Source organism: Mustela putorius, unplaced genomic scaffold (genome assembly GCF_011764305.1).
Source record: "Mustela putorius furo isolate JIRA1106 unplaced genomic scaffold, ASM1176430v1.1 tig00000910_pilon_pilon_pilon, whole genome shotgun sequence".
Classification (NCBI taxonomy): Eukaryota; Metazoa; Chordata; class Mammalia; order Carnivora; family Mustelidae; genus Mustela; species Mustela putorius.
This window is the reverse complement of record NW_025421513.1, coordinates 148,496-397,488: the sequence shown is the minus strand read 5'-3', so window position 1 is coordinate 397,488 and position 248,993 is coordinate 148,496. Positions and strand designations below refer to the sequence as shown.

At 37.9% G+C, this 248,993-nt stretch overlaps 1 protein-coding gene across 10 annotated transcripts; it reads left to right on the top strand.

The window, feature by feature from the left end:
* Positions 1 to 13,146: 13,146 nt before the first annotated feature.
* Positions 13,147 to 203,250, top strand: LOC123393631 (lysine-specific demethylase 6A-like). 10 transcript variants are annotated; one of them, XM_045086224.1, is made up of 30 exons: positions 13,147 to 13,638; positions 13,847 to 13,910; positions 22,256 to 22,364; positions 62,978 to 63,027; positions 94,672 to 94,730; positions 97,798 to 97,918; positions 118,528 to 118,582; positions 121,328 to 121,362; positions 129,012 to 129,105; positions 130,683 to 130,809; positions 136,571 to 136,669; positions 136,795 to 137,014; positions 137,533 to 137,667; positions 138,236 to 138,391; positions 138,905 to 138,994; positions 141,899 to 141,991; positions 142,979 to 143,359; positions 151,099 to 151,877; positions 157,822 to 157,951; positions 159,658 to 159,763; positions 160,252 to 160,457; positions 172,123 to 172,187; positions 172,271 to 172,345; positions 173,208 to 173,356; positions 178,722 to 178,836; positions 181,607 to 181,794; positions 182,756 to 182,897; positions 198,138 to 198,264; positions 201,062 to 201,232; positions 202,294 to 203,249. In XM_045086224.1, the coding sequence occupies exons 1-30, from the start codon at positions 13,487 to 13,489 to the stop codon at positions 202,318 to 202,320; spliced, it is 4,320 nt and encodes a 1,439-aa protein (XP_044942159.1). In that variant the 5' UTR covers positions 13,147 to 13,486; the 3' UTR covers positions 202,321 to 203,249. The 10 variants fall into 10 exon arrangements, 9 of the variants coding, with proteins under 9 accessions (XP_044942159.1, XP_044942161.1, XP_044942158.1 ...); XM_045086226.1 differs by having other exon boundaries at positions 141,896 to 141,991; positions 143,270 to 143,359; XM_045086223.1 differs by having other exon boundaries at positions 141,896 to 141,991.
* The last annotated feature ends 45,743 nt before the right edge of the window (positions 203,251 to 248,993 follow it).

The window sequence follows — 248,993 nt, the reverse complement described above, 5'->3', positions numbered from 1 at the left end:
ACCTGGGTGGCTTGGTCCTTAAGCATCTGCCTTGAGCTCAGGTCATGATCCCAGGGTCCTGTTGATCAGTCCCACATTGGGCTTCCTGCTCAGAGGAGAGCTGCTTCTCCCTTTGCCTACTAATACCCCTACTCATGTTCTCCTTCTCACTGTGTCTCTATCAAAAAAAGAAAAAATCATTTTTTAAAGTTTTTATTTATTTATTTGTCAGAGAGAGAGAGAGACAGAGAGAAAGCACAAGCAGAGGAAGTGTCAGACATGGGTAGAAGCAGTCTCCCTGCTGAGCAGGGGCGTCCCATACAGGACTTGATCTCAGAACCGTGGGATCATGACCTGAACTAAAGGCAGACACTTAACTGACTGAACTATCCAGGTGCCCCAGGAATGGACTTTTTATTTAAAAAGACCCATCTTGGGATGCCTGGGTGGCTCAGTGGGTTAAAGCATCTGCCTTCGGCTCAGATCATGATCCCAGTGTCCCGGGATCGAGCCTAGCATCCAGCTCTCTGCTCAGCAGGGAGCCTGCTTCCTCTTCTCTCTACCTTCTTGTGATCTCTGTCTGTCAAATAAACAAAATCTTTTAAAAAAATGTGTTTGCTATTAATCTCTAGAAACATTTTAAAGTAAAAAATTATCTGGGGGCGCCTGGGTAGCTCAGTGGGTTAAAGCCTCTGCCTTCGGCTCAGGTCATGATGGGATCGAGCCCCACATCGGGCTCTCTGCTCTGTGGAGAGCCTGCTTCCTCCTCTCTCTGCCTGCCTCCCTGCCTACTTATGGTCTCTCTCTCTCAAATAAAATAAAATAAAATCTTTATTTTAAAAAATTATCTGATATTCGTGATTATGAGTCTCATAAGCCATAGCCAAGAGATTGATGTGGACATAATATTTGATCTTCAGTTTTAGAGGGAAAAAAACATGGCATAGGAGAGAATTGCTATGAGACAAAAAACAAGCAACTTTCTGGTGAGGCTTATTTCTTAGAATGATTCATCAATGGACTATTTCTGTGCCTCAAAATATAGTACTGTCTGGTCCCATAGCAGATGGTAGTCAAGAAGTTGACTCCTAAGGTTATGATTAGAAAAAAGTTTGGAGTGGCCCATCTGGGGGGACTCGGTCAGTTAACTATCTGCCTTCAGCTCAGGTCATGGTCTCAGTGGGCTGACATTCAACCCTTCATTGGGCTTCCTGCTCAATGCGTAGTCTGCTTCTCCCTCTCTCTCTGATGCTCCTGCTCATGCTTTCTCTCTCTCTCACTCACTCACTTTCTCAGATAAGAAAAATCTTTTATAAAAAGGAAGAAAGTTTGGAGGGTAGTCAGAGGCTGGTAGAGGGACATCTATATATCTGTTCCATCCAAACACTGCTGAAACAAGAGGCAGATCCAGAGGACTGTTTGGCACCTTAGGCACCTTTACTGACCCTACCCAAATTCTCCTATCCTGCCATCCCCCACCAAGGGATTCATTTCTATTTGCAAAAATATAGGTAAGGAAGAAAACTATCTGAGTTTGCTAAGTTTGTGCCATTCTGCCTAAACTCGTTAATTAATGTTTTAAGGAAAATTTTGAGAATATGAATGAATATGGGGCCCCTGGGTGGTACAGTTGGTTCAGCATTTGCCTTAGGCTCAGGTTATGATCTCTGGGTCTCAGGATCAAGCCCCAAATCAGGCTTCCTGTTCAGTAGGGAGTCTGCTTCTCCCTGTCTGCCTCTCTTTCCCCCTCCCCCTGCTCATGATTCCTCTTTCTCTCTGAAATAGATAAATAAAATTTTAAGAATATATGAATGAATGTTTTAAGAACAATTAAGCTAGGCTGAATGAAAGTGCTATCGTGAGGGCACGTGCTGACTTATTCTGAGGAACATGTGATTCTTGACCTGGGTCGTGGGTTTGAGCCCAAGAGTGCCAGTAGAGATAATTTAAAAAATAAAATCTTGGAAAATGTGAATTTTTTTTTTAAGATTTTATTTATTTATTTATTTGACATAGAGAGAGATCACAAGCAGGCAGAGAGGGAGGAGGAAGCAGGCTCCCTGCTAAGCAGAGAGCCCGATGTGGGGCTCAATCCCAGGACCCTGAGATCATGACCCGAGCCGAAGGCAGAGGCTTTAACCCACTGAGCCACCCAGGTGCCCCAAAAATGTGGATTGTTAAAATAAAAATTTAGAGTAACCTGGCTAGCTCAACTTATAGGGCATATAACTCTTGATCTCAGGGTTATGAGTTCAATCCCATCTTAGGCATAGTGATTACTTTTAAAATATTGGTTAAAAATAAGAGTTTTTAACAAAAATGTGCTGTTTTGTCCAATTGGGCAGGGGCCCCCAAAAGTTGGGTGGAAGTCAGCAGCAAGGGAAGTGAAAGCATTCACCTGAGGGAGAAAAAAGAAGATAGAAATTTACTGAATATAGCTTAAGGAAGCAGCAGGCAGGACAAGGGGGAGACTATCTACCGCAAAGCAGTGGTGAGGGAACAGTTATTGCTGGGTCCATGGTCAAAGGAGCGAGAATGAGACAAAGCAAAGGTCAGGCAAAGCTTTTTTTCGCGCCAAACATCAAGAATCAAACTGACCAGACAGGGACGTCTCTTGCAAAGAGGCAATGACCCTCTGCCTTACAGACTAGCTTTTAAGGGCAAAGGCCATGTGACTGGGCCTGGCCACGCACAGGCCAAAGAGACTGTAACACAGAGAAAGCTGCACGGTCCTGCTAGGTCACACATAAGTGACCAATTGAATTACAATTTACCCTACAGTAGATATTTGAACCAACCTATCACCTTGATCAGAATAGGCACCCAAAAGGCACCCAAAGGGCTGGGCCCATACTCCTTGGTAGCTTAGGGAGACAGTATGTGCCCCCACTGATTAAATACCTCCACCTGGCCTGACCCACCCTTGTATTTGGGCTTTGTTACCTGGGACTGGTTTCCCGGACTTGTGTTTTTTTTTGTTTTTTTTTTTTAAGATTTTATTTATTTATTTGACAGATAGAGACCAGAAGTGGGCAGAGAGGCAGGCGGGGGGGGGGGGGGGGGGGGGGGGGGGTGGGGAGGGAAAGAGAAAGCTCGCTCTCCTGTGAGCAGAGAGCCTGATGTAGGGCTTGATCCCAGTACCCTGAGATCATGACCTGAGCTGAAGGCAGCCGCCTAACCTACTGAGCCACCCAGGCGCCCCCTGGGACTTGTTTTGAGGTAAGTTCCCTGAAGGGGGAGGGGCAGGGCCAGGATGGAGCTGCTCTGGCTAAATAGGCCCTTACAGTATAGGGCAGAGTGAGGATATATGGAAAGATGTGGAATTTTTCCTTTTTTTATAATTGTGCCTGGTTGTAAGTAGTAGCTCATTTATTAGTTAGGCCTTATGGCTATTCTGAGGTGGGTTCCTTAATGAGCCTGTCTGTATTGTCTGGTCTGTCCTCATTCAGTTCTGTGTGGGCGTGGGCCCTCTTACCTCAATCAAGTTTCATTGCTCCAGCCTGTTGGCTAAAAGTGCCCTCTACCAAAAAAAAGAAAGAAAGAAAAGAAAAGTGTCCTCAACATTCCTCCCCGACAGGCCAAGAATGGCAATTCTTTCACATTTGGGCGGAGATGTCATTTTCAGTATTTTATTTCTGCTGAATGAGAAGCAGAGATAGATGTTTCTACCGATGTATCAACATTGGTCAGTTGGGAAATTATTTACTTATTTATTTAATATTTTATTTATTTATTTGAGAGAGAGAGAGACAGGTTTAGTGGAGGAAGAGCAGAGGCAGAGGGACATGCAGTCTCCCCGCTGAGCAGGCAGCCCAACATGGGGCTCAATCCCAGGACCCAGGCCCGGATCATGATCTGAGTCCAAGTCAGACTTGATCAAGCCACCCAGGCACTCCAGTAAGGAATTTATTATGTAGAATTATGATTGACAGGGGCAGTCCAATCCAGGGTAGACAACATGTATTAATTTCTCTAAGTAAAAAGGATCATTACTCAGATTCATAGGAATTTGTTTTTCCTGAAGATCAAGATGGCACATGGATCCACAGGAACAAAGAAGCAGGGCAGATGGAGCGCCTGGGTGGCTCAGTGGTTTGGGCTGCTGTCTTCGGCTCGGGTCATGATCTCAGGGTCCTGGGATCGAGCCCCGCATCAGGCTCCCTGCTCTGCAGGAAGCCTGCTTCCCTCTCTCTCTCTCTCTCTCTCTCTCTGCCTGCCTCTCTGCCTACTTGTGATCTCTGTCTGTCAAATAAATAAATAAAATCTTTAAAAAAAAAAAAAAAGAAGCAGGGCAGGGTGAGAAAAAAAAAGATAGCTAAGAGTCAACCAGCATAAGGAGAGGGCCCCAACTCAGTGTGTAACAGGTGCATATTTGCCCTGGATAAGCTGTAGATGGGAGGGGGAGATTAGAGCACAAGTATTCCCGGCCTCCTCCACAGGCAAGGGCAACATGACACACTAATTCTCTGACCTACAGACTACACCAGGGAGTTGCTCTGGCCAGAGAACTTCCATTGTCTGAGGAAGAACTAGATTAGATCACTGAAGGGCTGAAAAGAGAAAGGAGATGCACGGAGGGGTCTTTCCAAATAGCAAGAGGGGAGGAATGCTTGGGCTTAATCAAGCGTCTGAGTTCAGCTCAGGTCATGATCTCAGGGTCCTAGAATACAGTTGTCCCTTGCTCAGGAGGGAGTCTATTTCTCCCTCTGCCTCTGCCTCTGCCTCTCCCCCTGCTGTGTTCCCTTTCCTTGATGTCTCTCTCTTTCAAATAAATAAGTAAAATCTTTTAAAAAGCGGGGGTGGGTGGACTAAAGGAAAAATCCCTTACCCTTTTCTGACAAGGGCAGGTTAGCAGGTTCTTCCTGGGGCTTTGGATCTTCAGCAAAGAGTGACCTTGGCCTGAGATTGTCAGTTCTGTGGGAGAAAAGTTATTGAAAGAATCTGGGGAGAATCCTGGGTCAGCTGAGGGTCTGGTCCCCATATGGGTTACAGTGTGGGAGTGACACATTAGGTAGAGCCAGGATTAATGTTCACTGAATCTCTGATTCAGATTTTTTAATATTATACAGAAGAATAAATTGTACATCCAAAAATGGTAATGACAAACATAAGTGAAAATGTATAATGGGAAACAAACAAACCTATTATGGAATAGTCACTTTTGACCTAAAAGTATTGCCATGATAAATATCCTTATGATCTTCCTATCTCTTGTCTCTACTTTTTTGTCATTTTTTTCTTTTTTAAAAAATAGTTTATTTGGGGTGCCTGGGTGGCTCAGTGGGTTAAAGCCTCTGCCTTTGGTTCAGGTCATGATCCCAGGGTCCGCAGGGAGCCTGCTTCCCTCCCTCTGCCTGCCTCTCTGCCTACTTGTGATCTGTCTGTCAAATAAATAAATAAAATCTAAAAAAAAAAAAGTGTATTTATTTGACAGAGAGAGACACAGTGAGAGAGGAGGCACAAGCAGGAGGAGTGGGAAAGGAAGTAGACTCCCCACTGAACAGGGATCCCAACATGGGGAAGGATCTGAGGACACTGGGACCTGATCTGAGCTGAAGGCAGACACTAAGCATTGAGCCACCCAGGCACCCCCTTCTTCTTTTTTCATACTAAAACTATGTGCTAAAGATACAAGACTTTTAAGAGTCCTTATATATACAGGGGTATTTGTTAAAACTGCTCACCTTTTCTAGGATCTTGCCTTGTCATTAAAATAAAGCTCCTCAATTTTTTTTTAAAGATTTTATTTATTTATTCGACAGAGAGAGAGATAGAGATCACAAGTGGGCAGAGAGAGAGGAGATATGGGCCTGGATCCCAGGACCCTGAGGTCATGACCTGAGCCGAAGCCACCCAGATGCCCAAGCTTCTCAATTTTGAGCCTCTACTCTCCCATATTCTGTGTTTCAGAGTCTGTGAGTCCAAATAAGATGTTCAAGATCTTCTTTCATTACTACAGCTGCCTATCTATATATTAAGATTTTATTTATTTATTTGACAGAGATCGCGAGTAGGCAGAGCAGCAGGCAGAGAGAGAGGAGGAAGCAGGCTCCCCACTGAGCAGAGAGCACGATGCAGGCCTCAATCCCAGGATTCTGAGATCATAACCTGAGCCAAAGGCAGATGCTTAACTGACTGAGCCACAGAGGCAATCCAAATATATATATAATTTGTATGTGTATGCATACACACACATATAAATAATATCTAATATTTAATATTTGTATATAATATAGCATATATTTACTAATAATGTGTTTTATGTATAAATAAATATGAAATACATGATATTATATAAAATAATTTTTTTAAAAGATTTTATTTATTTATTTGACAGAGAGAGATCACAGTACACAGAGAGGCAGGCAGAGAGAGAGAGAGAGAGAGAGGGAAGCAGGCTCCCCGCTGAGCAGAGAGCCCAATGTGGGATTCGATCCCAGGATCCTGAGATCATGACCCGAGCCAAAGGCAGCGGCTTAACCCACTGAGCCACCCAGGCACCCCTATATAAAATAATTTAATGTTTACTTATTAAATAATTGTCAAATACTAATATATTAATAAATAATATGTATGGTATTTAATATTCAAATAAATATATATTTAAATATTTTATTTATTTGCCAGAGAGACAAACAGAGCACAAGCAGGGGGAGCAGCAACCAGAGGGAGAAGCATGCTTCCTGTGGAACAGTGAGGTCAACATAGGACTTGGTACCAGAACCCTGAGATCATGACCCAAGTCTAAGGCAGACACTCAAGCAACTGAGCCACACAGACGCCCCCCCCATATTCAAATTATTGAGTAAATTCTTGAGTTTATCACACTCTTATGTTCTCTGACTTCTGTATTTTTACAGGTATATAATTTCTGCCTTGACCATATTTTTGTGTATAGCTCTTGCCAATCGATCCTTAGTTATGCAAGAGCTTTCTCTGATTTTCCCTCCTCTGGTCTCTTCAGACTGAAGCACATGTCTCTAAGTTCTATAGAAGTTTGGATAAATCTCATGGCAATCATTATACTGTATTACACAATTTACTTATACAGCTGCCCAAGTAAGGGTCACTTTGTAGCAGGGTGGACTGTCCAATGTCCTTTGATTTTTCATAAGTAGGCTTCAGCTTTGGGTCCTAAGTCACAAACCTGAGATCAAGAGTTGCAAGCTCTACTAACTGAGCCAGCCAGGTATTCCTACACAAGGTCTTTAATAAATATTTGTTAAATTATGGAATGAAACATAAATATTTGGAAAATTTTTAAATTATTACATCTTTATCATTGATACCCTTTCTGTTTTTTACTGGTAACGTAATTCCATGTTTCTGTCTTCAATGAAATGATGGCTGCATTTGCAAGTGATTTTCTTTTCTTTTTTTTTTTTTTTAAAGATTTTATTTATTTATTTGACAGAGAGAAATCACAAGTAGACAGAGAGGCAGGCAGAGAGAGAGAGAGGGAAGCAGGCTCCCTGCTGAGCAGAGAGCCCGATGTGGGACTCGATCCCAGGACCCTGAGATCACGACCTGAGCCGAAGGCAGCGGCTTAACCCACTGAGCCACCCAGGCGCCCTGCAAGTGATTTTCTACCTGTTATTTTTCTACCCTTGCTTTTGTAATTCTGTAAGGCCTAGCATAGCCTCACTCTTACGGCCTGATTTATTTATTTATTTATTTATTTATTTATTTATTTTTGAAGATTTTATTTATCCACTTGACAGAGATTACAAGTAGGCAGAGAGGCGGGGGCAAGGGGGGAGCAGGCTCCCTGCTGAGCACAGAGCCAGACTTGGGGCTTTATCCCAGGACCCTGAGATCATGACCTGAACCGAATGCAGAGGCTTAACCCACTGAGCCACCCAGGCGCCCCTGGCCTGATTTATTTAGTTAAGATATGAAATGCAGGGGCGCCTGGGTGGCTCAGTGGGTTGGGCCTCTGCCTTCGGCTCGGATCATGATCCCAGGGGCCTGGAATCAAGTCCCGCGTGGGGCTCTCTGCTCAGTGGAGAGTCTGCTTCTCCTCATCTCTCTCTCTCTGTCTGTCTCTCTGCCTATTTGTGATCTCTCTCTCTGTTAAATAAATAAATAAAATCTTAAAAAAAAAAAAGATATGAAATGCAGCTCCTCACAGGGTGGAAACACAAGTCTGTCAGCAAATAGTAAAAGATGCCTTTGTATATAAGTTGCTACAAAATGTCATTTCAGTTCCTTAAAGCTGGGAAAAGGAGCCATTTTCTGGATGGTCAGAAATGTTGCATTTTTGGAGATCAGATTGTCAGCATCAGAATTTTGTCAATCAGTTTGTGTAAGAGTTTTTCAAGAGCTGGGATCACAAAAATGTCTCTTTCCAACAAACAAAGTAGCTAGATAAACATTAACAACAGTGAAAAGCCTGTAGAAGAGAAGGCTAGAAGACATAACCATAGGAAATGTGCTTGTCAGAAAAGAAAAAGAAAAACCTGAGAAAAAGTTATTTAGTATTATTTATAGAACTACATTTTATATTGAAGGCTTTTGCTTCCATTCCTTTTTACTTATTTATTTCTTTGAGACAGAGAGGTATCATAATAGGAAAGTTGGCTAATATTTCAAGGTATTAAAATAAATGTGGAAAGAGATGGGTCAGTGCTATAACCCTAATCAACACGTAACAACCTGTAGTGATGACTACATGATGAAGAAAATTATTATCCATACGCCCATACCTCAAAAGAATCTAGACTAGGGAAAAAAAAGCTAATTGTTTATAAAGTGAAAATTTCTTTTTAAAAATAATTTATTTACAGGGCACCTGGGTGGCTCAGTGGGTTAAGCCTCTGCCTTCGGCTCAGGTCATGGTCCCAGGGTCCTGGGATCCAGCCCCGCATCAGGCTCTCTGCTCAGCGGGGAGCCTGCTTCCCTTCCTCTATCTCTGCCTGCCTCTCTGCCTACTTGTGATTTCTGTCAAATAAATAAATAAAATCTTTTAAAAAAATTATTTACTTATTTGGCAGACAGACAGAGAGAAAGAATGAAAGCTCATAGCAGGGGGATTGGAAGACAGAGAAGCAATCTCCCCTCTAAGCAGGGAGCATGATGTGGGGTTGATCCCAGGACTCTGGAATCATGACCTGAGTTGAAGGCAGGCACTTAATCAACTGTGCCACCCAGGTGCCCTTTTTAAAAAAGATTTTATTAATTTATTTGAGAGAAGAAAGCAAAGTTGAAGGTCAGAGGGAGAAGGAGAAGCAAACTACCCTCTGAGCAGGGTCTGGATGCAGGACTCAATCTCAGGACTCTGAGATCATGACTTGAGCCAAAGGTAGCTGTTTAACCAGCTGAGCCACCCAGGGGTCCCCAAAACTGAAAAATTTTATTTTATTTATTTATTTATTTATTTAAATTTTCTTTTTAAAGATTTTATTTATTCATTTGAAAGGCAGAGAGTACAAGTAGGCAGACAGGCAGGCAGAGAGAGAGGCGGAAGCAGGGCTCCCTGCTGAGCACGCGTGCTGTCGCGTGCGCTCTCTCTCTTAAATAAATAAATAAATAAATAAATAAATCTTTAAAAAAAACAACAAACCTTAGCTGGAGTGCCTGGGTAGCTCAGTGGGTTAAGCCTCTGCCTTTGGCTTGGGTCATGGTCTCAGGATCCTAGGATGGAGCCCAGCATCAGGCTGTCTGCTCAGCAGGGAGCTCTGCCCGCACACCCCCACCCTGTCTGCCTCTCTGCCTACCTGTGATCGCTCTGTCAAATAAATAAATAAAATCTTTTTTTTTTTAAGATTTTATTTATTTATTTGACAGACAGAGATCACAGGTAGGCAGAGAGGCAAGGAGAGAAAGAGGAAGAAACAGGCTCCCTGCTGAGCAGACAGACATGGGGCTCGAGCCACCCAGGCACCCCAAATAAATAAAATCTTTAAAAATAAAAAAGAAAAACCAGGGACGCCTTGCTCGGCGGGGAGCCAGCTTCTCTCTCTGCCTAGGCCTGCCATTCTGTCTGCCTGTGCTCGCTTTCTCTCTCTCTCTGACAAATAAATAAATAAAATCTTAAAAAAAAAAAAAAAAACCTTAGCATTTTTACTGATAAGAACTGGAGATTATATCATGTAAATATGTTACAGGAAATTTATTTTTTAATTGTTTTTAAAGATTTTATTTATTTATTTGACAGGGAGAGAGCAAGATCACTAGTAGGCAGAGAGGCAGGGAGAAGGGTGGAGGAAAGTAGGCTCCCCGCTAAGCAGAGAGCCTGATTCGGGGCTCAATCCGATCCCAAGACCCTGAGATCATAACCTGAGCTGAAGGCAGAGGCTTAAACCTACTGAGTCACCCAGGCGTCCCATGTTACAGGAAATTTATTAAGAAATTTCCCTTTTACGTATCATATTTCTGCCTCTCCTACCCTTTTCCATGTGGTGTCCTGTCTGCAGTCAATGTTGAAAAGTCTGGTTCTGCCAGTTTCCAAGCTGTCTTCAGAATGATTTGCATAGATACAGCTGTTACGTGTCCATGGGATGAAGTTAGCCCTGAATCCTACTCCACCATCTTCCCAGAAGTCCTAAATTTGCCTTTTGAAAAGACTGTACAGAGGCCTATTTCTCTCTTGATTATAGGATTCATTAATTTACAATATGGAGGTCAGAAATAGAAAATGGTTTTTTATTTTCTAAGCTTACTGCATTGTTCTAACTGTCTTTTTTTTTTAATTTTTTTTTTAAGATTTTATTTATTTATTTATTTGATAGAGAGAGAGAGAGATCACAAGTAGGCAAGAGGCAGACAGAGAGAGAGGAAGGGAAGCAGGCTCCCTGTTGAGCAGAGAGCCCGATGCGGGATTTGATCCCAGGACCCTGAGATCATGACCTGAGCCGAAGGCAGTGGCTTAACTCACTGCGCCACCCAGGCGCCCTGTTCTAACTGTCTTGCTCTTAATTATTTCCCTTACAGTTCTTTACAAGTGGCTCCCATTAATATTCCTTATGAGATCAGGACAGCAAATACTGAAAGGTGGTAATAGGAAACTGCACTAATACAGTCTGGGGATTAGAAGGGAGAGCCTTACTACTCAACTTCAATTAGAGGCATACTTTTAATTAAGACCCCAACAGTAGAATCGTAGTTAGAATGATCAATTACAAGCCCCAAGAGGAAAAGGTATACATGCATTAAATCTTGTAGAAGAAGCTGATTATCCCTATAGTGTAGCGTTGCAGGGGTCTTGCCTCTGAGTCAAAGAATGAATCTAACAAAAAAACTGTAAAGTGAAAGTTTATTAAGTGAAGGTGAGAACAGAAAGGAAAGAAAAGGATCATTCTAGAGTCCTCAATGGGTCGCTGGAGGCCTTTTATGGTTGATCTTTTATAGAAAACTGACCAGAGAACTTGGGTAAATGTTCTAAAACATGTAAGACAAATATTGTGGGTTTGTAAGTATCATGAGACTATCCTGTCTATTTAGAACAAACAGTGTCCTTGGGACTCTTGAGTGGTTCATTCAGTTAAGCATCTGTCTTTGGATCAGGTCATGATGCCAGGTCTTGGGATCCACTGTTCTTTGGGCTCCCTGCTCAGTGGGGAGACTGCCTCCCTCTCTCCCTCTGCCTGCTGCTCCCCTGCTTGTGTGCTCTGACAAACTAAAAAAAATTTTTTTAAGATTTTTTGTTTGTTTATTTATTTGACAGATCACAAGCAGGCAGAGGCAGGCAGAGAGAGAGGAGGAAGCAGGCTCCCTGCTGAGCAGAGAGCCCAATGTGGGGCTTGATTCCAGGACCCTGAGATCACGACCTGAGCAGAAAGCAGAGGTTTAACACACTGAGCCACCCAGGCGCCCCCTAAAATGTTTTTAAAAAGAAAGGAAGAACAAGCAAGGTGGATTCGGTTTCTTCCTTTCACTCTGGTACATACCTCACTGATAACATTTCTCCACATCTGGTATTTCTCTGTGCCTGTTAAGGAGCCCCCCTGGTGAGCCTAGTATATAGTTTTCTACATCTCTCCCTCCATAGACTCGCCTACCCCTTACTCAAGTAATGAAAAACTGTCGTCTCCCAGCATTCTCTTTTTTCTTTTTTTTAAGATTTTATTTATTTATTCGACAGAGAGAGATCACAGATAGGTAGAGAGGCTGGCAGAGAGAGAGAGAGAGAGAGAGAGAGAGAAAGCAGGCTTCCTGCTGAGCAGAGAGCCCGATGCGGGACTCGATCCCAGGACCTTGAGATCATAACCTGAGCCAAAGGCAGCGGCTTAACCCACTGAGCCACCCAGGAGCCCCTGCAGTCTCTTTTTTCTAATGGACTTTCACTAAAAATAATTTTTCTGATTTTTCTTTTTATTATAAAATAATGTCTTCCCCTCTTATTTGTTGTACTTGGCTCTAGTTTTGCCCTAAACTGCATGTTCTGAATTGCAATGTTCTGCTACTGACTTTCACTTTTACGGTTAACACACCCACATCTGGCAGTTTAGCTTAATTTGGTATTTTCCTTGGATACATGAATTGATAAACAAAAGGTATGCAAAATCGTCATCAAGAGAACATTTGGAGAATTCAGGAAAGAAAACCCGTGAAATGATTCTTTTATTTAAGGCCTCCTGGTCTTTACCTCTTCTCTTTCCAGGTGGTTGAGAAGAAAGGGTAGAGAGACAGGGAGTCGTGCGTCGTTATTTCCAGAAGGGCCAACAGTGCTTGACTCTTCTGCAGTTAGAGGTTCAGTGCCATGCGCTACTACGAATAACGCAGGTCTTACCAGACCCTGGAAGAGCCAACAACCACACAGGTCCTGAATTGCAAAGCACATAAAAGATATCCAGGTATCTTTCGCGAGCATTTGCATTCGTAGAACATCTCAGCGATTTCATCGTCCCCATCGCTTTCCTAATTTAGCCATCTTTATTCCAGACAAAAAGAAAGACCCTCCGAGTACCCCCTCCCGCTATCAGAGTTTACTTAACTAGCACTATCCAAGAGTTCTCTGCGTCTTGTGATTACGCTTTCCCTGACAGACGTGTCTATCAACCAATGACTTGTTCGAATTGACAGCCGTCCCGACTAGAGGATCGCCATGTGGGCGGGGCGGAGGCAGCTAGCAAGTTCAGTGGAACCTAAACTGACGTGCGTCAACAAAGATCATGTGATACGAACCGGCACGTCAATTGGCCGTGCCTTCTTTGGGGCGGGAAAAAAGGGCGTCACGGAGATTTGGGGTTCGCACTGTGACACAATTACAACTTTGTGCTGGTGCTGGCGAAGTTGGAGATTCCAGGAAATATTCCCTTTACTGCGAGCTTCCGCCTCTCCTGTTGTCTCCGCCTATTTCGCGATGTGAATCCGTAGCCGAGCCCCGCAAACCTGGCATCCGTTGCTCTTGCCATCATCTTGGGATTTTTCGTCGCCGTCACCCTAGGTGGAGGAGGCAGCGGCGATAAAGTTGTTGTGCCAGTTTTACGCGACGAGGGCATCCTTTTGAGCTCTTCATTGGGTGGTGGTGGGTTTCGGCATTGGATTTTATATTTGTTGTGTACTCATGAAATCCTGCGAAATATCTCTCACTACCGCCGCCGCTGCTTTCGGCGATGAGGGAAAGAAAATGGCGGCGGGAAAACAGAGCGGCGAGAGCAAGGAGGGGTCCTCTAGCTTGACAGCAGAAGAGAGGGAGGCGCTCGACGGATTGGACAGGTACGTCTGCCGTCATTCTCCCAGCTGATATCGCACCGGCTAGCGCGGGTCTCCTGGGAGGCCCAAGTACAGCTTGCTTAATGGTATCATTGGGGGCTTATCTCCGCGCTGTGCAGGCGGCCTCCGGTACTGAGGCCTTGGGTTCGGGAGGAAGCCAGGCAGTGGCTTTCCTGGAGTGTTAACGAGCTGCCTGTATTTCTTTCTACAGCCGTCTTTTCGGGTTCGTGAGACTTCATGAAGATGGTGCCAGGACGAAGACCCTTTTGAGCAAGGTAGGCAATAGCAGGCCCAGACTTTCATTCCCAACCTTGCAGGCTTCCTGCATCCATTGCCTCCGAGATCAATCAGCGCCCCTTTGGATGCGAACTAAAAGCATCTTTTTGCTTTTCTCTCATTCATGATATCTTCCTTTCGGCCTTATGAAATGTTATTTTGTAGTTTGAGTGGCCGAGACGGCAGCGCTCTGGTGCTCCGCTCAACAGTTACTTCACAACGTTTTAGTTAGGAGATTTCTGAATCCTAGCATCACGTTATACTGAATATAAGCACTTCTAAAAATTTCCTACTTACATATTACTTTTCTCCTGGTGGTTGGCTTGTGATGTAATTTTTACTGAACGTTTAGAAACGCTTCTTATATCCGTACTTTCAGGAGGAGTAAATGAAAGTTACTTTACAGCCGTGTAGAGTTTGTATTTCGAATTTAACCTGTAAATACTGATTTGCATGTGACCTTAAGTTGTTTACTTGTTTGAAAGCTACGGAAACACTGCTGTGAATGCGATTGTAGGAATCTGGAATTTTTTTAAACCCCTTTTTCCTGTGTCTGATAGAGACCACGGAGGATTCCCTCTTTATTTGTGTGAAAACTTGTTGGCACTGCCCTTTAGTTAATGGCTGCTCCTGTCGACCAAGATGGCGGGAAATAGAGGGAGGAGAAAGGAAGGGGAGGGGAGCTTTCAGAAACGGAAGAAATATAAACGGAAATAAAATCAGTAAATAGGCCTCGCCATCAGCTGTTGTAGTTTGATGGTGCTTAGTAAAAGCCACTATTACTTAAAAGTACAATTATTATAGTTCTCAAGTTTCAGATTATATTTGTAAATCTAGATAATGTACCGACCTGTAGCACATGTTGTTACTCTTATATAAGCTGCTTCACAAAAGCCATGTAGTTTCCTTTTCTGTCATTTTTCATCTCCTGAGCAAAATCTGTCTAATATGTCGGCTGTCACCTGGCACCATGAAACTTGGTCTGTGTGCAAGAAATACCTTCCATTACGTATTTTATTTTCTACATAAAGCAAGTTAACTATGAATTTGATTAGTTGATGCTGCAATTGTGAAGGAAGTATTAAATACTTTTTTTCTTAATTTTCTTTTTTTTTTTTTAAGATTTTATTTATTTACCCGACAGACAGAGATCACAAATAGGCAGAGAGGCAGGCAAAGAGAGAGGAGGAAGCAGACTCCCTGCCTAACAGAGAGCTGCATGTGGTGCTCCATCCCAGGACCCTGAGATCATGACCCGAGCTAAAGGCAGAGGCTTTAACCCACTGAGCCACCCAGGCACCCCTATTAAATACTTTTTAAGATATTTTTCTTCCATACGGTTTTGTTTGTAGTTTGGATTCCCATAATCATGATCCTACAACCCACAATCTCATTTTTGCATTCAATAGTTTTCATGGTAACTAATAACCAGAAACTGAAATGTAATAATTTTCAGTAATTTCACTACATTCATTGGGTATATAATTATTTCTTTAAAAATATCACTCCCAATGTGGAACTCAGTATGATAGAATGGAAGCAGTACTGTTACAATTTAAATTTTAAATGTACATTTATATTTAATGGTTTTATTTATTTATTTATTTTTTAAAAGATTTTATTTATTTAACAGACAGAGATCACAAGTAGGCAGAGAAACAGGCAGAAAGAGGAGGAAGCAGGCTCCCTGCTGAGCAAAGAGCCAGATTCGGGGCTCGATCCCAGGACCCTGGGATCATGACCTGAGCTGAAGGCAGAGGCTTTAACCCACTGAGCCACCCAGGTGCCCCTATTTAATGGTTTTGAATTTTAAATGTTACATTTAAATTTTTTTTTCATTAACATATAACATATTACTGGTTTCAGAGGTAGAGGTCAGCATTCATCAGTCTTTCTTTTCTTTTTTAAGATTTTATTTATCTGACAGAGAGAGATCACAAGTAGGCAGAGAAGCAGGCAGAGAGATGGGGGTGGAAGCAGGCTCCCCGCTGAGCAGACAGCCTATGCAGGGCTCAATCCCATCGATCCCCACACCCTGAGATCACGACCTGAGCCGAAGGCAGAGGCTTAACCGACTTGAGCCACCCAGGTGCCCCAGCACTCGTCAGTCTTCATGTAACACCCATAATGTGCCCTCCTTAATGTCCATCACCCAGTTATTGTTATTGGCCTTATTTATGACTGAGAGTGAAATACAGCATCTTAAAATAGGACTCTTGGGCATAGTGATTCTGTCACTATTTCTAGAAAGAGTTAATACAAAAAGAAGCTACAAAAACATACTGGAAGTTACCTTTTTGTAAGGAAAATCTACACTTAAATCTCCTTTTGTGTCAACCTCTAGATACAAGAAGAGGAATCATAAGAAATTCTTCTCAAGGTGGAAGGAACAAACAAGTTGGAAGGAACAAAAACATAACAGAACTTTCTCTTGTTTAAAGTGCTTTTCCTGGTCAACTTCCATAACTGGCCTTTTTCTTACCCATTATTTTATTTTTGCCTTTTGCTGAGCTTAAGTTGGTGGCTTAGGGCTTTTCAAATAGTAACTTGCAGTTTTCCTGGGTGTTTCCCCTACATATACTTAACATACACATACTAATAAACTAGTTTGTTTTTTTCTTTTTAAATCTTTTGCTATGGGAGGAAAGGATGTCATCTCAGTTATGAAATCAGGAGAGAAGGAAAACTATTTTTCCTTCCTTACACTTAATAAAAACGTATGACACACAATAAATTCTGTTGCCAGAGCACCAAAGTAACATACCACCAACTCTTTAGTCTTTTTTTAATTTTTTATTATTTTTTAATTTATTATTATTATTTTTTAAAGATTTTATTTATTTATTTGACAGACAGAGATCACAAGCAGGCAGAGAGAGAGAGAGAGAGGTGGAAGCAGGCTCCCTGCTGAGCAGAGAGCCCGATGCGGGACTCGATCCTAGGACCCTGAGATCATGACCTGAGCCGAAGGCAGCGGCTTAACCCACTGAGCCACCCAGGCGCCCCAACTCTTTAGTCTTAAAACAATTATCCAACTGCTTCTGAACACGTTTGCTGAAAATCTTTTTTTTTTTTTTTTTTTTAAGATTTTATTTGACAGAGAGAGATCACAATTAGGCATAGAGGCAGGCAGAGCGAGAGAGAGGAGGAAGCAGGCTCCCTCTCCCTGCTGAGCAGAGAGCCCGATGTGGGACTCCATCCCACGATCCTGAGATCATGACCTGAGCCAAAGGCAGCGGCTTAACCCACTGAGCCACCCAGGCACCCCAGGTTTGCTGAAAATCTTAACATATCCATTAAATTCAACCAAGATATTTACTACCAAAAATTTAACAGACTCTTACTTATAGGATGGTTTTTTTTGGTGTAGGGATTATTTGGATAAAGAGGAAAAAGCATTTTCAAAGCAATTTCAAGTGAATAATGATCTTTGGCCAGTAGTGTAGAACTAGGAAAAGCACATATCTTAAAAGGTTACCTTGTTATTTACCTCCACTTCTTTCTTTTTTTTTTTTCTAAAGATTTTATTTATTTGACATAGAGAGATAGAGAGAGGGAACACAAGCACAGAGACCTGGAGAGGAAGATCCAGGCTACTCACTGAGCATGGCCCTGGGATTGAGTACCACATGGGGTTCCCTTCTCAGCAGGAAGTCTGCCCCTTTCTTCCTCCCCCAGCTTGTGCTTGCTCTCTCAAATAAACAATACCTTTAATAAATTAGGGATTTATTTAAAATGCTATGTTAGGGGCACCTGGGTGGCTCAGTGGATCTGCCTTCTGCTGGGGTCATGATCTTAGGGACCTGGGATCGAGCCCCACATTGGGCTCTCTGCTCAGCAGGGAGCATGCTTCGTCTCTCTTTCCTCCCTCTCTGCCTACTTGTGATCTCTCTGTCTGTCAAGTAAATAAAATCTTTAAAAAAAATGCTGTTGCCTTTAAAATGTGAAGCTATTGTTTTATTAATGTAAAGTTTGAAATTATTTTACTGTAGTCATAAAAGCATTTTCTTCAACTGTAACTTTCTTACTTCTCATATTATTTCCCTGTCTTTGATTGCAGCAGAAGGACCATCTCTGTCGACTAAAATTTGAGTAATTCCATATTATCAGGTTTTTTTTTTTTTATTTTATTTATTTATTTGACAGAAATCACAAGTAGATGGAGAGGCAGGCAGAGAGAGAGAGGGAAGCAGACTCTCTGCTGAGCAGAGAGCCCGATGCGGGACTCGATCCCAGGACTCTGAGATCATGACCTGAGCTGAAGGCAGCGGCTTAACCCACTGAGCCACCCAGGCGCCCCATCAGTTTTTACATTTCATTTTGTTTACATTTTTATTTTGGTATGTACTAGTGTCATTTCATCTATTCCAGAGTTCCCAGTGGATGCCTGAAACCACAGATGGTACCATACTCTATTATTACCATATCATATACTTAAGAGATTTTAAGGTCTAGGTCAGGAACACTAAGAGATTAATAGCAATAACTAATAGTAAAAGAAAATACTTTATAGGTATACTCAAAAATTATTTGAATGTGGTCTTTCAAAGTATGTTCTACTGGACTTACCATTCTTGTGATGATGATATGTGCTATGTGATAAGAAGCAGGAAGTTGAATGATACAGACTACTCTTGATCTTCCGAGGTACAGAATGCAGTTGACCATAGATAATAGAAGTTGAGATTAGTGTAACTTCAAACATGCAGAAAACCTGTAAGGCTAGTGTAACTTCAAACATGCAGAAAACGTGTAAGAATAGAACAGTTAAAGAACCAACATTTAGCCTTTACCCTGGATCTCCTTTAAAGAAAGGAAAAAAAATATATATATATAGTCCTCTACAACACTATTATACTACCATTCATTATATTCTCACTGCTGTTACTTTCATTCCTGTTACTTATTCTGTAACTGGAAACCTGTACATCCCATTCCTTTATCCATTTTCTCCATTCTGGCAACGTAAGTTTATTCTCTAATATGAGTCTGTGTTGGTAGCCTGTAGTTTTCAGGTATTATAAAGCAATAAGTTTTGTATCTTGTATTCTTTTTTTTTTTAAGATTTATTTTTTTTATTTGAGAGAGAGCACGCAGGAGCAGGGTGAAGAGCAGAGGGAGAAGCAGACTCCCCACTGAGTGGGGAGGCCAATGTGGAAATGGATCCTGGAACTGTAGGATCATGACCTAGCCGAAGGCAGATGCTTAACTGACTGAACCACCCAGGTGCTCTTGTATTTTTTATTTTAATCATCTGCCAGATAAAACTATAGGTACTTGGATAAGAAAGGATCTTGAAATTTTATCTCCAAATGATAGTAATTTCTGGGATCTAAGTATATATTCAGATTTTCATGGTTATAATTTGGTGTTTATGCATATGTAGGTAGCTAACAGAATGATAACTGAAAGTAGTTCTCTTTTAAATCTTTTTTTTTTTTTTTTTAAAGATCTTATTTATTTTAAGAAAGAGCACAGGACAGCTGGGGGAGAGGGATAGGGAGAGAAAATCCTGAGCAGACTCCCCACAGAGCTTGAAGCTTCCTCCAAACTTGACCCTGAGATCATGACCTGAGCTGAAACCCAAGAGTTGGATCCTCCATGGACTAAGCCACATGTGCCCCTTCTTTTAAATTTAACTGTAGGGATAACTGAGTCACCTCAGAAGAGCTTTATTAATGAGGTATCTTTAAACTTTTAGAAATATTTATGCTGTGTGTGAAATACATGTATTTTTCCCTCTAGTTTTGCAATGTGTTTTTTTTTTTTTAAAGATTTAATTTATTTATTTGACAGAGATCACAAGTAGGCAGAGAGGGGGGGGAAGCAGGCTCCCTGCCGAGCAGAAAGCCTGATACAGGGCTGATCCCAGGATTCTGGGATCATGACAGCCTGAGCCGAAGGCAGAGCTTTATTTAACCCACTGAGCCACCCAGGCGCTCCTTGGAAAGTGTTTTAATCAAAGAAGATTATTTTATAGGAGAAGGCAAAAAAAATTAAGGTACTTTATATGGGGGCTCTCCCAGCACATTTTCTCATCCTAGTAGAATTGCTGAGGAGGTTTTTTATTTTACTGAGAAGTTAATCCGCCTTTTTTTGGGGGGTGGGGTGTGGTCGGGGAGAGAGATTTGACCTTAGTTGCTTTTTCAGAGCACCATACCCGGGAGTATTCCTGGGAGTAGACCCAGAGTATACATCTAATTGTATGTATTTCTTTTGTTGTGGTTACTCTTGATGTATCATATATTATAAGGGACCTCATTAGGATATTTTTTATTGGGAAGATTGAAACATTTTGAAGGAGAGCTTGTTATTTTTGAAGTGCAAAGTATAGAAATACTAAGTCCCTGTTGTGTGCTAAGCAAACAATAGTTATCTTAAGATTAGAATTTTTATATCAGGTTTTTGATTGTTAAGCTTCTGAGATCACCTGTGGTTACTGATAACTCTAGAAAGTTGTTCTTTGAGATGTTTTAGTGCAAAATCTTCATTTCTTCCTCCTGCAAACTTATGAAGTTCAAAAAGATTGAATTCTTTATTATTTTTCTCTATAAGAGGGTATGTGTATGTATATGTTGGGCTGAGATAATGTTAATAGTATGTTTGAAATATGAAGATTAGAAAACAGTTGAAACATAGTGTATATATATAGTACATATTCTATATATATTTTAGTCTAAAAGTTACTGTAGTTTCTTTGCAAAAAGTGATTGATTATTACAAACGATAGCTATCCTATCCAGTAGAAGTTTATTGTGATGCATGAATTTTTCATTGTATGTAATTTTAAATTGCAAAATAGAAAAAGTTACTAAGGGATGCCTAGGTGGTTCAGATGGTTAAGCGTCTGCCTTTAGCTCTGGTCATCATCCCAGGGGCTGGGATTGCCCTGACATTAGGTTTCCTATGCAGTGGAGAGGCCTGCTTCTCCCTCTCCCTCTGCCATTGCCTTGCTTGTTTTTTTTTTTTTTTTTTAAAGATTTATTTATTTATTTATTTGACAGAGAGAAATCACAAGTAGACAGAGAGGCAGACAGAGAGAGAGAGAGAGGGAAGCAGGCTCCCTGCTGAGCAGAGAGCCCGATGCGGGACTCGATCCCAGGACCCTGAGATCATGATCTGAGCCGTAGGCAGCGGCTTAATCCACTGAGCCACCCAGGCGCCCCCCTTGCTTGGTTTTTTATCTCTCTGGCTCTCTGGCTTTTTATCTCTCCGTTAAATAAATTAAGTAAATAAAATCTTAAAGGAAAAAAAAAGAAAAAGTAAAAATAAAAAGAAATGGATGAAGTTAATGTTAATAATATATTAAATCAAATTTTCCAAAGTTACTTTACTTAATTATTTTGATTTTTTTTTTTTAAAGATTTTATTTATTTGCCAGACAGAGATCACAAGTAGGCAGCAGGGGGCGGTGGGGCAGGCTTCCCGCTGGCAGAGAGCCCAATGTGGGGCTTGATCCCAGGACCTTGGGATCTGGACCAGAGCTGAAGGCAGAGGCTTTAACAAACTGCTGAGCCACCTGGGTGCCCTATTAGTGAATTTTTTAAAAAGATCGTATTTATTTATTAGAGAGATGGGAATGAGAGCCCACACAAGGTGGGGAAAGGGAGAGGGGAAGGATAAGCAGGTTCCTTACCAAGCCAGGAGGCCAATGTGGGGCCAGATCCCAGGACCCTGGGATCATGACCTGAACTGAAGGCAGATGCTTAACGAACTGAGCCACCCAGGCTCCCCTTATGAGTGAATATTTTATACCTTTTTTATACACACAGTCTTTCTGACACCTGTTTTCAAATTACAGTACATCTCAATTTGAACTTGCCACATTCCAAAATTTGAAAATCACAGGTTGTTACTGGTTACTGAAATGCAATAGTCATTTTCCCCCATGCCTATTTGAAAGTAGTGTTTTTTATGAAAAAAGTCCAAAGTAATTATTCAGATCTCCAACTCATAAAAAGTCATTAAGGAGCTCCTTAATGGCAAGTTTGGCAAGTCTTTCCCCTCATTTTTGTAAGGGACATATTGATTCTTTTCATTTCTAGAGCAATTTCTTTTCTTTAAAAATTTTATTTATTTATTTGATAGCGCAAGTAGGCAGAAAGGCAGGCAGGGAGAGAGAGGAGGAAGCAGGCTCCCTGCTGAGCAGAGAGCCTGATGCGATTCAGGGTTTGATCAGGGCCTGATCCCAGGACCCTGGGATCATGGCCTGAGCCGAAGATAGAGGCTTTAAACCACTGAGCCACTCAGGCGCCACTAGAGCAATTTCTTATAAATACACATTATCTCAAGAAGGATGCAGTTATATTTCTTTTCTCTTAATGCTTATATTTTTCATTTCTAGGCTGTTCGCTGCTATGAATCTTTAATCTTAAAAGCTGAAGGAAAAGTGGAATCTGATTTCTTTTGTCAATTAGGTCACTTCAACCTTTTATTGGAAGATTATCCAAAAGGTAATGTTTTTCTTTCTTAAAAGTTTGGCTTGATTTATGTATGCAGATTGTTTTTTATTTTTTGTCTTGGGTAAATTGTTTTTATTTTTTGTCACAGACAGCTATTGTTTTTTAATCTCTCCTAAATACATTAGATAATGAGAAAGAAAGTAGAGTAGGTAGAAATGTGAAATTTTATGTAATTTCATGTAAATAGTAAAATGATCATTCCATAAAACTCTTTTTTTTAAAGATTTTATTCATTTGTCAGAGAGAGAGCGTGTGTCTTAGAGAGCAGGCCTACACAGAATGGAGAACAGCAGGCAGAGGGAGAAGCAAGCAGACTCCCCACTGAGCAGGGAACCTGATGTGGGACTCCATCCCATGACCCTAAGATACAACCTGAGCCAAAGGCAGATAATTAACTCACTGAGCCACCCAGGTGCCCCCATTCCATAAAACTCTTAACACCTTACAGTGTAGATGGGTATTTTGCTTGTTGTTGTGAAAATCTGTGTTAAGACCTTTTTATTTTTATTTTATTTTATTTTATTTAAATATTTTATTTATTTATCTGACAGATCACAAGTAGGCAGAGAGAGGGAGAGAGAGAGGAGGAAGCAGGCTCCTCGCCGAGCAGAGAGCACCATGTGGGGCTTGATCCCAGGACGCTGGGATCATGACCCGAGCCAAAGGCAGAGGCTTAACCCACTGAGCCCCCCAGGCACCCCTAAGATCTCTTTTAAAAAGATTTTATTTATTTATTTATTTGTCACAGAGACAGCACACAGGCAGAGTGGCAGGCAGAGGTAGAGACAGAAGTTGGCTCCCTGCCAAGCAAGGAGCCGATGTGGGGGACTTGATCCCAGTACCCTGGGATCATGACCTGAGCAAGCCAAAGGCAGCAGCTTAATCAACTGAGCCACCCAGGCGTTCCATATATTTTTAAACATCTTAATTGGTAACCTAATATCTTGTTTGATAACTTTGCTATAAGTACAAATGTGGACATACTAGAAAGAGTAAGATTGGACAGTTTCCCAGCATCACCAAAGCAGTTATTAATTTTCAGAAGTGTTTTACAAATTTAACTCAGTTCTGACATTTTATACCTGGAGATGTTACAATTCCATGGGTAAAACGGAGTTCCTTGTATCTGATAGCTCCATTTCAGATCCAGTTGCGAGTCAGGGTTGTTACCTGTGCTGCTTATCAACCCGCTATATAAATCACAGGTTTCACAATCCTCTCCTTGGGTTTGATATTCTATTAGAATGATTCACAAATGTCAGGGCAACATTTGTTAATTTATTATAAAAGATGTTAATAAAGGATACAAATGAAGAGGAATATAGGGCAAGGAATGGAAGTATCCTGAGCTCAGGAACTTCTCTCTCTTTGAGAAACCAGGGGTGTATTTACCAAATCAGAATCTCATAAACTCCTCTAATTCCAATGTTCAACAGTTTATTGTAGAACTTAATTTGCATTATTTTCCCCATCATCCCAGCTTCATTTTGAAACTATTCATAAGTTGTCTCTAATGAAAAACAGGGGTGCCTGGGTCGCTCAGTGGTTAAGCCGCTGCCTTCGGCTCGGGTCATGGTTTCGGGGTCCCGGGATTGAGTCCCAAATCGGGCTCTCTGCTCGGTGGGGAGCCTGCTTCCTCCTCTCTCTCTCTCTGCCTCTCTGCCTACTTGTGATCTCTCTCTGTCAAATAAATAAATAAAATCTTTTAAAAAAAAAAAAAAGTAAAACAAAAACCACTCCTACCTAGACTCAGAATGTTTTAGGAGCTCTCTGCCAAGAACAGGGACAGAGATGCTCTTACATATTTTTTATTCTGCAAACAAAAATGGTATTTCTTCTTCTTTTTTTTTTTTTAAGATTTTATTTATTTATTTGACAGAGAGCGATCACAAGTAGGCAGAGAGGCAGGCAGAGAGAGGGGGAGAAGCAGGCTCCCTGCTGAGCAGAGAGCCTAATTCGGGGGCTCATCCCAGGATCCTGAGATCATGACCTGAACTAAAGGCAGAGGCTTAACCCTCTGAGCCACCCAGGTGCCCCACAAATGGTATTTCTTTTTTTTTTTTTTTAAAGATTTTATTTATTTATTTGACAGAGAGAAATCACAAGTAGATGGAGAGGCAGGCAGAGAGAGAGAGAGAAGCAGGCTCCCTGCTGAGCAGAGAGCCCGATGCGGGACTCGATCCCAGGACCCTGAGATCATGACCTGAGCCGAAGGCTGCGGCTTAACCCACTGAGCCACCCAGGCGCCCTGGTATTTCTTTTTTGTTCTTGATTTTGTTTTCCATTTTAGTTTGAAATATTTAAAAATCCACCTTCATCATGTTATATGTAGTACTCAGATAATCAAATATAAGTTTGAACTTTGAAGAACATTTCCCATTCCTTTAGAGTATTTTTTTCTCAGAAATAATGGGGCTAGCGGCGCCTGGCTGGTTCAGTCATTAAGCATCGGCCTTTGGCTCAGGTCATGATCCCATGGTCCTGCTCAGTGAGTAGCCTGGTTCTTCCTCTCCAGGTCTCTGTGCTTGTGTTCCCTCTCTCTATCTCTCTATGTCAAATAAATAAAATCTTTAGGAAAAAAAAAAAAGAAAGAAGAGGTAAATAACAAGGTAACCTTCTAAGATAAGTGCTTTTCCTAGTTCTTCTATATATACTACTGGCCAAAGGTCATTATTCATTTAGTTAAAAATTACCTTGAAAATGCTTTTTCCTCTTTACCAGATAATCCCTACACCAAAGAAAAACCATCCTATAAGTAAGAGTCTGTTAAATTTTTGGTAGTAAATATCTTAGTTGAATTGGATGGATATGTTAAGATTTTCAGCAAACGTGTTCAGAAGCAGTTGGATAATTGTTTTAAGACTAAAGAGTTGGGGGACGCCTGGGTGGCTCAGTTGGTTAAGCAGCTGCCTTCGGCTCAGGTCATGATCCCAGCGTCCTGGGATCGAGTCCCACATCGGGCTCCTTGCTCCACAGGGAGCCTGCTTCTCCCTCTGACTCTGCCTTCCACTCTGTCTGCCTGTGCTCGCTCTCACTCTCTCTCTCTTACAAATAAATAAATAAAATCTTTAAAAAAAAAAAAAAAAAAAAAAAAAAAAAAAAAAAAAAAGACTAAAGAGTTGGTGGTATGTTACTTTGGTGCTCTGGCAACAGAGTTTATTGTGTGCCATATGTTTTTATTAAGTATAAGGGAGGAAAAATAGTTTTCCTTCTATCCTGATTTCATGACTGAGATGACATCCATTCCTCCCATAGCAATAGATTTAAAAAGAGAAAAACAAAGTTTATTAGTATGTGTATGTTAAGTATATGTAGGGGAAACACCCAGGAAAACTGCAAGTCACTATTTGAAAAGCCCTAAGCCACCAACTTAAGCTCAGCAAAAGGCAAAAATAAAATAATGGGTAAGAAAAAGGCCAGTTAAGGGCGCCTGGGTGGCTCAGTGGGTTAAGCCGCTGCCTTCGGCTCGGGTCATGATCTCGGGGTCCTGGGATCGAGTCCCGCATCGGGCTCTCTGCTCAGCAGGGAGCCTGCTTCCTCCTCTCTCTCTGCCTGCCTCTCTGCCTACTTGTGATCTCTCTCTGTCAAATAAATAAAATCTTAAAAAAAAAAAAAAAGAAAAAAGCCAGTTATGGAAGTTGGCCAGGAAAAGCACTTTATTTTTATTTATTTACTTTTCTAAGATTTTAATTTATTTATTTGACAGAGAGAGATCACAAGTAGGCAGAGAGGCAGGCAGAGAGAGAGAGAGAAGCATGCTTCCTGCGGGGCAGAGAGCCCGATGCGGGGCTTGATCCCAGGACCCTGAGATCATGACCTGAGCCGAAGGCAGCAGCCCAAACCACTGAGCCACCCAGGCGCCCCGGAAAAGCACTTTAAACAAGAGAAAGTTCTGTTATGTTTTTGTTCCTTCCACCTTGTTTGTTCCTTCTACCTTGAGAAGAATTTATGATTCCTCTTCCTTGTATCGAGAGGTTGACACAAATGGAGATTTAAGTGTAGATTTTCCTTACAAAAAGGTAACTTCCAGTATGTTTTTGCAGCTTTTTTTTTTCTTTTTTAAAGATTTTATTTACTTATTTGACAGACAGATCACAAGTAGCAGAGAGGCAAGCAGAGAGAGAGGAGGAAGCAGTCTCCCTCCTGAGCAGAGAGCCTGATGTGGGGCTTGATCCCAGGACCCTGGGATCATGGCCTGAGCCGAAGGCAGAGGCTTTAACCCACTGAGCCACACAGGCGCTCTGCAGCTTTTTTTTTTTTTGTATTAACTCTTTCTAGAAATAGTGAACAGAATCACTATGCCCAAGAGTCCTATTTTAAGATGCTGTATTTTACTCTCAGTCATAAATAAGGCCAATAACAGTAGCTGGGTGATGGACATTAAGGAGGGCACATTATGGGTGTTACATGAAGACTGACGAGTGCTGGGGCACCTGGGTGGCTCAAGTCGGTTAAGCCTCTGCCTTCGGCTCAGGTCGTGATCTCAGGGTGTGGGGATCGATGGGATTGAGCCCTGCATAGGCTGTCTGCTCAGCGGGGAGCCTGCTTCCACCCCCATCTCTGCCTGCTTCTCTGCCTACTTGTGATCTCTCTCTGTCAGATAAATAAATAAAATCTTAAAAAAGAAAAGAAAGACTGATGAATGCTGACCTCTACCTCTGAAACCGGAGCCTGGGGCTCTTGCACCCTTGTGGCCCAGTTACCTTACATTATATGTTAATGAGAAAAAAAAATTTTTTTTTAAAGATTTTTTAATTTATTTATTTGACAGAGAGAGATCACAAGTAGGCAGAGAGGCAGGCAGAGAGAGAGGAGGAAGTAGGCTCCCTGGGGAGCAGAGAGCCCGATGCAGGGCTCTATCCCAGGACCCTGAGACCATGACCTGAGCCGAAGGCAGTGGCTTAACCCACTGAGCCACCCAGGCACCCCAATGAGAAAAAAATTTTTTTAAAATTTTAAGCCAGTAGCTTACCAATGAAATGCTATTTTTATTTTGGTTTGAGACAGTATAGCATGCTATATGAGACACATAATATGTATTCATAATCCACACACAACTTCATTATTTAGAAATGTTTTAAATTAATGGATTTATGTGTTTCCCTGAACTTTGCCTATTCTGTAAATTGGGTAGTAGTAATACAGCTTTATGAATGCTAGACAAAAATTTGACTGGTAGAAAGGAGCTTCACTCCAGTACATAGTTCTTACTAACAATAACACGTTTTTTAAATAATTTTTTTTTTAAAGATATTATTTATTTGTTTGAGAGAGAGCCAGTATGAGCAGGAGATGAAGGGGGAGAAAGAAAGGGAGAAGCAAACTCTGCTGAGCAGGAAGCCCAATGTGGGGCTCGATCCCAGGTGGTTGGGAATCATGACTCAACCTAAATACAAACACTTAAGTGATGAGTCACCCAAGCACCCCTGTCCATAATTTTAATCATAAGGTAACTGGGCCACAAGGGTGCAAGAGCCCCTGCTCTGGGGGTCCCAGACCTAACTCTACTGATCATCACTGACAGAATCGAAAGGCAGACACCAGTAATGAAACAAAAGAATTTACTTGTGAGGCTAATGCCACAAGGCTGGGTCCCGGGACCCATAGGATCTTGGAGGACTACCCAAGAGGGCCACTTTCACAAAAAATGGAAATCAGGCATAAGTTAGCATGATTTACTGCATATGTATATGTAGAGAGAGAGATTGAGAGATAAACATGGAACATCTTGGAGACTGAGAAAGGGAAAGAGCGTAAGTCTCATCTTTACTTGGGGCCTGGGGATTTTTTTGGCAGTTGTAGATTAGTGCATGTGTCTTCTTAGGCATCCAGGAGCCGGTCAGAACAAGGATAGGGTTCAGGTGTCCCTCATAAATCATTCATTCCCTGAAGTCAGGGGTCTTGGCAGTCAGTATTTGTTGTCCCTGGTCTTGGAGAAGATTTATGACAACTCTTCCTCGTATTTCCTTAGATGTTATCTATAGTGCTGGAAGGCTCATTATCTCGTACCATACAAGGAGAATGTATGCTATTTTCATATGCATGGGTAGACTGGGATTGGGAATTCAGGTCTGAGCTAGAACAGTATCCAGGGAAGAATGGAGTTCCTTCAGTTTCCTTCTCTAAAGGTCGACATTGGGAAGGCTGCAGACAAAGATTGTTTCCAAAGTGCTGAAAATGCTTCCAGGTTTATAGGAGGAAAATGTTGGTACATGCAGGTGGGCAGGAAGGGTCATGTCCGTCATTATCTTGGGGTCACTCATGGGGTTTTTGCTGACTCAAAGCAGTCCTTGTTGCTTGAGGGGGTAATTTCGGTTCCCATCATAGGATGCTTTGCCTGCAGTTTGCCCGTGTGAAGAGGTGATCTGAAAAAAACTTATCAGTTAGAAAGTACAGACTTAGGTCAAAATGGAGGTAGTTGATGTCCTGTTTCATTAATTTCCTTAATTTTGAGAGCAAATAACAAAAATCCCTTAATTGAAATTGCATAAGAAATTGCCTTTGTGGGCGCCTTGGGTGGCTCAGTGGATTAATCTGCTGCCTTCGGCTCAGGTCATGATCTCAGGGTCCTGGGATCGAGTCCCGCATCAGGCTCTCTGCTCAGCAGGGAGCCTGCTTCCCTCTCTCTCTCTGCCTGCCTCTCTGTATACTGTGATATCTCTCTGTCAAATGAATAAATAAAATCTTTAAAAAAAAAAAAAAAGAAATTGCCTTTGTTACCTGTATTTAATTATTTAGTGTTTTTAATTTCTTTAAGTTTTATGGCTGATAATTTTTTATTTAAATGAGGATGAAATTTTGTGTTGATGATAGTATTTGGCTGGGATGTGAGTAAATATTCCAGGACAATTTGTTTTTTTTTTTTTTAATATTTTTATTTATTTATGTATTTGACAGACAGATCACAAGTAGGCAGAGAGGCAGACAGAGAGAGAGAGGAGGAAGCAGGCTCCTAGAGAGAGCCCGATGTGGGACTCGATCCCAGGACCCCGAGATCATGACCTGAGCTGAATGAAGGCAGAGGCTTTAACCTGCTGAGCCACCCAGGCGCCCCTCCAGGACAATTTGTATTGGAGTTTTATTTTCTCCTTGGTGAGGATAGGTTTGAGCATGTGGTAAATTAGCTATTAGGTAATACTGGTTTCAGTGCTTTGATTCCTGTATATTCACTGATGGGGAGACTAAGTTCTATGCCAGAAATGACTGTGTATGTTAAAATGATGCTGGCAGACAAGGTCTAAGGGTCCCAGAGGGGGTCCCTCCCAGACCCTGCCAAGAGGGTCCCTAGCCCACGCACAAGATGAAAGTCAAACTTAAGATAGTAGGAGGTGAAAGCAAAATTTATTGAAGATACAGAGACTGTGTTTGGGAGACTCAGCATAGGGAAGGATCTTGGTTTGGGATCCCAGGACATACACTGTTAGCATCTGAGGGGTAGGTAAAGTGGGGGTGCAAACCCTAGCAAGAAAGGAGGAGGAAAATAAAAAGATTTTTATGAAGTCCTTCAGTTTCCCTCATCTCAAAAAGCTTGATGAGCATTTCCTTTCCCTCTTCCTTTTTGTGTATCTTGAGTAAAATACTACTCTGTCCTGGGATATATAGCACAAAAACATAAACATAAAATGAGGGGAGCCTGGATGGCTCAGTCATTGGGCATCTGCCTTTGACTCAGGTCATGATCGCAGGTTTCTGGAATGAACCTCATATAGGGCTCCCTGCTCACTGGGAGGCTCCCTTCTCCCTCTCTCACTCCCCCTGCTTGTGTTCCCTCTATTGCTATCTGCCTCTCTATCCAAAAAAGAACAAACCAAAACAAACAAACAAACAAAAAACTTGAATAAACAAACTTAAAATGAATGCATTCCAGTGATTGGTCTTTGGGTTTGTTTTTTTCCAAAACTAAGCAGGTGGTTTTTCACCTATATGTTATATGTTAATTCTTGTTGCATATATACATAAATATGTTTTACATTTGTGTATATATGTATACACATGTATGTATACACCTATAATGTTTGTATGTGTCATGTGACAAGTTTATGCATATATTATACATACATATTATAAAGTTACATTATGTATATAAAGCCATATATGTAATTTTTAAAGTATTTTATTTATTTGAGGGGCTTGTGGATGTCTCACTCTATTAAGCGTTACCTATTTCTTATGTAGATCGAACCCAACATCAGGCTCCCTACTTGGCTTCACCCTTTCCCTGTGCCTGCCATTTTGCCTACTTGTGCTCTCTCTCTCTCTGTTAAATAAAGGAATAAAATCTTTAAAAATATATATTTTAGGGGCGCCTGGGTGGCTCAGTGGGTTAAGCCGCTGCCTTCGGCTCAGGTCATGATCTCAAGGTCCTGGGATCGAGTCCCGCATCGGGCTCTCTGCTCAGCAGGGAGCCTGCTTCCTCCTCTCTCTCTCTGCCTGCCTCTCTGCCTACTTGTGATCTCTGTCTGTCAAATAAATAAATAAAATCTTTAAAAAAAAAAAAAAAAAAGAAAAAAAAATATATATTTTATTAGGGAGAGAGAGCACAGAAGCCAAGGGTAGAGGCAGACTCCCCAGTGAGCAGGGAGCTTTGAGTGGGGCTTGTTGGATCCCAGGCCTCTGGGATTACAAACTGAGGCAAAGGCAGGCATTCAACTGACTGAGCCATCCAGTTACCCCAAAAAGATTTTATTTTTACCTAGTGTAGGGCTTAAACTCACAATCGGAAGATCAGGAGTCTTACGATCTCCCAACTAAGCCCTCTGGTGCCCCAGTTGGCTTTATTAAACTATAAACAGTTCATTAGGAGCACCTGGGTGGGTTAAGCTTCTGTCTTCAGCTCAGGTCATGATCTCAGGGATAGAGCCTCTCCACTCAGCTGGAAGCCTGCTTCCCTCTCTCTCTGCCTGCCTCTCTGCCTACTTGTGATCTCTCTCTCTGTCAAATAAATAAAAATGAAAATCTTAAAAAAAAATTAAGAACAGGGTGCCTGGGTGGCTCAGTGGGTTAAGCCGCTGCCTTCCGCTCAGGTCATGATCTCAGGGTCCTGGGATCGAGTCCCACATCGGGTTCTTTGCTCAGCAGGGAGCCTGCTTCCCTCTCTCTCTCTCTCTCTCTGCCTGCCTCTCTGCCTGTCTACTTGTGATCTCTCTCTGTGAAATAAATAAATAAAATAAATAAATTTAAAAAAATTAAGAACAAACAAAACCTATGCTCTCTGAAAGGCTCATAGTATCTGTACACCTTGGAGCACTAGACAGCCCTTACTATGCTTGAGGGGCATGCTTTTTATTTTATTTTATTTTTAATTGTGATTTATTTTTAATTATTTTTATTTCTCTGTTTAAGCAAGAGACAGTCAGAGGTGGAACCCAAACAGGGTGAGTGGGAGAGAGAGAAGCCAGACTTCCCTTGGAGCAGGGAGCCTGAGCCCCTGACCCCTGGGACATGATATGGGCAGATGCTTAATGACTGAACCACTCAGGTTGCCCCTTGAAGGACATTTATTTTTTATTTTTTATTTTTTTATTTTTATTATTTTTTTTTAAAGATTTTATTTATTTATTTGACAGAGAGAGATCACAAGTAGGCAGAGAGGCAGGCAGAGAGAGAGGAAGGGAAGCAGGCTCCCTGCTGAGCAGAGAGCCCGATGTGGGACTCGATCCCAGGACCCTGAGATCATGACCTGAGCCGAAGGCATCAGCTTAACCCACTGAGCCACCCAGGGGCCCTGAAGGACATTTTTAAATTTTTTTTTTTAATTAAAAAAAATTTTTTTAAAGATTTTATTTATTTGACAGACAGATCACAAGTAGGCAGAGAGGCAGGCAGAGAAAGTGGGGGAAGCAGGCTCCCTGCTAAACAGAGCCCGATGCAAGGCTCAATACCAGGACCCCGGGATCATGACCCACAGAGCCACCCAGGAACCCCTAATTGTTTTTCTTTTTCTTTTTTTTTTTTAAGATTTTATTTATTTAATTGACAGACAGAGATCACAAGTGGGAAGAGAGGCAGGCAGAGAGAGAGGAGGGGAAGCAGGTTCCCCAATGAGCAGAGAGCCTGATGCAGGGCTGGATCCCAGGAATCTGGGATCATGATCTTAGCTGAAGGCAGAGGCTTTAACCCTCTGAGCTACCCAGGCACCCCTTGTTTTTCTTTTTAAAGATTTTATTTATTTATTTGACAGAAGAAGAGAGAAATCACAAGTAGGCAAAGGGGCAGGCAGAGCGAGGGGGAATCAGGTTCCCTGCAGAGCAGAGAGCGTAATGCAGGGCTCCATCCCAGGATCCTGAGATCATGACCTGAGCAGAAGGCAGAGGCTTAACCCATTGAGCCACTCAGGCACCCTTTGAAGGGTATTTTAAACAAAAGATTCATTAACAAAAACCACAAAAAATTAAAAAAAAAGAAAAAAGAAAAGAAACTATAATACTGAGAAAAAGGACACTTACTTACAGTCTGGGAATCAAGAGAAGATATTGTTACCTGTTTAGCCTAGCAATGATAGGTGTCAGGCATTCAAATTTTGCTAATTCTATATAGGTCCTAGGTCAATGAAAGAATATGCAAGTGTCATAGGTATTATTTACGAGGTTACAAATAAATTATAGTGAACAGGTGAATTTTCTAAATACAGAATTAGCTATGTATTTCTGAGGTGATATGTTTATGCATTTGTATTAGGTGATCTATTCTTCCAGGTAGAGATTAATGGAAAATTTATAAAATATACATAGATTTTATTATGATGTGTATTTACCTAAAAGTTATTTATTTATTTTTAAAGAGAGTATATTTATTTATTTGGCAGGGAGAGCAGCAGGTGGAGAGAGAGGGGGAGGCAGGCTCCTTGCTGAGTAGAGAGCCTGATGTGGGGCTGGATCCTTGAGATCAGAGGCTTAACCCACTGGGCTACCCAGTTGCCCCTAAATTAAAAAAAAATTAAAAAAAAATATGTTATTTATTTATTTGACAGACAGAGATCACAGGTAAGCAGACAGGCAGGCAGAGAGAGAGAGAGAGGAGGGAAGCAGGCTCCCACCGAGCAGAAAGCCCAATGTGGGACTCAATTCCAGGACCCTGGGACCATGACCTGAGCAGAAGGCCAAGGTTTTAACCCACTGAGCCACCAAGGTGGGTGGCTAAAAATTTTTTAATTTTTTAATTTTCTGTCTACTTTTTTTTTTTTAAGATTATTTATTTATTTATTTGACAGAGATCACAAGTAGATAGAAAGGCAGGCAGAGAGAGAAAGGAAGCAGGCTCTGTGCCGCGCAGAGAGCCGGATGCGGGGCTCGATCCCAGGATCCTGGTATCATGACCTGAGCTAAGGGCAGAGGCCTTAACCCACTGAGCCACCCAGGTGCCCCCCTAAAAATTTTTCAATTAAAAAATTAATTTTTAATTTTTAAATTTCTGCCTACTTGTGATCTGTGTTCAATAGGTAAATAAAATCTGAAAAAAAAGTTTTTATTTTTTATTTTATTTTATTTTTTTAAAATATTTTATTATTTGACAGAGATCATAAGTAGGCAGAGAGGCAGGTAGAGGGAGGGGGCGGAAGCAGTCTTCCCACTGAGCAGAGAGCCAGACATGGGGTTCCATCCCACGAACCTCGGATCATGACCTGAGCCGAAGGCAGAGGCTTTAACCCACTGAGCCACCCAGGCACCCAGGTCCCCCCCTTCTTTTTTTAAGATTTTATTTATTTATTTGACAGGCAGAGAGGCAGGCAGAGAGAGAGAGAGAGAGGAGGAAAAAAATAAGTTTTTAAAATAGGCTCCATACTCCTTGTGAAGCCCAGTGGAGGGGAGGGGTTCCAGTCTTTCTTAGCCTCCCAGAAACTCGGTCTCTCCCTGTACTCTATATCTTTAATAAATTCTGCTTTCATTTCTGGCTATCCTGAGTTGATTTCCATCTTGTGTGTGGGCTAGGGACCCTCTTGGCAGGGTCTGGGGGACCAACTCTGGGTCTTTGGACCTGGTCTGCCAGCTTCATTTTAACATAGTCACCCACTTTTGGTACAGGACTTAGTCTCCCTATTAGTAAATGTATGGGAATCAAAGCATTAAAGCCAATATTACCCAACAGCTAATTTACCACATTCTCAGACCTATCCTTAGCAAGAAAAGTAGCAAGAGAGATTGGTATTTTAAGTCTCGGAAAAGGAAGAGAGTTTGTTTAGCCACTCTGTTGTTTTCAGGGCTCTCCATGAATTGTTTTTGCCAGTGGTGACAGGCTCACTTGCTTTGTCTGAAGCACACATTGGATCTAATGGGGCAGAGTCTGCTTGGCGGTCTTATGCATTTAGGTTGGGGGATATGAAACATTGTACTTTGCAGACTGTATGGTGGGGCCTAGTCAGATTTTCTGAAGCCTGTTTTTCTTTCAGACCTGGAATCCCAGAATACTTTGCATCTGTCTTTTACACTTAATTTTCAGTTGATTGCCCCCCCCCCCCCTTTTCTCAGTGGGTTGAGCCGCTGCCTTCAGCTCGGGTCATGATCTCAGGGTCCTGGGATCGAGTCCCAGATCGAGTCCTGGATCGAGTCCCGCATCGGGGTCTCTGCTCAGCAGGGAGCCTGCTTCCCTTCCTCTCTCTCTGCCTGCCTCTCTGCCTACTTGTGATCTCTCTCTGTCAAATAAATAAATAAAATCTTAAAAAAAAAAAAAGATTTATAGTTTATTTTTTAGGGAGGAACAAGGAAAAATAGAATCTCTGGCATCTTACCCAGACATTGTCTTGAGGCATTTACTTCTGTGGTTCTGAACTAGGGTTTTGGGTGTTTGGTTTTTTGTTGTTGTTGTTTTTACTTATTTGACAGAGGGAGAGTGTGAGGGAGAAGCAGACTCCTCACTGATCAGGGAGCCTGACATGGGGCCCTGTTCCAGAACCCCGAGACAATGATTCATATGAAAGCAGACGCATAACTGACTGAGCTACCCAGACACCCCATGAATTTAGGGTTTGAGAATACTTTGATTCTCAGCTTATCATATAATCATATGCCATGTTTCTCCTAATTGCTAATCATATAGTATTTTTATTCCAAAGAGAATTTTCATGAAATGAAATGATAGATTATTGAAAAAATGACCTCTAAATTTGCTAAAATTTAACTCACCTGTATTTGAATAAAATGGTAATACAGGAAATTATGTAAATAGATAACTTACATTTTTTAATTTTATGTAATTAATTAATTAATCTTTAAAATATTTTATTTACTTATTTATTTGACAGGCAGAGATTACAAGGAGTCAGGCAGGCAGAGAGAGAGAGGGAAGCAGGCTCCCCTCTGAGCAGAGAACCCAGTGCAGGACTCGATCCCAGGACCCCGAGATCATGACCTGAGCTGAAGGCAGTGGCTTAACCCAGTGAGCTACCCAAGCGCCTGATTTTTTTTTTTTTTTTTTTTTTAAAGAGAGAGGAGGAAGCAGGCTCCCTGCTGAGCAGGAGCCCAATGCGGGGCTCAATCCCAGGACGTTGAGATCATGACCTGAGTTGGAGGCAGCGGCTTAACCCACTGAGCCACCCAGGCGCCCCCCAAGCGCCTGATTTTATGTAATTTATTTTTAAAGATTTTATTTATTTATTTGACAGAGATCACAATTAGGCAGAGAGACAGGCAGGGATGGGGTGGGGCAGAGAGTAGGCTCCCTGCTGAGTGTAGAGGTGGGGCTCGATCCTAGGGCCCTGAGCAGAAGGCAGAGGCTTTAACCCACTGAGCCACCCAGGTGCCCGTATTTAATTTATTTTTAAAACTTTATTTTTTAAAGATTTTATTATTTATTTATCAGAGAGAAAGAGAGCACATAACTCGAGGGGAGCACCAGGCAGAGGGAGAAGCAAGCTACTCCGTGGGGAGTCTCCTCCAGTAGCCTTCCACTGTGCTGGTGATATGTCTCTTACTTTCTTGCTCTTCCAAACAAAGAAAATAAAAGCTTAAAAAAAATTACTGTTGTAAAAATCCCTTTCACACAGTTTCTGTGAATGTAATATCTCTTGCTAAAAAAAGATTTCCATTGTGAATTATGGTTGGAATTATGTACTCTTAAATTACTGTTTATACCTACTATTCTCCTCAAATGGAATGAACTTGAAAGAAATATAGTACATCTTAGTTTATTAAATGTACTGATGAAAATAATGCGGGTTAAGCCAGTGGCCATTAAATATAATTGCATGGCTCCATGAAACCTCTTTTTAGGATAAATCTTCCTAGAATTGTAGTTTTCTTAATAGTTCCCAGTGGAAAATTCAATCTAAGGCCATGAAACCATGATTCTCTAATTTCAGAGTGTACAAGAAACCTAAGGTTGTGTTAAATAATCAATAAGACCCATATACAGGTTTTTGGACTCAATTAGTGATAAAGACTGAGGATTTGCATTTCCAAATGGAATAGGTAACTGATGCCTCTTTTTTTTTTTTCTTTAAGATTTTATTTATTTATTTGACAGACAGAGATCACAAGTAGGCAGAGAGGCAGGCAGAGAGAGAGGAAGGGAAGCAGGCTCCCTGCTGAGCAGAGAGCCTGATGTGGCTCCATCCCAGGACCCCGAGATCGTGACCTGAGCTGAAAGCAGAGGCTTTAACCCTCTGAGCCACCCAGGCATCTAACTGATTCCTCTTAGTATGGAATTATACTTTGAGAAATGTTGACCTAGAAATTGTTTTTATTTTTTCTTAGCTCAATATTTACATCATTTGACTATTAATTTATTAGCATGTATTTTTTTCCTTTTAAGACCTTAAACATTCTCGGGACGCCTGGGTGGCTCAGTTGGTTAAGCAGCTGCCTTCCGGCTCAGGTCATGATCCCAGCGTCCTGGGATCGAGTCCCACATCGGGCTCCTTGCTCAGCAGGGAGCCTGCTTCTCCCTCTACCTCTGCCTGCCATTCTGTCTGCCTGTGCTCGCTCTCTCCCCCTCTCTCTCTGATAAATAAATAAAATCTTTAAAAAAAAAAAAAAGACCTTAAACATTCTCTTAAATTTGAACTTAAAAAAATGGATGACTTCAATTTAGATTACTTTCAGGTTCATTTTCAGGTTATGAACAAAAATTAAAAAAATTAAAATTAAAAATTAAAGCCTTGCTTTAATAATACCATACTAAAGTAGTATTTCCATTTTCTTTCTTTTTTTTTTTTTAAGATTTTATTTATTTATTTGACAGAGAGAGATCACAAGCAGGCAGAGAGGCAGGCAGAGAGAGAGGAGGAAGCAGGCTCCCTGCTGAGCAGAGCCTGATGTGGGACTCGATCCCAGGACCCTGAGATCATGACCTGAGCCGAAGGCAGCGGCTTAACCCACTGAGCCACCCAGGTGCCCCAGCCCCAGTATTTACATTTTCTGAGACATTTAAGTCTGTACTTTTTTTTTTTTTAAGATATTATTTATTTATTTGAAAGAGAGAGAGATCACAAGTAGGCAGAGAGGCAGCCAGGGAGAGAGAGGGAAGCAGGCTTCCAGCTGAGCAGACAGCTTGTTGTGGGGCTTGATCCTAGGACCCTGAGATCATGACCCACGATGCACTTTAACCAACTGAGCCACTCAGGCACCCCTAAGTCTGTATATTTTTAAAAAATTTTATTTTATTTATTTATTTGAGAGAGAATGAGAGCGAGAGAGTATGAGTTGGGAGGGTCAAAGGGAGAAGCAGACCAGACTCTGCCGAGGAAGGAGCAGGATATGGGCCTTGATCCCAGGACTCCAGGATTGTGATCGGAGCTGAAGGCAGTTGCTTAACCAACGGAGCCACCCAGGTGCCCCTGTACTGAGTACATTTTATGGTCACCTGGTATTAATAGGTAATTCTAATGAAAACATCACTGTAAAATGAAAAACTTAATTCAGTCATATATAAGGGAAGTTCATTATGACTTTAACCCAACTAAAACGTTTCTGTTGAAATGATGTTTGAGTTAACCAGTTGTAGAGTGTGAAGGGAAATGCAGAAACTTTACAAGAAGGGTCTAAACACACACAGACACACTCACTCACACAGATACAATACTGAGCATAGATCAAAATCAAAAGCAGGGGGCGCCTGGGTGGCTCAGTGGGTTAAGCCGCTGCCTTCAACTCAGGTCATGATCTCAGGGTCCTGGGATCGAGTCCAGCATCGGGCTCTCTGCTCAGCAGGGAGCCCGCTTCCTTCTTTCTCTCTCTGCCTGCCTCTCAGTGTACTTGTAATTTCTCTCTGTCAAATAAATAAAATCTTTAAAAAAAAAAATCAAAAGCAGGCTGAAAGGGATATTTTGTTTCTGATTAAAAAGAAGTCAAGGGAGGGGCACCTGGGTGGGTCAGTTGATAGAGTGCAACTCCTGATCTCTGTGGAGTTATCAGAAATTATGTAAAAATAAAATCTTAAAACAAAATTTAGAAAAAGTAGTACAAGGAAAAGAGATGATGATAGATCTCAATATGCCAATATCATCAAGTCACAGTTAATAGACTAAGGTTCTTGGGTTCTCCAGGCAGTAGAAATAGCTAGAATATCAGGCAGACTTTTATTGGGGCTTATTCTTAAGCACAAAGGGAGACAGTACAAAGGATTGATTGATTCCCTGAACCAAAGACCAGGGGAAGCTTTTAAAGAAACTAAGGTAGGAAAGGTGTAATCTCTACATGAATAGGCAGGGAGAGATAGAAAGTTGGATGTACAGTTGCAGTGGACAGAACATGCTTTGATATGTATTATATGATTCAGGAGCATGTTAAATCTCTGTCTTAGGGTGTGATTTTTAATATCTTGAGGGTAAATGTCAGTGATAGGTCAGTGCTTAGAGTCCGCCTTGGTGCAGACTGCTTTGGTTGGGTCTTTGTCAGGCTTTCTAGTCAGATGCTTCTGCATTCCTGTAGGATATGCTGCTCAGCGGTCATCAAGTTTTAGCTGTAAGGAATTGGGTTTTGTGTTCAGGATTGAAGGGACTGAGTCCAGAGCCTTCTCTGTTGCTGGTATTTCTAGTTGTGTGTCTAGCATACACTGGCATCTTAGAGCCTCCTTTGTGTTGCTGCTTTCTGTATTTTGTATTTTCTTTGCATGAATACATTTTTGTTAGCATCTTAAAGATATGTGAGATATAAAAGTCACTTTGAGTGAAGAGGTTTTTTTTCTTTTCAAATTGATGGGTAGTATTCAGATTTTACTCCCTGATAACATTTATTTTTCTTTTTTCTTTCTTTTTTTCAATTTTTAAATATTTTATTTATTTATTTGACAGAGATCACAAGTAGGCAGAGAGGCAGGCAAAGAGAGAGAGGGGGAAGCAGGCTCCCCGCTGAGCAGAGAGCCCGATGCGGGCCTCGATCCCAGGACACTGAGATCATGACCCAAGCCAAAGGCAGCGGCTTAACCCACTGAGCCACCCAGGCGCCCCAACATTTATTTTTCATGTCAAGTGTTACTGCTTCAGAATTCATGTTTCTTTTAGAGTAGATCTGTTTTGATCAAATACATGTCTTTACCAACATTTTATATCTTTCCTCTTGGAAATGTTTCCTTCATAATTTAGAAGTATCATAATTCTTTTCTGTTAATCCTGTCACTTTGAAATTCCATTATGTATATGCCATACCACTTGCTCAGATTTTATAATTTTCTTAAAGTTTCTATTTTTATTTTTTATTCAATTTTCTTGTTTCAGATAAATTTTTAAAAATTCATATTTTAATAGTACTACTGAATTATTCATTTCTTCAGTTATAGTTCTCTGAATTTCCCTTCTCTGCCTTGGGAAACCTCTCTTAGTGTAGAAGAATTTTTGTCATTATTTATCTTTTTATGAGATATTGCTGTGCCAGAGTACATAATATATGAAAATACCTATTTTAAAACCCTTTTAGGTATATAAGGTGAAACTTTAAATACAATCATGACTGTTTCCACTCTACTTCCTATTTTATCATCCTAAAGAAAAGGTCAATAAATGTTAAGCTGTAACTCTGCATTCACCACACTACTCAGTCTTTAGTAACCTTTAATTTAGATCATTTGTATAAGTTTACCTATTCTACGTATCTCATATAAGTGGAATCAGACAGTATCGTTCTTTTGTGTCTGTTTTTTTCTTCAATATTTCCTGTTTAATGTATTGAAGATTCATTGATATTTTAGCAAATTTCAAAAAAAAATTTTTTTAAGATTTTTATTTGTTTGACGGGCAGAGATCACAAGTAGGCAGAGAGAGAGGAAGGGAAGCAGGCTCCTTGCTGAGCAGAGAGCCTGACGCCGGGCTGGATTCCAGGTCCCTGAGATCATGACCAGAGTGGAAGGCAGAGGCTTCACCCTCTGAGCCACCCAGGCGCCCCTTAAAATTTCTTTTTAAGGCGTACTATTCTGTTGTGATAAATATATATAGCACATTTTATTTATCTGTTTCTGCTTATAAACACAGGCTTGTTTCACCTTTTGCCTGTCATGACTAATGAGGGTATTGTAAACATTGGTCTACACCCTGTAACTTAAAAAAAAAAAAAAAAATCTAGTCTGATCAGTCTTGGTTTGATTGCAGTGTTACCCATTAGTAGTCACTCTCTGTTCTCCTCTTACATTCTGGGAACCACTGATTGAGTTTCTCTATAGTTTTGGCTATTCTACATACTTCATATAAATGGAATTAATAAATGATTTGTGCGGGGCTTTTTTCCTTAGACATGTTTTATAGGGATCATCCATATAGCACTTTATATCAATATTTCTTTTCATTTTATGACTGAATAATATTCCACTCTATGTGTGTATACATATTATTCTATTTAACCATTCGTATGTAGGTGGGTACTTTATCTCCACATCTTGACTCAGTTGTACTGTGAACTTTGGTGTACAATATCTTTTTGGAGTAACTGTTTTCAGTTATTTTGTATGTCTATGTAAGAGTAGAGTTGCTGTGTCATTCATACAATAATTATGGTTTTAGTGTTTTGAGAGACCATCAAAATGTTTCCCACAGCACCTGCACCATTTTACTCTTCCTTATTTTTTCTTTTTAAAGATTTTATTTATTTATTTGATAGACAGAGATTACAAGTAGGCAGAAAGGCAGGCAGAGAGAGGGGGAAGCAGGCTCCCTGTTGAGCAGAGAGCCCGATGCAGGGCTCCATTCCAGGACCCTGAGATCACGACCTGAGTCGAAGGCAGAGGCTTTAACTCACTTAGCCATTCAGGTACCCCTCATTTTACTCTTCCAATAGCAGTATCTGAAGGTTCCAGTTACTTTAAAAAAAATATTTATTTATTCATGAGAGACAGAGAGAGAGGCAGAGGGAGATGCATGCTGCCCGACAAGCAGGGAGCCTGATGTGGGACCAGATCCCAGGACCCCGGGACCATGACCCACGATGAAGGCAGATGCCCAACTACCTGAGCCAGCCAGGCACCCTCCAGTTTTTTATATGTCCATGCCAACACTTGTTTTTCCCCTTTTTCTTCTTTGTAACGATCATAATACAGTTGACCCTCCACAGTTTGGAGAATCTGCATATAACTTTTGACTCCTCCAGAACTTTTTTTTGTTTAAAGATTTTACTTGTTTATTTGAAAAAGAGAGAGTGAGAGAAAGAATGCATGCGTGTGCCCACACAAGGCAGAGAACAAGCCAGCTCCCTGCTGGTTCTATTCCATCTGGAATTGTGGTTTTAATTTTTAACATTTTTGTGGTTTTTGCAGGTATATATAAACAACTGATTTTGTGTTGATAATGTAACCTACATCTCTGTATATTTTTTTAGCTTTAGCACCTATTATATATTTTAAGATCTTTATGTATAGGTTCCTGTGAATAGAAAGTTTTACTTTATTACCAGCTTGGATTCCTTCATTTTCTTGTCTTTTTGCCCTGGCTAGAATTTATAGTGATGCTAAATAGTAGTGGGGAAAGAACCTTTCCTTTTTTTTCCTTTCCTCTCCTTTTTTTTTTTTTTTTTTAAGATTTACTTATTTTAGAGAGAGTGCACTATTGCGCTTGCAGGCAAGGAGTGGGAGGGGTAAGGTAAAGGGAGAGAGAATCCCAAGCAGAGACTCCATGCTCATCTGAAGCCTGATTCAGGATTCCATCTCACCACCCTGAGATCATGACCTGAGCCACAATCAAAGGAGAGCTACTTAATGGACTGACACCCAGGGTCTGCCCTTCTTTGACCACTTGTCTGTTTTTAAAGATTTATTTATTTGACAGAGGGTGGGAGGCACAAGCAGATGGAGTTACAGAAGGAGAGAAGCAGGCTCCTGCTGAGCAGGGAATCCAGTATGGGGCCCCAATAGATATCAGGAGCCTGGGATTAGTAGGAAGCCCAGGGCAGACAGTCAACAGAACCACCCAAGCTGCCCTCTTTTTTTTTTTTTTTTTTTAAATAACATAAAGATTTTATTTATTTATTTGACAGATCACAAGTAAGCAAAGAGGCAGGCAGAGAGAGGGGGTGAAACAGACTCCCTCCTCAGCAGAGAACCTGATGTGGGGCTCAATCGCAGGACCCTGAGACCATGACCTGAGCTGAAGGCAGAGGCTTAACCCACTGAGCCCCCCGGGTGCTCCCCAGGTGGCCTTCTTTGGCCCATTTTTTGGTTGTTTTCTTCTAGTTAAGAGCTCTTTGTACAGTTTTGAAAATAATCGTTTATTACAGGTGTCTCGCAAATACTTTTTTCCATCCTGTGGGAGTTTTGTACCTGCAGTCTTCTAATTTTTTAGTTTGAGGAGGTTTTTAAAAAATCAGTTCTTTCTGATTTTCTATGTAAATATGTTGTCTGAACAGATAATTTTATTTCTTCCTTTCAATCTGAATATCTTTCATTTTTCTTCCATACTGCATTGGAGGACTTCATTACAGTGTTAAAAAATAGTGGTAAGATGAGACTTCCTTTTTTTGTTCCTTATCTTGTGGGAAAAATTTGAGTCTCTCATCATTAAGTACCATGTTAATTGCAGTTTCTTACAGATATTCTCTACCCATTTGAGGAAGTGTTCTCTATTTCCATTTTACTCTGTATGTTTAATCATGCATTGGTGTTTGATTTTATTAGATACTTTTCCTTTAACCCACTGAGCCACCCAGGCGCCCCAAAATTACTGTATTTGATTTGTCAGAATTCTGTGGAAGATTACTGAATGTATGTTCTTTAGAGATACTGACCTGGAGTTTATCTTTGATTTTTGGGAAATCTGGCCTCATGGAATGAGTTAAGAAGTATGCCCACTTGCATGTTCTGTAACAGATTATAAAGAATTGGTATAATTTCTTCCTCAAATGTTTGATAAAATTCGTCATTGAATCCATCTGGGTCTGTTGCTTCTTGTTTGAAATGTTATTAATTATTGAACTAATTTCTTTCAATCAATATATGCTTGTGTTTGCTTTTTCCAGAGAAAATTAGTTGTTTATATACATATATATTGATTTGTAATGTGATGTTGGGGTCTGGGTACGAATTGTCACTGAAGAATCCTTGAGATGTCTTAAAAAGATTGTTCTATTAAATAACGCACAGGTACAGGACACATGGGCGCAAAGACCCTGGGATTGTGGCAGGTGACTGATTATATACTTGTAACTTGAGAGGAGTTTAGGGATAGCACAATCTCTAAGGAATTTGGAAGCCAGTCTTCCAAGACTTTGAGGAGCTGACTGCTGTTAAGATAAAGTTATTTACTATCTTAAATATATGTATATAAACAACTAATTTTCTCTGTCTAGTAAAATGTTAGTCATGGGACCCTTCACGTATATGTCAGTGGGCCATAATGTTTGGAAGATGATTGCTAATACATCACAGGTAGGGTAGAGATGAAGGAAGTTTCCAGAAGGATTTTTATATGTTAAAGAACACTTGACAGGATATAGGAGGTCAGGCTAATACAAAGCTAGGGTTGCCTTTTACGTCTAAGCAGAGTATTATCATTAAGGCAGTTGTGTGTTCCTAGAGGAAGGTACTCTGCTTATGTCAAGCTGCAAGTTGTAAGGAAATTTAGTTTTTTTCTGTACTTGTTTTGCATTTGTTCCCTGTATCATATAGGAGAAGATTTATTATAAGAATTGGCTCCGGCGGTTATGAAGGCCCACCAAATGCCATCTGTGAGCTGGAAAGACACTAAAGGCTTTATGGAGTGTGTTGTGTGTTTGGAGTGGGTTTTGCAGCCTGTACCCAGGAAAGAATTCTTGAGACTCAGAGCGTGGGGATGGGTTGGGGAGGGTGGGTGTTGGCGGCAGAAAGTGCTGCATTGAGGTCATGAGGAGTGACTGATTATAAACTTGGGAGTTGGGGGACATAAGGAAAAATGGAGGTTTTCAGAGGACTTTTCTTATATTAGAGAAGACTCAAGACTTTTTTATGTTAGAGACGACTCAGGGTCTACTGGAGACCTTACGATTAGCACGCTAAGGTGGCTTTTCCTCTCTAGCAAGGCATTAACTTTAAGAGTTGGGAGTTTTGGGGCATCTGGGTGGCTCAGTGGGTTAAAGCCTCTGCCTTCGGCTCAGGTCATGATCTCAGGGTCCTGGGATCGAGCCCCACATCAGGCTCTCTGCTCGGCGGGGAGCCTACTTTCTCCTCTCTCTCTACCTGCCTCTCTGCCTCCTTGTGATCTCTGTCTGTCAAATAAATAAATAAATAAAATCTTTAAAGAAACCTTTTTTTTTTTTTTTTTTTGATGTAGTTGGTTCTTGGGTTTTGACCTAATTTTAAAATCTGTCTTGATATAGGAAAGATGTTAGGGTTTGGCATTGACAGCAAGAAAGAATTCTTGAGACCAAGGTGGTTTTATTAAAGCATAGGGACAGGACCTAGGGACAAAGAGCTACACTGGGGTCATGAGGAGTGGTGCATCCCTGCACATTGTATGCTTTCAAGTTGGGAGGGTTTAGGGACCAAACTTCCAAAGTTTTTTGGAAATAAGGGTTTCTTTTTTTTTTAAGATTTTATTTGTTTATTTGACAGAGATCTCTGTAGGCAGAGAGACAGGCAGAGAGAGGGGGAAGCAGGCTCCCCACTGAGCAGAGAGCCTGATGCGGGGCTCGATCCCAGGACCCTGGAATCATGACCTGAGCCGAAGGCAGAGGCTTTAACCTACTGAACCACCCAGGCGCCCCAGAAATAAGGTTTTCAAGACTGTGAAGGGGCTAGCTCTTGTTAGGAAATGGTCCTTTATTACTGTTTGGTAAGCATTCAGTTATGAGACCCTTCTGATGAGTATCAGTGGGTCATATCCTTGGGGAATGATTGCCAACATGTGGCTTAGAGGGTAGGGATAAAAGAAGTTTCCAAAGGATTTTTTTTTTTTTTTAAGATTTTACTTGAGAGAGAGGAGAGTGAGTAAGCATGAGTGGGGTGAGGAGCAGAAGGAGAAACAGACTTCCTGCCGAGCAGGGAGCTCATCCAGGGGCTTGAGTCCCTCTGGGATCATGACCTGAGCTGAAGAAAGCCACTTAACTGACTGAGCTACCCAGATGCCCTTCCAAAGGATTTTTGTGTGTGGAGGTAGATTTACAGGATCCTGGGGATTAGGATAATGTTAAGCTAAGACTGCCTTTGACTTTAACAGTGTATTAACTAAGATCAGAGATAACTGAACTCCCACAGGAATGTTCCTCTGACTGTTTCAAGGACTTGTCAGTGGGCTTTGGCAGGAATTTAATTTTTTTTCTTTCGCCTCTGTTTCCCATATCATTAATTTGAGCCTTTTTTTTTTTTAATTTTTTAAAGATTTTATTTGTTTACTTGACAGGCAGAGAGGCAGGCAGAGAGAGAGGGAGAAGCAGGCTCCCTGCTGAGCAGAGAGCCCGATGTGGGGCTCGATCCCAGGACCCTGAGATCATGACCTGAGCCGAAGGCAGAGGCTTTAGCCCACTGAGCCACCCAGGCGCCCCTAATTTGAGCGTTTAGACTAGTAATGTTCATAATAGTTATTTTTAAACATTAACATAAAATGTATTATTTGTACATAATAATTTGTACATAATACCTGTACATTGTACAGGTCTGTGAATCATCAGTCTTTTTTTTTTTTTTTTTTAAGATTTTTTTTTTTTTTTTTTTTATTTACTTGAGAGAGAGACAGTGAGAGAGAACATGAACGAGGCGAAGGTCAGAGAGAGAAGCAGACTCCCCATGGAGCTGGGAGTCCGATGCGGGACTCGATCCTGGGACTCCAGGATCATGACCTGAGCTGAAGGCAGTCGTCCAACCAACTGAGCCACCCAGGCGTCCCTGTGAATCATCAGTCTTATATAATTCATAGCACTCACCATAGCAAATACCCTCCCCAATGCCCATCACCCCGCCTCCACATCACCCCACCTCCTCATCACGGCCCGCCCCCCATACCCCCACAGTAGTCCTCAGTTTGTTTCCTGAGATTGAGTCTTTTATGGTTTGACTCCTTTTCTGGTTTGTATTGTTTGTTTTTTTGTCTCTTCTCCTATGATCCTCCACCTTCTTTCTCAAATTCACAAATCTGTGAGATCCACTGATAATTGTCATTCTCTGATTGACTTATCTCGCTTAGCATAATACCCTCTAGTTTAAACTGTGTGCCTTGCAAATGGTACCTGGGTATATTGTATTCCATTGATCTATGTGTCTTGTTTTTCTGCCAGTATCATACTGTTTTGATGGTGAAAGTTTTGTAATAGAACTTGAAGTCTGGAATTGTGATGCCATCAGATTTGGTTTTCATTTTCAGCATTTCTCAGGTTATTTGGAGTCTTTTCTGTTTCCATATAAATTTTAGAATTATTTGTTCCATTTCTGTGAAAGAAGTAGTGTTTAGATGCTCTAGGTACTATAGACATTTTCACAATATTTGTTCTTCCAGGGCATCTGGGTGGCTTAGTCAGTAGGCGTCTGTTTTTGGCTCAGGTCATGATCCCAGGATTCTGGGATCAAGTCCTGTATCTGGCTCCCTGCTCAGTGGAAGCCTTCTTCTCTCTGCCCCTCCCCCTGCTTTTGTGCTGTGTCTTGCTGTCTTTTCTCTGTCAAATAGATAAAATAAGTGTTCTGTAGTTTCCTGAGTACAGATCCTTTGCCTCTTTGGTTAGGTTTATTCCTAGGTATTTACAGTTTTGGGTGTAGTTATAAATGGGATAGACTCCTTAATTTCTTTCTTCTGTCTTTGTGGTGGTGTATAGAAATGGAACTGATTGCTGTGCATTCTTATATCCTGCCACTTTGTTGAATTCCTATATGAGTTCTGGCAGTTCTGGAGTAGAGTTTTCTGGGTTTTCCATAGGAAGTTTCTTATCATCTGCGAAGAGTGAGAGTTTGCCTTCTTTGCTGATTGGGATTCCTTTAATTTCTTTTTGTTGTCTGATTGCTGAGGCTAGGAGTTTGCGTACTATGTAGAATACCTGTGGTGATAGTGGACATGCCTGCCCTGTTCCTGACCTGAGGGGAAAAGTTTTCAGTTTTTCTCCACTGAGAATGGTATTCCCATGATTTCATAGATGGCTTTGTTGATACTGACATATGTACCCTCTGTCCCTACACTTTGAAGAGTTTTAATTAAAGGATGCTGTACTTTGTCAGAGCTTTTTGTGTCTACTGAGAGGATCATATGGCTCTTGTCCTTCCCTTTATTAATGTGTTGTATCACATTGGTTGATTTGCTGATGTTGAACCAACCTTGCACCCCTGGAATAAATCGCACTTGGTTGTGGTAAATAATACTGATATAAGTTTTTAAAAAAATTTTATTTATTTATTTGACAGAGATCGTAAGTAGGCAGAGAGAGAGGGGGAGGCAGGCTTCCTGCTGAGCAGAGAGGCTGATTCGGGGCTCAATCCCAGGACCCTGGGATCATGATATGAGTCTAAGGCAAAGGCTTTAACCCGCTGAGCCACCCAGGTGCCCTGAATAATCCTTTTAATGTACTGTTGAATCCTGTTGTCTGGTATTTTGGTTAGAATTTTTGTATCCATGTTCATCAAGAATATTGGTCTATAATTCTCCTTTTTGATGGCGTCCTTATCTGGTTTTGGGATCAAGGTTATGTTGGCCTCATAAAATGAGTTTGGAATTTTTCCTTCCATTTCTATTTTTTGGAACAGATTCAAAAGAATAGGTATTTTTCTTTATTGTTTTATTTTTTAATTTTATTTATTTATTTTTAAAGATTTTATTCTTGTGAGAAAGAGAACGTGAGTGAGCATGAGCAGGGGGAAGGATGGAGGGAGAAGGAGACTTCCCTGCTGAGCAGAGAGCCCAATGCAGGACTCAGTCCCAGGACTCTGAGATCATGACCTGTGCTGAAGGCAGGCACTTAAACAACTGAGCCACCCAAGTGCCCAATTCTTTTTTAAATGTTTGGTAAAATTTGGTTGGTAAGCCATCTGGCCCTGCCTGGGCTCTTACTGGTTGGGAGATTTTTGATTACTGCTTCAAGTTCCTTGCTGGAACTTTTCTGTTTCTTACTAGTTAAGTTTCAGTAGTTTATGTGACTCTAGGAATACATCCTTTTCTTCCAGATTGTCTAATTTGTTGGCATATAGGTGCTCAGAATATGTTCTTATACTTGTACTTCTTAGGTATTGGTTGTGATCTCTCTTCTTTCATTCATGATTTTATTTATTTGAATCCTTTCTCTTTTATATTGGGTAAGTCTGGCCAGTCGTTTATCAGTCTTATTCTTTCAAAGAACAACTCCTAGTTTCATTGGTCAGTTGTATTCATCTTTGGTTTCTATTTTATTGATTCCTGCTCAGATCTTTACCTTTCCTTCTCTTGCATGGTTTAGGCTTTATTTATTCTTTCTTTAGCTCTTTTCGTATAGGGTTAGATGGTATATTTGAGACCTTTCTTATTTCTTGAGAAAGGCTTGTATTGCTATGTCCTTCTCTCAGCCTTTCCTTTATCCCAAAGATTTTGAACAGTTGTGTTTTCATTTTCATTTTTCCATGAATTTTTAAAATTGTTCTTTAACTTCTGGTTGACCTTTTCATTCTTTTTTTTTTTTTAAGATTTCATTTATGTATTTAACCCTCTGAGCCACGCAGGCGCCCCTTCTCATTCTTTAGTAGGATGCTCTTTAGCCTCCATGTATTTGAGTTCTTTCCAACTTTCCTCTTGTGATTGAGTTTGAGTTCCAAAGCATTGTGGTCTGAAAATATGCCGGGAATGATTCCAGTTTTTTGGGACCAGTTGAGACTGGATTTGTGACCCAGGATGTGATCTATTCTGGAGAATGTTCCATGTGTAGAATGTGTAATCTGTTGCTTTGGGATGGAATGTTCTGAATATATCTGTGATGTCCATCTGGTCCAGTGTGTCATTTAAGGCCTTTATTTCCTTGTTGATTTATTGCAGTGGGAGGGAGGTATTAAAGTCCCCTACTATTATTGTATTATTGTTGATGATGTTTCTATGATTTTGTTATTAATCGGCTTATGTAATTGGCTACTCTCATGTTAGGGGCATATGTGTTTACAGTTGTTAGATCTTCTTCTTGGCTAGACCCTGTAAGTATGATACAGGGCCCTTCCTCATCTGTTATTATAGTCGTCTTATAGTCTTCTTTATAGTCTTTTAAAATCTAATTTGTCTGATAGCAGGATTGCCACCCCATCTTTCTTTTGAAGTCTGTTAGCATGGTAAATGGTTTTCTACCCCTCACTTTAATTATGGAGGTGTCTCTGGATCTAAAACGAGTCTTGCAGATTGTGTATCAGTGGGTTTTGCTTTTTTATCCAATCTGATACCCTGTGTCTTTTGATTGGAGTCTTTAGTCCATTTACATTAAGGGTAACTATTGAGAGATACTAATTTAGTGCCATTGTATTTCCTGTAAGGTGACTGTTACGGTAGATTGTCTCTGTTCCTTTCTGGTCTATGTTACTTTTGGCCTCTCTCTTTCTTTAGAGGACCCCATCCAATAAATTTTGTAGAGCTGGTTTGGAGTTTGCAAATTCTTTTAGTTTCTGTTTGCCTTGGAAGCTCTTTATCATTCCTTCTATTTGCATTGACAGCCTAGCTGGATAAAGTATTCTTGGCTACATAGTTTTCTCATTTAGCACCCGAATATATCATGCCAGTCCTTTCTGGCCTGCCAGGTCTGTGTGGATAGGTCCACTGCCAGTCTAATGTTTCTGTCCTTGTAAGTGACAAGCCTCTTGTCCCTAGCTGCTTTCAGAATATTCTTTGTGTCTCTGAGAATTATAAGCTTCATTATTATATGTCAGGGTGTTGGATCTTTTTTATTGATTTTAAGGGTGCTTTTCTGTATCCTTGGACTTTGATGCCTGTTTCCTTCCCCATGTTAGGGAAGTTCTCTACTATAATTCACTCCAGTATACCTTCTACTCCTCTCTCTCTCTCTTTTCTGTGATCCCAGTTATTCTAACACTGTTTGGCTTTATGGTATAACTTTTTTTTTTTTTTAAAGATTTCATTTATTTATTTGACAAGATCACAAGCAGGCAGAGAGGCTTTTTAAATATTTCATTTATTTATTTGACAGAGATCACAAGCAGGCAGAGAGGCAGGCAGAGAGAGAGAAGCAGGCTCCTGCTGAGCGAAGAGCCCTACATGGGGCTCAATCCCAGGACCCTGAGATCACCACCCAAGCCAAAGGCAGTGGCCCAACCCACTGAGTCACCCAGGCGCCCTGCTTTATGGTATAACTTATCTTTGATTCTTCCCTCGTGATCCAGTAGTTGTTTATCTTTTTCTCAGCTCTTTATTCTTCATCTTCTGTATTTGGTCTTCTGTATCACTGATTCTCTCTTCTGCCTGATTTATCCTAGCAATTAGAGCCTCCATTTTTTTTTTTTTTTAAGAGCCTCCGTTTTTATTGGACCTCATTAATAGCCTGTTTGATTTGGACTTGGTTGATTTTTTTTTTCTCCTGAAAGTGATTCTCTAGTGTCCTCTTTGCTTTTTTAAAACCCAGCTTGTATCTTTATAATTATTCTGAACGCAAGTTCCAACATCTTACAAAGATCTGTATTGATTAGGTTCCTGGCAGGTGCCTCTTGTTCTAACTTTTGAGGTGGATTTTTCTGTTTGTCATTTTGTTGAGAGAAGAACAGATGAACAAAGAGAATAAAATGCTGAAAGGGTAACAGTGACCTCAGAGAAGAAGACCTGAAACTGGAGGGGAGGGAGGGGAGAAAAGGAATATGATCAGATTGGTAAACAGAACAGAGCCACCATACTCTAGATTCGGGTGTATTTTGGTGTGTTGGGAGATACTTTATCCAAAATTTTAAAGGAAGAAAAACATGTATATATACACAAAAATAAGGTTAAATACAATGAAGGGATGGAATATAACTGTAAAAATGAAAATTAAAAATTTAAAAAAGGAATTGATAAGTTGGTTGGAAAAGGAAAGAAGAGAGAGAATGTGATCAGGTAAATAGAACAAAGCCATACTCTAAATTTTGATTATATTTTGATCTGTTAGAAGAAACTACATCCCAAAGTGTGAAAGAAAGAAAAACAATATATATATATACACACACACACATATATCTGTATATATGTGTATATAGATACACAAAAATAAGGTTGAATACAATGAAGGGATAGAATAGGACTGTACAGAATGAAAGCTAAAGGTTTTTATTTTTTATTATTATTATTTTTAAAGATTTTTATTTATTTATTTGACAGACAGAGATCATAAGTAGGCAGAGAGACAGGCAGAGAGAGAGGAGGAAGCAGGCTCCCCGCTCAGCAGAGAGCCCGATGCGGGGCTCTATCCCAGGACCCTGGGATCATGACCTGAGCTGAAGGCAGAGGCCTTAACCCACTGAGCCACCCAGGTGCTCCAAAAGCTAAAGGTTTTTAAAAAGCAATTGATAAGTTGGTTGAAAAAGAATAATTTTTTAAAAATTAAAAAAAAAAAAAAAGAAAATTTTAAAAATTAAAGTTGAATCATGGGGAAAAGGCCATGAATTCTGTGTGCTGTATTGCCCTAGCCCTGGAGTTTTGCAGTTCTCATTTCATCAGTAACATGATCTTGGCAAGATGTTCTTGCTGATCTGGGGGAGGGACCCTTTGCTTTGATTCTCAAACATCTTTGCCCCAGGCAGCATGGCTGTGCCCTTGCCAGGCTAAGTAATCTGCTAGGATTTGCTCTCTGTAGCTTTCCTTCCCTGAAGGCTTTTCCACACAGCTTTTAGGATGAGAATGAAAATGGCGGCCTCCTAGTCTCTCACCTCAGAGGAGCCCAGAGCTTGGGGTCCTACTTCTCAGTGAACCCTGAAAGAAAAGCAGTTAGTTATGATCACTTTTCTGTCTCTGGTCTCATCTGCACTCTGTATTCCCCTGGTCTGTAAGTGAGCGTTTCTGTCTCAGGCACACAGCCCTGTTTGAAGTCTCCAAACCCAAGAGGCTCCTGCAGCACTCTCCCCGCCACTCCTTCTGTGGGAGGAAAGAGGGGTTCTCCCCTGTCCTGCCATTTGTTTGACCCCTACTTAAACAGCAGTGGCCCGCTGTGCTAGAAAACATGGTTTATGGCAACTGTGAGCTGAGAGCCCATTCGTCAGCTCACTCTTTTCACTCGGCTTCCCTGCTCCAATATGTGGGTGCTGTGCTACAGTGAGGCACCTCACCGTCTTCCTGTGACCCTGATGATCCTGAGACCTCACTGTCCCAGCAATGGTTCCATCTCCCACTTAGTCAGCTGAGCAATATTCCTCACCAGAGCAGACTCATAAAAGTTGCAGTTTTGTGCTTTGCTGCTCTGTCACTTGGCTGACGGGGGCTCCTTCCCTCTGCCCCGTGGTCTCTCTTCCTATGTGTCATCTAAGATTCACTCCTCCACACCTCCTACCCTGCAGAAAATGATCGCTTTTCTGTTCATAGAGTTGCTGGTATTTTTTTCTTTGTTCTCCAGCTGAGTTTGTAGGTTTTCAGAATGGTTTCATAGCTATCTAGCTGAATTCCTGGGACCAGACGAGATTTAGGTCTGCTACTCCTCTGCCATCGTGGATTCTTGGGGGTGTAATTGTTATTGATACAGTCAGATTAATAGCTGCCATAATTGATATTTGTCTTTTTTTAAAAAATTTGTTTATTTACTTGTCACAAAGAGATCACAAGTAGGCAGAGAGGCAGGCAGAGAGAGGGGGAAGCAGGCTTCCTGCTGAGCAGAGAGCCCAGTGAGGGGCTCAATCCCAGGACCCCGAGATCATGACTTGAGCTGAAGGCAGAGGCTTAACCTGCTGAGCCATCCAGGCACCATGTTTTTTTGTCTTTATTGCCTTTATTCTTTGTTCTTATTTTTGTTTTCCATTCTTTTTCCTTTTCTGATTATAAATGATTGCATGTTTTCTGCTTTCTTACCAGTATTTTTTTTTTTTTTTTTTTTTGACAGACAGAGATCACAAGTAGGCAGAGAGGCAGGCAGAGAGAGAGGGGAAAGCAGGCTCCCTGCTGAGCAGAGAACCCAATGCGGGGCTCGATCCCAGGACCCTGGGATCATGACCTGAGCTGAAGGCAGAGGCTTAACCCACTGAGCCACCCAGGCGCCCCATCTTACCAGTATTTTTTAAAACAGATTTTATTCATTTGATAGAGACAGTGAGAGAGGGAATACTAGCAGGGGGAGTGGAAGAGGGAGAATCAAGCTGAACAGGGAGCTTGATGTGGGTCTTGAAACCAAGTCCCTGGGATCATGACCTTGCCGAAGGCAGACATTCAACAACTGAGCCACCCAGGCATCCCTCTTTCTTTAATTTTTAATTTTTTATTAACATAAAATGTATTATTAACCCCAGGGGAACAGGTCTGTGAATCATCAAGCTTACACACTGCACAGCACTCACCATAGCACATACCATGCCCAGTGTCCAACCACTCTCCCCCTACTCCCCTCCACCCGGCAACGCTCAGTTTGTTTTGTGAGATTGAGAGTCTGTTACGGTTTGTCTCCCTATTCATCCCATCTTGTTTCGTTTTTTTCCCTTCCCTACCCCTCAAACCCCCCACGTTGCCTCTCCAATTCCTCATATCAGGGAGATCATATGATAATTCTCTTTCTCTGAATGACTGATTTTGCTCAGCATAGTACTCTCTAGTTCATCCACATCGTGGCAAATGGCAAGATTTCATTTTTGATGGCTGCATAATATTTCATTGTCTATATACACCACATCTTCTTTATCCATCCATCTGCTGATGGACATCTAGGTTCTTTCCATAGTTTGGCTATTGTGGACATGCTGCTATAAATATTGGGGTGCACGTGCCCCTTCGGATCACTACATTTGTATCTTTAGGCTAAACACCCAGTAGTGTAATTGCTGGGTCATATTGTAGCTCTAGTTTCAACTTCTTGAGGAACCTCCATGCTGCTTACCAGAGTGGTTGCACCAGCTTGCATTTCCACCAATAGTGTAGGAGGGTTCCCCTTTCTCCATATCCTTGCCAGCATCTGTGGTTTTCTGACTGGTTAATTTTAGCCATTCTGACTGGTGTGAAGTGGTATCTCATTATGGTTCTGATATGTATTTCCCTGATGGTGAGTGATGTGCAGCACTTTTTGATGTGTCTGTTGGCCATCTGGATGTCTTCTTTGCTTGTTTAAAATCCTCTGCCATTTCTTTTTCTTTTTTGAAGATTTTATTTATTTATTTGACAGAGAGAGATCACAAGTAGACAGAGAGGCAGGCGGGGGTGGGGGTGGGGGTGGGAAGCAGGCTCCCTGCTGAGCAGAGAGCCTGATGTGGGACTTTATCCCAGGACCCTGAGATCATGACCTGAGCCTAAGGCAGTGGCTTAACCCACTGAGCTACCCAGGCACCAACCTCTGCCATTTCTTTTTCTTTTTTTTTTTTTTTTAAGATTGTATTTATTTATTTATTTGACAGAGAGAAATCACAAGTAGATGGACAGGCAGGCAGAGAGAGAGAGAGGGAAGCAGGTTCCCCGCTAAGCAGAGAGCCCGATGGGGGACTTGATCCCAGGACCCCGAGACCATGACCTGAGCCAAAGGCAGCGCGGCCTAACCCACTGAGCCACCCAGGCGCCCCCCTCTGCCATTTCGTAATTCGATTATTTGTTCTTTGGATGTTGAGTTTGATAAGTTTTTTATAGATTTTGGATACTAGCCAGGTGCCCCTCTTAACTACTTCTTAAAAATATGTTTTGAAATGTTTACCCTAGAGTAATCAATATAAGTTTAGAAGTAATTTCCATGTCAACTTTCAAATAATGCTTCATTGGACTGTGAGGCATGTTCTGGTAAAGTAATCTCAGTTCTTTTTCCTGTCCTGTGTGTCATGGATGACATTTCGTGTTATATATAGGTAGTCTCCAATTTACCCTGATTTTAGATTTTTTGTCTTTGTAATGGTACGAAAAATAATAAGCATTCAAATAGAAAGTGTATTTGAATTTTGAACTTGGATCTTTTCCCAGGCTAATGGTATATGGAAATGATGTGTTGTGTGTCTCTGAGCCAGTGGTCAGAGATTTTTGAGATTTTTTTTGGTTCAAAAAGGTGTTTTTATACAAGAATGGGGACAGGATCGGAGGGCAGAAAGAGCTGCACTGGGATTGTAAGTGACTGCTTATATACTCTCTAAATTGGGAGGGGGTAGAGATAAAGGGAGTTTCTAAAAGGATTGTCATATGTTAAAGAAGACTTAACAAGATCCTGGAGGTCTGGCTATTATCAAGCAAATGTTACTTTCTGCTTCTAGCAAAGCATTAATTTTAAGATAGTTGCTGGAGCTTCATGAGGAGGAGCTCTCTTTCTTAGGTGTTTGTTGGTGGGATGTAAGTTGTAAGGAAATATAATTTTATCTACGTCTCTTTTGCCTTTGTTCTTATCTTCAGTAAGATCCTTTCATGTGCCTCTGTGCCACAGCAGTTCTTACAAAATGATAACTTCTTTCTCTACTCAGTACCATTTACCAAATACAACACACAGCATTTGATGATGAGCAGATAATTTATTCAGTGGCCAGAGAATGGGAGAAGAGGAACTCATGTTGTAAATGGACCTCCTTTTTATTTTTAAATTTTATATATTTATTTGACAGAAAGAGCCACCGCGAGAGAGGGAACACAAGCAGGAGGAGTGGGAAAGGAGAAGCTGACTCCCTGCTGAGCAGGGGGCCTGAAGTGGGACTCCATCCTAGGACTCTGAGATCATGACCTGAGCTGAAAGCAGATGGTTAATGACTGAGCCACCCAGGCACCTTTTTGAATAGGTCTCATGGTTGAGGTTTGGGGTTAGCGTGACTTAGGGACTGGTATGGAAGCTGACCTAAGGTCATTACGGAGAGAAACAATTTGGGATTAGAATCAAAAGTGTGACCTCTTCTTCCCTTAAGTGGATACAATTTGGTTCTGTTATGTTAATGGTACTGTTATGTTACTGGTACATTTTTTTTTTTTTAAGATTTTATTTATTTATTTATTTGACAGAAATCACAAGTAGATGGAGAGGCAGGCAGAGAGAGACAGAGGGAAGCAGGCTCCCCGCTGAGCAGAGAGCCCGATGCGGGACTCGATCCTAGCACCCCGAGATCATGACCCGAGCTGAAGGCAGCGGCCCAATCCACTGAACCACCCAGGCGCCCCTGTTACTGGTACATTTTTATTACTACAGTTAGATGGTAATAATCTGGAGGAAGGTCAGCAGGCATATGAATAGGATGAAACTGAAAAGTGGATAAACAAGTTTTTTTTTAAGTGTTTGGAGCTTGTCATTTCTGGCACCTGTTTCTGCTAAGTATCATATGTAGCAAGGATGGAAAACTTGGATTATTGTGGCTTGTTTAGAGCTTTTTTAAAAATTAAAAGTGAGTCTCTGGGGATACCTGGGTGTAAAAGACTTTAATTTCGGCTCAGGTCATGATCCTGGAGTCCAAGGCTCGAGTCTGCATCAGGTTCCCTCCTCAGTGGTGAGTCTGCTTTTCCCTCAGACCCTCCTGCCTCATGCTCTCATTCCTGTCTCTCAAATACACCTTCTTTTTTAAAAAAAAAAAAAAAAAAGTGAGTCTTATTCTAATAAGTCATGAGATCATGAGGGTAAACGTCCAGTATACCAACAACCTTTCTATACCCATGTAACGATTGCAATCATCTGTCTTTTCATTATGATGTTCAATAAATTATTTGAAGTATTCAGCACTTTGTTATAGATCCCATTTTTTTTTAAAGCGGCTCATGTCCCTGATATCATCAAGACCTGAGCTGAGATATAGATTGAAGACTTTATTAACTGAGCCACCAGGCACCCCTCACCTTTTTATTATAAAATAGGCATTTTGCCAGATTTTGTCCAACTTCATAAAAGCTATTGTGAGTGTTCTGAGCTCATGTAAGGTAGGCTTGGCTACGCTATTATGTATGGCAGTTGGTTATATTAAATGGGTTTTCCATTTATAATAGTTTTCAACTTACAGTGGGATTACTGAACATAACTCTAAGTTGAAAAAGATCTATTTTATGTATGTGTATATAGACATAAAAAACGTAATAAGAAACACAGGTTGATATTTTGAATGGTTAACTTTTACATCAGCTATTAAGAAAAATAGGTTTTAATTTTACATTTACTTATTTTCCTTTGTGATTTCTTCATGTAGTTTGGTGTTTTGGACTTGTATTTTCTTCTTTGTAAGAACTTCTTTAAAAAACATATACGTGTGTGTGTGTGTGTGTGTATGTGTGTGTATTTGGCAAGGCAGCTCTCTGTCAGCAGTTTCCCTCATGTTTGCTTCTTTGACAAGGTATTTCCTCACTTTTTTTTTTTTTTAAAGAGAGAGTGCACAAACATGCAAGCAAGGGGAAGTTTAGAGAAGGATATGGAAAAAGAATCCTAAGCAGGCCCCATGCGCACCTGGATCAACCCTGTAACCCTGAGATCTTGAGCCATCCATGTGTCCCTCCTTCACTTTTTTTAAGTGATAATTTTGCTTTAGGTTTGCTTTCCTCCCCACTCTCCCAGAATTTAAGTATTCTACTCCCATCTTCTTTTTTTTTTTTTTTTTTAAAGATTTTATTTATTTATTTGACAGAGAGAAATCACAAGTAGTCGGAGAGGCAGGCAGAGAGAGAGAGAGGGAAGCAGGCTCTCTGCTGAGCAGAGAGCCCGATGCGGGACTCGATCCCAGGACCCTGAGATCATGACCTGAGCCGAAGGCAGCGGCTTAACCCACTGAGCCACCCAGGCGCCCCTCTACTCCCATCTTCTGAGAGTTTGAATAATTTTTACCATTGCTTTTCTGTAGGAAAGGTGTTTTTACTCCCTCTAGTTTCTGAATTATTTTTAAAAAATCTTTTCAGGATGCCTTGGTGGCTCAGATGGTTAAGCATTTGCCTTTGGCTCAGGTCAAGATCCCAGGGTCCTGCTTGGATCAAATCCTGCATCAGGCTCCCTGCTCAGCAGAGAGTCTGCTTCTCCCTCTGCCTCTGCCTCTTCCCTTACATGTGCTCTCTCTCAAATGAATAAAGTCTTAAAAAAAATTATAATCTTTTAGTTTCTCTTGCTTAAAAATGATATTCCATCGGACATCTGGGTGGCTCAGTTGGATATCTACCTTCGGATCAGGTGCCATGGGATACTTCGGTGGTTCAGTTGGTTGGGCATCTGTGTTCGGGTCAGGTCGTGATCCCAGTGTCCTGGGATTGAGTCCCACATTGGGCTCTTGCTCAGCAGGGAGTTTGCTTGTCCCTTTCCCTCTGCCTCTACCCTCTGCTTGTGCTCTCTTGCTCTCTCTCTCCCTCTGTATATCTCAAAAAAATAAATAAAATCTTTAAAAAAATAAAAGTAATATGCCTAAATTACTTTTACCTTTGGACATTTTTCCTCCTTGGTGTTCTCTTGAGCTTCCTGGATCTGGGATTTATTTGTCTGGCATTAATTTTGGGAGAAATTCTTTGTCTTTATTATTTGCAATAATTTCTTTTTTCTCACTGTTTTACCTTCTAGTAGGCTCGTTACACATTGTTCAATTTTTTTTTGGAGCCCCACAGTCCTCTTATCTCCCTCTCCCTGCAGCAGTTATTCCCCAGTTTTTGGTTTTTGAGGATTCTTTTGATAAATTCTTTATCTCCTGTATTCTTTCCCCACCTGTGTCCAGTCTACTAATAATCCCATTACAGGCATTTTATATTATTGTTACAGTGTTTTTGAAGTTTGGCATTTCTTCTTGATTGTTACCATTTCTGTCTTCTCTGGTTCCATTGCCCTTCTGTTCTTGCATACTCTTCTGTTTATGTACTAGTTATTTTTAGCATATTGTATTATTGAATTCCCAGTTTGATAAATCCCATATACTTTCCATTTTCCTTCTGATGCTTGTTTTTTTCAAATTGTGTTTTTGCCCTTAGTATGTCTTGTAAATTTTTTCTAAAATTTGGATTAGTATATTAATTAAAAAGAACTGCTATAAACAGTAATGTGGTAAATAGGGGGGCGGTGAGGGGATGTGTCTTATCAAGACAATGATTAGGTTTCACTCTTTAGTGAGCCTTTACTTTGTGAACTGAATTGAATTTTTCTGTTTCCCCACTTAGAATAAGAGGACTGGAGTGGGCTGGAGTTGGGTGTTTCTCTTAAAGTTTTGCTACTGTGACCTTTCCTACTAGAGCTGTTTGCTCTGGGCAGTGTATATATGCAATACAATATGACTCACTGTATTATGAATTTGGTTGTTTAGAGTTGTTTTAAAAATAGATCCTTTGGGGCGCCTGGGTGGCTCAGTGGGTTAAGCCGCTGCCTTCGGCTCAGGTCATGATCTCAGGGTCCTGGGATCGAGTCCCACATCGGGCTCTCTGCTCAGCGGGGAGCCTGCTTCCTCCTCTCTCTGTCTCTGCCTGCCTCTCTGCCTACTTGTGATCTCTCTCTGTCAAGTAAATAAATAAAATCTTAAAAAAAGAAAAAAATTAGATCCTTAAAAAAAAACAAACCCTTAATCATTTAGTCATTTCTTAGACATGAAATGTAGTGTATTAATAAGGATTCTTATATATACTCATTATTTCCAGAGCATTAAGTTTGCATACTTAAAAATTCTGATTTTTAAAATTTTATGGAAATATTTGAAAAAAGCAAGTTTAGGGTATGTGGTTGGGTTCGTCAGCTAAGTGTCTGCCTTTGGCTCATGTCATGACCCCAGGGTCCTGGAATTGAGTACCTCCTGGGGCTCTCTGCTCAGCTAGGAATCTGCTTCTTCTTGGTGCCTGACCCTGTCCATTGCTTCTTCTCTCTCTCAGCTATCTCAAATAATAGTAAAAAACGAAGGAAGTAAGGAGCATGGAGCGGGGCGGGCGGGGCAAGTTTCCCTTTAGTTTTTTCTAAAACTAGAGCTTGAGCACACTTGTGCTTAATAGACCTTCACGGGTGTGTGAGGGTGGTGGAGAACCCGAAGCAAGCTCTACCCTGGGCTCCATCTCACGACCCTCAGACCGTGGGCCTGAGCTGAAATCATGAGCCAAAATCAAGCGTCTGTTGCCCAGTTGTTGAGCCACCTAGGCCCTCCCATGGAAGGAATTTAGATAATATTTATAGTTCTATTGTGAAAAATGTCTAAAATCATAAAAATGATTGTTTGAGATATGAAAATCATCAGCATATTACACTATGTACTAGCTCTTCTTCTGGTATACTACTGATAGGTCACTCTACTTGCACTTAGAGGGCAAGTAAAATGAGCTCATTCCTAACTGTTTTACTGTAAATGTTCCCCTTGAAGTAATTTAAGAATAAATTTAGGGGGCGCCTGGGTGGCTCAGTGAGTTAATAAACCTCTCCCTTCGGCTCAGGTCATGATCTCAGGGTTCTGGGATCGAGCTCCACGTCAAGCTTTCTGCTCAGTGGGGAGCCTGCTTCCTCCTCTCTCTGCCTGCCTTTCTGCCTACTTGTGAACTCTCTTTCCATCAAATAAATAAATAAAATGTTTTTAAAAAATTTAAAGACTTTCAGGTACTACTGAAAATGTCAGAATTTCCTGTGTTCTTTATATTTAAAATTTTTATTTTTTTTCAAGATTCATTTATTTGACAGTATAATAAGCTGAGGAGAAAGGCAGGAGGGAAAACTCCCCACTGAGCAGAGAGCTGGAGGTAGGCCTCTATTTCAAGACCCTGGGATGAGCAGATGGCAGTTGCTTAACCCACTGTGTTGCCTAGGTGCCCCTTTTTAATTTACTTTTTAAATTACTTTAGTGTTGCCATAAATTCTAACAAGTTTATGTCACATCTCTTTTACCTTTTTACCTTCTGTGCCCTTTTTTTTAGGGTTGGCAGGGAACAGCTTCAAGTGATCCCAAATCTTTTATAACTTCGGATGGTTTAGGGAGCACAGGAATAACCATTTTGAAATTAAATTGAAACTAGTGGTAGCCCAAGGTAATGTTGATTGTATTGATAAGGGAAACAAAAGTAATAGGCATAAAGCTTAAAGCTTAAATTAAATCTCCTTATGGCTTGCAGCCCTCTGATACCTGAAACTGCAAAGTGTGACCTTCCTCAAGGAACTTGGGGCTGCTTTGGTACCTTCATGGTTATGGTTTTTTATTTTTCTTTCCATTTTTCATTTTTATTTTTTAAAGATTTTATTTATTTATTTGACAGAGAGACACAGTGAGAAAGCTAACACAAGCAGGGGGAGTGAGAGAGGGAGAAGCAGGCTTCCCGCCAAACAGGGAGTCGGATATAGGGCTTGATTACATGACTCTAGGATCATGACCTGAGCTGACGGCAGATGTTTAATAAGAGCCACCCAGATGCCCCAGTGTTTATGTTTTATTAAAGAAAAAAGTCCCCTTATCTTCATAGCAGCTGACAGTCCCTCAAGGTCCTGAAAGTCTTCCTTCCATATTCCTTCTAGACTTATGCTATCTCTGATCCCCAGTAATTAAAAAGTATATAATCAGTCTCTCCTCACAATCCCACTGCAGCTCTTTGTGCCCATGGATCCTGTTCCCATGGTCATTTTTTTGGACCAAAAATATCTCAAGAATTCTTACCCATTTGCTCATAAACTCCAAACTGCCAAATTTCATCTGTTTCAATAGAAGCATGTGTGTATGTGCTTTTTATTTTCTTGGGAAGTGAATTGCATTTTTGAGGAAAAATTAGAAGATTTATTATAGTATATAATAGGCTTAGGAAATTACCATGAGATTTGTTCCATGAGGGAAACCAAAGTGACTGAAGTAATTGTCAAGACTGGACATCTATTTAAGCAAGGATAAAATCTGATAATGATTTTATATTATAATGATAATGATTGCCAGTAGATTGTTTATTTCTATTGTGTTCATAGATAATTTTATTGGTAGCCCATAAATAGTAAATTGTTTGCTATTTATATCATAGTGTGCTGAGATGTAGGCTAGAGGGGCAGCTTATTAAATTTTTAAAAAAATCTTTGGGGCACATGGGTGGCTCAGGGTTAAGCCTCTGCCTTTCTGCTCAGGTCATGATCCCCCAGGGTCCTGGGATTGAGCCCTGAATCAGGCTCCTTGCTCAGCAGGGAGCCTGCTTCCCTTCCTCCCTCTCTGCCTGCTGCTCTGCCTACTTGTGATCTCTCTACCTCTGTCAAGTGAATAAATAAGATCTTTATTAAAAAATTTTTAAATCTTTGTTGTGTGGATTTTCAAATGAGACATAAAAAATTCACTAATAATTACTTTTCTTTTTTCAGCATTATCTGCATATCAGAGATACTACAGTTTACAGACTGATTACTGGAAGGTTAGTACACATTTCAGTGCCAGATGTTTTCTTATTTTGGGACAGATTATACAACATTGTAATTGCTAAGTAATTGGAAAGAAAAGATTATTTTATGTAGCTGTTTTGTGTTGAAGTATCTTGTTCCTCACTGGTATTTTTGTAACATATTCTTAGTAAAAGATACTAAGTGTGGTATTTTAATAACAAAGCAAAAGCAGGGAAACAAAATTACTAATCTTTTTTAAGTCCAGAGCTGGGAATAAATGAAGGATGGAGGATAGTTTTGAGGTTTTTTTTCCCAAGGTGGGTGAACCAGGCTGCCTGCTAAGGAAAAGGTCCCTTATTTTTATATTTTCTTTGTGATGGGAACTCTGCAGAGAACTAAAATTATTTTAGAAGGTCTATTTATTTCTTTTAAAATTTTTTTAATTTTTAAAAAATATTTATTTATTTGACAGAGAGAGAGATCACAAGTAGGCAGAGAGGCAGGCAGGCAGAGAGAGGGGGAAGCAGGCTCCCTGCTGAGCAGAAAGCCCCATGTGGGGCTTGATCCCAGGACCCTGAGAACATGACCGGAGCGGAAGGCAGAGGCTTAACCCACTGAGCCACCCAGGTTCCCCTAGAAGGTCTATTTAAATGAAGAATTAGGTGTAAAGATAAATTATCCATTGTATCATATCAATTTAACCATATAAACCAGTAGGTTAATCATTCACAGCATATGTACTTCCTAGTATGGTATAGGAAGCTAAATAGATTGCTTTTCAACAATAGTCACCATAAAGGAGGCTGGGTGGCTCAGTCCAGTTGTTAAGTGGCTACCTTCTGCTTAGGTCACAATCCCAGAGTTCTGGGACTGAGCCTCAAATCTGGCTCTGCTTGGTGGAAGGTCTGCTTCTCCCTCTTCTGTTCCCACTGCTTGTGTTCCTCTCTTCTCTGTAAAATAAATAAAATCTTAAAAATAAAACAAAATACTAGCTGTCTTTATTTTATGCCATAATATAGATGTATTTTATAATACGTTATAAGCCATAATCTGTTTTAGGTATAACTGCCATGAGGGTTAGTTATAGGTAATGTGTGCATGAATGGGAAATTTTAGGGTATGCAAAATCAGTGTGTTGTTCTGTAATTTAAATAAAAATGGAATGGAAGGAAACAAAACTGAAGTCTACTTGAGCCATAAATATTCTAAGAAAAAAATTTTTTTTAAGATTCTATTTATTTATTTGACAGACAGAGAACATAAGTAGAGTAGGCAGAGAGGCAGGCAGAGAGAGAGGAGGAAGCCGGGTCCCCATGGAGCAGAGAGTCTGATGCGGGGCTCGATTCCAGGACCCTGGGATCATGACCTGAGCTGAAGTCAGAGGCTTTTAACCCTCTGAGCCACCCAGGTGCCCCTATTCTAAGAAATTTCATTTAAATTTGTTGACTAATTTTTCTTTTGGATGCGTATTGCAAAACTACAATTCAGTCGACTATATCCTTTTGAAGGTTAAAATTCAGTGTTTTGTTTTTCCTTAAAAAGATTTGTTAAGTAATTTCTTCACCCATTGTGGGACTTGAATATACAACTTGCAAATCAGGAGTTGTGTGTTCTGCTGATTGAGCCAGTGAGGTGTCTCATGTTTTTTAATTAATAAAGTTGTATAACCATCACCATTGTCAATTTTAGAATATGTTCATCATATGAAAACAAAATCCTGTATTCTCTTCCCTAATCCCTTCATAACCCTTTCTCTAAGGAAACAATTAATTTGTTGTTACGTATTTGCCTAGTTTGAACTGGTCTTTTCACTTAACATGTTTTCGAAGTTCACCCCTACTGTAGCTTGTATAGCCAGTCCTTAATTTTATTTTTTTTAAGATTTTACTCACTTTAGAGATCAAGTGAGCGAGATGGGGGAGGGGCAAGTGGATTGGGGGAGAGAGAGAATCTCAAGCAGACTCTGTGCCCTGAGTGGAGTTGGGTTCGGGTCTTCATCTCAGGATTCTGAGATCATAACTTCACCTGAAATCAGGAGTTGGACTTAACTGACTAAGCCATCCAGATGTCCCCCAGTACTTAATCTTTTTAAAATTTTATTTATTTCTTTATTTTTAAAAATTTATTTATTTGACAGAGATCACAAATATGCAGAGAGGCAGGCAGAGAGAGAAGGGGGAAGCAGGCTTCCTTCTGAGCAGAGAGCCCGATGAGGGGCTCGATCCCTGAATCCTGGGATCATGACCTGAGCCAAAGGCAGAGGCTTTAACCCACTGAGCCAACCAGGTGCCCCAATTTTTTTTAAAGAATTTTAATTGCAGTAGTTAACTGCAATTAACAGTATTAATGTTAATTTCAGAGGCATAGTATTGTGATTCACAATTTATGTTAGTGCTAATCAAAATAAGTATACTCCTAATTCCCATCACCTGTTTCACCCATCCCCACTGACCCATTGCCTTCTGGCAACCATTAGTTTGTTCTTTAAAATTAAAAGTCTCTTTTTATGTTTGTCCCTTTTTTCCCCATTTTTCATGTTTTGTTTCTTAAATTTTATGTATGAGTGAAACAGTACAGTATTTGTCTTCCTCTGGCTGACATATTGCTTAACATTATAACCTCTAGATCCATCCATGTTGTTTCAAATGACAAGATTTTTTTTTCTTTTTAATGATTGAATAAAAGATTCTGTCTTATCCTTTCATTCAGCGACAAATGGGCTGCTTCCATAATTCGACCATTGTAAATAACCCTGCAGTAAACATAGGGAGTGCATGTATCCTTTTGAATTTGTGTTTTTGTATTTTTTAGTGAATACTCATTACTGAAAATACTGGATCGTAGAGTAGTTCTGTTTTTCACTTTTTGAGGAACTTCATAATGTTTTCCAGAATGGCTGTACTAGTTTGCATTCCCACCAGTAGTGAAGGAGTGTTCCTTTTTTATCCACATTTTTACCATATCTTGTTCTCTTCTGGATTTTTGATTTTAGCCATTCTAAAGGGGTGTGGTGATAATCTCCTTGTGGTTTTTGTTTTTTTTTTAAGAATTTTTAAAAAGTTATCTCTATGGTCCATGTGGGGCTGGAGCTCACAATCCCGAGTTCAAGAATCACATGCTACACTGACACCTAACCACGTGCCCCAGTATGCCATTGTGGCTTTGATTTACATTTCCCTCATGTTGAGTAATCTTGAGCATCTTTTCATAGGTCTGTTGGCCATCAGTCTTTGGAGAAATGTGTGTTTATGTCCTCTGTCCATTTTTAAAATTGGATTATTTGGGATTTTTGTTTTTGTTTTTTGGTGTTGAGCTGTATGGTATTTACATATTTTGGGTACTAACCTTTATCAGAGATAGCTTTAGCAAGTTATCTCCTCCCATTCAGTACTTTCCCTTTTAGTTTTCTTGTTTGTTTCCTTTGTTTTGCAGAAGTGTTTTTTTTTTTTCTTTTAAAGATTTTATTTATTTATGTGACAGACAGAGATCACAAGTAGGCAGAGAGGCAGGCAAAGAGAGAGGGGGGAAGCAGGCTCCTTGCTGAGCAGGGATGCTGGGCTTGATCCCAGGACCTGAGCTGAACTCAGTGGCTTTAACCCACTGAGCCACCCAGGCGCCCCTTGCAGAAGATTTTTATTTTGAAGTAGTCCAGTAGTTCATTTTCACTTTTATTTCCATTACTTTAGGAGGTACTTTAGAAAAAAAATACAACATTGTTATTAGCACCAGTGTCAGAGAAAGTCCTGCCTGTGCTCCCTACCATGATTTTTATGTTTTCAGATCTAACATTTAGGTCTTATTCCATTTAGAGTTTCTTCTTGTGTATGGCTTAAAAAAGTAATCCAGTTTTACTACTTTGCATGTAGTTTTCCCCACACCATTTGTTGAACAGATTGCCTTTTTTCCCATTTGGAATTCTTGCCTCCTTTTTGAAGATTAATTCACGGTGTAATCATAGATTTGTTTCTGGGCTCTCTATTTGGTTCCATTTTTCTGGTGTGTATATTTGTGCAATACTGTTTTGGTAATACAGCTTTGTGTGTAGTATAACTTGAAATCTGGAATTGTAAGACCTCAGATTGCTTTGTCTATTCAGGAGTCTTCTGGGATTCCATAAATATTTTAGGATTGCTTTTTCTAGTTCTGAGGAAAATGGTGTCGGTATTTTCATAAGGATTGCATTAAATCTGTAGATTGCTTTGGTAGTGTGGACACTACCCAGGCACCCCAAGAACTACAATTTTCATGTGGGGTTTTCATATGTGACCTTTATTATGTTGAGGTATGTTCCCTTTAAACATAGTTTGGGGGCGCCTGGGTGCCTCTCTGCCTACTTGTGATCTCTATCAAATAAGCAAATAAAATCTTTGAAAAAAAAAATACTTTGTTGTGTTTTTGTCATGAACGGTTGTTTTACTTTGTCATATGTTTTTCCTGCCCTTAATTGAAATGATCATACAGTTTTTATCCTTCTTCATGGATGTGATGATTTATTATACTGATGCGACTTCTAAATATTGAACCACTTTGGATCCTAAGACTAAATCCCACCTGATTGTGGTGGATAATTTTTAAAAATGTATTGATGTATTCTATTTTGCTGATACTTTACTGAGGGTTTTTGCATCTATATTCATCAAAGGTATTGGCCTATTTCTTTTTATTTTTTTGTAGTTTTATGTTTTTGGTATTAGGATAATTCTAGCCTCATAGAATGAATTTGGGTTTTCCTTCCTCTTCTATTTCTTGGAATACTTTGAGAAGAATATATATTAATGGGGTGCCTGGGTGGCTCAGTCATTAAGCTTCTACCTTGGGCTCAGGTCATGATCCCAACGTTCTGAGATCGACCCCAGATGGGGCTCCCTGCTGGATTGGAAGGTTGCTTCTCCCTCTCCCACTCCCCATGCTTATATTTCCTCTCACACTGTCTTGCTCTCTCTCTGTCAAATAAATAAAATCTTGGGGTGCCTGCATGGCTTCATGGGTTAAGCCTCTGCCTTTGGCTCAAGTTATGATCTCAGGATCCTGGGATTGAGTCCCACATTGGGCTCTCTGCTCAGCGGGGATCCTGCTTCCTTCCTCTCTATCTGCCTACTTGTAATCTCTGTCAAATAAATAAAGTCTTAAAAAAAAAAGAATATATGTTAACTCTTCTTTAAATGTTCGGTAGAATTCACAGATGATCTCTGGTCCTGGAATTTTTTTTCTTTTTGGAGTGTTTTCTTTCTTTCTTTTTTTTTTTTTTTTAATTTTTAATTTTTTATTTATTTATTTTATTTTTTATTTTATTATTTTTTTAAAGATTTCATTTATCTATTTGACAGACAGAGTTCACAAGTAGGCAGAGAGGCAGGCAGAGAGAGAGGAGGAAGCAGGCTCCCCGCCGAGCAGAGAGCCCGATGTGGGACTCGATCCCAGGACCGAGATCTTGACCTAAGCCGAAGGCAGCGGCCCAACCCACTGAGCCACCCAGGCGCCCCTAATTTTTTTATTTTTTATGAACATATTTTTATCCCCAGGGGTACAGGTCTGTGAATCACCAGGTTTACACACTTCACAGCACTCACCAAAGCACATACCCTCCCCAATGTCCATAATCCCACCCCCTTCTCCCAAACCCCCTTCCCTCCAGCAACCCTCAGTTTGTTTTGTGAGATTAAGAGTCACTTCTGGTTTGTCTCCCTCCCAATTGCATCTTGTTTCATTGATTCTTCTTCTACCCACTTAAGCCCCCATGTTGCATCACCACTTCCTCATATTAGGGAGATCATATGATAGTTGTCTTTCTCCGCTTGACTTATTTCACTAAGCATGATACGCTCTAGTTCCATCCATGTTGTCGCAAATGGTAAGATGTCATTTCTTTTGATGGCTGCATAGTATTCCATTAGGATATTGGTATATGTGGTATATATACCACATCTTCTTGATCCATTCATCTGTTGATGGACATCTAGGTTCTTTCCATAGTTTGGCTATTGTGGACATTGCTGCTATAAACATTCGGGTGCACGTGCCCCTTTGGATCACTATGTTTGTATCTTTAGGGTAAATACCCAGTAGTGCTATTGCTGGGTCATAGGGCAGTTCTATTTTCAACATTTTGAGGAACCTCCATGCTGTTTTCCAGAGTGGCTGCACCAGCTTGCATTCCCACCAACAGTGTAGGAGGGTTCCCCTTTCTCCGCATCCTCGCCAGCATCTGTCATTTCCTGACTGGTTAATTTTAGCCATTCTGACTGGTGTGAGGTGATATCGCATTGTGGTTTTGATTTGTATTTCCCTGATGCCCAGTGATATGGAACACTTTTTCATGTGTCTGTTGGTCATCTGGATGTCTTCTTTGCAGAAATGTCTGTTCATGTCCTCTGCCCATTTCTTGATTGGATTATTTGTTCTTTGGGTGTTGAGTTTGCTATGTTCTTTATATATTTTGGACACTAGTCCTTTATCTGATAGGTCGTTTGCAAATATCTTCTCCCATTCTGTCATTTGTCTTTTGATTTTATTAACTGTTTCCTTTGCTGTGCAAAAGCTTTTGATCTTGATGAAATCCCAATAGTTCACTTTTGCCCTTGCTTCCCTTGCCTTTGGCGAGTTGGTTAAGTAAGCAGCTGCCTTCAGCTCGGGTCATGATCCCAGCATCCTGGGATCAAGTCCCACATTGGGCTCCTTGCTCGGCAGGGAGCCTGCTTCTCCCTCTGCCTCTGCCTGCCATTCTGTCTGCTTGTGCTTGCTCTCTTCCCCTCTGTCTCTCTGATAAATAAATAAAATATTTGAAAAAAAAAATTAAAAAGCCAGTGTGCATACTATATGCACCATGTTACGTTCTCACATTCTGTATTGAAGATCCCAGTTATTCCCTTATTTTGTGACACTTGATTCTTTCTTGAAATTTTTGTTTTTTAATTTGAAGACCTTTTTATTTGTTTTAGAGAGAGAGCCCTTAGAAGTAGGTAGAGGGGCAGGACGATAAGGAGCTAATCTCAAGCAGATGCGCTGCTGAATACAGGCATCTAACACAGAGCTCATCATCACCTGAGCTGTAATCACAAGCAGAGTCATTAACGGGACCGAGACATGCAGGTACTCCTGTCTTTTTAAAATTCTTAATGAGTATGAACTAGTTTTCCATTGAAGTTTTCTTTTTAAAATTTTATGTTTTTATTGGAGGGAGAGAGAGTAAGAGCACAAGCAGGGGAGGGAGTGGGATAAGCAGACTTCTCTCTGAGCACAGAGCCAGACATGGCAGAAACTGAGTTTGACGTTCAGCAGAGTTATCCAGGCTCCTTTTATTTTCATTGCCCTCAAGACTAATGATGTTCGAACATGTTTTCTGTTAATTGGCCATTTATTTGTTTGTTTGTTTTTGAGAAATGTGTATTAGATTCTTTGTCCAATTGTAATTACTTATATTTAATATTAATTTGCTAGAATTATTTATCTCGTATATTTATAGAGGTTTTCTCGTTTTGTAGGTTGTCTTGTCATGTGTGTGATAGAACACTTAAAGGCACAAAACTTTGCTTAACCTATATTTATTTTTTTTCTTTTGTTGCTTCATGCTTTTTGGTTCCTTTATACCCATTAACAATATGTAGCCATAAAAATTCATTCTTGGGCGCCTGGGTGGCTCAGTGGGTTAAGCCACTGCCTTCGGCTCAGGTCATGATCTCAGGGTCCTGGGATCGAGGCCCACATCGGGCTCTCTGCTCAGCAGGGAGCCTGCTTCCCTCTCTCTCTCTGCCTGCCTCTCCATCTACTTGTGATTTCTCTCTGTCAAATAAATAAATAAAATCTTAAAAAAAAAACATTCATTCTTGTTTATTTCTTTTAAGAGTTTTAAAGTTGTTACTTTTACTTCTACACTTCTACATCCTTCATCATTTTGAGATAATTTTTGTATGTGGTATGAGATTAAATTCAAACTTTATTCTTTTGCAATTGGGTATCTGTTTCTCCCAGTACTCATCGTGCAGAAGGTAATTTTTCCCTGTTTTGACTCTGTTAATAGTTTCTTGACCTTATATGTGTGGGTTTACTCCTAGAGTCTCAGTTTTATTTCATTGATATATTCTACCTTTAGTGCCACATTGTGCATTTTATTTTTAAAATCTACTTATATTGGGCGCCTGGGTGGCACAGTGGGTTAAGCCACTGCCTTCAGCTTAAGTCATGATGTCAGGGTCCTGGGATCTAGTCCCGCATCAGGCTCTCTGCTCAGCAGGGAGCCTGCTTCCTGCTCTCTCTGTCTGTCTGGCTCTCTGCCTACTTGTTATTTCTCTCTGTGAAATAAATAAAATCTTAAAAAAAAATCTACTTATATTGTTGAATATAAATTTTGTCTCATAGGCAGCAGATGGACGTTTTTTATAAATGGAATTGTTTTTGTAGTTTTACTTTATTTTTCAGACATTTGTTTTAAGTGTGAGAATTGTATATAGATTTTATATTTTCACCTTTGCTGAACTTGTTTATCAGTAGATACTTTAAGTTATTTTGGATTTCCTATGTGTCAGATTGTGTCATCTGCAAATGTAGATGATTTTACTACTACTCCTCCAGTTTGGATGCCTTTTGCTTATTTTCTTTTTTCTTCCCTCCACTCCTTTCCTCCCTACCATAATTGGCTCAATTACAGTCTCTAATAAAATGTTAAGTATAGCTGCTGAGAGAAGGCATTTTTGTTTTGCTTCTGTTTTGAAGAGGAAAACATGTCATTTTTCATCTAGTATGAAGTTAAGTGCGGAAGTTATTTATAGTTATCTTTTATTAAGGTAGGAAGATCTCTTAATTGTGTTTTTACGTCATGGAAAGGTGTTGAATTTGGTTGGATTTCTTTGTGTCTGTTTATTTATTTATTTTTTTAAAGATTTTATTTATTTATTTGACAGAGAGAGATCACAAGTAGGCAGAGAGAGAGAGAGGAGGAAGCAGGCTCCCTGCTGAGCAGAGAGCCCGATGCGGGACTCGATCCCAGGACCCTGAGATCATGACCTGAGCTGAAGACAGTGGCTTAACCACTGAGCCACCCAGGCGCCCCTCTTTGTGTCTGTTTAGATTATGACTCCTTGTTTGATTCACTGATTATTTAAAAAATACAGTCAATTTCAACCTTGGTAAGATTACTTTAAAATTTTTCAATTTTATGGAGATACAAGTGACAAAACTGTGTTAAAGAATACATACAACGTGTGTTTAAGGTATATAATGTGTGGATCTGATACATTTATGTTGCAAAATGTTTGACATGCTTGCATTAGCGGTTACATTTATCATGTCCTAAAAATGCCATTTTTTGGGGTGCCTGGGAGGCTCAGTGGGTTAAGCCACTGCCTTCGGCTCAGGTCATGATCTCAGAGTCCTGGGATCGAGTCCCGCATCAGGTTCTCTGCTCAGCAGGGAGCCTGCTTCCCTCTCTCTCTCTCTGCCTGCTTCTCTGTCTACTTGTGATCTCTCTCTGTCAAATAAATAAAATCTTAAAAAAAAAAAAAAAACATTTTTTGGTGTTGGAAATTTAAAAATTTTGCCCTTACCCTTCAAATACATGATAGATTGGTATCTTCACTGTCCTGATTAATTTCCAGCAACTTAGTTTTGTTTTGAAGTAAAGTTTCATATTAGTACAGATAATCAGAATTTTTATAATTGTTTTTGTGATATATTGCTCTCCATTTTATTTATAATCTGTGCCTTTGAATGTAAAGAATTTCTTCTGAAGGTAGTATGTAGTTATATCTTCAGTTTCACCCAGTGTGATAATTTGCACATTCTCATCGTTTAATTCCATGTGTTTTTTAATCATTCATTTAATGGCTATCCATTTGTCTTTACTTTTATATGTCTCTCTCTTTTTAAAGATTTTATTTATTTGACAGAGAGGCAGCGAGAGAGGGACCAGAAGTAGGGGGAGTGGGATAGGGAGAAGCAGACTTCTGCTGGGTAGGGAGCAAGATGGAGGGCTTGATTCCAGGACTCTAGGATCATGACCTGAGCTGAAGGCAGAGACTTAACAACTGAGCTACCGGGAGCCCCTGTATGTCTGGTTTTTGGGTTTTTTTTGTTTGTTTTTCTTTTTCTTTTTTTGCCTCAATTCTTACATTACTGCTTTCTTTGGCAGAAAGCAAATTTTTAAATATAATTTAATTTTTCAGACTTTTCTCATTTTATCTTTTTTGAATTATTTCATTAGGGTTTGCTTTAGGGCTTACCCATGTACATACTAATTTATGAATTTACTTAATTGAAATAATTTACTCCTTGAAATTTAGAAACAAAAATTATTCTTATATACCCCTACATATGTGTGTCCTTTTTTATTCTTACAGACTTTATGCCAGTAAGTGTTGCAGTTCCAGCATTTACATTGTTGTAAGGTACACATTGTATAATAGTGTAATTTTAGAAGATTAGTTTATATAATTTGTCAAGCTTATTGTTTATTTATTTATTTAATTTTAAAGATTGTTTGTTTGTTTGTTTATTTATTTATTTATTTATTTAGCAGAGAGAAATTACAAGTTCACTTGTAATTTGAGGCAGGCAGAGAGAGAGAGAGAGAGAGAAGGAAGCAGGCTCCCTGCTGAGCAGGGAGCCCAATGTGGGACTCGATCCCAGGACCCTGAGATCATGACCCGAGCCAAAGGCAGCGGCTTAACCCACTGCGCCACCCAGGCACCTCTGTCAAGTTTATTTTGTATAAAGATTGTATTTATTTATTTATTTGACACACAGAGAGAAAGAGACAGCAAGAGAGGGAACATAAGCAGGAGGAGTAGAAGAGGGAGAAGCAGTCTTCCTGGTGGCTCAATCCCAGGACTCTGGGATCCTGACTTGAGCTGAATGCAGATTGTAAACAAATGACCCATCCAAGCGCCCCAATTTATCAACTTTTAAAAAAAAGAAAGATTGGGGCGCCTGGGTGGCTCAGTGGGTTAAGCCTCTGCCTTCGGCTCAGGTCATGATCTCAGGGTCCTGGGATCGAGTCCCGCATCAGGCTCTCTGCTTGGCAGGGAGCCTGCTTCCCTCTCTCTCTCTGTCTGCCTGCCTCTCCATCTACTTGTGATTTCTCTCTGTCAAAATAAATAAATAAAATCTTTAAAAAAAAAAAAAAAAAGAAAGATTATATAGTTTTGTTAGCTTTTTAAATTATTATTTCTGATTCTTGTAATTTTTTTTATGTTTGATTTACTTGTATCCCTCTGTGCCTTTTAACATTTATTTGGGAGGGAAATTTGCTTAATACAGTGTAGGAATTCTGGGTATAATGATTGCACTTTTTCCACAGGCCTTGTATTTTTTTCTCCCTTATTTGATTAATGAACAGGTGGATTAGTTTTGTAAAGTATATTTCCTTCCTGCAGTGTGAAACCTCTAACGATCCTGTTTGGAGGATGCAGCTTTGGAGTATGCATGCAGTATGTTTTGGAATGGCATTGGTTTTTTTTTTTTTTTTTTTTTTTTTTTGGCATTGGTTTTTAATGTGGCCATCTTTTTCCCCTCACAACTATCTCCAGTAGTGAAGTTCTACTAGTTGCTTCTATGATGTTTAGTTTTCTTTAAAGATTATTTATTTATTTGTCAGAGAGAGCGAGAGAGTGTGCAAGCACAGCACAACCAAGAGGAGCGGTAGACTGGTAGAGAGAAGCAGACTTCTGTCGAGCAGAGAGCCTGATGCAGGACTCAATCCCAGGATCCTGAGATCGTGACCTCAGATGAAGGCAGACAGTTAACTGACTGAGCTACTAAGGCGTCCTGATGTGTAATTTCCTGCAGTACTTCAGGATATAAATTGTTCTACAGATACTGTAATTAAAGTTTGGCTCTTTTGCAATAATAGTTCTATGTTTTTGTTTTTTTTTTAAAGATTTTATTTATTTGTTTGACACCGAGCACAAGCAGGGGGAGCAGCAGGCAGAGAGAGAGGGAAAAGCAGGTTTCCCACTGAGCCAGGAACCTGATGCAGGACTTGATCCCAGGACCCCGGAATTATGATCTGAGGTGAGGGCAGATGCTTAACAGACTGAGTCACCCAGGTGCCGCAGGCATAATGAAGTGGTGGTTTGGGATTTGCCCTGATTTCAGGACAGCTTTTGCTGGTTGGCTCTTTCTGTAGGTCCATATGGTAAGCTGTCTCTGACCTGTGGGCTCCTAATTTGCTCCTAGTTAGAATGTGTGTGTTCTCTCCCCAGCACAACCAGATAATTTTCAGATACCAGCAGGGTATTCTACAAGTCAACTAAAATATAGTGTCAGGCTCAGTCTCATGGAGGCATCCTCACTCTGCCACCTTCAGATGCCAAATGAAAGTCCAGGTTGACATTTGTGACAGACCATAGATTGGAGGTTCCTACCATTGTTACCTGAAACTGGGTTCACCTTTTGTTGGGCATTGACCCAAAGACTCAATGAAGCCAAAAGATTGAACCAAGCCAAACAATTTGAAAAGGAAGGTCTTACTTGGATCAAGTAAAGGAGGGCACTGGGGATTTTTTCAAAGCTGTATGTTCCCCAAAAAGAATAGGGGGTAGTTTTAAGGTAAGGGTGTGTACATATTTATGAAGTGGCTTTCACTTGGGGAATACATCGTGGAGCAGAAGTCATCTTAAGTGACCAGTTCCAGGTCTAAGTCATAAGGTCTGGCCAGGGTCTGCATTGCCAGTTCTCTGACTCTAGTTTGAGTGTGGTATTTGAGTGCTCAAATGTGTCTAAATCCTGCAGAGATAACTCTAGTATCTGTATCAGGTCAGTCTTCATTTTTGAATTAGTACTGATTTATTGTCCATGATATATGTAGACTGCCTCCTGATTTGGCAGTGTTTGTCTGTTCATTCATAGTATGTTTGGAGACCTTAAAGAACTTTGTCAGGAAGCCATGTGTGTTTGTATTTTTCTGGGGACCAGTATCTCCTTGTGCTTATATTTATATGTAAGGTTGGAAGAAGCAGGCATTTGAAGAGATGCATTAAGCAAAATGTGGAGAATATGTGTGGGGCCTCCGTTTTCTCTGAATGTAGCACTCTGAGCTTTTCCACGTATTCATCAATAGGAAGCTCTCTCAGCCCCACCTAATCTACGCTTTATTACATAGATACGATTGACTAAATCATTAATCATTGAAGACTGAACTCAGTCTCTAGTCCCTCTTTCCTCTCTGGAAGTTGGAAGTATGGAGCTGAAAGTTTCAACTCTGCTATCACATGGTTGGTTCCTTCGATGACCAGCCCTATTCTTAGGTAACCTAGGGGGCACCAAATATATAGTTCTTATTATAAAACTATATCACAAGGTTTACCTTAAATATCTAAGTCTTTTGTTTTACCACAGTGTTGACTCATTCTGAGAGTCATCTTATTCTTGAATTCCTCCATTATTCATTGGTAAGTGAAGTCAGTAGTTTTGGTAAAGCCTTGTAGCTTAGTGAAGCTCTCTTTTCTGCCAAGATCTCTGAACTACAGTTTTTTATTTGGGTCTTGGGACAATGGTAAGTAAGGTTTTCATGAACACTCTTGTTTCACGGAGTTAAAATGCTAAATGGGATGTTTGGCAGTAGCCTCAGATTTTCTCAAACATGCCTCTTCTGGTGTGGCCACCATCTTACCAACCCACCTGGTATGTAAAAAGATGGTGGGGCTCCACTCTTCTAAGTGCCCTCTTTCCAACATAAGTCTTTGCCCCATGAATGGTGATTTCGTATGCATGAGAGTGTTAGCCATCCGTTCTCCTAATCCTGTTCCCACCTTCTGTCAGATGGAGTTTAGTTCTGCAACATATAGCTAGCTATTACTCCTTTCTGGAAGATACAAGATCCCTTTACTTGGGAGCCGGGGCAGAAGAAATCTGTATTCTAGACTGCACCCTTCTGAGATGATGTTTCTGTCACAGTAATGTAAGAGAGTAGATGGAAGGTTTCATGGTTCAAAGTCCAAAGAAGAACCTTTTTTGTAGATTAATAGTTTTTCTTCCACTAATGGTTTTGCATTTGTTATACAGTGTTAAGACATTTGCAGATATTTTAAGTGGTTATACTTTTTAAAAAATACTCTATTTATTTGACAGAGTATTAGGGGGAGCAGCAGAAGGAGAGGGAGAAGCAGTCTCCCCACTGTACAGGAAGCCTGATGTGGGGCTCAGTTCCAAACCCTGGGATCATGACCTGAGCTAAAGCCAAACACTTGACCAACTGAGCCACCCAGTAGGCCTGATTGTACTCACCATTTTTTCTGGAAGTGAGTCCACCTTACATTATCATGTAGAACATTGAATTACCACTTACAGTTTTATATTTATTTGTGTAGTTTGATTTAACCATAATGCCTCTTTTGGGGAATGTTCAGTAGTGCTCTTGAAAAGAACTTACTGTAATGTTTACATAATGTAGTCTTTTCTACCCTTTAATCTTTTTTTTTTTTTTAAGATTTTATTTATTTATTTGACAGACAGAGATCACAAGTAGGCAGAGAGGCAGGCAGAGAGAAAGAGGAGAAAGCAGGCTCCCTGCGGAGCAGAGAGCCTGATGTGGGGCTCCATCCCACAACCCTGGGATCATGACCTGAGCTGAAGGCAGAGGCTTTAACCCACTGAGCCACCCACGTGCCCTACCCTTTAATCTTAATGTGTTTTTATATTTGAGATATGTTTCTTTTTGTCAGCATATAAACGGTATCTCCTTGTTGTGTGTGTATGTTTTATCTGTTCTTAAGATCTCGTTTTTTTTTTTTAACTGATAGTGCTTTTTTCTTTCTTTCTTTTTTTTTTTTAAAGATTTTATTTGTTTTAGAGAGGACATAAAGGGAGAGGGGTAGTGAGAAGCCGACTCCTCACTGAGCGCAGAACCCCATGTGGAACTCAATCCCAAGACTCTGAGATCATGACCTGAGGTGAAGGCAGATGCTTAACAGACTGAGCCACCAGGTCCCCTGATCTTACAGTTTTAACTGTGCAGCTAGGACAGAGAGGCCATGCCTCTAGGAGTCCCAGACAGCCAGTACAGTTTTAGCCACTTGCCACTGACAAAATCTAGTGGTAGATGGTGAAATAAGGAGTTGATTTCACTGAGGCTGACATCAGGAAGACAGTGGACTGAGGACTCAAAAAACTACCTCCAAAATACTGAAAAGAGTTCTAAGTTTATTTAAGAAGATTGTGGGATAAAAGTGGGTAGGTATATGCATGTGGGCAGTAAAGGTTGGGTCCATCCATCATTGTCTTGAGGTAGTCCCAGGGTTCTTGCTAGTTAGGTTAGTCCTTATGGCTTGAGGGGTAGTTTTGTTGCCCATCAGAAAATGTTTTGTCCTCCGCTTCTTTTGCTTCAGTTGAGAGATAAGCTGGAAAAGAAGAACTTAATCATTTAGTACACACAGAGGTCAGAATGGAAGTAGTGGAAGTTCTATTTTGATAGGAATTTTTAATCCATTTTTATTTATTTATTTATTTTAAAGATTTTATTTATTTATTTGACAGAGAGAGATACAGGGAGAGCAGAAACACAAGCAGGGGGAGTGGGAGAGGGAGAAGCCGGTTTCCTGCCCCGCAGAGAGCCTGATGTGGGTCTTGATCCCAAGACCCCGGGATCACTACCTGAGCTGAAGGCAGACCCTTAACGACTGAGCCACCCAGGCGCCCATCCATTTTTATTTAATATAAATTACTATTTTTTCATACTTGGTCTATTATTATTATTACTGTTTTTTTATAAACATATAATATATTTTATCCCCAGGGGTACAGGTCTGTGAATCGCCAGGTTTACACACTTCATAGGACTCACCATAGCACATACCCTCCCCAATGTCCATAACCCCAACCCCTGTCTCCCCAGCAACCCTCAGTTTGTTTTGTGAGATTAAGAGTCACTTATGGTTTGTCTCCCTCCCAGTCTCATCTTGTTTCATTAATTCTTCTACCCCTTTATCCCCCCATGTTGCATCTCCACTTCCACATATCAGGGAGATCATATGATAGTTGTCTTTCTCCGATGGACTTATTTCGCTAAGCATTATACCCTCTGGTTCCATCCATGTTGTCGCAAGTGGCAAGATTTCATTTCTTTTGATGGCTGCATAGTATTCCATTGTGTATATATATACCACATCTTCTTTATCTATTCATCTGTTGATGGACATCTAGGTTCTTTACATAGTTTGGCTGTTGTAGACATCGCTGCTAATAAACATTCAGGTGCACGTGCCCCTTCGGATCACTACGTTTGTATCTTTAGGGTAAATACCCAGTAGTGCAATTGCTGGGTCGTAGGGTAGTTCTATTTTCAACATTTTGAGGAACCTCCATGCTGTTTTCCAGAGTGGTTGCACCAGCTTGCATTCCCACCAATAGTGTAGGAGGGTTCCCCTTTCTCCGCATCCTCGCCAGCATCTGTCATTTCCTGACTTGTTGATTTTAGCCATTCTGACTGGTGTGAGGTGATACCTCATTGTGGTTTTGATTTGTATTTCCCTGATGCCGAATGATATGGAGCACATGGAATTCACTGATCATACTATGTTCCATGCTGTTGGAAGCACCAGATTTGATAGGATGGGAGAAATGATGCCATCTATGTGGTGGAGTATTGCAGAGCTATAGGAAAGTTCTGTAGTAGGCCGTATATCTTTTGAATCATCATCCACATTTTTTCTCTGTTTTTTCTTTTTTCATCCAGTGGATCATATATATCTGGTACTCATGGGTCCAGGAATTAAGGGGTAGAAATAGGAGTGCCACAGTTTTTCTTTTTGGGTTCTTTGACTTTAAATTCTGCTGACAGAGGTTTTAGTTCCAGAAAAGGTTTATCTCCAGCAGCAGGAAATGCTGTGATTCCCCTGAATGGGAATTAAGAATGCCACTTCATATACCAGGCTCTTCATGCCTGTGGGATAAGGGATTTTTTTTTTTTTAATTTGACAGAGATCACAAGTAGGCAGAGAGGCGGAGGGGGAAGGGGGAGGAGGAAGCAGGCTCCTTGCTGAGCACGGAACCCCATGTGGGGCTAGATCCCAGGGTCCTGGGATTGTGACCTGAGCCGAAGGCAGAGGTTTTAACCCACTGAGCCACCCAGGTGACCCGGGTTAAAGGGATTATTAATTGCTGTGTTGACTTAGCATCATTCTTGCTAAGGATTTTATTTTATTTTATTTTTTTAAAGATTTATTTATTTATTTGACAGGCAGAGATCACAAGGAGACAGAGAGGCAGGCAGAGAGAGAGAGAGGGAAGCAGGCTCTCCGCTCAGCAGAGAGCCTGATGCGGACCTGGATCCCAGGACCCTGAGATGATGAGCTGAGCCAAATGCAGCTGCTTAACCCACTGAGCCATGCAGGCGCCCTTGCTAAGGATTTTAAAAGGAAATACACAAGTGGGCCTAGGAGAAAGCTCAGGAATCTGAATAAATTTTGGTCGAACATGGAATTTTGTCAGTTCACCCTGTTACTTGAAGGAATAAAAAATTCTGGGGAGCCTGGATGGTCCAGTTGCTTGAGCATCTGGCTTTTGGATTCCGCTCAGGTTGTGATCTAAGTAGGGGTGGTAAGATTGAGCCACATGTTGGGCACTGAGTTGATTGGGTTTCTCACTCCCTCTGTTCCTCCCCACCATGCTTTCTTGCTCTCTCTTTTAAACAAAATCTTCATTTATTTTTCTTAAAAGATTTTATTAATTTATTTGACAGTGGGAAAGAGATCATAACTTAGGTAGAGCAGCAGGCAGAGAGAGGAGGGGAAGCAGGCTCCCCACTGAGCAGAGAGCCAGGTGTGGGGCTTGATCCCAGCACCCTGAGATCATGACCCGGGCTGAAGGCAGAGGCTTAACCCACAGAGCCAACCATGTGCCCCTTAAACGAAATCTTTAAAAAATATATATTTCTTTTCTTAGAACAACAAAAGCCCATTTATTGTTCAGTATCCTTTCATTCATTAAGGAACTGCTGAATTCTAAGTACCCCCAGTACCAGGGGGTATGCTTTATGGTGCTAGCCATCAGGCATTTAAGAGAAGTTGCTATGAAAATAAGAAAAGATCAATGATTAATGTTAAAAATCAGTTTCTGATTTCAGAGAGTATCCAGTTAGGATTTTGTGATGTTGGGTTGAAAGCTCTTTAGACGGAAGGGTAAGGACAGCAGTGGCAATGTAATGGATTGCTGGTTTGCAGTTCGGGTGTCTGTGGTGGTGGTATTTGCTTTCCTGTTGAACTGAGTACCCCACATAAGCACCAGGCAGAAAGGTTGTGTATTCATGATCTCTTGCAGTGATTTCCTTGAGGCTTGTATCAAGTATTCAATTTTAACTTGGAGGGCTTCAGGGAAAGGCCATTAGCTCCGAATTATTCCAAATAGAATGGAGAAAATAAAAAAGTTCAGTTGGGGGAGTTGTAGCCAGATATTGGGGGAAAGTGGAAGGATTTGGGGTTTGAAATGGATTGACAAGGGCCAATTTGGTTGGCTCATTTGGTTAAGCATTTGCTTGGTGATTTTAGCTCAGATCATGATGTCATGAATTTCAAGTTGGCTTGAGATTCTCTTCCTCTCTTTTTCTCTCTGCCCCTCCCCCCATACTTAGGTGTTCTCTCTGTATCTAAAATGGATTAAAAAAATTTTATTTATTTTTTTTTTTAAAGAAAGAATGGCGGGGCATCTGGGTGTTTTAGTAGCTCAGGGCCTCTGCCTTCAGCTGGAGTCATGATCTCAGGGTTTTGGGATCAAGCCCACATGGGGCTCTCTGCTCGGCAAGGAGCCTGCTTCTCCCCTCCTCCCACCTGCCTCTGCCTACTTGTGATCTCTGCCTATCAAATAAACAAATAAAATCTTAAGAAAAAAAAGGAAACTAAGAGGGGCACCTGTGTGGCTCAGACATAAAGCATCTGCTTTTGATCCCAGGATCGTGGATTGAGCCTGGAATCTGGCTCCCTGCTCAGCCGGGGATCCTGCTTCTCCTTGTCCCACTCCCTCTGCTTGTGTTCCCTCTCTAGCTTTCTCTCTCTGCTTCCTTGCCTCTCTCTCGAATAAATAAATAAATAAAATATTTAAAAGAAGAGTAAATAAATGAAAATAAAGAAAGAGATAGACTGGCAAAATGTGCAAGATGGGACCCCAAAAAAAGATAGTTTGCACTGAAACATAATTTTTCTCCATTCAGTTAGGGTATTTGGAGTAATACTAATTTGTTTATACAGTAAATCTTGTGTCATTAAACTTGGTCCTGATTTTTTTAAGATTTTATTTATTTATTTGAGATAGAGAGCAAGCAGGAGAGCAGGAGCAAGGGAGCAGAGGGAGGGGGAGAAACAGACTTCTAATGAGCAGAGAGCCTGACTTGGGGCTCCATCCCAGCACTCCAGTGACTCGGGGCTCCATCCCAGCACTCCAGGACCATGATCTGAGTTGAAGGCAGACGCTTCACCAGCTGACCCACATAAGTACCCCTTGGTATTTTTTATTTCTGAAAAATTTTATCTATCTTTATAAAAAATTCCATAACCCCCAAACTTGGTGTGAATATGTATATAAATGTAGCAAGAATATTGATTGGCCACATAGGTACTTGAGTTGACTTGGGACTTTTCGTAAGAAATCTCGGATTGTGGGATGCTTGGGTCGCTCAGATGGTTAAGCGTCTGCCTTAGCTTGGGTCATGATCTAGGTTGTGGGATCGAGACTCACATAGGGTTCCTGGCTCAGCAGTAGGGACTCATGCTTTCTGTCTGTGTCTTTCTGTCTCAAATGAGTAAATAAAATCTTTTTTTTTTTTTTAAGAAATCTCTGCTTATACTTTTCTAAGTCTCTTGAACATAGGAACACCTTGCCTCTAGATTTTTCCTGTAGTACAAGTAGATTTGCATGAATTACTTTGTTCTTGGGATCCCAAAAGTATACTGAGATTCCTGGGTCAGCCTGGATATAACCTTCTTTTTGAAATGTAAGGTGGAAAACCCTGTACAACAGGTGCAGTTACTTTCTCAAACAAGTAATCTGTCAGTACCAAAGAGAAATTGGTCAACTACTGGGGAAATGGAGGAAAGGAAAATGATGTCTAGAAGACAGGACATTCCTTAGGATGTCTCGTAATATTGCAGTTCCCTGGGATTAATGTCAGTAGAAAACTATAAAAACGGAATCCAGCGCTCCTAATGGTCAGTTTTAGAATACATAATTGGAATAGAGCCACTTAGCAGCAGAGAATCTGGAAGGTTCTTATTTGTCCCTTGAAATATGAAGTAAGGACTCTTGGGTTGGGAAGGGCCATATGGGAACCGTTAAAACTGCCTCTGCTAAGGAAAATAGTAATTCAGAAATCCATATTCACATCTTTTATCTGGTCTGTGCAGAACACAGGTAGACCTTAAAGACTAACAGTGGATGTGGATTATTTTAAGCTTAACCTAGTGGTAACTGTAACTTCATAATGTAGTTTCATTAATTGAGGGAGAAATTTATTTATTCCAGAGAGAGAGCAAGCAGGGGTGGGGTTAGGGGCAGAGGGAGGGAGAAAATCCAGCAGACTCCCCACTGAGAGCTGAACCTGGCATGGGGCTTGCTCTCACCACCCTGAGTCTGTAAAACCAGAGACAAGAGCTGGACACTCAAAACAATTGCACAACCCAGGCACTCCACTCATATCCCTTTTGAATTAGTATTTTTGTATTCTTTGGGTAAATACCTAGTAGTAGTAATTGTAGTACTAGTGTTAATAAGTTGTAGTACTAGTAGTAGTAAATACCTAGTAATTGTTGGATTGTAGGGTAGGTCTTTTTTTTAACTTTTGAGGAACCTCCATACTATGTCCCAGAGTGGCTGCACCAGTTTCCATTCCCAGCAATAGTGTTAAGAAATTCCCCTTTCTCTTCATCCTGGACAACACTTGGCAGTCTCTTATGTTGTTGATTTTAACCATTCTGATAGGTATTGGGTGATATCTTATTGTGATTTTGATTTATAGTTCCCTGATGATGAATGATGTTGAACATCTTTGTATCTGTTGTTGGCTAAGTAAGAAACAAAACAAATAAGCAAGGTGGAGGGGGTGGGTGGGGAACAAAGTGCCAAGCAAGAAACAGATTCTTGACTTTACAGAGAACACATTCATGATTACCAGAGGGGAGCTGGATGAGGGGCTGGGTGAGGGGCTGGGTGAATTGGTGATGGGGATTAAGGAGTGCAGCCATTGTGATGAGCATTGGGTGATGATTGGAATTATTGAATCACTGTATCATACACCTAAAACTAATTTGGTATGTTAATACTGGAATTTGAATGAAAATTTGAAAAAAATTCCACATACAAGTAAGTTCATGCAGTATACATCTTGTGTGATTTATTTCATTTAGTGTAATAATCCTCAAAGTCTTTCCATGTTTTAACAGATGTACAAAATTTCTTTCCTTCTTCCCTCCCTTCCTTAATTTTCCATTGTGTGTGTATCTGTCTCTCATATTCTCTTTATTTGCTTATCCATGCATGGACTTAGGTTGTTTTCCATGTATTGGCTAATACAAATAATGCTATAGTAAAAATCCAGATGGCGGATATCTCCTGAGTTAGTAATTTTGTTTTCTTTGGGTATATGCTTAGAGGTCAAATTGCTATATCAGGTATAGTTGTAGTGCCCCCCCCTTTTTTTGAGAGAATCCTTCGCTCTATCAAATTTCAGTCCCTCCAACAGTGTGCCAAGCTCCCTTTTGCCTACATTCTCAGCAGGGCTTATCTCTTGTCTTTTTTTTGTAGTAACAAGTGTACAGTGTTTTCTCATAGTTTTGACTTACTGATGATTAGTATTAACAGCTTTTCATGTAGCAGTTGGCCGTTGTCTTCTTTGGAAATAGTATCTATTCTGATCTTTTGTCTAAGTAGGCAAATGTGCCTATTTGCCTTTTTTTTTTTTTTTTTTTAAGATTCTGGTTTTTCGTTTTAGTTTTGAGAGAGAGCACAAATGAAGAGAGGGGTCAGAGACAGAGGGAGGACAAGTCGACTCCCTGCTAAGCAGGGAGCCTGGTGTGGGACTCTATCCCAGGACCCCAGTATCATGATTTGAATGGAAGACAGATGCTTTATCAACTTAGCCACTTTGGCTTTGTCTCTTTAAAGGAAAAGTGATTCTCGTAGGTAGCATATCATTGGACCTTGTTTTTTTGTTTTTTTTTGTGTGTGTGTGTTTTTTTTAAATCCATTCAGGCATTCTTTGTCTTTTCAGTTGAAGAATTTAATCCATTTCTGTTTAAAATAATAATTGATAACAAGGATTTGTAAAATATCATTTTAATATTCTCTGATATATTATAGATACTTTGTTCTTTTTTCCTTTTCTTGGTGTTCTCTTTTGTGATTTGATGCCTTTTAGTGGTGTGTGATGACTTACTTTTTATAGTAATTCTTTACATAACTGCGAATATTTCGTTTGTATTTACCATGAAGCTTACAAAAAATATCTTTTAAGTAACTTTCTGCTTTAACTTTATACATATACAACTTACATGTACATACATACAAGTTTATATATATAAAAAAGTTTTTCCATTAACATTTTGATGTTCTAATTAATGTATATTTTACATAATTTATCCAATAATAAATTGTTACATTTAAAGTTATTTTTAATACTTATATTTTTAAACCTTTAAATTAGGTTTGTAAATAAATTATATACTACTGTCAGTATATTAAGATAATCTGAATTTGACTGTGTATTTACCTTTACCAGTGAGTTTTACACAGACATTCATGTTTTTACAGTGTTAATTAACATCTTTTTATTTTTCCTGAAAACTCACCTTGGAATTTCTTTTATAGGTATAGTGATGATGAAGTTTCTCAGTTTTTGTTTGTTCAGGAAACAAACAAAAAGGTGTCCTTCTGAAGGACACCTTTCAGAGTTGAGAGTTTTTCTTCCAGTATTTCCATTATTTCAATTCTGCCTTGCAGAATATCTGGTGAGACATCTGCTTATGGTCTTGGTGTTATATTCAAAATTTGGGTAGGTCAAGAAATTTGCTTCCCTTTCTGGGCAGAGTCGTGGAATGATTTTCTTGGCTGTTAAGGGCTGGATGTTTGAGCACACTAATGAGATGGGGTGGCTCACCAAGCCCTCTTGGGCAGGTAGGACCATTGTGTCAGTTATCCGGATAGGCAGAGCTGCTGGTAAGTTCTCCGGTAAAGTGCTGCGCTAAGGGGAGCTGTCAGTTGGGTAATGCATCTTCCTAAATGTGTTCTAGTTAGGCTTCCTGATAGAGTGGGTAGAGCCAAGGAATGGCTTTTCGGCTCTGTAGAGTCGTAGTATAGGCTCAAAGGCTGGCATGCCTTGCTGGCTGGGGACTTGAATCTGAGAGAATTGCAAACTGAGTTCCTTGACCAGCTGGACTTTCCAGTCATGGCCTCTCTGCTCAAATGCTGATTTTTTTTTTTATTTTTTTAAGATTTTATTTATTCATTTGACAGAGATCACAAGCAGGCAGAGAGGCAGGCAGAGAGAGAGGAGGAAGCAGGTTCCCAGCAAAGCAGAGAGCCGGGTGCAGGGCTCGATCCCAGGACCCTGAGATCATGACCTGAGCCGAAGGCAGAGGCTTTAACCCACTGAGCCACACAGGTGACCCTCAAATGCTGATTTAAGTGGTGTTACAAGGTGGAGTATGCATCTTTGCCTGATTTAATGGCGTGGAGGATGCACTTTGCCAGGTAGACCTGTAAATTAATTTTCCTGACTTAGTAGGGTAGTAAAATAGATTTCAGCACTGGAAAGGCTAATTGTTCGGTGTACTGCATCAGGCAGAACTTTGTACTGAATTCACTCTTCTGACAGGGCTGGTGGCTTGGATCTGCAGGTAGTCAGAGTTGTTGGCTAGCATCACTACTTTGGTGCCACTGCAAAGAGGACTTTGTTTAATAAGATCTATGTGCTGGTTACTATAAGTCCCTCTCCTCTCCTGCCTTCCTCAATCACATTTTGGTTCTAAGCAGAAAGTCTCACATGTTCTCTCCAACATCTCTCTGAGATGAGCCTGTAGTGTAGTGGGCAGCTCTGAAATGAATCCATAATGGAAGGGGAGCTAGATGTCCATGTTGGACTCTACAAACTTTAGGCCTGGGGGTGCCCTCTTGATATGTTCCTAGCTTGGAGGTGGGTCAGTGCAGTAAGTATTTAGCTATTTGTCTACGATTCTAATGTGTGCTTCTCAGTCTCTCTGGTTCAGGGATGTGCTTTAGTCTCTACTCTTGTGTTCTGCAATTTTCATAGTATTCTCCTTTCTGTTGCTACTTGTAAATTGGTCTTTTAGTGAGGGGGAAGTCTGGAATGACTTGTGTTGTATCCTGATAATATTATCTTGGCACCAAATAACTATTGCCCATATACATTTTTAAATTTTTATTTATTTATTTTTTTGACTGGGGACCATGGGGTCCAGAGTTGGAGAGAGAGAGCACACAGCAGGGAGAGCAGCAGAGGAACAGGGAGAAGCATGCTCTCTCCTGAGCATGGACCCCAGTGTGAAGCTCCATCCAAGGACTGAGCTGAATGAAGGCAGATGCTTAACTGACTGAGCCACTCAAGCACCCCTACACTCTTACCGACTTAACAGCAAAATTTTTCCTTCCTTTCCCATGACTCTCTGCTCCGGTGGCAAAGAGGTGTTCATTCCAAAGAGAGGAATTTTTCCACCAGGAGATATAAAAATGATTCTATCATACTGAAAGTTGAGATTGCTCCTTGGCCATTTGGACTCATTTGTTGATTTGAATTAACAACAGGCAAGGCAGATAGTTCCTTTTTCTGGCCATGCTGATTCATCTTGATATGCAGGGCGAAATTGGATTCTTGTTGCACAGTGGATGTAAGGAAGATTATATATTTAATATTGTAGATCCCTTAGTGCATCTCTTAACACGACCATGCCTTTTGATTTAAGGTCATAGGAAAACAACAAAAACTCATCACAGGGTGGAATAGTAATGGCCCAGACCTTTTAGGAATGGTTGGTATAATCCTAGCAGGTAAAGAAGTGGTTGAAGTGATTTACTGATAGCAAAGGGAATAGAGAATGATTAATAAAAGAAAATAGTTATAAATACCAGATATGATCCTGTGACTATAGCACCAAACACTTTAAATTGTCAAGTGTGCATAAAGTATTATTTTCTTCCTCTCTTACTTTACTCTCTGATTATGTAATGTAATATATATCAGTTTTATATCATAGTATTTAAGAATTTATTTATAGAATTTTAGGGAGAAGTGGTACTGTGACTGAAGGTCTTTATCTCCTCTTCTGTAGAGGTAGTTACCCTGTTCTGGTGGTGTCTGTGCTCACCACTATACCAACAACACCCTATTCTGGGTTGTATAGATGATAGTTGTACCAAGTTCAGAGTTACATTTGTATAATCTTTTCTTTTTTTTTTTTTTGCCACGGTGTGAAGGGAGTGGACTTTTTTTCTTTCTTACAGTTAATTTTATATGAGAGCCCAGTTAGACTGTGCCTAAATGTCTGTTTAACATTATTTGGATATGGCTTTAAGGTTTCTTGATGAGATTAACGTATCTGTAGCCGAGCTAAAGCTGATTTTTCCTTCTCAATGTTTGAGACCTAATTAGTAACGAAAGGGTGACCATCCTGTTAATAGGTCTTTGAACTATGATTCTGTAGTTTCCGGCCCTTGTACTGGAATTAAAACATTTATTTTTCTGTTTCTGACTTGATTATTCAGATCACTGTATTTGTCAGCCTGCATAATCTGAAGTCAGTTAGTTCCCTCTAATAAACAACAGACACACAGATGTACATACACACCCTCTCTCCTTCCTTGTTGGTTCTCGTTTCCTGGAGATGCGTTATATAACATTAAAACCTTTTAAATGCAATGTTACAGGGTGCCTGGGTGGCTCAGTGGGTTAAGCCGCTGCCTTCAGCTCAGGTCATGATCTCGGGGTCCTGGGATCCAGTCCCGCATCGTGCTCTCTGCTCAGCAGGGAGCCTGCTTCTTCCTCTTTCTCTCTCTGCCTGCCTCTCTGCCTACTTGTGATCTCTCTCTGTCAAATAAATAAATAAAATATTTTTTTTTTTAAAGATTTTATTTATTTACTTGAGAGAGAGACAGTGAGAGAGAGCATGAGCGAGGAGAAGGTCAGAGAGAGAAGCAGACTCCCCATGGAGCTGGGGTCCGATGCGGGACTCGATCCCGGGACTCCAGGATCATGACCTGTGCCGAAGGCAGTCGTCCAACCAACTGAGCCACCCAGGCGTCCCATAAATAAATAAAATCTTAAAAAAAAAATAAATGCTATGTTACAAACCTTATTCCAAGATAAATCAAATTCTTTTTAAAAATGCTTTTGTTTCATGTGTATTGCAGTTACGTTTTAGTTAATTTCTCATCATTGTATGTAATTTAAAGAACTTAAGTTCAAAATTGTTAATTTTGGAGTTTGGCAAACTTTTTAATAGATTTGACTATAAATTTTATTTATTTTTAAAAATTCTTTTTAAAGATTTTATTTATTTGGCAGAGAGATCACAAGGAGGCAGGGGCAGGCAGAGAGAGGAGGGGGGAAACAGACTTCCTGCTGAGCAGAGAGACCAATGCAGCGCTTCATCCTAGGACCCTGGGATCATGACCTGAGCTGAAGGTAGAGGCTTAACCCTCTGAGCCACCCAGGCACCCCTTGACTAAGTTTTATTGGCTACATTAAGTTTCTGTCATTTAGTCTTCTTCTTTTTTTTTTAAGGTGAACTTGTAAACATGTAAAACCTATTTGCATAGAAAAATTGTGAGCCCAAATTGAATACTGAGCCATTCCTTCCTGATGTGTGCTCTAGTGTATCTACTGGATACACGATTGTAGTGTACCTACAATTAACACTATAATTTAATCTACAATTAAATTGTAGTGTATCTATAATTAACAGTATTTCTATTCATTTCCTTTTTTTTTTTTTAAAGATTTTATTTATTTATTTGACAGAGAGAGAAATCACAAGTAGGTGGAGAGTCAGGCAGAGAGAGAGAGAGAAGCAGGCTCCCGCTGAGCAAAGAGCCCGATGCGGGGCTCGATCCCAGGACACTGAGATCATGACCTGAGCCGAAGGCAACGGCTTAATCCACTGAGCCACCCAGGCACCCCTCCTTTTTTTTTTTAATTTAAGATTTTATTTATTCATTTGACAGAGGTCTCACAAGTAGGTAGAGAGGCAGCCAGAGAGAGAGGGGGGAAGCATGCTCCCTGCTGAGCAGAGAGCCTGATGTGGGGATGTGGGGTTCAATCCCAGGACTCCAGGATCATGACCTAAGCCGAAGGCAAGAGGCACTGAGCCACCCGGATGTCCCTCTATTCATTTTCTTTGAGAAGTTACACATTTTTTATTATTGTCTTTGTCCCAAAGAAATTTATCATTTTAAGGGGAGGTCTGTGTGTTCATAGCCTGCTTAACAACTATGTTTTTCTCAGTCGTCCCAGGGGACTCATAAATATCAGACTCAAGAGCTAGGTGATTGGGTGACAATCATCGGAATGCCAGTCTTAAAAGTTGGGCACCTAAATGTATGGTCCAGACACATTGCTCCTTAAGGTGAAGACTGGAGTTTACATCATGATTTTTTTTTTTTAAGTATTTTATTTATTTATTTGACAGACAGAGATCACAAGTAGGCAGAGAGGCAGGCAGAGTGAGAGGGAGGAAGCAGGCTCCCCGCGGAGCAAAGAGCCTGTTGTGGGGCTCGATCCCAGGACCCTGAGACCATGACCCGAGCTGAAGGCAGAGGCCTAACCCACTGAGCCACCCAGGTGCCCCTACATCATGATTTTGAGAGGAAAGTGTGGTGGGAGTGTTTTGGTCTTTTCTGCCTGATCCGGGTATTTTCTTAGTTCCTTAGTTCCTATGTAGAAGTCAGCTAGTTTCTGGTATATTTGACGCAACCCTGGAGAGAGGGGAAGGTAGAAGCCTCCCATATATCTCATCATCTTTGTAAAATTCAGCAAAATTAACATTTTTTTAAACATAGACACTTCAAACAGGGTTATTAAAATGATAATCATATGAAACTATAATTATTTAACTGGAGTTTGTGATGGACACTTTGACAAATTATAAATCCTCTAAAACTCACTTGATTTCTGATTGATACAATGCAAGGATTTAATAAATTATGTATTTTATAGAAAATTATTCCTTTTTTTTTTTAAGATTTTATTTATTTATTTGACAGAGAGAGATCACAAGTAGGCAGAGAAGCAGGCAGAGAGAGAGAGGAGGAAGCAGGCTTCCTGCTGAGCAGAGAGCCCGATGTGGGACTTGATTCCAGGACTCTGAGATCATGACCTGAGCTGAAGACAGAGGATTAACCCACTGAGCCACCCAGGCGCCCTAGAAAATTATTCTTAATCTTCAAAGTAGGAGGGCGCCTGGGTGGCTCAGTAGGTTAAGCCTCTACCTTTGGCTTAATCTTCAAAGTAGGTATAAAAATAACAAAAAAGATTTTAGGATCATTTCAGTGTAATGTTTTTTGGTGTCCTTTTGCATAGATCACCATGATTGTCTCTGAGAATACCCTTGAGATTTTCCTTTGATTAGGGTACACTGATATTATTTGGATGTGTTGCTCTTCTTTTTCTCCAAAACCTTGTCTTTTTTAGTCTTCCCATCTTAGTAGCTAGGAAGAGATAACCTCTTATTTTAAGGAAGAATTTCTTATTAAGATTTTGGTTTTTATTGCTGTGAAAGGTAATGATAAGCATTTCTCCATACATTTACTAACTGTTGTAAGCTTTATTTTTTAATTGAAATATATTTGATATATAATATTAAAAATTAAGATGTATATATGCTAGTTATATATATATGCATATATATAGTAATATGATTGTCACTGTAGCAATAATTAGCATCTCACATTGTATAATTATTTTTTTCTTGGTGGTTGGAATAGGAACTTTTTGGTTTTTTTGTTGTTGGGCAGCAAAGCAGGGTTTATTGAGTGATAGTAAAGTGATGGTACAGAGCTCCCGAAGAGGGTTGTCCAAATTTTTGTTGATAATACAGTATGGTTTTCTGTGATCACTGTACTGTGCACTAGATCTGGAGGGGTTATTTTGCTATTCACTGCTAGTTTGAAACAAAACCTGTCTTATCTGTTCATTTCTCTTACCCTGATAACCACCACTTACTCTGTTTTAACAGGTTTGGCATTTTTAAATGCCACAGGTGATTGATACCCTACAGTACTTGTTTTTCCCAGACATATCTTATTTAATCATCATTGCTCAGGGTCTACCCATATTGTCACAAGTGGGAGGATATATTTTCTTATGGCTGCATAATACCCCAATGGGTTTATGCACTATATCTTCTTTATCCACTCATCTGTTGATGGTATGTTAGGTAGTTTCCATGTCTTGGCCAGTGTGAATAGTGTTGCAGTAAACATGGGGGTGCATATATCCTTTCAGTACCTTGTTTTCATTTTGTTTGGATAAATGCCCAAAAGTGGAATCACTCTGTTATATGGTAGATCTAATTTTTTAAAGAACTTGCAAATTATTTTCCATAATGGCTCAACCAATTTATATTTCAGCAGTGTACAAGTTTCCCTTTTTTTCCATATCCTTGCATATACCTGTTACCTCTTCACATTCTCATTAGGAGAAGTAAAAGGTAGTATTTCATTATGCTGTTGAATTTTATGTCCCTGGTGGTAAGATGTTGAGCATCTGTGTTTTTTTTTTAAATTTTGTTATTGTCATTTTTCATTTTTTTGTTTGCTTGCTTGCTTCCTTGTTTTACCTATTGGTAATCTGAATGTCTTCTTTGGAACAGGTCCTCTGGTTATTTTACTTTATTTTACTTGTTAAAAAGATTTTATTTATTTATTTGGCAGAGAGAGAAATCACAGGTAGGCAAAGAGGCAGACAGAGAGAGAGGTGGGGGGGAAGCAGGCTCCGTATTGAGCAGAGAGCCCCATGCAGAGCTTGGTCCCAGGACCCTGAGACCATGACCTGAGCCAAAGGCAGAGGCTTAAGCTACTGAGCCACCCATGCTCCTCCCTCTGGTCATTTTAAAGTAGACTTTTTATTACTAAGTTCATGTGAGTTCTTTATATATTATTATGGATATTAACCCTTTATCTAATACATGGTTTACAGAAATTTTCTTTTGTAGATTACCTTTTCATGTTTTTATTGTCATTGTTGTTGTGCAGAAACTTTTACACTTGATGTAGTCCTACTTGATGATTTTTCCTTTTGTTTCTTGTCATACTTAAGAAATCCTTACCAAGGGCACCTGGGTGGCTCAGTGGGTTAAGCTGCTGCCTTCAGCTTAGGTCATGATCTCAGGGTCCTGGGATCGAGTCCCGCATCGGGCTCTCTGCTCAGCAGGGAGCCTGCTTCCTCCTCTCTCTCTCTGCCTGCCTCTATGCCTACTTGTGATCTCTCTCTGTCAAATAAATAAAATCTTTAAAAAAAAAAAGAAATCCTTACCAAAACCACTGACAGGGAGCTGCTTTTCTACATTTTATTATAGGAGTTTTATGGCATTATGGTATTTATGGTATTGGATTAAGTCTTAGATCTTAATCTTCAAATTAATTTTTAACCAATTAAAATCACTTAATCATTTACTTACTTACTTAAATTAATTAATTAAAATTAATTTAACCTCAAATTAATTTTTGAATTAGTATAAGAAAGGGGTCCGGTTTCATTGTTTCATTGTTCTGCCTGTATTTATCCATTTAAAAAATCCTATTTGAAGACAGTCCTTTTGCCAGCAGATATTCTTGACTCCCCGGTTGAGTAGTAATAGTAGACTGTATGTAATTGTGGGGGTTTAATTCTGGGCTCTCTATTCTTTGCTCTTAGTCTGTAGGTCCATTTTTATGCCAGTACTGTAGTACTTTCACTAAAATAGGTTTGTAATATAGTTTGAAAGCAGGAAGTATTATACCTTCTGCTTTATTCTTTCTTTGGATTACTTTGGTTGTTTGGGGTCGTTTCTGGTTTCACAGAAATTTTAAGATTGTAATTTTGATTGTTTTCACTGTGGACTTCATAAAAAAGAAACTGAAAATATTAATTCAGGTAGTTTCGCTTCTGTATTACATGTTACCTTATGACTTCATTGTTTCTTTTCTCTTTTTTAAGATTTCATCTATTTATTTATTTATTTATTTATTTGAATTTTTTTTTTTTTTAAGATTTTATTTATGTATTTGACAGAGAGAGATCACAAGTAGGCAGAGAGGCAGGCAGAGAGAGAGGAAGGGAAGCAGGCTCACTGCTGAGCAGAGAGCCCGATGTGGGACTCGATCCCAGGACCCTGAGATCATGACCTGAGCTGAAGGCAGTGCTTAATCCACTGCCCCAAGATTTCAGTTTTTATTTGAGAGAGAGAATGAGAGAGGGAGAGAGAGCATGAGAGGGGAGGGGTCAGAGGGAGAGGCAGACTTCCAGCTGAGCTAGGAGCCTGATGGGGTACTCCAGGATCATGACCTGAGCCAAATGAAGGTAGTCGCTTAACTAACTGAGCTACGCAGGTGCACTTTCATTGTTTCTTTTAAGTGTATTACAATATGTGGTAGAATTTTGAGAACATAAAAAGCATGTCGTATGTACTAGATTTCTAAATAATCTAAGAGATAGATGTAAAAATTTTTACTGTGGAATTTCTTTTCTTTTCTTCTTTTTTTTTTTTTTTTAACAGAATGCTGCCTTTTTGTATGGCCTTGGTTTGGTTTACTTCTACTATAATGCATTTCACTGGTAAGTTGAATTTAAACTTTGTGTTTCAACTTAGTGTGTATGTGTATGTGTTAAACACAGTATTTTACAGCTTGGCTTACCCTCATTGCCTTCATTCAGGAAATCTGCTAACACCTTGTGATCACCAAAAATTCGTAACTTGATTATAAACTCTCAATACCTACAGTTAGGAATAGTGAAACCATTCCTCCATTGTTGAGTAACTGATAGTCGTATGTAAGATCTTGTAAAGTACAGGAAATTCTTTGGGTCTTGTCCTTGTTTGTTTTCATTTAAGCTATATGAGAATCTGAGAGTAAATTGCCAGTGTTTTATAATCACATTGGATGGATCCTTTGAATATTTTTTTACAGAAATCGTATACATTCATTGATCAGTTTTTGTTATGGTTTCCTAAAGTTGGAGATTTTGCTTTTAGTTCGATGACTTTCCCTGCTGTTACTATTCTTGATCTTTGGCTTTTGGGCTATTTAAAAGGGCTGCTTTGTTTGTTAAGTAAACTTACAAATTAGAGATGCTATAAGTTTTTTTCTACTAAATTACATATTGCTTTGAGTATTCTTAAACTTAAGCTAAGTACTTTCCTTTAGATGAATAAACTTTCATCCTTTAGATGAAAAACCTATACTGAGTAGATTAGGATGATTTTATTTAAATTCTCTATAAATTTCTTACAGATCCTAGTCATAGAAATTTTTTTTTCAAGATTCTATTTATTTGACAGAAAAAGATCACAGGTAGGCAGAGAGGCAGGCAGAGAGAGAGAGAAAAGCAGGATCCTTGCTGAGCAAAGAGCCCAAGAGAGAGAGAGAAAAGCAGGATCCTTGCTGAGCAAAGAGCCCAATGTGGGACTCGATCACAGGACCCCAAGATCATGACCTGAGCCGAAGGCAGCGGCTTAGCGCACTGAGCCAGCCACCCAGGTGCCCCTAGTCACAGAATTTTTAATTCTAAACTTTAGAACTAGTTATGTCCTTTAAAGATCGCTTGATTTTAAAACTCTTATTGTTGATAACGGTAAGTAAGATGTGTATATTTTTATTTCTTCTTACATAATCATATTTAGTGGTAAAAACCAGCCTTATGTTGAGGACCCTAATCTTAATACGTATTCTACTAAAAGAAAAAAAGTGGCATCATTTGTACACAATGACATTAGGTTCATAGCCTTCTGATCACTTAAAAATGGGAAGACAGGGGCGCCTGGGTGGCTCAGTGGGTTAAAGCCTTTGCCTTCCGCTAAGTTCATGATCCCAGAGTCCTGGGATCGAGCCCGGCATTGGGCTCTCTGCTTGGCAGGGAGCTTGCTTCCTCCTCTCTCTCTCTGCCTGCCTCTCTGCCTACTTGTGATGTCTGTCTGTCAAATAAATAAAAAATAATTTTTTTTTTTTTTTTAAATGGGAAGACATTCGAAGGTTATAGAAGTGAGAGGTGGGACTTAGAAAATTTTGGAAGAGATCTATTTAGAAATAAGACTATAAGTCACACTAAAGGAATAATTTGTACTTTGATGTTTCTTAAGATGACTATTTAAATCATTACTTACAGTTCTTTGTGCTAGTAAATACAGTCATTTTGGCCAGCCACAAGAGATTTAGAGGAAATCCAAGGTAAGTCTGAAAACAAAGAACTGTAATGTTTAGTAGTAGCGAGGTTTCTATATACCTTATGTTGCATAATTTTCACATAGCTATGATAACTCATAAGCCTTAAAATGAATATAAGAACATAAAGTTAGAAGGGATATAAATGAGTGTAGGTTGAAAATACTGCTTTTAATATTGTGTATGACAATGTTGGTTGTGAATGATGAATGTAAATTTTGATAATTTATTTTTAAGTGATGTTTATATGTTTTTTCCTACCTTTTAAAATGCTTAATTTTGTAATAAGTGTATGCAGAAACACACTACTTTAAAAGTAGGAACCTGACCCAAAAGGATTTACTAAAGACATGTTTTCTGTAGCTTACTTTATTATGAGTTTGTTTTATAATACATATTGTAAAATGTGTGTTAATTGAATTATGTTATCGATAAAGATTCCAATCAACAATAGGCTATTAATAATTAGGTTTTGGGTAGTAAAAAGTGGTAAGTGGATTTTCTTGTTCTGATGGGAGTTGGTGCCCCTCATCCCTGCATTTTTTAAGGGTTAGTTGTAATTGAGATTCAAAAATCTTTAAAGCTTGTATCATACTCTGTTTTTTCTTTTTTGAGGAGATAATAATTCACATAGATGAAATGCTAAAAAATATTCAAAATACATCTGGCCTATATTTTTCTCTACTCATAATCAAAACATTAAAAAAACAATAATTAAGGTGGTACAGAATTCAACAAAGATAGATAGACAAATGAACATTGACATAGATGAGGAAAGAAGCAGTCCCACAAATACAGGTTCTTGATTAATGACAAAAGTGTACTCCATTGCTATTGGGATAATAAAATTTATGGAAAAGACTGTATTGTAGGAATTCCATATGGAAGTAGTAAATACTAACTCCTATATGTAACACATTATACCAGTGATAGTTTCCAAGGGGAATGTATAAAAAAATGTGGTGGGGAAAAAGGGAAGTTTCTAAAAGTAGATTTATATGGAGCTGTAAAGAATGAAGATTAACATTCTTATCCTGTTGCTGTTTTAAAAATGTTCCTACCATTTGCTGTCTGACATGCTTCGCAAACATTTAAATTAGTATTTTCATTGAAAATGTTATGAACCCTTTAAAAATTGTTGAATGATTTGTAAATTTTGAGAAAAAAAATAGACTAAGATTCCATAACTTTAAAATGGCCGTTAGTGATGTTTTTATAAAGTTGTAATTTCTGTTAAAATTGTGTAACCAGAATGTTCCTGGACTGCCAGGAAAAGTACATGTAAATATTAGAACCTTAGATTCTTTTCTTTTTTTTAAGATTTTATTTATTTATTTGACAGAGATCACAAGTAGGCAGAGAGGCAGGCAGAGAGGAAGGAAAGGAAAGCAGGCAGCGGCTTAACCCACTGAGCCACCCAGGCTCCCCAGAACCTTAGATTCTTTTTTGTCTTTGTTTTTTAGGGCAATTAAAGCATTTCAGGAGGTGCTTTATGTTGATCCCAGTTTTTGTCGAGCCAAGGAAATTCATTTACGACTTGGGCTTATGTTCAAAGTAAACACAGACTATGAATCTAGTTTAAAGGTAGGTGTCTTGGGTTTTTTTGGGATACTCACTATTGTGTGTGTGTGTTTGTGTGTGTATGTGTTAAATGTTAACAGTATTGAAAAATGTTGGTATTTATACTACCACTAAAAAATTGAATGCATTTAGGATAGAAACCTAAAGGGTTAAAAAGTGTTGAATTTCAGGGTATTTGAATGGTAAGATTTGCAAAATAAGTTTTTAGTGTTTTAGATTTTGTTTACTTGGTTTGTTTTTATTTTATCTTTAAAAATGTTTAATCCTAAGCTTTGTTATTATGGAACAGGGTTTTTATTCATTTGCGTGTGTAAAATGCTAGCCATCATAAAGACAAAGAGAAGTTGGTTATTGATGCTGTGCCAGTAATCTTTCTGTTAGCCTTCATTTGAGATTGATTAGAAACGTCTCCACTTCTTGCTAGTAGCAAAACTCCTGTCAGAGCAGAATTCAGTAAGAGATTCTTATCTGTTAAGACTGCTAGTTTTTGAGTTAAAATATCCCTGCAAAAAATATATATATAGGGACGCCTGGGTGGCTCAGTTGGTTAAGCAGCTGCCTACGGCTCAGGTCATGATCCCAGCGTCCTGGGATCGAGTCCCACATCGGGCTCCTTGCTCTGCAGGGAGCCTGCTTCTCCGTCTGACTCTGCCTTCCACTCTGTCTGCCTGTGCTCGCTCTCGCTCGCTCTCTCTGACAAATAAATAAAATCTTTAAAAAAAAAAAAAATATATATATATATATATATATATATATATTATTGTTAAACACCTTAATTCTAAAGTAAATACAATTTGTCAAAACTTATGATTTTCCAGTTTCAGGGTTTATGCTACTATTTTATGTTTTCTGAGGTTATTAACGGGATTAGAGTTACTTTGCATAACAAAAGCATTGCTCTTTGAAAGAATTTTAGGTTTCTGGGGAAAAACAACAGATTTTGTGAATGTGACCATTTTGAATGTTTGTTCTTTTCCTGATATAATTCTGTTACAGAATATCTTGGTTGCAAAGGTGGGGTGTGTGTGTGTGTGTGTGTGTTGCATATGGCAGGACTTACTCTGAGCTCACTAACATGCAGATGCTAAATAGACATTATTTCAAAATTGTATGTGGGGGGCATCTGGGTGGCTTAATTGTTAGGTGGAGGTCTTTAGCTCAAGTCATGGTCCCTAGGCATGGAATCCTGCTTCTCCTCCTTTCCATCCGCTGCTTGTGTTCTCTGTCTTGCTGTGTCTCTCTGTCAAATAAATAAAATCTTCAAAAAAATTTAAAATTTTAAGAAGAATTTTAAAAGAATAAAAATTAAAAAAATAAAAATATATGTGATTAGGAATCCTGTAAACCACCATTAATGTTATGGACTCAGAAAACAGTTGTATTTATGGCTGGTTTATTTTATTTTATTTTATTTTATTTTTTAAGATTTTATTTATTTATTTGTCAGAGCGAGAGCGAGCATAGGCAGACAGAGTGGAAGGCAGAGTCAGAGGGAGAAGCAGGCTCCCTGCAGAGCAAGGAGCCCGATGTGGGACTCGATCCCAGGACGCTGGGATCATGACCTGAGCCGTAGGCAGCTGCTTAACCAACTGAGCCACCCAGGCGTCCCTTATGGCTGGTTTTTTTACAGTGAAAGAATACAGGTTAAAATTGTCAAAGAAGAAAGCACAAAAAGATGGAGTCCAGGAGAGTAAGAGTCCTATTTATCGTGTCCCATTGCAGAATCATATGAATAATACTCAATTTTCCCTGTGTGATAACATAACAACCAGGGTCGTTTTATCCAAGCCTTTCCGAGTTTTTTTTCTTTTCCATTGTATGTGTGACGAAGTTTTAGAATATAATTGAGTGGAGTGGAGTCTGGAGCCGACAATCAAGAAAGGATTCTTGAGACCTCTTTGGTTCAAAATGGTGGTTTATTAAACATTGGGACAGGACCCGTGGGCAGAAAGAGCTGCTCTGGAGTTTTGAGAAGTGGCCTGTTATATACTTGCAAGTTGGGAGAGGGTTAGGGATAGCATAAATCTCTGAGGAATTTTGGAAGCAAAGTTACCTAATAAAACCTTAGTCATGAGACCCTTCAGATGTATATCGGTGGGCTCTATGCTTCCGGATGATTGCAGCACACATCTTGGAGGGTTTAGAGATAAAGGAAGTTTCCAAAGGAATTTTTATATGTTAAAGTAGACTTACAGGGGGTCAACCTGTCTAGGACTGCCTTTGGCCCTTAGCAAAGTATTAAGGTGAAGGCAGTAGAGTCACTAGAGGAAGGTCACTCTCCGTGTTTCAAGGACTTGTCAGGCAGCACCAGTTAGTAAGGAAATTTAGTAACTTTTCTTCTGCCTTTGTTTCCCACATTATGTGTATAATCTTGGGCATTGATAATGCAGATACGGAGAGCATACCTGGCTGACCTTACTTAATCAGTCAACAGCAGCTCCTTCTAAGGTCAGACTGATAGCATGTGGCCTCAGGCCCTCAGCAAAAGTAATGGTCTCATAAAATCATATGGATGACTCAAGGCTCTGGGTATAGAAGGGCACACTTGTAAGGTAGGATATTCCAAGGATTTATTTTCTTTTTCTTTTTTATTTATTTTCATGTTTTTCAGAATATTTTATTTATTTGAGAGAGAGACCACGAGCAGGGAAAGGGCAGAGGCAGAGGAACAAGCCTATTTCCCTCTGAGCGGGGAGCCCAACATAGGGCTCTACCCAAAAACCCTGGGATCAGGGCCCCACCCCGTGGCCCCTCTTCAAGAATTTAGAGATTATCTCTCAGGATTTGATCAAGGGTCAGACATTTCTCTGAAAGTACAGTGGTCGCACAGTGGACATCTGAATTAGTCCCTTATTATACTCTGTATTCATTCACTGCCTTGATTCTTCACATGTTTAAAGTAATGAATTTAGTTATCTCTGCATTTCAGGAACTTAAAAAAGAATGGTCCTTAGAGCATAAATATTCAGTCAAGAACATACGAGCCATTGCTGGTAAAGGAAAGAATTTAAATTACATAGTAGCTAGAAAGAAGTATTGCTAAGGAAGAAGTTCAAGGTTAAAATGCAGCAGTGGAATCACATATATCACTTTCATGTTTAGAGGGGCATTTATCAGACTGTATATTATGGGAATTTAGTGGAATTAAAATATAAGTATGGCTGTGACAATTTAAAGATTTTAACCCCTTCTTGACATTCACAGTGTGTATATTAATATATCAAAGATGCAAATATGTCTTATAGTACAAAATTAATTACATTGTTGTTTTTTGGCAACATGTTATTCTATCACAGGTGGAGGTGTTTTTGTTTGTTTTTTGGAGAGTTATTTCAGAGGTGTTCTAGAAAAAACATTGGAAGACCAGAAGAGAACCCAGAAAAGCACTTTTTCTTTTAAATATGGAATGTGTATATAACGTTAGTGAAGAGAAAATAAACTGAATAATAATAATACAGTAGTTAGTACTACTAAGATCATTTTTAAAATTAAAGCTGAGCCATGATTTAATGATTTGGCAATACTTAAAATATCCCTTATTTACACAGAGCATTATTAGATAATGTTCACTAGCTGGTGAAAGCAGTTTTATTTAACTGATGCATAAGGAAAAATGTCCTGTATATGAATTTCCTTAGCCTTAGGTAGGGAGTTCCAAAGCTTCACATGATGTTGATTTTAATAAAAATGTCTTAGATACATGCAACTTTTTCTGTATACTTCTTTCCTTTGTTCAAACTTCTGACAGCTTTCTTTTTCTTTTTTTTTTTTTTTTTAAAGATTTTTTTCTTTATTTATCTGACAGAGATCACAAGTAGGCAGAGAGAGAGGAGGAAGCAGGCTCCCCGCAGAGCAGAGAGCCCGATGTGGGGCTCGATCCCAGGACCCTGGGATCATGACCCGAGCCAAAGGCAGAGGCTTAACCCACTGAGCCACCCAGGTGCCCCTCTGACAGCTTTCTGATGCTAAGCTCATCTTTGTGAAAAATAGAATATTGGGATGTGTTTGACCATTAGTCCTTATATGTTATTTCATTTTTATTTCATCCTAGCATTTGCTTTTTAACTTTTTTTTTTGCTTTTTAACTTTTTTAATAGAAATACAGCTTATCTGTTGTGGGACCATTTTAACCACCAGTAAGTTGAATTCAGGAAGAGAAATTTATGTATATTATGATATAATTACTTAGCATTTTTAAATGAATGATGATACGAATCAGAATGAAAATCTCCCTTTAGGAGGTCGTTAATTTTCCTATGTTGGGCTGTAGTAATTTAACCCAGTCTAGCCAGGTGTTTCGTGGTGTAATATATTAGTGTAGAAACTTAAGTCCCAGTTCCACTTTGTTGCAATAATGTCAGTTTATGTCATAATGGTAAACACTAGTTCATGTCTAGACTTAAGCATTAATGGATTCAGTTGTTCAGATATGAAATAAAGGATCCATCTTTTCTTTCTGTTTCTTCTTTGGGCTTTTCCATCTTTGATGTAGGATATTTACCAGGCATGAAAGAAGTGTATTCTTTCTCATATGTTCGTATGTATGGAAGGAGAAAACTAGTGTAACGATGGTGGAATAGAAGTTGAGATATTTATTTATTTATTTATTTATTAAAGATTTTATTTATATGTTTGAGAGAGGGAGGGAGGATGAGAGTGGGGAGGGGCAGAGGGAGAAGCAGATTCCCCACTGAACAGGGAGCCCCATGTGAAATTCGATGCCCAGACTCCAACATCATGACCTGAGCCAAAGGCATTTGCTTAACCAACGGAACCAACCAGGTGTCCCAGTAATGGAGATATTTATAGCATTCATCTTCCTGAATTGAAAAAAATTCAGTTTTGTTCAGATGCCATTTTAGTAGCATTTTGCAACAGCTTATCCTAAGAAGCTGTAGTTCAGTTACCTTTCAGTGAAGAAATGAATTCATGGGCTCTAAATTTCCTATGCATGAGTATTTTTTAATGGAAATATAATTTAAGTTAATGAATTTCTTTTAAAGGTTTTATTTATTTGAGAGAGAAATAGAGTGAGAAGAGCCTAAGCAGAGGGAGTGGCAGAGGGTAGAACCGACGCCCCACTGAGTAGACAACCTGATGTGAGGCTCAACCCCCAGGATTCCAGGATCATGACCTGACCTGAAGGCAAAGGCTTAACCAATTGAGACACTGAGGCGCCCCTGAAGATTTTTTTTTAAAAATATTTTATTTATTTGAGAGAGAGGGAGACAGACAGAAATAGGAACACAGCTAGAGAGCATAAACGTGGAACAGAGGGAAAAGCAGGCTCTCCACAAAATTGATGATTTGTTGAGGGTGTTTTACAGATGTGAAATACTTTCATCCTCTATTTCATGGTTGTTAAATTTTCGAAGATGTATATAACAGGAATAGAAGCTGTTTTTGTTGGGGTCTATTATCAAATGAAGGAGACTGAAACAAAGTGAAAGTTACTCAAAGCTTTATTCTGTGCCAAGCATTAGAAGTCAGACTGACCTGCCAGGGCCGCCTTCGAAGACCCCATCCCGATCTCACAGGCTGGTTTTATAGGGCATAACCACAGACCTCCAGGTCCATGGCTTCTGTTGTTAAGGTGTTTACTCCCGGAATCGATACCCGAACTGACACCAAGAACTGCTGGGCATTTATTCCCAGAATGAAGTCCGTGGTTGTAAACAACAGTATGGCTACCTAGGCAGTATGGAGTTGATCTGCCTAAGCAGGCCCCAATAATTAAACAGGTTTTAACATTAAATCGGCCCTAGCAGTTTCATGAACTTCTGAATTAGACTGCACTGTGCTGTATTGCCTCTTTGCAAGAAGGGAAAAGAACATTAAAAAATTCTTCTTTTTTAAAAGATTTTATTTATTTGTCAGAGAGAGAGAAGCAGGCTCAAGGAGCCCAGAGTGAGACTTGATCCTAGGATGCTGGGATCATGACCTGAGCCGAAGGCGGGTGCTTAACCAACTGAGCCACCCAGGCATCCCTAAAAAATTCTTCTTAAACCAGAATTTCGGATCTGCTTTACAGTTGAAATTGTTTAAATTGCAGTTAACACAGATGATTTTATAGGTAAAATATTGTCATCATATTTCTCATACATATTGATGTGATTATATTTCATAATCTCATTTGTATTTTTTTTTAAGATTTTATTTATTTATTTGACAGAGAGAAATCACAAGTAGGCGGAGAGGCAGGCAGAGAGAGAGGGAAGCAGGCTCCCTGCTGAGCAGAGAGTCAGATGCGGGACTCGATCCCAGGACCCTGAGATCATGACCTGAGCCGAAGGCAGCGGCTTAACCCACTGAGCCACCCAGGCGCCCCTCATTTGTAGTGTTTTATATTAAATCATAATGTGGAATTTAATCCATTAGTATTTATGTAGTTCACAATTTCGACTGCATCAGTAGCCAGATTGTTTATTTAGCAGTTCGTTGTTGATGTTATTACTAAATTATTATTTTGGGGGGCTACGTGTGTTAAGCCTCTGCCTTTGGTTCGGGTCATGATCTCAGGATCCTGAGGTCCAGCCCCGCATCTGCCTTTCTGTTCAGCAGGGAGCCTGCTTCCCCTCCCACTCTCTCTGCCTGCCTTTCTGCCTCCTTGTGATCTCTCTCTCTGTCAAATAAATAAAATCTTTAAAAAAACCTATTTTTGTAGTAAGGCTTTCTTGATGAAGAAGGTAGTTATGGGGTTTATAGTGTGAATAAACTCCTTAATTTTGGTAGGTATTCCAGATTACTTTATCTTAGCTACTGTATTTTCAGAGCATACACAAGAGTTTTATACAGAATTCAAATTATTAGCATATTGCAATCTCTAATTCATTATAGATTCATATAATTTAGAAGTATTTCTGTTTGTCAAAAGACAAAATAATTTCATTGTAAATTTCACATGTATTAAAAATGGTGACATTTAAGCAATATATGTATTCATCAGATTGCAATGAAAAATAAAGCACTGCTAGCATTATTTGCTTTTCTATTAGTTATTTCCTGTATACTTGTGTGAGAGGAAGGTATATGCAGAATTATTTTCAAAGGCCAAAGACCTAAGAAAAACCCCAGCAAGGTCTAGCTTGATGAGAAATGGTTTATTAAGGGGACTTAGGGACAGAAGTTTATCTTGGGCAGTCTCAAGGTCAGTAGAGCTCTGCCTACATCACTGCTAACCCCATGTGCTTGTTTCACTGTGCTTTGGTCACCGTGTGGCGCCACAAGCCCCCCCTGGCCGCTGCTGGGCCCATTTCCACGGGGGAGCACTGCGACCAGCTCCGGGATTGCTGGGAAGGCCGATGGGGAAGGTGGCTTGGGGGTCCAGCTGTTTTCGGGAGGCGATCCCACCCCCCGAGTGTTACAGCACCGCCCCCACACCCCCAGCAGCAGGGCTCGCTGAATCCTGGGCCGCGGGAGCAGACAGTCGCCTCGCTCTCCCACCTCCTGGCGCCCACCCCCGCAGGAGCTCACCCGTGTCCACCCCGTGTGGGCACGCTGGTGTCAGGGGTGGGGCCGCCCCTCCCACAGCGCGACCCCTCCCCCACCCCGGGAGACGGGGGCAAGGTAGGGTGCAGGGCAGACTGTCCCTAGTGTGCCTTGGGTAGGTCGTGCCGTTGGCAGCGGTGAGGGGTTGCGGGGAGTGGGGGTTCCAGGCCCGACCAAAGCACAGCCAAGCCAGCCTACGGGGTCTGCAGGGATGTCGGCCACCCACCATAGCGTCTTGAAACACGGACCAAGGATCTCCCATGAAAGCCGCCAGGGCGCAATGAAGGTGAAGGCCGGCGCTGCTCCCCTTGGGAGGCGTGATCTCAAGTCCTGTCCAGGCTGCCTAGGGCACACCACCGGCCTGTCTCGCTGGCAGCAGGGGAGGTGGAGCATGAGCACTTCTGTTAGGACCCAAAAGATGGTGAACTATGCTTGGGCAGGGCGAAGCCAGAGGTAACTCTGGTGGAGGTCCATAGCGGTGGAGGTAACTCTGGTGGAGTCCTGACCTGCAAATGGGTCATCCAGCCTAGGTATAGGGGTGAAAGACTAATCGAACCATCTAGTAGCTGGTTTCCTCCAAAGTTTCCCTCAGGATAGTTGGCTCTTTTGCACACGAACCTACACAATTTTATCCGGTAAAGCGAATGATTAGAGGTCTTAGGGCTGGAAGGATCTCAGCCTATTCTCAAACCTTAAATGGGTAAGAAGCCTGGCTTGCTGGTGTGGAGCCGGGCGTGGAATGCGAGAGGTCCTGGGTTCAAATCCCGGAGGGGCCCCCAGTGTTAGGGTCCGTGATCAAAGGAACGAGACTGATACAAAGAGAAAGTCAAGCAAAGCTTTATTTCGCGCCAAGCATCAAGAATCAAACTAACCGGTCAGGGCTGTCTCTTACGAAAAGGCGACAACGATGATTCCGACAAGGTCACTCCCAAGCCTTTGGAGGAGGCTGCTCTGCAGATGAGGCTGCTCCCCGGCCAGAGCTGCTCCCAAGATGAGGCCACTCTGGACGAGGCCACTGCTGATGACGACGACAGCGTCGATGACCAGGGGGACAACTCTGCTTTCAAAGACTCCGCTCCCCATGACATCACTCTGACAAGGGTGCTCCCCAGAGGAAGCTACTGCTCCGGAGGAGGCTGCTGGTTGAGGAGGCCGCACACCAGAGTAGGCCACCCTGGACATGGCTGCTCCGGACAAGGCTGCTTGCGGACAAGGCCACTCCCTGGAATGACGACACTCCCTGGAATGACAACGCTTGGCGAGGCCCCTCACAGTGGGGCCACGAATCCGGGTCGTGAGGCCGCTCAGGGAGGGGCCGAGACTCAGGGCAGCGAGCCTGTTCACAGCTCCAGCGGCAAGGCCGCTGGGGGCTGCAAGGCGGGTCGCGGCTCAGGGCCGCTTCTTGTGGTGGTGAGGCTGTGGGGGGGCTAGGCCGTTCCCCGCGGTGCGGCTGCGGAGGGTCGTGGTTCCAGGTGGCAGGTCCGCTGGCTTCAGGCCTGTTGGCGTTGAGACCGCTGGCTCAGGGGCTGCTGATGGTTCGGGGCTGTAGGTCGCTTTCACAGCTCTAACAACAGCTGTTAAAGCTCTCCTTTTGCTCCCACCCACTCTGCTTCTTCTGTTCCCCCCAACTCTTATGCTCCTGCCAACTCTTCTGCTCCCAAGGAAGAATTGGAGTTCCTTCCTCCTTCCTTCTTCTTCCTCCGACAGCTCTCTTTCTCCTTCTTCCTCCCTCTTCCTGGGACAGCCTGCAGACCAACCTTTATGGGGGGTGGTCAAGCCCCGCCCACACACAGGTGACCAATTGAATTTCAATTCTCCCTAGTCGATATATGCGGGCCCCAATGATTGGATGTCTTCATCCGGGCTGCCCCGACCCTACATCCGGGGTTTACAAGTAAGTTTCTTTGGGAGGGGCAGGTCCTTATATTTGGCTCCCTGTGGGGGGAATCCAACCCCGGGTGTCCTGCGTGACAGGCTGACCACTGACCTGCTTTTAAAGTCTTAGAAGTTAGGAAAAGTGCTTAAGGAACAATATCGTGTGATAGAATAATTTTCAGGATAAATGTGTGTCACAGTCCTATAATTATGGCAGATCAAGAACATTATGACAGAAAGTATACCTAAGGGTGGGGTTAAACAAAGGAAAGAATGTGGTTTGGTGTCTGTTATAGTCAAGAAGGCTTTACATCACAGAGTGCTCATCATAGCAGATTTGTTCAAGATGGCATTAGTTGGGTTCACACCATACCACGAGTTACGGTATAATTAGAGTGTGGTACTTCAAACAACATATTTTGCATTTTGAAATAACTTTAATACAGACTTTTAATTATGTTTTGGCAGTGTTTGGTTTTCTAGGCTTAATAATATAAAGTGCTATTTTAGTAGAAGCCTCCATGAACATTATTAATGAAATAGTATCTATTAGCTTACTCAATATTTTTCCCCAAAATAATTGTTTAATTTTTAACTTATAAAAAATTTACTAACTTATGTTTGATAGCCAGACAAGAAGGGAATGAGGAAGTAGAGAAAAACATGTACTGTTCAGAGTACCTTCAGTAGAGGAAAATCAGAAACTTGCCACAGCACCCTGCTGTCAACAGCAGTAGACAGCGGGCGGCGGGGGGGCGGGGGGGGGGGAGAATATTCAAGCTGGAACAGCACTCTTAACATCGGAGCCCCATGTGGGACTTCTGAGATCGTGACCTGAGCCAAAAACCAAGAGTTGGACACTTAACCAACTGAGCTACCTGGTATGCCAGGAACTTTGAACTGTTAAGGGCAGATATACAGCCCAATGATTGAGGTTTACTTTATGGCTAGAAAATACGGCTAAGACTTCAGTGTGAACATTTTCATAAAGATAATTCATTTTTAACAAGATGGTGACAAACCATAACAGACTCTTTTCTCAGGAAACAAACTGAGTGTTCCCGGTGTTGGGGGGATAGGAATAAGGTGGTTGGGTTATAGACATTGGGGAGGGTTTGTGCTGTGGTGAGTGCTGTGAAATGCGTCAGACTAATGATTCACAGACCTGTACCGTTGGGGCAAATGATACAGTCCTATGTTAATAAAAATAATTTTGAAAAGATAACTCATTTTTATTTAGGAGTAATACATTAGTCATATAAAAATGTCAAGCTTGAGAAAAATGTGACTAGATATTTTGTTTCAGAAAGATCACTCTTCGGAGGTGTAGTGAATTCATTTGAGGATTGGCATGGAACTACATTGAGAATTAGATACTGGAAAAGAAGGCAGAATGTGTGTAGTTTCTGTCACATTCCCTTTAGTGGCTTAGTGTTGACCTTTTTTGTTGGTGGTATTTAACTTTGCTTTTTTTTTTAAGTTTTTTTTTTTTTTTTTTTTTTTTGACAGAGAGAGATCACAAGTAGGCAGAGAGGCAGGCAGAGAGAGAGGAGGAAGCAGGCTCCTGGCTGAGCAGAGAGCCCGATGTGGGACTCGATCCCAGGACCCTGAGATCATGACCTGAGCCGAAGGCAGTGGCTTAACCCACTGAGCCACCCAGGCGCCCTAACTTTGCTTTTTTATGTGAGAGTTTTTATATGACTTTAACGTCTTCCACAAGTATTTGGTTACCTGTGGAGTCTTTTATTCTCATGTGCATCTTTTTAAAGGGTGTAATTTCAGGACTTTTGTTTGCTTTCCAAACCAGGAAAACCAATATAACATATTCAAAACATATAACAGATTAAAGAAAAAACAAATAAATCTTACGTATTAGTGAATTTAGCAAGCAGATGGCAGTGTTAGAATCAGAATTATGGCAGGCATGACAAATAGATGTACTGTTACTGTATGTATTTTAGAAGTTAGACTTATAATATATTTAGTCACTTTTTTTTTTTTAAGATTTATTTATTTGACAGAGAGAGATCACAAGTAGGCAGAGAGGCAGGCAGAGAGAGAGGAGGAAGCAGGCTCCCCGCCGAGCAGAGAGCCTGATGTGGGACTCGATCCCAGGACCCTGAGATCATGACCCGAGCTGAAGGCAGCGGCTCAACCCACTGAGCCACCCAGGCGCCCTATTTAGTCACTTTTTGAAGTTTATGATTCAGAGGATTTAATTGTACCAGGTTTTTTTTTTTTTCCTAAGATACTATTTTTATTTGAGTGGAAGAGAGAAGGAGAGCACAAGCAAGGAGAGAGGTTGAGAGAGAGGGAGAAGCAGACACCCTGCTGAGCAGGGAGCCCAATGCAGAACTGAATCCCAGGACCTAAGATTATGACCTGAGCTGAAAGCATATGCTCAGTTGACGGAGTCTCCAGTTGCCCCATTTATACCAGATTTTAATGAAGGAGAAACAAGTTCCATGGTTCTTTGCTGTCATTCTTAGATTAGCTGGTAGGATATTGAAATTTACTACTTTGGTTAATGAATGGGAAGGCTGTGTGTGTTTTAAACCAGAAGTTCAGTCTTTCCTGGGTAGGAAACAAAACAGAATGGATGATAGGCCATGTGTCCTTCTGGTGATGGAGCAAATCTAAGGCTTTCTCACCAACTCAAGTTTGGGTCATGTGTTGTGCATCGAGATTGCTGTTAAAGGAATATACACTGTGTACAATGGAAATAGGTGGGCTTGTTTTTTGAAGTTTCTTTTTCTACATTTTAATTAAACTATGCCCTCGGGCTCAAATGCTAGACCCTAAGATCTGGACCCATGTGTTCTACTGAGTGAGTCAGCCAGCCAGGCATTGCTTTCATATATTTTCAGTGACTAGTTATTATGTAAAAGAGTCTCAAAAAACCAACCAGTTTTCCACGATTTCCTCACTTCAACACTAGTTATTAGTTCAAAAACTTGGGACATGATATATAGTATTATATGTATAGTATATATACACAATTCAGATGTACAATGTGATTTGATATTTGTATATATTGCTAAATGATCACAAGAGTAAGTTTAGTTAACAAATATCATCATACATAGGAAAAACAATATTTTTCTTGTAAGTTATTTTTTAAAAGATTTTATTTATTTATTTGACAGAGACAAAATGAGAGAGGGAATAGAAATGGGGAGTGGGAGAGGGAGAAGCAGGCTTCCTGCTAAGCAGGGAGTCTGATGTGGGACTAGATCTGAAAACCCTGGGATCATGACCTGAGCTGAAGGCAGCTGCTTAATGACTGAGCCACCCAGGTGCCCCTAAGTTCTATTTTTTTTTCTTAAACAACAACCTTTAGATATACAGTACAAAATTTTTCTCTACAGTGCTATGTTGTATGTTACCTCTCAAGACTGACTTATTTACTTAAGACTTCACAGACTGGGGGCGCCTGGGTGGCTCAGTGGTTTAAGCCGCTGCCTTCGGATTGGGTCATGATCTCAGAGTCCTGGGATCGAGTCCCGCATCGGGCTCTCTGCTCAGCAGGGAGCCTGCTTCCTCCTCTCTCTCTCTGCCTACTTGTGATCTCTCTGTCAAATAAATAAAATCTTTAAAAAAAAAAAAAAAGACTTCACAGACTGGCAGTTGTATATTTTGGCCACCAGTGCTCATTTTGCTCATCCCCTACCCTTTGCCACTGGCAGTCACCAATTTGTTTTCTGTATCTTTGAGCTTTTTGAAAAATTACTTATTTTTATTAAATTTTACAAATTGTTTAATTTCAATATAGTTAATATACAGAGTTATCTATTGGTTTCAGTTGTATGGTGATTCAGCACTTCCATACAACACCTGATGTCCATCACAGCTGCACTCATTAATCCATATGACTTGTTTCAACCATCCAGCACCCACTCTCACACAGCGGGGGGCTGAGAGGGCCGCCCTAGTTAAACATCACTTGGTTTTCTAGAGTTAAAAGTGTTTCTCAGTTTGGTCTCTCTTCCTTTCTCCTTTGATTGTTTCTCAAATTCTACATATGAGTGAGATCATACGGTATTTGTCTCTCTCTGACGTTCTTCACTTAGCATTATATTCTTAGGATCAATCCATGTCATTGAAAATGGCAAGGTTCCATTCTTTTTAATAGCTTGTATCGTATACTACATCTTCATTTTCCATTTGTCTCTCAGTGGATACTTGGGCTGTTTTTTTGTTTGTTTTTGCTTTTTTAACTTAGCTGTTCTTTAAAAAAAAAAAAGGGTACAACAAAAATAGAGGTGCATGTATCAGTTAATGTTTTTTGTATTCTAACCCAGTAGTCTGATTACTGGGTCATAGGATGAGCTCTGTTTTTAACTATTTGAGGAAACTTTGTACTATTTTCGAGTGGCTGCAGCATTCCTACCAGTAGTGCAAGAGGGTTCCTTTTTGTCCATATCCTCTCCAACACCTGTAGTATATTGTGTTGCTTTTTAGTTTTCTTTCCTGTTCAGAAAGTTTTTTTTTTTTTTTTTGTTTTTTTTGTTTTTTTTGGAGAGAGAGAGATACAGACAGACTGGGAGAGGGGCAAATGGAGAGGGAGACAGAACATCTTAAGCAGGCTCTATGCCCAGCTCAGCCCAGGACCCATGCATGGCTCTGGATCATGACCCTGAGATCATGACTAGAGCCAAATCAAGAGTCAGACACTTAATGGATGGACCCAGGTGCCGCCAGAAGGTTTTGATTTTGATGAAGACCCAGTTATTTTGCTTTTATTTTCCTTCCCTCAGGAAACATCTAGAAAAATGTTGCTATGGCCAGTAGTCTAGGAGGTTACTGCCTGTACTATCTTCTTGGGTTTTTATGGTTTCATATCTCACATTTAGAATTTAATCCATTTCAAACATGTTTTTGTGTATTCTCTAAGAAACTTGTCTAGTTTCATTCTTTCCCATGTTACTGTCCAGTTTTCTCAACATCATTTATTGAGAAAAAAGAAAAGATTTTTTTTTTTGATTGCTCTATTTGTTTTTAAAGTTATATTTATTTATTTGAGAGAGAGAGAGAGAGAGAACAAGCCTCAGCAGCAGGGAGAGGAAGAGGGAGAAATAGGCTCTCCACAAAGCAGGGAGCCAGATGTGGGGCTCAGTCCCAGGATCAGGGTCCCAGGATCATGACCTGAGCGGAAAGCAGACGCTTAACCATCTAACCCACCCAGGCGCCCTGCTTTTTGTTTTTTAAATTCAGGTTTTTTTGAAATTTTTGTTTTCTCCATATACATGATAAAATAGGATTTTTGTCTTACTTCACAAAACATAATACCCTCCAGGTCCATCCATGTTGTTAAATGGCAGGATTTCATTTTTAATGATGGATTAATGTTCCATTGTATATATGTATATGCTGATAAATACAGTATTTTATTTTTTTTTTAAAGATTTTATTTATTTATTTGTCAGAGAGAAAGCGAGCGAGATCGAGCACAGGCAGACAGAGTGGAAGGCAGAGTCAGAGGGAGAAGCAGGCTCCCTGCGGAGCAAGGAGCCCGATGTGGGACTCGATCCCAGGACGCTGGGATCATGACCTGAGCCGAAGGCAGCTGCTTAACCAACTGAGCCACCCAGGCGTCCCGATAAATACAGTATTTTAAAAAAATAAAGTATTTTCCTTATTCATTCATCTATCCTGATAGACACTTAAGGTGTTTCCCTCTCTTGGCTGTATATAATGCTGCTAAGACAATGGAGGTGCATATATCTTTTTGAGTTAGTGTTTTAGTTTTCTTTTGGCGGGGACAGGGAGGGAGGACCCAGAGTAGGATTGCTGAATTGTATTGTAGTTGAATTTTCAATTTTTGAGGAATTTCCATACTGTTTTCCACAAAGGCTGAACCAGTTTAAAATACCACCAGCGGTGCATTTTCTCCACATCTGTGCCAACACTTGTTATTTGTTTTCTTGATTCTACCATTCTGACAGGTGTGAGGTAATATCTCATTATAGTTTGGATTTGGATTTCCTTGATGATGAGTAATATTGAGAATATTGAGTATTTTTTTAATCACTGGTAGGCCTGTTTAGTCTTTCTTGGAAAGTTGTCATTGCAGATACTCTGCCTATTTTTAATCAGATTGTTTTCTTTTCTTTTTTGCAATTCTGTTTAATGAGTTCTTTATATATTCTGGTGGTTAACCTATCTGCTAAGTGATTTGTACATTTTTTTTTCTCACTTGGCACATTGCCTTTTAATTTTGCTGGTTTCCTGTGCTGTGTTGATACCAGCACAAACTTGTTGTTGCTTTTTGTCTCTGTTGCTTTTGTTTTTTGTGTAAAGGTTTTCAAGGTTCTCAGTGTTTGCAAATGTTTAATATTTTATGTTGTCTTTGGTTTGGATTTATGCTTCTGCAGGACAGGTTTCATTGTTAAGATCTAGAATACTCAGATTAAATGCAGGGTGATTTAAATTATATACAACTCTTTGGTTTGGAGGATTTTACTGTAATAATAGTACTGAACTACTAATATATTAAATTCTTTCAGGGTCAGTTTGTTGGGGTGGCTCAGTGGGTTAAAGCCTCTGCCTTTGACTCAGGTCATGATCCTGGGGTCCTGGAATTGAGTCCCATGTCGGGCTCTCTGCTTGGTAGAGAGCCTACTTTCCTTCCTCTCTCTCTGCCTGCTTGTGATCTGTCTGTCAAATAAATAAATAAAAATCTTAAAAAAAAAAAAGTTTCGTCTTGCTGTGTTACCACATTAAGGAGACATATTAGGCTTGCAGAATGAGGAAATAAAAACACTATTATTCTAAGTATTCAAATGTTGGAAAAAAATTTTTTTTAAGATTTTATTTATTCATTTGACAGAGATCACAGTAGGCAGGGTGGGGGTGGGAAGTAGGCCCCTACTGAGCCGAGAACCCGATGGGGACTCGATCCCAGGACCCTGGGATCATAACCCAAGCTGACTGAGCCACCCAGGCACCACAAATGTTGGAAGTTTCTTTAGCAAATTCACGTACCAGTTTTGGTTTATTTTTAACCTTATATTTTCAGGTTATAGTAAATATACATGTAAGAAGTAATATCTCATCAAAGTTTCATCCAGTGTTTATATATTGCATGTCTGCAGTGTGCAATATATTGTGATCAGAACTGAATATTGCTAAAAATGGTGGGGGGGGCGTTGGGAACTTCATACCCTCTGTGTCTCCATGGTTCTGTGCATTATTTGTTCTTAATAATCCTTAATATTGGTATATTAATGACTAAAGTATTTACTGTTTAAAGGCCATATTCATGTTAATAATTTGTCTCATTTCAGGAAATAATAGGTATAATTCTTTTAAAGATTTACTAGTTTTGGAGAGAGAGAGCACAGACTGGGACATGCAGAGAAAGAGAGAGAAAGAAACTTCAGCAGGATCTTTGCTGAGCTTGCAGCTTGACATGGAGCTTTATCCCAGAACCCTGAGTTCATAACCTGAACTGATACCAAGAGTCTGATGTTTAATCAACTGTATCACCCAGGGGCCCGCAGAATACATTTTAAAGCTTTAAAACGTATGAAATGTATTATATATGGGTTAGCCTAATTTTTTTCGGGTATTATCTTGAATTATTAAAGTATTATTATTTATATTATACTGTGTCATACATAATTTTTTAAAGAGTGCCTGGGTGGCTTACTTATTTAAGTGTCTGCCTTTGGTTCGGGTGATAATCCCAGGGTCTTGGAGTGAGTACTTCATTGAATTCCTTCCTTCACAGGGAGTCTGCTTCTCCCTCTGCTCTGCCTCCCACCTGTTTTCTCAATCTCTCTCTCTCAGTTAAATACAAATATTTATTTATTTATTTATTTATTATTATTTTTAAAGATTTTATTTATTTATTTGACAGACAGAGATCACAAGCAGGCAGAGAGAGAGGAGGAAGCGGGCTCCCTGCTGAGCAGAGAGCCCGATGCGGGACTCTATCCCAGGACTCTGAGATCATGACCCAATCCGAAGGTAGAGGCTTAACCAACTGAGCCACCCAGGCGCCCCCTTAAATAAAAATATTAAAGGAAAAAAATGAGGATTTTTACAGTGCCTGTACAATGTACATTCACAGCATCATTACAAAGGTTTCAGAATCTTCACATCATTGCCAGTACTTCCTTTTCTTTCCTTTTATTTAAAAAAAAAAATTATCAATCTTCCTTTTTTTAAAATGAATTGATAATACATTGGAATTTTATTTTGCATTTCTGTAATGACTAATTTTAAGTGCCTTCTAATGCATATTGACCATTTGCTTTGTCTTTGGAGAAGTATTTATTCAAATCGTTTCCTCATTTTTAAATTGGGTTCTTTGTTCTCCTGTTGAATTATAGGAGGTTTTGTTTTGTTTTTTTAAAGATCTTATTTATTTATATGACAGACAGAGATCACAAGTAGGCAGAGAGGCAGACAGAGAGCCCAGTGCGGGGCTTGATTCCAGGACATTGGGATCGTGACCTGGACTGAAGGCAGAGGCTTTAACCTTCACTGAGTCACCCAGGTGCCCATTTTATTAGGAGTTTTTAAATATAATCTGGATATTAATGTCTTATCAGGTCTGTGATTTGCAAATAGATTCTCTCAGTTTATGGGTTTTCTTCTCATTCTATTGGTAATCTTTTTTTAATCTGCAAAAATATTTTAATTTTTTTTGTTGTTGTGTATGCTTTTAGTGTCATACCTGAGAAGTTACTGCTTGAATTAGAGTTTGTAAAGATTTTCCTTCATATCTTCTAGCAGTTTTATAGTTTGTTATATTAACATATCTAATCCATTCTGTGTTAATTTTTGTGTATGGTGTAAGATAGGGTTCAGCTTAATTCTTTTCCATGTAGATGAGCAGTTTTCCAATACTGTTTGTTAGAAAGGTTGGCCTGCATATCTTGCATAAGCCTAACAAGCTTGTGTTGCCACTCTTAAGTGTTTCTGCCTTGGATGCTATTTGCAACTATTTTTTTATTACAGTATCAGAAACCTCTTTTTTTGGTCATTATCTGAGGCTGAAGAAGCATAGTTACGTATTCCAGTGAATTCCACATTAATTCTTCACGTAAGAGTAGTTTTTAAAACTTGGAGAAGATAGTGTTTGAACTACTTGTACATCTTGGTGTTTTAGACTTGAAATAACCAGTATGTCTCAAAATTTTTTTAATATCCGCATCGTAGGTATGGATAGTATTTTTGTAGTTGATATTTGAATAATTTGTCCTTTGGTTACTTAATGATATTATAATTCATTATTTTAGCATTAAAAAATAAATGGGAACTTTAAAATGTAATGTACTTTGTGGGAATACTTTCTAGAATGATCAACAGGCCTTATTTTTCATTTAGCTTTAAAAATTCAAGTGCTTGGGGCAACTGGGTGTCTTAGTCATTGAGTTTTGTCTTTTGCTCAGGTCATGATCCCAGGTTCCTGGGATTGAGCCCAACCTCTCCCTCACTTGCTCAGCAGGAAGCCTGTTTCTCCCTCTCCTACTCTCCCTGCTTGTGTTCCCTCTCTTGCTGTCTCGCAGTCTCTGTCAAATAAATAAACAAGATCTTTAAAAAAAAAATCAAGTGCTTACTGTCTTCTGTTGAGCAGTTTATGTTAGTGATGTTTATGGTGGCAAGTAATAGATATTAGAACTTAGTGTTTTTAGTAACGTTTAGTTTTTTCATGTATTAACGTTATTTGTGTTTTTAATATATACAAATAGATAAATGAATGACTTGTATATAATTAGTATATTATGTATTATTATATATATATTTTTAAAAGATTTTATTTATTTATTTGACAGAGAACACAAGTAGGCAGAGAGGCAGGCAGAGAGAGAGGAGGAAGCAGGCTCCCTGCTGAGCAGAGAGCCCGATGCGGGACTGGATCCCAGGACCCTGAGATCATGACCTGAGCCGAAGGCAGCGGCTTAACCCACTGAGCCACCCAGGCGCCCTGTATTATTATATTATACTATATTATTATTATATATTATAAGTATTGTTGTATAATATAAATTATTATTTATAATATAAATTATTAGCTAATATTAGCAAATATTGTGTATTATATAAAGTACATATTGTTATGCATTAACTGATTAGCAAATGATTGGTAATATTAGTATTTTTATCTAATACAGTTATTCAGGATACTAGATTTAAATTAGTCTAGACAGAAATCTACATTGTGCGTTGTTTGATATAAGTAGTGCGCTATATTGTTAGTATTACATTTAATGAATGATTCTTCATATTTTACACACAATATGTAGTTTTTAAAAGAATAGTATAATCAGTCCACAGATGAAATTGAAAACGGGTTTGTTTTAAAATTTTACTTATTTGAGAGAGAATGAGGCAGGAGGAGGGGTAGGGGCTAGGGAGAAGCAGACTCCCTGCTGAGCAGGAGACATATGGGACTCGATCCCAGGAACCCAGGATGATGTTTAACTGATTGAGCCATCCAGGTGCCCCATACATGGGTCATTTGAAACAGATGTGAGATTATAGCTTTAAACTGTCTTGAAATACAGTGATATGGAAGAATCAGTGAAAGCAAATATATTTTATTCTTTAAGATAATTCTCATAGAATTCTCTAGTTCCTGAATTTGAAGTTTCATTTTGAAATAATTTTTAGTTTTTTAAATTTTTTAAAAAGATTTTATTTATTTATTTGACAGAGAGAAATCACAAGTAGATGGAGAGGCAGGCAGATAGAGAGAGGGAAGCAGGCTCCCTGCCGAGCAGAGAGCCGGATGTGGGACTCGATCCCAGGACCCTGAGATCATGACCTGAGCTGAAGGCAGGGGCTTAACCCACTGAGCCTCCCAGATGCCCCTCATTTTGAAATAATTTTTAAAAAGCCAATTATGTTCTTAAGGATACCGTTGGACTTTTCCATTTTTATATAATGAATTACAAAGCATGAGTCATTAAATATTTCTGTAATTTAATTTTTTGCTTGAATACTGAAATAGGTTTGTGTTTTCCATCTAATAGAAGTACTACACACAGGATAAATAAAGGTTTTTATCCCTTGCATTTTTCAGTTTTAGCTGTCCGGTGGGAATAAATAACTTGGTAACACTTTTCTTTCCATAATAGATTTTGAATGACAGTAATTTTATTTGGTTCATGATTATGTTTTAGTTGTGTAACATCTTTTCATTATTATATGTTAGATCTTACAGAGCCTAACATATAAAAGTTGATTTTATGTAGCTCTGAACTTAATGTGTTAATATTTTTGCTTTTCTCTCACAGCATTTTCAGTTAGCTTTGATTGACTGTAATCCCTGTACTTTGTCCAGTGTTGAAAGTAAGTATTTCTAAGTATAAATAAAGTCTTTTATCTCTTTAGGAAATCATGACCATAAATACCTTTTCAAATCTACTGTATTTTTGTTTCTGTCTTTGAGTTGTTGAGAATAAGAGTGGAAGAACACAAGCCTGAGTCAAAGACTTTACGTGATTGATTTGGGTAGGTAGTGGTTTTAAAGATAATCAACACAATTACTTCCTTAAGAATAGAAATGTCTAGTTTCTAATTGAGTGGTATCACTAGTAGTGGTTGTTTAGCTATCTACGTTAGTGGAAAAATGATTTCTTTTCCTTCTGTTAATATTGTTGAGGATTTGAATATTCCTCAGAGAATGACTGTTTTTTGAAATGTTTGTGCTTGTAAAATTGGGAAGATCATAAGAATTCAAAGTAAAGTTAAAAACTGAACAGAAAATTTATTTTATTTTGTTAGTAAATCATAAATGTATTTTCTTTAGAAATAGCAAATGAATGTGTACCATTAATATTTTTGAGAATAGTTGATAGAAAAAATCATATATGATTTTATTTTGGAATAATATTCTAGTATAATAAGTAGTAAAAATTAGTTTAAATTTCAAGACCATTGTTGGCACCAATGTCCAAATTTCAGTGTGTATGATTGAAAGTGCTAGGTTGAGCATTTTTTGTAGTTGTATTTTTATGCTATTCTGTCAAAGAACATTTAAGAATGAAATACCTTATAAAAGATAACACTGTATCTTACACAGTTGTGAGCCAGAGACATGGAATCTGAGACTAAAATCTTGAGGAAGTTGAGATGGTATTTGGGTACAAGTTAGCTGAACTTTGCTTTCTTTACCATTTATTAGATTCATGTGAAGTTTGGGAAATTGAGATAGTGATTTTCCATGTCTCTCTACCTTATTTCTTTTTACCTATATCCAGTTTCCTTCCATTCATGATATAAGATGAGATTAGGAGTAATTGCACTTGGCAGAGTAAGGAGAGCTATCTTGGAAAAGGGCATCAAGAAAGAAAGAAAATTGGAACATGTAAAATAAAGATTTTAGCCTTTAGATAAAGTATCTTCACCCATAAAATTTCTTAGCCTGTAAAATGAGCCTATGAAATAAAATATCTCTTTAATTACGGAATAAAATAACTTACAAAATGAAAATAACCTACAATAGACTCTCTGTTAGTTGTTATTAATAGCTGTTAGTTGGTTTCTTTTTGTTTTGTTATTTTGTGATAGTATTTTGTCTTCTCTAGGGAAGACATCTTTATTCTTCATGAAAGGGGATTAACATGCAATGTGTAACCCTTTTTTGTGCCAAAATGGTGTTTGATTTTAGAGTTAAGTACAGAATTTTGAGGAAAATTTCTTTTTTATGGAAAGGAATTCATGGATACCTAATGCAGTGTTCCCCAGCCTGGATATAGAGAAGTTACTAAAAGGGTGGGGAACTTCCTAACTGAGAGTTTTCCAGGCCTTTATAACCAGGCAAACTGAACCAGGATCTTTTTTATTTTCTTTTAAGATTTGTTCATTTATTTTAGAACGAGAGAGAATGAGCGGCGGGTGGGGGAACAGATGGAGAGAGTTCTCAAGCAGACACCCTGCTGAGAGCATGGAGCTTGATCCCAGGATCATGACCTGACCTGAACTTTTACCAAGAATAGTAGCAACGGGGCCACTCAGGCACCGCTGAATCAGAATCTGTAAAAGCTAATCTAAAGAATTTGAATTTTTTCATGCTTCCTAGAATGAATTTTATCTTTGTGGTATTCAGTGAGAGAGAAAGTTTGAGGAAGGAGAAGAAAAGGAAAGAAAGACACCTCTTGGTACATTTCTTCCAGCAGATTTCATCACCACTGTGAGACTGTCCTTTAAAAAAACAAAAAACAAATTCACAAAAATAAATAATCTCTATATAATTTTGACAGGTTCTTCTACTTATAATCTAACTAACAAAGCAAGAAGAAAATAAATAATGTTTTTTCATTAACAAATGAAAACCATAAAATGCACAAAGCTAAATTTTAGTTAAATTTTGTGATCTTACTTTATCGACTATTATGGTCTTCACTGAATCATAATCCTCCAATGATTGGGAATTGGGCAAGAGGAAGAGCTCCCAAAAAAGGGAAGCAAAATGTTCTACTTCATTTGATTTTTCACATGTATTTACTTCATAATCTTGCTTTTTAGATGGTTTGACCTTTGTTTCTTTTTTATATTAAAGCTGCCTAATGCTAAAAGTACTCATTTCCCCATGTGTTACTTTTATTACACTGATCTTTACTTATAAGGAAGTACTTTTTTAGGATTTAATGTAAAGGCACAGCTTTTATATATTTAAAAAAAACATGGCTATTAAATAGTAACTTTATTTGTAAGGTGAAAGTTTGTGAATGTTGTGTTATGATATATACATTTAAAAGTTATATTTAGTTATTGTTGCTGATTTGAGCTTCATATAATATTTATGGTTGATTTTTAATGCTCCAAATACGTTAAAGTTTTCTAGAGTTAATATTAAGTAATTAAAATTACATTTTAATTTAATGATGACTTCCAGTAATGTTTTCTTTATATGCTTTTTGGTCTTTAGCAGATTTATTTTCATGTTATTTAAGTAAACACAAAAGACACACTCCTAAATAAAATTTATAATATTTAGTTTTAGCATTTCCTTATATTTTACATTTTCTTTATTTTTATTACGTTATGTCAACTCTATTGTAATTAATTCTTTTCCATGATTTCATGTTGCAGTTCAGTTTCATATTGCCCACTTGTATGAAACCCAGGTAAGTGTTTTAACTAAATAACAAAATCTTACAACAAAATCCTCTTCATGCTCTAAGTGAAATGAATTTTATAAGGGAATTTCATGCTTTAATTGAAATAATCCATTTGATTGATTTCTCAGCATATACTCCTGCATATATTTAATATAATCATATGTATATATTTATACTTATTACATGTATTGCAATATTGCTTAGTGAAAAAGATATGAAGGTATTTGAGGTTTGTTTTCAATGTGTGTATAGTGTTTGTACTACCTCCAATTCACTGTAATTTAATAAATTCTCCAGACACTCTGCTTGCTGAATACTAGAAACTGTCTTTTAATATGGTTTGTCTCTAAACTTAAATCATTTGCATGCTGTGAAATGACTCTACTTCAGTTTTATACCATCTGATATTAATGTATAATTTATTTTACAAAATGTGGATGTTTATTTTTTTATTTAAAATCAGTTAATTTACATATAGAATATTATTAGTTGCAGAGGTATAGTTTGGTGATTCATCAGTCCTGTGGGACATGAGTGCACATTACATCACACGCTCTCCTTAGTGTCCATCACCTATTTATCCCAGCCCCCAAACTCCCTCCAGCAACACTCAATTTGTTTCCTATGATTCAGTGTTTCTTATGGTTTGTCTCCCTCTCTGCTTTTGTCTTTTATTTTTCTCTCCTTTCCCCTGTGCTAATTCTGTTTTGTATCTTAAATTCCACATATTAGTGAAATCATAATGATAATTGTCTTTCTCTGATTGAGTTCTTTCCCTTTGCATAATGCCTTCTAGTTCCATACAGGATGTTGCAAATGACAAGATTTTGTGGTTTTTGTTTTGCTTTGTTTGTTTTGGATATTGAGTAATACTGCTGTATGTATGCCACATCTTTATCCATTCTTTTGTCTATGGACATTTGGGCCCTTTCCATGGTTTGGCTATTGTGGACATTGTTGCTATAAACATTGGGTGTGTGTGCCCCTTCACATCACCACCAGTAGGTATTTACCCTAAAGATACAAATCTTCACAAAAAGATGCAAAAAGATACTTTACAAAAAAGATTTTTTATAAAGATTTGTATCTTTAGGGTAAGTAGTAGGTATTAGTGCAGTTGCTGGGGGGTAGGGTAGCTTTATGTTAAATGTTCTGAGGAGCCTCCATATTGTTCCAGAATAGTTGTGCCAGCTTGTGCTCCCACCAGCAATATAAGAGAGTTCCTCTTTCTCCACATCCTTGCCAACGACTGGTTTCCTCACTTGTTAACTTTGTTTGTGGATGTTTATAATAAGACATTATTTTAGAATAGTTTCCTGTGTTTTTGTGTAATACTGAAATGCCTTAAAACATCTTAATATTATTAGGCCACTTATGGTCGGCATGCCTTTCTTTTTAATCCTTTTAATGATATAACTAGAGTGTTTTCTAGTTTTTGCCTTTTCCAGAATGTTATATTTGGAAGCATAGCATATTTACCCTTTTCAGATGAGCTTTTTTCATTTAATGTGCATTTCAGTTTCCTTTATTTCTTCATGGCTTGATAGCTCAGTTCTGTTTATCTCTGAATAATATTTTATTCTTTGGATGGACTAAAGTTTATTAATACATTGACCCCATGAAGGATATCAAATTGTGGCAATTATGTATGAAGCTGTGAAAAGCATTTTGGCCCTTCATAAATGTCACTCATCCCCTCTATACCTAATATAATGAGACAAAGTTTTTCTCATGGAAAGGTACTGAATTTTGTGAAACTGTTTAAAATTTTGTCAGGTGCTGAATCTTTTAATTTTTTTCTGCATCAATACAGCCAACCATGTATTCCTTTCTAGTTCTTTATTTTACCTAATCTCTGGTAACCCCCATTCTACCTTATATCTTTGAATTTGTGTATTCTAGATGCCTGCTACAAATAGAGTCATGCTGTATTTGTTTTCTTGTGTCTTGCTTGTTTTACCTACATCACCTTGAAGGTTATCCATGTCTAGCATGTATCAGAGCTTTGTTAGTATTTGTGGATGAATAATATATTTTGTTTCCCCTTGTGGGTGAATGCAGGTTAATTTTACCTTGAGGCAGTTGTAAGTAATGCTGCTATAAAAATTGGAGTACAAATATCTGAAACACTGTTTTCAGTGCTTCTAGGTATATACCTGCTAGAATTGCTGGGTCAAATGATAAGTTTATGTTTAATCTTATGACCAAACCATTTTATATTTCTGTGCGCACAGCATACAGCATTACACAGTGTTCATATTTCTCCCCATCCTGCCTGGTTATTTTCTGTATTTTTACCTGCATTATGGTTTTGAAATTACATTTTATTGTAATACTGATTTTCATTTCCAGTTAACTATTGGTTTTGATGGTTATTTCATGTGCTTATTGGGCATGTGCATGGAGAAATGTTTACTCAAGTCCTGTGACAATTTGTGATGGGGTTAATTTTTTGTTGTTGTTGTTGTTGTTGAGTTGTTAGGCATTCTTTATATCCCCTGAACATTGATCCATTGAGATATGTTATTTGCAAATATTGTCTCCCCTTCTGTATATTTTTTATCTCTTTTGGGATTTGCACCATCCTCATAGTAACCTTTTCATTTACAAAAGTTTTAATATATTTTTAATAAAGTCCAATTTATCAATGTTGACTATAAGGTTGTCATAAATATAAATGTAAAATCTGAAGTCATAAAGACTTTCCATTCTGTTTTCTTCTAAGAGTTTATAGTTCTATCTCTTACATATAGGACTTGAATTCATTTTTAGTTTATTTTTCCTTTCTTTTCTACTTTTTTTTCCAGAGTGAGTGAAAGCAAGCAGAAGCTGGGGAGGTGGAGAGGGAGGGAGAGATAAAGAGGGAGAGACCCTGAGATCATGAACTGAGCCAAAGTCAAGAGTCAGACACTTAACCACTAATCCAACTGGGCGCTCCATTTTTAGTTTATTTTTCTAAGGTGTAAGAAAAGTGGCAACTTACTAATTTCCATGTGGATATTGAGTTCACAACTTGTTGAAAAACTGTCCTTTCTCCATTGAATGCTCTTGGCACCCCCGTAGAGAATCAGTTTACCTGATATTGTGAGTTTATTTCTAGGGTCTAAAGTCTGTTCCATTTGTCTGTTTGTGGGTGCATTGTTATTCTGATACCATACTGTTTTGATTATTATCGTTTTGTTATCTTTTGAAAGCAAAAGATAAAACACAGGAACTTGGGGCACCTGGGTGGCTCAGTGGGTTAAAACTCTGCCTTCGGGGCGCCTGGGTGGCTCAGCGGGTTAAAGCCTCTGCCTTCGGCCCAGGTCATGATCCCAGGGTCCTGGGATCAAGGCCCGCATCGGGCTCTCTGCTCAGTGCAGAGCCTGCTTCTCTCTCTCTTTCTCTGCCTGCCTCTCTCCCTACTTGTGTTCTCTGTCAAATAAATAAATAAAATCTTTAAAAACAAACAAACAAAAAAAACACCTCTGCCTTCGGCTCAGGTCATGATCCCAGGGTCCTGGGATCGAGCCCCGCCCGGCAGGGAGCCTGCTTCCTCCTCCCTCTCTCTCTGCTCACCTCTCTGCCTACTTGTGATCTCTGTCAAATAAAATCTTAAAAAAAAAAAAAAAAGCCACACAGGAATTTATGAAAGAAAGTTAAGTTTTAAACTCAGGATATGTAATTCTTCCAATTTTTGTTTGTTTTCCTGAGATAGTTTGACTTTGAGGTCAAACTCCATATGGTTTTAGGAGGTATTTAAAAAAGAAATCTCTTTAGTAAGTGCCGTAATCTTTTGTTAGGGATTGCAGTGAATCTGTAAATTGCTTTATGTAGTGTTGTCATTTTAATATTAAGAATTTCAAACTACGAATACAGTATTTCTTTCCACTTACGTCTGGTTGTTTGAACACTTCGGCAGTATTATTTACAGTTTATTGTGCTAAAAAACATGAGACCTACCCTGTTTATATTTTAAGTGTACAGTGTGCTACTGTTGACTGTTTGTGCACTCATATAGATCTAATAACCAGAGCATATTTAATTTTCTAAACTGCATTCTTTTCCATTGATAAATAATTCCCTATGACTACTTTATTTCAGCCCATCAGTCATCATTCCATTTTTAAGTCTATGAATTTGACTATTTTGTGTATCTAATATAAATGTAATCATGCAGTATTTGTCTATGACTGGTTTATTTCACTTACCATAATGTCTTATGTAAATAGAACCCTCAGTAGTAAAATTCTTTTTAAGTAAATTTAAGGAGATGAGAGATTCGTATACTGAGAGTAAAAACATTGATGTAAGAAGACTAGCAAATAGAAAAATATCCTGTGTTTATTGTTTGGAAACTATTATTAAATTGTACACATAGTTTTCACTCACTTCTGTGGGTTTTTGTTAATGAATTCAAAATTGGTTTACAGATTACCTTCCATTTCTATGAAAATCTCAATAGAATTTTTTAAAGCTGTAGGAAGAGTGATTTTCTAATTCCAGTGGAACTTAAGATAAAGATCACAAATATCTCTTGAGAAAGAACAAAGCTGAGAATACCACATTTCTTGATTTTAGATACAAAGCACCGAAAACAATATGTTCTTAGTGTACCACTGAAGCAGAATAGAGAGCCCTGGGTAAATCTAGAGGTCTGTGGATATTTGACAGAAGTGCCAGGAATACATAGTGAAGAGAATGGGGTGATTCAACAGTTCGTGTTAGGGAAATTGAATGTCTGTATGTAGAAGACTAAAATTGAAACCCTGTTTTGAACCCTTTTACACAGATGTCAACCCAAAGTGGGCTAAACCCTTAAAAAGAAGGTGGAACTAAATCTGTAGAACTCTTAGATGAATACTTCTAAGAGCTGCTTTTAAGAGCTTCACAATCCTGGTCTTGGCAGTGGTATTGTGCATATGATACCAGAAGCACAGGTAACAAAACAAAATCAGTTGTTAAGCCACATCAAATTATTATTATTTTTTTAAGATTTTAAAAATTATTTTAAGATTTTTTTTTATTTAAAAGACTTTAAAATCTTAAAAGAAAATAATTTGATGTGGCCTAACAACTGAGAGAGTGAGAGAGGGCAAGGAGTTGGGAGGAGAGGAGAAGCAGGCTCCCCACTGAGCGGTGAGCCCAATGTGGGACTCGATTCCAGTACTGGGGGATCATGATCTGTGCTGAAGGCAGATGCTTAATCCATTGAGCCACCCAGGTTCCCAGGACCACGTCAGATTAAAAGGCTGCCAGGGTGGCTCAGTCGCTTAAGCTCCTGACTCTTGAGTTTGGTTCAGGTCATGATCTCAAAATTGTGATATTGATCCAGCTTTGGGCTTTGCACTCTGGATGGGGAGGATGGTCTGCTTGAGATTCTTTGCCTCTGCATATCCCCCTGCTTGTGTTTAAGATTCTTTTCCTTCTGCCATCCCCCTGCTTGTGCAGTGCATGAGCATTCTTTTTCCTCTCAAATAAATAAATCTTTTTTAAAAAACTCTTTTACATAGCAAAAGAAATAATCCACAGAGTGATAAGATAGGTAACAGAATAGGAGAAAATATTTGCAATCCATTTAATACAATAAGGGATTAATCTTGCAAATATATAAAAAATAAATAGAACTCAACAGCAGAAGAAATCTAGTAACTGGGTTTTAAAATGGGTTAAGTATTTGCATAGAAATTTCTCTGTGGAAAACATGTAATGAAACAATGCTTACTGTCACTAGTCAGGGAAATTTAAATAAAAACCATAGTGAGGTATCATTTAAATCTGTGTGGACATTATAATAAAAAACTAAAAGCAAATGTTGGCTAGGATGGAGAGTAATTGGAACGTGGTACGCTGTTGGGATGGCAAAAATGGGGTAGAAAACCAGTATATAAAGATGAAATAATAATATAATATTTATATATTTATAATAATATAAATAATAATATGAAAACTAGTATATAAGATTTCTTCAAAAAAGCTACCACAGGGTACAATAATCTCACATTTGGGTATTTATCCAGAAGATTTGCAATCAGAATTTCAAAGAGATATTTGCAATCCTGTGTTCACTGTAGCACTATTCCTAATAGCCAGTGTGGGAACAGTTATTGACTGCTAAATATAATGTTCTTTCACAAATGAACGGAGCAAGAAAATTTGGTGTTCTATACATGTCTTTCATATTCTCAGTAAATTTTTCTGAAAAGTTTTTTTGAAGATTTTATTTATTTATTTAACAGAGGTTGCAGGTAGGCAGAGAGAGAGAGGGGACTGCCTCCCGAGGACTCTCAGATCATGACCTGAGCCGAAGGCGGAGGCATTAGCCATTACTGAGCCACCCAGGCACCCCTAAATTTTTTTTTAAGTAGAATTGTTTTCTGAATTTCATTTTTGGATCATTCTTTACCTAGTGGGTAGTGTGCAACTGATATTTGGTTATTAATTTTATATCCTGTAACTGATAAATTTGACTTGGGTTTTTTGTGGGGAAGTCTTTATCAATGTATGTATGGGCATCTTTGTGGATGTAGAGTTGGTGTCTGTATATCTGTACATACACCTATGATAGAAATAAAAACTGATCTTTTTTTCTTTTAAGATTATTGTTTTTGGTCACATTTGGTTAGGGAAGAAACTCAGAATTATTAGCTTCAATGTATACATTTATTTGAATTAGTCATGTTGCTCTGCTCATTTAATACTAATATGCCTGAAATGACATTTTTATCCTTTTGTTATTATGCTTACAAAATGACATTGCTTTTCCAAGTACATTCAAGATACAATGCTTTAACTGATGAATCTCTAAACTCTGCCTCTGATACTAATAATACATTAATATGTTGATTAATTGAATTTAAAGTTTTAAAATGATGGTGTTTTGTAATTTTCTGTTAGTTTTTCCTGTTATGGAGGAGTTGTATTAAACACGAACACGCTAATAGTAATAGAGTTTAGTCTTATTAGTACTTTTTTGGGAGAACTGTGGCCATGGACTCACTTAGAAATTTACCTGTACCTTAAGTATCATGAGCATTATTTGTATCATAACTGTGGACAAGGGTTAGGTCTTTAACCATGTGTATGTGTTTTTCAAGAATATTTTCAACAAGAGAGATGTATAAAGATAAAATGTTACCTACATTCCTCTTGTGTTAGGTTTTGTAAAACACAGTAGTACTTAAATGTATTTGCTTTATACTTTGAATATTTGGAAGTTTCCCCAGTTAGTTATACATTTGCTAATAGAATACTTGTACAAACAAACAAACAAAAACTTGTACAGCTTTGTGAGTGTTATTATATAATGTATAAGGTTGAAGTTAACTCTATTTGTAATTGTTGGGATATAGTAGATTTTTTAAATGTATTTTGTTGACACCCTGTTATATTGAAAGTTAATTTTATCAGCTCTTAGTTGTTCTGCAACATAGCTGTCCAGGGTTGAAGAAATATTCCATTAATAATTTACTTTGTACATTCAATTATTTTTTTTATTACAGAAACTTTGTATTATCTAAATTCATATAGTACAGATTCTTTATAGCATACATTTTAGTGTTCTTACTGTTTCAATACTTGAAAAGTTAATTAAATCATGTCATCAATTCCTTATTAAAATCTTTATTTTTATTTAAAGATTTATCCTTTTTTCTTTGACTTCTTTTCTACTTTAGAGGAAATATCATTCTGCAAAAGAAGCCTATGAACAACTGTTACAGACAGAAAACCTACCTATACAAGTAAAAGCAATTGTTTTACAACAGTTAGGTATATAAAAATTTATTTTCTACTATAGATTCCTTTAATTACAGATGTTCGGGTGATTAGTGGGTGCGATTGGAACTCTTCTGCATTAACGGTCCCTTTTTATTTGAAATTATTCATTAAGGTTAATGATAACGTGTGTTAATTTGAGATTTTATTTAAAATACTTTATATTGTAAGTGTTCTTCTATAACTATTATTCCCTTTCTTCTTCTGTCCAGAATTGATTTATACCCACTATCTAACACAATCCATCTCAAAAACCTATCAAACTTCAGTGCTTCAGTGCAACTAGTCTTTCTAAACTCTTAGTATTAACCTCTTGTACTTGATCTCTGGAGTAAGTTTGATTACTTTCATGTGCATACCGCTTTATGAAGTTAATAAATTGACATCTTTCACACAGCTTCTGAGTGGCTGTTGTGCTTCTTTTCATAGACTTACTCACAATATGAATTAGTGGAACTATGGCATCTAAAAATTATAGAATATTTCACTCTGTACGGTCTACAGCATTTCTTAAAATTTTATGCTTTTCATAACAAAATCTAATGTTTAATGTGAAGTTAACATTGTTATTTCTTAGAAGATAATAATGAATATTCCTTAGTAATTCATATTATTAGTTACTCATCATGTCTGTTTTATATTTTGGTTGGAGTTTGTATTTGTTTTCACTGTCCCTATTCAGTTTTGAACAAATAATTCTAAATTTTAATGAAGTTTGTTGATATTATGGGTGTATTCATAATGTCATTTTATTATTCTTTCTGTGTCAAAGTAATTAAGCATAGTTTTCCCTTAGTGTGGTATTTTTGCAAAGGTAATTTTATACACTTCTTTAGACTCAAAACTAAAACTCTGGTTTCTTTTGTCTTAAATGTAAATTTAATATATTTTGTCATGTTCTGGTTTTTCCATTATCTCTCTTTTTCTGTTTATGTAATTCTGAACCTGTTTATTAAGCAGGCACTCTGTACTGCTCTTACTGCTCTTCGAACTCATTATTCATTAGTTTTTCATAAACCTTGGAGAGTGTTTATTGTTTTTGTTTTTGGTTAAATACTGTATTTAGAATGTTGATGAAAATACCCAGTATTAATAAGATACAGAGCCTAACTCTCTAAGATTTTTAAAAATTATTTAGCTGATGTATCTTTTTTGATTATGTAAGCTTTTATATATTTATTCCTTAGATATCAGTATTGGCTTGCTACTTGTTTTAATATTCAAAGGAAAAGTAAATTAATCATCTTTATAATTTTGGTGTATAGGATGGGATTTTTTAAAAAATTAAATTTGCAAAAGGAAAATCCAGGGCTACTAATTTAGTGTCAGTGCATTGCCCTAAATAAATTAAATTTCTCTCAGCTTTTTAAGAGCCCTGAGTGGCATTGACTGTACCTTTTTGAGTGAGGTAGACTTTCCTATAGCTATCTTTGGTAGTTTTAAATTTGGGGGAAGTTTGAAACCTGATTATAAAATGTACAGAAGGGATTTTATTTGTGTTTTTCATGATATTCTTAACAGTGGAAAAATAGTTGGATCTTGGGTAAATGCTTATAATTTTTAAATTATAGGATGGATGCATCATAATGTGGATCTACTGGGAGACAAGGCCACCAAGGAAAGCTATGCGATTCAGTATCTCCAGAAGTCTTTGGAGGCAGATCCTAATTCTGGACAGTCTTGGTATTTTCTTGGAAGGTGAGATTAGACATTTGAATTGTGTGGCGTAGAGTTAATTTATAATTTAAAATGTTAGTTTATATAATATCTGCTTTTTATTATAAATACATGATAGCCGATTCTTTTTTTTTTTTAAAGATTTTATTTATTTATTTGACAGAGAGAGATCACAAGTAGGCAGAGAGGCAGGCAGAGAGAGAGAGAGGAGGAAGCAGGCTCCCGGCTGAGCAGAGAGCCCGATATGGGACTCGATCCTAGGACCCTGAGATCATGACCTGAGCCGAAGGCAGTGGCTTAACCCACTGAGCCACCCAGGCACCCCCGATAGTCGATTCTTGATTGGTAAAATTGGATCACTCTAAATTTGGTGCTTTTAGTGAGAAATTCTTACATTTTTATTTTTACCTTGTTTTTATGGTCCTTGCATTACAGTTAGTTTTTGAAGTATTAAACAGTTTTCAAGAGACATGAGATACTTTTTTTTTTTTTTTAATATTTTATTTATTTATTTGACAGAGAGAGATCACAAGTAGGCAGAGAGGCAGGCAGAGAGAGAGAGGAGGAAGCAAGCTCCCTGCTGAGCAGAGAGCCCGATGCGGGACTCGATCCAAGGACCCCGAGATCATGACCTGAGCTGAAGGCAGTGGCTTAACCCACTGAGCCACCCAGGCACCCGAGACATCAGATACTAATCAGTAATAGTGTTTTTCAATTCCATATTTAATTTTGTCCCCTTTGTTATTCCTGTCATTTTAATGTATTTAGTTGATGTTTCATTTTTATCCTCCCTGATAACCTATGGTAAAATTCATTTGAATAGTTTGAGGTATCAATTTTCATTTCACATAAATGAAAATATTAGATCTGTCAGGTTGATTTTCTCAGAGTTACATACTTAATTGTCTCACTTTGATTTAATTATAAATTTCACCTGATTCTTTTTCTTTCTTTCTTTCTTTCTTCTTCTTCTTCTTCTTCTTCTTTTTTTTTTTTTTTTTTTTTAAAGATTTTACTTATTGGGTGCCTGAGTGGCTCAGTTCGTTTAGCATCTGTCTAACTCAGGTAATTTTCCCAGGGTTCTGGGATCAAGCCCCACATTGGGCTCCCTGCTGAGGAGCCTACTTCTCCTTCTTCTAGTTCTCCCTCCCCCTGCCACTCCTGCTTGTGCTTTCTCTCTGTCCAATAAATAAATAAAAATTTTTTTAAAAGATTAAAAAAAATGTTTTTAAACAATTTTTTTAAAAATAGATTTTACTGGGCGCCTGGGTGGCTCAGTGGGTTGGGCCGCTGCCTTTGGCTCAGTCATGATCTCAGGGTCCTGGGATCCAGTCCTGTGTCAGGCTCTCTGCTCAGCAGGAAGCCTGCTTCCTCCTCTCTCTCTGCCTGCCTCTCTGCCTACTTGTGATCTCTCTCTGTCAAATAAATAAATTAAAAAAAAATAAATTTTACTTATTTGAGAGAGTGCACAAGTGGTGGGGAGGGGCAGAGGGAAAGGGAAGGGCAGAGGGAAAGGAAGGAGCCAGCTTGCCAATAAGCAGGGAACCTGATGTAGGGCTAGATCCCAGGACTCCCAAGATCATGACCTTGGTGAAGGCAGATGCTTAACCAACAGAACAATCCAGGTGCCCCTCATCTGATTATTTTTTACATGGAGCACTTTGAGAAACTTCATCATGAAATCTAATTCAGATTTAGTTTTTATTTGTTTGTTTTAAAGATTTTATTTATTTATTTGACAGAGATCACAAGTAGGTAGAGAGGCAAGGCAGAGAGAGAGGAGGAAGCAGGCTCCCTGCCAAGCAGAGAGCCTGATACGGGACTTGATCCCAGGACCTTGAGATCATGACCTGAGCTGAAGGCAGAGGTTTAACCCACTGATCCACCCAGGCGCCCTAGATTTAGTGGGGTTTTTTTGTTTTTAAGATTTATATTTTTATTTGACAGAGAGAGCGATGAAATTTGACTTCTAATGGTTTTTTGGGTTAGTACTGTTACTACTATAGATTTTAGGAGTGGAAATAATTTGATAAAGGATAAGAATCTGTAGCATAATATGCACTATGCATAGCTTTTTAATATAAAAAGTTATAATTCTTTAATTACAAATATAAACAATTTAAAATGAAATATATTTGAAATTAACATTTAAATAATGATATACTTCTCTATGTAATTGAGAACAGTATTCCACAGAGGGCTTTGCCCATAGATACCTGATATTAAAACATGGACCTGTGGTTTATTTTTAACTTTATGGATAAAATGATCTGAATGTGCAGAACATTTTCTTGACTTCTCAAATAGAAGATATTAATCTTTTGCGGGCTCAGGATTATCATTTCAAACAGTAATTATTTTCAGTCTTACTTTTTTCTGTGATTTTTATAGTTTTGCTTTTTTGCTCTCATCTGCTGTCTTCTAATGTATTATTTTAATTGGCTTTATTGCTACAGAAATAAGTTTGCAAAAATATATTCTGAAATTCATTAAAGCTTTGAGAATCTCATTGTCAGTAGAATTCATAGAGAAATACTATTGACACTAGTATTTCAGAGACTTTCATTTGTTAACTACTGCTTCAAAAATGTGTTGCGTATTGTTGCTTATTGCTTGGTGTATGGCTGTAAAAGTGAGATGGTGGGCATCTGTATGGGTCTTTCGAATGTGTGTCTCCCTTTCCCGACTCTGGTTGTGATCCTGGGATTCAGGGATTTAGCGGAGAGCCCACCTCTCCCTATTCCTCTGCAGCTCCCCATGCCTGTGCACTCTGTCTCTTTCTCTCTCTCAAGTAAATAAAAATACACCCCCTCCAATAAAAAGGTGAGATGGTGATATCGTAATATGGTTATTTTACACATAGGGGAAATGAGTCCAGAGAAGTAAACTGGTTTCCTTAAGTAATATCACAGAAAAGTAGTAAATGTCACAGAAAGAGCTGGAACTGCAGAGGTGTAACTGAAGTTTACTTGGTGCTCCTTTTATTACAGGTCGGTCAACCTTAAAGGAACCTAAACAAGTTGTATTAGGGGTACAGTTGTTTTGACTGGACTTAGACTTGGGCATATTGACATTCTCTCGTGACTTTTTAAAAAGGGGGCATGAAAATGCATGTTTCCGAAATTATTTCTTACTTCTCCTGGCGTTTAGGTGAATGTGTTAGATAATCTGAAATTTTGTTTTGTTTAAAAATATATTTTTCTAATGCTATTCACATCATCTCTGATGTCTGTCCCTGTTTCCAGTTACTGCTAACTCCCTTTTTAATTCTCTGTCCAACAGAGATTTTATGCACTCTCTAAAATGACTCTGTCTGTTTCCTTTACTGGTGTTTCTTCTGTCTGTCAGCCCACAAATTAGTCATCTTTCATGTTTATTTCTCCTCACTTCTTACAGGCATCCTATTCTTAGGCCTCTTTTCATTTGGGTGAATTGCAAATTAAGATTTGAAAGTCTTAAGGTTCTGAACTTGTTTCATATCCACTTATGTTTCCTGAACATTAGAAATGTACACACCAAAATATCTTTTAAAACCTCGTTTATTGGGGCACTTGGGAGACTCAGTTGGTTAAGCATCTTCCTTCGGCTCAGATCATGATCTTAGATTCTGGGATTAATCTCCAAATCAGGCTCCCTGCTCAGCTGGGAGTCTGCTTCTCCCTCTTTCCCCTGCTTGTGCTCTCTCCCTATCTGTCTGTCTCTCTCAAATAAATTAAAGAAAACAATTTTTTAATGTTTTATTTATTTGAGAGGGAGAGAGAGAGCTTGATGGGGGTAGGGTGAGAGGGAGAAGCAAACTTTCCACTGAGCAGGGAACCTGACGAGTGGGGAGACTTGATCCTGGGACTCTGGGTTAATGATGTGAGCTAAAGGCAGTTACTCAAGCAACGGAGCCATCCAGGCGCCCCAATAAAAATCCTTTTAAAAAGTAAATAAAAGCTCATTTATCATATTCTTTCTTAGACTTGCTACTTTATTCATTTTTTACTTTATTCTTTTTCTTAATAATTTACTTTTTTTTAAAGATTTTATTTATTTATTTGACAGATCACAAGTAGGTAGAGGAGGAAGCAGGCTGATCAAGTTGATCAAAGTTGAATTTAAATTTTCCATTTGTAGACTAACATTTGTTTATATGAAATGCCTTTTATCATTTCTACTATAATCTGATTCCTAACCATTTGGGTTACATGAATTAAAATTTAAATCAGTAATAGTAGTGTTCTTCCTACACTGGCTGTACAGTTAAAGGTAATAAAACATTTCTTGCTATTTTGTATCCTACAAAGCCATAAGAAGTAATATTACCCAAAAAGTTCCTTTTTGGAAACATGTATTTAAATAATTTCTGTGTCTTAAGAAAACAAATGGAAAAACAAAATTACGGGCACCTGGGTGGCTCAGTGGGTAGGCCTCTGCCTGTGGCTCAAGTCATGGTTCCAGGGTCCTGGAATGGAGACCCCATCAAACTGCAGGCTCTATGGGCAGCTGGCTTCTTCCTCTCCATCACTTGTCTCTCTTGACTCATACACTTTCCCTCTCTCCCAAATAAATAAATATAATATTTTTAGAAGAAAAAACTTGAAGGTCTTGGGGCCCTTGGGTGGCTTAGTTGGTTAATGTCTGGCTCTTGGTTTTGGCTTAGGTCATGGTCTCAGGGTCCTGGGATGAAGCCCTACCTCAGGCTTCTGGCACGATGGGGAACCTGCTTTCTCTGCCTGCCTCTCTGCCTACTTGTGATCTCTCTCTCTCTGTCAAATAAATAAATAAAATCTTTAAAAAAAAATAAAAACAAATAAATAAAATCTTTATAAAAAAATAAAAACAAAATTACCTGTTGGGTATTTTCTACAGTCTAAATTTTTTTTTTCCAACACCTAACCTATTGAACAGTTTTTCTTTGATTCATTTTATATAAAGTTATATGGCTTGGGGTTTTATTTGTTGTTGTTTTTTTATTTTGTTTTGTTCTTGATTAGTTGGTTGTTTGATAAAGTCCCCATATACTGCTCTTTGCTTTTAATATTTTTAATATAACGGCTTTTTAAAAAACAGGATTAAAATGTAAGTTATTTAAAGTACCTAAATTGGGTGCCAGGGTGGCTCAGTCAGTTAAGTGTTTGACTCCTGATCTTAGCTCAGGGTCATCAAGTCAAGCCCCACTTGATTTATTTAAAAAAAAAATAATATAAAATACCTATTAAATTAGATAATTAAGATGGTTAATGCTGTTTTTCACATTCAGTTTGCTCAGTATTATTTGAAATTTTCATGAATTAAGGAATATTTGTTCTGAGTGCTGTAAGTTTATAAAGAATACAGACTGTTACCAATTTTTTTTTATTTATCCTTTAATCTTCATCTAAAGGAAACCTGAATACCAACTGCATATAGAGACCTGTGTGCTTTACTCTTGAATATTATGGCATTGAACAAATTGGTAATGATTTCAGTAGAGTTCGTTATAACGTGTTAACACTTAGAGGAAAGTTCATTTAATAACGAATTACAATGTATATTATAATTACATATTTTTGTGTATTTAAGCATGTACGTACACATACATATATAGTAGCCTTTTAGGTTTCTTTTGTTTCTATATATACATCATTTTGACAATAAGTGTAGTTAACTTAAATATCAATGGAATACCGTGTATGTATATGTATATAGACAAACGTGCGTGCGCGCCCTTGCGCGACACATACGTACACACACACACACACATCCCCGTTTGTCTATACCCATACCCAAATGCACATAATTTTTTTCTCTATTTCAGGTGTTATTCAAGTATTGGGAAAGTTCAGGATGCCTTTATATCTTATAGGCAATCTATTGATAAATCAGAAGCAAGTGCAGATACCTGGTGTTCCATAGGGTAAGCTTTCTGTATATAGAATTAATAGTATTTTCATAGATACACAAGTTCATTTTTAACATATGTAATGTACTGTGTATTACTATTACACTCTGTTTCAGACAGCTTATTCTTTCTCTTTTCAGTGTGCTTTATCAGCAGCAAAATCAACCTATGGATGCTTTACAGGCATATATTTGTGCTGTACAGTTGGATCATGGGCATGCAGCAGCCTGGATGGACCTAGGCACTCTCTATGAATCCTGCAACCAACCTCAGGATGCCATCAAATGCTACTTAAATGCAACTAGAAGCAAAAGTTGTAATAATATCCCTACACTTGCAGGAAGAATTAAATTTTTACAGGTAAAAAATTGAGATAGCTTATTTTAAAAGACTTTCCCATATGATAACTGTTATGAGGAGGGTGGCTGCAAAGTGTACCTATTTCGTTTGTTTTCATGTCAGTAACTTTTCTACATAATTTTTAATATTTTGTGATATTTTACTTTTCATTTAAAGTAAATGATGCAGTGCTTATGGTGTTCTTTTGCACATTTACTTCATTGATACACATTAATTTGCATGATTTTTCTGTGTGCTATCTACATCTTTAAGTCATAGCATTTTAGAGAAAAGAACACATCGTTTTCCACTCTTGATTGAAATTTCCTGTGAGATTTCTGAAAAAGAGAAAGTGGTTTTGTTCTGACTCACATGAGTATATTCTAGTTGCCCTTTTTATATGGAACATATAAAACCCCCAAATTTAGACTCTATTTTCTGTAAGAAATAAATACTTGTAACATTGAGGAAGATTTACTGGACTTGCTCTTACTCAAGTAGGCCTGTGTTAAATTTGCTTTTTACATAATTTTTCCTAGGCTCAGTTGTGTAACCTTCCACAAGGTAGTCTACAGAATAAAACTAAATTACTTCCTAGTATTGAGGAGGCATGGAGCCTACCAATACCCGCAGAGCTTACCTCCAGGCAGGGTGCCATGAACACAACACAGCAGGTGAGAAGTTGGGTTATCTTTGTAGGTGCCCAGCTTTAAGGGTTCTTTGCAATCTGTAGTGCTCAAAATTCTATTACTAAGTATATGATTGGCTTTTTTGTTTTTTAAATAAAAATTCTTCCAAATTATATGCAACGGATTTTATATCAAAATAAAACTTCCTTTGGGGCACTTGGCTGGCTCAGTCAAAAGAGCATGCGACGACTGCTCTTTGGGGCCATGAGTTCCAGCACCACCATTGGTGCAGAGATGACTAAAAAAAATAAATTTTATAAAGTAAAAATAAAACTTACTCTAAAATGGGAAGAAAGTTGGGGTACCGATTTCAAAACTTTTATGTATTCTCATAAATTCAAAAGGGTTTTTTCTTAAAGGGACTATTATACAGTGGTATATTAAAAATGAAAGTTCTTCAAATGAAGGTACACATTCCTACATTAATGATTCATTCAGTTTAATTTTTATCACTATCTGTGATGTCCGCATAAGTATGCAGCTTATAAGTTTTTTTAGGATGGATTATGAATATATGGAGCCATATTTTTTGTCTTACTTCTGTAATCCGTAGGCTTACAAAGCTCATCACCCAAACACTGAACCTGTTTTAGGCCTCAGTCAAATACCACTTTCACAGCAATCCTTGCCAGTGCATATGATTACTTCTAGCCAAGTAGATGGCCCATCCAGTCCTGCCAAGAAGAAAAGAACATCTAGTCCAACAAAGGTATATATCTATACTTAGAGATGTGGAAAATCCCAATCAAAAGTGAAACAGTGTCTGTGAAATTTTGCGTCATGTGTTTTCAACTTGTGTACATCAGAGAGTTAAAGATTTTCAGTTTTCCTGTTACCTAGAGAGCATTTTATATACCAGTTATGTAAGCATCATTTAAATTTAGAAGGAAGTGATAGATACTTGAACAAGTAATTTTATTCATTTCTTACTTTTATAAACTTAACACACTTTTATCCCACTTAATGGGCAGCTTTTTAGCTGTTCGAGACATGATTTACATAAGAGGCTTTTTAGGTGGAGGTAAAGAAGAGCATATGTTTCAAGTTAGAAAGCTTTCAAATTGATTATACATTTTAAATTATTTTTTAAATAATTTAAATAGATAAGTCCTGTATATGTATAAGTGTTCCAGTTACAGTCATTAATGTCTCACTTGTCATAACTATTAATGTATGAATTTAACTAAATACTCCTTAATTTCTTTAAATAAACTTTCCTCAGAATAGTTCTGAGAACGGGAATAGAACTGTTTCACTTAATCCAGTACAACTGCAAGTTCATTCATGGTATTTGACACCACAGAAATTACAGGTATGAAACACATATTTATCTGTCATCTATCTATCTATCTATCTGTGTATAGGTTTGTGTATATAATTTTTTTGTTGTTGTTTAAAAAAAAAATTCCAGGTAGTTTTGGGGTGCCGGGCTGGCTCAGTTGTTAAGCATCTGCCTTCAAGTCAAGTCATGATCTCAGGGCCCTGGCTGGAATTGAGCACCGGGTCAGACTCTTTGCTCAGCAAAGAGTCTGCTTCTCCTTCCTAATCTCCTTCTCTGCTCTCTCTCTCTCTCTCTCTCAAATAAATAAACAAAATCTTAAAAAAAAAAATTCCAGGTGGTTTTAACATACAGAGTTTCAGGTTTACAATATAGAGACTCAGCAGTTTCATAAATCACCCTGTGCTCATCGTAACTGCAAACATTAATCTCCATAATCTAACTTGTTCCCTCATGGATAATCATCCATTAGTTTATAATTAAAAATCAGTTTCTTAATTTGTCTCTCATATTTTTCTTCTTGGGTCATTTGTTTTCTTAAATTCCACGTGAGTGAAATCATATATTTCTTTCTCTTACGATTTATTTCACTTAGCCTAGTAGGCTCTAGCTCCATGCACGTTGTTGGAGATGGCAAGATTTTTTTTAATGGCCAAATTCCATTGTATATATACCATATCTTTATTCATCAGTTGATGGACAGTTGAGCTGCTTCTATATTGTTGCTATTATAAATAATGCTGCTATAAAAATAGGGATGCATGTATCCTTTAAATTAGTATTTTCATACTGTTTTTTGTTTTGATTTCATACTCTTTGTGTAAATACCCAATAGTATGCTGAATCATAAGGTAGCTTTATTTTTAACTATTTGATGCACTTTGGTAATGTTTTCCAGTGTGGCTGCACCAGTGTGATATAGGGCAGTTCTTTGCATCTGAAATCCTCCCTGACACTTGTTTTCTTGTGCTTTTTATTTCAGCATTCCTACAGCTGAGGGTAATTTTTCATTGTGGTTTTAATTTGTATTTCTCTGACCATGAGTGATGCTGAATATCTTTCATACATCTTTTGACCATCTTGATGTCTTTGGAAAAATGCCTGTTCGTGTTTTCTGCCTTTTTCTTCACTAGATTTTTTTGGTTGTGGGGTTGTTGAATTTGAGAAGTTCTTTTTAAACATTTTGGTTACTATCCCTTTAGCAGATATGTCATTTTCAGATACTTTCTCCCATTTGGTCAATTGCCTTTTAGTTTTGTTGATTTTTTCCTTCACTCTGCAGGAGATTTTTATCCTGATGAAGTCCCTGTAGTTCATTTTTACTTTCATTTCCCTTGCCTTATGAGACATACATATTGGGAAGTTGCTATGGCCGATATCAAAGAGTTATTATTATTGTCTGGTGGTGTCTAGGTAGTAGAGTCGGGTGTCCCAAATCTTGTTTTGGGTCAGGTTATGATATTAGGGTTGTGGGCTCAAGTTCTGTGTCAGTGTCTATGCTCAGTGCAGAATCTGCTTCAGACTCTCTCCCTCTTTTAGTACCCCTCCCTGATATGTGCGTACTCTCTTTGTGTCTAAAGAAAAAAAAATTTTGAAAAAAGAAAAAAAAAGGTTACTGTCTGTGCTCTCTTCTAGGATTTTTATGGTTTCAGGTCTAACATTTAGGTCTTTAATCTATTTTGAGTTTATTTTTGTGTATTATGTTAGAAAGTGGTCCAGATTCATTCTTTGGCTGTTATCGTCCAGTTTTCCCAACAGCATTTGTTGAAGAGACCACTTTTTCCCCAGTGTATATCTTGCCTCCTTTGTCAAAGGTTAACTGACCATATACCTGTGGTTTGAAATATTCTTTTGACATATTTTCCCTCTATTTTAAAGCAAGAGGTAATAAGCTTTAATCTTTTTTAATCGTTAATTCTTAAAATTGAATGGCAGTAATCCAAATTTGTTGAAGTATAATGAGCCCACATCTTTTAGAGTAACAGATTGAAATTGAAATTCATTTTATCCTTTTTTTTAATAATTTTTAATTTTATGAATTTTTTTGGCAGAGAGGCAGGCAGCGGGGGGAAGCAGGCTCCCCTCCTGGCAGAGAGCCCGAGCCCGAAGCAGGGCTCAATCCCAGGACCCTGAGACCATGACCCGAGTCGAAGGTGGAGGCTTAACCCACCGAGACACCCAGGCGCCCTTATCCTTTTATTTATTTATTTATTTATTTAAAAAAGATTTTATTTATTTGACAGAGAGAGATCACAAGTAGATGGAGAGGCAGGCAGAGAGAGAGGGAAGCAGGCTCCTTGCTGAGCAGAGAACCCGATGTGGGACTCGATCCCAGGACCCTGGGATCATGACTTGAGCCGAAGGCAGAGGCTTTAACCCACTGAGCCATCCAGGCGCCCCCTCAGCACTTTTTAAATACATTTTTGTTACTTAAATAGTTCTTGATGCCTATGGTATTTTTAAGGTGGTTTCCATTGTTTCTGTTACCAAAAATGCTGTTTCTGAGCAATTTTTTTTTGTTAAAGATTTTATTTATTTTGACAGACAGAAATCACAGGGAGGCAGAGAGGCAGAGAGAGAGAGGAAAGGAAGCAGGCTCCCTGCCGAGCAGAGAGCCCGATGCAGGGCTCGATCCCTGGGATCATGACCTGAGTGGAAGGCAGAGGCTTTAACCCACTGAGCCACCCAGGTGCCCCTCTGAGCAATTTTTTAATACCACATTTTTGTTACTTAAGTAGTTCCTGATGAACTTGTTTTTAATCTTCCTTTCTTAGATTTCTGGAAAGACTGAATTTTGGAATTGATTACTTGAGGTTAGAAATCACAGCATTTGATTACACAGAAGTTCCAAATTTATGGTCATTTTTCAGAGTGACAGGTTGCCTCACAAACTTCTGTTTCTTAACTTTATCTTTATATTCTCTATTTTTCTAGCAGTTGGAACAGCTGCGGGCAAATAGAGATAATTTAAATGCAGCACAGAAACTGATGCTGGAACAATTGGAAAGTCAATTTGTCTCAATGCAACAAGTATGTATATTATTTTTATTATAATGTTTATTACTATGCTAAATATTTTTCCTGAGTACAATATCATTTGAGAATAAATTAATCATCATCTCTATTTTCTGCACATATTTTGTAGAACTTATATGCCTGGGAGTGCCTGGGCAGTTCAGTCTTTTCAGCATTTGACTTAATCCCAGCTGAAGTCTTGATCTAAGGGTGGTTAGTTCCTTGGGCCTCAGGCTATGCTTGAGCCAGCTTTTACTTACTTACTTATTTTTAAGATTTTATTTATTATTTGATGGGAAGAAAGCACACAGGTAGGGAAAGCAGCAGGAAGAGGGAGAAGCAGAGAGTCCAACCTAGGGCTCAGTCTGAGGATCCTGGTATCATGACCTAAGCCGAAGGCAGACGCTTAATGACTGAGCCATCCAGGTGCCCCAGGGAGCCTACTTTTAAAAGAAAAGACAAAACACAGTGGACACATTTTGTTTGTTTGTTTGTTTGTTTGTTTTTTAATAGCCGTAAATTAATTTAGAACAAAAGACTCCCATGTTTTCCTTTATATCTTTTTTTGGGGGGGTAAATTAGTCCATAGAACAGGTGTGTTAGAACACAGAAATACATAGAACATAGAACTCACTTGTTCTATGGACTTACTATTATTTTAAAATTAAAATATTCCATATTGAGGTGGAGATGTTTTAAGGAGTGTTTATTATGAAGGACTTGGCGTAAAGGTAATAGAATGGAAATTTGAAATCCTCCCATTTTGTGATATAAAACAAGGCCTATAGTTTACTAACTGGTTATTTTAAAATGCTTTGTTTTGCCCTTGTGACACTAAATAAAGAATTTTCTTTAACTATATAATGAAAAAGATTTTTGTTTTCTCCATGTTTCATTTTTTAAATGTATGTTTTTTAACTTAGAGATATTAAATATCATACTACTACTAAGGGATGTATCGATTACCTGTTTTCAAGCAGGTTTTCTTCTTTCTTTTTGAAGGGACAGACAGAACAAACTACTGGAATTCCTAATGGGCCAATAGCTAACTCATCACTGCCTACAAACTTTATCTATAGCCAGCAACCACATTCTTCTCTGCCTAGAGAATCTAGTGTCTCCCAACCTGAAGTACGCTCTGCTTGTTTTGAAAAGCCTTTGTCCAGTGGACCATTTACTGGCGGCTGTGCTCCTTTTGGCACATCAAAATCACTGGGGAATACAGGCATTGCTTTGGTAGGCAATAATTATGTAACAGGAAATAGAAGTAATGGAAATGTGCCTTACCTGCAGCAAAATGTACTCACTCTACCTCATAACTGCACAAACCTGACCAGCAGCACAGAAGAGCCATGGAGAAAACAACTGTCTAACTCCTCTCAGGTAAAAGATTCTCTCTCTACTTTGTTTTCTCTTGAATAATTTTTCTTTGGCTTGTGTATATTTTCAGAAGAAATAAAATTTAATAATCTCACCTGTAAAAATTACTTTTAAATAACTCAAAATTGTATGATAATTATTAAGTGTTAAATTTTACAATAGTATTGGGGCGCCTGGGTGGTTCAGTGGGTTAAGCCGCTGCCTTCGGCTCAGATCATGATCTCAGGGGTCCTGGGATCGAGTTCCGCATCAGGATCTCTGCTCAGCGGGGAGCCTGCTTCCTCCTCTCTCTCTCTACCTGCCTCTCTGCCTACTTGTGATCTCTCTGTGTCAAATAAATAAATAAAATCTTAAAAAAAAATTTTTACAATAGTACTAATTAAAAGACTACATTGTAGAGGAATTCTGAGTTCATAGAAAATGGAGTGGAATGTACTAAAAGTTTTCCAAAATTACTCCATCCTTTGGTTCCCCATCCTATATACCTTGTAGTAATGTAGCACTATAATTGCAGATGATGTGTTATTCATACACTGTTACTAGCTAAACTCTATAATTTACATTGATTGTTTTTCTTTATGTTATTATTATATTGGTACTAACAAATTAGTAATGACCTATATTCACCTTTATGGTGTCACACAAAGTGGTTTGACTGCTGTAAACATACCCTGGGTTCTTTTTATTCTTCCTTGACTATGGTGAACCTGTGCCAGTAACAGTTTTATTATCTCTACATTGTTACCTTTTCTAGGAGTTCATAAGTACAGTATGTTGGCCTTTTTTGAATGACTTTTTTTCACTTGCCATTATGCATTTTAGGTTCTTTTTTTTTTTTCTTTTTAAGATTTTTTTATTTAACTCACAAATAGGCAGAGAGAAAAGAAGGAAACAGGCTCCTGCTGAGCAGAGAGCACGAAGCAGGGCTCCATCCCAGGACCCATGATCTGAGCTGAGGGCAGAGGTTTAACCCTCTGAGCCACCAAGGCACCCCATATTTTAGGTTCTTGCATGTCTTTCTTTGACGTAATAGTCATTTTGTTTTTCATTACTGAATCATATTCCATAATTTGAATTTATCAGAGTTCAGTTACCCATTTACTTACTGAAGGACTTGATTCTTTGTACATTTTGCAATACTGAATAAAGCTGCTATAAACATGTATTGCAGTTTGGATGAACATAAGTTTTCATCTCATCGGGATGAAAACCTAAGAGTATGATTGCTCGTCCTAACACAATGTTTAGTTTTGTAAAAAACTAACAAATTACGGTTGTAAAACATTGGGACAATTTTACATTTCCATCTGTAATGACTGAGTCTACTTTTTGTTCGCTTTTCCCAGAATTTGATGGTCCATGTTTAAACATGAAGGTTTTTAGTTTGGGCAGATTAAAACAAAGTACTATACATCGGGTAGTTTATAAACAACAGAAATTTCTTTCTCACAGTTAATGGAGGCTAGAAAATTGAGGATCAGGGTAATGGAAGATTTCATAATTGTTGAGGGCCCTCTACTAATCTTAGTCAGCATTCTTCTCACTGTCTTCAAATGGCAGAAGGAATGAAGACCCTTTCAGGATCTTTTCTTTTCTTTTAAAGATTTTATTTATTTGAGAGAGACAGCACACATGAGTCAGAGGCAGAGGCAGACTCCCCACTGACCAGGGAGCCCGGTGAAGGCTCTATTCCAGGACTCTGGGGTCTCTTTTATAAGGGCACTACTAATCTCTTCCTTGAAGGTATTTCCTGATCTTTTCCTAAAGATCCCATGGGCAGTGGGGTTTGTAGTTTGGGCTTTGGTAATTCTAGTAGGGATATGGAGCTACCTCATTTTTTAGTTTTATAATTCTCTAATGTGTTTCGGAGCATCTTCTTCATTCCATTTATATTAACTTCTGAGGCATGTGTTCAGACCTTTGTCTGACCTGTATCCATTTTTCAATTGTATTAACTTCTTAATGTTGGGTGTTAGCTATTTTTTTCTTCCTTCTATATTTGATAGTCCTTCACCACATATGAATATTGTATTTTCTTCCCCAATTCCTACTTTTTTTCTCATTCTTTGACAGTGCCCCTTGGAGAGCAGAAGTTTTTAGTTTTAATGGAAGTCTCGCGTACCAGTTCTTTCATGATTGTGCCTTACAAGTAATATCGAAGAAGTCTTCACCATGTCTAATGTATCTAGATTTTCCCCTATGTTAATCATGCAGTTTCATAACTTCTGCATTTTACATTTAGATCTGTGATCCACTTTCATGAAGTTAATTTTTTATGAAGGGTGAAAGGTGTAAAGGTTAAAAAAGGTTTCACCCTTTGTTTTTTTTTTTAAGATTTTATTTATTTATTTGACAGACAGAGATCACAAGTAGGCAGAGAAGCAGGCAGAGAGGAGGAAGCAGGCTCCCCATGGAGCAGAGAGCCCTATGTGGGACTCAATCTCAGGACCCTGAGATCATGACCTGAGCCAAAGGAGAGGCTTAACCCACTGAGCCACCCAAGTGCCAAGGTTTCACCCTTTCTATGAAGTGTGAAAGTGTAAATGTTAAATTTTTAAAAACTAATTAATTAATTAAAATTAAAACTTTAATTTAAAACTAGTTGTTCCAGCACCATTTAAAAAAGAATGTATCTCTCCATAATAATGCTTTTGCTCCTTTATCATAGAGCAGTTAACTATGTTTATGGTCTGTTTCCAGGCTGTATGTTTTGTTCCCTTGATCAGTTTGACCACAGTCTAGTTCTTTGATAAATATAGTTTTATACCAAGTCTTAAAATCAAGTAGTGCAGTTCTCTAGCTTTCTTTTTTTCCTGCAGAATTTTGTGTTGGCTATTTTGGATGTTTTATTTTTCCATAAACACTTAAGAATGACTTTGTAAACATTAGAATAATTGTGCTGGAATTTTATTTGAATGCATTGAATCAAGGGAATGAAATTTCTAAGACTTGACATCTTAAAATACCTAACTATGAGGGGTGCCTGACTGGCTCAACAGCCAGTTGACTGAATGACTCCTAGAACATCCAGCTCTTGACTTTGGAGTATGAGTTCAAGCCACACTTTGGGTGCAGTGATTACTTAAAAGGGGGACGGGGAATGAACTATGAATATAGAAACTCTCTTAATTTTAGTTTTTCATCATGTTTTGTTCTTCTTACAGATCTTTTCATCATGTTTTGTTCTTACAGATCTTTCACATGCTTTATTAGATTTATCCCGAAGTATTTCATTTTGGGGGTAGTATTGATGTGAATGCTATTAGTGATTTTTAATTTGAGATTACATTTGTTCATTGCTGGCACAGGAAAGCAAGTGACTTCTGTATTATACCCATGTATCTTTAATATTGTTTATTAAATCCATGAGGTTTTGTTGAGTTTTAAACTTGGTATTTGGGCAGTTACATAACGTTCAGGGAATGTCTCATCCCTTTCTTCCTCCCTTCCTCACTTTCTTCCTTTTTAAGATTATTTATTTGGGAGAGAGAGAACAGAGTGAAACACGAGTTGTGGGAAGAGGCAGAGGGAGAGAGAGAACCAGGCTCCGGCTTAGCAGGATCTCAGGACCCTGGGATCATGACCTGACTTGATGGCAGTTCCTTAACCAAATGAACCATCCAAATGCCCCTTCTTTCTTTACTTTTACTTTATTTCCCTTTTATATCCTTGCTTTATTACATTAGAGTTTTTAGCATGGTTCTGAAAGAGTTGTGAATAGGAACATCTATGCTTTGTTCCTGATCTTGGGGAATGCTTTGGGTTCCTCACTCTTCATATAATGCAGGTATAGTCTTTTTATAGATACTCTTACCAGAGGAGGAAGTTGCTCTGTGTTCCAGGTTTACAGGAGTAATTTTACCATGCTTGTGTTTGCTTTTCTTTTTCTGTATAGATCGTACAATCATATGGTTTTGCTTTTTCAATGTTTTAATGTGATGGATTACAATGAGTGGTTTCCTAATGTTGAATCAACCCGCATACCTGGGATAAATACCGCTTGGCCATGGTATATAATTCTTTTTATACATAGTTAGATTCTAGTTGCTGATATTTTGTAGAGGATTTTTGCACTTGTGTTTATAAGACATATTCCTTTTTTGGTTTGTTCTGTTGTTGTTACTTTTTCTAACATCTTTGGTGATGTCTTACAATGTTTAGTATTGATATTAAGATAATCATTATCTTGGCCTCATTAAGTATGGTTATAAAATGTTCTCTCTGCTTCTGTTTTCTGGGGCAAACAGTAGAGCTTTAGGATAATTTCTTCTTTAAATATTGGGAGAAACTCAACCAGTAAATTCTTCTAGTTCTGGTAGTATTTTCTGTTACGGCAAATTAAGTTTGGCAAGTTTAAGAATTAAGTATAGTTCACATACAGTGTTATATTACTTCCAGGTGTACATATAGTGCTTCCACAATTCATGTATTAGGCAGTGCTCACCATAATAAATCTAATTCCTTTCTGTCACCATGCATAGTTACACAGTATTCTTTACTATATTTCTTATCCTGTCCTTTACATCCTGTAATGTATTTTATAACTAGAGGTTTGTACTACTTAATCCACTTAAATTGCCTATCCGCATTCAGCCCTCCCCTCTGGCAACCACCACTTTATTACTATATTTGAGTATGTTTCTGTTATTTATACATGTACACATTTAATTTGCTTTTTATATTCCACCTGTAAGTGAAACCATAAAATATTTCTGTGACTTATTTTATTTAATAAAATATCCTCTAGGCCCATCCATGCTCTCACAAAGACAGCATTTCATCTTTCTTACCATTAATAGTATTCCATTGTGTATTTTTATACTACATGGTTTTTATCCATTCATCTATTGATACACTCTTTGATTCTTTCCATAATTTAGCTGTTGTATAAATAATGCTGCAGTAAACAGAGGGGAGCATTTATTTTTTCAAATTAGTTAGGTTTTTTTCCTCCCCTGTGGGTTAACATTTAGTAGTGGAATTGTTGAGTAATATGATGTTTCTGTTTTTAATACTCTAATTTTTTTATTCTTAATACTCTATTTTAATACTCTTTACTCAGCATTTGCTCCAATTTACATTCCTACCAACAGTGCATGAGAATTCCTTTTTCTCTATGCCTTGACTAACATTTAGTTATTTTGTGTCTTTTGATTCTAGCCATGTTGACAGGTGTGAGATGGTATCTTATGGCTTTAACTTGTGTTTCTTGTTGAGTGATATTGAGCATCTTTCCATGTGTCTATTGTTCATCTGTATGTCGTCTTTGAAAAACTGTCTGTTTGGGTCTCCTATCCATTTTTTAAGTCAGACTCTCGTTTTCGGTATTGAGTTATTTGTAGGTTGAGGATGCTAACCACCTACCAGGTATATCATTTGTAGGTTATCTTCTCCCATCCTATAGATTGTCTTTTTCTTTTGTTGACTGTTTCCTTCACTGTGTAAAAGCTTTTTATCTTAATAAAGTTCCAGTAGTTTTCAATGTTTTGTCCCCTGTCTCAGGATTCATATGTAGAAAAATATTTCTGTGGCTGACATCTGTGAATTAATGTTTATTTTTGTTCTACAAATTCTGTGGTTTCAGGTCTTGCATTAAGGTCTTTAATCTCTGTTGGGTTTATTTTTCTGTATAGTATAAAAAAGTGGTCCAGTTTCATTTTTTTGCAGGTAGCCATTCAGTTTTCCCAACACCATTTGCTGAAGCGACTGAGCCTGGTTTTCCCCCATTGAATATGCGTGGCATTTATTTTCTTATGAGTACTTTGAACCTTTCATCCCACTGTTGTCTGGTGTAACAAGTCTTTTTCTCTTATAACTCTTATATGTGGTGAGTCATTTTTTTGCTGCTTCTGGATTTTCTTTTTGCAGATTTTGGCAGATATTTTACTATGATGTCTCAGGTGCAGTTTTTTGTTCGTTTGTTTTAGTTAGGGTTTCTAAACTTAAGTGAGTTGGAAACAAGATTTTTTTTTTATTAATATAGAAAGATTCTGCCTTTATTTTTTTCTTTCAGTACAGTTTTTGGTGGCCTATTCCTTTAAGTTTAGGCATTTTTTTCTATTAGGTATTGTTCACTTAAAGTCTGTATTAGAACTCTGTGCTTAATTTTTTTTTTCTCAATGTATGTTTTTTACCTTAGTGAAAAGTTAAAAGGAACTTCTGAATTTGTTCACAGCCACCATCTTGTTTTTATCTCTGGTTTTAACTTTTAGTCTAGTCTCCTGAATTATTTCCCTTCGTGCTTAATAGGCTGGGGACTAATTCTAATTTCTTATTAAATTTACTGGGGTCTAAAACTAATTTATAATGATCAGCATTGTGACCATAGTCCATCAGGCTTCTGTTGGCTTTCTGTTCAGTGTGGGTTGAGGAATACATTGAAAATTTCAGTCTGGGGCACCTGGGTGGCTCAGTGGGTTAAGCCTCTACCTTCATCTCAGGTTGTGATCTCAGGGTCCTGGGATCGAGCCCCACATAGGGCTCTCTGCTCAGCGGGGACCCTGCTTCCTCCTCTTCCCCTCTCTCTCTGCCTGCCTCTGCCTGCTTGTGATCTTTCTCAAATAAATAAATAAAATCTTTAAAAAAAAAAAAAAAAGGGAATAATCGTGGAGTAATTAGGATAAAATCTTTATAATCCTTGTATAAAATCAATTTTCATCAAAGTAGCAAATATTGTCATCTAATCAGTACTATTCAAAAGTGGATAGGCAATTAAAAAACACATTCACCATCATCAAACTGACATACAGATTTTTAAAAGCAGTAAGTGTATTACTTCTATAGCTATAGATCAGAGTACTTTTGAGTTTATTCTCTTAACGGGACTCCATGGTACACTGAAAGTAAAGAAGGACTTGAGAACAGACTGAAATTTTCCTTTTTCTTTTTTTTTTTTAAGATTTCATTTATTTATTTGACAGAGAGAGAGAGATCACAAGAAGGCAGAGAGGCAGACAGAGAGAGAGGGGAAGGGAAGCAGGCTCCCTGCTGAGCAGAGAGCCTGTTGCGGGGTTCGATCCCGACCCCGGGATCATGACCAGAACCGAAGGCAGAGGCTTTAACCCACTAAGCCACCCATGCGCCCCGTAATACTTTTTAGATAAGTGATTTGTGCTATTTAATTTGTGTAATGGCTTCACTTGGTAATGACACAGGTATGTATTTTTTACCATTTCTAAATTTACAGGTAACATTTCCATAAAGGTGAAAACGTATATAACAGAAGTGAGCATTAAAAATTCTTAAAGCCCAGGGGCGCCTGGGTGGCTCAGTGGGTTAGGCCTCTGCCTTTGGCTCAGGTCATGATCCCAGGGTCCTGGTATCGGGCTCTCTGCTCCGGGGAGCCTGCTTCCTCCTCTCTCTCTCTCTGCCTGCCTCTCTGCCTACTTGAGAACAGACTGAAATTTTCTTTTATCTCTGTCAGGTAAATAAATAAAAATATTTTTTAAAAAAATTCTTAAAGTCCTTATATGAAGAAATATCTTGGCACACTAATACAAATTATGCAGCCCAGTTATATAATTTTTGCTAAAGATTCTAACCATCTTAATCAGTGGATTATGGGACCTTCTAAAAATAAGTTTTAGGTTTTAGATTGTTATACTCTACATTTAATTGCTTATTTTTGTGGCTTACTAAACATTTTTAATCCTCAGTACTGTTCTGTGTATGTATTCTAAGTTTGCATAATAATTGGTTTAAGCAAATCTTGGTAATTTCTTTTTCTTTTTTTCCCCCCCAAGGGGCTTCACAAAGATCAGAGTTCACATTTGGCAGGACCCAGTGACGAACAACCTCCTTTTTCTACTGGGCCTGCACAGTATCTCCAGGCAGCTAGCACTGCTATTCAGAAACAGACTGGACTTCGAACTCTGCCTAGCAATTCAGTAACACAGGGAGCTGCATTCAATCACCTCTCCTCTCCTATTCCTACCTCAGGTGGACAACAAGGCATTACCTTTACCAAAGAGGGCAAACCTTCAGGAAATCGATCCTTGGTGCCTGAAACAAGCAGGCATATTGGAGACAAACCTAATGGCTGTGCTGGTGTCAAAGGACTTTCTAATCATGTTCAGCAATTGATGGCAGAACCTGTTTGTAGTCCTAACCATGGAGATTCCACATCACCAAATGTACAAATTTCAGACAATCCTCAGGTCTCTGCCTTGTTGGTTGTAAAAGCCAATGACAGTGAGGGTAGTGGAGCTTGTGACAAAGTCAGTAATTTTCACCCCACTGTTTGTACAAAGACTAATAATTCTGTTGCCTCTTCACCCTCTTCAGTCATTTCTACTGCAACACCTTCTCCAAAATCCAGCGAACATACAGCTGTACACAGCGTTCCCAGCCTTAACAGTCCTCATAGTAGGTTACATACATTTAATGGAGAAGGTCTAAAGAACTCACAGAGCTCTGTAAAAACGGACCTGCCTATAATTAGCCAAAAGCCTGGTCCTCATATTATACCATCAATATCTGTGTCCATATATTCAAGTTCCTCAGAAGTTCTGAAGGCATGCAGGTTAGTATGGGGATGTCTGTCACAAAATGGGAATGGTTGACTACTATTCAGATCAGTAAATAATATTTTGACTTTATAAGTAATAGAACTTATGTTTCAGAAAAAAATGTAAGCTAATAATAATCATCTAAAATAACAATTTCAGAAGTGTCTTTTTTATGCTTCGTGTTATGGTTATCATTTAGCAATGTGTCAGATGTGAAAAACATTTTCTACAACCTGCTTTACCTGAGAGGAATGCTTTTGACTAGTATTGTCTTCTGTTGGCTATCTGAGTTATCTGCTTCTCCACGATTGACCTTATACTGGGAAATAAAACCTGAGAATGAATTAAATCATACTTGGTAGAAAACAACAAAGCCTGGAAAACTACACTGTATGATTTCTTCTGTTAACACTCTGACTGTAGAAGAGGTTATAAAGTAGCCACTCTGGTAAGGGTTAGCCATATTCTGCTGCTCCCAGAAATTTTTTTCTTAAGTTTTTGCCTTCCCACAAAAGAAGAATCAAAGAATAAGGAAAACTTTGTTTTGGTATTGTGATACCAGATAGATTTCCCCCTCTAACAGATCTTAATTTAACTTTTAAAAAATACAGATTTACTGTGGTATGATTCACATATCACATTGCACTCATTTAAAATGTATAATTCAGGGGCGCCTGGGTGGCTCAGTAGTTAAGTGTCTGCCTTCAGATCAGGTCATGATCCTAGGGTCTTGGGATTGAGCTCCGCCTCGGGCTCCCTGCTTGGTGGGAGGCCTGCCTCTCCCTTTCATACTCTTGCTTGTGTCTCTTATGTGTTCTGCTATTCAGAACTGAAAAGCTTCTGTACTGCTTATATGTCTCTCTCTCTGTCTAATAAATAAATAAAATCTTTAAATAAAATAAAATAAAATGTACAGTTCATTGGTATTGTAGTGTATTCCTAGGTAAGGGCAAGTATTACCACAGTCAAATTTATAGGAATTTTAGCACCTCAAAAGGAAACTAATAAGTTTTTAATGTGTTTTTCTGTTAATACTAAACCCAATAGAATCTAATCCTAAATTAAATAATAAATTACCTTTTTCCTTTCTTGAATTTACTTATAAATTTACTTATATACTTTTTCATTGTTTAGAAGACACTAATAAAACTTGGATAAAGTAAGTGCTTCGGGTAAATATATGAAAGGTTTTTATTATGTAACATTTATAATTTGAACTCTGATACATTGAATTTTTTAAAAGATCTTTTTAATTTGAGGTTGAAATTACGTAAAATAGAAAGTAAATGCAGTTTAAGTATTTTTGAAATACCTTGGCTTTTTACTACATGTTTTGAATTTCAAAGTTCAAAATAATTCTTGCTTAATTTAAGACTCTAAATCTCCTCTTAAAACTGCTGGTTATGTATTTCTCTATTTGCTGAATCTAAAACTTGCTTAGATGTGAGTTATTGGATTATTAGGATTATGAGTCTGCCATTAGATGTGTATCACTGAGAAAGTTAAGCAGTATAATACATTTTAAAATTTTTATGTAATTTGTACTTAGAAGCCACCTAATGTGGAGTAATGAAAATAATATTTTATGTAAAGTTATGATTAAATGAAATTTGTATCTTTCATATTTTTAGTAGATTAAAATTTTAACCTCATCTCATTTTTGAAATGTCTATAAATAGTTTTGGGTAAACTAGGTGCTTTAAGATTCATTTTGGCTTAGCAACCACTAAAAGGACTTCTGCCTTATGTCAGATATGATTTTTATTTTTTAAACTTGAAAGTATTGGGGTACCTGGCTGGCTTATATGACTCTTGATCTCAGGTTTGTGAGTTTCAGCACATTTGCTGTAGAGATTACTTAAAGAAATATGTTTAGAAATAAAGTTGCAGGTATCTTAAAGACATTGTATAAACCTGTGACTTGTTTATAAACCTGTGCCATGTTTTTTTGTTTTAGTTTTTTAGTGTAACTTTCTTATTGAAGGTATATTCACCACCACCATGCATTCAGAAATCAGAAAGGGGAAAAGCAAATAGAAAGGACAAAAGAGAATAACATAACAGGATCTGAATGTTAAGATTAAAATTATTCTGAGACTTTGAGAAAGAACCAAGTTGACAGGTAATAACTGTCTTGCAGTTCTCGTAGATAATACTGACGTGATCTACACAGGATGAATTCATATTCCTGTAAAGGAAGAAGTATCAGTATGAGAGTTCCAACCCTCCCTCATTTAGAAACTTCTGCAGGAAAGAAACTAAACTGCATATGAGTTTGTCTGTAAAATACCTTTCATTTTTGTTCTAAGTGAGATATTTGAAAGTAAATTTAACATTTTAAAAAGAATTTGTATATAATAATGGATTTTCTTTATAGAGTAAAAGAATGTTTAAGAAGTCTTTAAAAATGAAATCAACTTTTTCAATCATTTCTATATCCAAACCCCCACTTCTTCCCTTCACAGGTTGGATTTTTATAGTATACTTTACGGGGGCTCCAGTGGCGGATTCGGTTAGTGCGAAGTACTTATAGTATAGTTTCCCATGGACAGTTGCAGATACCTGCCTGTTTTAAAAAACTGATTTATTTATTTTGTTCACAACTCTGTACTTTTGCCCTGGGGTTGACTCCTGTATTTTTAGCGGAGAAAAACTTGTGGTTTCTTTCTTATCAAAAACATGCAGTAGTTCTTTGAGAGAAATTCCTATAGTTTCTAACTTGCACTTAATAGGTAGAAATATATTAAGCAATTACCATGTGGTTTCATTGTATTACTTGTTCTAGGTTTTCTTACATATCTATGTTCCTCGTAGGTTTTCGAAGTCATTTTAATTTTTATTTCTTTCTTTCTTTTTTTTTTTTTAGAGAGAGAGAGAGGTGAGGGGCAGATAGGGAGAGAGAGAATCTTAAGCAGGCCCCAGCCCCAGAGCCAGACGTTAGGTTCCATTCCACATCCCCAAGGTCAGGACCCGAGCGAAGTCCAAATCCAGGCACTTAACCAGCTGACCCACTCAGGCTCCCTAAGTCATGATTATTTTTAAAGTGCTATTGTTTGGTTCATCTTGGTTGCACTTATGGTATCTTGCTTTTCTTAAGAGTTTAGTTTGTAACTTCAGTATTCAAGATATTGAATTAGTTTTAGCTCTCTTGCGCATGTCTTTTTTTCTTTATAGAAATATATTTATACTTAACATTGCTTGAGTTTTCTGTATATCCGTATTCTAATAGAATTGTAAAGATTATGGAGACATAAACTGGCTATCCTTTCTAACTACCTAGTCTTCTTTTTCATACTGTGAATAGCTGAACTTGATGCCACATTAAATTGGCTTAAAAGACTTTGAAGAGCTTGTTAATATTTGACCCATATTTTGTGGTATTCTGAAATATTATCTGTTATATTCTCATATTTCTCTCTATGAAACAAGCTTTTTATAATCAATCAGAATTGTATGTACTATAAACAGATACATACATGGTTTCAATCCAGCATTGAAACCATTTCTTTATTATGTAGAGATTGTATTGAGTCTTAATGCATTGGTCTGAGAAGATACTTGCATTTTTCCTTTATCAGCTTTAGACAGGTAATTTTTACTTGTAAATTAAAGACAGTTCTGTATTTTAAAACTTTAAAATGTATCATATCTAACTGGTAATGTAAACAATATGGGTCATCATGTTTTGTAGGTACTGGAATTATTCATTTAACGTTTAGCCTTAATAAGAACGTACAAGAATAGAAATTTATTATAATATAGGCCTGCACAGTGTTTTATTTTTTAAAAAAGTAATTTTAAACCTTTTTTTTTTTTTAAGATTTTATTTATTTATTTGTCAGTGAGAAAGGGAGAGCACAAGTGGAGGGAGAGTGGCAGGCAGAGGGAGAAGCAGGCTCCCCATTGAGCAAGGGGTACTCAATCTAGAACCTTGGGATCGTGACTTGAACCAGATGCTTAGCTGACCAAGCCCCTCAGGCATCTCTTTAAACCTCATTGTTGATTACAACATCAGAAGTTCTTCATTGCAGTTAAAAAAATAAGTTATATATCCTCAGAGCTATTGAATATGGCATCTGTAAAGTTGACAGGTATTGTACTTGAAGCTTAGTTTTCATTACCCCAAAGGCCTAACTTCGAAAGTTTTTTTCTTTAGCAAGCATAGTTAATCAAGAAATGGTAATTTTGCTTTCAGTTTATGTTACTATATGATTGAAATTTTAAAAACCTAATCTGTTCTTTTTTTTTTTTTTAAGATTTATTTATTTATTTATTTATTTATTTGTCGGGGGGGGGGGAGTGGGGATGGTCATAAGTAGGCAGAGAGAGAGGAAGGGAAGCAGAGAGCCCGATGTGGGGTTTGATCCCAGGACCCAAGGATCATGACCTGAGCCGAAGGCAGAGGCTTACTCCACTGAGCCACCCAGGCGCCCCAAAACCTAATCTGTTCTAAACGTAATTACTGATGTATATTTTATTTCCCAAAATAGTTTGCAGAATCTTTAAAATTTTAGTATTTTTAGGAGTGGTTTTTCTTACGTATTTAATTCATTACTTATTTTTTAATGTGATAATTAGGGCAATCTGGTTTTTGGGTTTTTTTTTTTAAGATTTTATTTATTTATTTGACAGAGAGCGAGAGTGAGCACAGGTAAGCAGAGGGAGAGGGAGAAGCAGGCTCTCTACGGAGCAGGGAGCCCAATGTGGGGTTCCATCCCAGGACCCTGGGATCATGACCTGAGCCAAAGGCAGACACTTAACCAACTGAGCCACCCAAGTGCCCCAATCTGTTTCATTTTTTAAAAATATTTTAATCGGGGAGGGAGAGAGAGTGCATGCACGTTAGTAGGAGGGACAGAGAGAGGGAGAAAGAAGAGAGAATCCCAAGTGACTCCCTGCTGATGGCGGAGCTCTGCATCTGCTCAATGCCACTACCTCTGAGATCATGACTTGTGCTGAAACTGAGAGGCCAACCAACTGAGCCACTTAGGCATCCCAGTTTCAATGATTTTAAAGGCTTAACAGTTTTCTGTATTTGTTTTGAGGGGTTTTTGTTTTTGTTTTTAAATTGTAAAACTTCAGAAATACTCTTGTAGTGTTCATATACTTAAAAAAGCATGCACTGGGGAGTAATTTTCCTGTACTTCAAAAATTTGTGACTTATATATTTCACAAAGGAAAAATATTAATTCAAAACTAAACATGTTATTTTTTAAATTATTATAATAAATTACAGTGAAATTATGTCCTCCTGAATATTAGGGAATTACAAAACAAATGATGTTTCTGGATTTGAAAGTTGACAGAGTTACTCTGGAAATAAGACATTTAGGAAAAGAGACAAATCCTTTTTTTTTTTAAGATTTTATTTCTTTATTTGTAAGAGGGGGAACAGCAGGCAGAGGCAGAGAGAGAAGGAGCCTGATGCAGGGCTTGATCCCGGGACCCTGGATCATGATGTGAGCCTAAGGCAGATGCTTAACCGACTGAGCCACCTAGTCGTCCCATGAAAAGAGACAAATCTTAATAACATTACTCTTTTCTATTTTTGTTTCAAAGTAGTGTTAATATTAAGTGAAGAAAATCTAAAGGGAATGTTGATAAAATCGGAGTTTATATTTTTCAGGCAAGAAAATGAGAAAAATTCTGTTAATCAAGCTATGTGGCTATGTAGTGTATTTCACTTAGGTTTTCTTAAATGATAGAAGAAATCAAAGTGAATATCTGCCATATTAAGTTTTTTGTTACTTTTAACTGAATGGGTACCAATAACTTAGCATGACTTTATTTTTGTAAGTGCTATTATGCTTAAACCTTAGGTATTTTACTTAATTTTAACTTTTAATTAAAAATTTTACTTAGTTTTACTTTTTTCAACTTTCTACTTTCAGAATTAATGTATAATTAATGTATAATTAATGTATAGCTGATACTTTTTTTCTGCTTATTATTTTCCAGGAATCTAGGCAAAAGTGGATTATCTAATAGTCATATTTTGTTGGATAAATGTCCACCTCCAAGACCACCAACTTCACCATACCCTCCCCTGCCTAAAGACAAGTTGAATCCACCCACACCTAGCATTTATGTGAGTTTGTTTCACTGACAAAATAGGAATATATCACATGTCTAAATTTGTTTGTCTTTTGAAGATAAATTTTTATACCAATGTGGCTGCCCTTTTAGACAACATTAAGTTTTTTCTCACAAGTTGATGATTCTGGAAAAACGTATCTTATCCCAGAAGATGATAAATAACATTTCTCAATTTAAATACCAACCTCTTTTTATGAAAAATTACTGCTACACGGCGTGCTTTTTATTTACATGTTGTCTTTGATTGGTTTGCACTAGACTGACAGACTTTAGTTAACAAAACAATGTACAGTCTATTAAACCAAAAATATACACCACCTGTCCTTTTGTAGAAGAGGTTTTTGTTTTTGTTGTTGTTTTGTTTTGTTAGATTATTTATTTATTTAATTGAGGAGAGAGAGACTGCAAGAGCAGGAACACAAGCAGGGAGAATGGGAAGGGGAGAATCAGGCTTCCCACTGAGCAGAGAGCCCTGTGCAGGGTTCAGTCCTAGGACCCTGGGATCATGATCTGAGCCGAAGGCAGATGCTTAACGACTGTGCTGCCCAAGCACCCTAGGAAAAGGTTTTGGCTAGTGGTTTATTCACAAAGATTTGTTAAAGTTATTATTTAAGTATCTTCTCAGAGATGGACGGGGATTATTGGAGAGTAGCAAAAGAATTGATTTTGTGTCATTTTTGGTTAACTTTTTATTTTTTTAAGTATTTTATTTATTTGACAGAAATCACAACTAGGCAGAGAGGCAGGAAGAGAGAGAGGAGGAAGCAGGCTCCCCGCTGAGCAGAGAACCCGATGAGGGGCTCAATCCCAGAACCCTGGGATTAGGACCTGAGTCGAAGGCAGAAGCTTTAACCCACTGAGCCACACAGGCGCACCAGTTAACATTGTTTTAAATGTACATTATATGTGTTATATTTTAGAAAATGCACATTGTTGTAAAAGTTGCTATAAACCAAAATTATTTGATTGTTCCCCCAAAGAGTTTTGTTGTCCATCTTTGCTATATTCCCTTAGATATGTGCAAAAAAAAAAAAAAGTTCTGAGCTAAAAGTTGAATAATAAGCACTATGAATGAACTTATTGTTAGGAGATTTTGAAATTTGGCCTTTTCTTTTCCCAGTGTTATATTATCCTTTATCAAATTAAAATTTATGCATTTGTTATTGTGAAGGGAAGATGTGAGATAAATATAAAATAAACTTGAGGGAATAAATGGAATATGAATACTTATAGGTCTTATTGAATCATTTTTTAATTTTGCTTTTAGTTTTTAAAACACTTTGATGTTGAACATTAAGTTTTACTTCTCCCACCTCTTTCGTACAAGAAGTATTTAAGTACAGTTAAAGTATACTTAGGTAATCCTTTGAACTATTAAAATATTTAAATGTCATATCAATTTTAGTATAATGTGGTACAATAGTGTAATATAATGCATTGGTAATTTGAAACTATCAAATTAAGATGTGTTTCTTCAAGAGAAATTTATGTAGCTATTAACTTCTAATAATTTCCTGCAAAAACTAATGGTAAAATCCTGTAATGTGTAGCAACACAGTATTAATGGTTAAGATACATTTTAAAATGTAAAAATAAAAAAAAAATTTACATGTAAAAATGATGAAAAAGTGAATAGAGATTTGCACTATAATTTTTAATCATTTTTATGAAATCTAACAGAACATTTTAATTTTACAGTTGGAAAATAAGCGTGATGCTTTCTTTCCTCCATTACATCAATTTTGTACAAATCCCAAAAATCCTGTTACAGTAATACGTGGCCTTGCTGGAGCTCTTAAACTAGGTAAGATTAAAAAAAGAAAGTCTGAAGTTGTTTTGTTTTTAATTATCTTTAGTGTCTTAAAACACTGGCAAAAAATTTTTTTTCCCGTTCAATGTTCTTTCTTTTCTTTCTCTCTCTGCCTCTTTCGCACATCTTTAGTATGTGATGCCATTACTGACATATTTTTGATGGATGTTTATTAAGTTTTTAATTGAGTGTCATTGTGTGCAACATTACTGTTAGAGGTTATGCAATGGAAGTCTTTCTAAGTTATAGAATATAGGTAAAATTGTATCCTATTTGTAAGTGGCACAGCTCCTTTTTAATATCCTGTCCTGATAGTTCAATCTAGTGTTTCAAGGAGATGCTTTCCAATTGTGGCCCTACATGGCTTCAAGTAGTCTTCGGGAAAATGGATTGAGTTCCTTAGGATTTTCGTACATACTTTTAAATGTCTAGTGTACCACATACAATTTTATTTATTAACACAACCTTATTTATTTATGAAGATCTTGGACTTTTCTCTACCAAAACTTTGGTAGAAGCTAACAACGAACATACTGTAGAAGTGAGGACACAGTTGTTGCAACCAGCAGATGAAAACTGGGATCCCACTGGAACTAAGAAAATCTGGCGTTGTGAAAGTAATAGATCTCATACTACAATTGCTAAGTATGCACAGTACCAAGCCTCCTCCTTCCAGGAATCATTGAGAGTGAGTATTTATTTCCTGGAGATTATTTTGCTAAATGCCCATTACTTTTATAATAATCTGTTTAGTTTGTATAACTATGTTTTATAAGTGCTGCACCTTAGAAATTACTGAACTATTAACAATTTAAGCAAAGGTAAAGATTAAAAAAGAAAATTTCTGTCTCATGATATCTTCTAATTTTGAAATATTTCTAATTAAAATAGTAAAGTAAGTCTACATAATAGTTGTAGAGTGATTGAATATTAAGGAAAACTATCTGAGTAGGTCTCCTGTTCATTCAGTCAAACATCAAAAGGTGTTTTCACTTTGTTTTATATGAAAGGTACTCTTTCTTTGTCTCTTGCAGTCTTTAAAGAAAACTGCAGGAGAACCAGAAATGTCTCAAAATATATGAGAAGTACAAAAATAAAAAAGAATGATACTAGGAAGTAAATCAGAAATTGAAACTTCTAGCAGTTACTAAAATAAAATTTTGTGGATTCTTTCACATTAATAATCAGATCACTAAATACATTTTTCAAACAATTCTCAAATTATGTTTTATTTTTAATTTGAACTATGTATTTGAAGATGGTAGACAGTTGTGAGTGTAGTATCAAGTATGGAGTTACTGTTGCACATTCTGTTTGTAAACCTGAAGCTAGTATAACATTGTGTTTCAACTTACATGGAAATAAATATAAGTAAAATAAATAACAAAAAAATGAAAATTATAAAAGTAAAAACTGGGGTGCCTTAGTGACCTAGGGGTTACACATCTGCCTTCGGCTTGGCTCGTGATCCCAAGGCCCTGGGATCAGGCTCCACATTAGGCTCTTTGCTTGGCTCTTCACTCCCCCTGCTTGGCTCTCCACTCCCCTTGCTTGAATTCCTCTCTCACTTTCTCAAATAAATACAATCTTTTAAAAAAAATAAAATAAAAACTAACTCTGAACTGAGTATATTACACACAAAATAATGCACAAATCTTATTAAAAATAAGATAAGCATTCTTGTTGAAGATCTTTTTAACCATATTTCTTTAAAAGAAAGACTAGCGTCTTTTTTAAAGCTAGTCAACTCTTCAAAGAATACGTGAACAAGTACTAACGCAGATATAACAGATAGAAAGTTTTGAATTTGTAATTTTTAGAAGTGTTTACCGTTCTGACTTCATTTTACATTTTTTATAATTGATGCAGAAGAATCAATTACTTATATGTGAATTATGAATACATAGAGTTTTTTGTGCTAAGGTATACATTACAAATGTACATTAGTATAATTTTTACATGTGTAGTTAATTGGCTTTAAATTCGGAACATTGTCCAGCTATCACCGCTGTCTCTAGCATTTTTCATCATTTCACTCTGAAACAATCTTTTTTTTTCTTTTCTTTAAATTTTATTTATTTGTTAGAGAGAAAGGCAGAGGCAGACATGGAGATTCAGGCTCCCTGCAGGGAGCCTGATGCAGGGCATGATCAAAGGGATCATGACCTGAGCCCAAGGCAAATGCTTAACCCACTGAGTCACCCAGACATCCCAAAAATATCTTTCTTTTAAGTAGGGAAATCACCATTATCTTTTTTCCATAATCCCTGGTAACCACTAATCTACTTCCTTTTCCTATAAGTGAGACAGTTCTGGTTGCTTACAAAAGTGAGATCATATATTTGTCATTTTGTATCTGGCTTATTTCTTTAGCAGAAAGTCTTCCTATACTATGTATTTTGTAGTAGGTATCACAATTTCACTCCTTTGAAAAGCTGAAAATACTCTGTTGTATATATATATATAACATTTTGTATTTCCATGTATCTTTTGATGGGCATTTGTGTTATTTTCATTTGTCTATTGTGAATAATGCTGTGAAAAGTTGGGTTTAAATATGTTTTTACCCCTCCTTTCAGTTTTTTGGGTCTATGGCTAGAAGTAGAATGGCTGTATCATATGGTAATTTTGTATTGAACCTCTTTCCCAGGTTCAACACAGAACTTGAAATGAACCTGAAATGATATCTTATGGTTTGATATGCATTTCCCTTACAATTAGTGATGTTGAGAATCTTTTCTTTTGCTGATTAGCCATTTGTGTACCTTCTTTGGAGAAATACCTCTTCAGTTTCATTGCCCATTTTAAAATTAAAATTGTTTTACTTTGTTCTGTTGCAGGAGTTTTCTCTGTATTATTGTTGTTAATCCTGTATCAGATATGTAATTTGCACATCGTTTCCACCATTTTATATCTTCTTTTCACTTAAAATTCATGTATTTATGAGAGACATTGTGTGTGGGACGAGGAAATACTGTGCCTGGGGAGAGGAGAGGGAGAAAAATCTCAAGCAGACTCCCTGCTGGGCATGAGCCCTATGCATGGTTCAGTTTCACAACCCTGAGATTATGACCTGAGCCAAAATCAAGTGTCAAGTCAATCAGTGGAGACACCCAGGAAATTCCCAGTGTAGTATCATCTAGAGAATTCCATTGCCTAGAAATTGTATGTCCTTTACCTAATTATAATTTCCTTCCAGGGTACCATTGATATTTTTATGTCTCTAATTTTGCCTTTTCCAGATTGTCAGATAGTTTGAATATGTTTTAAGTAGCCTTTTCACATTGGATTCTTTTTTGTCATAATATGCATTTAGGGCGCCTGCCTGGGTGGCTCAGTGGGTTAAGCCGCTGCCTTCGGCACAGGGTCCTGGGATCGAGTCCCGCATCGGGCTCTCTGCTCAGCAGGGAGCCTGCTTCCTCCTCTCTCTCTGCCTGCCTCTCTGCCTACTTGTGATCTCTCTCTGTCAAATAAATAAATAAAATCTTTAAAAAATAATAATATGCATTTAAATTTCCTCTGTGTCTTCTCGTATTTTGAGAACTCATTTTTGTTTATCTCAAATAACATTTCCTTTTCTGGGCACATACCACAATCTATTTACTAATCTACCAAAGGTGAAAGAAGAAAAATTGCACTGTAATTTGGTGGAACCAACCTTGCTTTGTTCCTGATCTTGGGGAATGCTTTGCGTTCCTCACCCTTCATATAATGCAGGTATAGTCTTTTTGTAGATACTCTTACCAGAGGAGGAAGTCGCTCTGTGTTCCAGGTTCATGGAAGTAATTTTACCATGCTTGTGTTTACTTTTCTTTTTCTGTATAGATCATACAATCATATGGTTTTGCTTTTTCAGTGTTTTAATGTGATGGATTACAATGAGTGGTTTCCTAATGTTGAATCAACCCGCATACCTGGGATAAATACCTCTTGGCCATGGTATAAAATTCTTTTTATACATAGTTAGATTCTAGTTGCTGATATTCTGTAGAGGATTTTTGCACCTGTGTTTATAAGACATATTCCCTTTTTTTGTATTGTCTTTTTGTAACATTTTTGGTAATGTCTTAAAATGGTCAGTGTTGCTGTTAAGGTAATCATCATCTTGGTCTTGTTAAGTGCACTGAGGAACTCAGCCAGTAAGTTTCACCTGGCCCTTTGTGGTGTTTTCTATTATAGAAAGTTATTTATTATTGATGGAATTTCTTTAATAGTTACAGGCTCATTTAGGTTCTCTTTCTTCTCATATTATATTTGGTAGATTGTTTTTTTGTTTTTTTTTTTAAAGATTTTTATTTATTTATTTGACAGAGAGAGATCACAAGTGGACAGAGAGGCAGGCAGAGAGAGAGAGGGAAGCAGGCTCCCTGCTGAGCAGAGAGCCCGATGTGGGCCTCGATCCCAGGACCCTGAGATCATGACCTGAGCCGAAGGCAGCGGCTTAACCCACTGAGCCACCCAGGCGCCCGGTAGATTGTATTTTTTAGACTTACCCAGATTGTCAAATTATTCTTTAATGACCATGGTATTTATAGTGATGTCCAGTATTTTTTTTCCTCCCATGAGTGAAGTCTTCCCCTCCTTCTGCCCAATTAACATGGTTATAGTGATTTTACTAATCTGTACAAAGAGCCATTTTTTTGGTCTCATTTTTTTTATTTGTTGATTTTCTTTTTTCAGTTTATTGACTCCTGTTTCAATTCTGAATGTTTCTTTTTGCCAACTTACATTAAATTTAATTTACTCATTTTTTAGTTTCCCATAGAGGAAACTTAGATGAGCAGATCTTTTTTCTTTCTTTCTTTCTTCTTTTTTTTTAATGCGTTGATTTTACTGCATTTCAGTTTTCACAAGTTGTGTTTTCAATGGAATTTAGTTCAGAATAATCTTTTGAGAGTCCATCTTCAACCATGTGTTTAGAAATGTTCTTTAATCTCTGTGCATTTGCCCATCTTTGTGTCAGTGATCTGTGGCTTAGTTCCATTATGGTCTGTGTTTACGTGTTGTATCATCTGGTATTTTAAATGTGTTAATGAATATGTGCCCTATGAACTTGAGAAGAAATTATGTTCTGCTATTGATGTACTAGTCTGTAGTTGTCCATTATATTCAGTTGGATATGTTGAATTCTATTATGAAAGTACTAATCTTGTGTCTGTTGAATCTGCCTATATCCTAATAGAGGATTGCTGAAGTCTCCCAGCTATAGTAGTGGATTCTTCTACTTCGTGCTGTTCTATTAGTTTTTGCCTCATGTATTTTGATGCTTTATTGTTAGGATCACGTAAATATTATTTTCTTTCCTAGAAGAATTCATCACCTTATTGCTACATAATGGTCCACTTTGTCTCGGACATTTCTTTTGTTCTAAAGTGCAGTCTGTCTGAAATTTTAATAGTAATGATCTTTACTTTCTTTTGCTTGGTGTTAGCATGGCTATAGTTTTCTCCATCTATTTATTTTTGAAGGTATAATGTGTATTTCTAGAGAGCACATGTATTTCGGTCTTGTCTACTCACTCATGACAGTCTCATTTTTTAATTGGTATGTTTAGACCATTTGCATTTAAGGTGATTCCTGATATGGTTAGATTATGTCTTCCATTTTATTTCTGTTATTAATTGTACTTACCATTTTTTCTTATTTTTTTCTCCCACTCTGCATCTACCTTTTTTTTTTTTTTTGTAACTTGGACAAAGTATATTATTCTTTTTTTATCTCTTTTATTCTAATAATACCTCCAATTCTTTTTAAGATTTTTTTTTTACGGGTTGCCCTAGAAATTGCACATTACACTTGGAAGTAATACAGATACACTGTCCAATCACACTATACTGTTACAGGGTTGGTGCATGTATTTTATGATTACATTTTATTCGTTTCACTTACACATAAGCAAATATGGAGATAAACACATAGATACGTGCATATAAAATAAAACACATTGTTATAACTAGGAACAAAAGGTTACTTGTTAGGTTAATTGAAAATAAAATACTACATTTGTCTTTTATCAAACATAAAAATCAACTCAAAATGGATTAAAGAGTTAAAAGAAAAAGAAATGAATGAATAAATGAATAATAAATAAATTTATTTTTTATTTATTTTATTTTATTTATTTGATAAATAAAAAATTTTTAGAAAAAGAGTTAAATGTAAAATCCAAAACCATAGAACTACTGAAAGAAAACAGGGTTGCACTCCTTGACATCAGTCTTGGCAATGGATTTTTTGCCCAGTTAATAAAAGCAAAACTAAACAAGTGAGATAGCATCACACTAAAAACATGTGAACAGCTAACGGAGCCAATATCAAATTGAAAGGCAACCTACTGAATGGGAGCAGATATTTACAAACCTTACATTTGATATGGAGCTATTATAGGGAGAAAGAAGCTCTTCTGTTGAGAAAAAGAAACATCTAATTTATTTATTTTTTTTAAAAAGATTTTATTTATTTATTTGACAAAGAGATTACAAGTAGGCAGAGAGGCAGGCAGAGAGAGAAAGGAGGAAGCAGGCTCCCTGCTGAGCAGAGAGCCCGATACGGGACTTGATCCCAGGACCCTGAGATCATGACCGGAGCCAAGGCAGCAGCTTAACCCACTGAGCCACCCAGGCGCCCAAAACATCTAATTTAAAATGAACAGAATATCCCACTAGACATTTTTCTAAAGAAGACATCGAAGAGGCTCACATCAGAAATAGTGAAAGACATTAACAGCAAAAACCATACTGAGATAACACCTCACTTAATAGCCAAAAGAAAACTACTATTAAAAAGAGAACAGATAAATTTTTATAAGAATGTGGGGAAAGTGAACCCTTGTGCACTGTTAGTGGGAATGCAAACTGGTATAGCCACTATGGAACCCTGTTGGGATTCCTCAAAAATTTAAAAATAGAGCTAGCATATGATCCAGTAGTCATGTTTCTGGTATATATTGGAAGGGAATGAAATCACTCTCTGGAAAAGGTATCTCTTTCCTGTTATTATAGCATTTTTACAATAATCAAGACAAGGAAACAGTCTTAATGTCTATCACAAAGGAATAAAGATTGTGTGCGGAAGGGGGGCATGGAGGGGAGAGAGAGAATATTTTTCAGCCATTTAAAACAACATGGAAAAATTACCCTTGGCAAAACCTAGAGTGAACCTTTAAGGCATCATGCTAGTGAAATAAGGCGAAAAAATAAATACTATCCTATCACTTACGGTAGAATCTGGGAAAAAAAAACTTCTAGACCAGGATTGGTTGAAGGTTATACAGAATGGGTGAATATAGTCAAAAGATATAAAATTTGAGTGATAAGGAAGTCCATAGGACTTCCTTTTCCATAGGACATATTATATAATATGGTGACTATAATTAACAATACTGTATTACATACTTGAAAGTTGATAAAGACCAGTAGTTTTTAAAATTTCAGTGTAATAAAGTGTTATATTAGTTTCATGTGTACAATATGGTGATATTATAGCTCAGCTATTCGTACATGACTTAGTGCTCATCATAAGAGTACTTACTATTCCCTTCATGTATTTGCACCTCCCACCCCAAACCATCCTTCTGCTTTTGTTCTCTAGAGTTGAGACCTTTTTTGTTTGTCTCTTTTTTTCTTTGTTTATGGTCACTTAAGTTTGAACCCATTCTAAAAGCACTTAATTTCTTATGGTCTCAGTCCTCTGTTTTAGGAGTGTAGTGTCCTATTTTATATCCTTTTATTTTGTGTATCTCTTTCTGATTTTTACAGATATTATCTAATTTGACTGCTCTTTGCTTCCTTGTTTTCTTACTCCTGCACAGTCTTTCTTTTCCACTCAAGGAATCCCCTTTAGTACTTCTCGTAATCTACTTTAGTGCTTATGAATTCCTTTAGCTTTTGTTTTTCTGGGAAACTTATCTTTCCTATTCTGAATGACAGCCTTGCTGAATAGAATATTCTTAGCCAAAGGATTTTCATATCAGTACTTTGAATATATCATACCAATTCCTTCTGGCCCTGCATAGTTTCTGGTGAAAAATCAGCTAATAGCTTTTTGGGTTTCCCTTGAATGTAACTGCTTTCTTTTCTCTTTTTGCTTCTACAGTTCTCTTTTTATTACTACTTTTTGCCATTTTTATTACTATGTGTCTTGGTGTGGACACCCTTGGGTTGATTTTATCAAGTTTTCTGTGCCTCCTTGATCTGGATTTCTGTCTCCCAGATTAGGGGAGTTTTTAAGTGATACTTCCTCACATAAATTACTTGTCCCCTTTTCCTTTTTCTTTTTGAGATCCCTTAATGCGAATGTTTTTATGCTTGATGGTGTCACTGAATTTCCCTAACCTATTCTCATTTTGTATTATGCTTTTTCTCTTTCTTCTGTTCATCTTGATAGTTTCTGATTACTCTTGTCTTCTGGGTTGCTGAGCTGCCTTTTACTTCCTCTAATCTACTCTTTATTTGGTGTGTTTTTAATTTCAGTTGCTGAGTTTTTCATCATTGATTGCTTCCCTTTAATATTTTCTGTCTCTTTGTTGAGGGTCTCATCGAGATCCTCCAGAAATAAACATATTGCTTATTTCTGGGTTTTTATTGTTGTTGGTTTTGTTTGTTTTAGGTCTCTTGCTGTGATTTTGTCATGTTCTCTCATTTGGGATGTATTTCAGTATCTCTTCATGTTGTCTAACTCCCTGGGTGTGTTTCTGTGTTTTACGAAAGTCAGCTACATTTCCTGTTCTTGATAGTAGTGCCTTTAGGAAGAAGGCCTGTAGTATCGTGCAGTGCAATTATGTACCTTGTTCCAGGTTATCTCCTGTATGTGTGTTATATGCACTCTACTATTATGGCTGAGCTGTGTTTGCCATCAGGCCAGTCATCTGCAGTGGCTCTCTGTGTCTTTTGTAAGTTTGGTTCTTGCAGTTGTTTTGTTTGTTTGTTTTTTAAGTCAAGAGAAGAGAGTTGTTTTTTTGTTTGTTTGTTTGTTTGTTTCTGTTTTTAAGATTATTTATTTATTTATTTATTTATGATAGCTGCAGCACACAGGCAAGGGAAAGGGAGGGGCAGAGGGGAAAATGAAGGGGAGAGAGAGAATCTGAAGCTGACTCCCCACTGAGCATTGGAGGCTTATGCAGAGCTTGATCTCCCCCATGAGATCATGACCTGAACCCAGTCCGAAAAGTTGGATTCTTAACTGACTAAGCCACGAAGGCATTCCTGGTCTCCGTATTGATTGTTAGTGGACCAGTTTGGGGCCTCCTTAGGCTTGATTTGAATCAGACCAGGCATTTGCCAGTTAAATTAGCACACAGTAGGCAGGCCTGTGGCCAGAACCCATGTCTGCCCTGAGTTTATTCTAAGGGTAGTCAGATTGATATGTGTGGTTGGTAATCTTTTCCTTGTCCCTTTGGGCAGAATTCCCTTTAGGATGGTGTTGCCCCCAGATGAGGCTACTTGCATACTGGCAAGCTTGCCACTCAGGATATACTTCTGCAGAGGCCAAGTCCACAGAATAATTCAAGGGTGGTGCTCACAGTGATAGCAAGGTGTGTACCTTTATGCTGTGGGAGGGGACCTGGAGCCTCCTGACTGAAGCTGTTGGGGTTCAAGGGGACATGTCCATGAGATAACCAGGGCAGGTCACACTTTTTGAGCAAACTAATTAGAGTGTTGACACTGTACAGGTTTCGGAAAGTTTCCAAGTATCCTGGTTGGAGGGCAAGAGAAAAATGGTTTCCACCCAATTCTTTTGTTCTGGAGAATTGCTTTGCCCCTTCAGCACACCTCTGAGATTAGTAAACAAAATCTTTCACTTTTTGCACTGCCACTACTGTGCTATGTCTCTATAAAACTGTTTATTTTATGTCTTTTGGGTGGGTGCTCAATTTTCTATCACTGTCCCAGCTCTTCCAGAGCCCAGCCCACACAGACTTAGGAAATTGTAGGTGTTAAATCTGGTTTTCAAATCCGAATGTCATGGAGCTATACCTTTCATGTGTGAGTCTAGATTCTCCCCCTCTTTTAGCCCAAGGCATCCATCCCTCTCATGGACAGTCCTGTGAGTTTGTTAACGCTTGCTGCCATATCTCTACCCTTCCTACCCTCTTCACTGTGGTGTCTTCCCAGTGTTTACCTGTGGCAAGTATGCCACTCCCCAACCCCAGCTTCCCACCCCTATGTGTTGCCCTGGAGTATGTGTTTTGTTTTGTTTTTAAGATTTATTTATTTGAGAGCATTTGAGAGAGAGAACCTAAGTGGGAGCTGTGGGTGGGGAGGGGTAAAGAGCAAAGGGAGAGGGAGAAGCAGACTCTGCTGAGCAGGGACTTGGGATCGTGACCTGAACCAAAGGCAGACACCTAGTCAGTTGAGCCACCCAGATGCCCCTGCTCTGGAGTTTTTAACTCTTAGATAATGCTTACATTGAGTCTTTGGAAGATTGTGAATTATGTTTAGTTTTTCCTGCCACAGCATTGTTTCCAGTGGAGTTGTCTTTTCCTGTTACGATTTTTTACTACCTGTCTCCAGGTTTGGATGCAGTATTTTGCCCCTGTGTCCTCATGTCTTTTACTCATCTGAAAATAATTGATTTTTAGATTTGCTTACCTTTTTAATAAAATTCTTAGTTCACTGTGGCTGTTTCTGCTCTTCTAATAGGTCCAAACAAGTCCTTGGTCAAGTATTTAATTTGCAGATACTTTCCTTTTTTAATAGTTATCTTTTTCACTTTTTAATGGTATTCTTTGGAGCACAAAATTTATTTTTGATGAATTATTACTTTACTTTGATTGCTTTATCTTTGATATCATAGGTAAGAAATGACTGTCTAGTCTATGGTTGTGCATTTTACTCCTGTGTATTTTATTTTAAGAATTTTATAGTGGTGGGGTACTTGGGTGGCTCAGTTGGATAAGCGTCTGCTTTTGCCTCAGGACATGATTCAGGATTCTGGGTTGGATCCCTGCATCAGACTAACTGCTCAGCAGGAAGCCTGTGTCTCCCTCTCTCACTCCCCCCTGCTTGTGATCCCTCTCTTCTTGTGTCTCTCCCTGTCAAATAAAGAATATCTTTTTAAAAATTAAAAAAAAAAAATTTCATAGTGGTACATCTTTCATTTATATCTTTGATTTATTCTGAATTATGGTAAAAGGAAGGAATCTAATTTCATTCTTTTCACTGTGATTTCCAATTGTTTTAGCGTAATTTCCATATTTAATTATATTGACACCTTTGTCAAGAGAGTAACATTTTTATTTGGCTTTTAAATTCCTCTCTAGTGCTGTGTGCTCTATTATTTATTATAGGTAATATAATATGCAATGATGTATATAGAGTCTCAAAAAATTAGACTATACAGAACTTGTTTATATGCCCTTCATTTTGTTAGTATTAATGCACACAGGCAGTCTCAAGATGACTAAACAAAATCATAACTTAAAATGGTAAATCTTAATTGTTCTTTCTGTAAACATCTATAGCTGTATTTGTATTCCTGGGCAAACACTCTTCCAGTTTAGAATATGTACTTTTGTCTTCCTACTTGACATTTGTAAAATAACTTTTAATAGCCTCCTATGTTGCTTTTATTTTTTTTTTTCATTACCTTTATGAATTTGTGGCAAGTATAAAAACCTACATATTTCATTCCAGAACAGTATTCATAAGGGAAACAAATTTTGCCTTTTGTTTTTGAGATAAGGAATAGAGTGTTTTTGGAGTTATGGATGTACTTCCAGATTTTTTTTTTCCTAAAGAGAAGCCTCATTTTTAATATTTTTACTTTATTTTATTTATTTTATTTTATTTATATTTTTTATTTGAAAGAGAGAGAAAATATATCTGAGAGTTAGGGAAGAAGCAGAGGAGAATGTACAGGGACAAATAGGCTCCTTAGCCAGCATGGAGTCTGAGGCAGGGCTTGATCTTAAAACATTGAGATCATGGTCTGAGTGGAAATCAAGAGTCTGACATTAACTGACTGAGTCACCCAAGTGACCCTTTTATATTATTTTTATTTTTCAGTTTTCTTTAAAGTTCTCTTGTAATTACTTAAAATGAAATTCATCTACCATTTTCAGAATGTCTGATGGTCCACAATAAAATTAGAATTGGTACATGTTTTTCTTATTTACATAATACCTCACTGTTATAATATTAATTTTATGAATGATGGAGGAAGTTCGTACCATGCCATTTGGCTTGACTTTTTTATTTAATGGCATCAATGAAGATATTCTATGAGAAATATGCCTATTAGAAATTTAGTTTTGAAATGAGTCTTTAATGCTCATGTAGGTAAAACTGTTTTACTGATTATGTAATGGAAATTGTAGCCTGAAATATGTACTGAGTATTTATGCTAATTTATAGGAAGAAAATGAGAAAAGAACACAACATAAAGAATATTCAGATACTGAATCCATATCTTCAGATGCGTAAGTATCTTTAATGTTCGTTCAGTATTTCTGTCCAAAATTCATGGACTTAATATTCTTAAAAAAAATTTTTTTTTTTTAAGTTCTGGAAGGAGAAGGAAAGGACCTTTTAAAACCATAAAATTTGGAACCAACATTGACCTCTCCGATGACAAAAAGTAAGTCCTCAAGTTACGTGCAGTTTGAATCACAAGATTGAAAATTGTCTGATTTCATATTTTTTTCGACTCTGGTCATTCTTTTAGGGTTTTTTTGTTTGTTTGTTTTTGGGGGGTTTTTTGTTATCATTGAAGTCTTAGTTAAAAACATTACCATTCTGGGGCGCCTGGGTGGCTCAGTGGGTTAAGCCGCTGCCTTCGGCTCAGGTCATGATCTCAGAGTCCTGAGATCGAGTCCCACATCGGGCTCCCTGCTCAGTGGGGAGCCTGCTTCCCTCTCTCTCTCTCTCTGCCTGCCTCTCCATCTACTTGTGATTTCTCTCTGTCAAATAAATAAATAAAATCTTTAAAAAAAAAAAAAAAAAAAAAAACATTACCATTCTGAAATGATTTTTGCTAGGTTTTGCAGTAGATTTTAGTTAATGAGGAATATCAACACATTAAATATACAAATGAGAAAAGGAACATTATTTCTTTTCATTCTTTTCTCTTTTTTTAAGGTTTTATTTATGTATTAGAGAGAGAGAGAGCAAGAGTCGGGGGAGGGTCAAGGGAAGAGGGAGCCTAGGATCATGACCTGAGCCAAAATCAAGATATGGACGTTTAACCAACTGAGCCACCCAAGCACTCCTCTTTTATTCCAAAATTATAAATTTTTAGGATTTAATTTTTTTCAGTGATCTTGATTTATTTCAGAATTTTTTTCCTTGGAAGAGTTAACATTCTACTACTACTAACCTTAAAAATGTAATAATTAGAGATTTAAATGTGTTTCTGATTAGAACAATACTTTCAGAGACCTGGTAAATTCTCTTAAGTATTTGCAACAAGATGACACTTTTGATCTGTTACTTTATTTCAGGTGGAAATTGCAGCTACATGAGTTGACTAAACTTCCTGCTTTTGTGCGTGTAGTATCTGCAGGAAACCTTCTAAGCCACCTTGGTCATACTATCCTGGGCATGAATACGGTTCAGCTATACATGAAAGTTCCAGGGAGTCGGACACCAGGTTATTTTTGTGAACTAATATATCTTGTATAACTGAAGAGTTTAATCAGATATGAAACACACGTTCAGCCAGTTTCTTCCCATTTGTAATCAATAAAATCAGAAGCCAAATGGGTTTTTAATGCTTTCTAATACATAAAAATATTTGTAATTATTTCTATAAATTAGCTGAGAGTAGTTTTCTCTATGTGCCTTTTTTTTTTTTTTAATGTGTAAACATGAAAATAATCCAAAACATTTAACTGGGAAGGAGACACTAAATCCGTAAGGAGTAAAGGAGATAAGCAGTTTAAAAGCTTTGTCTTTATCCCATTGATTGCAAGCTCAGTGGTTTGCCAAATTTTTTTCGCCACAGTTAAAATTAGAGCTATGTCATAATAATGAACTAATATTCTTACTGTTTAAAAAAGAATTTCTTTGAAGATATTAAATATTTAGTACACTAATATTTTCTGTTCTCTCCTATTATGTTTCATTTTATAAAAGTGTAATTTAGAAATTTTCTTTTTTTTTCTTTTTTTAAGATTTTTATTTTATTTATTTGACAGACAGAGATCACAAGTAGGCAGAGGCAGGCAGAGAGAGAGAGGCGAGCAGGCTCCCCACTGAGCAGAGAGCCCAATGTGGGGCTCGATCCCAGGACCCTGAGATCATGACCCAAGCCGAAGGCAGCAGCTTAACCCACTGAGCCACCCAGGCACCCCATTTAGAAATTTTCTAATGAAGGCGCCAGTCAAACTTCTTCATGGTGATTTTAAGTGTTTTAGGTTCTATAAGCTGCAATGTAAAATTGAAGATATTTTGTAGATACTCATATAATGGAAAAAATATTTATATTACTTCTTATTGATGAAGGTCAAAATACAAAATAATTTAGTACAGTTTTTCCTTCTCATGGGAGAATAAATTTCACTTCATTGGGGTTTGGGGTTAGCATTCCTATGAGAGTCAGCTACAGATGTGCCTCTATGAAAGCTGTTCTACAATGAGATCTATGTATTTCATCTTTAAAAATGTCTTTTCACACAAGTATGCACTATCAAATACTACTGTCAATCTACAACCCTTTTTTTTTTTTGAGCATAATTGGTTGGAAAGCATTTATCAAATTTAGTTCTTTTACTTGATATTTTTATGTCTCATTGTTTTGCAGATTAATCCTATGCAGTTTGCATTTGGAATGTTCTCATTTGCAGTGGCTTTTATAATATGGAAAGGTTTCCTACTCTGCATTGATTGAGATTTGAAACATGGTATTAGATTTGTAGTTTGAGCTTGAAAAATATATGCTGCAGATATTGGAGGGAATAGATGTCTGGCTTCTTCAGTTTTTAAAAACACAGAAAGTATAGAAAACAGCTTGCTAGTACTCGTGATTCCAAAAATACTGTTTTGCAAATGACTTGATGTAATTTAAGTTTTGCTCTGTAATTTTAGGACTATGTAAAGAATTTTTTTGAAGGGGCGCCTGGGTGGCTAAGTGAGTTAAGCCTCTACTTTCGGCTCAGGTCATGATCTCAGGGTCCTGGAATCAAGACCCGCAGTGGGCTCTCTGCTCAGCTCTCTCTCTCTCTGCCTGCTGTCTACTTGTGATCTCTCTCTCTCTCTCTCTCTCTCTGTCAAATAAATAAATAAATAAAATCTTAAAAAAAAATTGTTTTGAAAACTGTAACAAAATTTTTATTATCTGTCAGTATTCATTCACTAACCATAACTGACAGTTGCTCTCAAGCAGAAGTGTTGAGTTTCAACTCTGATGGTCTAAAAATTATAATTTCACTATTGCCAAATCATGGGTCAGCTTCTGTTTCTGACAAAAACTCAAGAGAGCTAATATTAGTGAAACCTCCAAGAATGGTACATAATCAAATATCTACCAGTCAGTAATATTGTGAATAGCCATAGGCATTAATCACTTAATGTTTTAACAAACTTCTCTAGTATGTCCATGCAAATTCACACAGTTTCTCCAAATCAGTTGTAATACATTCTAATGGATTCCATTCTAGCAGTATTTAACTTAACGTTTTCCAACTTTTTTGAAAATATTCTCACTGTAGTTTGTCCTATAAAGACTAACCCTTCAGTCACTTAACATTTGGTCTTAATTCCTCAATTAGTTAAAATAAGAATTAGCAAATAAAAATTAGCAAAATCTGTTGACCTGTTAAGGAACAAGAAAAACTGCCTAAAATTATTTACCTTCTTATTATAATTAACTATTTGTATTGCTCTCAACATCCTCACTGAGTAGCTGTTCTCAAAAAAAAAAAAAACACTTAATAGTCTGGAACCATTTCATTTCATTTTCTCCAGATACAGTGATTTTATTCACTGAAGTGAAATACAGTTTTATTAACTCATGGCCTGGTTATCACTTTTTTTGCTTGACCAGACACTGACTTTGATTTCAGTCTCAATCTTTTTTTTTTATCTTTTCCTCCTCCTATTTGTTTAATTTTTGAAAAGAGGTATAATGATGAGATACTGCATTTTAACTTTTCTAATTTTTTTGTCCATTGTTTTTCTGTAAGATGGCTACATTGTAATGAACACTTTTGTAGTTTCAGTATACAATAATCTTTTTTGCACAGCAAGAATATTCTTGTATATTAAATACAATACTTATACTGTGAAATGGAGAAAATTATTTGCACTACCGCATGAAGTTCATTTATCTTACTTTAACATGATGGATATGCACTGGTCTTTTTTCAGATAAAATATTGATATATGGTGATAAGTTTATCAGCTGAAATGCGGATGAATTATAGCTGCCTTAATACAATGTTTTACCAACCAGGAGTGAGAACTAATGCTAATCTGTAATATTTTTGTTACAGCTGCTTGATTGTAATTTGTTGAATGAAAACACTAATAGACCAAACATAAACCAGTGTGTTTGTGTTCCATGAAAGTTCTAAACAAGAACACATGTTTCAGCCATGGGCAGTAGTTTGCCATTCCATGATTTAAAATCTTAAAAATCTTAAAATTTTCACCCAGCACAAATTATCTTTGTTTCCTATGTATTAACATAGGTCATGTTACATATCATAATGCAAATATTTAACAATCTATGAGTTCTGACAACTATCCATAAACACATATAGGAGCAGCAAATAACCTGGTTCTATATATGTACTGATGCCTATATAGCCTATGTATAAACCTCTTCTACTGCTATTTAATAAAATAATTAAATAATTAATTTAAATTATCATTTAAATTAAATTAAATAAATTAATTAAATAATTAATTATTTAATTAATGATTAAAATTCATTAATATTTAATAAATAAATATTATTTATTTGATAGAGAGCACGAGTAGGCAAAGTGGCAGTCAGAGGGAAAGAAAGAAACAGGCTCTACCCTGAGCAGGAAGCCTGATTGGCAGAGCTCAATCCCTGGAGCCTGAGATCATGACCTGAGCTGAAGGCAGACGACTGAGCCATGCAGGCACCGTTCTGTTTTCATTTTTATTACTTGTTTCAGTTATAGTTTGACAGAGTGCTTGCTTCTTTACATTTTCACTATATATTAGCCATATAGTTTGTTTCAAGTAGATTGTTGCTTATTTTTAAATGAGTTAGGTTTTGCGACTTTTCTTATTAAAATCTGAAAATTTTTTCTCTTTTTTTTTTTAAGGTTTTTTATTTATTTATTGGACAGACAGATCACAAATAGGCAGAGAAGCAGGCAGAAAGAGGAGGAACAGGCTTCCTGCAGAGCAGGGGCTCCGATATGGGGCTCCATCCCAGGACCCTGGGATCATGACCTGAGCTGAAGGCAGAGTCTTTAACCCACTGAGCCACCCAGGCACCCCAGATCTGAAAATCTTTTTGAAGAAATGCAGACTCAGGGTCTCCTTTGAGATTATCCATATTTACTCTTATCAGGGATTTTGATGTTAATGGAACTCGTTGAGTGGAATGTTTATATTCCCAGGCCATTACTGTAAAGTCACTTACGTGGTAGTTATCACTAGTAGTGTTAAAGTTGAGATAAGGAGAGTTGTAGTTAATGAGAGAAGACTTTAGAGTGTTTATCCTCGTCATCATTAATACTTTTGTAATACTAAGCAAGAATTTCATATGGCAAAGGGTTTTTTGAAATAGATAGATAGATAGAAAGAAAGAAAGAATTAGACTGAGTTGGTTAGGGTTTATATCCAGTTTTGGATATAAAAGTAAATGTAATGAAAAACAAAGGAAATGAAAAATATCTTTCTTCAGAATATTTGTGGGAGAACAAAACCTAATAGATCACTTATTTGTCGTTGTGCCTAAAAGTGCTTGAGGATTCTAATATATTTGTATAGCGTTAGGTTTTTTTGTTTTGTTTTGTTTTGTTTAAGATTTATTTATTTGACAGAGATTACAGATAGGCAGAGAGGGGAGAGAAGCAGGCTCCCCAGCAAGCAAAGAGCCCAATGCAGGCCCTGACCCAAGGACCCTGAGATCATGACCTAAGCCAAAGGCTCAGGCTTAACCCACTGAGCCAGCCAGGAGCCCCTCTATAGCATTAGTTCTTTAACAGCATCCTTTATAATAATCCTGTGAAATTTCTTAGAGGAAATTTTGTTTAGTATATTTTATTTTGCTGGTATAATTCCAAAGAAACACTGTTTAAAATTGCTGTTTACTTGGTAATGATTTTGTTTCTGTTCCAACATACATAGAAAAGGTACCTTACTATAACAATTTACATTCTGACATGATCAGATCCTTTATTACAAAGATGTTTTTGTTTTTTAAGTAAATCTATCATGATGTCCTCAAATCTCAAATTTAAAACTCTATGCCAGGATAATATCTACCTACTTGTGGATAGAAGCATTTATAATTAATGTGTCAACATCAAATTGGGATTTATAAGAGCTGTAGAGGAGCAACAGGTTGTTAGGCAACCAAATTACATTTTGAAAAAACCCTCCCTCTTCTTTAATTCTTTGATACTCTAAGAATTCAAAGTATTTTATGGAGGAGGAAGTAGAAATAATGACAGTTAGTAATATTAATTGCTTATCTTATGCTGTCCTCTGATTTATAAGCATATTTTTCACTCTTAAAACAACCCAGTGATGGGGCACCTGGGTGGCTCAGTGGGTTAAGCCGCTGCCTTCGGCTCAGGTCATGATCTCTCAGGGTCCTGGGGTCGAGTCCCGCATCGGGCTCTCTGCTCAGCAGCGAGCCTGCTTCCCCTCTCTCTCTCTGTCTGCCTCTCCATCTACTTGTGATTTCTCTCTATCAAATAAATAAATAAAATCTTTAAAAAAAAAACAACCCAGTGGTTTAAAGGCACATTTTCTCCCATTGAATTTATACTATAATAATAACTTTTGTTTTCCCTTTTTCTTTTCAGGTCACCAAGAAAACAACAACTTCTGTTCTGTTAACATAAATATTGGTCCAGGTGATTGTGAATGGTTTGTTGTTCCTGAAGATTATTGGGGTGTTCTGAATGACTTTTGTGAAAAGTAGGTTTCTGAAAAGATTTTGTTTTCAAATAATTTTAAGAAGACATTTATTATAAGGGCAAAGTATGACACTAAATTTCCAATTATCCAGGAATTTTATTTTACTTTTTTATTTTTATCTTTTAATCCAGAAATTTTATTTTAAATGGTATTATTTGAAATCTTTTTTTCTCTGTGTTATGTGGAATAACACTAAATGAAAAATGCTATGAAACCAGTTCATACAGTAACAGGTATGAATTCAAAAGACAGGGAGTTAAGGAATTTTTTTTAAGTTAGCTTTAAAAATTGATGAGTGTGAATGCACATTCTTTTCAGATGTGCTTTACAGAAAAATATGATTTAATTATAAATGAAATTAGAAATGGTAAGAATTCAAAAATGAACCGTCCTCATGCCTTGCTAGTAATTCAAGGATGTATGTCTCTAACAATGAGCCTAAAATGATAATGTTCAGAGGCAGGTGAATTCCCTGCTATTTTAAGAGTTGATTATGATACTGGTAAATGATATGTTTATGAAATATAAAAAATTGGGTGAAATTCTAATAATTATTAACATCTGTGACCTTTAAAATCAGTATGCATTTTATATATCAATTTTGGGGGGCCTTTAAACTCAGTATATTTGATTTAGTAAAAAGTGTGATGGTAATTTAAACAATTTAGTTTTCTTGCTGGCAAGGTATGATCATTTTTTATTCTCTTATGTATAATTTTTCTCATGTTAAGAAAAGGTCAGATTTCTAAATATTTAAAATTTATCAGGAAAATAGTGTAATACTCTCTTCTCTGAACGTTTATTCCAAAAAACTGGTAACTTAAGTACGTTATAGGAAGGGTCTGTTGGGAAGTTTCTTGTGTGTTTAAGAACTGTTTATTTTTTTAAGATCTTGCTTATTTATTTTAGAGGGAGCATGGACACGCACACATTCACATAATTGAGTTGGGGGAGGTGTAGAAGGAATGGGAGAAAAGAATCTTGAGCAAACTCCACACTGAGCGGGTGGAGCCTGATGTTGAGTTTGAACTCCCAACCCTGAGATCATGACCTGAGCTAAAATCAGGAGACAGGTGCTTAACTGACTGTGCAACCCAAGTGCCCTAAGAACTATTTTTTAAGGTTATAAGGGGGTGTATCATAACTGTTCCATGTACAGTATAAATATTCTTAATATTGAGTGGGAACAGTTTTCAGGGTTTAACTTCTTTAAAATAGTATGGGTATATTTTGGTCAAAGATAGAAAATATATGGAGTAATAATCAAGTTAGAGTAATTCATCTTAAGTTGAAGAATCATACTTATCATCTCAGGTTTTCTATAAAGTTTATTTTGCAAAGAACCAAATATAGCTGCTTTTCTTTCTTTCTTTCTTTCTTTTTTTTTTTTTTTTTTTTTTGAGATTTTATTTATTTGACAAAGAGAGCAAGAGAGGGAACACAAGCAGAGGGAGCTGGAGACGGAGAAGCAGTCTTCCTGCAGAGCAGGGAGCCCAGTGTGGGGCTCTATCCTAGGACCCCGGGATCATGATCTGAGCCAAACACAGACACTCAGTGGCTGAGCCATTCAGGCGCCTCCAGAATGTAGCTTCAAATATTTAAAACTTTTATATTTATTTCAGGACTCTACTTAAAATCTTTAAATCAACCACTGTTTTTAAACTTTTGAGGAAAACAAATAATCTGCTTGCCTTAGTTGGCTTTTCCCCCCTTTTTTGTATGATGTCTTCTCCACTTTAATGTTATCAGTGTATGGGTAAAATAAGGTTTATACCATGATTGTAACTTTTTACTTTCTTCTTTTCTCTCCCTCCCTCCTCCTGACCCACTGCCCCAGGTCCTCTTCATATTTTTCTGACAACATTGCAGAGTTTACAGAAAACACAATTTTCAGCAGTTCATTTTTCAGTATCTGCTAGACTTACCACTAGAAAAGTCCTTTCATTTTAGGAGAAAAAAGGAAGAGAGACAGGTTCCATGTGCACAATTCTAAGACAGCCATTATCATTTTTGTTAAGAAAAAAACAAAACAGAAGTAGGGCAAATGCTTTTCTTTAACCTTCATAAAGGAATAATTCTATGATTTGAGTTTTCTCTTGAGAAAATTAAATAATTGAAGTACCTATAACTGAATTCTTACAGAAAAGAATTGGTATTGTAGTTACCTTAAATTATTTCATAATTGTGATGGAAAAAAATAATAAGTCACAATTTTATAATAAAAATTCGACAGTTTGGTCTCTGTATTGCTGCTGTTGGTGGTGATTCATGTGAAGAAAAAGGACTTTACATCAATGGGAATTGAGGGGAAAGTTTTTGTTTTTATACTTGCCACAGTGCTTCTGGCTCAGAAGTTAAGTGGGTTCTTATAATCCCTACTCTCAATTTTCTTTTTAGAGATTCCTTGAAATTAAGAGGTAATTCAGAAAGAAAGGATAGATCAGAAAAAGAATTAAAAATTAGTCTATTTAAGTGTAGTTGAATCTTTGACTTTTGGACTTCTGAAAAGAATTTAAGCATATAGTATAGATAGATCTTTGAATTATTCTACATAATCATGTGCTATTAGTATTTTTTTCAGGATTACCCCTTAATATTTACAAGTCTCAACTTTTGAAACATGTAGTTCTTTTTACAGTGCTAGTAACTTTTAATGAAATACATAAAGTATCTTTTAACATTTGGAAATTGTTGCCCCATCTTTTATGAGACATTTTTTAAAAAAGTTAATTCATTGTTATTTATTCCTTCCCACCTACCCCTCCCCCAGAAATAATTTGAATTTCCTGATGAGCTCTTGGTGGCCCAACCTTGAAGATCTGTATGAAGCGAATGTCCCTGTATATAGATTTATTCAAAGACCTGGAGATTTGGTCTGGATAAATGCAGGCACTGTGCATTGGGTTCAGGCTGTTGGCTGGTGCAACAATATTGCTTGGAATGTTGGTCCACTTACAGGTATTTTAATGATCCATTAATAGATTTTACATTTGAAAGGATTATTACTTTTTTTTAAAGATTTTATTTATTTATTCATTTGTCAGAGAGAGAGTGAGCACAGGCAGACCGAGTGGCAGGCAGAGGCAAGAGGGAGAAGCAGGCTCCCTGCTGAGCAGGGCGCCCGATGTGGGACCCGATCCCAGGACGCTGGGATCATGACCTGAGCTGAAGGCAGCGGCCCAACCAACTGAGCCACCCAGATGTCCCGAAAGGATTATTTCTAATTGGTGGTATTCTGTTAGAAAATAGTTCACTGGATTTTGGAAAACCTTGTCTCCTTGGAAAAGTCTTACTTGTATAGATAGTGCATTCAAGTTAATAAATGAATATCTAACAACAAGTATTTGGACAGCTAACACATGTATGCTTTTGTAGACTTGGTGTATATACTTTGGATATATCACAGTGTTTTGTGTGGCTTTTATGGAAAATCTGGCATATTATAGGAATAGTCAGCCTTGTCAATTATTAAACTTTGTTTAATATATGTAAGGTAAAGAACTGAGCTTTTGGAGTCAGAAAGACTTGATTAGCTGTACCTTTGTTAATTTTTTAACTTAGGGCAAATATTTTAACCCCTCAGGGCTTAATTTCCTTATTTAGAAAATGAGAATTCAAATCAGTAAAGATTTGAAAGGATGAAACAAGATGTAAAATGAGCCTCATAGTACTATTAAATGCTGTTTGCATGATAAATATTTTTAAAATTTTTTAATTCGGGGGTGCTTGAACTCCCAACCCTGAGATCAAGAGTCGCATGCTCTTCTGACTGAGCCAGCTAAGTGCCCCTACATGATAACTATTTTTAAACTATTAAATTATTCTTTTTTAGAATTGATGTTAGGTGGTAATAATTATCTTCATACCTTTTGTAAGTTGGGGTAGCTGTATAACTTAAAAAAACTTTGTTTTCTCCTAGCCTGTCAGTATAAATTGGCAGTGGAACGGTATGAATGGAACAGATTGCAAAGTGTGAAGTCAGTAGTACCCATGGTGCATCTTTCTTGGAATATGGCACGAAATATCAAAGTCTCAGATCCCAAGCTTTTTGAAATGATTAAGTAAGTGTTTACAAATCACTATAGTCCCTGTTTTTGTGGGGTGTGGGGAATGTGGTGGAAATGTTAACTAATCGATATTTCCCCCCCAAATTACTATGTCAGTTAACATCAAGTGATAAGATGGTCTAGAAGTCTTGACAAAAGAGAAATCACATGTTAAAAAGTATTTTCTTCATTTACAGACTATAATTATTATGATACAGAGAGGAATAAAGGCATATATACATGATTCAATACCATTAAAGTTAGAATCTGTTCTTTCCCTTGCTCTCTCACCAGAATGATTTCCAAGACTACTTTACTTTTAATATTGAAAGTCTGCCTGTAGCAAGATAGAGTGAGCATGTGATTTTGAAATAAAAGTCCAATAAATAAATTAAATTTATAATAGTGATTTAACAAAAAAGGTTGAATTTTCTGGCTTTCCTATCTAAATCATCTCCTTTTTAGCTTCTAAAACTTAAGAAGCTAATAAATTAGCTTACAAAATTAATAGATTACCAATTTGAGTACATACATTATAGTAATTTCTCATTTATTAACCTGGTTTCCATTCCATTTGTTTCACACATTTATTTGTAGTAACATATTTTTAGACCCTGCCACTTCCTGTATTTCTCTAAATTGTAGTGTATATGCTTTTCTTTCCTTCTCTGCATCACTATCACAAATGAAAAATCCTTCTATTCAGAGAAATATGAAATATTATAGATTATAATAATTACGCTGCTTTTTTTTTCATTGTTATTTATTTGTTTTCAGGGCATATATATGTATATGTGTGTGTATCCATATACACACATATATGAATTATATATATAGCATTTATATATACAACATATATAAAAGATTATTTATATATAAACAAACAAAACAAGAGAGGAAGATTTAGCATGTCTTTCAAATCTGTTAGGCCAGTGTCTTTAAAGTGAGTGCTGGTTTACAGGGCGCCTGGGTGGCTCAGTGGGTTAAAGCCTCTGCCTTTGCCTCAGGTCATGATCCAGGGTCCTGGGATGGAGGCCCACATCAGGCGCTCTGCTTGGCAGTGAGCCTGCTTCCCTTCCTCTCTCTCTGCCTGCCTTTCTGCCTACCTGTGATCTCTGTATGTCAAATAAATGAATAAAATCTTAAAAATAAAATAAAACAAAATCAGTGCTGGTTTATTATGAACAATTTCAATTCTCTATTGAAAATTTTATTCTAATAAGTCTATTCACAAAGCTGAGGTCGCGGTAATATGCCTATTCACTGGCATATTCAGGGGCCATTCACTTTTTGGTATATATTTGAAATTTAATTTAGAAACATTTGAAAGAGCATTTAGTCAAAACTCATGTAGTAATTGCTATTAAAAATCTACACAAGGGGTGCCTGGGTGGCTCAGTGGGTTAAGGCACTGCCTCCGGCTCAGGTCAGGATCTCAGGGTCCCGGGATCGAGTCCCGAATCGGGCTCTCTGTTCGGCGGGGAGCCTGCTTTCCTCTCTCTCTGCCTGCCTCTCTGTCTACTTGTGATCTCTCTCTGTCAAATAAATAAATAAAATCTTAAAAAAAAAAAATCTACACAAAGTGGTCATTTTTCAATTTCTCTATCAAGGTCATTACTTCAAGTCTGTTTCTTGAAAATATCCGCTGGCTGGTCCAAAATGAACTATTTTTTCCCAGTGTCTTAAGATTTTTTTGTTTTTAGGGTTTATCTAAAATGAATCACTTGTGTTTGAGAACTGCAGAGTTTATGCCAGACACTGTTGCTGACAATGAGGATAGATAGTATGTTAGAGAGAATCTTGGGAGTTGATGTGGTTTAAATTTTAAAGGAGCCAGACAGGCAGATTTTGAACCATGTAAATAAAGTACCATTAAATAATGTAAGTAAAATAAAAGAGGACAGTTATTTTTTGTTTATGGGGTAGATAATGCTGCTTTTGCTTAAGTGACTTCTAAGGGTGTGATTTCTCACCTGGACCTGAATAATGAAAAGGAGATAACCATGAGAAGACCTGGGAGTAGAGTAGAATATATCAGGCCTACCGAAGATATGAAAGGCTTACATCAGAACAACTTTGATACACTTACAAATAGAAAAGCCAGTAGAACTGTGGTAGAATTAGGAAGGGAATAGTTGTGGTAGTGAGTTCACATAAATGATCAGATATTAAATTATAGACTGATTTGTAGCAGTAGAAGTGGAGAGGGATCACTCTACAAAAAGTTGTGAAACTAGAACTGAAGGGCTTACACACAGATTGGCTTGTAGGATAAGAAGAAAAAAGGAATCATGAAAAGATCATCATCTTTGTTGTTCTTAACTGTTCTTCATTAACTTAAAAACTACCCTCAGTAACTTTTTAGACCCATTCCAGTTTGTCTCAGTATTTCAAATGAGGGATAGCAAGACTTCATGATAGTCGATGTTCCCATTTTCTGTGGTGGAAGTTTGTTTGTTTGTTTAAAAGATTTTATTTATTTATTTAATGGAGAGATCACAGGTGGGCAGAGAGGGGGAAGCAGGCTCCCCTGTGAGCAGAGAACCCAATGTGGGACTTGATCCCAGAACCCTGGGACCCTGACCTGAGCTGAAGGCAGAGGCTTAACCAACTGAGCCACCCAGGCGCCCCATTGGTGGCAGTTTAAATTGCATGGTCTGAGTTGTGGCAGGAGTCTTAATATTGAATTTGAATATATAAATTTAGGTTGTCTTCCACTTAAATTATTGAAGACCGTTTTCATCCTTATTTTCCATACACATTTTTTTTTTTAACTTAAGTGAATCTCCTTATTTACCTGTGTTCCATTTGTGCTGGAAGTTTTGGATGGTTGTGCTTATATACTATATACTAGACTTTTCGTAAAGTATGTGCTTATAAACTGTGGAATATTTTTTTAAAGATTTTTATTTAGTTAGTTATTTATTAGAAAGAGAGAGCACATGTAGGCAGAGAAGTGTGGGGGTAGAGGGTAGGAAGCAGGCTCCCTGCTGAGCAGAGAGCCCAATGCGGGACTCAATATCAGGACCCTAATAAGATCATGATCTGATCTGAAGGCAGAGGCTTAGCCCACTGAGCCACCCAGGCGCCCCAGACTGTGGAATAATTTTGAAGGTTGATCATTCATTATAATTTCAGAATTCTACATATAATTTTGTCTGATGTTTAATTGGCACTCTTATTGAAAATGTACTTCTGTCAGCCAAAGAGGCATACATGTATAGCTTTCATTTCATCAATATTCAAATACTGACTGAATGGAAGACCTGGGGTAAGCCCTAGTGGTTTATGAACACTGTACAAATTCCTTTCTTTGTATATTTTTCCAGTAGGGAGTTAGGTAGAGATAAGAGAGGCAGGAGGGTAAAAGATTGTTGTATGTAAATATACTAGTGCATGGATTGAAAGATGTAGATTAAAACATATTACAATTATGTCAGCTATCCCTCAATAAAAATAATACCCAGTGAGGGGTGCCTAGTTGGCTCAGTCATTGAGTATGCACTTGTTGATCATGGGGTCGTGAGTTGGAATCCCATGCTTAATATTAGAGCTTACTTGATTAAAAGAAAAATAGATGGATAGATCTAGGTATCTTAAATAAAAACATAACAGTACATCTTTTAGATACTACAGAATCTTGACAGGTTTCAGGGAGACATACTGTTTTTGGAGGGAAGGTAGCTTATGTGAAAGACAAAGATAAAGTGTAAAAATGAGTGTAAAAGTTGATGTAGGAAAAGAAAGTGTAAAGTATCCCTTTGGATTTTCATGTCATGGGTTCTAGATGTCCTATATTAGGTAAGTTTGGTAGGCTGTATTCTAAGCTTAGTTCTATTGTAAGTGCTTAACAGAGATTACTTACTACAGTATTCCTAGGTTACCTGTATAGTTGGAGGCAGAGTTAGCATTTTACACAAAATATGAAAGAATTTGTTTGTAACTGATACATCACTTAATTGGAGGGGAATTAGCAAGATTGATCAGCAGGATGCGGATTTTGGAAGAAGCTAATGGAAATACAGAGCTTAAGAGAGCAGTCAGAGGAAAAAAATATTCTGTCTAGTAGTTTGTGATTGTCTGGAGAGGAAAACAACAGGAAAAAAAACAGAGAAGTGAGCAATGGGAATATATTGTTAGAGAAATAAAGAGGACAATGTACTCTTTTCCTGTAAGTTCAGTTTTACTGTATAATATTGTATACATCATTGCTGAAGATTACATACCACAATATATACACATTAAATCTTGGACCCTGTCAAATAGGACCCTATTTTACCTGTCAAATTTGACCCTGTCAAGTAGATTATTAATTTAACCTGGTTGTGACCTGTATTAGGGTTTCCTCGTGTGTGTGTTCTGTGTCTGTATATCGTGATGCTTAATAAACAGTCTTGCATTACTTTTTCCATTACTAAACAGACACTAAATTTATTAATTTCCATTAATAAACAGTCTTGAATTACTTTTTGAGTTATGTCACATATGACTTCTAGGTATTTTTTAAATTTATCCACAGCAGTGTGGCTTTTCACTTTGATACATCCTGAAGTTACTCTTGTAGAGATAACTAGTGAATAACTACTTTAAACATAGGGTGACACAGTTATTATTGATAGCCATTTCTTCTGCTGTTGAATTTAGATGTGTGCTTGAGTTTTTCCATTACTTTTATTGCTGTATATTCACCATTTTAAAGCTCATTTCAATTTATATTGAAACATAAAGCTGTTCCCAATTTTTAAAGGACACAAAAGCAACTAGTGATAAGTACAATGGAAAATATGTAGAAAGATGCTTACAAACTGTGAGATTAAACTGATGTTTAATTGGCACTCTCCTTGTTCCTGAATCCAGAGAAGGGGTGGTGGTGTACTGCATTTTAGATCTTCATAGTTGGCTCATAGTTAAATACAGTGAACTTAAGTACATTAGTCAAAAAGAAAATCAAAATTTGACCTTTGACTCCACTTCTTGTACTGATTGTCTAGAGATTTTTTTTATTCTTTAATTCTTATTTACTGTGAACCAGCTTGATGATTGGGCACTTTTGCAAGGTGCTTACAAGATATGATTCATTTAATTTCACTTATTTGATAGACATAGCTTAAGAGAACTGCCCTACAAGCAGGGAGCCTGTCCTAGGTCCCTGAGATCAAGACCTGAGCCAAAGTCGGATTTAACTGACTGAGCCACCCAGATGCCCCTCTATTCTTTCTTAAAGTAGTCTATAACATGCTTGATATTTCTCTGTAGTTTCTTCAAGTTTAGTATCCATACATTTTATTCTAGAAAGACATTTGTCTGAATTACCATTTAGTGTGTTTTTAGATTTCTATAGTTTAGCATTTCACCCAGAAGACCCCAATTTTTACTCATATTGTACTTCATATTCTCAATATTATCTCCTCAAATGGCAACAAGGAAAACGATGGGTAGTGGGTATATTTGTTATGTTGATTTTTATCTGTCATTTTAGGATGCAGGGAACTTAGAAGATTCTATCCTGAATACTGAAGATACATTGCAATAATTGAAGTCTTTTAATTTCTCTTTGAACTTAAATTAGCTATAGGACTTTATTTCATACACCTTTTATGTTACAAATTAATCACATTTCTTGTGGAATCAGACTGAAACTAAAAGCTCTTGTGTCTTTCTGCTTAAGCTTTCTTTGCTCATTTATAATAGTTGAAGAACATAGAAACATTTGGCTAAAAATTTCAGTAGCAGCAGCTGCTAATGAGAAGAATTTTTAATTTGGAAGTAAAAAATACCAAATTTGCAAGGTTTGGGTTTTTTTTTAAGATTTGTTTGACACAGTGAGCACATCTGTGTTCATCAAGGATATTCGTCTGTAATTCCCTTTAAATGGGGTCTTTGTCTGGTTTTAGGATCAAGGTAATGATGGCCTCATAAAATGAGGTTGGAATTTTTCCTTCCACTACTCTTCTTTGGAACAGTTTCAGGAGAATAGGAATTAATTCTTCTTTAACTGTTTGGTAGAATCCCCTTGGAATCTGTCTGGCCCTGGACTCTTGTTTGTTGGGAGATTTTTTTTTTTTTTTAAGATTTTATTTATTTATTTGACAGAGAGAGATTACAAGTAGACAGAGAGGCAGGCAGAGAGAGAGGAGGAAGCAGGCTCCCTGCTGAGCAGAGAGCCGGATGTGGGACTCGATCCCAGGACCCTGCGATCATGACCTGAGCCAAAGGCAGAGGCTTAACCACTGAGCCACCCAGGCGCCCCTGTTGGGAGATTTTTGATGACTGCTCATACCTCCTTACTGTTCTGTTCAGGTTTTCTATTTCTTCCTGGTTCAGTTGTGATACTTTAATATGTCTCCAGGAATGCATCACTTTTCTTGTCAAATTTGCTGGCATATTGTTGCTCATAATATGTTCTTATAATTGTTTGTATTTCTTTGGTGTTGGTTGTGATCTCTCCTTTTTTAATTCATGATTTTATTAATTTGGCTCCTTTCTCTTTTATTTTTGATAAGTATGGCCACAGGGTTATCAATCTTATTAATTCTTTCAAAGAACCAACTCCTAGTTTCATTGAGAGGTTTTTTTTTTTTTTAAAGATTGTATTTATTTATTTGACAGAGAGAGGTTAGAAGTAGGCAGAGATGCAGGCAGAGAGAGAGAGAGGAAGAAGCAGGCTCCCTGCTAATCAGAGAGCCTGATTTGGGACTCAATCCCAGGACCCTGAGATCACGACCCGAGCAGAAGGCAGAGGCTTAACCCACTGAGCCATCCAGGCCCGGGAGTTGTTCTATTTTTTTGTTTGTTTGGTTTCTATTTCATTGATTTGTGCTCTGCTCTTTATTTCTCTTCTCCTGCTGGGTTAGGCTTTCTTTGCTGTTCTTTCTCCAGCTCCTTTAGGTGTAGGGTTAGGTTGTGTACTTGAGACCTTTCTTGTTTCTTGAGAAAGGCTTGTGTGGCTATGTACTTTCCTCAAGACTGCCTTTGCTACATCCCGAAGATGTTGAATAGTCGTGTTTTCATTCTCATTCGCTTTCATGATTTTTTTCAATTCTTTAATTTCCTGGTTGACCCATTCATTCTTTTGTAGGATGCTCTTTAGCCTCCATGAATTTGAGTTCTTTCCAAATTTGCTCTTGTGATTGAGATCTATCTTCAGAGCATTGTGGTCTGAAAATATGCAGGGAGTGATCCCAGTCTTTTGGTACCAGCTGAGACCTCATTTGTGACCCAGGGATGTGATCTATTCTCGAGAATGTTCCATGAGCACTAGAGAAGAATGTGTATTCTGTTGTTTTGGGATGGAATGTTCTGAGTATATCTGTGATGCTCATCTGGTCCAATGAATCATTTAAAGCCTTTGTTTCCTCGCTGGTCTTTTGCTTGGATGATCTGTCCATATCAGTGAGCGGGCAGGGTGGGGGGAGTGTTAAAGTATCCTACTATTATTGTATTAATTGTTGATGTGTTTCTTTGATTTTGTTATTAAGTGGTTTATATAGTTGGCTGCTCCCGTGTTAGGGGCATAGATATTTAAAATTATTAGATCTTGTTGTGCAGGCCCTTTGAGTATGATATAGTGTCCTTCCTCGTATCTTATTGTAGTCTTGGGCTTAAAATCTAATTTATCTGATATAAGGATTGCCACCCCAGCTTTCTTCTGATGTCCATTAGCATGGTAAATTGTTTTCCACTCCCTCACTTTATTAAATCTGGAGGTGTCTTTGGGTCTAAAATGAATTTCTTATAAACAGCATATTGATGGGCTTTTTGCTTTTTTATCCCTTCTGATACTATGTGTCTTTTCATTGGGGCATTTAGCCCATTTACATTCAGAGTAAACTATTGAGAGATATGAATTTAGTGCCATTGTATTGCCTATAATGTGACATTTACTGTATATTGTCTCTGTTCCTTTCTGGTCTACTACTTTTAGGCTCTCTTTTTGCTTAGAGGATCCCTTTCAATATTTCCTGTAGAGCTGGTTTGTTGTTTACAAATTCTTTTAGTTTTTGTTTGTCCTGGAATCTTTTTATCTTTCCTTGTATTTTAAGTGTTAGCCTAATTGGATATAGTATTCTTGGCTGCATGTTTTTCTATTGAATGCTCTGAATATATCATGCCAGTTCTTTCTGGCCTGCCAGGTCTCTGTGGATAAGTCTGCTTCCAGTCCAATATTTTTACCATTGTATGTTACAGACTTTTTGTCCCAGACTGCTTTCAGGATTTTCTCTTTGTCACTAAGACATGTAAGTTTTACTATTAGATGACAGGATATGAATCTCTTCTTACTGATTTTGAGGGGTGTTCTCTTTGCCTCCTGGATTTTGATGTTTGTTCCCTTTACCATATTAGGGAAATTCTCTATAATAATTCTCTCCAAGATACCTTCTGCCCCTCTCACTCCTTCTTCTGGATCCCAGTTATTCTAATATTGTTTCATCATATGGTATCACTTATCTCTTGAATTCTCCTCTCATGGTCCAGTAGTTGTCTCTCTTTTGCTCAGCCTCTTTATTCTCTGTCATTTGGTCTTCTATATCACTAATTCTGTCTTCTGCTTCATTTATCTTAGCAGTAAGAGCCTCCATTTTTTTTTTTTTTATTGCACTGCATTAATAGCTTTTTTTATTCCAGCTTGGTTTTAGTTCTTTTATTTCAATTTATTATTTTACTATTTTTATTTTCAGGTTTTAGTTCTTTTATTTCACCAGAAAGGACTTTTACTTCTCTAGACAGGGTTTCCTCTAATATCTTCCATGCCTTTTTCAAGCCCTGCTAGCACCTTGAGAATTACCATTCTGAACTCTAGAATATCCATATTGATTAGGTCCCTAGCCCTTGGTACTACATCTTGTTCTTTTTGTGTGTGTGGTTTTTTCACCTTGTCATTTTATCCAGATAAGAATATATGAACGAGGGGCACCTGGGGTGGTTCAGTGGTTTAAGCCTCTGACTTCAGCTCCGGTCATGATCCCAGGGTCCTGGCATTGAGCCCCACATCAGGCTCTCTGCTTGGCAGGGAACCTGCCTCCCCCTCTCTCTCTGCCTGCCTCTCTGCCTACTTGTGATCTTATGTCTGTCAATAAATAAATAAAATATTTTTAAAATATCTATGTGAACAAGAGAATAAAATACTAAAAGGATGGCAAAGACCTCAGAGAAATATTTGTTAACCAAATCAGAAGAGACCCCAAATTGGGAGAAGAAGGGTGGTAAAAAGTTTAAAAAAAAAAAAAAAAGTGTGTTTTTTTTTATTTAAAAAGAAATATAGGGGCGCCTGGGTGGCTCAGTGGGTTAAGCCGCTGCCTTCGGCTCAGGTCATGATCTCAGGGTCCTGGGATCGAGTCCCGCATCAGGCTCTCTGCTCAGCAGGGAGCCTGCTTCCTCCTCTCCTCTCTCTGCCTGCCTCTCTGCCTACTTGTGATCTCTCTCTGTCAAATAAATAAATAAAAAATCTTTAAAAAAAAAAAAAAAAAAAGAAATATATATATATATATGTATATATATATATACACACACACACACACTCACACCATACATACATACATACATACATGCATATTAGACTGCTTAATAGAACAGAGCCATCCACTTGATTTGGGGTGTATTTCGGTCTCTTAGAAGAAATTGTCTCCCAAAATTTTAAAGAAAGAAAAACTACACACACACACACACATATATATATGCAAAAATAAGAGTAAACACGATGAAGGAATGGAATATGACTGTAAAGATGAAAATATTTAAAATTTTCTAAAAAGGAATTGATATGATAAGTTGTTGGGAAAAGAAAGAATAAGAACATGGAGAGAATTTGCTCAGGCTGGAGACTAGAACAAAGAAAGCCCTTTTGATCTGTTAGAAGAAGTTGTATCCCAAAATTTTTTAGAAGGAAAAAACCTTATATGTATACAAAAAATAAAGTTAAATACAATGAAAGATAAAATAGGAGTATAATAATGAAGATTTATTTTTAAGAAAAGTGTTATGATAAACCACTTTAAAATGTTAAAAGAGAAAAAGAATAAAAGTTTAAAAACTAAAATAAGAAAAATACAAAATTTTTAAAAATCTAACTTTCGCAAGACTAAAGAATCATGGGGAGAAAACCATGAATTCCATGCTTTGCTTGCTTTCCCCTCCTCCAGAATTCCGCTGTTTTCTGCTGTTCTCCTTGGTCTTTTCTGGATATTCTTACTGATCTGAGGGAGGGGCCTGTGGCCTTGATTCTCAAGTGTCTTTGCCAGAGGCGAAATTGCACTGCCCTTGCCAGGGGCTAAGTAATCGTTCAGGTACTCTAGGGAGCTTTTGTTCCCTGAGTGGTTTCCAGGGTGGACGGGAATGGAAATGGTGGGCTCCCAGTCTCATGAGCTGAGAGCTTGAGTCCCACTCCTCAGTTCACCCTCAGAGAAAAGTGCTCAATCCCCAGTCTCCCTGGTCTCCGGCTACGCTCTAAGCTCACAGGGCCTGTGACTGAGCGTTTCTGTCTCTGGCACACAGCCCCGTTTGGAGTCTATATACCCAGAAGATTGCTACCACTCTGCTCTTCCAGGGGGTTCTCCCCAGATCTGCCCCTTGTGGAGTCCCTGCTCAAAATGCATTTGCTTCACTGTGCCACAGATCACAGATTAAGGTAACCACAAACTGAGAGCTCACTCCTTGGCTCCATCTCTGTAGCCGGCTTCCCTGCTCTAATACCTGCAAGGTGTGCTACACTCAGACACCCCCGATCCTTCTGTGACCCCACAGGACCTGAGACCACACTGTCCCCATGAGAGAGCTCCACCTCCACTTAGCCTCTGGAGTGATGCCCCTCAGTGGTGCAGACTTTTAAAAGTTCTGATTTTGTGCTCTGTTGCTCTGTAGCTTACTGGTAGCTGGCCCCTACCCCTGTGGTCTTTTTTTACCGTCGCTTCACTTCCCTGTCATCCTACCTCTCGGAAAGTGGTCGATTTTCCATTCCTAGAACAGCTGCTTTTCTTCTCTTCCATCTCCTATTGGATTTATAGGTGTTCGGAATGGTTTGATAACTAACTGAACTCTTTCAACCTGATGTCATCTCAGCCTGCTACTCCTCTGCCATTTTGACTGCTCCCCAAATATTTTTTTAAAAGAAATATAAATAATGTGCTTTCACATTGGTATCACACCAATAGATACATACTGTTGTGATTTTTCACTATTCAAGATTGGAATTGTTTAAATTGAGTGTATATCGTCCTTGGATAACTAACTATAATTCTCTGACGTACTTTTAATTCGTTAGTGTGTCATTAGATGTTATTATATGTGCACTTTAAAGCTTAAAATAAAGTTATGAGGTGTTTATTCTTAACTTTTTAAATGTATTTTCCAAAGTGAAGTTGCCTTCCTTTTGGTTTTAGTTTTAAATAATTTATTGGAAGTTAAGAGAGCTCTTCACTCTGTGTATTTTGTGATTGGTCTTTTAAGATACTTGAAATATGTTACTTGGAGCTGTATTCTCTGCATATTGATAAGACTTTTTGCGTTTTCTTGAGCCTCATCTATCCATTATGTTTGATTTGGTAGTCATGCCAAAAGAATTTTCAAACTTAGAAACTGAAGTTCAGCTTAGCAATAGTAAATTATTTTAACTGAATTTAAGAATTTAGTATATTGTGTCAAATGATACATACTTTATTTATTGAGTAATTTTTTTTTGAAGTTTTACTTATTTATTTGATAGATATCACAAGTAGGCAGAGAGTTGGGGGAGCAGGTTTTCCGCTGAGCAGAGAGCCCAATGCAGGCCTTGATCCCAGGACCCTGAAATCATGACCTGAGCTGAAGGCAGAGGCTTAACCCACTGAGCCACCCAGGTGTCCCTTTATGTAGTCTTTTATCCAAAAAACAAAAACAAAGTCTGTGCCCTGAAATAAGTCAGTTCACAAAAATCAGGATGCTGCTTTTTTAGTTTCTGAGGTTATTTTTTATCATTTTCCTAAATTCAATAAGTCATCAAAGCCATTTTCCATCTTCTCCCTTTTTTCCTATTCTTTTCAAAGTCGAACATTCCAAAAGTGTTTACTGTAGTTTGTGACTTTATGCCTCAGTTCTCTGGTTTTTTTGGTTTGTTTGGGATTTTTTTTAGGTGTTTCTGTTCTGGTATTAAGGACCACAGTATGTCTATTTCATTTCTTACTTGTTCCTATTTTTCAAATTGAATTCATAATATAAATTTATTAAAACCAAGCAAGAAGCAATAATCAGCTGATATTTTTTAACCATTCTATATATTGAAAAGTTCTCTTCACATTAATACCTAGAGAGTGCCAATACAGTTTTTAAAGTCTTGATTGTTAATTTTTATCTTTCTTGAGATCTTTTCTTAAATATCTTTTTTTTCTATTTATGCTCACTGCCCCCTTTTTAAAGTTAGATATATATATATATATATATATATATATATTTTTTTTTTTTTGTTTGTTTGTTTGTTTGTTTGTTTGTTTGTCTGAGAGCGAGCAGCAGAGGGAGAGGGAGAAGTACCACTCAGGCTCAATCCCAGGACCCTGGGATTATGATCTGAGCTGAAAACAGATGCTTAACCAACTCAGCCATCCAGGTGCCTCTACAATTAGATTCTTACTGATTTTTTTTTTTTTAAACCTGTAAGTCCCTCTACCTATATGTTATTGTCCTTATTCTATGTTCCCATGGCTTTCTGAAAGTTAGAAAGACTAAAAATTTCAGTGATGGAGAGAACATACCAGGAAGTAACCACAATTTGGTTATTCATTATATAGATGATGTTAACCTAGTGTCAGTTCTTAAGATTCTGCTCTCTGGGCAGGTAATTCTGTACTTGTGATTGCAGGAGAACTGCTCCTTCTTGTTCGTTCACTCCTAGCAAACCAGGCTGTATGTATCTCTTCATATTAGACTGCCTTTTTATGTGGGACTTTGAAACTAACTATAAAGTCAGATAGTAAAAACTATAATCCAGTTGCCAAAATAGCCAGTACTTTGGAAATCAAAGTTTATTTTTAAAGTAAAAAGTAGAATTCTTAAAGAATAATACTATTTTCCTAATAGTGCTGGTAAGGATTTGAGGAAACAAAATGTGATTCCCTAGCTCTTAGAATCTCATTTTTGTAAGAGAGAAGTGAGGGAGAGTCATAGGCAGAAAGTAAAGAGCGCATAGACAAGATAACATCATAAGAAAATTTTGTCTTTCTGTGCTCCATTTTTTCCTCATTTTGAAGAGATTGATAATAAAGCCTCTTGGCACTGGACTTAAGTAGTGCAAGTATGTAAACTAATCTCTGATAATAAGTGTTTATGAATGCTCCTCTTACTGACATTTTATTTTCCTACCTGACATATTGCAGAGTTCATAAGCATTGTTGCATCTGCAAGTAAAAATTTACAGGGTTTCAGACATTATTTCAGCAGTGAAATCACATTGGAGAGGAGTAGGCCGAAGACATCAGTGAATGCTGTACATCTAGTATATAGTGTTTCAAATTGGATTTTTACTTTTTGTCTCCTCTAGCACTTTCTTCAACATACATACATATACCACAAAGCTTTCCTTGTTTTGAAATATAAATCTAATAAGGCAGAGTTTTGTTCAGAGTTATTTTAACTTGAAAAATTTCTAAAGGTAAACTGAAAGTGTTACTGTTTCTATGATACTTAAGAATTTTTCATGCAGTTTTAGACTTGAAATTATTATGCTCATTTTGTTTTTAAAGAAGTTAATAACTTAATACATTCTTAAAATCATCTTACCCCAGGCTTATTTGTGTAAGTTTTGATACAGAATTTTAACCTGATACAGAAATAGAAATTAAGAGAAATTAAATATGATGGTCCTATCATACTGTAATACTTAATTACTCGCTTAAGAATCATGTATTTATTAAGGATTTTCTCTGTACCAGGCAGTCTTATTGCATTTAATAAAATAGAAAAAGCCTTTGTTCTCATGAGTCCTGCACTTTAATGGGAAAGAAAGAGTAGAAGCATTGTAAACACTGAAAGAGGTTAGTTTTAGATATTGATAATATTCAATTCTTTCAAATAATTACCTAAGTATTTATAATAACTGATCCAAATTCTAAGTCATTAGCAGTTCAGTCTGTTAACTGCAGTTGGTTTGGACCTTATCCCAATGGGTTATACTGTTCACAAATGTAGTTATTAACATCACTTTTATTAAACTGATCATGGGTAGTTGTGATTTTTAGAATAATTTGAGAGCTAAAGTGTACCATATGGATCATCTAGTACAACTCTGCCTTCAAAGGGGAAGTTGAGGCACTTAATTCATGGGAATGTTAGCAGATATTTCTGAGCAATGATAGCAAAAGATAGAAAAATTATCACTATTTATGAGAATTGACTATAAGTATGAACGTAAGAAAAGTATAAATTGGGTTTTTTTTTAAGATTTTATTTATTCATTTGACAGCGCAAGTTGGCAGAGTGGCATAAAGAAGGAAAGGGAGAAGCAGGCTCTCTGCCAAGCAGGGAGCCTGATGTGTGGCTCAATCCCAGGATCCTGGGATCATGACCCAAGCTAAAGGCAGCCACTTAACCAGCAGAGCCACACAGGCGCCCCAAGTACAAAGTATTTTTTAAGAAGGTTGTTAAAATATGGGCACCAAGGTGGCTTAGTCAACTAAGCCTCTGACTGTTTCAGCTCATGTCATGATCTCATGGGTCATGTGATTGATTAAACCCTATGTTAGGTTCCATGCTCACTTCGGAGTCTCCTTGGAATTCCCTCCCTTTGCCACCCCCAAATGCACATATACTTTCTTTCTTTTTATACCCTTATAAAAAGTTTGAACCAATAATATTCTTTTTATCCTTTGGCACTATAGTTTAAGCTGATTTTATGTTCTTTAATATCTAAATCTACAGCTTTCTACTTTGGTGAAGTTCCAGCATGGAATTCAGACTGATTTCAGAGATGAAGAACTTGATTCTATTATAAATTTACTTCTTTGGCAAGTTCTCTCTGTTTACCCAAATCAGAGCAAAAATTAAGATCATATTTTTGAACAAGAGATGAGTGTTTTGTAGATTAAGGTCATTGTATTTTTGTATTCAGGTACTCTTTGTGCTTTAGTATTACCATTGTGTTAAGGCATGTTATATGTGAAAAATTGACAAAAGAAATCTACCACATCAATAAACTGTAGAATCAAGATACTCATTTATACACAGATGGTATATCTTATATACTACAAATATTCAATATTAAAATGTTGTCATAAATAATTTTCTCCACAATAGGTACTGCCTTCTAAAAATTCTAAAGCAATGTCAGACACTGAGAGAAGCTCTTATTACAGCAGGAAAAGAAGTTATATGGCATGGGCGGACAAATGATGAACCGGCACATTATTGTAGCATTTGTGAGGTAACTGCTCTTGCTGACAGTTGTTTTATTGTAGAATCTCTAGTTTGGGGGTGTCTTTTAAATTACAGATTTACCTATACTTTTATATAATGCATTTTTTGATAAACAATTATATTAAATTTTCATTTGACAGTATAATATTTCATTTAACTTAATTCAGAAGTAATACCTACAGAAGCATTCTTGTAGTATTTCCTTACCAGTTCACAATTATCTTGGATTTTTAGCAATAATCCAAGATACTAACAATAATCTACAATACAATATGCCAGCAAACTTAACTATTTCAGTGTAGATCCAGAAATATCAGTCATAATGCCATTTATTAATATAGTTGTTGATTTTTCCCTGTGACCGAGGTTTCCATAAAGTATAGAAATAAAAGTTTGTTACTTCCTGGAGAGGAGCTTACTTCTACTTGGAGACAGAATGTAAATAACAAATTAAGATGCATATAAAAGTGATGAATATGAAGCTGGACATGTATGGACTGTTATAGAAACAATGAAGAAAGTAATTGCTCTTTTTTTTTTTTTTAAGATTTTATTTATTTGACAGAAATCACAAGTAGGCAGAGAGGCAGGCAGAGAGAGAGGAAGGGAAGCAGGCTCCCTGCTGAGCAGAGAACCTGACATGGGGCTCGATCCCAGGACCCTGGGATCATGACCTGAGCCAAAGGCAGAGGCCCAACACACTGAGCCACTCAGGTGCCACATGGAAAATAATTGTTCTTATTGGTTTAGAATTTACAGGCTGTTTTAAAATTTGACTCCTAAGGACTGTAAGAGGAGATGGGTTTAAGAAATTTGATCTTAACTATAATGTCATTGAAGCCATAGAAGTTTCAAGCAAGGCACTAAGTGGAGATGTATGTTTTATTAGAATCAGGTAGAAGGCAAAGGTGTCAGTTTGGAGAATATTGGAATGGTCTTGAGGGTTTAACAAGGGTTTAATTAAGCTAGTCTTTCATTTTAGGAATATAAAAAGAAAGGAGTTTAAAAGTGTTTAGGTCAGGAGGGTAGTTGATCACATGGGGAATGATGACAAGTTCAGGAATCCCAAATTTTTAAGTTTCGTAAATTATGTTATTTATGAATAGTAATAAAACACCTTAGAAACTGACATTCTAACAGTCCTGTTCTAATACGATTTTAGTTGGTAAGTTTTTGTCACTAAAATCAAGCAGTGGTTAAAGGACCCACTTGGATAAGAAATTGAAAATCTGAACTAAATCTTGAAATTGTGTGATACCGGGGTAAACGGACTATATCCTTTAGCTATTTTAATATTGAGTAATCTCATCAAAATATGTTCTTAAAAGATCTGTCAGATTCTTTCAGGTTAGGTGTCATACTTCAGTTAAACATATAATCTTCAGGGATGCCTAGGTGGCTCAGTTGGTTAAGCAGCTGCCTTTGGCTCAGGTCATGATCCCAGCGTCCTGGGATCAAGTCCCACATCGGGCTCCTTGCTCAGCAGGGAGCCTGCTTCTCCCTCTGCCTCTGCCTGCCTCTCTGCCTGTGCTCGCTCGCTCTCCCTCTCTCTCTGACAGATAAATAAATAAAATCTTAAAAAAAAAAAAACATATAATCTTCAGAGTATTTGGAAACAGAAGTGTTGCAGCTTTTATCCCCAATTCTGCTGGAGCTTTACAAATCATTATGGTTTCTATATTAAAGAGGTTCTTAACTATCTTCTGGCATAATACTCATGAATATGCTGCCTGTACTTATTTTCTTTAATACACAGGCCTTACAAGTGACCACTTGTTACTCATCAGTCAGCTAAAAATAACCAGTTAATGGGGTTACTTGGTTGGCTTTAGTCAGTTAACCACATAACTGTTGCTCTCAACTCAGGTCATGAACTCTGGGTCTTCAGTTCAAGCCCCACATTGAGCTCGCTGCTTGGTGTGCAGCCTACTTTAGGGGAAAAAAGAAAACAATCTGAATATATATTTTTCTTTTCTTTTCTTTTCCCTTTTTTTTAGGATTTTATTTATTCATTTATTTGAGGGAGTGAGAATGAGGGAGCATGAGAGGGGAGAGGTCAGAGGGAAAAGCGGACTTCCTACTGAGCAGAGAGCCCAACAGGGGACTCAGTCCTGGGACTCCAGGATCACTACCCAGGCTAAAAGCAGCTGCCCAGCCAACTGAGCCACCCAGGCACCCCTGAATATGTATATTTCAATGATTTTATTTTTCCTTTTATTATTAGCTTTCATTAAATATTTATGATACATGCTCTTAAGGTCCAAATTTGAATAAAACATAGTCACTACTTTTATGGAGCCAATCTGTGAAAGGAGAGAAGTATCTAAACACAGAACAACTAATGAACTAATTCAAAAACTAATGATGTACTGATGCTATTTGAACATAATAATAAAAAAAATTATAATTTTGAAAAAAAATAAATAGAACACTATGGATGCTATTATAGAGAAGTAAGAAGAATCATTACTTTTACCTGATTACTTATACTGATATTTTGGGTAAAATAAAAATAAGGTGACCTTTATCTAACTGAGTATTAAACTTTACAAGTTTTAATCAGTATTTGATTCCCTTGGATCGGTCTCTAAATACATATTATGGCTCTCATTTTTGTGGTACAAGTAAACCTGATATATCAAACATACAACTATGAGGGTGTGTAATTTTTTTTTAACATACTTCCATTTACAAAAATCACTGTCCATAATTTCATGTAAAGTAGAACTCCATGGTCACATTATAGTGGTGCAATCAATACAACTCTCCATTCAGTGCTTTTTTTTTCTCTTTTATTAAAATAGGTGGAGGTTTTTGATCTTCTTTTTGTCACTAATGAAAGCAATTCTCAAAAGACTTACATAGTACATTGCCAAGACTGTGCACAAAAAACAAGTGAAACTCTGGATAATTTTGTGGTGCTAGAACAATACAAAATGGAGGACCTGATACAAGTCTATGACCAGTTTACATTAGTAAGTGAATTCAATATGTGAGTACATAGTTAGCTGGGTTTTTGAAGCAGCAGTGTTTGTTTTTGGTATCTGATAAATATAAATTAATAAGATATTTAAATTTTCTCTTGGCTCAGTAGATATTGCATAATAAGAAAATATTTGTGTTTTCCTTATACTTTAAAGCCCTTTATCCACATGCAGTTAATACACATTACTATTTTTTCTTTTCAGTAAGAATGGCCTAAATAATAATCACAATAATTACATTTGAAAATATTTGTTTCTTTTATAATATTGTGATAGTCTATGTTATTTTATTTCACTGATAAAAGATGGGTTACTTAATTCTGTATGGACGCTCTATAAGGAAATCATTATTTTTTTAATGTACTCATGTTTTCAGAGGTCACTGCATTTTTTTAAAACCTGTTGCTTATTTATGTGCTAAACTCTTGGAAATATTTATGTTTCTTGGTTTAATGATATATAAGGTGTGGAAAAACTAAATTCATATTATTTTAAATGCCATTTTTATGATTTCAAGGACATGTTGAGATACCATTTACTTCTGGCTTTGAGAGGCAGTAGGATTGGAAACATTTAGTCATGAACTGTTGGCATTTTTCCCTGCCTTTTCTTCAAAACTTTGAAATCTAGATTCAGATATTTTTAATTAAATTGTTCTCAGAATTACTTGAAAAAGAAAAAAATTATGACAAATATGTGAAATATGTACTCTACCAGAGAATTGTTCATAAGCCACCACCCAAATTTTACTTGACTTTTCAAATTATTTTCCACACTACTCTTTCAGCAGTCTAAAAAAATAGGTCTGAATGTTCCATTGTGTTTTTTATTTTGGGTTTTTTTTTTTTTAACTAAATTTTGAACCCCAGAAAAACGGGGTAATAATTCAGAACTCTGAGCGTACTATTTAGCATACTGTTGAACTTTGTGGTGATTTGATGTTGCTTTCTAACTCATGTCATCAATAGGCTGTATGTTGATAGTCCTAAGCTAAGAACCGTATTAAGGATTAATATGCAAAAACAGTTAACATACCTTATTTTTAATTTTAGGCTCCTTCATTGCCAACATCCTCTTGATACTAGACCATGAATATTAAATGACACCTTTTCTGCTCATCAGGAAAGTCTTGCTCCACTGGTTTTCTAACTGTTCATAAGACTGCTAATTAAAAGCTATGTCTATGCAACCTTCCAAGAATAGAGTGTCAACCAACTGGATGTAGGAGAACACTGCCTCTACTCCAGGACTCTCACAAAGTTGATCCAGCTGTAACTAATCATAATGGCATGTTTTATGATATCTGACAGTATGTGGCAATGTCAGACTACTGACTTGAAGATAACCTTTTTCTATATTTCTGTATTTCTGGAAAGCTAAATTAGTTTTCCTCTATAGTTTTCCCTTTCAGAATTTTTGTGAGGAAAAATTACTGTTATAGCTGGCCAGTCACTTGTTAAGATGTTTAATGAATTCAAATCTTTAATCAACTTTTTTTTATGTAAAAAATTAGATGACAAAGCTTTTGGGGGTTTTATTTTGTTTTGTTTTGTTTATCATTTTATATTTTTATCTGTTGTTTGAGGCTATAGTGATTACACTTCTAATTTCCAAAATAAATGTTAAGAAAAACTCCTAGCCTAATAGCAAAGACACAAAGATAATGGATTGCACATAGTATAAGGAATAAACTTCAGATTTGTGATTTTTGTTTCTAATCCTGACACAGATTTACACTATTTATGAATACATATTTATTGCTTGAAAATATTTGTGATGGAATGTTTTTAATTTTACCTGAGATTTACCTGTCATTAAATATTAAGGAGTTCTATAATTTTAAACAGTACTCCTTTTACATTTTCTAGTGTAAATAAAACTGTGTAGTATTGTACAGAAACTTTTATTAAAATTGTTTAATGTTTAAAGGGTTTTCCACAGTGTGAGTTTTAAAAAAGACTTCCTGTAAAGACCTAGCTTTTGTTCATTTTCAAATCTGATTCTATGTATTTTATATATACATATATATTCACATGTGTATAACATAGAAATTAAAATATATAATTGTATAAAGATCAAACAGATTTTGAAATTTTCACATTTATGATCATTTCTGAGCTGCCTGCTGTAAAGTGTAGTGGCTTACAAAATACGCTTATTTTTAAAGTAAATGTCTTTCAGCCTGTTTTATTAAGTTATTGTAGTGATAGCCAATATTTCAGGCAAAATGTATATTAGAAAACAAATAGTGAATTTGAGATTTTAAGGGAAACATTATAAAGTTTGATAAATTTTATTTCATTTTTTTACTACAGAAAAGAGATTCAGGCTGATGAGGGCTTCTGCTGCAGAGAACAAATACGTTAAATGACGTATTTTTAAAAACTAGATAACTTTGAAATTCCATACTTTCCATTTGTTGAATATAGCTGAGGAAGGAAAGAGGAGAGAGACTCAAATTCTGTATCACTAGTCAATTTCAAGAAGTTCTGTGAAGGGTTTTGTTTCATATGAACAAATAACTTAACCGTATTAGCACATTTTATAGTAACACCTGTTTTCTACCTCTACTTTTTTGAAGCATTTGGCATGTATTCTCATTTTATCACAGTGTTCTAAAGTTTCCTAGGGACCTTTGGTGGAGTTCTATAAATGAAGTTGAAAAATATCTAAGAGAATTTTTAATCTTATCTAGTGAACTGCCTTGAGAGATTATATGTATCAAGTATCTCTTTTCAAGTAATACTCTAGTATTCTGGCTTCCTAGAAATTGTTTAAAGAAGAAACTTGTAGATACTTTATTAAATTAGATAATAATTTTTCAGGAGTTAAAGTCTTAACAGCAATCATCATGGTATAATTTCAAAGGAAAATAATTGCAATTCTGTTTTTTTTTTTTTTTAAAGATTTTATTTATTTATTTGACAGAGATCACAAGCAGGCAGAGAGGCAGGCAGAGAGAGAGAGAGAGAGGAGGAAGCAGGCTCCCTGCCGAGGAGAGAGCCCAATGTGGGACTCGATCCCAGGACCCTGAGATCATGACCTGAGCCGAAGGCAGAGGCCCAACCCTCTGAGCCACCCAGGCACCCAGCAATTCTGTTTTAATTAGGGAACAAAGAGTACTTCATCCTCCTCAGTTATTTTATAATTACTGTTATTTTTGTGGTTCTTTTGTAGAAGCTCTTATCCATAAGTCACTGATAATAAAAGTCAAGACATACTTTTTCCCCTCCCCAACAAAAATTCCAAACAAACCACCAGGAAACAAAAATTATAAAGTACCAATAGTATATGAGTTTTTCTTAACCACTTCTGTTTTCTATTACTTACAAAACATCTTATTGTCTTATCTCTTTTTGAAATGATTAATTGCCATGATGAATGTAAACTGAATTTATTGAATTGACTTGGACATAAATAGAACTTAGTTCTGTTTCTTAATATGTTTGGATTATATGTTAAGAATTGTACTTTTAAGAAGGTTATAGTCATTAAATAGGACAGGAAGTGAAAAATCAAATATATTAGTATCACTTAGAAGTATATCTAGATAATGAAGTCCTCTGTTATGTATTTTCATCAATTTAACATCCTTTGCAATTTGGATTTGGAGGGCATTAAAGAAAGAGTCTCTCTTTTTGTTTTTTTACTCCTAGAGGTGTGAGACTCATTAAGATGTCTATCCAGGTGCCTTCAATCAAATTTGTATCATAGCACACACATTATTTAGAAAAAGACTATAGTACTATAGTACACACATTACATAAAATAGCAGCTTAATCCAGAAAGAGTGCACTTGGTCATATTCTTTTCTGTTTGTTACAATTTAAATAGGAACTCTTCTTCATGGCACATAATTTATGAAAATCGTAAATTTTGTGCGATGGATATGCAATTCAGTTTGCTATATTTACCCAAAGCCTGGCTTCTGCATTGTATGAAAAAATAAATTGAAAATTAGGACCTTCATGTTTGTCAGTGATACCTCTAAGACTGGAAGTTAAAATCCCGCAAAAGAGAAGGACCGAGAATTCTTTGGAACAAAATTGCATAACAAGGGGGCGCCTGGGTGGCTCAGCAGGTTAAAGCCTCTGCCTTCTGCTCAGGTCATGATCCCACATCGGGCTCTCTGCTCAGCGGGGAGCCTGCTTCCTCCTCTCTCTCTCTGCCTGCCTCTCTGCTTACTTGGTGATCTCTGTCTGTCAAATAAATAAATAAAATCTTTAAAAAAAATTACATAACAAGGAAACAAGATAGAGCAACGAAAATACCAAAGAGAAAAGAGGAGATAACATTTGTCACATCAGAGCTTTTGAAAAAACTATGTCTAAGTTATGAAAAGAGAATAAACAAAGATGTCATAGCAAGTGATACTAGTCTGAGCAGCTTTAATGAAGAAATGGGAATAAGGACATAGCCATGGTGAAGCTAAGATTATGAATTTGAGAAGGATCAGTTGTGTCCAGAAACACCCTAGATATGAGATTATCTTCGTTGGTAAATGCTAGACAGACTAACAACTTCATTTGATTTTATATGATTTAGTTTTATTTTTAAACTTTTTTTTTTTTAAGATTTTATTTATTTATCAGAGGAGGAGAGAGCAAGCACAGGCAGACAGAATGGCAGGCAGAGGCAGAGGAAGAAGCAGGCTCCCAAGGAGCCCGATGTGGGACTCGATCCCAGGACACTGGGATCATGACCTGAGCCGAAGGTAGCTGCTCAACCAACTGAGCCACCCAGGCGTCCCGATTTAGTTTTATTTTTTTAGTAATCTACACCCAACATGGTGCTTAAATCCATGACCCTGAGATCGAGTCACATGCTCTTTGAACTAAGCCAGCCAGGTAACCCCAGGTTACCATATTTAAGCAACATTGTTATAGCATTGACCAAGAGTGCTTTATACAATACTGGTCTGTTTCAGTATTTGAAACAACCCAGATAATGTTTTCCTTTTAGTATGATTTAATTATACATACTATCATGCATTTGTACAGAGCATCATTCAAATGATTTTTCAGATGTGCCTATTTTAACCTTAAGTGATCTTTGGGTAGGCACTTGTTTTATTTTACAGATAAGGTATTAAGGGCTGGAAAGGTAAAGATCTATATTATTCTAAATGGAGTGTTTACTCCGTCCTACTATAGAAAATTTGGAATTGAAAGTGCTTAAAAAACCTTTTGTGTTTGAGGAATCTTTTCATTGTTCTCTCTTTAAATTTGAAAGCCTCTAAAGTAGTCATATGTATTTTGTTACTTAATTACATTTTAATTTTCACATAATTGGGCATTCACTTGCAATGGTAAGAAAATAGTAACAAAGTTTTTATATGTAGGTTAGTCTCTTTGCCCCAGAGGAAACATCCTGTAGAACTATAGTATAATATGCTATTTCAAGGTATGGTTATTAATACTGTCAATACACAGAATATTGCTTTCAGGGTGCCTGGGTGGCTCAGGCGCTCCGAGGTGAGCTCAGACCTCTACCTTCAGCTCGGGTCATGATCCCAGGGTCCTGATTGAGCCCCGCATCTGGCTCTCTGCTCAGTGGGGAGCCTGCTTCCCCTTCTCTCTGCCTGCCTTTCTGCCTGCTTATGATCTCTCTCTCTCTCTCTCTCTCTCTCTGTCAAATAAATAAAAATAAAAGAGTTTTAAAAGGACACCTGGGTGGCTCAGTGGGTTAAAGCCTCTGCCTTCAGCTCAGGTCATGATCCCAGAGTCCTGGGATCGAGTCCCAAATCAGGCTCTCTGCCCTGTGGGGAGTCTGCTTTCCCCTTTCTCTCTGCCTGTTTCTTTGCAAACTTGTGATCTCTGTCAAATAAATAAATAAAATCATAAAAAAAAAAAAAAGGGGACGCCTGGGTGGCTCAGTTGGTTAAGCAGCTGCCTTCGGCTCAGGTCATGATCCCAGCGTCCTGGGATCGAGTCCCACATCGGGCTCCTTGCTCGGCAGGGAGCCTGCTTCTCCCTCTCCCTCTGCCTGCCATTCTGTCTGCCTGTGCTCACTCTCTCTCCCTCTCTCTCTGACAAATAAATAAAATCTTTAAAAAAAAAAAAAGTATCGCTTTCACCATTTGGATCCCTCGTGTTGCCTTTTAATATTCAAATTCACTACACTTACCTGCCTTTTCCTGCCTTTGACTCTGGCAACATTGTTATATTCTCTATTTTTCTAATTTAGCCATTTCAAAAATATTATAAAAGAAACCATAAAATATGTTACTTTTTGCTAAAGGCTTCTTTGTAGTGTAATCCCTGGAGATGTGTCCAGGATGTTGGCATGTATCAGCTTTCTAATTTTGTTGCTGAGTACCATTCAAGATATGAATGTACCACAGTTTAGCCATTCATCCAATGAAGAACGTGTATATGCTGTTTGAGCTATGCTAAATAAAGGTATCAGGTTCATCTACAGGTGTTTGAATGACACCTTTTATTTTTGTGGGATAAATGCCTAAGAAGACAATTGCTGGATATATGGTAGTTGTATAGTTAGTTTAAAATGTATGTATTTTCCCCAAGTGACTATACCATTTTTCATTCCTTTAAATTTTGAGGAATTGCTCCAGTTTTGTTTTGTTTTTTGTTTTGTTTGTTCTTTTTTCCCCAAGTAGTAAAGGTTTCTCAGTCTTTCATAGTCCTATTTTTTATGTACAACCTGTAGTGATAAACTCTTAATTCTAATTGGTGTTTATGTTTTTGTCCATATTTAGTCTTGCTAGAGGTTTATCAACAATATTTCCCAGGTGGTTTTGAGAACCAGAATTTTGTTCTGTTGATTTGTTTGGTTTTTCCATTTTGTTGATCTCTTTTGTTACCATTCTCTTCTTGTATCGTGTTTCGGATTTATTTTAGTGGGTGGTTTTGTTTGTAAATATAGGAATTTAGTTTTAGAAGTCTTCTCTTAAATATTTGCAAATGTCTTATCAGATAAAGGGCTAGTATTCAAAAATCTATTTATCAAACTCAACACCCAAAGAACAAATAATCCAGTCAAGAAATGGGCAGAGGACATGAACAGACATTTCTCCAAAGATTTGCAAATGGCTAACAGGCATATGAAAAAACGCTCAGCATCTCTTGGCATTAAGGAAATTCAAATCAAAATCACAATTATATACCACCTCATATCAGTCAGAATTGCTAAAATTAACAGGTCAGGAAATAACAGGTGTGGTTAAGGAGGCAGAGAAAGGAGCCTTCTCACACTGTTGGTGGGAATGCAAACTGGTGCAGCGACTCTGGAAACAGTATGGTGGGTTCCTCAAGATGTTGAAAATAGAGCTATCCTGTGACCCAGCAATTGCACTATTAAGTATTTACCGGAAAGATGATAATGTAGTGGTCCAAAAGGGCATCTACTCCAGTGTTTATAGCAACAATGCCCCCTTAAGCCAAACTGTGGAAAGAGCCCAGATGTCCATTGACAGATGAGTAGATTAAGATGTGGTAACACACACAAAGATACGTAAACACACATTGGGATATTACTTAGCCATTAAAAAAATTAGTGCCATTTGCAAAATGAAATGGAACTAGAAGTAAGTGAAATATGCCAGAGAAAGGTAATTTTATCTCCTTGTGAAATTTAAGAAACCAAACAGGATCTTGGGGAAGACAGGGAAATATAAAACAAGACAAAATCAGAGGAAGACAAAACTGTAAGAGACCCTTAATCATAGGAAAAATACTGAGTGTTGCTGGAGGGGAGGTAGGTGCAGGAGGGTGGAGTAACTGAGTGATGGGTAGTAAGGGCACATGATGTAATGAGCACTGGGTAGTACATACAACTGATTAATCACTGACCCCGAGTTTAAATAAAGCAGCTAGAGATATCATTGAGCAATGGAGGAAAAAAGAAATACTATACATATTTAGTACAATAAATTTTTCTTAAGTGTTCTAGCTTTGTTTTATCTCACATTTGGTAGGTTGCATTTTTTGTTTTATGTAAAATTCCCTGTGGCCTTTTCCTGTTTTCTTAAAATACTTAGAATTTGGGCACCTGGGTGTCTCAGTTAAGCATCTGCCTTCAACTCAGGTCATGATCCTAAAGTCCTGGGATGGAGTCTCTCATCATGCTCCCTGCTCAGCAGGGAGTCTGCTTCTCCCTCTGCCCCTGACTAGCTGTCTAGCTCTCTCTCAAATAAAATATAGAGACCGCGTACTGCATGGAGCACTGGGTGTGGTGCATAAACAATGAATTCTGGATTAAAAAATAAATTTAAAAACTCATTGCCCATTTAAATAAATAAATGACAACCATATGATCTAGCAGTCGCACTATTAGATATCTACCCAAACAACAGAAAAATACCTATCCTTTCTTGGCATGTTCAGGTTGCGCAGTTGGTAAAGCATCTGCCTTCCATTCGGTTCATGATCCCAGGGTCCTGGGCTTCCTGCTCAGTGGGGAGCCTGCTTCTCCCTCTGCCTCTGCTGTTTTCCCTGCTTGTGAACTTTCTCAAGAAAAAAAATTTAATATTGAATATTGCACTTATTTCCAAGTATTTAAATATTTTCCTGGTTATGTCTTCTTGTGTTAATGATTTCTAATTTGGTTCCATTTTGGTCAGTGTATTGTGTTTCTTTTAAGTTGATTTTTACGTTACATCTCAAGATGCAGTCTTTGCTGAATGTTTTGGGGTGGTGAAAAAATTGTTTATTCTGCTTTCAGTAGAAGTGTCCTGTGTATTTTAATTAGTTCATTTGGTTGGTTGATTGATTATAACTTGGGTCCAGATTTTTTTGTATCCATGCTGATTTTCTATATAGTAGTTTAACAGTTGCTGTGTCAAACTTTCTAAAATACCCAACTTCAGGGTGCCTGAGTATGCATGGTATCTGGCTCAGTCACTTAAGTGTCTGCCATCTACCTTTAGCTCATGTCATGATCCCAGGGTCCTCGGATGGAGCCCTGCATCGGTCTCCCTGCTGAGTGGAGATTAAAAAGTCCCTGCTTCTCTAACTTCTGTCTTTGACTCTCTCTCTGCTTCCCCTGCTTGTGCACATGCACTCGCTCTCTCTCTCTGACATAAACAATCTAAATAAGTAAAATACCCTTTAAACATTTAGGATCATGTTTTCTTGGTGGTTTGATCTTTATCATTATGTATCATCTGTCTGTTTTTAACAATTTTGTTTGCTCTGAAGTATCCTTTATTAGATACTAATACAGCAGCTCCCTCTTAAAAATTTTTGTTTTATAGTTAGGTTTTGTTTATTTTGCTTTCAACTTAAATTTTTGATAAATTTATTTAAGCAGCATGTAGTCAGTTGTCTTTTAAGCCACTTTGCCAGTCTCTGAATCTTGAGTAATGTATGTATGTATGTATAGACTTCACATTTAAGAAAGTTTTGATATTTTAGGGCTTCACAATGCTGTTTTTATTATGTTTTCAGTTTTTCTTCCATTACTTCTCATATTAGTGTTTTCTTTCCCTCTGACTTAACTTGAAAATATTTTGAAATTCTGTAGTAATCTACATACAGTGTTTTGAGTATGTTCTTTTGACTAGTTTTCTTAGGAATTGCTTTATGTGTTAAAACATACATTTGAAACTTACCCCTGTCTACAAGTTTTCCCCTTGAAGTATGGAAACTTTACTTCCTTTACCCCTTACTTTTTCTTTAAAGATTTTATTTATTTATGACAGAGTAAGAGAGGGAACACAAACAGGTTGCTAGAAAGTACTGAGCAAGGAGCCCAATGCGGGACTCGATTCCAGGACTTTGGAATCATGACCTGAGCCGAAGGCAGACACTTAACGACCGAGCCACCTGGTGCCCCTGCCCTTTCCACTTTTTTTTAGATTTTATTTATTTGACAGAGACCACAAGTAGGCAGAGAGGCAGCCTGAGAGGGTGGGGGAAGCAGGCTCTGTGCTGAGCAGAGAGCCCCATGCGGGGCTCAGTCCCAGGATTCTGAGATCATGACCTGAGCCGAAGGCAGAGGCTCACTCAGCCCACTGAACCACCCAGGTGCCCCCTGCCACTTTTTAAATAATATCGTAATTATTTTCTTTATATTAACCAAGCATCACATCAGATGGTGTTCTAATCAAAAAATTCTTTTTTTTTTTTTAAAGATTTTATTTATTTATTTGACAGAGAGAGATCACAAGTAGGCAGAGAGGCAGGCAGAGAGAGAGAGGAGGAAGCAGGCTCCCTGCTGAGCAGAGAGCCCGATGCGGGACTCGATCCCAGGACCCTGAGATCATGACCTGAGCCGAAGGCAGCGGCTTAACCCACTGAGCCACCCAGGCGCCCCTCTAATCAAAAAATTCTTGAGAAGTTATTCATCACCCTAATTTTTTTGTTGATCCTCTCCTAAAGCTTCGGCCCATCCATTTCATTTCCTTTTTGTTTAGAGAATTTGATTTGGCCTTTATTTATTATTATTTTCTTTTACCTTTTATTTATTTGTCAACAAGAGAGAAGTAGAGAGAGAGCACAAGCAGGGGAAGCAGCAGAGGAGAGAAGCAGACTTCCTGCTGAGCAGGAAACCCAACTCATGACTTGATCCCAGGACCTGGGCCCTGGGATCACAATGCGGCTCTGACCTTTCTATAAATAATGTTTTAGCAACTAGTATTTTGAGTTTTCCTTCATTTGAGACTTTTTATTTCTCCTTAATTTCTGAAGGAAAACTTTATTAGTTATACAGTTCTGGATTGACACTGGTTTTTTGTGTTGTGTTGTGTGTTTTCAGTACTTGAGAAATCATGTGTCATTTCCTTCTTCCTGTAACTTCAAATCAGAAATCCACTGTCTTTCAAATTCTTTGAGCTCTTATGCTTTTGTCTTTGTCTCTGACTTGCTTTCCACACTTTTTCTTGGTAATTAATTTTCAGAAGTTTAATTATGTGTTTAATGTGAATTATTTTGAAATTTATCCATTTGATATTCAGTTGGCTTCATTTGGTTTGATACTGATCTTTGACAAATAGATGTGTGAATCATTATTTTTTATAGTTTTTTTAATCTCTTGCTGTGTTCATTTTTTAACCTGTTTATGTTTGTTCAGCTAGGTTATTCTGACAGTCTGCTCTTGTTTTGTTTTATAATTTGATTAATGGATTTTTCAGTTTCCTGCCTTACATTTGCATGTCTTGTTGTTATTTCTATTTCCTGAGATTTTCTATTGGTGCTTTTAAGAGATTTGTAATTTCGTGTTGAAGTATTTGTATGATTGTTTATTTAAAATTAATCTCAGGGCGCCTGGGTGGCTCAGTGGGTTAAAGCCTCTGCCTTCAGCTCAGGTCATGATCTCAGGGCCCTGGGATCGAGTCCCGCATCGGGCTCTCTGCTCTGCAGAAAGCCTGCTTCCTCCTCTCTCTCTCTGGCTGCCGCTCTACCTACTTGTGATCTCTGTCTGTCAAATAAATAAATAAAATCTTAAAAAAATAATAAAAATAAAAAAATAATAAATAATAAAATTAATCTCAGATACTTTAGCATCTGATTCAAACTTTTATTAATATTTCCTTCATTTTATGATATTCTAGGAATTTGTGTGACAATTATCTATTGTACTCTAGATGTTTGTTATTTTATCATCAGGCTCTGAATGCTATTTAATCATTTTCAGACCTCCTGCTGAGATGTTGCCTGAGGGCCAGTTGGGTGAGTGTGTTTAGCTTCCTCCTGGGTCCCTCTGGCACTACCCCCACAGAAGATAGGCTTTGACAGTGACTTTTTGAGACCAATAGGACAAAATTTAGTTCTTTTTTGGCAAAAATTAATGCTGATTTTGGAATTGGATTACCAAGTGATACAGGTTGATGAACAGGAATGTTTCATCTTGCACTAGCCTTATATTACTAGATTCTTCTTTTCATTTCTAGAATGGAAATGAATGTGGTTCTGTTGCACTGGGATCTGTAATTGTTAAAATATGTTTTTTAAAGATTTTATTTATTTTTTTGTCAGAGAGAGCACAAGCAGGGGGAAGAGCAGAGAGAGATACAGGATCATCGCTGACCAGGGAACCTGATGCAGGACTCAGTTCAAGGACCTTGGGATCATGACATGAGCCAAAGGCAGATGCTTAGCTGACTGGGCCATCCAGGCACCCCCTTCATTATTAAAATATTAAGGAATGATTAAGCAATAGGAAGAGGCAGTGAAGATGGGAGAAATACTTCCTATTTTTCAGTAGAATTGTGGGGCACCTAGCTGGCTCATTTTGCAGAGCATTTTGCAGACTGTTTATCTTGGGAGTTCAAACACAATCTTGGGGGTACAGCCTACAATAACAAATAATAAAAACTAAAAACTACTCTCTTTCAAATCTTGAAAAGGTGGGTGAATGCCTGGCTGGGTCAGTTGGTTAAGGTCTGAATCTTGATTTCAGCTCAGGTCATGATCTTGTGGTTCTGGGATTGAGCCCTTTATCAGGGTCAATCCTGATCAAGCCCTGTATCAAACTCAATGCATTCTAATGCTTAAGACTCCCTCTCCCTCTATCGTCACCTGCTCTACATGGGCTCACTCTCTCTCTCTCATAAATAAATCTTCAAAACAGTAAAGAAAGAAAGAAGTACCTGGGTGGCTCAGTTGTTAAGCATCTGGTTTTCGGCTCAGGTCATGATCTCAGGGCTCTGGGATCGAGACCTGCATCAGGCTCTCTGCTCAGCGGGGAGCCTGCTTCCTCCTCTCTCTGCCTGCCTCTCTGCCTGCTTGTGATCTCTCTCTGTCAAATAAATAAATAAATAAAATCTTTAAAGAAACCTTTTTTTTTTTTTTTTATGTAGTTGGTTCTTGGGTTTTGACCTAATTTTAAAATCTGCTCGGTGGGAAGTCTGCTTCTTCCTTACTTTCCCATCCCTTGCTTGCACACTTTTTCTCTCTCTGAAATAAATAAAATCTTTGGGAAAAAAAGATTTAAGAGATCTTAAAATCAAATAATGATACCTCACTGAATTGAAAAAATCTAAAAACAGAATATTCTGTTCAATAGAGAGATTGTTTTGGGTTTGGTAAACTTTGGCCTACCTACCATTCATTCATCTGGTTAAATGTGGAATCTATTTAACACATGTAATCTTGGTACTAAGCCAATCTGAAAAACTTAGAACCTGTTTTCTCATGGTTTTTAAGCCTCTCCTCTTTCCTCATTCCCTCATCTCCTTTTTTACATACAACATACTTTATTTTTCTTCTACCTTTTTCCCTTTTTTTTTTTTTTTGCTTAGCATTTTTTATTTTCTGGCACCACAAGATGTTGCTGTTTGATCTATTTTCCTTGCCCAACCTCACTCCCCTATACCAATCAGCCATTTCTATTTATTACGTTTTATTATGTTTTCAGTTTTAATATACCTACTATATACATTGGGGTTTATTTTTGTTGTTTTTGTTTTTAAGATTTTATTTCTTTATTTGATAGAGATCACAAGTAGTCAGAAAGGCAGGCAGAGAGAGAGAGAGAAGCAGGCTCCCTGCTGAGCAGAGAGCCTGATGCGGGGCTCGATTCCAGGACCCTGGGATCATGACCCAAGCTGAAAGAAGAGACTTTAAACCAATGAGCCACCCAGGTGCCCTTATATACATTGTTAATTGTAAAATTGTTAGATGCAAAATCCAGCACTTACTTGTCTATTTATAGTTATGTTTGTCTTGAACTTTAAGTGTCCAAAAGGTTTTCCAATTTACTGAAATACTGTTTTCCCCATCTCTCTAATCATGTTATTTATATTACATTTGTTATTGTTTATATTCTATTTTGGGTTCCAAAAATTATGGTGAATCTGAACTTTGTTTTTGGGAAGGCATATATGTGAAACATGTATACTTCTAAGAATCATTACTAGACAAGTGACATTGTTCTTTTATCATCCCTACTACTCAATTTTTGTCTTTCTCCTTTCTCAGCTAATCCCTGAAGTTAACTGATCCCATTAGATTTTGGTTTATTCTTCCTATATTTCCACAGATGAACAGATGCATCTGTATTTTCTTTTACACCCTTTTTACATGTAACATATAACCTGACTTCTTCATTTAGCAGTATCTACTTCTTTATTTAGCAATCTTAACTTTTTTTTTTTAACTGCACAGTACATTCTGTGCAAGTGCCATATTTATTTAAGAACTCTATTGTAGGGGCATCTGGTGGCTCAGTCAGTTAAATGTATGCTTTCAGCTCAGCTCATAATCCCAGAGTCCTGGGATCAAGTCCTGAATGGGTCCCTACTCAGCTGGGAGCCTACTTCTTGCTCTACCTCTGCCTGCCACATCCCCTGCTTGTGTGCTATCTCTCTCTCTGTCAAATAAATAAAGAAATCTTTAAAAAAAAAGTGTACTGTACATGAACATTTAAGGACTATTCAGCATTTTACAGATATACAAATAATAGTGTGTTGTGTATAAACTTGCTATCACATATTAATTATTGGAGGTTTTTGTTCTGCATAAAATTTTAACAGTGGACTTGCTACTAAATTCATGTATTATTGCCAACTTTTTCTCCAGAAATATTTCGCCAATTTGTATATCCACCAAGAGAGCAAGACAGTTCCCATTTGACTATAGGCTATCATACTTTTTAATATTTTATTTATTTTTTTTTAATTTTTTATTTTTTCTAAACATATATTTTTATCCTCAGGGGTACAGGTCTGTGAATCACCAGGTTTACACACTTCACAGCACTCACCAAAGCACATACCCTCCCCAATGTCCATAATCCCACCCCCTTCTCCCAAACTCCCTCCCCCCAGCACCCCTCAGTTTGTTTTGTGAGATTAAGAGTCACTTATGGTTTGTCTCTTTCCCAATCCCCTCTTGTTTCATTGATTCTTCTCCTACCCACTTAAGCCTCCATGTTGTATCACCACTTCCTCATATCAGGGAGATCATATGATAGTTGTCTTTCTCTGCTTGACTTATTTCGCTAAGCATGATATGCTCTAGTTCCATCCATGTTGTCGCAAATGGCAAGATGTCATTTCTTTTGATGGCTGCGTAGTATTCCATTGTGTAAATATACCACATCTTCTTGATCCATTCATCTGTTGATGGACATCTAGGTTCTTTCCATAGTTTGGCTATTGTGGACATTGCTGCTATAAACATTCGGGTGCACGTGCCCCTTTGGATCACTACGTTTGTATCTTTAGGGTAAATACCCAGTAGTGCAATTGCTGGGTCATAGGGCAGTTCTATTTTCAACATTTTGAGGAACCTCCATGCTGTTTTCCAGAGTGGCTGCACCAGCTTGCATTCCCACCAACAGTGTAGGAGGGTTCCCCTTTCTCCGCATCCTCGCCAGCATCTGTCATTTCCTGACTTGTTGATTTTAGCCATTCTGACTGGTGTGAGGTGATACCTCGTTGTGGTTTTGATTTATATTTCCCTGATGCCCAGTGATATGGAGCACTTTTTCATGTGTCTGTTGGCCATCTGGAGTTCTTCTTTGCAGAAATGTCTGTTCATGTCCTCCACCCATTTCTTGATTGGATTATTTGTTCTTTGGGTGTTGAGTTTGCTAAGTTCTTTATATATTTTGGACACTAGTCCTTTATCTGATAGGTCGTTTGCAAATATCTTCTCCCATTCTGTCATTTGTCTTTTGATTTTATTAACTGTTTCCTTTGCTGTGCAAAAGCTTTTGATCTTGATGAAATCCCAATAGTTCATTTTTGCCCTTGCTTCCCTTGCCTTTGGCAGTGTTCCTAGGAAGATGTTGCTGTGGCTGAGGTCGAAGAGGTTGCTGCCTGTGTTCTCCTCAAGGATTTTGATGGATTCCTTTTGCACATTGAGGTCCTTCATCCATTTTGAGTCTATTTTCGTGTGTGGTGTAAGGAAATGGTCCAATTTCATTTTTCTGCATGTAGCTGTCCAATTTTCCCAGCACCATTTATTGAAGAGGTTGTCTTTTTTCCATTGGACATTCTTTCGTGCTTTGTCGAAGATTAGTTGACCATAGAGTTGAGGGTCTATTTCTGGGCTCTCTATTCTGTTTCATTGATCTATGTGTCTGTTTTTGTGCCAGTACCATGCTGTCTTGATGATGACAGCTTTGTAATAGAGCTTGAAGTCCGGAATTGTGATGCCACCAACTTTGGCTTTCCTTTTCAATATCCCTTTGGCTATTTGAGGTCTTTTCTGGTTCCATATAAATTTTAGAATTATTTGTTCCATTTCTTTGAAAAAGATGGATGGTACTTTGATAGAAATTGCATTAAATATGTAGATTGCTTTAGGTAGCATAGACATTTTCACAATATTTATTCTTCCAATCCAGGAGCATGGAACATTTTTCCATTTCTTTGTGGCTTCCTCAATTTCTTTCATGAGTACTTTATAGTTTTATGAATATAGATTCTGTGCCTCTTTGGTTAGGTTTATTCCTAGGTATCTTATGGTTGGGGGTGCAATTGTAAATGGGATTGACTCCTTAATTTCTCTTTCTTCTGTCTTGTTGTTGGTGTAGAAAAATGCAATTGATTTCTGTGCATTGATTTTATATCCTGACACTTTACTGAATTCCTGTACAAGTTCTAGCAGTTTTGGAGTGGAGTCTTTTGGGTTTTCCACATATAGTATCATATCATCTGCCAAGAGTGATAATTTGACTTCTTCTTTGCCGATTTGGATGCCTTTAATTTCCTTTTGTTGTCTGATTGACGAGGCTAGGACTTCTAGTACTATGTTGAATAGCAGTGGTGATAATGGACATCCCTGCCGTGTTCCTGACCTTAGCAGAAAAGCTTTCAGTTTTTCTCCATTGAGAATGATATTTGCAGTGGGCTTTTCATAGATGGCTTTGATGATATTGAGGTATGTGCCCTCAGGCTATCATACTTTTTAAATTTATAAATGTGATGGGTGAGAAATGACATCTCAGTATTATTTTAATTTGATTGTTACAATTTACTTTTTGAACATGTCTGAGGGTCAGTTTTTTAATATTTTGTGAAATTTATTTAATGGAACTTTTCCTTTTGTCAGCTAGCTTTTGTCCCTGGCCATATATTTTAATTCTTTACAAATCAAAGATACTAGTTTTCCTGTACTTTACATTAAAATACTATTTCCCAATTTGTGTGTGTGTTCTAAAGATTTTATTTGTTTGACAGACAGATCACAAGTAGGCAAAGAGGAAGGCAAAGAGGAGGAAGCAGGTTCCCCTCGGAGCAGAGAGCTGGATGCAGCGCCCGGTCCCAAGACCCCTGGATCATGACCTGAGCTGAAGGCAAAGGCTTTAACCCACTGAGCCACCCAGGTGCCCCCTTAATTTGTGTTTTTAAAACCTATCATCTTTTTAGGAATTACATGTTATCTGACACAGGTTATTCCATCTGTTTAAATCTGTCTTTTACAAACAGTTTTAAAGTTACCTTTCTACAGGGTCTGCAGTTTTGTTTTCTTTCTTTCTTTCTCTTTCTTTCTTTCTCCTTTCTTTCTTTCTCTCTCCTTCTTCCTTTCTCTCTTTCTCTCTTTCTTTATTTCATATGAAAGAGAGATCACAAGTAGGCAGGGAGGCAGGCAGAGAGGAGGAAGCAGGCTCCCTGCAGAGCAGAGAGCCCAATGAGGGGCTCGATCCCAGGACACTGAGATCACGACCTGAGCGGAAGGCAGAGGCTTAACCCACTGAGCCACTCAGGCACCCCATGTTTTCTTTTTAAGATTACTTATGTCTGTGGGGCACCTGGGTGTTCCTTCCTTCTCTCCCTGCCTCTCTGCCTACTTGTGATCTCTGTCAAATAAGTAAAATATTAAAAAAAAAAAGATTATTTATGTCTGTGTGAGAGAGAGAAAGAAATGAGTACCAACAGGGAGAAGTTGCAGAGGGATAGGAAGAAGTAGGGAGCCTGACACAGGTGTCCCTAGGTTCTGTAGTTTTCTTACTGAACTTATACTCCATTCCTTTTCTCCCCCTGCCATTTAAATGAGGATATCATCTTCCATCTTGCTCTGTTTAAATGCTGCCTATGACTTTCATATGTTACTTTTATATTCTACTATTGAATTATTGTTGCATTAATTTAGATTTGATTCTATGGGGTATTCCAGACAATCTGAAGTGATCCACAAATAGTAGTAATTGTACTCACTATTAAACTTTTGATTCTAATGTCTAATTTTACTGTGTAGTATCCCTAGAACAGTATTTGATAGTAATACAATAGCCAACATTATTCCTGATTATACTGGAAACACTTCTATAATTTCCCTATAGAGACAAGATACTAACATTTCATATTTAGTCATTTTTATGACTGTGTTAAGTAGCTATAGTGACTTCCCAATTGGTGAACACATATTCAGATAGGGTGGCATGTTCCTGAGTTATATTCTAACTTAAAGAGTGGTGGAAGCACAACATCCAGAGATGTCCTATCTATCAGGCAGGAAAAGTTAAGGAAAATGTAACTGATGTGCAAATTTTAATACTCCAGCAAATAATATTACCAACCTGGAAATGGTTTATTGAGTAAAGTCAAAATAGCAGTCCAACTTCCAAAGGAAATACCAGCCACCTTTGATGGTTTAACCAAATAAAACACAAGTAAAAATAGAAAAACTGCATTCAACTACCAAGAGAAATATTGAACTGGAAAATTGCTATTGTGTGCAGGTTAGAAAATCCTCACTGACCCCACTTCACACCTGGCCCACTGTTGATTGTACTTTCTGTACAGGGAAAAGTTTTCTGCCTATAGAACAAAGGTTATCCTTAGATGCACCATTATTGTAGAATTTAGACCCACTATGACCTCACCCTGAGCTACCTGTCAATGTGGCTGCAACATCTGTAGGTCAAAAGTGACCACAGGCTGCATCTAAATAACATAATGCTTAAAATGGAACACATGTTGTGACTCCCCAGTATGGCTTTGAGCATGAGGCTCCATCCTCGCTCAGTGCTTTCCAAGGTATGCAGTTTTTCCCGTAGGAACCAGGGCCTTACCCCAGGATCACAGCCTATGCTTTGGTGTGGCCACCTACCACCTTTCATGGGATGGTCCAAACTGAATCATTTCACCAGCTTGTGCAGCCTCTCCAGACACTACTGTTGTGGATTCTCTGCTACTTAACACAATTCAGTACTCAGCCACATCTGTGCCTATTTTGAATCTGCCACTTATGGGGCTTCTGTGGAAAATAAAGGAATTCCTCAACAGGGAAAAAAAAAAAAAACGCTCTTGATTCTTATTTTACTTAGTATTTCAGTCATGAGTGGGAGTTGAATATTATCAACAATTATCACTCAAGCATTTTTACAGATGATTATTACTTTCCTAAAATGGATTAATTAATATAGAATATGATATTAATGAATTTTCTAATATTGGAACAACTTCAGTTTTGTAGGTTGAACTTGATTTGATCTTGCCTTTTTTTGTTGTTTATTTATTTGACAGAAATGACAAATAGGCAGAGAGACCGAGGCAGAGAGAGGGGGAAGCAGGCTTCCTGCTGAGCAGAGAGCCCGATGTAGGGCTCCATCCTAGGACCCTGAGATCATGACCGAGTTGAAGGCAGAGGCTTAACCCAATGAGCCACCCAGGTGCCCTGCCTTTTTTGGGGGGAGGGGGTTAGTAATCTCTATACCTAATGTGTGGCTTGAATTTATTACCCCAAGATCAAGAGTTCCATGCTCTTCCAATTTGGTAATGTGGTGTTGCATTAGGTTTGTTAATGTAAATTTTTATTTGAAATTATCTTCACAAGAAGGTGCAGAATTACTATATAAACTTTCATCAATCAGTTTAATGCAATAGGGACAAAAAACTATGGTAAAATTTAAAACAAGGAGATTTTCAAATATAGAGTATTTGTTAATTACAACACTACAAACTTTAATTCAGCTTTCACAAGTACAAAATCGCATATGTGTTTATGGAATTTGGTTCAAGTAAATTTACGTAACTACTAACAGTTAAGATACAAAATTCTTTACTTGCAACAATGGAACATCCTGATCCTAATGTCTATAATACCACCTATCAGTCCCATGACTATCTTGGAAACTAAAGAATTTAAGTACTAACAAATTTACATCTCTAGATTTGTCATTTTGAAAATGTTATAAAATGCAAACAGTAGGGACATCTGGGTGGCCATTCTGTTAACCATCTGCCTGCAGCAAGGTCATGATCTCAGCATCCTGGGATCAAGCCCCACATCAGGTCCTTGCTCTGGGTGAAGTCTGCTTCTCCCTCTCCCACTGTCTGTCACTGACTTTGCTTGTGCTCTCTCTTCCTGACAAATAAGTAAAATATATTTTAATAATGAAAACAATATATGTATTATATTTGTGGCAAAATATACACAACAAAATTTACCATTTTAATAATTTACAAGTGAAGTTCATAAGCATTAAGTACGTTCACAATGTTCAACTATTCATTTGAAGAACCTATTCATCATCTCACAGAAACTACCCATTAAACATTATTAATTCCTCATTCCTCATCTTGTTGCTGGTGTCTTTGTCTCTGATTTTGTCTGTTTACCTTAATAAGTAGAATCATAAAAGATTTGTCCTTTAGTGGCTGGTTTATTTTACTTAAAATAATGTGTTAAAATTTCATTTATGTTGTAACTCATATCAGAATTTTCTATTTTTAGGGTTGAATAATATTCCATTGCATGTGTTTTGTTTACTCATTCATTCCTAGATGGACATATAAGTTGGTTCCGTGTTTTAGATCTTGGGAATAATGCTGCTGGGAACATTGATGTAAAATTAGTTACATGCTCAATTTCCTGGTACCAATTCTTGCAGATGTATAATTAGCATTAGAATCACTGAATCATACAGTATTTCTATATTTAACTTATTGAGGAATTGTTACACTGTGTTTTATACTAGCTGCACCATTCTTCATTCTCCCAAATAATCCACAAGTGTTAAAACTTCTCCAGCATCCTTCCCAAACAGTTGTTATTTTCTGAGGGTTTTGTTCATAATATCCATCATGATGGGTGTGGAGTGGTACCTCATTATTATTTTGCGTTGCATTTTCTTTTTTTTTTTTTTTTAATTTTATTTATTTATTTGACATAGAGAGAGAGAGAACAAGTAGACAGAGAGGCAGGCAGAGAGAGAGAGAGAGAGAGAGGGAAGCAGGCTCCCTGCTGAGCAGAGAGCCCAATGTGGGACTCGATCCCAGGACCCTGAGATCATGACCTGAGCCGAAGGCAGCGGCTTAACCCACTGAGCCACCCAGGTGCCCTGCGTTGCATTTTCTTAGTGTTTAGTGATGTTGGGTATCTTTTCATGTGCTCATTGTTCATTTCTGTAAGTCCTTTAGAGAAATGTGTATTCAAGTTGCCCATTTTTTTGTTCAGTTTCTTTGGATATTTGTCATTTGTGTAATGTCTGATTCTACCCTTTCTGCACAGATTTATTGAGCTGTAATTGAAATGTAACATTGTGTAAGTTCAGTGATACAGTCCTTTGTGGCAACATGATTACAATAGTAGGGTTAGATAACAAAGAAATATGTGTATCACATTTCATACTAACACAAGTGAAGTAAGAATTATATATTATTATGTTAGTGCAGTGGGTAGCATGTCAGTCTCATATTAATTATATATTGTTTCTTCTTTTGTAATGAGAAAATTTAACATATAAATAAATACAAATATAAATATCATATTATAGTTCTATTTTTAATTTTTGGAAGGTATCTTCATACCATTTTTCATAGTTGTTCTACCAGTTTAACTTAATTCCCAGCAACAGTACAGAAGTTTTTCCTTTTCTCCAATCAAAATTATCTCCAGTCAAATTATCTCTTAAGATGTGAGAGATGATATCTCATTGTCGTTTTGATTTGCATTTTCCTGATTAGTGATTTCAATCATTTTTCATGTTACTATTGGCCATTTGTGTGTACCAGTTCTGCTCATTTTTGAATGTTTTTGTTTCTGGTTTTTTGTTTTTTTTTTTTTTTGTTTTGTTTTGTTTTTTGCTGTTGAGTTGTATGGTTTCTTTATATATTTTAGATATTAACACATCATTATATAATGTGCAAATATTTTCTGCCATTGGTAGACTGAATTTTCATTTTGTTGATTGTTTCTATTGCTGTGTAGAAGCTTCTTAGTTGATGTGTCTGGTTATTTATTTTTCATTTTGCCTCTGGGTTGGTGTTTGTTTGTTTGTTTTTGGTTTTGGGTTGTTTTTTGTTTTGGGGGTTTTTTTTGGTCAATTCCAGAAAATCATTGCCAAGATTTCCTATATATTTTTTAGAGTTTTATAATTATTGTCTAATTTCTTTTACCAATGTCTTACAGTTCCAGGGTACAGGTTTCTCACTTCCCTGGTTAAATTTAGTCCTAGGTGTTCTTTTTGACATAATTGTAAATGGCATTGTTAATTTCTTTTTGTGTTATTTTATTATTAGTGTATAGAAATACAACTTATTTCTGTGTATTGATTTTTGTATCCTGCAACTTTGTTGAATCCATTTCTTATAAGTTTTCTGGTGGAGCCTTTAGGATTTTCTATACGTAATATTTCATTTGCAAATAGTGCAGATTAATCTACTTTGGGATTTGATGCCTTTTATTTCCTGTCTAATTTCTCTGGCTAGGACTTCCAATTCTGTGTTGAGTGAGTACAAGTGGCAAGTAAGTGTACATACTCTCTCTTGTTCCTGATCAAAAGTTTACCATTGTGTAGGAGGCCAGATGTGGGTTTGATATATATGCCCTTTACTATATTGATGTACATTTCCTCTATACCCACAATGTTGAGTTTTTATCATAAATACATGTTGAAATTTGTCACATGTTTTTTCTGCATCTATGGCAATGGTCATATGGTTTTTAGCTTTTAGTTTGGTTAATGTGTTATACCACATTGATTGATTTGTGGATATTGAAGCAACACCTGGAATAAATCTGAATTGGTCACAGTGGGTGAGTATTTTATTTTATTTTTATTTTTTTAAGATTTTATTTATTTATTTGACAGACAGAGATCACAAGTAGGCAAACAAGCAGGCAGAGGGAGAGGGAGAAGCAAGTTCCCCACCCAGCAGAGAGCCTGATGTGGGGCTCAATCCCAGGACCCTGAGATCATGACCTGAGCCGAAGGCAGAGGCTTTAACCCACTGAGCCACCCAGGTGCCCTGTGAGTGAGTATTTTAATGTACTGTTGAATTTGGTCTGCTAATACTTCATTGAGATTTTTGTGTGATTGGTTTTTGGCCTTTTTTGTTTTGTGTGTGTGTATGTGTGTGTGTGTGTGTGTGTGTGTGTGTGTGTTTTGTTTTGTTTTTAAGATTTTATCTATTTATTTTAGAGGGAGAAAGCTTGAGCAGGGGCAGAGGGAGAGAGAATCCCAAAGATACTCTATCTGAGCATTAAGCCTGGTGTGGAGCTGAATCCCATGATGCTCAGATTATGACCAAAGCTGAAATTAAGAGTCAGGAGCTTAACCAACTGAACTGTCCAGGTGCCCCTTTGTTTAAGTTTTTTACATGATGCTCATCAGGGATATTGCCCTGTAATTTTCTTCTTAGGTGGCATTCTTGTTTGGGTTTGGTAATAGGGTAATGCTGCCCTCACAAAAGTATATCAAGGGATGCAAAATAAGCATTTAACAGTTCAGTATCCTGTCTTAAAAAAAATTCATGAGAAATAGTATAAATGGACCATGCCTCAACATAATACAGTTCATGAATGACAAGCGCACACCTAACATCATGCTCAATAGTGAGATGAAAGCTTTTCCTCTAGATCAAGAAGAAGAAAAGGATGCCCATTTTCATTTTTTGTTCAACACAATATAGGAAGTTCTACCAACAGCATTTAGACAAGAAGAGGAAAAGTTATTAGGATCATAAAGTAATAAAAATTATCTGTTGCAGATTCCATGATCTTATATATATACATTATATATATAAAGAAAACCTTAAATGTATATATAAACACTATACATGCACATACATACAGATAACTTAAAATAACACAAATTTATAAGATACATTTTGTATCAAGATACATTGTACAAGATACATTGTGTATTTTGTCACAAGATACAAAATTAGTATACAAAAATCAGTTGAATTTCTATATACTAATAATCTATCAAAACATATTAAAAAGAGCACCTGGGTGGCTCAGTTAGTTAGGCATCTGCCTTAGGCTCAGGTCATGATCTCAGGGTCCTGGGATCCATTAGGATCCCTGCTCAGCAGCGAGTCTGCTTGTCCCTCTTCCTCTGCCTCTCCCTCCACTCATGCTTTCTCTCTCTCTGGCAAATAAATAAATAAATAAATATTGAAAAAAGATATTAAGAAAAAATCTCAATTGCATTTGTGACAGAATAAATAAAATACTGAGTATTAAATTTAACTGAGAATGTAAATGGATATTAAAAACTATAAAACTTTGATGAAAGAAATTGAAAAGAGACAATAGAAAAATATTGTGTTCATGAGTTAGAAGAATTAATAGTATTAAAATGTCTGTATTTGAGGTGCCAAGTACAGCTTCGGCTCGGGTCGTGATCTCAGGGTCCTGGAATTGAGCCCCGCATCAAGCTTTCTGCTCATCGGTGAGCCTGCTTCCCTTCCTCTCTCTGCCTGCCTCTCTGCCTACTTGTGATCTCTGTCTGTCAAATAAATAAATAAAATCTTAAAAAAAAAAAAGTCTGTACTTGCCAAAGTGATCTATAGATTCAATTTGAAAGGCTTTTGTGACAAAAACATAGAAAAGAATCCTCAAATGTGTATGAAACTATAAAAGGTCCCATATAGGCAAAGCAGTCCTGGAGTGAACAATGAGAGACATCACAGTTTACAATTTCAAGCCATGTTACAAAACTATAGTAATCAAAACACTATGGTACTGACATACCAAACATAACCAATGGAACACAATAGTCTGAAAGTAAAGCATGTGTATATGGTCAATTTATTTATAACAAATAAGGCAAGAATATACAGTGGGGAAAGGATAGTTTTGTCTTTACTTTCCTTTTTTGTTCTTTTGTTTTAGGTTTTTTTCCTCCTAAGATTTATTTATTTTAGGGAGAGAGAACCCTTAAGCGGACTCTTCTCTGAGTGTGGAGTCCTCCGTTGGGCTTAATCCCAGGAACCTGGGATCATGACCTGAGATTAAACCCAGAATGGTCTGCCTAACCTACCTTGCCATCCAGTACCCCAGGATTGTCTTTTTGATAAATGGTCTTTGGAGAGCAATGTCACATCCAAAAGAATGAAACTGAACCCCTATCTTACACACAAAAAAACTTAAGATGGATAAAGATTTAAACATCAGACCTGAAGTCATAAAACTCATAGCTGAAAATAGTCTTGGTGATGATTTTTACAACGTTTGCAATCTAAGGGCAATAAAAGCAAAAATAAACAAGTGAGATTACATCAATCTAAAAAAAGCCTGCCAAGTATAGGAAACATTCAAAATGAAAAGGCAATATACAAATGGGAAAAAAATGTTTGCAAATTATGTATCTGTAACAACTATATGTATAATATATACATATATATAATATGTAAATATTACATATTTATTATAAATATTTACTGTATTATTATATATTATTTATATTATATATTATATCATGTTTATTATAAATATTAATAAATTTTATTTTAATAAATAAAATTTATATTATAAACACATATTTATATATTATACATTTTCAGCACTCCTGAAAATCAGTTTACAGGGCCTAAATTACCATTACCAAAGAAACACACACACACATACAAACATACACACACAAATCCTTGGTAAAATACCAGTAAACCAAATTTAACAGTATTACAAGTCTTATACATAATGAGTAAACAGATTTATCTTTGGGAAGTAAGAATGATTCCATAAAGAATAAAGTACAAAGTTTACATAGTCACCTCAAAATATCCAAAACCATTTGTTGAAAGATTGTCTTTTTTCACTGAATTGCTTTGACTATTTATTAAAAATCAATTATCCAGGGGCGCCCGGGTGGCTCAGTGGTTGGGCCGCTGCCTTCGGCTCAGGTCATGATCTCAGGGTCCTGGGATCGAGTCCCACATCGGGCTCTCTGCTCAGCAGGGAGCCTGCTTCCTCCTCTCTCTCTCTGCCTGCCTCTCTGCCTACTTGTGATTTCTCTCTGTCAAATAAATAAATGAAAAAAATCTTTAAAAAAAAATCAATTATCCAGGTTCTTTAATAAGTCCAATGTAGAATTATGATAGGAGTCAGCACTTTTACTATTGGGTATATCTATTATCCATCAGCTGATGAAAGAATACACAAATATAGTATTAGAAAATGATAAAATTCTAGCATGCTAAAATATGAATGAACTAATAACATTACATTAAGTGAAAGAAAAAAGACCAAAGATAAAAAAAAAAAGTCACTTATTGTGTGATTCAATCTATATGAAATACCTACAATAGGTAAATCCTTAGAGACAGAAAGCCGATAATTGGTTATTTGGAGCTGACGGGAAGATGATGAAACAATTGATAACTTAGTACCTGGTTCCATTGATGTAATGAAAATATTCTGGAATTAGATAGGGAGTTGGTTGAACAACTTTGTAAATGCACTAAATGTGCACTATGGTAAAAAGTCAATTGGCCATAAATGTGTAGTTCATTTTCAAAATTTTTTTTTGAAAATTTTTTTCATTTCATCATTCATTTCATTCAAATTTTTTTGAATTGTTTTTATAAGTAGGATAGTTATTTTGCATTTCTTTATGAGAATCAGAACGTGTATATCTGTAAAACTTTTGTTGGGGTTATAACTCTCATTATCTATATGCATTGATCCGGAAAGAATTTACATCTTATGCTGTATCTTTCAATTCATGAATACTCAATGTCTTACTGTCCATTAGGGCATCTTTCTTTGTTTTCATCAATATTTCAAAGTTCTGCACATTCTGAGGTTCTGTATTTTGTAAAAAAAAATTTTTGTGGAATATTTAATTTTTGTTAGTATTATCACTGGCCCTTTTTAAAGGTTTGAGTCTTCTCCTTGAACATTTTTAATATAAGCATGTTTTTTTCTTTTTCTTTTTCTTTCTTTCTTCTTCTCCTTCTCCTTTTCTTCTTCTTCTTCTTCTTCTTCTTGATTAACATATAATGTATTATTTGCCTCAGGAGCACAGGTCTGTGAATCATCACATTTCACAGCACTCACCATAACACATGCCCTTCCCAGTGTCCATAACCCAACCACTCCATCCCTACACCCCTCCCCCTGGCAACCCTCAATTTCTTTCCTGATATTAAGAGTCTCTTATGGGGGGCGCCTGGGTGGCTCAGTGGGTTAAGCCGCTGCCTTCGGCTCAGGTCATGATCTCAGGGTCCTGGGATCGAGTCCCGCATCGGGCTCTCTGCTCAGCAGGTAGCCTGCTTCCCTTCCTCTCTCTCTGCCTGCCTCTCCATCTACTTGTGATTTCTCTCTGTCAAATAAATAAATAAAATCTTAAAAAAAAAAAAAAGAGTCTCTTATGGTTTGTCTCCCTTCTGATCCCATCTTGTTTCTTTCTTTCCCCTACCTACCTCCACATAATGTCCCTGCACTGCCTCTCGAATTCCTCATATCAGAGAAATCATATGATAATTGTCTTTCTCTGATTGACTTATTTCGCTTAGCATAATACCCTCTAGTTCCATCCATGTTTTGCAAATAGCAAGATTTCATTTCTTTTGATGGCTGCATAGTATTCCAATATATATACCACATCTTCTTTATCCATTCTCTGTTGATGGACATCTAGGTTCTTCCCATAATTTGGCTATTGTGGATATTGCTATTATAAACATTCAGGTGCACGTGCCCCTTCAGTTCACTACATTTGTATGTTTAGGATAAATACCCTAGCTCAATTTTCAACTTTTTGAGTAACCTCCAGAATGTTTTCCAGAGTGGCTGCATCTGTTTGCATTCCCACCAACAGTGTGGGAGGGTTCCCTTTTCTTGGAATCCTTGCCAATGTCTGTCGTTTCCTGACTTGTTAGTCATTCTAACATGATGCGTACCAGTGTGACGTGGTATCTCATTGTGGTTTTGGTTTATATTTCCCTGATGCTGAGTGATGTGGAGCACTTTTTCATGTATCTGTTGGCCACCTGGAGGTCTTCTTTGCAGAAATGTCTGTTCATGTCTTCTGCCCATTTCTTGATTAGATTATTTGTTCTTTGTGTATTGAGTGATAAGTTCTTTGTAGATTTTGGATACTAGCCCTTTATCTGATACATCATTTATGAATATCTTCTCCCATTCTATCTTTTGGTTTTGTTGACTGTTTCCTTTGCTGTGCAAATGCTTTTGATCTTGATGAAGTCCCAATAGTTCATTTTTGCCCTTGCTTCCCTTGCCTTTGGGGATGTTTCTAGGAAGAATTGGCTGTGGCTGAGGTCGAAGAGGTCTGTCTCCTCAAGGATTTTGATGGATTCCTTTTTCACATTGAGATGTTTCATCCATTTGGAGTCTATTTTTGTATATGGTGTAAGGAAATGGTCCAGTTTCATTTTTCTGCATGTGGCTTTCCAATTTTCCCAACACCATTTGTTGAAGAGACTGTCTTTTCCCCATTCGACATTCTTTCCTGCTTTGTTGAAGATTAGCTGACTATAGAGTTGAGGGTCTATTTCTGGGCTCTCTATTTTTCTTTTTTTTAAGATTTTATTTATTTGATAGAGATCACAAGTAGACTGAGAGGCAGGCAGAGAGAGAGAGAGAGAGAGGGAAACAGGCTCCCTGCTGAGCAGAGAGCCTGATGCAGGACTCGATCCAAGGACCCTGAGATCATGAGCTGAGCCGAAGGCAGCAGGTTAACCCACTGAGCCACCCAGGTGCCCCGGGGCTCTCTATTCTGTTCCATTGATCTGTGTGTCTGTTTTTGTGTCAGTACCATACTGTCTTGATAATGTCAGCTTTGTAATAGAGCTTAAAGTCTGGAATTGTGATGCCACGAATTTCGGCTTTCTTTTTCAACATTCCTCTGGCTATTTGGGGTCTTTTCTGGTTCCTTATAAATTTTAGGATCATTTGTTCCTTTTCTTTGAAAAAAATTGTTGGTATTTTGATAGGGATTCATTAAACATGTAGACTGTTTTAGGTAGCATAGTCATTTTCTCAATATTTGTTCTTCCAATCCATGACCATAGAACATTTTTCCATTTCTTTTTGTCTTCCTCAATTTCTCTCATGAGTACAGATTGATGAGGATAGATTCTTTGCCTCTTTGGTTAGGTTTATTACTAGGTATCTTATGGTTTTGGGTACAGTTGTAAATGGGATCCACTCCTTAATTTCTCTTTCTTCTGTCTTGTTGTTTATAGAAATGCAACTGATTTCTGTGCATTGATTTTATACCCTGACACTTCACTGAATTCCTATACAGGTTCTAGCAGACTTGGAGTGGAATCTTTTGGGTTTTCCACATAAAGTATCACATCATCTGCAAAGAGTGAGAGTTTGATTTCTTCTTTGCAATTTGGATGCCTTTGATTTCTTTTTGTTGTCTGATTGCTGAGACTAGGACTTCTAGTACTGTGTTGAATAGCATGGTGATACTGGGCATCCCTCCCATGTTCCTGACCTTAGGGGAAGTTTTTCCCCACTGAGAATGATATTCCTTGTGATTCTTTCATAGATGGCTTTGATGATCTTGAGGTATGTTCCCTCTATGACTACACATTGAGAGTTTTGATCAGGAGGTGATGCTGTGCTTTGTCAAATGCTTTTTCAGCATCTATTGAGAGTATCATGTGGTTCTTATTCTTTCTTTTCTTAATGTATTACATCACATTTATTGAGGATATTGAACCAACCTGGCAGCCCAGGAATAAATCCCCCTTGATCATGGCAAATAATCCCTTTATATACTATTGGATCCTATTGGCTAGTATTTTGATGAGAATTTATGCATCTGTGTTCATCAAGGATATTGGTCTGTAATCCTTTTTTTTTTTTTTTAAGATTTTTTATTTATCTGACAGATCACAAGTAGGCAGAGAGGCAAGCAGAGAGAGGGGAAGGGAAGCAGGCCCCATACTGAGCAATGAGCCCCTGAGCCAAAGGCAGAGGCTTAACTCACTGAACCACACAGGTGCCCCATGTAATTCTCCTTTTTGTTGAACGATCTTTGTCTGGTTTTGGGATCAAGACAATGCTGGCCCCATAAAATAAGTATGGAAGTTTTCCTCCAATTTTTTGGAACAGTTTCAGGAGACTAGGTATTAATTCTTCTTTAAGTGTTTGGTAGAATTTCCCTGGGAAGCCACCTGCCCTTGGCTTCTGTTTTTTTTGTTTTGTTTTGTTTTGTTTTTGTACTTGTATTTTAAAGATTGTATTTGTCAGAGAGAGAGAAAGAACACAAGCAGGCAGAGTGGCAGGCAGAGGCAGAGAGAGAAGCAGGCTCCCTGCTGAGCAAGGAACTCGATGGGAGACTTGATCCCAGGATCCTGGGATCATGACCTGAGCTGAAGGCAGAGGCTTAACCAACTGAGCCACCCAGGCATCCCTCTTTTTTACTTTTGACAAGTCTGGCCACAGGGTTATCAATCTTATTAATTCTTTCAAAGAATGAGCTCCTAGTTTTGTTGAGTTGTTCTACTGTTCTTTTGGTTTCTGTTTCATTGATTTGTGCTCCGATCATTTCTCTTCTCCTGCTGGGTTAGGCTTTCTTTGCTGTTCTTTCTCCAGCTCCTTTAGGTGTAGGGTTAGGTTGTGTACTTGAGAACTTTCTTATTTCTTAAGAAAGGCTTGTGTGGCTATATACTTTCCTCTCAAGACTGCCTTTGCGAAGATGTTGAATAGTCGTGTTTTCATTCTCATGATTTTTTTCAATTCTTTAATTTCCTGGTTGACCCATTCATTCTTTAGTAGGATGCTCTTTAGCCTCCATGAATTTGAGTTCTTTCCAAATTTGCTCTTGTGATTGAGATCTATCTTCAGAGCATTGTGGTCTGAAAATATGCAGGGAGTGATCCCAGTCTTTTGGTACCAGCTGAGACCTCATTTGTGACCCAGGATGTGATCTATTCTCGAGAATGTTCCATGAGCACTAGAGAAGAATGTGTATTCTGTTGTTTTGGGATGGAATGTTCTAAGTATATCTGTGATGCTCATCTGGTCCAATGAATCATTTAAAGCCTTTGTTTCCTTGCTGGTCTTTTGCTTGGATGATTTGTCCATATCAGTGAGCGGGCGGGAGGGGGGAGCGTTAAAGTATCCTACTATTATTGTATTAATTGTTGATGTGTTTCTTTGATTTTGTTATTAAGTGGTTTATATAGTTGGCTGCTCCCGTGTTAGGGGCATAAATATTTAAAATTATTAGATCTTGTTGTGCAGGCCCTTTGAGTATGATATAGTGTCTTTCCTCATGTCTTATTGTAGTCTTTGGCTTAAAATCTAATTTATCTGATATAAGGATTGCCACCCCAGCTTTCTTCTGATGTCCATTAGCATGGTAAATTGTTTTCCACTCCCTCACTTTATTAAATCTGGAGGTGTCTTTGGGTCTAAAATGAGTTTCTTATAAACAACATATTGATGGGTTTTTTTTTTAATATTTATTTATTTATTTATTTATTTATTTGACAGAGCGAGATCACAGTAGGCAGAGAGGCAGGCAGAGAGAGAGAGAGAGAAGCAGGCTCCCTGCTGAGCAGAGAGCCCGATGCAGGACTCGATCCCAGGATCCTGAGATCATGACCTGAGCCGAAGGCAGCGGCCTAACCCACTGAGCCACCCAGGCGCCCTTGTTTTTTTTTTTTTTTTAATCCATTCTGATACCATGTGTCTTTTGATTGGGGGCATTTGGCCCATTTACATTCAGGGTAACTATTGAAAGATATGAATTTAGTTCTATTGTATTGTCTATAAGGAAACTGTTACTGTACACTGTCTCTGTTCCTTTCTGGTCTGTTACTTTTAAACGAGATCAGGCGCGTTCAGGGTGGTATGGCCGTAGACTGGTCTGTTACTTTTAGGCTTTCTTTTTGCTTAGAGGACCCCTTTCAATATTTCCTCTAGGGCTGGTTTCTTGTTTACAAATTCTTTTAGTTTTTGTTTGTCCTAGAAGCTTTTTATCACTCCTATTTTTAATGACAGCCAGCTGGATATAGTATTCTTGGCTGCATATTTTTCTTTTTTAGTGCTCTGAATACAGCATACCAGTCTTTGTGGCCTGCCAAGTCTCTGTAGATAGGTCTTATGTCAATCCAATATTTCTGCCATTGCATGTTACAGACTTCTTGTCCTGAGCTGCTTTCAGGATTTTCTCTTTGTCACTGAGACTTATAAGTTTTACTATTAGATGAGGGTTGTTGATCTATTTTTATTGATTTTGAGGGGGATTCTCTGTGCCTCCTGGATTTTGATGTTTGTTCCCTTCCCCAATTTAGGGAAATTCTCTACAATAATTCTCCCTCTCTCTCTTTCTTCTTCTTCTGGGATCCCAATTATTCTAATATTGTTTCATCTTATAGTATCATTTCTCTCTTGAATTCTCCCCTCATGGTCCAGTAGTTGTTTCTCTCTTTTGCTCAGTATCTTTATTCTCCATCATTTGGTCTTCTACATCACTAATTCTGTCTTCTGCCTCATTTAACCTAGCAGTAAGAGCCTCCAATTTTTATTGCACCTAATTAAAATTTTTTTTCAACTTGGCTAGATTTTAGTTCATTTATTTTTTATTTTTCCAGAAATGGATTTTATTCTCTGGAACGCGTTTCTCTAATATCTCCAATGCTTTATTCGAGCCCAGCTAGCACCTTGATAATCGTCATTCTGAACTCTAGTTCTGACATATTACTAATGTCTGTATTGATTAGGTCCCTAGCCATTAGTACTGCCTCTTATTCTGTTTTTTTTTGTTGTGAGTTTTATGCCTTGGCATTTTATCCAGATAATAACAGATGAATGAGAAAAGAAAATACAAAAGAAAATACAGAAATACAAAAGAAAATACAAAAAATACAAATACAAGTACAAAAGAAAATACAAAAAGGGTAGCAATGACACACTAACAAATCAGAAGAGACCTGAAACCCAGGGGAGAAGAGGGAAGAAAGAAAGAAATAATATATACAATAAATATAAAATATAAAATTTTAATATACAATATTTAATATTAATAATATAAATATTAATAATTATTTATAATTGTAATTGATAATTATATCATTGTACAATATAATTATAATAATGTATGAAAATCATATAAATAGGGGCGCCTGGGTGGCTCAGTAAGTTAAAGCCTCTGCCTTCGGCTCAGGTCATGATTCCAGGGTCCTGGGATGGAGCCCCGCATCGGGCTCTCTGCTCACCAGGGATCCTGCTTCCTCCTCTCTCTTTCTACCTGCCTCTCTGCCTTCTTGTGATCTCTGTCAAATAAATAAAATCTTTTAAAAAACCATATATATATGTAATTATATTAAAATAATTGTTATAATTTATATAATAGTATAATAATATTAATATATTAAAATATAAAATATAAATATATATTATATATAATAGGCTGGTAAATAGAACAGAGCCACACACTTGATTTTAGGTATATTTTGGTCTGTTAGAAGAAACTACCTCTCAAAATTTAAAAAAAAGAGAAACTTATACTTTATATATAAAAATATATATACTTATATACTTAAATAAGGGTAAACCAGATGAAGTGATGGAAATTGACTGTAAAGATGAAAATTTAAAAAGATTCTAAAAAGTTGATAAGTTGGTTGAAAAAAGAAAAAAATAGTAAAGAATGTGATCAGGCTGGAGACTAGAACAAAGCCTGGTTTTTGGTTTGAAGAAACTGTATCCCCCATTTTTTTAAAAAAGATTTTTATTCATTCATTTGACAGAGATCACAAGAAGGCAGAGAGGCAGGCAGAGAAAAGGGGAGAGGAAGCAGGCTCCCTGCTGAGCAGAGAACCTGATTCAGGGCTTGATCCCAGGACCCTGAGATCATGACCTGAGCTGAAGGCAGAGGCTTAACCCACAGGCTCCCCCTGTATCCCAAAATTTTAAAGTAAAATCTATTGATTGGTGAGCTTGGTCTTGGCTGGATGTTCTTGCTGATCTGTGGGAGAGGCCTGTAGCAATGAGTCTCCAGTATCTTTGCCAGAGGTGTAATTGCACTGCCCCTGCCAGGAGCCAGGCTAAGTAATAATCTGGAGTTCACCCTGTTTCCTGAATGTTTTCAGTAGAGCTTTGGAGGATGAGAATGAGAATGGCAGCCTCCCAGTCTCCAGCCAGGAGGAGCAGAAAGCTTAGGGCCCCAGTTCTCAGTGTTTCCTCAAAGAAAAGCAGTCAATCCCTCCTTTCTCCCTGGTCTCTGGCCACACTCCGAGCTCACCTGGCCTGTGACTGAGCGTTTTTCTGTCTTGAGCACAGCTCCATCTTCAAACCCAGCAGATTCCTGCAGTGTTCTCCTGCACTGCTTCTCCCAGAGGAAGATGGAAGAAAGAAGGTGAGTTTCCCTGGATTTGCCATTTGTTGGGTCCCTGCTTGAAGAGCAGTGGTCCTGCTAGGCCTTGGATCATAGTTTATGGTAACCCTTAGCTGAGAGCTCACTCCTCAGCTCCATCTGAGCAGCCAGCTTCCCCGCTGTACCACATTAGACACCCTCTATCTTCCTGTGAACCCTGAGGAACCTGAGACCACACTGTCCCCACAAGGGCTCCCCTTCTCACTTAGCTTCCGGAGTAATGTCCCTTAGTGGAGCGGACTTCTAAAAGTTCTGATTTTGTGCTCCACTGCTCTCTCACTTGCCAGGAGCTGGCCCCTCCCCACACAGTCTTTCTTCCCATTTCTTTGGATTCACTGCTCCACACATCTTACCTTCTGGAAAGTGGTCGATTTTCTGTTCCTAGAATTTCTGCTCTTCTTCTCTTCTAAGTCCTGTTGAGTCTGTAGGTGTTCAGAATGTTTGATAACTATCTAGCTGACTCTTGGGACCTGATATTACAATTTCCTACTTCTCCACTATCTTGCTCCTCCAGCCTAAATAGGATTTTTATGTATTGAATTTATGGCCTGATATTGCTAAGTTTATTTAATAGTACTAGGAATTCTCTGACACTTTCCTTTGGCTATTTCAGGAAGAAAATCACATGATCTACAAATAGGAATATATATATATATATATATATATATATATTTCTCTATTATCAATTTCTGTGCCTTTATTTTCTTGGCTTATTGCATTGGGTAGGACAGCAAGTATAGTTTTGAATAAAAATGAAGAGTGAAGCTTTCTTGACTTATTCATAATCTTAAAGGGAAAATTTATAGTTTTAGTTGTAGATTTTTGTAGCATTCCTTCAATATGTAGAGGAATTTGCTTCTTTTTGTTTTATTTTATGAAAATTTTAATGACAGGAGATGGGGGTTTTTTGTTCATTTTTTGTTTTTGTTTTGTAAGAAACACCACTCACACAAGGACATTTGTTTCTTTTTTAAAAGTTTTTTTTTTTTTTTTTTTTTTTTGACAGAGAGGGAAAGATCACAAGCAGGCAGGCATAGAGAGAGGGGAAGTCAAAGAGCATAATGTCCCTGAGATCATGACATGAGCCAAAGGCAGAGACTTAACCCACTGAGCCCACCAAGGAACCCCTGTTCCTTTGTTTTACCTTTTGACCCCTCACTCATTTTTTTCTACCACTGTTTCTATGAGAAGTTTGAAGTATTTTTGTTTTTGTATTCTTTAGTTTTTTTTTAGTTTCCACCTATAAAGCAGATCATGTGGTATTTGTCTTGCTGTCTGATTGAACTGGCATAAGCTCCACCTTGCCCTAACCTAGCTGCTATTTGTGGGCTATTTTGTGTTCTAGGTTCTCCTTGCAGATGAGTTGCAGGTGTTAAAGTAGTAGATCTTGAAGGCATAGTTTGCCTTTAGTTCCCTGGAGCCAATTTTCAAAGCACGCAGTAATGTCCAAAAAGTCGTTGAAGGTGAAATTCAGTTCACTGTCCTCTGAAAAAGATTCTACAATTCTTTTGTTGAAGGATTCTCCCAGGGTTCCAGTATTTGGATGGTGGGACTCAACATCATACAGATAATGAGGCTCTTCCATGGTCTATTGGGATGAGACTGGGAGCTTGTAGAACCTTGTGTATAACCTAAGGATATCCTTTCTTATTGAATAAAGTGTACTCCTAGTAGTTGTCAAGCTGCTCCTCCATTAAGATAGTCTGTTTGTTGTCCATAGCCATGACAATCTGTGGTCATGCAGGAGCTACGTGGCAAGTGGAGCAGGAAGAGGCCAGAAGACCCTATCAGGCAGTACTCCCTTTCTATCCTAGGAGACACTACTCTCTTCTTCACTAGCTTATAAATTTTCTACTTCATTTTTTCTATATCTTCTAAATATTTCAGGAGAATTTTTTTCATTTTCTTTAAAAGTGTTTATGATTGCATTGAAGGACTTTTATTATAGAGTCTTTGAAGTCTTTAATTTTAATATTGTTTGATTTTAAAACTTTTTTCTATTTCTCTGAAAAGTGTCATTGAATTTTTTTTAAAAGATTTTATTTATTTGACAGATCACAAGTAGGCAGAGAGGCAGGCAGACAGAGAGAAAGAAGCAGTCTCCCTGCTGAGCAGAGAGCCCCATGTGGGGCTCAATCCCAGGACCCTGAGATCATGATCTGAGCCAAAGGCAGAGGCTTTAACCCCCTGAGCCACCCAGGTGCTCCTCATTTGAATTTTTAAAGATTTGAGAGAGAAAGGCATAAACAGGGAGAGGGGCAGAAGGAGAAGAGAGACAAGCATACTCCCTGCTAAGACTGGATCCGAAGGCCCTGATATCATGACTGGAGGCAAAGGCAGATGCTTAAGTGACTGAGTCACCCAGGCACCCCACAAAAATATCAATGGAATTTTGAGGGATTTTTGAGTCTAGAAGTTGTTTTGGATACCTTATTTTAACAATGTTAATTTTCCTAATCCATGAACACAGAATATCTATATATTTGTGTCTTCTTCAATCTATGTCTTACAGATCTGGGTATACAAATATTTCACTTCTTTGGTTTGATTCTGAAGTATTTTATTCTTTTTGATGCATTTTATTCTTTGATGCTATTATAAAGACTTGGTTTTTTTTTTTTTTTTAGATTTTATTTATTTATTTGACAGAGAGAGATCACAAGTAGGCAGAAAGGCAAGCAGAGAGAGAGGAAGGGAAGCAGGCTCCCTGCTGAGCAGAGAGCCCGATGCGGGACTCGATCCCAGCACCCTGAGATCATGACCTGAGCCGAAGGCAGCGGCTTAACCCACTGAGCCACCCAGGTGCCTTATAAAGACTTGTTTTCTTGACTTTTTTTTTCAAATAAAGCACTGATGGTATCAAGAGACAACTAGTTTTGGTGTGACGATTTTGTGTCAACTTCACTGAATCCATTTATTATTTCTAACAGTTTTTCTTTATTCTTTAGGATTTTCTATGCATAGGATCATGTGATCTGTACGTATACTTTTTCTTCCTTCTTTCTGATTTGGATGCCTTTTCTTTTTCTTGTATAGTTAGTTGCTCTGGCTGATATTCGAAGTTGAAAAAAAATTGAGATATTGAATATGAAGCAGCAAATATGGGCATCCTTGCTTTATAAAGGATTTAGAAGAAAACTGTTCAGATATTCCCACTGATTATTATGTCGCCTATGAGCTTTTCATAAATAGCCTTTACTGGGGCACCTGGGTGGCTCAATGGGTTGAGCCTCTGCCTTTGGCTCAGGTTGTGATCCCAGGGTCCTGGGATCGAACCCCGCATCGGGCTCTCTGCTTGGCAGGGAGCCTGCTTCCTCCTCTCTGCCTGCCTCTCTGCCTACTTGTGATCTGTCAAATAAATAAAATAAAATCTGTTAAAAAAAATAAATAGCCTTTATTATTTGATGTAAATTACTTCTGAAGTTATTTTTAGATTTTATGACTAATCATTGTTGAACTTTCCCAAATGCTTTCTCTATTTATTGAGAGTATCATATATTTATCTTTCATTACATTAATGTGTATCACATTATTGATTTATAAATGTTAAACCAAACTTGGATCCCAGGGTAAACCCCACTAAGTCATGGTGTATAATTTGTGATGTGTTGTTCAATTTGGTTTGGTGGGATTTTATTTATTACATCTGTGTTCATCAAAGATACTGACCTGTAGTTTTCTTCTTTTGTCATATCTTCTTTGTTTTAAGGATTTTTTTTTTTTAAGATTTTACTTATTTGAGAGAAAGAGAGCACAAGTACGGCAAGTGACAGAGGGAGAGGGAGAAGCAGGTTCTCCTCTGACCACAGAACCTGATGTGCAACTCGATCCCAGGACCCTGGGATCATGACCTGAGCTGAAGGCAGATGCTTCACCGACTGAGTCACTCAGGCATCCCATATAATGACTTTTAAAATGCTATATAAAATTGAGTTGTAACAGTAAGTTGGATGTGAGCCCTAGAAAACTGTGACAAAACAATAAAGAAACACTGATTTCTTTTAATAAATAAGAAGTACTAGGGGCGCCTGGGTGGTTCAGTGGGTTAAGCCGCTGCCTTCGGCTCCGGTCATGATCTCAGGGTCCTGGGATCGAGTCCCGCGTTGGGCTCTCTCCTTGGCAGGGAGCCTGCTTCCCTCTCTCTCTCTCTCTGCCTGCCTCTCCATCTACTTGTGATTTCTGTCAAATAAATAAATAAAATATAAAAAAAAAAAGAAGTACTAATATTGAGGGACGCCTAGCTGGCTCAGTTGGTGGGCGTCTGCCTTCAGCTCAGATTATGATCTCAGAAGAATTGCATCAGGCTCCCTGCTTGTTGGGGAGCCTGCTCCTCCCTCTGATGAGGGAGCAGGAGGCTGGCTGAGAACGGAGCAGGGGCTGGCACCTTGCACCCCCTCTCCACCCACTCCCCTTGGAAATATGTGTGACATTTCACAGGCACCCCTGACTGCCCTAAAAGAAGAGCAAATGGTTATCTTGTAGAGATCACAGTCCTGCAAGGCAGGAGTCTCTCTTGGTTTACAAATGTCCTTGAGATTTACAACAAAGAAGTTGCCTTATCAATAGCCCAATTTCCAAAGATACATAACTCAGTTCCTCAAGCCCTAACGTCACCCTCCCCTCCATAAAAATACCGAAGGAGATGGAGGTAGAAGGAAAATTAAATAAAGTTAAATTTCTTTTAAAGACCTAAATCTCACTAACAAGGATGTTTGATAGCAGGAATGTAACATTCCACCAGGAGACTCCCAATTGTCTTTATGTTAGTGCTCATTAGAGGGAAAGTGGCCTTGGCTTGATAGTAACCAGGCCTTCCATATCCTGACACTCTTCTTTATCCCAATAGCCCTTCTGAACAACCCTTTGTCCTCACGTACCCAACTCCTGTGTATATAACCAGCCACTCCTCACATGGCCGGCGCAGCAGCATCTCTGCCTGCCCATGGGTCCTGTCCCTGTGCTCTAATAAACCACCTTGTTGCACCAGAGACGTCTTAAGAATTCTTTCTTTAGTCGTTGGCTCCAAACCTCACCCCACCGAAACCCACCTAGGTTCAGGAACTTCCTCACCTCTTCCTCTGCAGCTCTCCCTGCTTGTGCTCACGCTCTCTCTGTCAAATAAATGAAATCTTAAAAAAAAAAAAAAAGTACTAATATTGAGCTCCTTAAAAGTGATTAAACTGCATATTACATTCCAATTTTTTTCATACAAACAAATTAGCAACACTTTTGGTATCACCAGTAACCTGTTTAATACCACATTTTCCCAACGTCTTCCATTTATTTCTGTAAAACTTCCTGCCTCTACTATCTCCTACTTCAGGTAAATATCAATTAAAAACATTTTATAATGTTTTATTATAAGAACACTGAGACACATTTAGAAACATTGTAGAAAGTTTTTTGTTCCTTTCTTATCTTTATATACTTCAAGAACTCCATACTTTAAAGGACAATGGTATTTTAACAGAATGACAAATATATTTTCTAAAAAGCCAATTTATAAAGCTGTGCTATACTGTAAAATTATATAGTCAATTCAATACATTATGAGATGTTTTTTCTTTTTAATGTTTTATTTATTTGAGATGGGGGAGAGAGAGAGGGAAAAAGAGAACATGGGAGTAAGGGTAGATGGAAAGAGACAAGCAGACTCCTTGCTACTTAATCCCAGGAACCTGAGATTATGATCTCAGTGGAAATCCATACACTAGCCCAACAGGGCCACCTAGGAGCCCTGTTATCAGATATTTAAAACTAATTGTATTTTATGTAAAACTTGTATTAGAAGAAGTGCATCAATAGGGTGGTACCAGACATCATGCAATCAATTTTATGCTGATTGCCAATTCTAACTGGATATACTTTTGAAAGGCTTCAAGGTTAATTCAATTGTTCAAGGACAAGGAGTAGTTTATATATGAACTACAGTTAAAGACACCAAATTTTCAGTATAAAACCATAAGGCATATTTTTAAAGACTGATTTCAACCTATGTTGGTGTATAAAATGTGTACAAAATCAGAAATTGACATGTAAGAAACTTCTGTACAATTAATCTCTGATGTTTCATTCTACTTTCTATAGTTAACAAGTAATTGCCAGGTGAAAATAATGACTAGATAAAATATATTTTTTTAATATTTTATTTGACAGAGACAGCAAGAGAGGGAACAAAAACAGGGGGAGAGGGAGAAGCTAACCCTTGCTGAGCAGGGATCCCAATGCAGGGCTTGATTCCAGGACCCTGGGATCATGACCTGAGCTGAAGGCAAACACTTAACTGATAGAGCCATCCAGGTGCCCCTAGATACAGTACTAAACCACAGAAGCAATACTTCTACTGTATAAGACTTTATTAATCCTGATGTATTTCCATGTAGTAGTTTTAATTATTTTTTAAGAAGCTTTTTTAGATATTACTTATTTGATAGAGCACAAGTAGGCAGAGAGAGAGAGAGAGAAGCAGGCTCTCTGCTGAGCAGAGAGCCCGATGCGGGCTTGATCCCAGGACCCTGAGATCATGACCTGAGCTAAAGGCAAAGGCTTAACCCACTGAGCTGCTGAGGTACTCCATTTTTTAAAAATATTTTATCTAGGGGCACCTGGGTGGCTCGGATTCAATTATGCTTAGATTCAATTATGAATTGCTAAAATTCAATTAAGAATTGCCAAATTTACTGCTGCTCTTTAGAGTATCAGTATGAATACTGTTAAACCTTCAGCTGGAGTATACTTTATTATTTATATATGTATATGTATTTCCCCTCTATATTTTTCTTACTGGGATTGATAAGCAATAAACAAGAGAAACTACAGAAAGCCAAAGACATTGGCATATTTCAGAAAACCACTGAATGATAAAGAGTTGTCAGACACTAGTATTACAGGGCCTTTAAAGAATAGTGCTATCTGGGGCCCCTGGGTGGCTCAGTTGGGTAAGTGACTGTCTTCAGCTCAGGTCATGCTCCTGGAATCCCGGGATTGAGTCCCACATAGGGCTCCCAGCTCCACAGGGAGTCTGCATCTCCCTCTGACCTTCTCATCACTCATGCTCTCTCACATCTCTCTCTCAAATAAATAAAATATTAAAAATAAAAAAGAAAGAAAAGAAAACTGGGATGCCTGGGTGGCTCAGCTGGTTAAGCAGCTGCCTTTGGTTCAGGTAATGAATCCCAGCATCCTGGGATTGAGTCCCACATCGGGCTCCTTGCTCGGCGGGGAGCCTGCTTCCCCCTCTGCCTCTGCTGCCACTCTGCCTGCCTGTGCTCGCTCACGCACTCTCTCTCTCTGGCAAATAAAATCTTAAAAAAAAAAAAGGGAAGAAAGAAAACTGCTGTCTGAAAATGCTTTAAGGCTATTTCAACAATTATTTTATTTTGCTGCAATTATTGTAAAGGAAGTGTTTCATCAGTTTAATTATTATAACTATGCTTACATTATGAGATGAGTGGATATATTTTCTGGGTTTTCCACATATCAAATTGTTTTACAAGCTGTAGGTAAAATGTAAAATTATGATTTGTGATGAATAACTGTGGGTAATTGTGCCTTTGTTTTCAATTATGTTAAGTACAGGGGCGCCTGGGTGGCTCAGTGGGTTAAAGCCTCTGCCTTCGGCTCAGGTCATGATCTCATGGGAGGCTTCGGCTCAGGTCATGATCTCATGGTCCTGGGATCAAGCCCCGCATCAGGCTCTCTGCTCATCAGGGAGACTGCTTCTCCTTCTCTCTCTGCCTACTTCTGATCTCTGTCTGTCAAATAAATAAGTAAAATCTTTAAAAAAAAAAAACAACTTATCAATTATGTTAGGTACAGCTTAATTTTCCAGGAATGACAACAAAATACTGCTTAATTTAGAATATAACGATATCTTTGAGTGTGTGTATGTATGTGTTCATAGGATGCATATGGTATATTCCTAAGTCATAATTTCAGAAAAAAATTTTCTAGAACTGAATGACCTTTTTTTTTTTTTTAAGAATTTTATTTATTTATTTGACAGAGAGAGATTACAAGTAGGCAGAGAGGCAGGCAGAGAGAGGAAGGGAAGCAGGCCCCTGCTGAGCAGAGAGCCCAATGTGAAACTTGATCCCAGGACCCTGAGATCATGACCTGAGCCAAAGGCAGTGGCTTAACCCACTGAGCTACCCAGGCACCCTAGAACTGAATAACCTTACAATATTTTGTTTATAGTCACCAAAATGACTGCATATTCCAAAACCCAGTTCTGAACCATAAGTGATATTCAACAATGCTACATTAATTAGATGTGTTATTAATGAGTTTCTGATGCTTCCTAGCAATTCACGTGACTTTATAGAACTACATCTTAAACCTAAATAAACAGATCTGAGTAGGGTATGTTAAAAGATTCTTATTCTTTAAGTACTTTTACCTTTTTTTTTCTTTTTTTTTTTTAAGATTTTATGTATTTATTTGACAGATACAGAGAGAGAGGGAATACAAGCAGGGAGAGTGGTAGAGGGGGAGGCAGGATCACCTCCCAGCATTAGCTTGATGTGGGACTTGATTCTAGGACTTTGGGATCAAACCAAAGGCAGATGTTTAACATCTGAGCCATCCAGGCAACCCAAGCTGTGCCTGTATTATTTGAAAAATAGTTTTCTTTAAAATCCTCAACATGCCATCACATTCATTAGCTAGGTTTGTTGGCTACCTGTAACACAGAAGTTTTCTTTTTTTTTTTTTTTTTAAAGATTTTATTTATTTATTTGACAGAGAGAAATTACAAGTACACTGAGAGGCAGGCAGAGAGAGAGAGGAAGGGAAGCAGGCTCCCTGCTGAGCAGAGAGCCCGATGCGGGACTCGATCCCAGGACCCTGAGATCATGACCTGAGCCGAAGGCAGCGGCTTAACCCACTGAGCCACCCAGGCGCCCCCAGAAGTTTTCAATCGGGACTAATTTTGCTCCCTAGAGGACACTGGGAAATGTCTGGAGACATTTTTTTGGTCTTAAGTGTGAGTAGAAAAAGTGCCTTTGTCATGTAGTGTGTAGAAACAACATATGCTGATAAACATCCTACAGAGTACAGCATAGTCCTGAATTGGTTGTGTATATTGATGCTTGCACCCATTTGGTTGCATTACAGGAGTTCTTTTTTCCTGCCTTTGATTTCGTTTTCCTTTCTTCCTTCCTTTCATTCATTTCATTTTTTTTTTTTTTAAGATTGTAGTCATTTATCTGACAGAGACAGAGCAAGCACAAGCAGGGGAAGCAGGAGGCAGAGAGAGAAGCAGGCTCCCACTGAGTAAGGACCCTGAAACGGGACTTGATCCCAGGACCCTGGGACCATGACTGTCGGGGACTGCCTCTGGCCGGGAAAGTCCCCGCCATTACAAGAAGGTGCTTGGCTCACTGCTAGCAAAACATGCTGCAAGTATACAATGAACTTTCTGGTGAAGCCCGCCTAAAGGAGGACATAGTTATTGGCTGTATCAAATTTAATCACCATAGTAACAGGACTCTCATTGGCTCTCCCCATGGCTTGACCCCTTATTGGTCACCCTGCTGTATATAAGCTAAGGAAGTTGATTAAATAAACGGAAATGAAGCATTAACACCATACCAGGCTCATTGTCCTCCTTGTGGGCCGAGGGCAACAAATGGTGCTGAGACCCGGGAAATATTAAGAAAAATAGAAAAACCTTGCAAGGGAGAAGTCCGCAGGTAAGCAGGGAAGGGACCACGATCAAAGTGGTGGGAATCTTGTACAAGACCGCAATAAGAAGCGGGGCGGCCTTAGAGCCGGGATTAAGCAGCGAGTATACACGGAACAGCCATTAGGTTGGGATTCTAATTATGGGATCTGGACTGTCAAAGTCGAGGTTAGAGGGTTCCCTAAAGGACCTTCTAAAGGCCAATGGCACACCATTAAAAACGAAAACTGCTAGGACATTCTTGAATACAGTTGAGACAGTGGCGCCTTGGTTTCTGGAGGAGGGCTTGCTAAATATCCCCCATTGGGACCAGTTAGGTGAGGATTTTAGGAAGAGGGATAAAAATAAACCATTGCCGCGGGGAACTTTAGTTATATGGACTCTAGTCAGAGGGTGCCTGGGAGGATATAAGCCGAAATGTGATTCAGTTATTCAGGAGGGCGCTGAGGCACTCGAGGAAGTTAAAGAAGAACGCTCATCTCTTGCTTCGGAAAGGAGTAATTCTAGCGAAGGGCAAGAAGAAATGTCGGGGGAGGAGCTAGAGTGGAAGTTCAAATTAAAACCAGACCCTCCCTGTTCAGCAGTGACCCATAGTGCTCCGCCTCCTTACAATCCGCTGGCGGGGGAGATAACATGTAAATGTCATCCCTCTGCTAATGAGGATTGGAAGACCGCATGGAGGGGGGCCAATAGCAGCTCGATTTTCCCAGTTCTAGAAGACCAAAATCATCAATGGTATCACCAGCCCTTGGAATTTAAATTAGTTAAACAATTAAAGGAAACGGTCATGCAGTATGGCCCTCAGGCAGCATTTACTATTTCTCTAGTGGAGTCCATAACAGGCATGAATTTAATCCCTGAAGATTGGGGGAATTTAGCAAGGGCAGCCCTCTCTGGAGGGCAATATTTGGTCTGGAAGACAGCATGGCAAGAGCATTCCCAGGATGTTGCATGGCGTAATGCTGTAGCAGGCAATCCACAATGGAATCTGGATATGCTTATGGGCATGGGGCCATACCCTGGTAAACATAACCAACTGCAATACAACCCTGCCGTATACATGCAGATTGCGGCTGCCACTACCAAAGCATGGAAAACCCTCCAGGGCAGTGGGGACTTGCAGGGTCAACTATCTAAGGTGATACAAGGACCAAATGAAGCATATGCTGATTTTGTTGCAAGATTGATGCAAACAGCTGGGAGAGTATTTGGGGATGTTGACACAGCCATGCCTCTAATTAAACAACTGGCCTATGAGCAAGCCAATAAATGGTGTAAAGAGGCCCTTAGGCCATGGAAGGCTAAAGATTTAAGCACACACATTAAGGTATGCAGGGTTATTAATGACAGTGTTATTCAAGGACAAGTACTTGCTTCAGCCATTACTCAAGGCCTTCAGGGCATTCAGCTATCTCAACGTAAGGGCGCTAAAGGAAATTCTGGGGAATGCTACAAATGTGGAGCTCAGGGGCACTTTAAGCGAGAATGTCCTGACAGCAAGGGTCCCCCAACAGTAAAGCAACCTGGCATATGTCCTAGGTGTGGCAAGGGTACACACTGGGCGAATGAATGTCGCTCAGAAAAAGATATTCAGGGACGCCTGGGTGGCTCAGTTGCTTGGACGACTGCCTTCGGCTCAGGTCATGATCCTGGAGTCCTAGGATCGAGTCCCGCATCGGGCTCCCAGCTCCATGGGGAGTCTGCTTCTCTCTCTGACCTTCTCCTCGTTCATGCTCTCTCTCACTGTCTCTCTCTCAAGTAAATAAATAAAATCTTTAAAAAAAAAAAAAAAGAAAAAAAGAAAAAGATATTCAAGGTAATCCACTACCCCCAAGGAATTCAAAAAACGGGAAATGGGGCCCATCACCCCAGGGCCCTCAAATGTATGGGGTGCTACAACAGGTGGCCCGCACGCATTACCCGCCGACGAGCCAAGGCGGGCTACAAAAGGAAGCGCCGGATTGGACATCCGTGCCACCACCAGACTTGTACTAACCCCCGAGATGGGAACCCTGGTGGTGGAATCGGGATTTTAAGGGCCCACTGCCTGTGAACACTGTAGGCCTATTATTAGGGTGTAGCTCCACAGCCCTTGCTGGATTAATAGTACACCCCGGAGTAATTGATGCTGATTATACAGGAATAATCAAAATATTAGTGTCTTCCCCTCGTGGCATTACAGTTATCAGTCCAGGTGATAAAATAGCACAAATTATAGTGTTACCAAGCTGTCATAAACTATTCCCCAGCACAGAAAAATCCCGTGGACAGAGGGGTTTTGGCTTCACTGGCCCGCCCCTCACATGTCTAACACTTGGAATGGAGGCTAGACCTCTTTATTCTCTGTGGATCAGAAATAAAAAATTTATGGGCCTTCTGGATACCGGGGCTGATCGTAGTATCATTAATGAAGTTGATTGGCCAAAAGATTGGCCCCTACAAAGGGCTGATCAAACCCTTAGAGGCCTAGGGGTTGCCCAAAGTCCTATGTGTAGTGCTGCTACATTACCATGGAAGGATTATATGGGACAGAAAGGTACCCTTTTACATAGGGCATATCAGGGCACATACAGCTCTCCCCGGCCCTTGATGGAAGGCAATCGCACTGATGAGGGAGCAGGAGGCTGGCTGAGGACAAAGCAAGAGCTGGTGCCTTGCACCCCCCCCTTCCATCCGCTCCCCTCCATAGGTGTAGCATTCCTCAGGCACCCCTGACTGCCATAAAATGATAAATAGTTAACTTGCTCAGATCACAATCCTACAAGACAGGAGTCTCCCTTGGTTTGCAAATGTCCTTGAAATTTACAAACAAAGAAGTTACCTTATCAATAGCCCAATTTCCAAAGACACAGAACTCAGTTTCTCAAGCCTAATGTCACCCTCCCCTCCATAAAAACCGAAGGAGGTGGAGGGAGAAGGAAAAGTAAATAAAGTTAAATTTCTTCTAAACCTAAATCTCATTAACAAGGATGCTTGATGGCAGGAATGTAACATTCCACCAGGAGACTCTCAATTGTCTTTACTTGATAGTAACTAAGCCTTCAATATCCTGATAGTATTCTTTGCCCCAATAGCCCTTCTGAATACCCCTTTGTCCTCACCTACCCAACTCCTGCGTATATAACCAACCACCCCTCACAACCCGGGGCAGCAGCAGCTCTTCCTGCCCACGGGCCCTGTCCCCGTGCTTTAATAAACCACCATTTTGCACCAAAGATGTCTCACGAATTCTTTCTTGGTCATCGGCTCCGGACCTCAGCCCACCAAACCTCACCTAGGTTCTAGAACTTCATCAGCACTGCAGATATGTTAACCAAAGAGCAATTTATCTTCACTTTAATGGAAAATATTCAACAAGCAAAACAATTTCACAAGCTATTTCATGTTAATGCTCTTACTCTCAGACTTAAATTCAACATAACAAAAGCTCAAGCCAGGGACATTGTAGTCTCTTGCAAAAACTGTGTTACCCTCTTACCCTCTTGCCATCCCCCTCCTTAGGAGTTAACCCACGAGGCCTGTTACCCAACCGTATATGGCAAATGGATGTTACTCACATCCCTGAATTTGGTAAACTAAAATATGTGCATGTTTCCGTGGACACGTTCTGGTGTTATATTT

What these genes read in the sequence shown, in the direction of transcription:
- LOC123393631 (XM_045086223.1), top strand. Translation starts at nt 13,487, where the DNA reads ATGAAATCCTGCGAAATATCTCTCACTACCGCCGCCGCTGCTTTCGGC. An exon ending in TACTTTGTCCAGTGTTGAAA is followed by an intron (nt 118,583 to 121,327) that starts GTAAGTATTTCT and finishes TTCATGTTGCAG; the next exon opens with TTCAGTTTCATATTGCCCAC. An exon ending in GAACATCTAGTCCAACAAAG is followed by an intron (nt 138,392 to 138,904) that starts GTATATATCTAT and finishes AACTTTCCTCAG; the next exon opens with AATAGTTCTGAGAACGGGAA.